Below are 288,358 nucleotides of genomic sequence, written 5' to 3'. Positions count from 1 at the left end.
GCAATACCAAGCTTTCCACTCCTCACAAACTGAAGTGCCATTTTTGGTCATACTGTTATTGTAAAGGTCAAACAAAACCACAACAATAATGCTAAGCGTGAAATTGAATTCTTTCAAATCTGCTCCTCCGGTCTTGGGATTGGCCTGTAATTCTCCAGAGAGCTGCTTTGATTTCAGCTGCATCCAGGCAAATGTCTGTCAGAGCTGACTGTACTCTGTCCTCCTCTTCAAGAATCTTTCATAAGATTATAATCTACTTCAAACCTGTTAATACCCAATATCTGTAGAGTAAAGGTGTTCAGCATAGCAAGGGTTAATGTGGAACTGTGGAACAGTACCATCCACAGTATGATGTGAGAGAGACACACATGACAGTAGACAGGAGACAGAGTTGTATGAAAAGACTATGGTAGATGTCAACATGACAATAGCTCCTCCTTTGGGCTTCACTTTGTACATATGTTGTATATAGATATATGCTAATTGCTGTTCAACATTAGAAGCCTCTGAGCCTCCTTTTGAGACTTTCTGAACAAAGCCTTATAACAATATCAAAACATTTCTACTTTCTGGCAGAAGTACCTTAGATTTAATAGAATAGAATCCCTACAGTACAGGAGGAGGCCATTCGGCTCATCAAGCCTGCACCGACCCTCCGAAAGAAACCCTACCTCATCCAGGCCCAATCACCCAGCCTATCCCTATAATTCCAGCCGACCTTTGGACACTTCAGGGCAATTTACAACGGCTAATCCACCCAACCTGCACATATTTGGGGCGCGATTCTCCGCTCCCCACGCTGGGTGGGAGAATCGCGGGAGGGCCCCCCGACTAATTTCATGACCCCCTGGCGCCCCCCGCGATTCTCCCACACCCCGCTCGGAAGAATCTCCGCTCGCTGTTTTTCATGGCAACCGCCGATTCTCTGACCCGGATGGGCCGAGCGGCCTGCCGTTCGTGACCGTTTCACGATGGCGGCAACCACACCTGGTCGCTGCCGTCGTGAAATCGCCGTGAGATGCCCGTTTTGGGGCTTGTAGGGGACCTGGTGGGGAATGAGCATTACGACTGTGCTCGGGAGGGGACAGGCCCGCGGTCGGTGCGCACCGATCGTCGGGCCGGCGTCTCAATCGGACGCACTATTTCCCCTCCGCCGCCCCGCAAGATCAAGCCACCACGTCTTGCGGGCGGCTGAGGGGAAAGACGGCCACCGCGAATGCGCGGGTTTGAGCTGTCAGCCGTCGTGATGTCAGCCGCGCATGTGTGGATTGGAGCCGGCCAACCTGCGCATGCGTGGCTGACGTCACATAGACATCGCCGTCGCATCACTCTCGGCGCGCCGCCCGGCGGCCGAGAGTTACGGAGCGCCGCTCCTAGCCCCGCCGGGAGGGGAGAATAGGGGGCGAGGAGCGACCTCCGAGGCCGTCGTGAAACTCAGCCGAGTTCATGACGGCCCTCCCAATTTTTCCCGGGAGCGGAGAATTCCGCCCTTCGACTGTGGGAGGAAACCCAGCAGACACGGGGAGAATGTACAAACTCCACACAGTCACACAGGGTCGAAATTGAACCTTAGTGAGAAGTGTATTAAACACCGAAGTGGGTTTTTGAAAAATGGTTTTAACGCAATTTGAAAATTTTCTTGCCCTTAAACCTAAAATGACGTCAGTCTGTGTCAATCTGAATGCATCTCAGATTTGGTGCTTTGAAGCCTTGTGGGTGGCGAAATGATTCCTGTTCACTGGCCATATTTTAAAAAAGGTATTTTTTAAATGTTCCCAAGGTGTCTTTGGAAATTTTCCAAACAATGACATTAGCCAGGAAATCCTTGTTGGCCCAATTCACATTCCTTTGAACAGCCATGGCTGTCTCGCTAACATCCAAGCCATTCGGTTTATAGGAGGTTGGGAATGTGAAAATTGAATAGTGGCATTAACCCATCAGCCTAGTATCTGTAAGGAAATGAAATTTCCAGTCTCCATTGGAAGTTCCCTTTCATAGCACCTCAGAACAAAGCCGACCTAGTTCAGATTTTCATTCCTGCGTTTGGTGCACAGGGATGGAAGAATTCAAGGTTCCAAAAATAGCTGCCCAAACTTTCAATTTTCGGTCCTGAGGACATGATTAGGAGTTAGGGACAATGACCCTAGGAGCAATGAGGGGCCAGAGGCGGCCCTGAGAGGTAGGCCATGAATGGTGAAATCCTTCTAACGCCAAGGAGGCATCGTTGACTTGTCAGATGAGTGTTAAAGCTGCATATGTTGTCCAAGTATTAGCTAACCCTGCACCCGATGGCCCATCATCGGCTTTCCCCATGGGAGAGTTGTCATTATTGCTGCCTAATCAAAGTGCATGCTGCTAGAAAAGAGTGGATTCTCAAACAACCTTTATGGAGATGGCATTGCTTTGCCAGCACTCGGTATGATTGTTATACAATCATGTAGCTGCCGAGACTCAGTCGGTGCATGAATGATTAACACTCCCATGCTCATTATCCTATCCACTTGCTCTCTGGCCATCCATATATCAAGATGTGTCCACACCCTTGAAAAATGGCACTGACGATTATATCAGATCAGCCATGATTTCATTGAATGGCGGAGCAGACTTGATGGGCTGAGTGGCCTACTTCTGTTCCAACATCTTATGGTCTTATGGCCTCTCTAAATCCTGGAGAAATGTTGCCAATGATTTGGCCTTTCTGACTTTTCCATACATTGCAAAGATGTGTGTTGTTTAAGGAAAAGGGAATTTAAGGGAATTATATTTATATTGGTAAACATTAGAAATAAAGTAGAGCTTTAAGTGGGTTTAATTTAATGTTTCTGAGCCTAGAAGGGTAAAACCTATGGTTAGATTCATGCTGGGATTCTATTGTGCTCAAAGAGGGCTACGGCATGAAGACTAAATAAATAAACCAGCAGTGGTTGCTGAGCAACTAGGGCTGTGTAAGTTAGAGAAGCTTTTAAGTTTTAATTTAGCAAATTTGATGTCAGTTGAAGATAGGTAGTGAGAGAGAAGGTAGTTCTCATAGCTCTGATAGAAGCAATTGGTTGGGAAGTCCAGAAAGGGAACATTAGTCTCAGATTTGCTGAAAGAAATGTCATACCATGGAGTAATGGTTAAGAAAACAAATGCAGAGATCTGAAGAGCAACTAGTTAAGGAAACTAGTGAAATTAAGAGAAGTATGCAAGAAGTGCGGAGTTCGGTGACCAGAGACCACAATATGGTTCAGAAGAATTCAAGTACGAGTAAACAAAATGTTCTGAGTTAAAGGGGCAATTGCTGTAACTAGATTTAAAGTGAGACAGCAGACGTCAGAGGTAGATGAAAGGTTTAATACTGCTTTAATACAATCTAAGAATCAAGAGTTAAAGCAATTGTGAGCACTTTGCAAAGTAGCACAAAGAAATGCTAAAGTGGGTTGGTGTAACATTCTGGACTGCGCACGCTGTTAAAAGTGGAGCGGAAGCTTTGTTTAGAAGATTTATTTGGAAAACCTGGCCTGTATTTTGGAATGCAAACCGTTAAGGGAAAGCATTCTTATGAGAGAAGATTTTAACACTGGTTTTTGGGTGTGGAGTTTGGAAACTCTCACGTGACAATCTTCTGGGGGGTTCTGAGGAGAACTCTACAGTCACAAACCTGGGTTCAGATTGGAGTATGTGTATTTGACCACAGTCATCTTGTGTGGTTAAAAGGGACTTTTGTGTTAATGAGACCATGGTAGTTTAAGATGTACTTTGTAATCCATATTAATCTTTATATCTGTGTGTATTTATTCAGTTAAGCAGGGAAATAAAGGAGTATCATATAATCCAATTTTTCCATGTTGAATAAAAAACAAAATCTTGTTGTTGGGACTAATTGTTGTCCTGTGGCACTGTTCCTCCACATTTTATGAACAAAAATTATGGCCTTTTTAGCCAGAGTTCCATTCTGGAATCTTCCCATCCAGTTATCGTCACAACTGGGATCCCAACAGTTGCCCTTTTCTACCTTCATGTTGCTTAAATGCGTGTGGTTCTAATCACTTCTCTTCCCCTTTCCAAATCTGTATTTGGAACTGTGAATAATGAGACAAGTAGCCTGAGCTGAAAATTGGGCTTGTTGATGCGCTACCATTCCACTGGGATTTGAATTTGCTCTCAAACTTTTAACAAAATAACTTGAACAAGCAAATAAAAACTGACTCCAACAACTACAATATAGAAATTATTTTTGTAAAATTCTCCTTCTTCTCCTGAAAGTACTAAGAATTTGTCTGTACGTTGCCCAGGTTCCCACTAGTTCTGTCTAGTAGTTGACTTGTTGTAAGCTATTGAATTATGGGAAGCCTTGGTAAAGCCCAATCCCCATGCCACTTACATTCACATATATTTAGGCCCAGCAGAGGTTATTAACAGTCAGCCGGAAGTGAAAGGCCATAATTGATTTTCCAATCCCTGACCCAAAGTAGCAGAGGCCATTAGCGATATCCCTACTGAGATGAAATAACTCAATACAGCTTGGAGTCAAATCCAATTGCTTCACCTGGCTCGAACCTGTCAAGCTCATGGGCAAGTGTGAAATTTCTTTAGCAAGTTTCAATAAAACAAAATTATATTGTTAAATAATAAAAAGAAAAGTCTGGCATTTAAAATTTGTTAATGAAATATTTATACACGCTAAAATGCTAATCTCTAGATGTGACTTCAAGAATCACCGACTGAGAAAAGTGACAACTGACCTGTAGCATCACTTGAGCTTGTCTCAAAGCTATTGCCAGCTGGCTATCTGATGATGTAAGGAAGCCTGACCAGCCAAGCATCCTGAGCTGCTCAAACTGGAAGTAGGCCAACAAATTGTCAAGAATAGACAGCAGATTGGGAAGACAGTGGGCATGCTTCACAAAATGTGTTCAGTTAGCTTGCATACTGATACACAAGTATGCAGTGCCTTTATGGAAATGGTTGGTAAATATCCTGCAAAAATTCAAAAATACTCCGACTATCACCTTCAGGACATCTACTCCCCATGGTACTCTCACAGTTTCCAAATACAAGAGGATATGTTTCTCTCTCTTATTGGACTAAACATGTAGCACATACTCGCAAGGTGGTACCATCTTCCAGATATTATTTTCTCCTCCTCTTCTCCCCTGCTAAAACGGTTGATTCGTTTGCTGTGAGATGGTTCCATGAGAAGCATTTGCTATCCAATTTGGACTTTCAGGAAGCTTTTGATAAAGTGCCACATAAGAGATTTGTGCACAAAGTTAAAGTCCAAGGATTTAGGGATAGTATATTGGCATGGATTGAGAATTGACAGAGAGGAAACAGAGAGTAGGAATAAGTTTTCGAAGAGGCAAGCAGTCACTAGTGGGGTCCCACAGGAATCAGTGCTTGGCCCCAGTTATTCACAATATCAATGTTTTGGATGAGGGAGTCAAAAGTAATATTTCTAATTTGCTGACGACACAAAACTTGATGGGAATATAAGTGGTATGGAGGATGTTAAGAGGCTTCAAGATGATTCAGATAAGTTGAGTGAGTCAGCAAATATATGGCAGATGCAGTATAATATGGATAAATGTAAAGTTGTCCACTTTGGATCGAGACACAGAATGGCAGCGCATTACTTAAATGGTGATCAATTGGGAAACAAAAAGACTTGGGTGTCCTGTTACACCAGTCACTGAAACAAACATGCAGATACAGCAAGCAGTTAGGAAGGCAAATGGTATATTGGCAAATGGTATGTTGGCCATCTTTGCAAGAGGACTTGAGTACAAGAGCAGGGATGTCTTACTGCAGCTGCACAGGGCCTTGATGAAACTACACCTGGAGTATTGCATGCTGTTTTGGTCTCATCTAAGAAAGAATATACTTGCCAGAGAGAGAGTGCAGCGAATGTTCATCAGACTCATTCCTGACATGGCAGGATTGTTGTACGAGGAGAGATTTTGTCGACTGGGTCTGTATTCACTGGAATTTAGAAGAATGAGAGGAGGTCTCATTGAAACATATAAAGTTCTGACAGGGCTTGACAGACTGAAGGCTAGGATGTTGTTTCCTCTGGCCGGGTTGGGGGGGGGGGGGGGGGGGGGGGCTCTAGAACAAGGGGTCACAGTCTCAGGATACAAAGTATGCCATTTAGGACTGAGATGAGGAGAAACGTCTTCATTCAAAGGTGAACCCGTGGAATTCTTCACCACACAAGACTGGAAGCCACGTCACTGAATACACTTAAGAAGGAAATAGATGATTTCTAGGCTGTAAAGGTGAAAAGGAGTATGGTGTTGAGATAGAGGTCAGCCGTGATGACATTGAATGGTGGTACAGGTTCAATGGGCCAAATGGCCTACTCCTGCACCTCTTTTCTATGTTTCTAATAATCACCCAACTGGCCATTATTCAGGTGTAAGCCGCGGCAATGTGAGTAGCAGGCTTTTTGACAACAGAAGACGTCATAACCCAGCCTGTTTATGTTCTCTACATTTGCCAAATACCAGTAGGAGTCATTGGTCAGTAATTTGGAATGCCAATTGTAACCAATTGTAGCCTCCTAGTGCCACATGGTCAGAATCAACAAACTGATCGCCTGTCTGTCTTTGTCAGCTAAATTCTGTACTTGAGAATTCATTGCCATTTTATATCTATTCCCATCTACTCAATATAATCTATCCAGGAGTTCTACTGCATAAAAATAAGAATAACGTTTATGGACTCCTGATAATACCGTTCTGATGTGACTGGTCACTTTAATCTTGCTTACTTGCTTTCTTCAGGCTAAGAGAATGCAAATTATAATATGACATGGAAAAGATTACTTAATAATCTTTAACCCAGTGCAATAACGTCTTGATTGTGAAGTGGGCAAAAACCATTGATTGCAGGCTGCTGGCCTTGTATTTATCCCATCAAAATGACATGCTTAATAGCACATGGTAATAGATAGTTGTTCCACATCCATAAGAAATTTAGGAAACTCTTGTATTAATTTGATGAACTTTCCTGGTTTTGGTTGCACCTTTTACTCTGGTCTTGCAGCTTTTCATTACATAGAATATAATGGAAATGAAAAGCAGGAGAGATTCACTATCCCTTATTTCGCACCATCACACAAAGTCAAGATCTATCCTCTAACAAAGCCCCAGTGCAAATGACATTGCGTATGCTCATTCCCATCTAATATTATGGAATAAATCAGCAAAGGATCACATTCATGTTATTTTTGTACTGCAGGTGGAGGTAAAATTCTGAAAATTACTGCAATCTGCTGTATTGTCTTTTGCAAATACTTTTCCATTAGTTTTAATTAATCTGTTCTACAGTTTACAGCCTAAATGGAAGATGGGTAGAGCATTTTTATTTTTATTTCCAAAGTTTTGGAGATCATGAGGGTGCTTATGTGGTTTTGTATTGTACAGAGTAAGCTCAATGTAGTTAACGAAGGTTTGTTTCTTGGGCAATGCTACAATATTACGAATTAAGGGCTAATTTTTGATCTCATGATGTCTTACCTTCCAGGAGTGCATTTTGGAAGTTAGGGTGTGCAGAGCACTCCGTGGTCTGATCATTAATTTAGTGAATCAGAAAATCATGGTGTTGCCCTTGATTTTCTGACATCTGTTCCCAACAGAAGGTAATCAGGGGCAGGATTTCCCCCTACCTGGCGGGGCGGGGGGCTCCCGGTGGGATGGAGTGGCGTGAACCACTCCGGCATCGGGCCGCCCCAAAGGTGCAGACATCTCCGCACCTTGAGGGGCCAAGCCCTAACATTGAGGGGCTGGGCCCGCGCCGGAGTGTTTGGCGCCCTGCTAGCCGGCGGGAATGGCCTTTGGCGCCACACCAGCCGGAGCCGAAGGGACTTCGCCGGCCGGTGGAAGTCCGTGCATGCGCCGGAGCGTCAGCGGCTGCTGATGTCATCCCCGCGCATGCGCAGGGGAGGGGGTCACTTCCGTCTCTGCCATCGTGAAGACTATGGCGAACGCGGAAGGAAAAGAGTGCCCACCCGCCGATCGGTGGGCCCCGATCGCGGGCCAGGCCACCGATCGCCCCCCCCCCCCCCCCCCCCCCCCCCAGGACCCCGGAGCCCGCCCGCACCTCCTGGTCCTGCCGGTAAGGTAGGTGGTTTGATTCACACCGCCGGGACCTGCGGGACCGGTGGGACCGGCATGACAGCGGCGGGACTTCGGCCCATCGTGGGCTGGAGAATCGCCGGTGGGGGGGGGGGGGGGGGCGCCGGCAGGCGTGGCACGATTCCCGCCCCCACCGAATCTCTGGTGTCGGAGACTTCGGTAAACGGTGTGGGCGGGATTCACGCCGGCCCCCGGCGATTCTCCTACCCGGCGGGGGGTCGAAGAATCCCGCCCTAGGACTTCAATGGTCTGAAATTGTGTGTTCGATAACCTGTAAGAAATGATAAAGAAAAACTGAACTATGTTGAAACAGAAATATTCAGCAGGTCAAAGCAACGCCTGTGAATACTGAGATAAGGAGGAATTTCTTCAGCCAGGTGAATCTGTGGAACTCTTTGCCGCAGAAGGCTATGAATGCCAAATCACTGAGTCTTTAGGACAGAGATAGATAGGTTCTTGATTAATAAGGGGATCAGGGGTTATGGGGAGAAGACAGGAGAATGGGGATGAGAAGAATATCATTCATGATTGAATGGCGGAGCAGACTCGATGGGCCAAGTGGCCTAAATCTGCTCCTCAGTCTTATGGTCTTATGGTCTAATGGATAGAAGAATGGAGTTAATATTTAATGTTTTAGACATGTAGTAGACATGTAGGGGCCAGAGAAGATGTGTGGGCTACTGGACTTATCAATAAATACCTGCGTGTTTCTAATGAAGTCTGTGACACTGGATTGTTACAGAGATGCAAACATTTCTTTACAAAAAGAAAGACTTGCATTTATATACTATTTTTCGTGACAACTGGGCATCTCAAAGCACTTTCCAGCTGATAAAACACTTGGAAATGGTTCAAGACAAAAGACGTCTGACAAGTAAAGAGACAAAGATGGGTATAAAGGAGGTTTGAATGTGAACAGAAACATCATTACTGGCACCTGCTATCAGAAAATGCTGGTGGTGGTTATAATCTGAAACCATTGAACCCAATGCTGCGTCCAAAGATTGTGAAGTATCTAATCATCAGTGCTGTTCATCAAACTGTGAACAGAGTAGGAGGATGGGGGCCGAGAAGTAGGAGTAGGAGTGGGATGGAAAATTAAACTATTTGTTCTTACTTTACAAAATGGAAAATACAAAATCAGCAAAAATGGATTGTGGATGTTACATTTGACTTTTTTAAAGCTCTATGATGCAATACTACAATATGTTATACATGTACGGTTGCTCTCTTTATATTGTAACGGCAGCAGATAATAGGTTTCTTCTGCAATGCAAAACAATCATTAATTACAGAAGCTAGTGTTCGATGTTGATGGGCTGTTCCCCTAGCTGGAGAGTCTAGGTACGAGGGCCACAGCCTCAGGATATGGGGTCAGCCATTTACAACTGAGATGAGGAGTAATTTCTTTACTTTAGAGAACAGAGAAACTTTAGAATGTTCTATCTCAAAGGGCTGTAGATGCTCAATCAATGAGTAGCTGCAGGATTTTGATGAATAGATTTAGGACACTGAAGGGATCATAGGACCTGGAGATTGATTGGGAAAGTGTAAAAAATCAGCTACGATCTTGTTGAATGACAGAGCAGGCCTGATTAGCTCCTATTTCTCATGATGATATATTGCACTAGCATTACACTATTCTTCACAAATTAAATGATAAAATGTGTCAAAATAAAATCTTGACGCATTTCATTTTGATAGAATCATAGAATTTCTACAGTGCAGAGGGAGGCCATTCGGACTCCAAAAGAGCATCCTACCTGGACCCACTCCCCCACTCTATTCCCGTAACCTGCACATCCTTGGACACTAAGGGGCAATTTAGCATGGCAAATCCACCTAACCTGCACATCTTTGGACTTTGGAAGAAAACCAGAGCAAACCCAAGCAGGCATGGGAAAACGTCCCAAACTCCACACAGTCACCCAAGGCTGGAATTGAACACGGGTCCTGTGAGGATAGGTAGACCATCATCGGTATATAATATGATTAGATCATCATCATCTGTATGTGTCTTATAAGTGATGTTTTACTGTTGTAGTTCGAGGAAAGGAAGTTGCAGGAGACTCTGACATTTTTGGCCTCCAAATTTGAGGAGGCTGATCACAAGGTTCAAGTGTTACAGACAGTCCTGGAATCAACTCAGACTGAGATACGTGATTTAAAAGCAAAGTATGATGCAGAATCAGCTGCCAAAGTGGTTGAAGTTGAAGTTATCAGGACAGATCTGGAAAGAGACAATTAGAGGGCAATGGTGGTTCAAAGAGCGACCTTATGTGAGCAACTTTCCTCAGATAACAAATCCCTGCAGCTGGACACCCAGTCCAGAAAGCTCCTGGTGTGGAACAAGCTATCGAAGTGTTCACACAATCAAGTCAGGACGTTGAACTGGCAGCAAAAGACCATGAGATAATACAATTAGTCGAGGATGCACAGATTGCAGGCAAACCTAACCAAACTTCAGGAAACCTTAGCAAGTCAGGTCTCACAACTAAACCAGTTATTCTTTAAGAAAAATGTAGATCAAGGTGCGTATAGATACCAAGCCTATCTTGAGAGAGAAAACAGAAAAGAACAAGAGTTCTACATGCTTCAACAACAGATCTTTCAAGAAGCAAGAAGTGAATAGTTCTTCAAAAATAGAGCAAAAAAACCAAGAAGAAAACACATATATCAATACAACAAACACAGGAAAAAGACCACTTCAGGCAACAAAGGCGGTTCAGCAGCAGAATCAGTCGGAGGTCTGATCGATTGAACTGATGAACAGTCACGTTTGAATGCATGCAGTCTTTCATGATGAAAATCATGTATATATGTATAGCTTGAACATACATGATTATGATTCAAAATCATTTCGAAAGAAACGAGAATGTGACGATAGGTAGACTGTCTTCGGTATATCATCTGTATGTGTATTATATGTTATAGGCGCGATTCTCCGCAAAAGAGGCGAGTCGTAAAGGCTGCCGTGAAACTGGCCGTGTTTCACGGCAGCCTCCGCGCCCCCTCCCGGGACCCGATTCTCCCCCCCCGGGCGGGGCTAGCAGCGCGGCCCCGTGAAGCACGGCATCGCGGACTTAGCGACCGTCGCTAAGCCCGCACGCCAAGCGTCACGGTGGCTGACGCGCACGATGACGTCACCCGCGCATGCGCGGGTTGGACGGCTCCAACCCGCGCATGGGCGGATGACGTCATCGCGCATATGCGTCAAACCCGCGCATGCGCGGGCTGTCATGCCCCTCAGCCGCCCCGCGGACTGATCCTGCGGGGCGGAGGAGGAACAAATAGTGCGCGGGTATCGGACCCGCTGCCCGCGATTGGTGCCCACCGATTGCAAGCCCATGCCACCCCGCACAACGGCCGTGCCAATCGGTGCCATGGTTGTCCGGGACGGCACTCTGCGGCCGTTTTCACGAACGGTGAGAGCAGGTGTGTTTGTGTTCATGAAAATGGCCGTAAAGGCCTGGGAACTCGGCCCATCGGCCAGGGGAGAATCGCTGTCCGCCGTAAAAAACGGCGAGCAGCGATTCGTGTCGTGGGGCGGCCGTGGGGGGGGGGGGGGGAGAATAGCGGGAGGTCAGGAAAAATGTCGGGAAGGCCCTCCCGCTATTCTCCGACCTGTTGTGGGCAGCGGAGAATCACGCGCTATATGTTTCACTGTTGTAGTTCTAGCATCCAACCAGCAGGTGGTGCGAGTATGCAGGCATGTGTCCCGGATGCAGCATGTGTTCCAGGACAAGGAGTGAGTGAGGAGTTGATGGCAGTCGCATATTAGAGTAATTCTGTAGTATTTTAGTATAAGTTAATGTTAGACAATGATTTCCAACTGTATCAATCTTAGACATTTTAGTAATCCTTTAGAGTAGTGTTAGTAATAAATAGTTTTGTTGTGAAACAAAGTTTAATTTTCTTTGTTAACACCACCACATCAAGATTCAACATTAGCATAATCAAAGAACATTACAGGTCCCTATTGTTGTGAGGCAGCAGTGCTAACCACTGTGCCACCTCCATACTGATTACATGGTGATATAAACAGCAGAAAAGGAAATACAATATCCATGTTTTAATGGCCCTGCCGCAGCATGCCTTCTCACCCGGTGGATGCCGCGAGCTATTTCAATCTCCATTAAGTTCATCGGGACGTTAATATCCTGCCAGGAGGAAAGGGCCATAAAACATCACTCAGAAAAAAAATTGAGTTGAAATATGAAAGAAGTGTGGAACAAAGTGAAAATGTTCTCATGAATGGACACTCAAATATACATTTCCAGTATTTATTCAGATTTCCAAAAGCCATGGGGCTGGATTCTCCGATTCTAGGGCCATGTCCCCACACCGGCGTGGGAACGGTGGTGTTTTACGCCAGATAAACTGGCCACCTATTCCCCGTTTTGCTGGGGGCTAGCAGAACGGCAGCGTAGAGCACCTGGCTCTAGCTGCCGATACGCCCCGGAGAATATCCGGGTCCGTGGCCGCGCATGCACAAGGCAGCGGCAGCGTCCGCGCCGTGCAACATGGTGCCGACGCTCAGGGGCCCGGCCTGCAAAATAGTGCCCCCCCTTTGGCTGGCTCGTGAGCCCTGGACCACCCCCCACAGTGCCCTCAGCCCATGATAAAGTGCCCCACCTGCCCGCGGACCGGCCCTCTTAAGACTGTGGCGTCACTGGACTGAGCCCGCAGCCTCCACGCCGAGTTCCCGCCGGATGAGACCACCCGCGACCCACGCCGTCAAGAACTTGGCCAGTCGGGGGCGGCGCATCGGTGGTGGGCCTCAGGCAATGTCCTAAGGCCTTCGATACATTGCATGGTGTACTCTCTGTGTACATCGCTTTGGAGGGGGCGGAGCATCGCGAAAGCGGCGGTGCCTCTGATTTGGCCAAGAACTTGGATTCACCAGCCATTCGCCAAATGCGATTTCGGTATTGGCGACCCGGAGCATCCAGCCCACGGTTTTTCTTCTCATCTCTGATGTGCTGTACAAAATGTCTTTGTCAATAATTCAGCGCTCAACTTTAAAAAGCTCCTGAAACATGGCCAGTTACATCCACATAGTTACATTGGCTCAGTGCATATTCTTATAGAATCTACAGTGCAGAAGGAGGCCATTCGGTTCATCGAGTCTGCACTGGCCCCTGGAAAGAGCACCCCACCTAAGCCCACACCTCCACCTTATGCCCATAACCCCACCCAACCTTTTTGAACACTCAGGGCAATTTATCATGGCTAATCCACCTACCCTGTACATCTTAACCGGAACACCCGGAGGAAACCCACGCAGACACGGGGAGAACGTGCAGACTTCGCACAGACAGTGACCCAATCCAGGATTCGAACCTGGGACCCTGGACCTGTGAAGCAACAGTGCTAACCACTGTGCTACCGTGCTGCCCATTCTTGTATCTTCCTATTAGAATATACACTGACTGCATTAAATCGCCTATGTATTTTATGCATTTGGACAATTCTAGCACGTTCTATTGCTTGTAAGACAAAATAAAGCAATGTTTGGAAGTATCTAACCTTGTTTATTTGAAGCATTAGGCCAGTATGGAATGAAAAGTGGTTCCTATCCTGTATCCTTATCATAGGTGCAATAGTTAAGTACTGGCCTTTGGGAAGGCTAAAACCCCCATGGCAACATAAAGGAATTGGAGTGGAGACACAGTGTCATGGACCAACACCGTTTATTTCTTCTTTCCACCTTATGTGCTTCTCAAGCATGTGGTTGTAGAAAATTGGTCCCAAAAAGCATCAGGAACAGCTGTATTTAAATCGTATCTGCAAAAATGTGACTGGAAATCAAAGTTTTTACCTGAGGCTGCCTTTCACTTTGGCAAATAGTAATATGTCCTTGAGGGATATTTGTCACGACTCACTATTTTCTATACCCTATGAGATCACCGCATTTTGGTCCACAGTACTTGTGCTACTAGAAGGAAGTGCGGAACAGCAGGAACATGGGATATCTGGCAACGTCAGAGGATGAGGGATCCAACTGCACACCTTTGCTTAACTTGCATGAGATGGGGAAAATTGGGGCAGTGCCCCTTAATTGATACAATGTGCAATGAGTATGTTGAACATTGTTATTTTCTAGTGCCAGATGATTGGCGAATTTGAATCAAACACTTTCCATAATGCAAAGTGCTATTTAAATGCCTTTTGTTGATTTATTAGTGAGAAAGTTAATTACTGAGACTCAAGAGATTCATGGGAAACAATGTATGTCAAAACAGTTGTCTGTTCTGTTTGTGTTCATACTGATCACTTGAAAATGAATGGGAATATTTATTAATAGTTCTTTTCAGAACATACAAAACAGAATTAGAAAACATGTTGACATTTATAAATATATTTATTAATTATTTCTCAATATGTGACAGTGACAGAGATAATAATGTTATATTTCACATTCCTGGGTATAAAGTTACCGGGACATTTTAATATTGCTAAGATCTTCTCAGTTAATGTAATGGTCCACCAGAATATAACTGCCTATAGCAACATGAACCAGTATCGAATTAGAGCTATTTTTATTTTGTGTGATCAGATTTAACATAAACTGCCCCTTGATTGTTGGTACCTGCTTCACTTGCAATCCATACCAGCCATATCAACATTCCCAGCGGTTTAATGATTAAAGGTTGCATGGCACGATGGCACAGTAGTTAGCACTGCTGCCTTACAGCGCCAAGGACCCGGGTTCCATTCCACTCTTGGTTGGCTGTCTGTGTGGAGTTTGCACTTTATCCCCGTGTCTGCGTGGGTTTTCTCCAGGTGCTCTGATTTCCTCCCACAATCCATAGATGTGCAGGTTAGGTGGATTGGCCAGACTAAATTATCCCTTGATGTGCAGGTTAGGTAAGGTCATGGTGATAGGCCGGGGATGTGGGTCTAGGTAAGATGCTCTTTCAGAGGTCTGATGCAGATGTGATGGGCCAAATGGCCTCCTTCTTCACTGTAGGGCCTCCATTTAGGCCTGAGTTAAAGCGACAAGGAACATCGACAAATTTTCATAGATTCATGCAGCGCAGGAGATATGGAGCTCCTTCAGTTCATTGTGCCAGTGCTGGCCCTTTGGTGGAGCTGTCCAGTTTGTCCCAACCCCCTGCTCTTTCTTCATACCCCAGCAAAGTTATATTTACCAAGAATATATCCCAGTCCTCTTTTGAAAGTTATTACTTTGAAAGTCTCAGTCAGCTTTTGAGGTAGCGCCACACCAGATCAATCCAACTCAACATAACGGTCCGATTGCTGGCCCACGTTGAGTTAATTGCATTCAATTGAGAATTGGGTCTTAAAATAGTTTCAGAAGGGAGGAGAACATATTGTTATTTTCCTATTTCTGCACACAATCTATTTAACGATGTTGGAAAACCTACATGTGTGTAAGGACAGGACTGAGTCATGCCTCCATTAGCAAATGGGATTAGTATGGTACAGAAGCAAAATATAGATGCTAGAAATCAGAATTAAAAATAAAAATTGCCGTAAATATTCTGCAGGACAGGCTAACACCCCTGATTTAAGGTCATTGACCTGAAACGTTAATTTTGCTTATATCCACAGACGCTGCATGATCTACTCAGTATTTTTCCAATTTAATTTCTGGATATTCACAGTCCTTATCTGGACATGTACCTGAACAATGGCTAGATGGAGATGGGAAGTGCCAGAAAGCTGTCAGCGTCGGTGTAACTTTACAACAGGATTGGATGCACCTGACGAGCATTGGCAGCATGCAAATCAAGCAAAGTGTGAAGATTTATGATGTCAATCAATCTGAACTGATTTGACACTCGTGCTGCCACTTTAGAATTCCAAAATCTAGCTCTCTCTTAACCTCACACAGCTGCCATTCAATGACATGAAGGACATCCCCCAACCAGTGTTCCTTGAAGAAATCATGTATTACATATAGGTTTATTGCTGGATTGTTTCATATTGCTGATGGTGCAATTGCAAGTATTTTTGCGTGCTTTTCTATAATCGCCTAAGGTTTCAAATATGCACTTGGAGTGGTCTGATTGGTGCTGAATTGCTTTTTTTATTTTAAAAGCTCTGCAATTCTCTTATCTGATCTTTAGCAACAACCCAATGCTTGAGGTCTTGTCACCTCACTGAAGACGCTACCCCTAAAATCTGGCAATTGCTGCAACCTCAAATCAGGATAAGGACAACATTGCCTATGGTTATAAAAGTGACTATGGTCTGAACTTTTGTATATTTATTTTTCTTCTTTTCATTTTTCAAGGGACTTGGCCATTGCTGGCTATATCAGCATTCATTGTCCATCCCTAATTCCCCTTGAGGAGGTGATGGTGAGCTGCTCTCAAGAACCACTGCAGTCCCTGAGGTGTAGGCAAACCCACAGTGCTGTTAGGGAGGGAATTCAGTATTTGGACACAACAACATTGAATGAGCGGTGATATATTTATAAGTCAGTGGCTTGGAGGAGAACCTCCAGGTAGTGGTGTTCCCATGTATCTGTTGCCCTTGTCCTTCTGAATGACAGTGGCATTGGTTTTGGAAGGTGCTGCCTAAAGAACCTAGGTGAGTTCCTGCAGTGCATCTTGTAGATAGCACTCACAACTCCACTGTCCATCGGCGGTGAAGGGTTTAAATGTTTGTGAAAGGGGTAGCAATCAAGCACGTGTTTTGTCCTAGATGGTGTCAAGCTTCTTGAGTGCTATTGAAGGTGCATTCATCCAGGCAAGTGGAGAGTATTCCATTAAAATCCTGATTTGTGCCTTCCAGATGGTTAACATGCTTTGAGGAGTCAGGAGGTGAGTTACTCGCCACAGATTTCCTAGCCTTTGATCTGCTCTGGTAGCCACAGTATTTATATGGATAATCCAGGTCTTTTTCTAGTTATTGATAACCCCAAGGATGTTGATTTGTGGGGGATGCAGTGATTCAGTCACTGGCTGGAGCAGAATTTATTGTCCATCGTTAATTACTCTTAAGAAACTGGTGGTGGGGTGCCTTCTTGAATTGCTGCAGTCCATGTGTGGATTGGGGTGGGAGTAGGAATATTGTTGCCTGGAAAGATGAGAACAGGTTTGAGCTCCATGGGATTGCCATCATTATCCTGTGCTGGTGCCTTAACAATACTACTGATTATTTCGTCTAATTGTTTGGTGTTTAATTATGCGTGTCTGTTAACGACTGACTGTGCCTTGTGCCGTTAGTCAAGTCTGTGGGTGTGGTTACAGAGAAACAGAAGCAGAAGGCTGGAAACAAATTAAAATTGTGTAATAAATTTCCTGTTCTAAACAACTGGGTAGGAGTCATCTCTGCACACCTCTGAGGCACAAAATACATCACTGATCTGTTGGAGAACAAATTTCTGGATTGCTGGCCATGGAAGCTCATTTGAACAGTGGCATCCAAAGCCAGGATGGCAGCAGGTTAATTTTCCACTGTGGCATTCAGAACTTTGATGGGAGCTTTTTGTTCTGCAATGGAAGCTCCGGCATTGGCCATCAGTCATGTTGAGTTCCTCAAATGTGCTGCTGGAGGTAATCACCCATTTCACTTTGCATTCCACATTTTGTGCTAAGACCAGGCCCAGATTGATGCTGGACTCCTCTATGCTCTTGACATTCTACACTTGCGACATGATTTTCACCCTTTGTCGAAAATAAGAGAAAAGCTACAAAAAACAGATAGAACTATACTGTGCCTTTGCGAACCTGAGCAACTAGGGAGAGGCCTTATGGAAGGTCTCAGACAGGTCTCTTGAATGTCCTGATAGATCTGTAAATCTGATACAGCAGTTGCACAATGGAATAATGGTCTGAGACGCTGATCGTGTCAAATACATTGACCCTTTGTTGTCGCAAGTGGTGCAAAGCAGGTGTGCGTGTCCGACCCATGTGCCCTTCAATATATTTTTCTCTGCTGTGTTTTCTGGGGCATTTAATGGAAATGTTGATGGAATAGATATCCAATTTAGAACAGATGGAAATCTCTTTAACCTGAGACGACTGAAATCCTCAACTAATGACACAGGATTTGCTGTTTGCCAGTGACTGTGCTCTTGTGTAACACTGCGAGTGTTGTTTATTGTACTTGCAGCAAATCACAAGTCTCATTAGCTCAGATTCTATCTTTGGACATATGGGGCGTGATCTACGGAAATGTTTCTAAGTGTCATTTGTCGCGGGTATTGCTGGGAGTTTTCCATCGGCCCTGCCGGTGAGTGCCCCACCACTATCTAACCAGATTGGTTTCTCCGTGGTTTAGCCCACATTTTGGTTGCAATTTAATGACCGCGCTGCGCTTAAGCGAGCGCTCAACGAGGCTATTAAATAGCGAGAGAGGCCAAAAACGAGAACCTCGTCGGGCATCGATTCGTTCATTATCTAACCGGCCCGATCCCCTTGGCGAAATCCGGATCTCGCCTTAACCAATAATCACCACTTAAGGCCAATCGCTATACAATTAATGGGAGCTACCTCCTATCTAATGGCTTTCTGTGATCGAACAGTCTCCCAGCAAGTGGTCACACAAACACCTATTTGTACTCCTTTTTAAAAATGTGAAACTGGTGGAGAGGATGCTGCAGATATCTGAGGAGGTGAGTAGCCATCTTTGCTCACAGGCACGGCAGCACGGTGGTTAGCCCTGCTGCCTCACGGCACCGAGGTCCCAGGTTCGATCCCGGCTCTGGGTCACTGTCCGTGTGGAGTTTGCACATTCTCCCCGTGTCTGCGTGGGTTTCGCCCCCACAACCCAAAGATGTGCAGGCTAGGTGGATTGGCCACGCTAAATTGCCCCTTAATTGGAAAAAATGAATTGGGTACTCTAAATTTATAAAAATAAATCTTTGCTCACAGGCAAAGAGCCCAGGGGCACTGGGTTTGCTGTCCCAGTGCTTTGAAGGGCTGGGGCAGCAAACGGGTGGCCAGCCTCAGTCGGGCTAAGCCACCATGGGTGTAGGGGTTCACGAGTGAGGAGGGTGGCTGCCCATGGTCTCGGCGAGGGGGCCAATCGCCGCAGGTCTGCCATGCGAACCCCTGGATCGTGTGTACCCATTCCGGAGGCAACCCAACTCCTGCCTGCCTGCCCCACCCATAACTATCACTGACCATGGAGGCCTCTGGTTGTGCGGTTGAAGGCTATTGCTAATTGGAAATTGGCAATCGCAGTTAAGTGTGCACTTCACACATCCCAAGTAGCTTCCCGTGGGTGGGCAAGTCATATATCAGGGTTTATTGCCTAGCATCCCAATCAGAACGTCATGCCTGGACACTGTGCCCGAAAAGTGAAGGGCCCAACACCATGGACACAGCGTCCAATATCTGAACACTCAGAGGCTGGGCCCCAGTACCGGGGACATGACCACAACGGGAGGGTGGGTGAGTGCGCTGGTGAGGGGACCTGCGCCCGGTCCAGTTAACGTTATGTGTGGGTTTCGGGCACAGCGTATGGGGTCCAGACAGCACGGCCCCCACTATGTCATAGATGCGTGGACAGGACGGGCCCTGGGAGGGAACAGTGGGGGTCTGGAGGGTCCCGGGTTGAAGACATTTCTGGTTGTCAGTCTCACATCCTCTCCGAATTACTTACAGGTATTGCATGGTATGGACAATACTTTCGACCCAGCGGAACTTGCCCAAGTGATGCTGCTGGCAGGGCAGGCGGAGAAGGCAGCAGCGGTAGCTATGCCGACAGAGACCCATCGGAAGGGCCCCGTTCCACACCCTGAGGACCTGGCTGCCTATCAGGCCAGGGAGGGACCCAGAGAGGGAGGCCAGTGTACAGGAGGGTGTCACTGGTCCTTAGAATAGATGATGGACAGTGCAGACAGTTCCGCCTCAACAAGTAGATGGTGCAGCACCTGTGCCATGTCTTTGTGGACATGGTACCACATAGAGGAGGAGGATACCCACTCCGTCAAGGTCACCGCAGCCCTGAACATCTACGCCTCAGGATCATTCCTGGCCTCGAGTTGGAACTTTTATGGCATCTCACAAGCTCCAGCCCACAAGTGCACCCATGAGGTCATGGATGCCCTGTTTGCCTGGTGTTGCTCGTTATGTTCTCTCTTTAATTGGCTCTGTTTATGGCGGTTAATATGGTCGCCTTCCTTAATTCTAATTACGTTTGCTCAAGAGTCGCCAGGTATCTTTTCGATACGGCCACAAGGTTCAAAACCGAATACTGATCAAAGACTCGATACACCAGTTAGTAAGTTTGAAATCAATGCACATTTATTTACACACACAGTCAATTATACTCATGCACAAACTCTACTAACTAAACTATCAATACTACTAAAGCCTATACTTAGCTTCGGGTGCCCACTCAGTCAGAGGAACAATGGCCGTTGTCCGGTTCTGAGTCTGTTGGGGTCGAACTTGTATGGAATAGTAGCTAGGAGCGCCTATCTCGTAGAGTGCGTTGACTTTGGACTTACTTGTTCTGGTGCAGCTGCTAGGCAGGCCTCTCGTCGCTGAGAGCCAAGGCCAAGAAGAACGATTCTCTCTTAGGGGCTTCTTCTTATACCCAAAGGGGGCTTCGCGCGCTTTTGGACGGTCGTTGAACTTGGGCCCAATTAATTGGACCATATCCTGATCATTGGTATTGATTTCCTCCAATAAAGGGGTGGCTGCCCTGATTGCTGGGTGGGCCCTAGGTGACCGTTGGCCTGCTTTGTTCTAATCTCCTCTGGCACCGGGGTGTCTGCTTTGGTATCGTTTGCTTAAATGTTTCTCTTTTGTCCCCGGAGATGGCCCATTAGTAAGCTAATGGTTTTGCAGTATCGGTCTTGTCTGGGAGCTGCAAACTCCAATCAACAGACAAACCTTGCACCTGCTTGCTTTTTCAGCATTGTCCATTTTTCCCTTCATTCTCTTGCAAGTGTTCATTTTGTAATCGGGACGTGGCTACCCCAGGTGGCTACACTGGGCAGCAAACTACATAAACTTTGACATGGACCAAGTCTAACAAGATGTCCGGGCAGCAGGATTTTCTGCTATCAACAGGATGCCCCAGAACCAGAGGCTGGTAGATGGCGTGCACTCACCGGGCTGTCAGGGAGTGTCCTATATCAACAGGAAAGGGTGCCATTCACTGAACATCCAGCTTGTATACGACCACCGTATGAGGATCATGCATGTGTGTGGACGCTTCCTCGGGAGTATGCACGACAGCTACATCCTGGGCAGCTGGACATCCCCACCTCAGGTTGGCTCTTGAGCATAAGGGGCACCCACTTAGCACCTGGATAATGATGCCAGTACAGAGGCCGATGACCAATGCCGAGACCCAATAGAATGAGGCCCATATTTTCATTTTAAAGGTGCATTGGACTCCTCAAAATGGGGTTCTGATGCTTGGCCGCTCTGGCGGTGCATTCTAATACACCTTCAAGAAGGTCCACTGCTTTGTGGTGGTTTACTGTCACCTCACCAACCTGGCTCAGCAGCGAGGCAATGTGCTGGAGCTGGAGGGGGAGGAATCCGAGGAGGAGGGTGAGGATGTCGAAACAAGAGGGGCTGGAAGACGAGCCTGAGAAGGACCCACAGGACCAGCTGGAGATTAAATGACAAGCGACAGATTGAGGAGCATTAGCTCTCTGCCAGTTATCATAACCTCATGCCCTTGACAGTGACCTGCTAGCAGTGCCGACATAGTCCCATCACCCTGGAATGATTTTACACAGACCTTAAATGGTGGCTAATGGCAGAGAGAGGGAGAAGTGTCCGGCAAGCCCGGAGGGCCAGGAAGGCCTTCATCCTCACCAACTTCACATGGGATGTGGCCTCATCCATGATTTCCTCTCTTCCCACCCCCTCCCACCATCACTCTGCATCTCAACCCCCACCCTTCACCATCCTCACCTCTCCCTCTCCCCGCCATTAGCCACCATCTAGGGTCTGTGTAAAATCATTCCAGGGTGATGGGACTATGTCGACACTGCTAGCGGGTCATTGTGAAGGGCATGGGGTTAGGATAACCCGCAGAGAGCTGATGCTCCTCAATCTATGCCATTGTATGACCCCTGGGCTGTCTGCTTAGTACACGCTCACATCCATCTCCTGAACATGGAGTGTCGAGGGGTGTGGGGTGGGGGGGTGGGGGGAAGGAGTGGGAGCAGCAGGGATCCAGGACCCCCATGTCCAGGGAGATGGGGCTTGGGGTTGGTGCTGGGCCCACATAGCAGAAGGGCCAGGGAGCCACTTTGCAGTATGCCTGACCACCCAAGGGCCTTTGATGGTCTGGGAGAAGTCAGGTGCCGTTCATCCTGGTCCACATGTGTGGATCAGGACTGAACATCTCCCTGGGCAGGTCGGCTGATCCTGGGTGGCCAGTAGATCATGTGTGAGCTTGTTTAAGTAGGTGTAAAACCCATTGTGGGTGGGATTCTGATCTCAAAGCTTTGCAAAATCTTGGTAGATCTTGCGAGGCATAATGGCTGCGAAGGAGCCCGCGGGAGGATTCACCTGACATCTACAGGGCGTACTCCCGGTCGAGCATGACGTGGCTCGTCGATCGCAGACATAGTGTAGGGTACTGCTCTAGCCTTGAGACACTTGAACTGGCTACTTGGTTTGATCTTTAATGACACTTGTCCTCCTTTCATGGATCCCAATGTGGATTTGAATATACTGCTGTATTTTTCAAGGATGGTCTGTAAATATGTCTTTGAATAAACTAAGCTATTTACTGCACTCCAGTTTAATTTGATCTTTACCAACCAAAAGCAGCCAAAGAGAACTGGAAAACGTCCTCGGTCCAACTGGAGGGGAAGCTCTGCAGTTTTCCCACTTAACTCTACTTTGACTATGATGGTTACTCTGAGAGGCACTATTTCCTCAAAATAGGTCCTCAAGGTGGCATCTGCCGGCTTCAGTGGTAGGTGATTCAATTTCTGTTCAAAGGTGGACTCAGGAATTAAGGAGACAGCAATCCCCTTATCGACCTCCATTATTACATGTTGTCCATTGTTACCAAACCCTGGGCCAATATGCTGTAAGTTCCAGCCTCATTTGACCCTGAGTCAAAAAATGATTGAAATTAAAATTGTTTTAAAATATGCAAAGTCTTCAGCTGCCGAATGATCACAGTCATCAGGTTTGTAAATTTAAACATAGTAATAATAATAATTATTATTAACAGTAACTATAACTAAATAGGCAACAAATAGAACTGGTTAACTGCTATCTAATCTCTAACCTTCTTCCTTTTAACTTGCCCCACCCTCTACTCACACACACAGACATATAAACACAGAGGGGAAAGAGGGGTGTAAAATAATGATGAAAGTTAAAGGATAAGAGTCTAGTTTCAGATGGGCGTCTTCCAGTTAGTTTCTCCCTCAGTCTAGACTTTCAGATGGATGTTATTTTTTCTTTCAGCTTGTAGTGGTTTTCACTAGAGACTGGCAGAAATAGCCGGCAGCCAGCGTTCGAGAGACAGAGAGAGAGAGAGAAAGACAGAGAGACAGCTTCTTCTTTCATGGTGTAGAAGCTTCTGCCTTCAGACAGTAGGCAGCAGAGCAGAGCGAGAGCTGCTTCCACCTTGAGGGTCCAGAGACTTCTGAGTTCTCTCTGAAAAACCCCACCTGACAGGAACCAATCGTTCCATTAGCCACCAGCCAACCAATCAAAATGAACCCTTCCAATCTCTTAGGTTCTTCTGCCCAAAATACAAAACCGCATGACACAGTGTATGACTCAAGAACAGCTTCTTCCCTGTTGCCATCAGACTTTTGAATGCACCTACCTCGTATTAAGTTGATCTTTTCTCTACACCTTGCTATAACTGTAACATTATATTCTGCAGTCTCTCCTTCCTTCCCTATGTACGGTATGCATTGTTTGTACAGCATGCAAGAAACAGTACTTTTCACTGTATACTAATACATGTGACAATAATAAATCAAATCAAATTATTTTGACACTTTGAGTTCCTTACTCAACTTAAAGGTATGTTTCCATTAACGACCCACGAAGGAAGAGCCCTTACACCATTCAGTTTATGAACTGCCAAAACCCAATAAGATTCACATTGCACTGATAGTCCATTCAATTTCAATTCCTCATCAGAATTATGTGCTGTATTTTCACTATTGTTATTTCTACTTTCTTCTACATTGTGAATTTTCTAAGTTGAATTAATGTGGAGAATTCCTTTAGCAGTGTTCTGTGTTTGTCCTGAGAGACTGCTTTACTTCAACAAGCCCATGCTGCGAGGCCAGTTCTACAACAATTTTTGTCTCAGCTATCCTTGCTCCAGCAATCAGCCTGTGAATGGCCTGTTTTTGCACAACGATGTCACACCTGCTGCGACATTGATCTTTTCTGGGCATCAGCCAGTTTATAGATCCTTGTGCCTGGTCAAAGCTGAGAAGCCTCTTGAGCAGCAAGCTCCATTGAAATGGAACCAACAAATTCTGTTTTCAAACTTAGATTTTGTTCCGCTAATAATTTTCTCTGAATGGCCTAATTTCTCAACTCACAAACCAAGCGGTCGCTAATCAAGTGAATCACCAAATTTGCAAAACTCTGTGAAGTACCTGAGGATCACAACAAATTTCCACTCTAGCTGATTCCTTTGGTGAAAGCAAAACCTTTCAGCGATAATTAATGGCTTTGGTATACAAACAATTCTGGATAAGTTTTGTCAGCAGGTTTCTAAGATTGGACGAAACTTCTGAGTAAGTTAAAAGTTTTGCTTCCAACTGTGCAAAGAAAAGCAGGGACCTGGATATCTTCTGAAACGTTGTTGGATAGGATGTAATAATGGAATCTCTCTGCATATGATTTCCAGTTTTCTGAGTCTTCTTTAAATGTCTGCAATGACAACGCGTTCAGATATAGAATTGCCAGAAGAAGCCCAGCTTTTGCCTATTTATGCAAGAGACTGAATTAAACGAGGTATCAAATTTACAACAAAACCTGTTGTGTACAAAGCTGTAGTAATACCTACCCTCCTTTATGCCTGTGAGATATGGGGCTGAATTCTCCTCCTTCAGGATACTCTGTTTTGCCACAGCCCGGGGGTTTCCCGACAGCATCGGGCTGCCCCACAATGGGAAATCCCATTGGCCAGCCGGCAAAAAGGAGAATCCCGACGGCGTGCTGAACCAGAATTCTGGTGTGGCGGGACGGAGAATCCCGCCCGTTGACTACCTACTCCAGAAATATTAAGCAGATTCCACATCAGGTGCATTCAGAACATCCTGAATATCAAATGGGAGGGCAAAGTGCCCAACACTGAGGTACTTCAAAGAGTAAAAACGTCTGGAATTGAAGCACTCATCATAAGAGTCTAGCTCGGAGGAAATGGACATATAAAATTCCTAAGGTGGTCACGTATTTACAACTTAAACTTGGATGTCACCTATGAGGTAGCCTAAGATGAAGAGTCACGGACTCCTTGAAGGCAAACCTCAGGAAATGTGGAACGTCCACCGCAGACATGAGAAAGGACTACCAGGAGAGCAATCTCAAGTCAGACAGCAGAGAATATCAGCAGGTAAGGACAATTAATCAGACAATTCATCCATGCCCACACGATGGATAGCCATGCAGGGCTGCAGTCAGGCTCCATTGTAATGATAGAACTCGCAGCAAATGACTACGTACACAATAAAAAGCCAGTTTAGATAATGAAGAGAAATGGCTGGGATTCGGGAATAATGAGTTGAGCGGTAGATGAGGATAGTGGTGCAGCTAGTACGATGCAGCATAAACTTACTGAACTTAATAACTTGAGTCAGATGATTATGTCCATTACACCGACCTCTGTCAATACAAGGTGCAATTCAGTTCTGGTCATCCTATTATAGGAAGGATATTGTTAAACTAGAAAGAGTGCAAAATAGATTTACTAGGATGCTCCCTGGACTTGATGGTTTGAGTTATAAGAAGAAGCTGGATAAGCTTGGACTATTTTCCCTGGAACATACGTAGGAGGCTTAGGGGTGATCTTATAGAGGTCTATAAAATAATGAGGAGCATAGATAAGGTAGAAAGTCGACATCTTTTCCCAAAGTTAGAGGAGTCTAGAACTAGAGGGCATAGGTTTAAGGTGAGAGGGGAGAGATACAAAAGAGACCAGAGGAGAAATTTCTTCACACAGAGGGTGGTGAGCATCTGGAACGGGCTGCCAGAGGCAGTCGTCGAGGGGGTATTTTAAAAAGCAGTTAGACAGTTACATGGGCAGGGTGGGTATAGAGGGATTTGGGCCAAACGATGGCAAGTGGGACTAGCTTAGATAGAAACTGGGCAGCATGGCCAAACTGGGCTGAAGGGCCTGTTTCCATGCTGTAAACATCTATCTAATTGCCTCCTGACTGCTAACAGGGCCTCCAGTTCCTCTGCAGATACAGAACATCCTTTTTTCTTTCTACCTCTCTTGCTAGGATTGTCAACGCAGTATCTGAGAAATTTGAAGATCAGTAATCATAAGCTAGACTGTCTTTTGACAAAATTTCCACTAATTCTTGCTTCAAAAATGCATTTCCCCTTTAAAAGTTGAAGGCAACCTTGAAGAAACTGTGGTATCCGGCCTTGTGCTGATGAATACACTCAAAGAATGGCGCAGGAAATGAGGATTGCACACAGAAATAATTTAAAATACCAGGCAGCATCAATTTAACAAGCTGTCTGCAACACAATGAATGGCTGTGGGTTAATCGCATACTGAAATACCCATGCCCATTTTCAGGGAGCAGTCAATTTATCCCCTGCTGTTTCAAGCAGCGATAGTAAATAATATATCATTTAGTATCCATTAAATAGTATTATCTTCCCAAAAGGCTGTTCAAAAATCTTGTGTGTATTTATAAATGAAGCATGCCACCTCATAACAACCGTAAGGCCATCATGGAAGAATGAAGTAAAAAAAAGATTTCTATATATATTGTGCCATATTAGAAACATCTTATAAAAGCTCAGGAGACCCACAAAGGTGAGTCAAAAAGGCGGTTCATTTCCAACCAAAAGAAAAGGCCATACAGCATACGGTATATACGTCCCTACCAGGACCACCGATCATGCTGGTACAAATCTGGGCCAGCATTACAGGGTTGAGTCTACCAGCCTCAGGTAATGGGCCTCCACCCATCAACAGGGGCAGCACGGTAGCATGGTGGTTAGCATAAATGCTTCACAGCTCCAGGGTCCCAGGTTCAGTTCCTGGCTGGGTCACTGTCTTTGCGGAGTCTGCACGTCCTCCCCGTGTGTGCGTGGGTTTCCTCCGGGTGCTCCGGTTTCCTCCCACAGTCCAAAGATGTGCGGGTTAGGTGGATTGGCCATGCTAAATTGCCCGTAGTGTCCTAAAAAGTAAGGTTAAGGGGGGGGGTTGTTTGGGTTACGGGTATAGGGTGGATACGTGGGTTTGAGTAGGGTGATCATTGCTCGGCACAACATCGAGGGCCGAAGGGCCTGTTCTGTGCTGTACTGTTCTATGTTCTATGTTCTGTATTCCACAATCCCCACGGGGAGGTCAATCGGTTCCTCCCCGTGGGTCTCGGAAGGTTACCCACATCTTAAACTGATCCACATGAAATGTTCCTGATTGGGGAGGTAATGATGGAATATGGCGGGATGGGGGATGGGAGGGGCTGTGGCAGCAATAGGGCTGGGGGTTAATGCAATGGGGATAGGGGGCAAAATGGTCAAGGATTGGGAAGGGGTAGCAGAGCAGTGGATGGAGGCCATTAATGAATCTGCCATGGCATGGTATGCAGCCAGCTTACCAAATTTAATGGCAACACTTAATTTTTTTTAGATGCCAAATCCTGCCCAACAGTAGCCAAAAACATCCAGTTTGGAGTGGGGATTGGGAAAGGCCAGTGATAATGACAGTGGGGAAGCTGCTATTGGTCAGGCTAAGTTCAAAGGGGTCATATTTTTGCAGTATTATAAAGGCCCCAATCACTCATTAGAGCTTTGTCAAACACATTTTGGTTCATGTATTGAGACTAAACACATGGGAACCTAAAAATACTTATAGGAATAGACAAGGTAGATGCAGATGTTTCCCTTGGTTGAGGAATCGAGAACCATGGGACACAAATCCAAAACAAAGCGTTGCCACTTATGACCGAGATGAGGAAAAATTTCTTTACACAGAAGGTTGTGAATTGTAAGAGTACATTAATAGGTTGAGTAAAAGGGGAAATAGATCTAACATCCCTGCATTAGCGCAAAATAGTCTTTAGAATTCTCTACCCCAGAGGGCTGTGGAAGTATATTTAAGGTAGGGATTGATAGCCTTCTGATTAACAATAACATAAAGAGTTATGGGGATAATGAGTGTAAAAGCTGATGAAGTGTTCAATCAACAACTATCATATTGAATGGTGAAGCAGGTTTGATTGGCTGAATGGCCTACTCCTGTTCTATGTTCATTCCTATGATAGACATGGGCATAAAGCTTAAAGACATCAGATCTGTTCTGCGCTCTGCTGAAAGTAAAAGAGAAACTAAAATTGGATCACATGACACATTTCCTTTCCAGTAATGTCATGTTGCAATTCCTTATAGACATATAGGGCGCGATTCTCCGAGCCCCGCGCGGGCCGGAGAATTGCCACAACCGTGCCACAATGCCCCGGCGCCGGCACACGATTCTCTGAGGTGCGGAGAATCGGCGCCATTTGCGCTGACGCGTTTGATGCGGGGCTGGCCATGGGCCACTGGAATCGGCGGGGCCGCCGATTCTCTGGCCCAGATGGGCCAAGCGGCCACGCGGAAAAAGCAGAGTCCCGCTGGCGCCGTTCACCCCTGGTTGCTGCCGGCAGGAACTCTGCGCAAAGGGTCGGGGGCGGCCTGTGGGGCGGAGAAAAGTGCTCCTTCACCGGGGGGGCCTCCGTTAGGGTCTGGCCCGCGATCGGGCCCCGGTCTGGCCCCGCCGCCGGGAAGGGAGGCTGGAACGGCGTGAACTGCTCCAGCACCGTACTGGCCCCCTGTGGGGGACAGAATCGGCCGTCCCAGTACCCGTTTTGCGCTGTCGTGAAACACAACGGCGTTCACAACGGCGCGGACACTTAGTCTCCATTTTGGAGAATTGCCCCCATTGTAACATCCCCCTTTATTTTTAAAGATATTTCCCCCCCCATTCCAAAGAAGTATAACTATTTTCATTACATGTTCATGCTTAGGTACAATTACGTGAGTGCATAGAACTGATGAATCTATGAGTCTCAAAAGCGTAAAGCTGGTATGCCCATATCTTTTAATGATAACCGGTCTGGAGGTTACTCAAGCTTAGCAGAATTGATGGAAAGCAAAGGATTTCCTTGACAGAAAGCCACACTTTCTTTATGTCTTGCCAGACTTAGGTATTCTAGTAAGTGTGTCAACAGTTTGGATTGTTTATGGCCTGTAAGCTTTTTTGAGGATCGCTTCGTATTTATGTCCACTCTTGAGTAGCTCTCCAATACCATATATTGTGGGCTTGTCGAGCAGATTTTTGTGTAATATTTCAACCAGACCAGATGTGACCACCAAATCAATAATTCTGTCTGCTATTTCTGCAACCAAAGCAATCACAGCATGTACCTGTAATAACTTCAAGAATTCCCAGAGTACTTTAAACAGGCTTTTCATGCTCAGCTCCAGGGTCCAACCGCTGGGACAAGTCCCAACACATCCCAACAAATTCACAACTCCTATGCCTGATTTGACTAGCAGGTCGCATGACCCTTCCCTCAGAGAACTTCTCTTAATCCCATCCCCAAGTCTTTTTTTACATATGAAAATAAATTAAATAGCAAATTACCAAAACAGTAACGATCATGAACAGTTTTAAACCAGTCCATCAATAACTCAGTCTGTCCGATGATTTCTTTCTTGCAGAGTGACATCGTTCCAGTGACTACCTTCTATTGAGGTAGTTACTGTTGGCCTTATCACACAAGGACTCGCCCCTTGTAATCATGTTCCACCTTCCCCTGTTTCTAGCATGATCCAAGACTATTTGTCATGTTGCACGTGTAATTAATCCTGCTGCTGTGCTTGGAAGAAACCACTACTGCCATATTGTGTTTTAATAATTATGTAAATGAATTAATCACTTTTAAGGGATTGGTTAATTACATTGTGGGTTAATTTATTCATACACACAGATATACATGAGTATGAAGCTTGAAGGCATCAGAACGACAGAGCTGTTTATGCTGTGCTCTGCTGAAAGCAAAAGTGAAACTAAAACTGGATCACAGGACACACTCCTTTCTAGTGATGTGATCGAGGGGCTAGTTTAGCACAGTGGGCTAAACAGCTGGCTTGTAATGCAGAAAAAGGCCAGCAGCGTGGGTTTAATTCCTGTACCGGCCTCTCCGAGCAGGCGCTGGAACGTGGCGACTAGGGGCTTTTCACAGTAACTTCATTAAAGCCTACTTGTGACAATAAGCAATTATTATTATTATGACATGAGGCAATCCCTTAAAGGCATATTACATCAGCAGGCTTCTTTGATGACAAGTAGGAATATGTGACACAAGCGGAACTGAGAAAGCTCCTTATAGAACCAGCAGCCTCTGCCTCCATTTCACTGGTGGGCTTCCTGACTCCTGGGAATCTCAAGCAGCAGCAATTTTTAAACTGGACTTGCAATTGAATAGCCCAATTTTAATATGCGAATGAAGTTTTCCACCTCTCCATGGTGGGACATTCAAACGCACTGATAGCCACTGCTATAAAAGCAAGTGTGCATGGTATGTTGGAAACACATTTCTCATACATCAAAACTCTCCCCTGCCTGTCATGGGTGAGGAAAGAGGATTAATATTGAGGTCAATAAATTATTTTCAAGTGTAGCTACTGTTGTCATGTGAATGAATATGCCTATTCTGATTTTGATTCATCTTCCCCTTCAGTCTTAAGATTTGTCAAATATGTCTTATTGAAGTTATTCTTGCATTAATTCAACTCGACAAACACTTACCTTCAAAGCCAATCTTTGGTGAGTGCCAGAAAGAAGCCCTAATGATGTTCTGTCTGCGATTAATGGTGTCAACTGAGTTGAGTCAATGGCTTCCTGAATTGTGAGGAGACCTGCTGAATCATACAGCTTTCTGCCATTGGTCTCTGGCAAGAGAGAATGATATTTAGTGCATTACTCAGATTATTAAGCCACATAAACCTCGCTTACACTGAGCTGTATGGCGGATTGTGATGTGACTCATATCACCTGTGCCAGCTTGGAAGGCTCCAGCAGTAGTTTCTGGATTTGTCTCCACTTTAAATACTATCTAAGATCAGGTAACGTGGATTCTTCTGGTTTGGGAAGGTTTTCCACTACTTATGTGTGACTGTCCGAACTCCAATACTTTTCTTCAAAAACTCCTTTGTTTACATTGGAGTACATTCTAATCTTCTAAGTAAGTACACCTCTCTCTCTTACAGACTATTCTTCTCCCTGTCTCTTGAGTGCTGGTGTCATGATACACGTCACTCCCTCATTACCATAACTAGTAACATTTTATTCTACAAGTTGCATAAAAAGTACTGCTTTGAACTTGAACGCCTGAGCCTTCAGCTTACAGTCGTCTCTGACTTGGTAATAATGCGGTCTCCTGATGTATTTGAACGTAGGAGCAGTTGTCCCAGTGCAGCTCTATCTAGCCTGAACTCTCCCTAAATTGTCTTGCAGACAAAATGGGACCCCTGGCAAGATGTCCATGACTAAGCAACTCTTTTCTTCTGCTGATTCATGGAATGTGCCCAAGAAAGGAGTGCAGCCCACGACTCACTGATTCTAGATGAATTCCTGAGAGAATAACTGGTAAATATGTTGATTTGTTAGCGAAGTCTTAACCAAGTCTTAACCATAGGGGCTTTTCACAATAGCTTCATTGAAGCCTACTTGTGACAATAAGCGATTATTATTATTATAAATGACCCAGAAAGTCTTGCAGAGTGTCTGAAAGGTCCTCTGGAAAAGTAGTGCCGTCAATCGATCTTAAGCAGCAGATGGACATTTCAAACTCAGCATGACTTTTTTGCAGCGATGACTTGCTTCTCCTGTTCAGCTAGTCGGTGTCAGGGAAGGTTGTTAAATTAAGTGTTATTTGCTGACATCCTGTGTATGCTCTTTAATGAATGCCAGCAAGCAATTTAATTGTCAATGTGCCCCTCAATGATCCACCGAGTGGACATTCTGAGTGAGCATTTAAACTCCTTTGTCGAAATGATGGGGACGATACTCCAAGCACTGCACCGGCCCGGAGAAACGGCGCAACCGTGCCACGACGCCCCAACGTCAAAGCGCAATTCTCTGAGGTGCGGAGAATCGCCGCCATTTGCGCCAGCGTGTTTGACATGGCGCCAGTCGCGGGCCGCTGGAATCGGTGATGCCGCTGATTCTCTGGCCCGGATGGGCCAAGCGGTCGCGCTAATATGACAGAGTCCCGCCAGCGCCATTCACCCCTAGTCGCTGCCGGCGGGAACTCTGCGCGAAGGGTTGGGGGGAGAGGGGCGGCCTGTGGGGCGGGGAAAAGCACTCCTTCACCGGGGGTCCTCCAATGGGGTCTGGCCCATGATCGGGGCCCACCAATCGGCGGGCCGGTCTCTCTTCCCCCATGCCTACATTTGTGCGCGGCCTGCCATGTTGAGTTGGGGCCGGCGCACTGAAGAAGTCCCCCGCGCATGCGCAAGTTGGTGCGGCCCAACTGCACATGCGCGGGTTGGCACGGCGCCCATTTGATGCAGGGAAGGGAGGCTGGAGCGGCGTGAACTGCTCCAGCGCCATGCTGGCCCCCTGTGAGACCAGTGTGGTTGCGTGCATGCGCGGTGGCTCCCTTCTCTGCGCCAGCCCCGACGCAACATGGCATAGGGCTACAGAGGCCGGCGCGGAACAAAAGAGGCCCCCAGCCCGAGAAGCGACCCAAGGGGTAAGCCCTGATCGCGAGCCAGGCCACAGCAGATGCCACCGCCCCGGGTCGGACCCCCGACCAGGCCGCCCCCTGATGGATGCACGCCGAGGTCCCGCCAGGTAAGACCACACGTGGATGGTGCTCGGCCCATCCTGGGCGGAGAATCGCCGGGGGGGGGGGCACATTGAGTGGCCCCTGACCACGTGCACCGACCGCGCTGGCACCAATGGTGCCGATTCTCTGCTCTCCGGAGAATCGGCGGACCGGCGTTGGGGCAGCGCCGTACGATTTGCGCTCGGCCTGGCGATTCTCCGGCCCGGCCTGGGCTGAGAGAATCCCGCCCAGTGTCTCCCATAAAAGAAGTGAAAAGAGAGCTCAAATAAGAACCAAGAGCAAGAATCTGAACATCCATAATCCCATCTCCCAACCCCAGATAAAAGTACAAAACAGATCACCGTACATCCAAAACCAATAACTCCCTCAGAGGAAAACTGGATATCGTGGGGCCAAGAACCAAAAGGAATAGAAACTGGTCCCAATTGTAAAACAGGGGTTTGGATTGAATTTGTATTTGTATTTGTTTATTGTCACGTGTACCAAGGTACAGTGATAAGTATTTTTCTGCCAGCAGCTCAACAGATCATTAAGTACATGAAAAAAAAAGAAAATACATAATAGGGCAACACAAGGGACACAATGTAAATACTTAGACACAGGCACTGGGTGATGCAAACAAAGGTGTATTATTAATCAGGTCAGTCCATAAGAGGGTCATTTAGGAGTTTGGTAACAGAGGGGAAGAAGCTGTTTTTGAATCTGTTTGTGCATGTTCTCAGAGTTTTGTATCTCCTGCCTGATGGAAGAAGTTGGAAGAGTGAAAAACCCGGGTGGGAGGGGTCTTTTGATTATGCTGCCTGCTTTCCCAAGGCAGAGGGAGATGCAGACAGAGTCAATGGATGGGAGCGGGTTCGTGTGATGGACTGAGCGGTATTAACGACTCTCTGAAAGGAAATAAAAGAAAATACGTAATAGGGCAACACAAGGCATACAATGTAACTACATAGACACCGGCCTCGTGTGAAGCATACAGGGGCGTAGTGTTAATGAGGCCAGTCCATAAGAAGGTTGTTTAGGAGTTTGGTAACAGCGGGGATGAAGCTTATTTTGAGTCTGTTTGTGCGTGTTCTCAGACTTTTGTATCTCCTGCACGATGGGAGAAGTTGGAAGAGTGAATAGGCCGGGGGGGGAGGGGTCTTTGATTATGCTGCCCACTTTCCCCAGGCACCGGAGATGTAGATGAAGTCACTGGATGGGAGGCAGGTTTGTCTGATGGACTGGGCGGTGTTCACGACTCTCTGAAGTTTCTTGCGGTCTTGGGCCGAGCAGTTGCCATACCAGGCTGTGATGCAGCCAGATTGGATGCTTTCTATAGTGCATCTGTAAAAGTTGGTAAGAGTTAATGTGGACATGCCAAATTTCCTTAGATTCCTGAGGAAGTATAGGCGCTGTTCTGCTTTCTTGGTGGTAGCGTCGATATGGGTGGACCAGGACAGATTTTTGGACATGTGTATCCCTAGGAATTTGAAACTGTTAACCATCTCCACCTCGGCCCCATTGATGTTGACAGGGATATGTACAATACTTTGCTTCCTGAAGTCAATGACCAGCTCTTTAGTTTTACTGGCATTGAGAGATAGGTTGTTGTCACTACACTACTCCACTAGGTTCTCAATCTCCTTCCTGTATTCTCACTCGTCGTTATTCGAGATCCAGCCCACTATAGTCGTATCGTCAGCAAACTTGTAAATGGAGTTAGAACCAAATTTTGCCACGCAGTCATGTGTGTACAGGGAGTATCATAGGGGGCTAAGTACATAGCCTTGCGGGGCTCCGGTATTGAGGACTGTTGTGGAGGAGGTGTTGTTGTTTATTCTTACTAATTGTGGCCTGTGGGTTAGAAAGTCGAGGATCTAATTACAGAGTGAGGAGCCAAGTCCTAGGTTTTGGAGCTTTATGAGCTTGGCTGGGATTATAGTGTTGAAGGCAGAGCTGTAGTCAGTAAATAGGAGTCTGATGTAGGAGTCCTTCTTGCCGTGATGCTCTAGGGATGAGTGTAGGGCCAGGGAGATGGCGTCTGCTGTGGACTGGTTGCGGCGGTATGCGATTTGCAGTGGATCAAGGCGTTCTGGAGTATGGAGGTGATGCGCTTCGTGACCAACCTCTCGAAGCACTTAATTACGACTGAAGTAAGGATCACCGGACGGTAGTCATTGAGGCAAGTTGCCTGGTTCTTCTGTGGCACCGGTATGATGGTGGTCTTCTTGAAGCAGGTGGGAACCTCAGAGCGGAGTAGGAACAGGTTAAAGATGTCTGCGAACACATCTGCCAGCTGGTCCGCGCAGACTCTTAGTGCACGACCAAGGATCCCGTCCGGACCCGTCACCTTCCAAGGGTTCACTTTCAGGAAGGCCGATCTGACTTTGGAAGCTGTGATGGTGGGTATGGGTGTGTTATGGGCTGCTGGGCCACTTGACAGCGGATCGTTGGTTTCCTTTTCGAACTGAGCATAGCATACGTTGAGTTAATCGGGGAGGGGTGCGCTGCTACTGGACAGTAAGAAGTCTTACAACACCAGGTTAAAGTCCAACAGGTTTGTTTCAAACACGAGCTTTCGGAGCACGGCTCCTTCTTCAGGTGAATGAAGAAGGAGCCGTGCTCCGAAAGCTCGTGTTTGAAACAAACCTGTTGGACTTTAACCTGGTGTTGTAAGACTTCTTACTGTGCTCACCCCAGTCCAACGCCGGCATCTCCACATCACTGCTACTGGAGATATTGCTCGGTTTCGCTTTGTAGCCCGTTATGTTGTTTAGGCCTTGCCACAACCACCGAGAGTCTGCAACGCTCGTCTGTGTCTCTAGCTTGGTCTGATATTCTCTCTTGGCATCTCGGATGGCTTTGCGGAGGTCGTACCTCAATTTCTTGTATAGGTCAGGGTCGCCTGACTTGAACGCCTCAGACCTGTCCTTCAGTAGGGAGTGAATCACGCGATTGAGCCATGGTTTCTGGTTGGGGAACATACGTACTGCTTTCTTTGCCACCCAGTCATCCACACATTTGCTGATGAAGTCTGTAACGGTGGCATACTCAATAAAGCTGGTCGCTGAGTTCTTAATTATGGACCAGTCCACTGTCTCCAAGCAGTCATGTAGGAGCTCTTCTGTCTCCTCGGTCCAGCACTGCATGATCTTCTTAGCTGGATTCTCCTGCTTGAGTTTCTGCTTGTCTTCCGGGAGAATGCCGGGAATGCCCTGGGATAGTGGGCCAACCCACCCCCTGCGGAATCTCTTCCATCTCATCCGCCCCCCCAACCCTGCAACAATCAGGACCATTCAAAAAAAGAAAGGATTAGGCCACCCAAAACCCAAAGTAGGTCTGTATCTGAGTATCCATGACACCAAATCTCTCCATCCAACACCACCACAGCCAACCCTCACAGACACCAATAACAGTCAAAGTGGGAGACCCATGTCCACATCAGGAGAATGACCGACTCCCTCTTAAATGAGCAGTCCAACAAACTCCAGTCGTCAACAAGATAATGCAGTCTGACTGGGCGTGAAGAAGCAAAAGAGGGAGCCAAAAATAAAAGAAAACCTCTGACTATGGGAGACCTTCCTGAAATGGAGAGCACTCTTCAGGATCTTGCAAAGCTTTCAACAACCGGAACTCAAACCTCATTACTTCTAACATGCTGACTCGACCAAACCCATCGGCTCCAGCACGGGGGGGAGACAGCACAGCCGGCTCAGGGGACCCACCACCTCCATAATGACACTTTGCAAATCTTAAAATTGGGTTTTAACAGAGCCAAGACTATCAGATGGATCACGTTCATCGCTAGCAGCCATCGGCACGGTGTGCCCTGTATTGTCAAGGCGGGAAACCTCTCAAAGACAGCTACTCCACCAAGGACCATGTCCCTCCCCAACTCACTACATCCGCCACAAATCAACAAGGATTAAATCATATAGTCTCGACTGTAAATTGCTGACACATTGATAAACAAATATTGGCACATAGTAAAGCCATGTCAACCTAAAAAAGACAAAAAAAAAGAGATGTGTACAAGGATAAAAACAAAAATTGAAAGATGAGCAGAGCTGGGGCTTGCAAAAATGCATCGCTTTTGTGCTCATATTACATGATCCCCTGACCCCACTGACTTTTCACAAATTCAATTGAAATAAATTAAAATATTCTATTAATACTTTAGCATTATCTTAAATCATTATTAAGTTCAAAGATATTTTTAGATTATATTTTTTAAGAACTTAAGAATTTAACAACTGGTGAACAATAAATTGATATTTTCTTCAGTTTTGATTAATTGGTAACACTCTCACTTCCAAGTCAGAAGATTGTGGTGTTGAATCCTAACATACATTTCAGCACGTTATCTCAACACTGTACTGAAGTGCCAGTTCACAGAGTGATGGATTGTTTGATGCACTGTTAAAACGAGGCCCAGTCTAAAATGTATTCTTTAAAGGTTCCAAAGCATTCTTTAAAGACAAATAGGGAATTATTCAGGTATCTTGGCCTGTATTTCTTCCTCAAACATCATTGTGAATAAAAATTGTCACTGGGTAGCACAGAAGCTGAATATTCCTAAAAGGACAGGCATGCTGTCGAAGCATTTTTTCTTGCAATCATCAGGACAAATGCAAGAATACCAAATTTTAAATGATTACAATTATTACAACAGGGGAAAAGGGTGTTGATTGCTTGGCAAGTTGTCTCTAATTGTTTGATGTGTTGTCATGGAGAAAGCAACAGGGAACTACAGGCTTCCCATACTTCTGGCTAATTTAAAAGAGTGCAAGGCTTGAACATATACCTTTTGTTTGAAAGAACACATCCCTGTGTATTAATATATGTCGCTTCTCGCAAGTGAAAGGGTAAATTTCTTGGAGTTCAGTCTCTCTCAAGTTTTTTCCACAGATTAGGCAGGCCTAGAGTTCCAGCTGTTTATTCGAGCATTTGCAAGAGAAACTGAACTTCAACCTGGCTGAGGAACGTATTCCAAGATTAAGCACACACATCATGTTTTATATGGTGTTGTTTTATGGACATTGACATAAACCAATTGCTGATCATCCTTATCAACAATTAGTCAATCACAGGGCTACCTATACTGCTCTTGTGATTACACCCACCATTCCACACGGGCTGTGTTTAATTCTTTTGACCTTGATTCAAATATTTTATTCAAACTGGCTGCTCTGGCCAACCATATCCATACCAAACACAGCTGGGTTCCCATGATCCTGAGCAGGGGTTCAATATACATTTCATCACCGGTTTTTACAGTGTTGACAAAAGACTCAAGATCTTGTGGTTACCAGACATCAATTCCTTCCATTTTAAATAACATTCCTCCATTCTGAGCATTCTGCTTAAATAGCCCGAGGCAGAAATTATGATGGCCTGCTGAATTGGACGCAAGGGCTAAAATGGGATTCACGCTGTTCAGCAAACCCATTGTGAGTCTCCCAGCCCACCTGGTTCTCGCCCAGAGAGGACGGTAACATACAACCTCTAAATTTTACTTCATTTTAATATCATTATCGTGCAGGAAGCAAGATTAATTTGTCTCCTGGGATATTCCAGCACGCCCAGTCAGGAGTCACGCTGGTGTGAATTATTGCATGTCCTGACAAATGGGGACCTGGGGTCTAGGACTCTAAAAGGGGCAAGGGAGTCTGTACCTTCTCTACACTTGCTGCCAGGGTGTGATGGGGCCTTTAGGGGAGGTGGGGGTCAGGGGAGCTTGGGCTGCACTGGAGGGGCTCAGGTCGAAGGGTCTTTCCTGGGATGGGAGTCATTTGGCAGGTATCATCTCTGTATCTTTCAAAATCATTAAACTGTCTTTCAGCATGTCAAGTTTTAGTATAAAGTCTTCCTCTGATATGTTGGAATCCTTCGGTGTCTTTCCCAGCACGTCAAGTTGATCTGTCAGATGAAGGTGAAAGCTTTCTCTTTAATGTGTTGGAAACAATTGAAGTGCATTTTTCACAATCAATTTAATTCCGCTTTAATGTTTTACCTTCTGGACATGCTGAGAAACTTAAAAGCTTTGAACTGTATTGTTTACATTTCATTACCTTTTACAAGTCTCTTGATTGGCAGGTTCAGACAATTTAAAAGGAGAGATTACAGTTCTTTGTCTTTACAGTTCTACAGGGATCCATTAACTCTGAAGTGCATCCTATTTTGAGCAGTTGTTTTTTAACAAGGTTGTCTCTTTGTTCTGAAGAGCTTCCTTGAAAGAACAGGTGCTCTGTCTGAGTGCTGCCACTGCACTTGGTCTTTCTAGGAAGCCCTTCAGAACAAAGATAACAGACAAAAGACTCAAGACCTTGTGGTTACCAGATATCCGTTCCCTCCATTTTAAGCGACCTCCCTCCATTTTGCGTATTCTGCTTGTAGTAATCCACGGGAGGCAGGAGTTCCGTCACCACACCAATATTTATTTACAATAACGATATTACAGGAGCAGCTACAAACAGTGCTGCTAGCAGTCCAGTCAACTTAAGACTGGCTCACAAAGCCTACACAGGTGATTATATGGGCCCCCTCAATGAGCTATCATTGAGAGAGCTCATACTCCAATTGGCCAACCAATAAAGCCAATTGGAGTTCATTACACTGCTTAAATTGAATAAATTCTCCCCCTTCACAAGCATAAATCATCCACGTTATGAGCTTGACTGACTATTTTAATGGGTTGTTAGCGTCATTATGAGTGCAATCAGGATTGTTCATAAACAATGTGCTGGATTTTGAATCACATCATGGAATCACATCAAACAGCAGTCATTTGTTTTGGGTTTTTCAAGTACAGACTGGTTAACTATGGTCTCTACCCTCAATACAGTTATTTATTTATAATAGAGGTGCACTGGATTTTCTTTTGATACAAAGGATTTGAAGGTATTATCTCACCATCTAAAATCTGACACAATATAAGGATATGAATTAAATATATAATGAAAAGACCCTAAAATATTAAGAGAATTATTTTTATGGAGACTTGCTATGTGTAAAATAACAACAGTAATCCACTTTGCAAGTAGGCCATTAGTTGTATCTTTTCCAGCACATAAACGATGTGCTGAATAAGCACAAATTCATTCTTTATATAATTCTGTGATGTTTTAATCAAAGACAACAGTACCAGGGTTTAGAATCAGATAGAATGTACAGCACAGAAACAGGCCATTGGACCCAACTGGTCTATTCTGGTATTTATGCGGAACGCCCCTCCCATCTTATTTTATATGACCATGTCACCATATCCTTCTATCACTTTCTCCTTCTAACACGGATCGAGTGTCCCCTTCATAAATCTAAAGCACCTGTATGAACAATTTGACATTATTTTTATTATTCCCATTGTACATATGAGGAGAAATTACAAATAATCCGTCAACAACTGACCTGCTGCAGGTACAATGAACCTGATAATGTATTTGGCAGGTCTGCCAGTTTGTCGGTTTTATACTGACTGGGAAACCAGTTATGTATAGGTATCAGCTGTGGAATGGAATGGTATGAATGCAATTGTTTCCTGCAACATCACTCCTTTTGAAAAGATTCTGCAACAATTTAGAGCATGGGTCTTCTGCAGTGGGTTGTCTGTGAATCAGGCTTTGCAAACATTAAAAATGACAAAAGCTCCAATGTGACACAGCCTCAGACATCAGTCAACTTAACCTTGGATACATAAAGATGTCAGATTGCAACTAGTCTGCAGTTTTAATGTTTTAATATTTAAGTGCCCTAATTTTGCAATAAACCTTTTGAATATGAAGCAGCAGCTGAAATCACAGCTGAAATTTACTGTTGGCAATACTAACTGATGATCAGCATTCATACGATGTTCAGCTGTCCACCCATTCAACTCAGATGTTAATCCATTTAAGATAAACATGTCCATGCCCTTGTTAAAATAGCAAACAAGAATGTCACACAATTTAGGGTCTAAATTGGACAGCAGCCCCCCCCCCCCCCCCCCCCCAACACCAACAAAAGGGCACAGGAATTGTGATGCATAATTAAACTCAGACTGTTGATTGAATACAAGTAGCATTCATTCTTGCGTTGCAAGATTGCTGCATATGGCCAGTGCTAAATGTGTTTTTCATCACCTCCATTCATCAGCAGGAAGCTTAAATCAGAACTTCATAGCATCTCTCAAAGGGGAGGTTCACTGTGACTGAAGCAGGTGCTATAAATCATGTAGCAAGTGACTCTGACCTAGGAAACAGTGAAGAACTGTAAGGGAAAGTGAATTCCAAAGTATTTGATTATTGCAATTGTAACCTTGGTGGATTCAGATGGAAAAGAGGAAAAATATCTTGTCTTCACAGTGTCCTCAAAGGTGAAAAGATAATTAGGGCAGCTATCCATGGAGGTCAATGCCAGAAGTCTAATCCCAAGGATTTGGATGTAGTGCCATAAGAAGTTTAACATCCTCACATGAGTAAGAGCAGTGAATGAAACGTCAAATGTCAAATCTTACCAACTCCTGCACCAGATTCGTCAATTCATCACACATCCATTGCATTACAACAATCTCCATTAATCAAGGCTCATTTAACATTAATACGCTCCACTGTACCCTCACACACTCAACACTTTTGCAAGTTCCACACCAACATCTCACAGCTCTTCAAGCATGACAGCCACATTACCCAACAGATTGCATATCACTCACCCACAACATTCCCTCGCACTTACAGGAGAAGGTATTGCACAACCAGGGAAGCAATAAGCAAATGGAGCAGGACCGACATTGCTTTCAGATAATCGAGAGGTGCAACATCACCAGACAGTAAAGGTACAGCAAGAATTGGTGGATGATAAAGAAACACCATGTTGAAGCCATGCTCGCCATCATCAGTTCAGATACTGCGTATATCGGAGTCATGAGCCATCATCAGTGGATAGCCCAGGCCACCCAATAGCCATCCATTTGTTCGTGGTGGTTGTAATGTAGCTTCCACAGGAGACGACTGCAGAGTAAAGACATCAAGATGCCGGGACCTCAACTGCATGATATTTGACTATGTCACACACTGTCTCAATGTTGAGGGAGTGGAATTCATTTTGGTTCTGGTAGATGGCAGAATTCATATGTAGCACTCACAAAGTGATGTGCATGCTCAATGATACTCTGCACCATGGGGTTTTCTTCAATATTAGAAAACTCTTGTACTCGCTCAGATTCTTGTTTCTGATGAGAAGAAAATGTAGCTATTTTTCCATTGAACAGAGAACCTTCGTGATTTTCCATATGCAATGGTGAGATGCCACAAATATCTTCAGCTACAACTTGGACAGAGTCAGATGCATGAGAGTTCATTGCCATGGTCACCTTCACAGCCATTGGCAATGTGGACCTTTCCCTGCTCTGAGGATACAGTTGTAGCTGCAGCAATAGACAGCTTTGAATGACAAATTCTATATTGAAGTGCAATCATCTCACACATTCTTCCTCACTGAGGTTCAGATGGGAGAATTGTGACCTGAACACCCTGATATAGAGCCATTGTGCCCCTCTTTCTCCCTTTTCTAGCACCTTGTCCTATTCTGCTTCACTTCTGTTCATTCTCCAAGTCATATTCCAACGAGAAGGTAATGCCCCCAATTCTGGGAGCATCTGATTTGTTCCAAAGCCTTGAAGTGAGGAAAATGTCCTTCAGCACTGCCACACCACTCCCTGTGGACCCTTGAAACAATTATGGAACGCACCAAACATTTGTATAATTGTAGCAGCAGCCAGAAGAAAGTAATGAGCAACTGACCTGAAATTAGTTTAAAAAAAAAAAAAAATTTAGAGTACCCAATTATTTTTTCCAATTAAGGGGCAATTTAGTGTGGCCAATCTACCTACCCTGCACATCTTTGGGTTGTGGGGGTGAAACCCACGCAGACACGGGAAGAATGTGCAAACTCCACACGGACAGTGACCCAGGGCCGGGATTCGAACCCGGGTCCTCAGCGCCGTAGGCAACAATGCTAACCACTGTGCCACCGTGCTGCCCCGACCTGAAATTAGTTGACAACCCCCTTAACTAATGGTGGTGGGGAATCCTCTATGCTATTTAATACATACTCAGTGGTATGAGGTTATAAAACAGAGCATTGACTGGAGCTTCTATACTTCTTTGTAGAAGTCATCACATAATTTGGGCACAATTGGTGAGTGGGTACAAATTGTGCATTTAATTTTTTTTCCCCTCAAGTTTCCACTCAAACCATTTCAGCTGGGTTTTATATTGCTGAACATAAAACCTGCCATGAACCAGAGCAATCAGAGAATCATAGAAAAGTTACAGTACAGAAGACGCCCATTTGGACCATCTTGTCCATGCCAACTCTCAGGCACCCAGGTGCCCTTTCTAATCCCACCTTCCTGCACCCGGTCCACGGCTCTGCAGTTCACAGCACTTAAGGCACAGATCCAGACCCCATCGGCGCCCCCCTCCCCCCAGGGACGGAGCCCCCCTTCCCCTCCCTCACAAGCCCCCCCCCAACCATTCGCGCAGAGGTCCCGCCGACAGCGACCAAGGGTGAACGGCGCCGGCAGGACTTTGTCGTATACGCGAGAATCAGCGACCCCGCCGATTCCAGCAATTGCCAGCGCAACTGCCACCGATTCTCCGCACCTCGGAGAATCATGTGCCGGCGTCGGGGCGTCGTGGAGCGGTTGCGGCGATTCTGCGGCCCGGCACGGGGCTCAGAGAATCGCCCCCAATATTTGGGCCCGTTGAACAATGGAATAGCAAACAGTTTGCATGTATGACGTTTTGAAGTGCTAGATGCCAGGCTTTTAATTACATTGGCAGAAACTCCCTCAGACTTTTAAGTAACAGGATTTTTTTCTGGAAAGGTCAGATTGCATTGGAGCATGGGAGATTATGATTAGAACATGATTAGAAGCAATATAAAAAATCCAGGCAGTCATTTACATTCAAAATGATTGATGGATCCACTGAACAATTCAGCATGTACCCAGTTTAATACACCATTATTTTCTTCTATCGCAAGGTGTAGAAGCATTTAATTCTTACTGAGATTGCACAAATATAAGAGAGCAAATATATTCATGTCGATTTTCTAAAAATCAAGTGCAAGTACAGAGGTGTGTGTTATGTTTGATAGCACAATGTAAGCTGTCCAAAAATTTAACTTCATCATTAACACCAAGGAAAATTGCTCGAAAACCCTGCGCTCACTGAACCGCTGCTTTCTTTAGTTCTTGTGTGCAGCAGTAAGTCATAGTTTTTGTCAGCTTTATTAGGCCTTTAGATAGGCTGAAAGCAATAATGCAGGAAATTATGGGTGTTACCCTGTGAATATCTACCTTTCAGAAACCAAGGTATCTATAAACGGAACTGTTATAAATCTTTCATTTGTAACAGGTCTATATTAAATAATTCAATAAGAGTCTAATCATTGGTGAATGTACTGAATATCTCACGAAAGGACCTCGGCCTCCAGTTAAAGTTGAATACCTGAACTACTATTGTTTGAACACATTATTTTGTGGAACTGCACAGATATCAGCTGGAACCTTTTGTAACTGAGAAGATCAGGATAATGTTAGTCTAAAAGAAGAGTCATACGAGGACAAAGAATGTTAAAAGGACTTACCTTAAGGTTTTGTACCTGAACGCTCGGAACATTCAAAATAAAATGGACAAATTAATTGCGCATCTAGATGGGAAGGGGTATGATAGTTGGGACTACGGAGCCACAACTCCACGGTAACCAATGATGGAAACTAAACATTGAGGGCTATTCAGTTTTTCGGAAGGACAGACAGAAAAGAAAATGTTGTGGAGTTGCATTGTTGACTAAAGAAGATATTGACAGACAATTGAGGAAAGATATTGGCAAACACGATATGGAATCTGTATGGGTTTGAGTTAATAAACGCCAAGAGGCAAAATATATTTGTAGAGCTGGTCTGCAGACTACCAAACTGCAGTGGTAATGTTGGGAATAGCATTAGACAGGAAATTAGGAATGCATGTGATGAAGGAATATCTGTGATTATGGGTGACTTTAATCTGCATATAGATTGGGTGAGTCAAATTAGGCACAGGAGAATAGAGGGGGAATCTCTGGAGTGTTAACGGTAAGGTATTTTGGACCAATATGTTGAGGAACCAACAAGGGAACAGGAGATCTTGTTCTGGGTGTTGTGCAATGAGACAGGATAAGTTGGCAACCTAGTTTGAGAGAATCCTTGGGTATGAGTGACTGTAATATGATAGAATTCTTTATCAAGGTGGATAGTGAGGTAGCTGATTCTGAGGTCAGGGTCGTGAATCTCTATAAAGGTAATTATGATGGTAGAAGGCAAGACCTGGCTATGACGGACTGGGAAACATTACTGAAAGAAAGGACAGTGGACAGGGAATGGCAGGAATTCAAGGGATGAATAGGTAAACTCCAACGGTTGCTGATTCCTATTTGGCACAAGAGGAGAGAGGAAACTGTTGCCAAACCATGGCTTACAAAGGAAATTAGAGACAGTACTAAATTCAAAAAAGAGGCATACAAATTAGCAAGAAAAAGCAATAGACCTGAGGATTGGAACTGCTTAAAATTTAGCAAAGTGGACCAAGGAATTGATTAAGAAGGGGAAAATACAATTTGAAAGTAAGCTAGCAGGGAACATAAAAACTGACGAAATGTTTCTCTCGGTATGTAAAGAGAAAAAGATTGATCAAAACTCATATAGGCCCCTTACAGTCAGAAACAGGGGAATTAATAACAGGGAACAAAGAAATGGCTGAGGAACTAAATCCGTACTTTGTTTCTATCTTCACAAAGGAAGACATAAATAATGTACCAGAAGTTCTGAGAAACAAGTTTTAGCGAGGAGCTGAAAGAAATTGGTATTAGTAGAGAAATGTTTTTGGGGAAATTGTTGGGATTGAAGGTGGATAAATCTCCAGAGCCTGATAATCTTCATTCCAGAATCCTTAAGGAAGTAGCCCTAGAAATAATAGATCCATTGGTAGTCATTTTCCAAAATTCCTCGGACTCTGGAATTAATTCCAACAGATTGGAGGTTATCTAATATAACCCTACTTTTCAAAAAGGGAGGGAGAGAGAAAACAGGAAACTATAGACTAACTTCAGAGTAGGGAAGTTGAGAAAATCCATTATCAATAATTTCATAGCACAGCATCGGGAACGCAGTGGTATAATCAGACAAAGTCAGCATGGATTTATGAAAGGGAACTCATGGGGCTGGTTTAGCTCACCAGGCTAAATGGCTGGCTTTAAAGCAGACCAAGCAGGCCAGCAGGCCAGCAGCACGGTTCAATTCCCGTACCAGCCTCCCCGGATAGGCGCCGGAATGTGGCGACTAGGGGCTTTTCACAGTAACTTCATTGAAGCCTACTCGTGACAATAAGCGATTTTCATTTCATTTCATTTCATGTTGAACAAATCTACGAGAATTCTTTGAAGATATAACAATTAGAGTTGACCAGGGAGATCAGGTGAATGTAGTTTATTTAGACTTTCAGAAGTATTCGACAAGGTCTCACATACCAGATTACTATGTAAAGTTAAAGAGAATGGGATTGTGGGTAGTGTCTTGATATGGATAGAAAGCTGGTTAGTGGACAAATAACAAAAAGTTTGAATAAATGGGTCTTTTTCTGATTGGCAGGCAGTGACTAGTGGGTTACCACAGGGAACTGTGCTAGGACCTGAACTGTTCTCATTTTATATATTAGTGATTTGATCAAGGGAATTACATGTATTATATTCAAATTTGGAGATGACACAAAATTGGGTGTGAGGAGAATGCAGATTTGGACAGGCTGAGTGAGTGGGCATATGCATGGCAGATGCCGCATAATGTGGATAAATGTGAGGTATCCATTTCGGTAGCAAAAATAAGAAGGCAGGTTATTATTTGAATGGGTGTAAATTGAGAGACGTGGATACTCAGTGAGACATTGGTGTCCTCGTGAATGGGTGCAAATTGAGAGACGTGGATACTCAGCGAGACATTGGTGTCCGTGTGCATCATTCACTGAAAGTAAGCGTGCAGGTACAGCAGGCAGTAAAGAAGGCAAATGGTATGTTCGCCTTCATAGCGTGAGGATTTGAATATAGGAATAGGGATGTTTTACTGCAATTGTATAGGGAATTGGTGAGGCTACATCTGGAGTATTTTGTGCAGTTATGGTGTCCTTATCTTGCTATGGAGGGAATACAGCAAAGGTTTACCAGGCTGTTTCCAGGGAAGGCGGAACTGTCATTCGAGGAGAAACCAAGTCGGTTAGGATTATATTCATTGGAGTTTAGAAGAGTGAGAGGGGATCTCATAAAAACTTATAAAATTCTACAAGGATTATACAGGGTAGCTTCAGAAAGAATGTTCCCGATGATGGGGAGTCCAGAGCTAGAGGTCGTAGTTTGAGGATCAGGGGTAAACAAAGAACAATGCAGCACAGGAACAGGCCCAGGCTCTTCGGCCCTCCAAGCCTGTACCGGTCATGATATCAACCTTTTAGGACTGAAGTGAGGAGAAATTTCTTCACCAGAGAGTGGTGAATTGGCTACCACAGAAAATAATTGAGGACAACATTTTGTGTAGTTTCAAGAAGGAATTAGATATAGCTCTTGGAGCTAAAGGGATCATGGGATATGGGAGGAATGTGGGATCAAAGTATTGAATTGATGATCAGTCACGTTCATAATGAATGGCGGAGCAGACTGGAAGGGCTGAATGGCCTTCTCCAGCTTCTATTTTCTATGTATGTTTCTATGTATGTTGCCAACAAATGTAGTAAGCCTAAAGATTGGGAGGGCTTTTAGAACCAATAAAGGATGAAGAAGTAATTGATAAAAAGGGATAAATCAGAATAACACAAGCAAGAATTATGAAAATGGATTGTATGAACATTTACAGAAATATAACACTGAAGAGACTGGCGAAAATGGGTGTGGTATAGGATCTGGCACTTATAGGGTTAATGTGCAGTTGGGTACAGTACTATCCACACAGATATAAGAGGGCATATGACCCGCAGTCAGGGTCACTGTGGTGTTGGATAGCGGAGCATGCAGAGCTAAGTATGGAGACTGATCCCAGCTTGTATTTTTGTAAACAGCTCGAAGAGTTAATGCAGATTTACAGTTAACCTGCCAAAGATGACAAAGGCTTAACAAAACCTACCGAGATGTAACCAACACCCTACAACATTGTGCAGAGATATAATTATGCAGAGCTTCACTAAAATACAGAGTCAAATTGAAATGCTGGAAGACTGAGAAAATTCAACAAAGCATTCTGACCAAAAAAGAAGCTTGAGGGCAGAAGCACAGAGATGTCACCAGGAAAAATGTCCAAAGAAAAGCTTGGAAGCTGAAGACAGAAATTTAAAATTCTTTACTCCATCAGAAGACTCCATTGACTTTCCTCTGGAAGTATAGCTTCAGAGGGACGATTCTGCAGAATTTGTAGGGATGAGCTAAATATTTAAAGATTCTGGGCTGCAGCAAGTCCTGAGAAATCTTTAAAGTTATTTGGTGTAGGAAGTGCAGTTTTGAATAAACCTGTTGCAGCCCGAGGATTTCCCGAAGGCGTGGGACTGCCCCACAATGGGAAACCTCATTGACCAGCCGGTGTAACAGAGAATCCTGCCGGCGTGCTGAACCAGAAATCTGGCTTGGCAAGACGGAAAATCCAGCCCATGGTATCCAAACTCATCTGATTAAATACTTCAGGAACATTGTGACTAATCAGCTCAATAAAAAGCAAGCTGAAGCTCAAATTCAGTTGACGCATGACAAAAGAAAACATACAATGATGTACAAAAGACGTCTGCGGGCAGCCGATCCAGGCAACCGTTGTGACTTTTGTTCAAGATAAGCATCATTGCTATGGTAGCGGAGCCCACCAATGCCAGCAAGCTAGGAAAATCCTTTTGTTCTTGAGTGAATGGCGTCACCATCTTGAAATCCAGAAAGCTCTTAAAGCAGAGCATACACCAAAAAATGTAACCATGGATCAGAATTCCACATTTTCAAATCAATTTGGACCAACCAAGACCCAGATCAATCACAAAACTGGAGGAAAAGATTCCTAAGATATAACATCACTTCAGATGTAATTAAAAAGTCAGAACAAGAGCAGATTAACATGGTGCTTTACTCGAAAGGCTCAATTGTGGGCGACATTATTGCAAGAGAAAGAATTGATGAATCATCGGCAAAATTCAAAGAGCTACAAAATCATTTGTTTTAATCTCAGAAGCAATACAATACTCTGCAAATTCAGTCAGAGTATTCAATACCAGAAGAACCAGTCACTTCATTAATCAATGATCTGTGCAGGATGGCAGAAGATCACAAACACAATGATTTAAAATATGAACTCATCAGAGACAAAATTGTGGTAGGAATAGCGGATAACACACTCTCTGAACTCATGCAAGCAAATGAAGATCTAACCCCAGGAAGGGCAATCCACATGGTCAAACGGAGAGGACTCTGAGCTGCACTGAACCATTTTAAAGTGAGAAGTTAAACTGTGATGCAGAGTTCAGCTACTTAAGTGTTAAGACCGAACGCAAGCACTCCACATGAGGTTGTGTAGGCAGGATACAACTCGGTTTATTTGCAACTAAAAATGCACTAATCACTCCACTCCTCTCCCTGAAAGGTGTCGGGGTTTATATCCTGTGGGGATCCTCCCATCAGAGGGAAGCTCCCCCCCCCCCCCGCCCCCCCCCCCCCCCCCCTCCCACCATCACTGCTCCAGGGTGTAGGAAGGGAACCTGATACATTGGTTCTGGCCTCTTAGGAAGTCATAACACCACTCCACCCCAAGTCTAGAGAAACGTCTATGTCTTCTGGAGATGGATCTCTCGATCGCTTGGACAGCGGTTAGGAGTCCAGAGGTGGCACATTCAGCCCGATCGGCGTATAGTGCACTGGTGACCATCGTTTTCACGAAGAGCGCCAAAGTGGGAGCAGCTCGGCGGGCAAATGTGGTGATGCCAACAGTACTAGCAGGCAGTCGCCTGGTGGTCCGGTGCCCATGTTACATAGAACATAGAACGGTACAGGCCCTTTGGCCCACGATGTTGTGCTGACCATTTATCCTAATCTAAGATCAACCTAACCTACACCCCTTCAATTTACTGCTGTCCATGTGCCTGTCCAAGAGTCGCTTAAATGTCCCTAATGACTCTGACTCCACCAACTGCTGGCAGTGCATTCCACACATCCACCACTCTCTGTGTAAAGAACTGACCTCTGATATCTCCCCTGTACCATCTTCCAATCACCTTAAAATTATGTCCCCTCATGACAGCCATTTCCACCCTGGGGAAAAGTCTCTGGCTATCCATTCTATCCATGCCTCTCATCAACTTCTACACCTCTATCAAGTCACCTCTCTGCCTTCTTCTCTCCAGTGAGAAAAGCCCTAGCTCCCTCAACCTTTCTTCATAAGACATTCCCTCCAGTCCAGGCAGCATCCTGGTAAATCTCCTCTGCACCCTCTCCAAAGCATCCACATCCTTCCTATAATGAGGTGACCAGAACTGGACATAATATTCCAAGTGTGGTATAACCAGGGTTTGATAAAGCTGCAGCAAAACCTCGCGGCTCTTAAACTCAATCCCCCTGTTAATGAAAGCCAACACACCATATGCTTTTTTAACTACCCTATCAACCTGGGTGGCAACTTTGAGGGATCTATGTATGTGGACCCCAAGATCCCTCTGTTCCTCCAAGCTTCTAAGATTCCTGCCTTTAACCCTGTATTCAGCATTCAAATTCAACCTTTGTCATGAGAATGTCACTTTAAGAAATGTTTGGCTGCTTATGTTACTGCAGTGATGTCAGAGTGTGTGTGGAGCTGAGCTCTGGCTCTGCTTTTTAGTTTCACTTTGAGAAAAGCTTGGGTGTGTCTGTGTCTTTTTGGTTTCGTTTTCATCTTGAGGCTGAAGCCAGATAAAACATGTGTAGTGTTGATCTCTCTGCCATGAAAAGACTATCTCTTGATCATTTGGTGAATTCAGAATTATAAATGTTTTCAGTAGTGAATGTAAACCTGATGTGCTTCTGTTAAAAGGTGTTTATTTTGTCTTCTGGATGTTGTTTCGGAAGTTATTAAGGATTACTTAGTGTTGTATTCTTTGGGTGTTGTATTTGAATTAATGGTTGCTAAGATGTTCACTGTATGTTTTAAAAAAAGTTAACTTGAGTTCATAGAATAAAGATTGTTTTGCTTTAAAAATTACTTTTCCATTTCTGCTGTACCACACCTGTAGAGTGGGCCGTGTGCTCCCCATACCACAAACTATTAAAAGTTGTGGGTCAGGTGAACTCCATGATACACTTTGGGGTTCTCTAAACCCTGGCCCATAACACCTTCCAAAATGAATCACTTCACATTTATCTAGGTTGAACTCCATCTGCCACTTCTCAGCCTAGCTCTGCATCCTGTCAATGTCCTGTTATAGCCTGCAACAGCCCTCGACACTATCTACAACTCCACCAACCTTCGTGTCATCGGCAAACTTACTAACCCACCCACCTACGTCCGCATCCAAGTCATTTATACAAACCACAAAGAGCAGAGGTCCCAGAACAGATCCCAGCGAGACACACTGGTCACCGACCTCCAGGCGGAATACTTCCCATCCACTACCACTCACTGTCTTCTTTCGGCCAGCCAATTCTGTATCCAGACAGCCAAATTTCCCTGTATCCCATGCCCCCTAACTTTCTGAATGTGCCTAACATGGGGAACCTTCTCAAATGCCTTACTGAAATCCCTATACACCACATTCACTGCCCAACCTTCATCAATGTGTCTCGTCACATCCTCAAAGAATTCAATGAGGCTTGTGAGGCATGACCTGCCCCTCACAAAGCCATGCTGACTATCTTTAATCAAACTATGTTTTTCTAAATAATCATAATTCCTATCTCTCAGAATCCTTTTCAATATTTTGCTCACCACAGACGGAAGACTGACTGGCCTGTAATTCCCAGGGATTTCCCTATTCCCTTTCTTGAACAGGGGAACAACATTCTCCTCCCTCCAATCATCCAGTACTACTCCAGTGGAGAGTGAGGATGCAAAGATCATCGCCAACGGCACAGCAATCTCCTCCCTCGCTTCCCGTAGTAACCTTGGGTATATCCCGTCAGGCTCAGGGGACTTATTTATCCTGATGTTTTTCAAAATTTCCATCACATCCTCCTTCTTAATATCAACCTGTTCAAGCCTATTAACCTGGTTCACGCTGTTCTCACGAGCAACAAGGTCCCTCTCTCTATTGAATACTGAAGCAAAATATTCATTTAGGGCCTTCCCAATCTCCTCAGACTCTAGGCCCAAGTTACCTCCACTATCCCTATTCGGCCCTACTCTCACTCTGATCATCCTCTTATTTCTCACTTAAGTGCAGAATGCCTTGGGGTTTTCCCTAATTCTTCCCACCAGGGCTTTTTCATGCCCCCTTCTCGCTCTCCTAAGTCCATTTTTGAGTTTCTTCCTGGCTACCTTGTAACCCTGTAATATCGTGCCAGATCCTTGCTTCCTCAACCTTACGTAAGCTTCCTTCTTCCTCTTGACGAGAAACTCCACTTCTCTTGGCATCCAAGACTCCTTCACCTTACCATTCCTGCCTCGTCTCAGTGGGACAAAACTATCCAGCAATTGCAGCAAGTTCTCCTTAAACAACCCCCACATTACTGTTGTGCATTTCCCCAAGAACAACTGTTCTCACTTTATGATCCTCAGCTCCTGTCTAATAACAATATAATTTCCCCTCTCCCAATTAAATACCCACACTGTCTGTTCCTATCCCTGTTACCAAAATTATCTCCCACCGAGACATCTGACACCTGGCCTGGTTCTTTGCCAAGCACCAAATCCAATATGGCCTCCCGCCTAGTCGGCCTATCTACATATTGAGTCAGGAACCCTTCCTGTACACACCTGACAATATCTGTTCCATCCAAATCATTTGCAGTAAGGAGGTTCCAGTCAATATTAGGGAAGTTGAAGTCACCCATGACAACTCTCTTCTTCTGCACCTTTCCAAGATCTGCCGCCCAATCTGTTCCTCCATCTCTCTGCTGCTATTGGAACATCTATAGAAAACTCCCAATAAAGTGACTGCTCCTTTCTTGTCTCTGACTTCCACCCATACTGACTCAGGAGACAAACCCTCCTCAACTACCTCCTTTCCTGCAGCTGTGATGTACTCCCTAATTAACAGTGCTATTCCCCCTCCTCTTTTACCTCCCTCCCTATTCTTCTAAAAACATCTAAACCCCGGAACATCTAATAACCATGCCCTTGGGAAATCCATGTCTCCGTAATGGCCACAACATCGTAGTTCCAAGTACTGATCCATGCTCTAAGTTCATCTCCCTTATTCCTGACACTCCTTGCATTGAAACAGACACACTTTAACCCATTCCACTGAGTGCAACTTTGTCCTAGCAACTGTGTATCCTTCCTCTCAGACTCACTGCATACTATTTCTGCCTGTTCAACAGCTACCCTATCCTCTGATCCATAGCTCTGGTTCCTATCCCCCTGCCAAACTCGTTTAAACCCTTCCGAAGAGCTCTAGCAAACCTCCCACCCAGGATATTGGTGCCCCTCCAGTTGAGGTGCAATCCGTCCTTCATGTACAGGTCCCACCTTCCCCAGAAGGTATCCCACAGATCCACATATCTGAAGCCTTCCCTCTTGCACCAGCCCTGCAGCCACATGTTCAGCTGCACTCACTCTCTGTTCCTTGTCTCACTTGCACGTGGCACCGGTAGCAATACTGAGGTTACTGCTCTGCTTGTCCTGCTCTTTAGCTTCCAACCTAACTCTGCAAAATCACTTTTTAGATCCTCATCCCTTTTCTTAGCTATGTCGTTGGTGCCTATGTGCACCACAACTTCTGGTTGCTCCCCTCCCTCTTACGAATCCTGTAGACTCAATCCGAGACATCCCTGACCCTGGCACCCGGGACGCAACATACCTTTCGGGAGTCTCATTCGCGACCACAGAATCTCCTACCCGTTCCCTCAACCATTGAGTCTCCTATCACTATTGCTTTCTCAAAGTTCAGAGTGAAACTCCCGCATATTGATGCTGGCGTGGGAACATCGCCCCATTATTGGAGAATCCCATCCCAGGTGTTCAGCAAAGATTAGGAAGAGAAGAAGTGACAAAAGGATGAGGGTGATAATATTAAGGAGAAATACTACAGTGTTGGAGGGAGGTGTCCTTGAGGGGTTGAGAACAGAACCTGTTCAGTTGGCATTAAAGAAACAATAGAACTACCATTACAGTGGTATTTGCGGTCTATAGCCTATTGACTAGTGGAGCAAATTTGCAGGGAAACTACAAAAAGGTGCAGACTTGCCTTATCCTAAATAGACTGGGATATTGATAGTGTAAATGGCAGAGAAGAGGAAGAGTTTTTAAAATGTGTTCAGATGAATTTTCTTGATCAGTAAACATCCATCCTAATGTGGAAGGAGGCATTGTTGGATCTAGTTCTGGGAAATTAGGTGGTTCAAGTGTGAGAAGGGGAACATTAAGGAACAGTGATCATTTTATCATAAGGTACTGATTAGCTGTAAAAAAGTTACAGGAAGCAATCTAGGCTAAAAATACTTGGTCGAAGGAGGACTATTTTAAGTGGGGTAATGACAGATCTCTCCCAAATAAACTGGACTCAAAGATTGACGAGCAAAACAGGAACAAAGGGTTTTCCTTAAAGATGCTTCATGTACAGTCGAGGTACATTCTGGGTGGTCGGAGGAATGTAGGGCGACCAAAGCCGCATCTCCCTGGATGATGAAAAAGTTAGAAAGTGAGATGGTACAGAAAAATAGGACTAATGACAGATGTTGGGTTGATAATACAAGTGAGAACCAAGCTAAATGTAACAAGTTTGGTGGGGAAATGAAAAAGGAAACGAGAAAGGAAAAGAGGGAGGAGAAGAAGAGATTAGCAGCTAATACAAAAAGGAAATCAAGTGTCTTCAATAGGTTTATAAACAGTTAAAGTGTAGTAAGAGGAGGGATGGAGTGATTAGGGATTAAAAAGTCAATCTATGCATAATGCCTAGAAGCCATGGCTGTGACATTTGATGTGTTGGGCAGGCTGGGTAGATGTGGACTGCACTTGATGCAGTGTAGCGAGAGACAAATCACCAACACTTGATAAGATGCAACACAATTTTATTTAACGTCTTAACTATTATACAGTGGGTTGGCACTATGCTGACTTGACTGGAGACCTAATACTAGCCTGACCAGACTTACTAGCTACCACATGGTGTGTGCACTGACTAGCTCACAAACTCTGACTGTCTCAGTGGCTGGGTCCAGAGAGAGCGGGAAACCTGGTGCCCTCTGGCTTTATAGTGGTAGTGTCCTCTCTGGTGATTGGCTGCTCTGTTCTATGTGCTTACTGGTCATCCTGTGTGTCACTCACTGCCTGTCCGCACTCCATTATATACATAGGTGTATATTATGACAATATTAAGATGGGTACAGCACATAAGGAGGCTATTTACCCCTCATGTGCATGCAAGAACAATTCAGCTTTACCAAGGAAGATGATGATACCAATGCCATAGTGTAAAAAAAAGAATAGCTAAGAAAGTGGATGGATTAAAAATTGACATGGGTGAGATAGCACTTAAAGTTGAGATGCAATATAAAATAAAATGGATAATTCCAAAGAGTGCAAGAACAAAGAGACATGAGAGTATATATTCAGAAGTCATCGAAGGTGGCAGGGGAGATTGAGAATGTGGCTAAAAAGGCATGTATGTTCCTGGGCTTTATAAAGTGGGGAATAAAGTACATAAGTAAGGAAGCTTTGATTAATTTTGATAAACCACTGGATTGGCCTGAACTGGAGGATTGTGTACAATTCTGGGAGCTTTCGGAAGGATGTAAAGACTTTAAAGAGGACACACAAAGGATTTACAGGAATTGGTCTCGGGATAAAGGTGGATAGATTGGAGAAGCGGATGTTGTTCTCTTTACAGAATGGTAGGTTTAGAGGAGATATTAGAGAAATCTTCAAAATCATGAGGGGTCTAGACAAAGTAGATAGAGAAAAACTGTTCCCTTTGTTGGAATGATCGAGAACCAGAAGATGCCTATGTACGGTGATTGTTAAAACAATCAACGGCAATATGAAGGAGAATTCTTTTCACAGTGAGTAATTGGGATGTGGAAAGCATTGCCTTAAGGTGCATGGGGATAGCTTCAACTGTGGCTTTCAAAACAGAATTGGATAAGAGAAAACAATTACAGGATAAGGAGAAACTGCAGGGGAGTGGTATTAGCTGAGTTGTTTTTATATGGAGATGATGAGATACATGGCCTCCTTCTGTGCCGTAACCATTTGATGATTTTATGATGAACATGCTACTACAAGGTGTAGCTAAGGTGACGAGCTTGGATACAAGTGGGAGGAAGGAATAGAAGAGTAACCAAAAAAAAAGTTCTGTCCGTCGGATTGCTAAATTAACAAGTTTTTTAAATTTATTTTTTTCCTTTTCAGTAGTTAGGAAGTTAGTTCAGTGGGAATGGAGGTTAGGGCAGTTGAATGTTCCTCCTGCAGAATGTGGGAGGAAAGGGTCACCTCGAGTGTTCCTGCTGACTACATCTGCGGGAAGTGCGCCAAACTCCAGCTCCTCGAGAACCGCGTTAGGGACCTGGAGCTGGAGCTGGATGAACTTCGGATCATTCGAGAGGCGGAGGGGGTTATTGAGCGTAGTTATCGGGAGGTAGTCACACCTCCGGTAAAAGAAGAAGGTAGATGGGTTACCGTCAGGGGCACGAGAGGGAACCGGCAGGCAGTGCAGGGATCCCCTGCGGTCATTCCCCTCAATAACAAGTATACCGTTTGGGATACTGTTGGGGGGGGGGGGGACTTACCAGAGGTAAGCAATGGGCCACAGGTCTCTGGCACAGAGTCTGTCCCTGTTGCTCAGAAGGGAAGGGAGAAGAGGAACAGAGCACTTGTCATTGGGGACTCCATAGTTAGAGGAACAGACAGGAGGTTCTGTGGGAATGAAAGAGACTCACGGTTGGTGTGTTGCCTCCCAGGTGCCAGGGTTCGTGATATCTCTGATCGTGTTTTTGGGATCCTTAAGGGGGAGGGGGAGCAGCCCCAAGTCGTGGTCCACATAGGTACCAACGACATAGGTAGGAAGAGAGATGGGGATTTGAGACAGAAATTCAGGGAGCTAGGGTGGAAGCTGAGAGCTAGAACAAACAGAGTTGTTATCTCTGGGTTGTTACCCGTGCCACGTGCTAGCGAAGTAAGAAATAAGGAGAGAGAGGAGTTGAACACGTGGCTACAGGGATGGTGCAGGAGGGAGGGTTTTGGTTTCCTGGATAATTGGGGCTCATTCTGGGGTAGGTGGGACCTCTACTAACAGGATGGTCTTCACCTGAACCAGAGAGGTACCAATATTCTGGGGGGGGGAGATTTGCTAGTGCTCTTCGGGGGGGGTTTAAACTAATTCAGCAGGGGGATGGGAACCTAAATTGTAGTCCCAGTGTACAGGATGTTGAGAGTAGTGAGGTCAGGGATAGGGTTAAAAGTTCGAAAGAGGGCACCGGCAAGCAAGATGCTGGTTTGAAGTGTGTCTACTTCAACGCCAGGAGCATCCGGAATAAGGTGGGTGAGCTTACAGCATGGGTTGGTACCTGGGATCTCGATGTTGTGGCGATTTCGGAGACATGGGTAGAGCAGGGACAGGAATGGTTGTTGCAGGTTCCAGGATTTAGATGTTTCTGTAAGAACAGAGAAGATGGTAAAAGAGGGGGGTGGTGTGGCATTGTTAATCAAGGAAAGTATTACGGTGGCAGAAAGGACGTTTGAGGACTCGTCTACTGAGGCAGTATGGGCCGAGGTTAGGAACAGGAGAGGAGAGGTCACTCTGTTGGGAGTTGTCTATAGACCTCCGAATAGTTCCAGAGATGTAGAGGAAAGGATTGCAAAGATGATTCTCGACAGGAGCGAGAGTAACAGGGTAGTTGCTATGGGGGTCTTTAACTTTCCAAATATTGACTGGAAATACTATAGTTCGAGTGCTATAGATGGGTCAGTTTTTGTGCAGTGTGTGCAGGAGGGTTTTCTGACACAGTATGTAGACAGGCCAACAAGGGGCGATGCCACATTGGATTTGATACTGGGTAATGAACCCGGCCAGGTGTTAGATTTAGATGTAGGTGAGCACTTTGGTGATAGTGATCACAATTCGGTTATGTTTACTTTAGCGATGGGCAGGGATAGGTATATACCACAAGGCAAGAATTATAGCTGGGGGAAAGGCAATTATGATGCTATTCGGCAAGATTTAGGATGTATAGGATGGGGAAGGAAACTGCAGGGGATGGGTACAATTGAAATGTGGAGCTTTTTCAAGGAACAGCTACTGCGTGTCCTTGAAAAGTATGTACCTGTCAGGCAGGGAGGAAGTTGTCGAGCAAGGGAACCGTGGTTTACTAAGGAAGTTGAAGCACTTGTCAAGAGGAAGAAGAAGGCTTATGTTAGGATGAGATATGAAGGCTCAGTTAGGGCACTTAAGATTTACAAGTTAGCCAGGAAGGACCTAAAGGGAGAGTTAAGAAGAGCGAGGAGAGGACACGAAAAGTCATTGGCGGATAGGATCAAGGAAAACCCTAAGGTTTTCTATAGGTATATCAGGAACAAAAGAATGACTAGAGTAAGATTAGGGCCAATCAAGGATAGTAGTGGAAAGTTGTGTGTGGAATCAGAGGAGATAGGGGAAGCGTTAAATGGATATTTTTCATCAGTGTTTACACTGGAGAAAGACAATGTGGTCGAGGAGAATACTCAGTTACAGTCGACCAGGCTGGATGAGATTGAGGTTCACAAGGAGGAGGCGTTAGCAATTTTGGAAAGTGTAAAAATAGATAAGTCCCCTGGGCCAGATGGGATTTATCCAAGGATTCTCTGGGAAGCCAGGGAGGAGATTGCAGAGCCTTTGTCCTTGATCTTTATGTCGTCTTTGTCGACAAGAATAGTGCCGGAAGACTGGAGGATAGCAAATTTTGTCCCCTTGTTCAAGAAGGGGAGCAGAGACAACCCTGGTAATTATAGACCTGTGAGCCTTATTTCGGTTGTGGGTAAAATGTTGGAAAAGGTTATAAGAGATAGGGTTTATAATCATCTTGAAAAGAATAAGTTGATTAGCGATACTCAGCACGGTTTTGTGAAGGGTAGGTCATGCCTCACAAACCTTATTGAGTTTTTTGAGAAGGTGACCAAACAGGTGGATGAGGGTAAAGCGGTTGATGTGGTGTATATGGATTTCAGTAAGGCGTTTGATAAGGTTCCCCACGGTAGGCTATTGCAGAAAATAAGGAAGTATGGGATTGAAGGTGATTTAGCGTTTTGGATCAGTAATTGGCTAGCTGAAAGAAGACAGAGGGTGGTGGTTGATGGCAAAATGTTCATCCTGGAGTTCAGTTACTAGTGGTGTACCGCAAGGATCTGTTTTGGGGCCACTGCTGTTTGTCATTTTTATAAATGACCTGGAAGAGGGTGTAGAAGGATGGGTTAGTAAATTTTCAGATGACACGAAGGTCGGTGGAGTTGTGGATAGTGCTGAAGGATGTTATAGGTTACTGAGGGACATAGATAAGCTGCAGAACTGGGCTGAGAGGTGGCAGATGGAGTTTAATGCGGAAAAGTGTGAGGTGGTTCACTTTGGAAGGAGTAACAGGAATGCAGAGTACTGGGCTAATGGCAAGATTCTTGGTAGTGTAGATGAACAGGGAGATCTCGGCATCCAGGTACATAAATCCCTGAAAGTTGCCAACCAGGTTAATAGGGCTGTTAAGAAGGCATATGGTGTGCTAGCCTTTATCAGTAGGGGGATTGAGTTTCGGAGCCACGAGGTCATGCTGCAGCTGTACAAAACTCTGGTGCGGCCGCACCTGGAGTACTGCGTGCAGTTCTGGTCACCACATTATAGGAAGGATGTGGAAGCTTTGGAAAGGGTTCAGAGGAGATTTACTAGGATGTTGCCTTGTATGGAGGGAAGGTCTTACGAGGAAAGGCTCAGGGACTTGAGGTTGTTTTCGTTAGAGAGTAGAAGGCTGAGAGGTGACTTAATAGAGACATATAAGATAGTCAGAGGGTTAGATAGGGTGGACAGTGAGAGTCTTTTTCCTCGGATGGTGATGACCAACACGAGGGGACATAGCTTTAAATTGAGGGGTGGTAGATATAGGACAGATGTCAGAGGCAGTTTCTTTACTCAGGGAGTAGTAGGGGTGTGGAACGCCCTGCCTGCAACAGTAGTAGACTCGCCAAATTTAAGGCATTTAAGTGGTCACTGGATAGACATATGGATGAAAATGGAATACTGTAGGTCAGATAGGCTTCAGTTGGTTTCACGGGTCGGCGCAACATCGAGGGCCGAAGGGCCCGTACTGCGCTGTAATGTTCTATGAAAAAGTTAATGGGACTGTATGAAGAAGGATGGAGGGGGGGGGGGGGGGGGGGGGGGAGGGAGAGGGGGGGGCGGAGAGAGGAGGGGAGAGAGAGAATTGTGCAAAGCATAAACACCGGCATGGAACAATTGTACTGAATAGCTTGTTTCCGTGACGTAAATGATAGAATGTAAAGTTAACAAACGCAAATTAGATGCTGAAGACCTTTGGGGAGCATGGATTTATACCAACTTTGGGCATGAGACACGAGAAGAATCTAGATTCTTCACAATATCTCATCCATGTCAATTTTAAATCCATCCACTTTCTTAGCGATTCTTTTTTTACACTATTGCATTGGTATCATCATCTTCCCTGGTAAAGCTGAATTGTTCATACATGGACACGATGGGGTAAATGACCTCCTTATGTGTTGTAACCATTTTAATACCCCAGCCATGCCTTCTATGCATTATGCATAGATCAACGTTTTAATCCCTAATCACTCCATCCCTCCTCTTCACAAGTCGTATAAAATAAAAAGGTCAGATCCAGTTTTGTGCTGAGGCAACAAGAACCATGCTCTGTACAGTGTTCTTCAAAGTCTATAATATCTTCAGTATAAAAAAAAGGGGAAAAAAACACCATCAAGTGTTTTCACAATAAGTAATTTGGAACAAGTTCAGCAACAGTATTCCAAGCTGTTAAACTGAAACAATTCAGCATAGGTTGTTTATCACGTACTGGCCTCCTCATCAGAATCATGACAGTCTGTTGCCCTGAGGAAGACCGTTGAAAATTCCATGACAATTTGAAATGTTTTGTGTTATACAATATGCAGTTATTATTAGGGTTATGTTTCAAAGAAACCCCTAGACAAAAGCAGCAAAGGTTCACTTTCAAAAATCTAAGACGTGCGTTCAGTAGTTAAAGATGTTGCTCCATTAGTTTTATTACCGATGTTAGTCACAGCCAGTAAAATTTGGATTAATTCCTGAGTCAGGGTTTTCACAAACTGTTAGTCACATGGAAAATTACATGGGCACTAATAAATGATGTAGAATGATTACTAACTAATCAAAGACCAAACATTTACAACCTATACAAGGGTGTTTTTAATGGTAATGGAACCATGGAAGAACAACAATGCAAGCCACCTTTTGTTCTACTCCATCTTAACTTCCTCTATAATTTTGTTGTAGTATGACAGGCTGCTGTAAATGAATAGAACTGCAATAGCAATGGTGCAATGCCATTTTTATGTTTATGTTAAGAGACTGAATTCAGTCCTTACTGCATCTGTTTTCCATGCAGAAAACCAGGGGCAGAAATTACTAACTTTTCAAGCTATGCCTTGTGCCATAAGGACTCCAGAAATCCATCCAATGCTAAATTAGCTTCAGGCAACTTTCAGGTATCCAGCACAAACTGTCTTAAATGGGCATTAGACTTCTTGAATATGGTAATAATGATTTAAGGCTTCTTTCAGGACCCCTCAGTAATATTCATCACAGTTAGTGGAGAAGAAGCTAGGGCTTGGACCACTCTGTTCTCAGTGGAATTGCTACTGTCTCACATATTAGAAATACTTTCCCTTGGATCCGAGAGCAGCAAAGGACAAGAATGTGTTTGAATGTTATGCAACCTCCATTTATGAAGTCTATTCTTGCTTCTATTTCTTATGATCTTCAAATGGGCTTCTGAAGGCCTGGCCACGTAATGCCCAGAAAGTGACCAGACTTCAGTCCCAGTGAGATCCGGTGAGAAACCAGCCAATCAATTATTGATGAGGCCTGGGAAAGGGAAGAGTCTAGGCCTAAAAGTCTGGGTCAGCATTTTGCACATCACATGACTGAAACATTTTTCTTTGTTAGGTTTGATTTCCCCTCAACCATCTATCACATGGGTTCTGGATTAGCTGCAAAGTCAGGCCTTTGACAGTGAACAGAAATACTGTGGGCTACAGGGAAACGGGCACTTCCTTTACATGAACACTGGGTGAGTACTTTGAACTTCATTGTTTAAATTGAAGAGACTGAGAGTTTCATTGTTTAAATTGAAACATATTGCAGGTGCAGCACCTCAGTTCAGCCTGAACAAAAGCCAGAGCACATAAATCAATCAATAATAAAAGCCATATTTTTTTTGTTGCATGGAGTGAAAGTTCATCAGATTTAGAATTACTGAAAATGCAGGATGGCCATTGATGCTTTTCTTACTGTCATATTACACAGATCAAGTGTCTTCAATAGGCTTATAAACAGTAAAAGTGTAGTAAGAGGAGGGATGGAGTGATTAGGGATTAAAAAGTCGATCTATGCATAATGCCTAGATGCCATGGCTGTGATATTAAAATGGTTACTGCACATAAGGAGACCATTTACCCCTCATGTGCATGCAAGAACAATTCAGCTTTACCAAGGAAAATGATGATGTGGAGATGCTGAGGAAAATGATGATACCAATGCCATAGTGCAAAAAAAGAATAGCTAAGAAAGTGGATGGATTAAAAATTGACATGGATGAGATATTATATATGCTGATAGCACTTAAAGGTGAGAGGCAATATAAAATAAAACGGATCATTCCAAAGAGAGTGCAAGAACAAAGGGACATTGGAGTGTATATTCAGAAGTCAGGGATGGGGAGGCAGAACACCAATTGTCACAAAATAACATTTTCACACGAAAGAAAGCCCAAATTAGTTGATGATCGTTGGACGTCATAAATCTACCCTGACAGAAGTAGTTTCTACTCTCATTGCAGTGTAAATGAAAAATCAACATTCCTTGAAATGTTACAAACGCTAAGGAGCAAAGCAGATAGATTGACTGAGTTTCTACTCCATTTCGATCCTATATTGATTCTTCTCTAACTGTAAGGCAGGAGCAAAAAAGGTTTTAATGACATGGGTAGAACTACAGTGGAGACACTGTCTTCAGCTGCAGTATTACATCTGCAAAGATTTAGCAGTACATTGCTTTACTGCTGTCTTAACTGCCTTAACTCACCCACTGAGGAGCAGCAGCTTTATTGGTATTCTGTTTGCATTCCTTAACAGAGAACATAAAAGCATTACCATTTTCACAATATACCAATAATCATTTGCAGAAATATACCAATAATCGTTTGGGAAAGCGGACTCACAGCTGAGGAAGGTAAAAGGGGCAGTCTACGAGTATGGGGAGAAAGCGAGTAGAATGCTGGCACACCAACTTCGTAGGAGAGAGGCGGCCAGGGAAATTGGGGAGTTAGGGATAAGGAAGGTAACACGGTCTTGGACCCAGAGGAGGTGAACAAAGTCTTTAAGGAATTTTATTGTAAACTGTATGAGTCAGAACCCCCGGCGGGAGGGGAAGGGATGAAGCAATTTGTTTTGTTATGCTCTTCAGGTAGTATGAGCTGTTTCCCTGATGTGCACTCTGACAAAGGAAAGTTCAGACTTGGAGATAGCTTTAACACATTTATTAAACTGTTAACGATTCTCTTACTTGGATTTGAGTCTCCTGTTAATCCTGCTATAGCTACTCAGACTAACTAACCAGTCTGCTACAATCCACGTGGTGTGTGTGATGTGTTTCAATCAACCCTATCTGTACTCACTAAGTGTCTCCACTGGAAAGAGGAAGATCATGTGTGCTGTGTCCTTTTATATGGGTGTGTGTAATGCCCTCCTGTGGTAGTGTCACCTCTGTGTGTATCTTGAATGCCCATTGGTCGTGTCCTATCTTACTGACCTATTGGTTGACTGTCTGTGTGTCACACTGTCTCTGGTGCTCCATCTAGTGTCTAGCTAGGTGTAGTGTATCTACATTAACCCCTTGTGTATTTACAGTGATGCATATCACCACATCCCCCTTTTCTCATGTTACATATTTTCTGTTCAGTGTTAAAGAAAATTGAACAGAAACAGGTAGATAAGTGATGCTATGTACAAGTTACGATGACTGTGATGAATATACAATGGTATACAAGACCAAATAATAGTTGTGATGACTTTGAGGATAAGACAATAGAACATAACAGTTATGAGTCCAAAGTTGATGAATTTATATGGTCTGGTATTGAAGTGTCAATTGTGACATTGTCGTTCCCTTGTGAACACCGTCAGTGTCCTGGAGTAGAAGTCATCAGGAGGTGTCCAAATCACTTCATTGACTGATTTGGAGTCTCTTTTTTTCCCGATGCTTATGGTAGCAATTCTTGATGGCATTTGTCCTGAAAGCTGGGTTGCCTGTTGGGAGTGCAGCAAACGTGAATTGGGAAGATGCATCATCCTGCCATGGTATGTCATTGTACTGAGCTGAGTAGTAATAGTGTCCCTCATGGGCAGAGTTGTACCATGTCGTGCCAGTCGTTGTTCCATTGTTGTTGTTTTTGTCATGCTTGCTGTTAACGTTGTTGCCACTGGTATGCTTCTGGATATTGCCTTTGATATTGTTGTTGTGTTGGTTGGTTTTGTTGTCGTGTTTGCTGCGCTCAAGGACCACACTCTGTGGATAATATGAGTCCTTCACACAGTAACCCGTGTCAGCGTCCTTTGTGGCATCTTCTGTTTCCGTGCCGTCACTGAGTTCACGGCGCACCCTGTCTGGAGTCATGTCCGGCTTACTTGAGTCAGCTTTGGCTTGTGGTTGCTCTCCGTATGGAGTCATTTCTGGTTCACCTGAATCAGCTTTGGTTTCTTGACGCTCCCTATCTGGAGTCATTGCAGGTTCACTTGAGTCAGCTGAGGTTTCTTGATGCTTCCCGTCCGGTGTCATTTCAGATTCACTTGCATCTTCTGAGGTTTCTTGATGCTCCACATCCGGAGTCAAAATGTTCAGGAATGCATTTGCTTGTGGAGAGGCTCGAGCGGCTGAGGATTGAATTAACGTGGTGTCACCGGAGTCACTAGTTGTCTTACTATGATTGTCTAGTGCCTCTGTCCATACTAGCTGAGGTCTGTCATGTTGCACATCTGGCATGGGTAGTGGGATGCTGTCATCACTTGTCTCACATACAACGGGTAGAGCCTCAGTAGCTTCTTCTTGTTCACTTGAGCTGGGTAGACTGTCAGAGTCTTTATCTTGTGGCTAAAACAATGTGGGTGGACTGTCATAGTCGCTTTGTTGTTAACGTGAGTGTGGTAGACTGTCATAGTCTTCTTCTTGTTCACCGGAGCGTGGTAGGCTGTCATCGTCTTCTTGCTGTGCACTTGAGCGTGGCAGACTGTCATAGTCATTCTGTTGTTCACTTGTGCGTGGCAGACCTGCATCGTCTGCTGCTGATTGCTCAGAGGAAGTTGCTAGACCCTCATGGTCTTGTTCATGCAAGGACTACGCTCTGGAGTCTTGCGTTCTTTCCATCGTGGAGTCTGTCCACGTGCTCGCTGTGGAGGCTTGTGTCACTCCCTCTGTGGAGTCTTGCAGCGTTCCCTGTGTGGAATTGTGCATTGATCTCGCCGTGGAGACTATCATCACTTCTTGTTCATGCAAGTACAGCGCTCTGGAGTCTTGCATTGCTTCTATCGTGGAGGCCGTCCACGAGCTCACTCTGGAGGCTTGGACCCTTCGTTGTGCGTGGACCACTCTCTGTATGGAGTCGGGGACTCTTCGTGGTGCGTGGACCATTCTCTGTGTGACAGCAGGCCGCTGTCTGTGGGCTTGTACCGCTCTCTGTCCCGTGGTGTCAGGCCGCAGCATAATCCTGCACTCACGAGTCGGGATGTCATATATGCTGGGCTGAAGATGCTCAAATCCGAAGAACACATCCGCGTCTGTGTCGGATTCTTCACTGTAAAACACATCTCGTTGCAGTTCGGATTTGGTACTGGGGTCGCCATCTCCAATAATGAAATCATTGTCTGAGTCGTAGTCTTCTAGGACCATATCATCACGTTTTGTATCGGAGCTGGCATTGGGCTCGCGATGTCCAAAGAAGAATTTAAGGTCTGAGTCATAGTCTTCAAGGACTGTATCATCTCTTTGGGCGGTGCTAACTGCTTGTTGCAGGGTTCTGCGGAGGTTACTTTCAGCTACTGGTCGAATTTCAGGCATTGTGCTGTCGTTCCAGGTGAAAGAATCTTTTTTTGAGGCTTTTTTTTTGTGTTTTGGGACATTTCCCCTTTAAGTGGGTGTGGTCCGGGGCCTCTGACGTCACAAAGCGTGTGACATAGAGCGTAGGGAGCGATGGCGCATGCGTAGATCGCTGTTCCTTTACTTGGGACCTTTTTCGCAATTGCGCATGCGTAGCTTCTCACGCATCCGCAAATGGACCTTCCCGTTCTGAGCGCTCTTTGCGCAACTGCGCATGTGCGGCTCCTTTTCCAAGATGGCTGCAAATCAAAACTGCCGTTTTCTGCAATGGAAAGCCTACCTTCGCCTCATGGTCAGTACTGGCGCCTATTTTACCTTTTTTTCTTGAATCTTCCTCGCAGAATTCTTGGAATTTGCCCAGGACTGCCTTGAAGTCGCTCTTGTTTTGCCCCTTTGAGTATTTGAAGGTCTCAAAGATTTCTGCTGCTTTTTTACCCGCAATGGTAAGTAGAAGCTTTATTTTCTCTGCATCCGCCACGCCATCTAAGTCAGACGCTGCCAGGTAGATCTCGAATCTCTGCTTGAACGCACGCCAGTTTTCACTGAGATTGCCTTGGTGTCTGAGCTGCTGTGGAACCGGAATGTCGAACATCATCTTGCCTGGGTGCTGTTGCTGGTTGTCACTGTTTACTGAGTTGTAACTATATGGATTTAAACAGTCACTCACTGGTACCATGTTTTGCTATGCTCTTGACATAGGATAAGCTGCTTCCTTGATGTGCACTCTGACAAAGGAAGGTTCAGACTTGGAGATAGCTTTGACACATTTATTAAACTGTTAACGAATCTCCTACTTGGATTCGACTCTCCTGTTAATCCTGCTATAGCTACTCAGACTAATTAACCAGTCTGCTACAATCCACGTGGTGGGTGTGATGTGTTTCAATCAACCCTATCTGTACTCACTAAGTGTCTCCACTGGAAAGAGGAAGATCATGTGTGCTGTGTCCTTTTATATGGGTGTGTGTAATGCCCTCCTGTGGTAGTGTCACCACTGTGTGTGTCTTGAATGCCCATCGGTCGTGTCCTATCTTACTGACCTATTGGTTGAATGTCTGTATGTCATGATGTCTCCGGTGCTCCCTCTAGTGTCTAGCTATGTGCAGTGTGTCTACATTAACCCATTGTGTATTTACAGTGATGCATATCACCACACAATTCATGGACCAATTGAGGTTTCCAAAGGTTGAAGAGGATCTGTTGGAGGGACTGAGGGCTCCGATTGAGTTGGAGGAGATTGTTAAGGCCCCAGAGAGTATGCAGTCAGGCAAGGCCCCAGGGCCGGATGGCTATCCTGTAGAATTCTACAAGAAATTTTCAGAACTGTTGAGTCCACTCTTGATAAGGGCCTTTAATGAGGCTAAATAGAGAGGAACCCTCCCCTCAACAATGTCACAGGCCTCGATCTCACTCATTCTCAAACAGAAGAAAGATCCGCTACAATGTGGGTCCTACAGGCCGATATCGCTTTTGAACGTGGATACCAAATTGCTGGCCAAGATTTTGGCCACTAGAATAGAGGACTGCGTCCCAGGGGTAATAGGGGAGGATCAGACAGGCTTTGTTAAGGGCAGGCAACTGAACACCAGCGTACGGACTCTCCTAAACATTATCATGATGCCCTCAGAAGGAGGAGAGGCAAAAGTAGTGGCTGCGATGGATGGAGAGAAAGCCTTTGACCGGGTGGAATGGGAGTACCTGCGGGGAATGCTAAGAAGGTTTGGATTCAGTGAGGGATTCATAGGGTGGGTCAAACTACTTTATCAGGCCCCCGTAGCAAGTGTATGCATGAACCGGTAATTTAGGCTTTACCGAGGGACAAGGCAGGGGTGTCCCCTCTCCCCATCACTATTTGCCCTTGGAATAGAGCCGTTGGCCATAGCGCTGAGGGCTTCAAAGAACTGGCAGGGGTTGGTTCGGGGAGGAGTATAGGGTCTCGCTCTACGCGGATGATCTGCTCTTGTATATTTCGGACCCACTAGAGGGGATGAGGGAGGTCTTGCAGATTCTGAGGGACTTCGGTAACTTTTCGGGGTACAAATTAAATGAGGGGAAAAGCGAGATGTTTGTGATCCAAGCTAAAGGGAAGGAGAAGAGACTGGGAGAGCTTCCGTTTAAGATGGTAGAGAAGAGCTTTCAGTACCTAGGCATACAGGTAGCTCGAGACTGGGATGCCCTGCACAAGCTTAACTTATCCTGGCTGGTAGAGCAGATGGAGGGGGACTTTAAAAGGTGGGACATGCTCCCGCTTTCTCTAGCGGGGAGGGTGCAGATCATTAAGATGACGGTCCTCCCCAGATTCTTGTTTGTCTTCCAGTGCCTTCATATCTTCATCTCTAAGTCCTTCTTTAAGCGGGTGAACAAGATCATTTTGGGATTTGTATAAGACCCCGCGAGTAAAGAGACTGTTTCTAGACTGCAGTCGGGGGGAGGGTGGGCTGGCGCTGCTGAATTTCTGCAGCTACTACTGGGCGGCTAATATAGCCATGATTAGGAAATGGGTATTGGGGGAGGGGTTGACGTGGGAGCGGTTGGAGGCGGCGTCATGCAAAGGCACCAGCTTAGGGGTACTCGTAACGGCACCTCTGCCATTCTCGCCGGCGCGCTACCTCTCAAGTCTGGTGGTGGTGGTGGCACTAAGGATCTGCAGTCAGTGGAGAAGGCATGGGAAGGTGGAAGGAGCCTCAGTTTGGACCCCGATATGCAACAATCACAGATTTGTTCCGGGCAAGATAGACGAAGGGTTTCAAACCTGGCATAGGGCAGGCATTAAAAGGATGGGGGACCTGTTCATAGACGGGGCCTTTCCCAGCCTGAAAGTGCTGGAGGAGAAATTCAGTTTGCCCCCTAAAAATGGTTTCAGATACCTTCAGGTACGTGCCTTTCTCAAAAAACAGGAGGTGGCATTTATGTTGCTACCCCCACGTAAGATACAGGATAGGGTGGTCTCTGGCACCTGAGTAGGGGAGAGGAAGATGTCGGACATCTACCAAGAACTGACCACAGTCAGTAAGAATGAACACCAACACCTCCTCCACAATAGTCCTCAATACCGGTGCCCCGCAAGGCTGCGTACTTAGCCCCCTACTCTACTCCCTGTACACACACGACTGCTTGGCAAAACTTGGTTCCAAATCCATCTACAGGTTTGCTGACGATACGACCAGAGTGGGCCGGATCTCGAATAACAACGAGTCCGAATACAGGAGGGAGATAGAGAACCTAGTGGAGTGGTGTAACGACAACAATCTCTCCCTCAATGCCAGCAAAACTAAAGAGCTGGTCATCGACTTCAGGAAGCAAAGTACTGTACACACCCCTGTCAGCATCAACGGAGCCGAGGTGGAGATGGTTAGCAGTTTCAAATTCCTAGGGGTGCACATCACCAAAAATCTGTCCTGGTCCACTCACGCCGACGCTATCACCAAGAAAGCACAACAGCGCCTATACTTCCTCAGGAATCTAAGGAAATTCGGCATGTCCACATTAACCCTTACCAACTTTCACAGATGCACTACAGAAAGCATCCTATCGGGCTGCATCACAGCCTGGTATGGCAACTGCTCGGCCCAGGACCGCAAGGAACTTCAGAGAGTCGTGAATACCGCCCAGTCCATCACACAAACCTGCCTCCCATCCATTGATTCCATCTACACCTCCCGCTGCCGGGGGAAAGCGGGCAGCATAATCAAGGATCCTCCCACCCGGCTTACTCACTTTTCCAACTTCTTCCATCGGGCAGGAGATTCAGAAGTCTGAGAACACGCACGAACAGACTCAAAAACAGCTTCTTCCCCACTCTCACCAGACTCCTAAATTACCCTCTTATTTACTGACCTCATTAACACTGCACCCTGTATGCTTCAACCGATGCCAATGCTTATGTAGTTACATTGTATATCTTGTGTTGCCCTATTATGTATTCTCATGGATTTTCTTGAACTTTGTTTAATTTCCTTTTCTTCCATGTACTGAATGATTTGTTGAGCTGCTTGCAGAAAAATACTTTTCACTGTACCTTGGTACACGTGACAATAAACAAATCCAATCCAATCCAAAAACTACAGGAGGCGGAGGAAGCCCCAGTGGTGGAACATAAGGGCAAGTGGGAGGAAGAGCTGGGTGGGGAGCTGGATGCGGGCCTGTGGGCTGATGCCGTGAACAGGGTTAATTCCTCCTCATCGTGTGCCAGGCTTAGCTTAATTCAGTTTAAGGTGGTCCATCGAGCACACATGAGGGCAGCGAGAATGAGCAAGTTCTTTGGGGTTGAGGATAAATGTGCGAGATGTGCGGGAAGCCCAGCGAACCATGTCCATATGTTCTGGGCATGTCCGGCTCTCAAAGGATTTGGGCAGGGATTAGCTAACGCAATGTCCAAGATCCTAGACACGCAGGTGGTGCCGAGTCCAAAGATAGCGATCTTTGGTGTGTCAGACGATCCGGGGGTTCAGGGAGTGAAAGAGGCCGAGATTTTGGCCTTTGCCTCCCTGGGAGCCCGGAGACGGATCCTTTTAATCGAAGCCCCCGAGTGTGGAGACCTGGTTGGGTGACATGGCTGGGTTTCTCAGTCTTGAGTAAATAAAGTTAGCCTTGAGAGGGTCCATGTTGGGGTTCTCTCGGAGGCAGCCGTTCCTTGACTTTCTAGGAGAGCATTAGAAGGTCAGCAGCAGCAGCAATCCGGTGGTGAGGGGGGTGGGGGGGGGGGGGGGGGGGGGGGGATGTTTACTAACTGCATATTCTTTTTTTTCTTTTTTTCTTTTATAATGTTAACGTTCACCTTGTTTTGTTAAATGTTGTTAAGTAAAAATTTTGTTTCGATAAAAAACTGAATAAAAAGAATTGAAAAAAAAATGTCACATTTTCCTCATTACCAAAGAGGTAACTGATCTATATTGTCAAGTTGTGCTGGAATGGGGGTATCCTATGCTATTTATGTCTATCCCTGACATCCCCTGGAGTTCCTGGACTCCCTTCTCTGCACTCTCCCATGAGAGGTAAGATCTCAACGGCTTTTTTTATGTCTAGCAACGGCTCAGCCAGCAATTTACACTGGGTCGCCATATTATATACTCTGCATACAAGGTGGTCCCGTAGCATCTCGGATAAAATAAATAAATAAATACTCTTTATTGTCACAAGTAGGCTTACATTAACACTGCAATGAAGTTACTGTGAAAAGTCCCTAGTTGCCACATTCCGGCGCCTGTTTGGGTACACAGAGGGACAATTCAGAATTTTCAGCCGGTACGGCAATTGAACCTGCGCTGCTGGCCTTGTTCTGCATTACAAGCCAGCTGTCTAGTCCATTGAGCTAAACCAGAGCGATGGCCCATCGATTTGGGCAATTGCTCCAAATCCTCTGTAACAGACTCTCCTGGGTTCCAATCGGCCATATAGAATTGGTACCTGTGTACGAAAACTAATGGCTTGGGGTGGTAGTGGTTTTCCACGAGCGCCACTCACTCTTCAGACCTCTTGGAGTCTGGGGCCGTGGGTTATGTTAGGCTCTTTATGATGCTGAAAGTGGGGGTCCCACAGGCGGTCAGAATTACCATGTGGCGAGCAACCCCCATGGTAGCATACATCTTTTTTTAAAAGCGCATACGTCCGCGTGCTGAGTCCAGCCTCCACAACCGTATCAAATGCATCAAATCTGCCAAAGAGCGGCATTTTCAAAATGGTGCAAACCTTATTTCTCCATGATAAGAGGTGGCTGTGCTCCAAATGGCTAGCAGTGCTGACTGTAGTTCCCATTTATCCTCATCACCAATAATCAGAACGGAGTCTGAAAAAGAGAGTCAAATGAATAGTTTATTACCAAAAGTGAAGTATTTACAAATAACAGTCTCAGTACTACTCTACAATTTAGCGTGGCCAATCCACCTACCCTGCACATCTTTGGGTTGTGGGGGTGAAACCCACGCAGACACGGGGAGATTGTGCAAACTCCACACGGACAGTGACCCAGAGCCGGGATCGAACCTGGGACCTCGGCGCCGTGAGGCTGCAGTGCTAACCCACTGCGCCACCGTGCTGCCCTTGCTAAAGATGTTTTGGCACCCTCAAACTACACTTCCACTGACTAGACTGTTTTGGAGCAGCCCTGCAGCATTTCGCTGAGAGGTTGTGAGGATTTGGGATGATCTGCCCCATGGCACACAACCTAACCATATTATGAGGGAATAGTCTTTCAAGCAAGAAGGTAAATCACAGAAACATAGGGAGGAAGAGAAGTGAAACAGGAAGTAGTGGAACAAGACGCGGAAAGGATGCTATAACTCCGGACAGCCCTTTTCTGCCTGGGGTCTAAGCGATCAAATAATTCATGAATGATACTAGAAATATCAACCACCAATCCGCATGCAGCACTATGTTCCATACCTTCATCCTCTCTCTGACAACAACAAAATGCATGCCACCAGAAAATACACACTCCAATCCAACTTTAGAAATTAAATCAAGGCCCAGTGCACAAAAAAAGTAACCACTGCTACACATTTCCTTGTGCCTCTTCCAAGTGGCACTGTCTCTCCTAATACTCCTATGAAGTGTTTCCCCAGTTGGTGCAGCATTTTTTAAATATTCGTTCCTGGGATGTGGGCATCACAGGCTGTGCCAGCATTTATTATCCATCCCTAATTGCCCTTGAGAGGGCAGTTAAGAGTCAACCACATTGCTGTGGGTCTGTAGTCACATGTGGCCAGACCAGGTCATGATGGCAGATTTCCTTTTCTAAAGGGTATTAATGAACCAAATAGGTTTTTACAACAATCAACACTGGGTTCATTAGACTTTTAGTCCCAGCTTTTTTAAAAATTGAATTCAGATTTCATCATCTGCATTGGCAGGATTTGAACCTGGGTCCCCAAAGCATTACTCTGGGTCTCTGGTTTACTCGTCCAGTGACAATGCCACTACGCCACAACCTCCCCAGCATGGATGGTGGAAGGCTGCTGATATTCAACTGAGGAACTTCAAGTGAGCTTGGTAGGTGACCTCGAACAACTCTAGGTGCAGAGGGCCTGGTTTCAGGCTACACTTGCAGGCATGAGGCAGCAGCAGCCTGGGGTGACTAGCTGGCAGACAACATCAAGGGCACTAGAGGAGTGCCAGAAGTGGCATTAGGAAGGCTGTCACCCGGAAAAAGGAAAACAGGTCATTGAATGAAGCAACTGCTATTCTCCCAGCAATCTGTTAGGGAACAGATTGATGGACTGCTGTGACATTCTGAAAGCTATTTTGAACATTAGTATCCAGAAACATGATGACAGCAGTCTGATGTTCCATTGCAGCACTCAGATGGAAGCTGTATTGCTGCAATGGATATTGAGGCATTGATATCCAGTGCTGCAGCAAATTGGGTTCCACAGGTGTATTTCTAATTCACGAGTGTTGCTGAAAAAAGAAACATGTTGAAGTTTTTTGGCTTATGCTCATCAGGACACTTTGCAACAATACCAACATGAGGGGAAACACCCATTTATATGGTTTGAGAAGAGAATGTTGATTGGTTGGCAAGTGGACTCTGATTGGTCGAGGCATTGCCATAGAGAATGCACCAATTGATGGAGGCTGACAGTGAACTGCCAAGCATTGTTTGAAACTTACACGAGGCAGCTTGACCCAGATTGGTCAAGGCATTGCCCTGAGGAATGAGTCAACAAATGGCTGTCACTTAATTTGTTTAGCTAAAACAGGAGCAATATGTGTAAATATTCTTTCTGTCTGCAAAGAATAGAGTCGTATGTATTGAATATATAGTACACATAAATGTGCCACACTGTGAGTCAAACTGATAACCTTAAATTTGATGTCAGCATAATTTGTAGAATACTTTTTTTTAAATCCAATTTTTATGGGATGTGAGCGTTGCTGGTTCAGCCAGCATTTTTTGCCCATCCCTAATTTCCCTTGAAAAGGTGGTGGTGAGCTGCCTTCTTTACTCGCTGCAGTCCACGTGGTGTAGATACTATGAGGGAGGGAGTTCCAGGATTATGACCCCGAAACAGTGAAGGAACGATGATGTATTTCCAAGTCAGGATGGTGAGTGACTTGGAGGGGAACCTCCAGGTGGTGGGGTTTCCAGGCATCTGCTGTCCTTGTCCTTTTAGATGGTAGTGGTCGCGGGTTTGGAAGGCGCTTCCGAAGGAGCCTTGGTGAGTTCCTGCAGCGCGTCTTGTAGATGGTCCACATGGCTGCTCCTGTGCATCGGTGGTGGAGGGAGTGAATGTTTGTGGAAGGGGTGCCAATCAAGTGGGTTGCTTTGTCCTCGATGGTTTGAGCTTCTTGAGTGTTGTTGGAGCTGCACTCATCCAGGCAAGCGGACAGTATTCCATTACACTCCTGACTTGTGCCTTGTAGGTGGTGGACAGGCTTTGGGCAGTCAAGAGGTGAGTTGCTTGCCGCAAGATTCCTAACCTCTGACTGTCTCTTTAGGCATCTTTTCTCTCTTCCAGTTCTTTCCTGCTACCATTATACATCATCTTCTCCTGTGAGACAGCAGAGAAGTGTGGTGCAATATACTTGGAGATGTTGCTGTCATGATCAAATAGCTACCATGTGTGCAGAAGATGTTAGTGAAGCTTAAAACAGCAGTAGGTGTGTGAGTGTGAAATAAAACTTATGAATGTTAGTCTCTAGCACATGCTGGGAATCTGAAATAAAAATGCTGGAAAAATTCAGCAGGTCCGGCAGCATCTGTGGAAAGAGCACCATTTTGATTTGAATATTATTCTTCCTCAAAATCAGAACTCGGAGTATAAATAGTACGTTTGAGTTCTGATTGATAGAGTCCCAACAGTACAGAATGACGCCATTCGGCCCATCGAGTCTGCACCAACCCTTGAAATGTGTACCCTACCTAGGCCCACTACCCTGCCCCAACTATGTAACTCTGGACACAAAAGGACAATTTTCACATGGCCAATCCACCTAACCTGCACGTTTTGGACTGTGGAAGGAAACCGGAGCACCCGGAGGAAATCCACGACATGGTAGAAAGTACAAACTCCACACAGTCACCGAAGTCTGGAATTGAACCCGGGTCCCTGGAGTTGTGAGGCATCAGTGCTTACCACTATGCCACCGTGCCACCCCTGTGATATATGCAATATTGATAGATGTGGCATCGAGATAAATGATATAAAGGGAAATGTTTGATAAGTAGCTTGCACTTTCTCCGCATGGGTTTCCTCCGGTTTCCTCCCACAGTCCAAAGATGTACAGGTTAGGTGGATTGGCCATGTTAAATTGCCTCGTAGTGTCCAAAAGGTTAGATGGGGCTACTGGGTTACGGGGATAGGGTGGGGAAAGGGCCAAGATAGGGTGCTGTAGGTCAATACAGACTTGATGGGGGCGGGGGGGCAGCATGGTGGTGCAGTGGGTTAGCACTGCAGCCTCACGCGCTGAGGTCCCAGGTTCAATCCCGGCTCTGGGTCACTGTCCGTGTGGAGTTTGCACATTCTCCCCGTGTTTGCGTGGGTTTCACCCTCACAACCCAAAGATGTGCAGGCTCGGTGGATTGGCCGTGCTAAATTGCCCCTTAATTGGAAAAAAATGAATTGGGTACTTTAAGTTTATTTTAAAAATGCAGACTTGATGGGCCAAATGGCCTCCATCTGCACCATCGGGATTCTATGATTCTATAGAGCTACATATGATATATAGAGATCTATGTGATACAATAAGATGTGATATATTGAATCGAACAGTGAATGAACAGTGAATAGAACATATAGCAACCATTTCAGACAGTCTGAATTTAACATACTACTTGTAATGAATAAACGTGAGTTACTTATTCACCACAGTTCTCAGAGCTGATATCCTGGGCAGGATTCCCTCAGCCCGGAGCCGGGCTGGGAGAATCCTGCGACTGGCACGAATCGCGCCACGCCGCCCCGACACCGGCACGGGATTCTTCGCAGAGCGGAGAATCAGCGCCATTGGCGCCAGCGTGGTTGGCGCGGCCTTATGGTGCAGCATTTGAAGATAAACACATTTACTTTCACATTTCTTATGCAATCATTGGTCAAACCTTCACTGCATTCCGGATCTTGTAGGTGTTCTCCTGGCATTGGCTTCAGGAGCCAGGGTGAAAAAGAAGGATAGTGCAGCTGCCAGTTCCCCGGAGGATGGATTTACTCAATAGTTCTGTTGCGGAGGACTCAGAGGAAGGCTCCTAAACCTGTGTCTCCAGCCTTACTGTGGACATGGAGCATCTTTCCTCCATCTTACTTCTTCCATCGAGACCTCCAGTAGAGTGTCTGAAAACCTTGGTGCATGCTTCCTAGCATGTTCAATTGTTCTTCAATTTTTCAAAGCACAGATTCAGCTCATTTTAGATTTCCACCACTTACTGCAATAACAATGTACTTCTCCTTTAAGAGGTGCAGCTTGCCTTTAAGCAACACTGACCACCTGTGATGTCAGGTCCCCTGTTGATCTGTGTAGATATTGAACATCATGGGTAGTGCTGGCTACATATAGCAACCATTTCAGAGTCTGAATTTAACATACTACTTGTAATGAATAGGCATGAGTTACTCATTCACCACAGTTCTCAGGGCTGATATCCTGGGCAGGATTCCCTCAGCCCAGGGCCGGGCTGGAGAATCGTGTGACTGGCGCGAATCGTGCCACGCCGCCCTGACGCCGGCACGGGATTCTCCACAGAGCGGAGAATCAGCGCCATTGGCGCTGGCGTGGTTGGCACGGCGCCGGACGGGGCCAGCCCGCCGATTCTCGGTTCGGGATGGGCCGAGCGGCCGTGGTAAAAAGGCAGATTCCCACCGACGCCGACCACACCTGCTCTCAGCCGGTGGGAACTCGGTGTGGAAGGGTTGGGGGGGCGGCCTGTGGGGGGGGGGGGGGGGGGGGGGGGGGGGGAGGGCACCGATTGGCAGGCCGGCCTCGCTGGCTGGGGGCCTTGTTTCTTACGCGCCGCCCCTGTAGTCCTGCGCCATGTTGCTTCGTGCCGGCGCGTTGAAGGAACCCAATGTGCATGTGCACGTTGGCGCCAGTGCCACTCTGTATGCGCGGATTCTCTGTAGGGGCCAGAATTGCTTATCCTGAAGGCGTGTTGATGCTGTCGAGAAATGCGATGGCTTTGCCGGCAGCGTCAACACTTGGTCACAGGATCACAAAATCCCACCCCAGATCTTATCCAAGTTTTCCCAAAATATTTAATGTTTCCATATCATACTTTTTCACACAGTTTCAAATGGTGTGTCCCATTCACCTAAAAGGTTGAATACACCGAGCGGTCCATTCAGTTCTCTTGTTATCAATAAAATGACAATCGTCAAACGAATGACACTGGTACGTACCTAAATCATCACTCACTATTAGCTGAAGAATGTAAGAAGGATATTAACTTCTTTATATTACTAAGGCCTCAGTCATGCTGCAGGTACCAATATTAGGAGATACCTCGCAATTAAGAGAGGTGACCAACAGTGGCGCTCAGATTTTAAATCCCCATGCCCAGTAAAAGCATACTTTGTTCCCTCTGCTCATTGTCCCCCACACCCCTGCACCCCCCATCATCTCCCCCTCACAAAATAGACAGACCAAGTCCACTCAGGTCATGGTGACCTGGGGCGGGATTCTCCCCTACCCGGCGGGGCGGGGGGTCCCGGCGTAGCGGAGTGACGCCAACCACTCTGGCGTCGGGTCTCCCCAAAGGTGCGGAATTCTCCGCACCTTTAGGGGCTAGGCCTGCACCGGAGTGGTTGGCGCCACGCCAACTGCCACCAAAACCGGCGCCAACGGCCTTTGACTCCCGCCAGCCGGCATCGGGGCAGGCCGAAAGGCCTTCGCCGGTTCGCGCATGCTGACGTCACCACCGGTGCATGCGCGGTAGGGGGGGGTCTCTTCCGCCTCCGCCATGGTGGAGGCCGTGGCGGCAGCAGAAGAAAAAGAGTGCCCCCACGGCACTGGCCCGCCCGCCAATCAGTGGGCCCCGATCGCGGGCCAGGCCACCGTGGGGGCATTTGGGCCCCGCGTCCACCCCCCCCCCCAGGACCCCGGGGGCCCGCTCGCGCCGCCAATCCTACCAGCACCAGAGGTGCTCCAATTCCCGCCGGCGGGAGAGGCCTGTCAGCGGCGGGACTTCGGCCCATCGTGGGCTGGAGAATCGTCGCGGGGGGCACGCCGATCGGCGGGGCGTGATTCCCACTCCCGCCAATTCCCGGGTGGCAGAGAATTCCGGCCACAGCGGGGACAGGATTCACGCTGGCCCCGGGCGATTCCCTGCGGGGGGTCGGAGAATTCCGTCTCTGATCTGTGCTAGTAATCAGAGGCTTGAGTGATGTCAGCTTTATTGTCAGGACCAATGCGCTGGAAGTCAGATCGTGGGCAGAAGAGGCCCAGGCAGAAAAGTAAATTGAATTTCAGGCTTCATTGCGACCAGGAAGTGCAGGGATAACTCCTCGAGGCCTCATATGGAAACCATGGATCTCCAGCCATGGCTCTCACTCTGCCCATGATTATGTTCCGAACAACCCTCCCCACCCACCTGACTGCTGGAGACACTCCCAAAGGTGGAAAAATTCCCTCTCCCGCTGTCAGCCAAGTAGTGGACTTAAGCAGGGTCAGGGGTGTCTTCAAGGATATGTTGACTGGGCCTCTAACTATTTTGATGGAGACAATTAAACTAAATTAAGTAAACTGAAGGACAATGTAAAAGGGACAGCCCCTTAAAGAAATACTGCCTCAAACAAAACAAATTGCAAATTAAACTTGAAACAACAGATCAAAATGTAATTAAGAGTCAATATTAACAATGAAGGACCCGGCCTTAAATAGTCGCAAACCACCAACCTTTCGGTTAACAGCCGAATACACAGATCAATTGCGCCACAGACACTGGTTATGTGCCTCCAATTGCCTTGTCCCATAAGGGCCACTCGATTTAGATCTTCTGTATACCATACCTTCACCCATTCCCTATCCCCAATCCAATCGCCTTGATGTGAGAATGCAGACAGACTGAGGTCAAATTGGTGTTAAACAATAATCAGCACAGGAGGCAAACTAAAACACTGCAGAATACAAACTGATGTAATCCCTTTAGTTGAACTCTGCTAGCAATGTGATGAAATCTATGTTCTGAGAAAAACCTAAAGCAGTTCCAGCTAATTCTAGTAGAATGTCAATTTAGTGATATTGCTTAAAGCAAAAGTGTGCATAATTGGACAGCATAACTGTAAGCACTGCAATGAACTCCCACAATACTCAGTCATCTGATGACACTAAATGCCATTTCATAATATTTTTTCATTTCTCTATGCATGAGTATTAACACTTTTGTTAACCTGCTTCCTTTAAATGAATTGAGAGATATGTTAAGATGATGTTTTTCAGAGGGATTTCATATGGCTATGCTGAAGTATTGTTGAAAAACCATTTGATAAATATTTAATTCCCTTAGATTTATTGCATTCCACCTCGTATAGATCCTCCAGATCCATTTTTGCAATTCTGACTACAGTCATTTCCTTACCGATTTGTTTTCTTAAATAGCTTTGCCAATAATGTTCTCTGTTACCAACTTCTGAAAGATTTTCCTGTTGGGGATGTCATAGATCTATTAACCTCTACTACACAGATGGAAAGATTTACAGAATTACTAAAACAAATTGTAGCCCTGGATCATCATCCTGTCCTGGATTATGTTTGCCAGATGTTGCCTTGTCTTTTCCTTAACTCTCTAATGTAAAATGGGCAAAAATGTAATTAGCTAATCAAGTTTATTGTGATGGCATTTCCTTTCCTTGATCTTTCGCCAAGAAGGAAAAGAGCAGCATATCTTGGGAATGCCATCACCCTTCAAGTTCCCCTCCAAGTCACCACCACCCTGATTTGGACATTTCCTTCATTGTTATCCAATCAGCATTATGGAATTCCATACTAAACTTCACCATGGCAACATTCTGATTGTAGCAGCACACTGTGTAGGTCCTGTACCAGAACTGATCTGTTCATATTTTCAGATAACTGGACTTGTCAGTACAATTGTACAGGACATAACCAATCCATGCTCCTCAGCAGAAGCTGATCTTCTAGGGTTCTCTTACAGGTCCTGATCTATCTAAGTTCTCTGGTAGAGTTGGTCCTCGGGTAGCACGGTGGTGCAGTGGGTTAGCCCTGTTGCCTCACGGCGCCGAGGTCCCAGGTTCGATCCCGGCTCTGGGTCACTGTTCGTGTGGAGTTTGCACATTCTCCCCGTGTTTGCATGGGTTTAGCCCCCACAACCACGTGGCAATTGGCCACGCTAAATTGCCCCTCAATTTAAAAAAAAAGAATTGGGTACTCTAAATTTATATTTCAAAAAAGAGTTGGTCCTCTCTGAGTTTTGACAATTTAGAAACAATTGAGGGGTTTACAGGCAGTGGTGAAGTTGAGCTGGGTGTCATCAATGTAGAGATGAAAATGGATACTGTGTTTTCAGATGATGTTGTCGAGAAAGCAGTATATAGTTGAGAACTGGGAGGGAATCAACAACAGGTCCTTGAGGACACCAGAGGTAAGCATGCAAGAGTAAAAAAATAAATGTAAGTGACTGCATATGATTAGGTATATATGCATGGAAACAGATGAATGCTTCCCCACTGAGCTGGATGACAGTTGAGAAGCATTTGAGGAGAATGGTGTGGTCAACATCAGACATCAAAAAGAATGAGAATGACTATCTTTGTCATAGAAGATAATTTTTAGTGGAGATCCTGAAACAGTGAGCTGTTTTAGCAGACGGGTGTCATAATATACATCCATGTATATGATGGAGTGCAGACAGGCAGTGATTGACACACAGGATGACCAGTGAGCACACAGAACACAGCAGCCAATCACCAGACAGGACACGATCACTATAAAGCCAGAGGGCACTAGTTTTCCCACTCTCTCGGGATCCAGCCTCTGAGACAGTCAGAGCTCGTGAGCAGCAGCTAGTACAAACACCATGTGGTAGTCAGTTAGTCTGGTCAGGCTAGCCTCTGGTCTCCAGTCAAGTCAGCATAGTGTCAACCCACAGTTAAGCATGTAATATAGTTAGATGTTAAATAAAATCGTGTTGCATCTCATCAAGTGTTGGAAGCCTGTCTCTCTCTACACTGCATCAAACGCAGTCCACATAGGCCCAGCTTACCCAACACATCATGGTACCAGCTCTGGATGCTGAGAATTGATGGACTCACCTTGGGGTAATCAGCGTTGACCAGCAATCAGCCATCCAGTAACATGGACAGCGTCCACCCTCCTCTGCAGCTCCGCATCGCCGGCAACCTCGGTGCAAACTGGAAGATTTTCAAACAGAAGTTCCAACTCTATCTTGAAGCCAATGGCCTCGAGGCCGCATCGGATGCCAGGAAGATCGCACTATTCCTTTCCACAGCCGGTGACCATGCTCTCCATATCTATAACTCCCTTACATTCGCTGAAGGCGAAGACAAGACAAAATTTAAAACAGTCCTGCTGAAGTTCGACAGCCACTGTGACATTGAGGTGAATGAGAGCTTTGAAAGGTACGTTTTCCAGCAGAGCCTTCAGGGTAAGGATGAACCTTTTCAGTCCTTCTTGACCCATCTCCGCATCCTCGCTCAGTCATGTAACTATGACTCGACAGCTGATTCCATGATCCGGGATCAGATCGTTTTCGGGGTCCACTCCGATTCCCTTCGCCAGCAGCTCCTGAAAGTCAAGCAGCTCACCCTCACCATTGTCATCGAAACGTGCGTCCTCCACGAGCATGCTAACAACCGGTACTCCCACATCAGGGCGGCAGAAACGGCAAAGCTAAACACCCACGAGGCAAAACGGGTGCAGACCATCACACAAATGCAGGGCCTGAGTCTTGATGAGAGTGGCCATTTTGCACGCTTTTCCCGGGCTCCAGCGCATGCGCGCCACGACCGAGGGGACGGCGAGACCGATGATCAGCCTGCGCAGGTGCGTACATCATTCAACCGCACTGCGCATGCGCGTTGGCGCATGGAACGCGCTGGCGTCGGCGTCATGACGTGTCCGAATTGTGGCTCCGCCCATTTAAAGCGGCAATCCTGATGCCTCAAATCCCCATTCCAGGTGGGCATCATTACTAAGCATGCGCTGCCTTTCTCAAAGATGGTGAAACACCTTCCAATCCTGAGCGTTGATCCGGACGACGAGTGGTGTGCTGTCCTCACAGTTAACAAAGCTCGCATCCGTTTCAAACTGGACACCGGCAATGGCGAACCTCATTTCAAAATCCGACCTCGACACCATCCACGTCAGACCAAGCATTCTTCCACCGGCCTGCCAGCTCCTTGACTACAGTGGCAATGCCATTGCTGCCAGTGGCTCATGCCAACTCGGAGTTTCCAATAGGTCACTTAAAGCAACGCTGCGATTTGAGATCGTGGGACCTGACAGAGCTTCCCTGCTCAGTGCTCGGGCCTGCAAACTCCTGAACCTGGTTCAACGAGTCCACACCATGTCATCCTCACAGGCGACGGCCTCACCTGATGACAACTTCCAGGCTCAAATTGATGACATCATAGCGCATTACCATAGTGTGTACGAAGGTATGGGCATACTCCCATACTGATACAAAATCCTGCTGAAACCAAACGCCAGCCCTGTGGTTCACGCACCTCGTCGGGTGCCGGCACCCCTCAAGGACCGCCTCAAGCAACAGTTGCAAGACCTCCAGGAACAGGGCGTCATATCAAAGCCTCCATGCTTGGTGCGCAGGCATGCAAGCTGCTCAACTTAGTGCAGAGGGTTCACTCTCTCTCTCCCAGCGACGTGTCTGCCTCTCCTGACACCGACTTCAGGGCGCAACTCGACTCCATCATCCAACACTACCACGACGTCTTCGAGGGCATGGGCACGCTCCCGTACACATACAAGATTCTACTCAAGCCCAATGCCACGCCTGTGGTATAAGCACCTCGCAGAGTCCCAGCGCTCCTTAAGGACTGTCTCAAGCAACAGCTCCAGGACCTCCAGGACCAAAGGGTCATATCCAGAGTCACGGAACCGACCGACTGGGTGAGTTCCATGGTCTGTGTGAAGAAACCGTCCGGTGAGCTGTGTGAGCATGGTGTGTCACCTCAAGTTGGCAGGATCCACTGGCAGCGATGGCATTCCCGTTATAGTCAAGCAGTTGGCATGCAGATGGCAGGATGGCAGGCTGGACACGGAGGCTGCGAAGATCAGACGACGCAATGAGATTGGCGGAGGCACCAGTGTCCAGGCGGAACCTCACAGGGGACCGGTTGACCACAAGGGTGGCACACCACTCATCATCCGGATCAATGCTGTGTATCGGAATGGGCTTGGTGCTGCGCTTAGGAGACATCCTGTGCTTGGTTATGATGCCAACTTGGAAGGCGGCTTGCAGATCATCGCTTACGAAGTTGGAGGACAGGTCTGGAACAGGTTCGTTGATTGTGGGCTGAATGGCCCGGACATCTCTGCGGGGCTGGCTGGATCTTCGAAAACTAGCAGGCTGGCTCGACCTGCATAAAGCAGCATAGTGGCCAAGTTTGCCACACTGCAGACAGCGTCGGGTCTTCGCGGGACATTGCCGCTTTAAGTGGGCGGAGCCACAGTTGCCGCACGCCGTTGCATCGGCACGTTCATTGCGCCACCGCGCATGCGCGGGATGATCCAGACTTAGGCTCTGGAGAGACTTTATAACCTGGACCCGTTCTGCCTCATGGGGAGCTTGCCGCGCCGTTTCAGTGGCCTGGATGCAGGAATATCGCGTGGAGGCATGTTCATGGAACACGAAGGTCTCTATGGCAGTGGACAGAGTGAGTTGTCGTCCTTGCCTCCGGGAGCATCGGTCGTAGATGTGTCTCCGTACCCCGGGCCGGTGGTGGAGACGCTGTAATCGGGGGAGAGGGGGCTTGTGCGCTGGGTCGTGGGGGCGCGGGGGGTGCTGGGGGGAATTGGGGTTGGGGGGGGGGGTTTGATGTAGGGGGAGAAGGCCGCACGCCGGCGGGTGCCAGGTCCCGAAGCGAGACCGTATCCTGCCGACCGTCGGGATACTCCACGTACGCATACTGCGGGTTGGCGAGGAGTAACTGGACTCGCTCAACCAACGGGTCGGATTTGTGCACCCGCACATGCATCCGGAGCAGGATGGGCCCGGGTATGGCCAGCCAGGTCTGGAGATGGGATCCTGAGGACGACTTCCTGGGGAAAACAAGAAGACGTTCATGAGGTGTTTGATTAGCGGCAGTACAGAGGAGAGACCGGATTGAGTGAAGGGCGTCGGGGATGACCTCTTGCCAACGGGGGATAGGGAGATCTCTGGACCGTAGGGCCAGCAGGATGGTCTTCCAAATGGTGCCATTCTCCCGCTCGACCTGACCGTTACCCCGGGGGTTATAACTGGTCGTCCTGCTAGAGGCTATGCCCCTGCTGAGCAGGAACTGACGCAGTTCGTCACTCATAAAAGAGGACCCCCGGTCGCTGTGGACGTACGCGGGATAACCGAACAGGGAGAAGATGGATAGGAGGGCCTTTATGCCAGTTGTTGTAGTCATGTCGGGACAGGGAATGGCGAAAGGGAAGCGGGAGTATTCGTCGATAACACTCAAGAAATATGTGTAACGGTTGTTGGAGGGGAGGAGACCCTTGAAGTCTATATTGAGACGTTCAAAGGGCGGGATGCCTTGATCAGATGTGCTCGTTCAGGGTGGTAGAAGTGCGGTTTGCACACGGCGCAGACTTGGCAGTCCCTGGTGACGGTCCTGACTTCCTCAACAGGGCAGGGCAGGTTGCGGGTCTTAATAAAATGGTAAAAACGGGTGACCCCTGGATGGCAGAGGTCCGTGTGGAGGGAGCGGAGGCGGTCAATCTGCGCGCTGGCACAGGTATCGTGGGAGAGGGCATCGGAAGGCTCATTGAGCTTCCCAGGATGATACAAGATATCGTAGTTGTACGTGGACAACTCGATCCGCCACCGTAAGATCTTGTCGTTCTTGATCTTGCCCCTCTGTGCATTGTCGAACATGAAAGCTACTGACCGTTGGTCTGTGAGGAGGGTAAACCTCCTGCTGGCCAGATAGTGCCTCCAATATCACACAGCTTCGACTATGGCCTGTGCCTCCTTTTCCACCGAGAAATGGCGGATTTTGGAAGCGTGGAGGGTTCGTGAAAAGAAGGCCACGGGGCTGCCCGCTTGGTTCAGGGTGGCCGCCAGAGCTACGTCAGACGCGTCACTGTCGACCTGGAATGGGAGGGACTCGTCGATAGCATGCATCGTGGCCTTTGCGATATCCGCCTTGATGTGGCTAAAGGCTTGGCGGGCCTCCAACGACAGGGGCAAGGACGTGGACGATGAGGGGGCGGGCTTTGTCGGCATAGTTAGGGACCCACTGGGCATAATATGAGAAGAAGCCCAGGCAGCGTTTGAGGGATTTGAGGGAGTTGGGGAGGGGGAGTTCCATCAGGGGGCGCATGCGTTCGGGATCGGGGCCTATCACTCCGTTACGCACTACGTAGCCAAGGATGGCTAGACGGTCGGTGCTAAACACGCACTTATCCTTCTTGTAAGTTAAATTAAGGTGTTTTACGGTTCGGAAGAATTTCTGGAGGTTGATGTCATGGTCCTGCTGGTCGTGGCTGCAGATGGTGACGTTATCGAGATACAGGAAGGTGGCCCGTAAACCGTGCTTGTCGACCATTCAGTCCATCTCCCGTTGGAAGACCAAGACTCCATTTGTGACACCGAATGGAACCCTGAGGAAGTGGTAGAGGCGCCCATCTGCCTCAAACGCGGTGTACTTTCAGTCACTCGCGCGGATGGGGAATTGGTGGTAGGCGGACGTAAGGTCCACCGTGGAGAAGACTTTGTATTTCGCGATCCTGTTAACCAGGTTGGAAATACGGGGGAGAGGATACGCGTCCAGCTGCGTAAACCTGTTGATGGTCTGACTGTAATTGATGACCATCCGGTTTTTCTCCCCAGCCCGAACTACCAGCACTTGGGCTCGCCAGGGACTGTTGCTGGCCTCGATGACTCCTTCCTTAAGGAGCCTCTGGACCTCGGACCCGATGAAGGTCCGGTCCTGGGGACTGTAGCGTCTGCTCCGAGTGGTGACAGGTTTACAATCTGGGGTGAGATTAGCAAACAAGGAAGGGGGGTCCACTTTGAGGGACGCGAGGCTGCAAACAGTAAGATTGGGAATAGAGCCGCCGAATTGAAAGGTCAAGCTCTGCAGGTTGCACTGGAAATCCAAGCCTAAGAGTGCCGGAGTGCATAGAGAGGGGAGGATGAGGAGTTTTAAGTTTTTGAAAACCCTCCCCTGGACCGTGAGGTCCGCTATGCAGCACCCGGTGATTTGGACGGAGTGCGAACCTGAGGCCAATTCAATCTTATGCTTAACTGGGTGGATGGGGAGCGCGCAGCGTCTTACCGTGTCGGGGTGGACAAAACTTTCCGTGCTCCCGGAGTCCAGCAGGCATCTCGTTTTTTGTCCGTTGAGCTGGATCGTTGTCGTAGTCTTGGCGAGCGTGCGTGGTCGCGACTGGACGAGTTTGATTGAAGCAAGTCGTGGTGAGAGTTCCAGATCATCCTCGGTGGCAGAGTAATCGCTGGTAGGGTCTTCCGTGTTGGCCCAAGATGGCGGCGCCCAGGACCCGCACGTGGAGTCGGGGTCCCAAGATGGTGGCGCCCAGGACCCGCACGTGGAGCCAGGGCTCCAAGATGGTGGCACCCATGGCCCGCACATGGCGTCCGGGCCCAAGATGGTGGCGCCCGTGGGAACCGCGTGGCGGCTGGGGGCAGTGTGAGCGGCGTCTGCGGGCCGGTCGGGGCAGCTGGGAGCGAGGGTCAGGAGGACCGTGGTGCCGTTGCGGGGGCCGGGAGGCGGGCCGGAGAGGTTGGTGCGCGGCGCTGGGCCCTAGGTGGGCCCGGGGGGGGGATCCGCGGTCGCCGCGCAGAAGAGCAGCGGCCGACTTGGTCTGGCAGATCACCGCGTAGTGGCCCTTCTTCCTGCAGCTCTTGCACAGAGCGGAGCGGGCCGGGCAGCGCGGGCGGGGGTGCTTGGAGAGACCACACAAATAGCAACGAGGCCCCGCTAGTTTGTCAGAGCGACCCGCAGCGCAGGCTTGGTGGGGGGGGGGGGGGGGGGGGTCCACGGAGGACGGGGGTGGCGCGTGCCATGAAGTCCAGGGGCTTGCTGCGCGGCCGGGGGCGTATGCGCGGGCATTCAGGTCAGCAACCTCCAGGGAAGTTGCAAGGGTTCGTGCCTCAGCTAGGCTGAGGGTGTTCTTCTCCAGCAATCGTTGGCGGATAGAAGGAGACTGCATGCCAGCAACGTAAGCGTCTCTAATTAAAAGTTCCATGTGCTACGTCGCCGAAACTTGGAGACATGCGCACGTTCTCCCTAGAGCTGCGAGGGACTCACCAGGGAACTGTTGTCTGGTTGTCAGGAGATTCTGTGCGTAAACTTCGTTGACCGGCCGGAGAAAGTGTCCTTTGAGAATCTCCATGGCCGCATCATAATTGCTTTCTTCCCCAATCATTGAGTTTATCGCTGTACTCACGCATGAGTGGAAGATGTGGAGTTTCTGCTCCTTGGTGGGCTTGCCGGCTGCAGTTGTCAGGTAGCTATTAAAACACGCCTGCCAGTGTTTAAAGATTGCAGACGCATTTGCAGCATGCGGGCTGGTGCGGAGGCAGTCAGGCTTGATGCGAAGCTCCATTCCAAAATTCTAGCTGATTAAATTGATGTACCATCAATTGGACTCGAGACACGATTAAGATCCAAACTGTGGCTTTAATCAGTTAGTTGTTAGCCCGGTGGCCGACTACAGAGAAAGGCCGACCGCCGGGAACTCTGGATACTTATACACCGCCTCGGAGGCGGGGTCTACTTGCCTCTCGACCAATTGGTGAGCAGTCACATGATTAGTCCCAGCCAATCGGACGAGAGGCAAATGGCCAGCCAGAGCCAATGGGAAACCCATGCTCTGCACCAATGGCAGTGCTCACATTCATACCACCACAGGCATTGAGGTACAGATGGAAGCGCTGTTTAAAAATCTTCCAATTGGAGCCCAGGTTCCGGTTAAGTGGAAGGGCGGCGGCAGGCGAACGGTATCCATACTGCAGGATGGCTGACGACTGGTGGAAGGCTGATCACTGGGAGGTAGGTCTCAGAATTACTAACATCCTTCAACTACTGGTACCATGATGTGTTGGGCAGTGCAGACTTGGGAAGCTAACATATGCCACCAACACTGAAGAAGGTTCAAAACTATTTTATTAACTACTTATAAAATAAATAGACATACGATAACTGTGGGTTTAAACGATGCTAGTTTAACTAGAGACCTGTGCCTGTCTGAACCAGTTGAATCTCTCAGCACGTGGTGAGAGTCTGTACTAAACTTGATGAGCTCTTGTGCTTCTGAGAGGCAGCATCCCAAATGAGCAGGAAAAGTGATGCCCTCTGCCTTTATAGTGCGTGTGTTCTAACTGGTGATTGGCTGCGGTGTTTGTGGATGTTGATTGGTCCTAGTGCATGTCCATCAGTATGTGTCTGCACCATGATATACTGGTGTATATTATGACAAGTGTAAGAGAGTACTGATTTTAATAGGGACTAGGGCGGACAGATGGCACAGTGGTTAGCACTTGGTAACTGTGTGAAATTTGCACTTTCTCCCGTGTGCGTGGGTTTCTTCCAGGTGTTCCGATGTTCTCTCACAGTCCAATGATGTGCAGGTTAGGTCGATTGGCCATGCTAAATTGCCCCTTGGTGTTCAAAGATGTGCAGGTTAGGTTGGGTAATGGGGATAGGTGGGGGGAGTGGGCCTAGGTAGGGTGCTCTCAGTGGCAACACAGTGGCGCAGTGATTGGCACTGCTGTTTCACGGTGTCAAGGTCCCATTTACTATCCAGCTCTGGGTCACTGTCCGCGTGGAGTTTGCACATTCTCCCCGTATTTGCTTGAGTTTTGCCCCCATAACCCAAATATGTGCAGAGTAGGTGGTTTGGCCACGCTAAATTGCCCCTTAATTGGAAAAAAAAAATTGGGTGCTCTAAATTCGTTAAAAAAAAGGTAGGGTGCTTTTTCAGAGAGTCGGTGCAGACTTGATGGGCCAAATGGCCTCCTTCTGCACTGTAGGAATTCTATAGTTCTATAGGACAGTAAAGATATAGATGATGTTGCGGTTCTCGGTAAATGTCGAGATGTTGTGGTGAATGGAGGGCCAAAGGTTGGCCAGGGCCTGATCTCAGGATTCTTGGGCAGAGTTTGTCTGTCTGAGCATCTGCATAGTGCTTGACCTGTCCTGGGTTGCAAACAGAATCTTCTACCTGATACATGAGTCAACATTCTGTATTGTCAAGCAGATAATGACGAGACACAAATCCATTATCAGCTTGAAATGCTAGGAAATCTGCTGCCTCATGATCTTTTCACTGCTGGTTACTCTTACTGGAAATAACCTGTCCTGCGGATGCAAAGGGTGCTCTAAGCTGATGGTGTAACTATTCTGTTGTCATTTCGGTCTTGCACTGGCTTTGTGATGAAGTCTGCCTAAGGTTGAAGTCAGGTTGGCTTGGGTTCTGCTGAGAATACAATGGATCTTTTTATGTTCTACCTGTAAACAGTCAGGGGTTTGGTTGGGTTCCTCTTGACAGTGGACTATTCCTGACATTAAAATACTGTGAAAAAAGGAACAGGGAATGGGAAATAATGTCTACTTTAGGCCATCAAACCTGGGTCATACATTTTCGGGGGAATATAGAGTGATTGGGTTAACATATCTGACATATAGATCTATTGTGTATGTTTGGTTTGAAATATAACCAGTCTGATCATCACATATGACTTTCTGTATCTATGTGACTATACCATGAAGCTGCCTCTGGAGGCAGACATCTTGAGGCAGTTCAATACTCTCACTGAGGCAAGACACTAATGAAGCTCTGCTGTCTTTATAGTTGAAACAGTGTACGTTTCATATAAATTATTGAAGTAAATACTGCTGATTTCATTCATGCATGAAATAAGAGGAATTTGAGCTATTTATCCATAATATCTTATAGGTTATTAATACTTATATTGGTTTGTATCTGAACTGAAATTCACCTCAAAATGGTTTCCATTAGCGAGATAGTGTTGCTGTTTTCTTTTACTGCTTTTCTGCAGCAGGCTTAAACTGATTATGTTACACCTGATTTATGAATTCTGCCCCTGGATTACAATTTGCTGAGATCCCAAGTTCCCGTCAAGCCATCACCTGCATGAACAACCTAATGAGGCTCTGTTGCCATGGTGTGTTTCCCAGAGCGTAATTTACAGTAGGCAGCATGTGGAAAACATCTTGCAGAGCTTTTGAGGTGGATACCTCCAGACAATATACAATCAATCTTGGGAGCAACGCTGAATGCTGAACACAGCAACTGTTTTTTTTCCCAGTAAGTGGGCTTGTTATGCTATGAGTTTTAGTGTAGCAATGCTCCAACACGACATTGCATGGATTTTGTGATAATACTGTGAGCTAGAGTTGAATGTCACATCCTTAGAGACTCAAACGTTAGCTCTTTGTAATATTTCTCAAAAACCTTGGGGAAGATAATTGACTCAAGATCATAGTGGATCAATTATAGTCACTGGCAAGTTATGAGCTGGTGAGGAGTGCGGGTCGCCATAGAAGATGCAAAAGCCACTTGCAGGCTCAGATTTCAGTCCTTGTCTTCAGCAGCAGGTCAGTGGACAACCTAATACACAACAAGTGACAGTTGGCTAACATATGTGAACAAAAGGGAATTTCACTGGCAAAAAGGTAAGGGGAGGAGTGTCTCTCCAGAGGGAAAGGGAGCAGCAGGGTGCAGTAGGGGCAACAACCTTTCTTACGGGACCCAGGCGAACATTCCATTCTTCCTAATGCCACAATTTCCACTTGGATTGGAGGGTTTCCTCATCCACCCGGTAGAACATAGAACAGAGAACATACAGTGCAGAAGGAGGCCATTCAGCCCATCGAGTCTGCACCGACCCACTTAAGCCCTCACTTCTACCCTATCCTCGTAACCCAATAACCCCTCCTAACCTTCTTGGTCACTAAGGGCAATTTATCATAGCCAATCCACCTAACCTGCACGTCTTTGGATTGTGGGAGGAAACTTTAGCACCTACACAGACACGGGCAGAATGTGCAGACTCCGCACAGAGAGTGACCCAGCAGGGAATCGAAGCTGGGACCCTGGCGCTGTGAAGCCAGAGTGTTATCCACTTGTGCTACCGTGCTGCCCAGACCTGACCTCCTGTCCTGTCTTTACCTCACAAGGAAAAGCTGCAGAGATTTCCATACTCAGCCTCGAGTTAGTTTCTTTGAATAATGGAAGATTGCAGTAAACAATCAATATCCCACACAACTCTGTTCCAGTAGCAGATCTAGAAACCTTGGGCAGGATTTAATCTCAGCGACAGGGATCTTGGCCATCGGGTGGAGAACTGGCAGGAGTCCTGTTGTTGGAAAAGGTCTCATTGCATTAACTGCCCATCAGGCACATCACTCAGGCACTTAATTGATCAGCAAGTCCAATGGGATATATCATGGGCACTGATGCTTCACCCGTTTCCAGGCCCCTTAACTACCCCCTCCCCCACTTTAACTAATGAAGGTGAGTGAAGGAGAGAGGAAAGAATAATGTGAGACAGGAGAGGATAATGTTGGCTATTTCATGAGAGAAATGTTCATAATGTTGGTTCTTACGCTGGGGAAATGTCCTTCAAAGAGAATCCATGAGACATTTAATTTTCAGCTGAAGTCGGAGGACAGGTTTGTTGGTTTAGCAACACCTCTGACCATGCAGTGCTTAAGAGGGCAACTTTAAATTGGAGGTGGACTGGAAGAACTGGAGAGAGAAGGGCTTTGAAGCCAAAGGCCAAGCACTGGCTACCTTATTAATCCTCTTCCACCTTTAATCCCAGCTGGGACCATTGCATTAGGAACCCCCCTCCACCTGCAGCAGCCAGTCCCCAGGAGCAGCTGAGCCAGGAACATATTCGCACAGCTCAGTAATGTTTGCGGGAGACAGATATCACCCAGTCAGATTGCGATCTGCTCTTAGAAACGTCAGGCACGATCTGCCCGAATAGGAACAAAGTCCCACAGTGCCATTAGCCGCTTGTTTCCAGGCACTGGGAGCACCGAGAAACACCGCACTATCAAATAGCCAGTCTGTAGATTGGGGGCCTCAGCGGGGAACACGCGGCCAAGGCCGTACTTAGTTCCATTTTCTGCAACGAGGAGCTCCGCTCGTCAGAGCCCCTTAACCCCCACCACACCCCCCAAGCCCCAACTCAACGATAGGGGGGCATCTCCCCAGCACCACCATAGGGCACTCCTGGGCCCTATTTCCATCGCCCAAAAAATGTCGGCTTGGCACCTTGGCAGTGCCAGGGTGGCCATCAGCAGTGCCAGGATTCAACCAACCAGAGATCAAGCCCCTTGAAGACTTCCCACAAGTGCCATTTGAACTGTTCCCCGTTTGTGGAGACCAGCACTGAATGGCACTCACCCAAGATCTCCAATGCGACAGGGTTAGATCCCACACTTGGTTAAATCTCAGGAATGCATATTAGAGTGAGACTAGCTGTCTCACTGTAATATGCAAATTTTCCAGAAAGTGATCCTGCCCATAATGGACGGGATTCACATTGCGACGTCTCACGAGATCCGGTTAGATCTCGCGAGGCATGAAGAGCAGGGTAGATCCCGTAAGAGGGATCCCCGATATCTACCCATCGTGCGGCAACCTGCTGCTTTTCGGGCACAACACGACCGGTAGGTCTCGCCCAATGAAAATAGGAGCAGTAGGAGGCCATTCGGCCCTTCCAGCCTGCTCCATCATTCATTATGCTCATCCCACTCAATAACCTGTTTCCGCTTACTCCCCATATCCTTTGATTCCTTTTGCCCCAAAACCTATGTCCAACTCCTTCTTGAAAATATACAGGGCAGGATTCTCCGAGGGCTGGCACCGAAATCGGGAAAGGCAATTGGGTGTCGAATCTGTTTTGATGCTGAAATCACAATTTTCCAGGGACTCGACAGCGGCGTCAATGCCTTCCACTCTGTATGTAAAGAAACTGCCATTTGCATATCATTAGAGGGCCTGACCCTGTATTCTGTCGGGCCTGACCCTGTATTCTATCGGGCCTGACCCTGTATTCTATCGGGCCTGACCCTGTATTCTATCGGGCCTCTGCAATTCTCTGCCTTCACTGGGTAAATTCCCAGCTACGTGGTTCACTTATGCTTTTACAAATTGGGAAACAGGCGCCGTGACTGATGGGGGCGAGAGAGGAGGTAAAACACGGAGAGGTGCGACCATGGGCTGTTGGACCGGATACTGGCCGGGCTGGCAGGGGTGGGAGGTTGGGGTAGGGGGTGTACAATGCCAGGACTGGCGGGGGGGGGGAGGTGTGGGTAGTGACGGGATGATGGGCCGTGGAGCCGGGGTGACCCCCCGCGGGACAGGGGTGGGGTCCAGGCATGGACCGCCGTTGCCGCGGCCTGCAAGCAGCCACCTTGCTGCGCACACCATTGACCACCTACCTTGGCCCAAGGAATGATGGGGAATGAGTGCCCCCATCCTACCATTCCTGTACCCTAGCGCCCATCCCACTACCCATGCACCAAAGCCCCCACCCGACGGAAGGGTATCACGTGGGCTGCCCAAGTGTAACACCCACAGTAGCCCCTACAGGGAGGCACCGGACGGGGGGGCCACAGAGTTTACCTCTGGCAAGGGCAGCACCAGCTAACAGTACCCTTGGCAGCATGTCCAGGTGCCAGTGCCAAAGGCCTCCAGGGGGCCAGGCACCGATGGGGCTAGTCGTCCGGTGTTGGGGTGGGGGGTGGGGGTGGTGGACATGTGGGGGCAGGATCCACAGTGCCAACCAGGACCACCATGTAGCCTGTAGGACCTGGTTGGGCACAAGGGTATGCACTGTGCTGACATGTTTGCCCTTTACCTCCTGCAGACAATCGATATTGGAATACAACATGCAATGGTGTCCTTCTTGCTCGTCACCGCAGCCTTGGGGTGAACTGCAGCTGTACGAGCTAGAGCTGCTCAAGGAGAAGGACACTGCAGCAGCAGAGTCTGCCCCAGAGGAAGAGGAGGCAGCCGCTGAGGATGGCGACCCGGCTGCCCAACAGGCTGTGGAGGAGGAGCTGCAAAGGAGGCATGAAGCCTCACGTGTACTGGCACTACCTGTCATTCGAGGACCTGCCGGGCATGCTGTTGAAGACTCCGGCTGAGCAGGGTGACAGTGCAACCTATCTGCCAGATCATGGCGCACCTGGCATCGCGGGGGAATGAGGGAGGACACCCACTCCTGGTGGCCGTAAAGGTGACGGTTGACCAGAACTTTTATGTCATGGGGTCCTTCCAGGCGCCAAATGGGGACCAGTCCAAGATCTCATACAACTTGGTGCACAAGTACACTAGTGCCATCATGGAGGCCGTATATGCCCAGTTGGCACAATACATCCACGTCAATGTGGACTGCCCACCTGAGGAGGTTGTGCAGTTTGTTTTCGACACAGCAGGCCAGCCCGGACAGTGTTGCCACAGCGCTGACCACCTCTGCCACCTGCGTTCAGGCCCATTGAATGGTGGTGGCTGGCACCTTCCTCCCCACTTTGGGGTATAGGATGGCCCGCCTCCCCTCCATGGCAGCTAGCAGGGTCTTCAGCTCCGTGTCGGTGAACCTCGGGGCTGTGCGTCTTGCTGCCACCTTGGTGTGAGCGCGTTGCCAGCAGACAGAAAGGGGCCAGGTTATAGCATATAAAGAGCTCAGCTCATAGCAGGTTATCATCGCCCTGCTGCCTTGTATATGGCTCTACTGATAGTGCCGACACAGGCCCATCAGCCTGAAATGATGTTGCACCGTTCCTGGGTGGGTTGTGCAGGGCGATTTGGGGAGGGTGGTGATAATGGGTGTGTAGGAGGATGGTTGAGGGAGTGCAGGGGGGAGGGAGAGGCAGATCAGGTGGGGAAGGGAGGCTGAGTGAGGAGGGGGACGTGGGTTTGAAGGGAAGAGAGGGTGAGATGATGAATTAAGTCATGTTCTATGAGAAGCGGGCAAGGGTGAGGGCCTCCCTGGCCCTCTGGGTTTGATGGACTCTCATCGCTGTCGCCTGTCCTCTATCCTCCGGCCAACTTATCGACTGGGATGGTGTGTGTGGGGAGTGCAGTGTGTATATGTGGCGGCAACTTGTCAACCTCCTGAGTGTCAATCACGGACCCCGCGAATCTGGCATGGTTTCCCATTGGAATCAATTGTGTTCCAGGTGGCGCTTTGCTAGCCCCTCAACAGTTGCAGATTCAATCCAGGTGTGGCGCCAGTTTTGCTGTCAGAGAAGTCCACGACGGAATACCCTGTACACCTGAGGGGGCCGGAGGCTCAGCCACAGAGTACCCAGTGCCACCTGGGAGGCAGTGGCAGCGGCTGTCAGTGCAGCGAGTGTCACAAGGAGGACCGCCACCCAGTGCCATAAGAAGCTGAACCACCTCCACCGGGCCACGCAGGTGAATTGGCACTGGCCCCCTAGCAGCAGTCCTCCTGCTACCCACCTGGCCACCCGCAGCCTCCCCCTCCCCTCCTCCACCGAAGACCATGCGGTTGGCGCTGAACACCCTTGCATCACAATACCACACCTGTGCCCCAACATGCCCTGGCACCCACCAGCAGAACCTGCCCATCACCAGAAGCGGTGCCCATGCCTGTCCCTGCCACGTACCCCCCCTCCACCCAGAAATGCATGAAGCATGTGGCTCACAATGCCCTCTTTCTGTCCATACAGGATTTGACTCATAACGGACAGGAAGGGGCCCAAATGGGCGGCATTATGTCTGATGTGAACAAATGGGCGGCAGGGTGCTGGTCATCATAGTCCTCACCCGCTGGAGTGAACAGTCTTCGCAGGGCTGGCCAAGGACAGAACGGTCACTGATGCTGAGCTTGGCCTGCGTTGCAAAGGTGAGTATCTAACGGCCCCCACCCAGATGACCTGTCACATGTGTGTTGTTCACATCAGACATAATGATCCTTCCCTCCCACTAACCACATGTCCATTCTCCCACAGGATCTCCAGCTGATGGTGCCAGCCCCTCCGAGATTGCCCCCCACTTGCCTTCCAAGAAAACACCTTGGAGGAGGGCTCTGAGGATGCCACCTTGATTATTTACATAACCTCAAGCACTTGTTCTTAAACCCACTTGTTTCTACAATTGCATTTTCGTAATCATGCTGTGCTAATGTACATAAATAGCTCGATGGTGTCGAGTTTTAATTTTTATGACATAAATGAGAAAAAAAGCTTAAAGAAAGAAGGTGCCTGATGTTTCATGCTTTTGTCAGAGTTGTCATTCCCATCTTCCACTAGTGCAGAATCACTTAACTCGGTGGGCAAAAATAGTGGACAAGCTTCTTGCCACAATCTGACGAGCACCACATAGTTTCCACATCTGGCGAAGGCGGGAACAGCTAGACGAGACAGCAATCAGATCCTGTTGCATCCCAGGACCCAGCTGGGTCCCAGTCAGCTGTCGAGCCTCTAAGCCAGGTTATCCCCAAGCTGATGCTAGGGTGCAGCCAAGAGACTCAGGGGGCACGTCAGCAACGCTAGTGGGTCAATAGCCGACTGGAGGAGTCCCAAAGGCTAAGGGCACAGGAGATGGTGCCAGCACCGAGGCCATCAATGCTCAGGTGGCGACCGCAGTGGAGAGCCTTCAGCATGACGTCAGTGAAGGGGGGTGTCCTGAGATGAGACCACTTAAAACCGGATAGCTAAGATAACAATAGAATAGCTCGACATAAATTAGTTTATTGAGGATTGAGACTAAACAAAGAAAGTATATTGAGCAATCATTATTAACCATTAAACATGTATTCGTAGAACATAGTAGTAACACTTGCTAATTGTAGTGGTCGCAATATATGATGGGATTTAAGCTAGCTAACTTGACCATATTCCTAAAACAGACAGAATCAGACACAAATCATGTGGTCAGCAGTAACACAGCCAGGTTAATAAACAGTTCTTATCAGTAGCTTCAACATCCTGTGCTCAGACAGACCATGGTCCAAACAGGAACCAACTGGGATAAGAGAAATGGGAGTAATGTTGGGCAAGAGTTAATGAATGCACGGGCCCTGAACAACAACAGATGGCCAGGGAACAGGATGGGATTAAATCATAAACTGATCACTCAGTCACCATGCTGCCGAAAGTAAAATCCATTGGTCGAGGTAAAATCGACAGCTACAAGGATTGGATAGAGTCCAATTGGGGTGGGCTACTAATTTTTGGAAATTGTATAACTGCTGGACCCACAGCAATGTAAAGTAGAGTGGTTTGGGTGTTTATCCAAATCATTCTCCCTCGTTGACCAAGCTTGGAAAATAAAGCCGTCTTAACCAGAGTTCTGTGACCGCGGATCTTTGTATTTAGCTGAGCCAGAACTAAAAGGGAGGATCCCCATGTAAAAGCCAGCTCAATACTCAGTCCCTGAAAATGCTTCTACAGTCAGCAGCATGAGTAGCAGTGTTCAAACCATTGTTCAGTCAGTGACAGTCACAGAGGGGCATCACTGAGGGCGGCAGACAATGTGGAGCTGCCAGGGCTGGCAGAGCCAGATAATGCAGGGGTCTCTGGAGCTCAGTCAAGTTTCCCCTCCTACGAAAGAAACCCACAAGGCCCTACGGGCACTGCCCAGGAGGAAGGAGCAGTGGAGGCCGACCCGGAGCCTCCTGACAGGGAGGTGATGGCGATCACTAGCTCTCCCGAATCCTTCCCTCCTGACAATGGTGTGTCTTGGGGTTAGTGGGAGGAACAGTGTGGCATGACGAGGCAATTACCACCGGCAAGGAAGCCAGGGCCCTCCCAACCCCAAGGCCTCCAGGGGCATCAAAGGCCACAGGGCGCGATAAGCAGCAGGCTGCCTCCACCTCTGATGTGTGGACACACATAAACGTAGCAGATACAGGATCACTGAGAGGGTATTGGGAGGGAAGGGGGATTTGGCACCATCGGTAGCTTGGGACAGTTTGGTCACGATTATTCCCCATTAAAACACATTACACTCCCCACAGTGAGTCGGCCTGAACCCCCCCTCTCGGTTGCACTCCCCACCCCCTTACCCCAGCCCTGGGCACAGTGGTCGTAGATCCACTTCTCCTTAACCCCCAACCCCCTCTCCCTACTCCCCCCATCCCTCCATCCGAGGTATACCACGGGCACGTTGCCAGCAGACGGAAAGAGGTCAGGTTATAGCATATAAGGAGCTCAGCTCATAGCAGGTTATCATCGCCTTGCTGCCTTGTATATGGCTCTACTGACAGTGCCGACACAGGCCCATCAGCCTGGAGTGATGTTACACCATTCATGGGTAGGTTGTGCAGGGCGATTTGGGGAGGGTGGTGATAATGGGTGTGTAGGGGATGGTTGAGGGGGTGCAGGGGGGGAGGGAGAGGCAGATCGGGTGGGGAAGGGAGGCTGAGTGAGGAGGGGGACGTGGGTTTGAAGGGAAGAGAGGGTGAGATGATGGCAAGGGTGAGGGCCTCCCTGGCCCTCTGGGTTTGTTGGACTCTCATCGTTGTCGCCTGTCCTCTATCCTCCAGCTGCTCCCCTGCATCTTCCCTGAGCTCGTCCTCCATCCCCTCCTGTTCCGGCCCCTCCTCATCTTCCTCCTCTGACAAATCTGCATATTTCTCTTCCTCCATCTCCAGCACGTCGCCCCTTTGCTGTGCCTCTGGAGGGGATAGCAGACCACCCTGAAGTGGGTGACCCTCTGGGGGTGCACTGCAGTGCACTACCAGAGCGGTTGAGGCATTGGAATCGCATTTTCAGCAGCCTGATGCACTGCTCAATAACAGCCCGGTTGGCCACATGGGCCTCCTTATATCGGGTCATCACATCGGTTACTGGCCTCTGTATTGGCGTCATCAGCCATGACCTCAGCAGGTACTCCATATCCCCCCAAGAGCCAACTGGTCATCCTGGGGTGTTCCTTGAAGATGGTGGTGCTCTCCGACTGCCCCAGGATATAGCTATCGTGCATTACCCCCCCCCCCCCCCCCCGGACGCATGCACACATATGCATGATATTAAGGTGGCGGTGGCACACAAGTTGAACATTCAGCCTTTAATGAAGGGTGTTCCTGGATCGCCCGGTGTACACAAGGCGATATGCATGTAACCTATTACCCCCTGGACCTGGGTCATCCCGGTGATGGCGGAGAATCCTGCTGTCTGTGCATCTTGATGGGCCAGATCCGGGTCAAAGTTTATAGAGTCAGCTAACTTCAAAGATGAACTTGTGGGCTATTAATTGGGAAATGCTGCACAAGTCCTCGCTCAAGTCCTGGAATGAACCCGAAGCATAGAGGTACAGGGCTGCAGTGACCTTGATGGCCACCAAGAGCGAGTATCCTCCTCCTTCACATGGTGCCAACTCCAAAGGACATGGCACAGGTGCCGAACCATCCCCTTGTTGAGGCGTAGCCTCCTGCGGCAAATGATGTCTGACATCCCTTAAAATGACCAGCAACGCGTGTACACCATGGGCCGTCTCTGAGCTCCCCCACTGGGTCCCACCCTGACCTGATGGGTGGCTGGGTCCTCAGGATGTGGCTCAGGCCCATGCACTTGGGCTGCCACCCTGAGCCTCTGTCGACACTGTTGCTGCCATCTTCTCTTGTGCCAGGACCCCTGGACGACCACCGCCACCATGAGGGCAGCTGCTGCCAGGTCCACAATATCTTCGTATTGTGATATCTGTAAGGAATTGGAGTGAGTGAGAGACTGGCACTCGGCTACGGCGTCCACCCCGGGAGCCTCAAATCCCCCAAGGCTCCCTTACGCTTCCCGCGTTCTCTCATCCAACAAGTCAGTTGTACAGGGGGACCCTGCCCTGCAGACACACCCCCGGCCACAGTGGGGGCCTTTGGGCACCAGACCCCCGACCGGAACATTACTTGGACTGAGCGCAGGTCCCCTCCCAGGTCCACACATACGCACCCTCGAGTCGCGGGGATGTCCCCAGTGCTGAAGCCCAGCTCTTGGGTGTTTGATTGTTGGCTGTTGCCTCTGTGGTGCTGACACATCTAGTGTTCAGGAAAAATGTCCAAACCTGATTTGTCTGATTTGGATGCTAGACAATGGCACTTGTCTGAGACATGGCATGTTTACCCACGGGAATACACTTGGGAGGTATTAGTGCTCACATTACAAACATTGCCAATACCCCTTTAGCAATAGCCTTCAGCTGTGCAGCCAGAGGCTGCCACTGTCAGTGGAAGTTAAAGTGGTCTGCACCATATTACCACAGATGGGGGCTCTGTCCTGGAGGTGTTCGTTGGGAAGTACAGGCAGCAACTGAAGTTGCCCCTGGTATGGATATACAATCCAGTGGCAGCATGTTGCAACCTCGGGTGAACATAGAACATAGAACAGTACAACACAGAACAGGCCCTTCGGCACTCAATGTTGTGCCGAGCCTTGTCCGAAACCAAGATCAAGCTATCCCATTCCCTGTCATTCTGGTGTGCTCCATGTGCCTATCCAATAACCACTTGAAAGTTCCTAAATTGTCCGACTCCACTATCACAGCAGGCAATCCATTCCACACCCTAACCACTCTCGGAGTAAAGAACCTACCTCGGACATCCCTCCTGTATCTCCCACCCTGAATCTTATAGTTATGCCCCCTTGTAACAGCTACATCCACCCGAGGAAATAGTCTCTGAATGTCCACTCTATCTATCCCCTTCATCATCTTATAAACCTCTATTAAGTCGCCTCTCATCCTCCTCCGCTCCAAAGAGAAAAGCCCTAGCTCCCTCAACCTTTCCTCATAAGGCCTATCCTGCAAACCAGGCAGCATCCTGGTAATTCTCCTTTGCACCCTTCCACATCCTTCCTATAATGAGGTGACCAGAACTGCACACAATACTCCAAATGTGGTCTCACCAGGGTCATGTATAGTTGCAGGATAACCCCACAGCTCTTAAACTCAAGCCCCCTGTTAATAAACGCTAACACACTACAGGGCTTTTTCACAGCTCTATCCACTTGTGGCAACCTTCAGAGATCTGTGGACATGAAACCCAAGATCTCTCTGTTCCTCCACATTCCTCAGAACCCTGCCGTTGACCCTGTAATCCACATTCAAGTTTTTTCTATCAAAATGAATCACCTCGCACTTATCAGCTTTAAACTCCATCTACCATTTTTCGGCCCAGCTCTGCATCCGATCAATGTCTCTTTGCAGCCTACAACAGCCCACCACCTCATTCACTACTCCACCAATCTTGGTGTCACCAGCAAATTTACTGACCCACCCTTCAGCCCCCTCCTCCAAGTCATTGATAAAAATCACAAATAGCAGAGGACCCAGCACTGATCCCTGTGGTACACCGCTGGTAACTGGTCTCCAGTCTGAAAATTTTCCATCCACCACCACTTTGCCTTCTATGTGATAGCCAGTTACTTATCCAATTGGCCAAATTTCCCTCTATCCCACACCTCCTTACTTTCTTCATGAGCCGACCATGGGGAACCTTATCAAACGCCTTACTAAAGTCCATGTATACGACATCAACTGCTCTACCTTCATCAACACACTTAGTTACCTCCTCAAAGAATTCAATCAAATTTGTGAGGCAAGACTTACCCTTCACGAATCTGTGTTGACTATCCCGGATTAAGCTGCATCTTTCCAAATGGTCATAAATCCTATCCTTCAGGACCTTTTCCATTAACTTACCGACCACCAAAGTAAGACTAACCGGCCTATAATTACCACACCTATCCATAATCTGTTTTGCAATTTCTTCCTCCACATCTCTATTAATATTTGGGGGCCTATAGAAAACTCCTAACAATGTGACCGCTCCTTTCCTATTTCTAACTTCGGCCCATATTACCTCAGTAGGCAGATCCCTCTCGAAATGCCTTTCTGCAGTCGTTAAAATATCCTTGATTAACAATGCTACTCCTCCACCTCTTTTACCACCTTCCTTACTCTTACTGAAACATTTATATCCCGGAACTTCCAACAACCATTCCTGTCCCTGTTCTAACCATGTCTCCGTAATGGCCACAACATCGTAGTCCCAAGTACCAATCCACGCTCCAAGTTCACCTACCTTATTCCGGATGCTCCTTGCATTGAAGTAGACACAATTCAACCCACCTTTCTGTCTGCCGGTACACTCCTGCGACCTTGATACCCTCCTCAGTACCTCACTACTCTCAACACTGGCTTCTGGACTACAGCTCGTTTTACCAGCTCCCTGACAAATTAGTTTAAACCCTCCCGAAGAGCCGTAGCAAATTTCCCTCCCAGTATATTGGTGCCCCTCTGGTTCAGGTGCAAATCATCCTGTCTGTACAGGTCCCACCTTCCCCAGAATGTGCTCCAATTATCCACGTACCTGAAACCCTCCCTCCTACACCATCCCTGCAGCCATGTGTTTATCTGCACTCTCTCCCTGTTCCTCAACTCGCTAGCACGTGGCACCGGCAACAAACCATGATGACAACATGGTTTGTCCTGGCTCTCAGCTTCCACCCTAGCTCCCTAAATTCCTGTTTTAAATCCCCGTTCCTCCTCTTACCTATATCGTTGGTACCGAGGTGTACCAAGACTGTTCCCCCTCCCACTTAAGGATTCTGAAAACACGGTACGAGACGTCACGGACCCTGGCACCCGGGAGGCAACATACCATCCGTGAGTCTCTTTCGCTGCCACAGAACAGTCTATCTGTCCCTCTAGCTATCAAGTCCCCAATAACTATTGCTCTCCTGCTCTCCCTCCTGCACTTCTGAGCCACAGGGACGGACTCAGTGCTGGAGATCCATTCACCATGGCTTACCCCTGGTGGGTCGTCCCCCTCAACAGTATCCAAAACGGTATACTTGTTGCTGAGGGGAACGACCACAGAGGATCCCTGCACTGACTGCTTCCTCCCAGCCCCTCTCACTGTCACCCATCTATCTTGATTCTTCAGAGTAACTACATCCCTGAAGCTACTATCTATGACCACCTCTGCCTCCCGGATGATCCAAAGTTCATCCAGCTCGAGCTCCAGTTCCCTAATGCAGTTTCTGAGTAGCTGGAGATGGGTGCACTTCCCACAGGTGAAATCAGCAGGGACACTGACGGCGTCCTTGATCTCAAACATTCTGCAGGAGGAACATTGCACTGCCTTTCCTGCCATCCCCTCCAGATAAAAAAGAAAAAGAAAGAAAGAGCTTACCTGTTATTCACTCTACCCCTTAGTTTAAAGGAGGTGGAAGGGTGGGGGACACTACAAGTGTAATGTCCAGGGTTTAGGAACCGCCCAATTGAAATATAGTTAAAACATAAAACACTTAGCCAGCAACCCCTGTGCCCCACACAAGAACAGTAATCAGCTGTTATGGGCCTGCGCAAACAATTTAAATCTTTACTACTTACCCAGCAGTCACTCTGTCCTCACTCCGACCGGATTCAGCTGGAAACTCCCAACAGCAAGTTTTTTTAAAATGTACTCCCCTTCTCAGCAAGCACTCACTCTGCAACCACTGCGCCTCGCACGAGAACACCTCAGGGAAAAGAAAAAAACTACTTACCAGTCACCAGCCAATCACTTACCTGCAGGCTGTGATGTTACGGTTCAACTTCTTTCTACTTCTACCTGCCCTCGAGTGTCCCTCTTTATCTTTACTTGGCTGGGATCCTTACAGTGATTGTTTTTTTTGGTTAGAGGAGGAGGTAGGGAGGGAAACACTGAAGAAGTGCTTGGGGTTTAACTGTCACTTGACAACAGCTCCTCCAGAAACCACCTTCAAGATACGGTGACCACAATGCACTGATGCAAATTTTCCCCGCAACAGCCAATCAGCAGCTCCGTTCTACTGCCCTCTGTTGGGTGCTGAGCCCCTCACGTCCCAGCCCAAGGATGACACCCCACTGTTGGCATCCAACCCCCTGGCTGGCCTTCCTCCCCCCCATGCCGAATGTAATTAAAAGTTATATTGTTAAAACATAGAACTCATAAAATTACATATTCAGAACCTACTTTAATTGTTACTGGTAAGGTAAGGTTGTTGCAACTTAGCATTATGAGCATGATCGTACTTTACTCGTAGAAGAAATAATGTCAAAGTGATTGGATGTTGTATGATATGCGGGTGGGTGATGTCTACTTCTGTCACCAGGTAATGACTCTAATCCCCGCCTGAAGTTCTGTGCTCCCTTTGTCTGCAATGGGGGAAAAGATAGACCTCTGAGTGACTAATAGTATGTGCTCACCCAATGGATGTAGTGCATATGGTGAGAGTGACTATCAGGGAGAGACAGCAATTTGCATATGGATGAAGGTGAATATGTAGATTAGTGCAGGCATTGTCAAACACAGGGGTGTGACCTGCAGGTGGGTCGTGGGCGAATGTCGGGAGGGTCGAGAAGCCATCTGTCGCGGCGTTCCCGATTGTGCAAATCTGCGTGCAACTGCCGTAGCAGCCGGCTTGCAATAGCGCCGGCTGCAAGCAGCCTTCAAAATGGCCACAAACATGTAAAAGAAATGCGGTGCACTGCGCATTTGTGTCAAATCACCAGTGCGCATGCACACAACTATGCGCATGCGCACCGGTAATCGGGCACGCAGGCACAGCGTGGTCGCTTTTTTTATACGTTCGCAGCTATTTTTATACAAGTTCGGGGGGGGGGTTTATTCATTTTGTTTTATTCATTTTATTTTTATTTTTTTCATTTATTTTATTCATTTTATTTTTATTTTTATTTACAATTTCGGGGGGGTTTATTTGATAAAACTTTACAGGAAAAAATGCAGAACTTTGGACAGGTGGAGACTCCATACTTTCTGACAACAGAAGGCTTCACCTTCATCAAACAGGTTCCATTGGAGGAGCGTGTACGAGGGCCAAAGGGACCCAAAACCATTTCCTGCATTTTTGTCAGCAGCAAACAAGATAACAGATAATGGTGGGTCGAGCAGGCCAGTCGCCGTAGGCCGCTAAGGTCGGCCGGCATGGGTCGCAAAGAACAGCCAGCGTGAGCCGCGAAGGTCAGCAGGCATGGGTAGCGAAGGTCGGCCGGTTGGTAAAAATTAGTCCCCTGAAAAAAAGTTTGAAAAACACTGGATTATTGTATATATAAATGAGGTGTGAGGATATATGTAGAAAGAAAAAGATCAGTACGTTTGCAAAGTAAGTGGATGTAAGGAGTGCTGTGATGGGGTAGGTTGAAGAAAGAGTGAGCGGGGGCAGGGTAACACATACAGCCATAATGAACAACTATACTCCCTTTTCTGATCTTGTTCGGTCATTAAAGCAGTTCCTGCACTGAATCCACGAGCTTGGCACAATGTCGCATCCGTGTGTGAACCTCCCATGTCACCTCTAGCCAGACTTTCTTGGTGTCAACACAGTTAACTTAGACAGTCACTGCTTAAAACTAATCAGTTTGCTACTCTTGAGGCATTTTCTACCTGAAGTTATTGCCGCAATCATTGTTAAGATCATTGCTCTTTTCTTTTAACAACAGTTTTCAAGTAAAATGAGTTCCACTACAGTATTCATAAATAACAATTAAACCTTGAGATCCATCAGGATCTATAGATTTTGGTTGGTTGTTATAACAACCAGAATCTTCAAGCACGATTTCCCTTGTTGTTGTTAACAAAAAAGAACAAATTAATATGTGGTTTAGAGTGCTGCAGTGATCATGATTGTTCACATTTATCAAAGTATCAATTGTCCTTTTTGAATTTGCCATTTAACAATTTGAATTGCTTTTCTGTCTTTAGTGAAATGGAGCAGAATCCTCCCATCTGAGACTAAATCCCATGGCGGGGTGGGGAGTTGGGATGTTTCCCTCTGTGGAGACCAGCAGGAAATCACACCATCTTCCAATCTGACCTTATTAATTATTCATTTAGGTGATTAGAGCCATATTCTGTGATGGGACAGGCTTGATGTAGCCACCATCACCAATGACCTCCCACCAGGCACCACAGCAGTAAGAGATCCCATGGTGGGAGAGCTCTTCACACCCTAGTCCTAGTGGTCCCTAAACTGGGAGGCTATGAGGGGGTCTCTTGCCCTGTGCTCCATGTGGCCCTGTCCATCCCCCAAGGCCCTTACTGCACCTCCTCCGAGGGTTTCCCCTTGCTGCCCTCCTTGACATCCTCCTAATCCAAGGAAATGTGATGTTCCTCCAGCTCCTCCTGGTCTAGTTGTTCGCTCTGCAACAGTGCCGAGTTGTGAAGAGTGCAGCAGGCCACTGTGATGCAGGACAATTCTGGAGGCTGCATTGGAGAGCAACCCCCAGCTGGCCCAGGCTTGAACAGGCCAATCGCTTGACTTGACCAGTGCACGCATTTACACTTGAACCTTGTTGGAGTGAGTGTCAGCAGGGATTTGGGGCCTCTGCACTGGCATCATCAGCCACTTCCTGAGTGAGTACCCTTTGTCCCTGAGAAGCGACCCTCCAGCTGTTGCTCTCCCTAAAAAGCATCAGGGATCTGTGAATGTCCCAAGATGTGACTATCATGGATGCTCTCTGGGTAATGGTCATTCACCTGTATAATGCACATCACGTGGTCACAGAGGATCTGTACATTGAGGGAGTGGTATCCCTTACGGTTCACAAATGGTGCCCCATGTGCCATGGGGAACACAAAGCCATGTGCTCACAGTCGACAACAGCCTGTACCTAGGGCATGCCTGTTATGTTGGCAAAGCCCATGGCCCTGTTGTCCTTGCTTGCCTAGTCCAAGTCCAAGTCGATGTACATGTGGGTTGCAAATAGTGCATCTGTGATCTCCTTTGTGTACTTGTGCATGGTTGACTGGGAGATGCCACACATGTTATCCTTGCAGCCCTGAAAAGAGTCGCTGGTATAGAAGTTCAGAACACCAGTAGCTTACAGGGCCACAGGCACTGGGTGACCACCAGCCCACGTGTTGTAAACTCTAGAATCACCTGGCACAGGTGGCCCACCAATCCCGGGACAGATGTAGTCTTCTCCAGTACTGGACCTCTGACGTCTGGAGGTAGAGATTCTATGCTGGAATACCCATGGTTGGTGGTGTCTCCTCCGAGGCTCCGCAATCTACGGCCCTGCTCTCAGAATATCCATGAGCCCTGCCTTCCCTTCCTCTGCAGGGCTCTAGTCCTAGCCGCGTGCAGCGGAACATTGATGTTACTGCTGCTGCTCGCGAGCAATAAAAGCTCACCTGTGTGTGTGTGATTCTCCTGAATCAAAAAATGAAAGGAAGAGAACATCAAAATGAGTGATGAGGAGCCTGACAATACCCTGACCCTCTCAGGACCCAGGACATCCACCATTGTGCATCCTCCTCTGTGATCTCCTTTCCAATGAACCTCACTCCCTCCCCTGTAACAACAGCTTTCCCCACACAGTTGCCCCTTTTAACTCCACTTGAACAAAGCTCTTTGACCATTGAGAGTCTCAGTGGGATTAGTGAGGAGGACGAATGGGGCCAGTTGAGTGTATTTGATGGACCTAGATTCTAACCTCTTAGGGAAACAAGATGCTGCCACACTTCGGCCGGGATTCTCCGATCCCACGGCCAAGTTCTGACGCCGGCGTCAAAAGCCACTCAGGCATCAACAGGCATCCAGGCCCGGGTATTCACCCCTTCCAAGGAGCCTAGCATGGCGCAGGAGTAGTGTCCGCTGCTCCGACGCTCAAAAGTTGGCGCGCCATGGCCGACGCAAGTCCATGCATGCCGCCACGGCTGGCGCGAGTCCGCGCATGTGTGTAAGTTCCCGTTTCCACGCTGGCCCCCGGGCAATATGGCGGAGCCCTACAGGGGCCCGGCGCGGAGGAACATATGCTCCCCCTCAGAACTAGCCCGCCCGCCGATCGGTAGGCCCGATCGCGGGCCAGGCCACCGAGGAGGCCTCCCCTCCCCGGAGTCGGATCCCCCCCCCCCCCCCCCAAACCAGGACGGCCCCCGCAGCCAGAAATCCGAGGTCCCACCGGGTGGGACCATATGAAGCTCACACCGGCGGGAGTCAGCCGAATGCGGCGGGCTTCCGGCCCGTTGAGGCGCGGAAAATAGCCAGGGGGGGCTGCTTTCAACGGCGCAGCGGCGATCCCGAGGGCACCCGAGAATCGGTGCCGGAGAATCGGCGAGCTGGTGTCGGAGCGGCGTGACCCGATTCTTGCGCCCCCCTCGGCGATTCTCCGACCCGCCGCGGGATCGGAGAATCCGGTCTTCATTACTTGAATGGTGTGACTGATGAGCACCTTCACCATAATGCCTTATATTGTGTCCACATAGGGCAGCACGGTGGCCTAGTGGTTAGCACAACCGCCTCACGGCGCTGAGGTCCCAGGTTCGATCCTGGCTCTGGGTCACTGTCCATGTGGAGTTTGCACATTCTCCCCGTGTCTGCGTGGGTTTCACCCCCACAACCCAAAAACGTGCAAGCTAGGTGGATTGGCCACGCTAAATTGCCCCTTAATTGGAAAAAATGATTGGGTAGACTAAATTTATTAAAAAAAAATAAAAATATTGTGTCCACATAGGGGCAGCACAGTGGCGCAGTGGTTAGCACTGCTGCCTCATGGCGCCACAGTCCCAGGTTCAATCCCGGCACTGGGTCACTGTCTGTGTGGAGTTTCCACAACCCAAAGATGTGCAGGCTAGGTGGATTGGCCATGCTAAATTGCCCTTTAATTGGAAAAAATGAATTGAAAAACTCTAAATTTATATTAAAAAATAAATATTGGGTCCACATCAGTGCTACCTCTGTTATGCAAGTGTGAGTATGAGCCTTGGAGATCAAATGGTTGGCGGTTAAGATTTCAAAGGGTTAACAACCGGGTGCCAATCAGTGGCACACTCATGCATTCCAATTCTGACTAAATTGGCACAAATGACACGTCGAGCAAGGGTCAGGGAGATGATTAGGTAACTGGCTTCCCCTTGTGGCAGACGAGGCACACCTGCTGCATGTGAAGAATGCAATTTTCAGTCAATTTCATTCTTAGAGGGCACGCTCATTCCCCCAGCTCTCATGGGCTGCAGATTGAGCAGCCAACCACTCATACACTAATCCCTGGCAGTCTGGCCTCCATAACCAGTGGCCTTGAACTCCCAGACAGCTCATGCCCTCTGGCTTCCCAGTGCTGCCTGAGTGTGGGGGTCCATTCCGACTGTACTCCTCCAACCCCTGTGTGAGGGTCTTTAACTTTCATGAGGCTGGGAACCTCCCCTTGTCAAAGACCCCTCTCTCTGCCTATGCAGCCTGGCATCTCACAAGATCCCCCACCCCAGGGACCCATCATTGCTGACCCTGTGGAGGCACCTACTCCCACTTTCCAGCTGCCACCATAGAATGGTAATCCCTCAGCGGTCATGTTGCCAGAAGCCCAGCAAGGAGGACATGGAAAGCGCTGTCTGCAAGCCAGCCACCAGACCCTTATAAACCTAGAGGCTCACAGCGATGAAAGGCTGCTAAGCCGCTGTTCCCATTAAACTTACAGTGGGGTGACACAATGCAGACTGAAACTTTCAGATTTCTGTGTCGAACTGTGCATCTGCCCTTGCTGGAATACCATTAGCCTCACAGTTATTTTGACATGGAATTATGGCCTATCAACTGAGATGAAGCGAAATCTAAATGTTGGACTATAGTCAAATCCCAAGGTAAGGTAAATAGGCTAACATATGGATTGATATTACTGATGAGGGCATAGTACATCAATCATTCATTCATAATGATCACAAACTGTAATTTATTTGCTTATTGCCTGAATATTGCACATGTTGTGGGTATGCGATTGACGGGCGCAGAAGCAGGTATGATTCCTGCTCCTGTCTGTGATCACAACCCAAAACGCTATTTCACATTGGCTGGCAAGTTAATGGCCGGCCAATGTGAAATGCATGCTGCCAATGGGGCGGGACTATGACAGGTGCTGCATCCAATGGGCACTAGAAGAGGGATTTAAAAACAACACAGGCAGTTCCCTGAAGGCTGCCAGAAGTTGGTGAGGAGCCATGGGGAACTGGCAAGAGAGACTTGAAGCATTTTTAGCTGGTGGGTGTCATGACTTTAGCAGTCGCTGGACATGTCCGGTGGGAGGGCAATGCTAGTGGGCATTCTACCCCCCATTTCTCTGATAATTGTCTGATTGCTCCAGTGGAGGCAGAGGGTGCCAGGGCACTGGTAGTTGGAGGAGATTTTGGCGTCAGGGATCGGAGAATCCAGCCGCATGCCTCGACAAGAACAGTGATTGAGAGGACCATTACTGGAGAGCAGGACCATGCAGAGTTCAAGGCAGATTATGAGCCTCTGGAATTGTCCATCAGGCGGAAGAGGCTGGATGTCTCATGGGAAGCTCTTGCAAAAATCCCAGAGAGTCCACATGCCATGGTCTCTTGGGCTCTGTCTTGGAGGGGTCTATGTAGAGTGTGAACATTGCATTGACCTGGAACTCCAAATGCACAGCCTCCTCCATAGAGATAGGTAACTCTCATGGAGAGGCAGCTCCAGGAATAGGATCAGGGATTTCTGGGGTTGTGCTTGAACCTGCGGGTCCACACACTGGCAGCGGCTTCAGGTCATTGCCAGTGTGAGAGATAGAGGAGACACTTAATTACTATGCTAGTCTATCAATGGTGAGCATAGCAACTTCACAATGGTAGACGAGCTGCATGTCACATCTGTGGGCTCGTTTCAGGGTGCTCCAGATGAAGGTTGCAGTTCCTCCACCCCTTTTCCAATGCCTGGTGCATCTGATGGGGCTGTGACGACTGAGGAGTGCCCAGCCATACGCTGGATGCTTCCTCTCAGGCGGTGCGTGCACAGGCTCTGTCGGTTAGCAGATGGCCACCAAGGCCAAAAGACTGCACAGTCAGCAGGCTACCTCCAACACGTCTGCCTAATGAGGAAGGTGGGGTGGGGGGGGGGGGGGGGTAGGGGGGTGGTGGCACCATGACACTACCCAAGCTAGCAAAGGTTTAATGCACTGTAAACACAAGGGAGGTTGTCATGAGTGATAGAACATTTGACACATGTTCAATGAAAATATTTTGTTAACAGAAACACCGTATAAAGTTTTCATTATGTGCCATGGCCTGAATGCTTCATGTTTTTCACGGGTGATGGGCATGGGAGTGGTTTGTGACAGACATGAGGGGTTCAGAGGTTGTTACTTGACAAAAGGATTAAAGGATGGCCTCTTCAGGAGTGTTCAGTAAGGTGGCATTGTCCTTGCCCTCACTTTCAATCTATGCCTTGGATGCTTCGCTGAAAGAACAGAGAATTAAGGTCTCAATGTTCTCCCTACCTCCTACGAGGTTCATCATTTCTGCCGTCATGTCCTCACCCTGGACCTCATCTGGCTCTTCCTCAGGCGCATCACTTAGTTCTCTGCAGCCTGTGGAACTGCATCACTGTCTTCATCCTCCAATGCGTTCCCCCATGGCGGAGCCAGATTGTGCACAACGCCGCACACCACAACAGTAAGCAAGGCATGCTCTGGAGGATATTTTTCTGTTTCACCTGATTAATCCAGGCTGTGAAACCTCATCTTGAGCAAGCCAATGGTCCTCTCAATCACTGTTCTTGTCGAGGCATGGGGCTGGATTCTCCGATCCTTGACGCCGAAATCTCGTTCGGCAAAGGGGCGGAGAATCCCCAATGAATCTGAAATCGGGGCGGCGCCACTTTTGTGATGCTCCGCCCATGAAAAGTGCCGTATCCACGGCCTCCGTAAGTTGGCTGAGCACTGCCTCGCGATGCTCGGTCCCTGACCAGCCGAGTTGCCGACGGCGTGGGACACCTGTGGTCTCACCCGAGTCCAGCACCGCTTCAGTCGGGGGAGGGCCGATCCGTGGGCAGGGGCGGACATATTCGAGGTTGGGGGCACTGGTGGTGGGGCAGTCTGGGGCACGCGAACCGGCCGAAGGGAGGGAACTATTTCAAGGGGCGGGTCCGCATAAAGCATGGCGCGGCCACAGATCCGGCAATTCTCCAGGCTCCACACTGCCTGGCTGCTAGACATCACCAGAACAGAGAAACGGTGGCTGTTTCACGACGATTTTTCCATCGTGAAATGCCACCGTTTTCATGCCGGCTTGGGGACTTAGTCTCCAGAACGGAGAATCCAGCCCATGATTTCAACTGTACCTCTCTTCCGCTTGCGAGGCATAATGAGTCACCTTTTCAGGGACAGCTTTTGTCATCCACCCAAGAACCAACCATCCAATCGAGCTGGAGTGACAAGGAGCCTTGGCACCTGGAAGTGACTCAGGATGATGCAGCTCTCAGCATGCCTGGCAAAGACCAGCAGAATCTATGTCTTGTGGGGACAAATCATCTGGACGTTCAGGGAGTGGAACCCCTTTCTGTTGAAGGCACCTGGTTCACCGACTGGCACCTTTATAGTTACATGTGTACAATCCTCCCTGGATGCGGGTGATCCCAGCTTTTGCAGCAGGGCCTCTGGCACATTCAGTCTGCCTGGCTTTGTTAGTCCGGAAATGAATGAATCTCATGACACGTCTGAACAGAGTGTCAGTGGTCAGCTTGATGAAACTCTGTGCAGCAGATTGGGAAACACCAGCTAGATCCCCACAGAGCCCTGGAAATAACCTGAGACAAAAAGGTTCAGGGCCACTGTACCTTTAAGAACCACTGGCGTAGGGTGGCCACCTATACAGTGTGAGGTGATTGCTGGGCCAATCATCTGGTATTTGGAGGTCACTGTGTTCCTAAAGAGGCAGAAGCCTCCCTCGGCACTGGACCTCAGAATGTCCAGTTAGCTAGAACGTTGTCTGTAGGGGCCACTCGGCAGAAAGCCTCAAAGGCAGCGATAAACTGAAAGAGTCCTCCAGCAGACACACAAAATGCAACCAGCTGTCCGACAACTACCTCCAACCAACTTGACTTAAAGTCATACCTACTCATATTATCATGGCTCTGTCGACTTTTATCCCATCCAGAATCAAGTTTCAATTAAAAACGTCATGGTCGGCTGGCCGGTGGCCTGTGCACAAACAATTATGACGTGCAGGCCCTGTAACATTGCTAACAGTTAGCCCTTTAATTGTTGGGATTCGGAAGCACGCTCACCAACTCTAATATCATGCGACTACGCGATAACATCGGGACACCCACCCAATGTCTCCTCATGCAATTTCCCCCGTGTTTGGGACCACCGCATGCCCCCTGCAAAAGTTCTGCCCTATGAGCTTCAGCCAGCAGAGTCCCAGCCTATCATGGATAAAATGCTTGGATTTTTCCAAATCTTTCTTGAGCACCATTACACAGCTTCAACTTGGATACCAAAGCAAAAAATTATGGTGTACTTCAACATTAAATGGGTGTCATGTGCACTTGGCTGGAGTTCTCAGTATCAAAAATGATCAGTTTTATTTCGAACCATGCTGAGTTTAAATGCAAAGATATCCAAAATCCAGAAGGGCAACTTGGAACCTCAGTTCAAAGTGGTATATGTGGTTTTTTTTGGCATAATGCGAGGAAAGGTGTATAGCCCAGTGAGGAACAGTCCAGTCCTTGTGTGAACAATTAATGTAGAATATTTATTAACTTAAAAGAAAGACAAAAATCACACAACAGGAAGGACTATACTATGCCATGAAACTTAAGCATACTGATGACTATCCATACATCATTTTGCATGGAACTATCCCTTGGTCCCCAACTATCTACGCTTACCTGACTCTGAGATGCCACTTTTCCCAAACGATATATAATTTTAAGTAACCTTGTGAGCTAAATATAGTAAGTCATTACCACAAGCAGGTTAAGGTGGCCACATCTGGGAAATAGTCACAAAGGAGGAAAATGGCTGCTTCTTTCGCGAGACTATATTGCAGTTCTGATGTTAGCTGCCTCTCTCTTTCTCTCCCTTTCCTTAGGGTTCAATAGTTATGTGGTGAATTCATACTGTACTGTAATTCACACTGTATTGTATTGCATAGTATTATGTCCTTGTGGGCTCTGTCTGTGAGCCGTTGCGCGGCTCTGTCCATAGGGGGAGATGAGGAGCTTGTACAGGGCTCCACCCTTGGCTCCGCCCATGGCTCCGCCCATGGACCCTTTCATGTTATTCACCCTGTGGAGTTGGCTTTTGGCAGGAGCTATCCGTTTTCTGACCTCTACACTTTGAAGTTATCACCTCCATAGCCCCATTGTTTTCTCGAATCACATATGTAAAATACATGTTTTCCATTAAGTGAATTCACAACTCAGCATTTCTCCAGATATCTGCACCTAATTAACTCCCTGCTTTACTTTGTTTTCTAAATCTTAATTCTCCCCAATTCTTGACGGTTTCATATCTGCGACAGCATAGGCAGAGACGAAGAGGAACATGAGCAATTACTTGTACAAGGAAGGAGCCAGGTTCTTTGAAAGAACAACATTCAGCTCCTCACACTTATTCCGGCAAGCCAGTTCATTTTGTTTTTTAATAATATGCATAACGATTTTTATTACCAAAGCAAGATTTAAATTGTTTTCACAAATCTAAAGCGTAATATCGGTGAGAAATTACTACAAATGATAATATCCGATGATAGTCTTGCAATTATGACATTTTGCAGTCTGCTATTTTAATATCTGTCTATTTCATGTTGGTGTTATGCACCAGGGGTTTCTGACTGTGACCATCTTTGTATGGTTCACCTAAATACGGTTACCCTTCAGTTGAATTCAAGTCTCAAAGGATTGAAGTACCACAGTCAGCTGTAGATAGTGGGAGGCACAGCTATTAAATTGGTTGACATGGTGAGTTTTATTTCCAACATGTTTAAAGTAGATACTGCCAAAATTATAATTTGAATCTTCAATTCTTATCTCAGAATTCCTCTCACTTATTTTAAAAGTGGTTATGAAATTTCTTCTATATCTGTTTCATGGAAGAAGGAGGTAATTTGTTCAAAAAAAACATAAATTCCTAGTTCTGTCTGCATATTAAAAAAAATGCTTCTTATCATTTCCTGCCATTTTCACAGCACATCTATTCTCTTCTTCTTATGTAGATGAAAACACAAAACTCGAGAAGAAATCCACTTCTCAAAGTACAAATGCCAAATCACTATCCCCTGCAGGCTCTGTTTTAGATTATTTTGGGACCAATGTAGATTTATGGGCTGAGGCAGCAAAACATAAAGCTTTCAAACTAAATCCTTGTTAGCGCCAACATGATCAAACATTAGTCTGCATGTCGGCAGCAAGAAATCATAGACTTTTGCTTCTCTTGTGTGCAATATCTAAAGCATCAAAGGCTTCTTATTGAAGCACAGATCCACATTTTTTCTAAGATTCTTTATTCATATTATTACATTTTCAAAGAGAGGAAAAATAACATACATTAAACAGATTAAACAGAGTTAAATGCTTACAAAATATAATTTGATAATCTTTCATTATGCCTTTTACAAGCTCATAATAAAAAATATTGCAGATATTTAAGTTTGTTAGCTATGAAAGGAAAGAAATGATACAAAGTTCTGAAGTACAGTTCTGGATATCAAATTGCTCATGAGTTCCAAGAGTTTGATTTGAATTAGATTCCATTTAATCATTTTGTCTATTACTGTTTTATCGCAGCTAAATAATTTAACCGCTCTAGTAAAGATATTCAGCAGAGTTCTCCATTTCTGAGGCTTCAAGTGTTAATACCTGGGCAGGATTTGTGGACATCCATTACAGGAAAACTGCCGCACCTGGACAGATTCTGCTATTGTCGAGGGGCTAGCACGGCGCCACATGCAATACATTCAATTCTAATGAGAAATGGTGCCAGATTCCCGGTTCCACGATTAACACTCAGGAGGCTGACAAGGTGCAGCCGCATATACTTCACTCCCCACAGACACCATCCCAGCCAACAAGATGGCAGCAAGGAAAGCGGCACCAAGGTTCACAGACGCCGAGCTTGAGACGCTGCGAGATGCCATGGAGCAGAGATGGGCGACCCTGTACCCCGGCCTAGGAAGGAGGCTGTCAGCTGCTGCCATTCGCTTTGCTTGGGCGCAGGTAGCAGAAATGGTCAGCACCACAAGAGGCACTGTCCAGACGGGCCAATAGTGCAGGAAAAAACTGACCTCCTCAGGGCGGCCAGGGTGAGTAGGCAGCAATGTGCCCCTGGCACTAACCCCTGTCCCATACACCTTACACCCCCCCCCCCCCACACACCCCTACACCCCTCCCCCCCCATCTGGAGGCGTCCAAACCCCCACCCTGCACCACATGCTGGCACCCATGCCGGTTGCCATGGCCGGTCACCCAGGCCACCGAAGCCATCAGCTACCCACCCTGGGCTGCATGCGTTGGACTCTCTAACACTGTGCATTTTCTGTTCCCCGCCTCCCAGGAGAAGGCTGCCCCTAACCACAGTGGGGGGCAGGAGAAGACTGGAAGGGGACCACTAGACCTGCAGCCCCTCACTGCGACAGAGCAGCGGGCCCTGGACGTGGTCGCGTGCCCGAGGAAAGGGCAGTCGCTTGGTGGAGATCGGCGTCGGGCGAGAAAGTGAGACCCCGCTGGGTTGCTGTTCCCCGTGACATGTGTGTCACCCCCCCTAACGCTCCCCTTAAGGTAGCACAGTAGCACAAGTGGATAGCACTGTGGCTTCACAGTGCCAGGGTCCCAGGTTCGATTCCCGGCTTGCGTCACTGTCTGTGCGGAGTCTGCACGTTCTCCCCGTGCCTGCGTGGGTTTTCTCCGGGTGCTCTGGTTTCCTCCCACAGTCCAAAGATGTGCAGGTTAGGTGGATTGGCCATGATAAATTGCCCTTAGTGACCAAAAACATTAGGAGGGGTTATTGGGTTAGGGGGATAGGGTGGAAGTGAGGGCTTAAGTGGGTTGGTGCAGACTCGATGGGCCGAATGGCCTCCTTCTGCACTGTATGTTCTATGTTCTATGTTCTAACACTACCCTCACACCACCCTCACCTGTATAGCACCCTCACACAACCCTCAACCCCACACCACTGTCATACCACCCTCACCCCCACACCACCCTGGGCGGCATGTACAAGCTGGGCCAAAGAGCCTGTTACCATGCTATAAAAATCTATGACTGTATAACCAGTCACACCCCCACACCACCCTCACACCCACACCACCCCCTCGCCCTCACTCCACACATTCCCACCACCCCTACTCCTTCCTTGCTGTTGTCTAATCGTGCGTCCTGTCGTGCAGGACCTGCTGGTGATAGTGTCCCCCACCCCCAGCCACAGCCAGAGCCCTGAGTACCGAGCAGCAACGAGGATGACACCAACATGGATGAGAAACGGAACCTGAGGCCTACTTGTTTTGGCTTTGTTCTGAATCAGTGTTACTGTTCACTGTTCTGTGATTCTGGCTAGGAAACGTTCATACGATGAATACTTTTTTTTTAGTTTGACATTACAATGGGCATTAATAATTAAGCACAGCATGAATATGTGTCACTAAGAAACTTGAAAAATATTCAAGGAGATAAGGTTGTTAAATGTTTAATATGGCCCCAATACCCACTTCAGGAAAGAAGTGCTTCAAAAGAAAATAATTTTTATCAAGGAATTATGAGCAAAAGATCAGCATCTAAAATTAATTTATTGTGCATCGAGAAACTGAAATCTAATATTATTGTCAGTGACAAGAAACTCATTTTACAATTTGTCATTCTGATTCCTCCAATCTCTAAATCTGGATCAAATTTATCTTCTTCGATGACTTCTGCAAGATAGTGAGGAGTTTTGTTACTGCCAATCACAGATGACACAGGCATCACTCAACAATATTGATATTTTTATAGTCCATGGAACAACTTCAAAGTAAGGGCATTCACTATTGAAGGGCTTCGGTATTTCAAATTTGATGTCAAAGCTTCAGGATGTGTGAACATCAATGTAACAGCTGATACAAAATCATTCTGTTATTACATGTAAGCTGATGACACGCAGCTCTACCTCACCAACACATCTCTTGACTTCTCCACAGTGTCTAAATTATTAGACTGCTCAATGAACATCCAGCAATGAGTAAGCAGAAACTACCTCCAGTTAAACATTGGGATGACTGAACCAATTATTCGGAGTCCCTGCACCAATATATTTTCCTAGCTACTGGCTATATCCTTCAACCTGGCAATGGTCTGAGACTAAACAAGTCTGCTTGCAACTCTGTTTTATTATTTAGCTGCTAAATGAGCTTCCAACCACACATTCATGCTCAAACTATGACTACTTCCACCTTTGTGGCATGACGTCTGCTTCAGTTTATGTTTTGCTGAAAGCCTCATTCATACCTTTATTTCCTGCATTACCACAAGGACTGGGCCACTAAACAAAGTATTTAATTAGCTGTCAAACACTGTGAAACATTTGGTGGTTATTAAAAGAGCAATAGTCTTTCTTGGACCTGGCTGATCTTTAGATTCTACTTGAGATGCCATCTGGCAGCGACACTACCAAAGTGCCAAGCTGGCATTTGTTGTGCAGCGGCCAACGGGCTGTTGGGTGGTTGCGGGAGGGGGGCCCAGGGATCCTCTCATAATGCGTTGGGGTTTGGGGGGGGTGGTGTCGGGGGTAGCTTTGGGGTCTCCAGACATTGGGACGCCATTTAAAAATGGCATCTCTATCTCTCACTGCACTGAGGAGCTCCACTCGCCATGCATTCCGACTGAGGCCCCCTATCTAACCTGGGTACCATTTTATAGCATTGTGTTTCTCGACGCTGCAAATCTCGACGCTGGGAAACACGCGGCTAAGTGCACGCTCGTTATGGGACTTTGTTCCCATTTAGTTAAATCTCGCCTAGAATGTTGGAAATATTTAGCCAGTCAGGGCAGTGTGTGTCGAGAGAGAAACAGGGTTAACATTTCAGGTTGAAGAATTTTCATCAGAAATTGGACAATACAACGACAATTGATGAATAGATGAACAAAGATTCCCCTGTGACCTGTTTTGAGGTGACGGAGGTGGCCCAACCAATGGCCGGTGGTGAGATTGTGTGGTCCCGATGCTGTCAACAAGGATTCCTGTTATTTGCACTAGCCATTGCCAGGGAACCCGTGGAAGAGGGTCATCGTCGGTTTTAAGGTCACGGGAAGATCCTGCTGATGGGATCAACCAGAAAATCCCGTTCTTGTCTTAAACATGTATTTATCTTTTAAGTTCAAAACTTTAACCTTCAATATTGGCTGGGATTTAAAATGGTCGTTAATGAATTGGCCGTCGTGTGCATTCACCCCGTCATCCTTTCTATTGGCTTAATAAAATGGAAAATCAGGGGGAATGTAGAACTGGTTGCCAACCTTATCACATTTGAAAGTTCACCCTGTTGTTCTTTTTCACATCCGCATGTATACATAATAAACGTTCAGCACAATTCAGTGCTCCCCATCCCCTTCATTGAAGTGCATAATGGAATACATATTTAAAGATATTTTTGTAATATTATTCTGAGAAATATTTTCAGAGAGAATAAAGAATTATTTATCCTCAGAAAGCTTAGTTCATGGTTAATACTTTTGCCTGATATTGCAAGCTGTTTAATAATACAGACTAGAATGTGACAGGCCTCGAAGAGCAAACTAGGAGGTAGGGGAGGGGTGCAAAATAATTGTTTGGAATGGCAGGGGTGCATGCTCATCATCTTCTCATTGCTGGCTGCAGGCATTTTAACAGTGGCAGAGAAGATGGCTGATCTCCTCTGGACCAGAGACCAACAGAGGTCCTTAATTGAACAAAGACCAAAGAAAAATACAGTACAGGAAAAGGCCCTTTGGCCCTCCAAGTCTGCACCGACCATGATGTCCGTCTAACCTAAAACCTTCAACACTTCTGGGGTCCATATCTCTCTATTCCAATCCTATTCATGTATTTGTCAAGTCGCCCTTAAACGTCACCATCGTACCTACTTCCACCACCTCCTCCAGCAGCAGGTTCCAAGCACATTTGATCAAAACTTTGCACTTCGCACCTTAAACCTATATCCCCTACTAATTGACTCCTCCATCCAGAGAAAAAACTTCTGACGATCCACGCTGTCCATGCCCCTCATAATTTTGTAGACCTCTATCAGGTTGTCCCCTCCTCCGTCATTTCAGTGAGAGCAAACCGAGTTAATTCAATCTCTCCTCATAGCAAATGCCCTCCATACAAGGTAACATCCTGGTAAATCTGTTCTGTACCCTATCCAAAGCCTTCATAACCCTCTGGTGGTGTGACGACCAGAATTGAACACTATATTCCAAGTGTGGCCTAGCTAAGGTTCTATACAGCTGCAGTATGACTTGCCAATCTATAAACTCAATGCCACGGCCGGTGAAGGCAAGCATGCCATATGCCTCCTTGACTACCTTCTCCACCTGCGTTGCCACTTTCAGTGACCTGTGAACCTGTAACCCACATCCCTCTGCCTGTCAATACTCTTAAGGGTTTTGCCATTTACTTTATATTTCCCACCTGTATTAGACCTTCCAAAATGCATTACCTCATATTTTCCCGGATTAAACTCCATCTCCATCTCTCCGCCCAAGTCTCCAAACAATCTAAATCCTGCTGTATCCTCTGAGTCTCAATCGCGACTCGCAATTCCCCCAATCTTTGTGTCGGCCACAAACTTACGAATCAGATCAGTTACGTTTTCCTCCAAATCATTTATACATACTACAAATAGCAAAGGTCCCAGCACTGATCTCTGTGGAACACCACTAGTCACAGTCCTCCATTCAGAAAAGCACCCTTCCACTGCTACCCTTTATCTTCTATGACTGAGCCAGTTCTGTATCCATCTTGCCAACTCACCCCGATCCCTTGTGACTTCACCTTCTATGCCATTCTGCCGTGAGGGACCTTGTCAAAGCCTTACTGATGTCCATGTAGACAATATCTTCTGCCCTAACTTCATCAATCATCTTCGTCACTTCATCGAAAAACTCGATCAAGTTAGTGAGACATGATCTCCCCTTCACAAAACTATGCTGCCTCTCACTACCACTTGTTTACAAATGAGAGTAAATTATGTCTCGAAGAAACCTTTCCAATAATTTATCTACTACTGATGTAATGCTCACCGGACTGTAATTTCCTGGATTATCCTTGCTAAACTTCTTAAACAAAGGAACAGCATTAGATATTCTCCATTCCTCTGGGACCTCACCTATAGCCAGTGAGGATACAAAGATTTCTGTCAAGGCCCCAGCAATTGGATTGGATTGGATTGGATTGGATTTGTTTATTGTCACGTGTACTGAGGTACAGTGAAAAGTATTTTTCTGCAAGCAGCTCAACAGATCATTCAGTACATGGGAGTAAAGGGAATTAAACAAAATTCAAGAAAATACATGAGAATACATAATAGGGCAACACAAGATATATAATGTAACTACATAAGCATTGGCATCGGATGAAGCATACAGGGTGTAGTGTTAATGAGGTCAGTCAATAAGAGGGTCATTTAGGAATCTGGTGACAGTGGGGAAGAAGCTGTTTTTGAGTCTGTTCGTGCGTGTTCTCAGACCTCTGTATCTCCTGCCCGATGGAAGAAGTTGGAAAAGTGAGTAAGCCGGGTGGGAGGGATCCTTGATTATGCTGCCCGCTTTCCCCCAGCAGCGGACGGTGTAGATGGAGTCCATGGATGGGAGGCAGGTTCGTGTGATGGACTGGGCGGTTTCCTCCCTTTTCCCCCTCAGTTTTCTGGGGTGGATCCCATCAGGCCCTGAGAACTTATGTACGTTAAATGTTTTTCAAGATGCCCAACACCTCCTCCTTTTTGATCTAAACGTGACTCAGACTATCTACGCACCCTTCCACAGATCCATCATCCACCAAGTCCTTCTCTTTGGTAAATACAGATACAAATTACTCATTTAGTACCTCATCCATTTCCTCTGGCTTCACACATAGATTCTCTCTACTGCCCTTGAGTGGGCCAATCCATTCTCTGGCTACCCTCTTGCTCTTAATATACGTATAAAAAGCTTTGGGATTTTCCTTAATCCTGCTAACCAATAATTTTTCGTGACCCCTTTATCCTTCCTGGCTCCTTGCTTAAGTTCCTTCCTGCTTTCCTTATATTCCTCAAGAGATTCACCTGTTCCCAGACTTCTAGTCCTTAAAAATGCTTCCTTTCTCTTTTGGACTAGGCTCACAATATCCCTCGTTATCCAACGTTCCTGAAACTTGCCTTACTTGTGCTCCTTCCTCACAGGAACATGCCGGTTCTGAATTCCGCACAACTGACATTTGAAAGCCACCCACATGTCAGATGTTTTATCCTCAAACGACCGCCTCCAATCTAGATTCTTCAGATCCTGCCTAATATTGTTGTAATCAGGCTTCCCCCAAATTAACAGATAAGGTCTTCACCCTAATGCTGTTGGAATTTTATCTTCCGCCATGTGGAGAGACTGTCAGGTAAACCCAGCATTTTGACAGGCTCCCTACTGTGTCTGATACATTACACACACTTCTTCTCTCACCCTTTCCCCTCCCTCCCTCCCAGATTCATGGTCAGGTTCTCACATTGCCCTCTGCCAGCCTTTGGATCCAATGGATAATCCTCCGCCATCATCAACATGTGCCACCACCAAACACATCTTTCTCTGCTGTCTCTCCTCGGCATTCTCAAAGGGATTATTCCCTCTACAACCTCCTGATTGACTCCTCAGTCATTCTCAACATCCTGCCCTTTCTCACAGCACCTTTCTGTGCAAAAGTAGGAGATGAAAGACCAGCCCTTTTACATTCTGCCATACTCACCATCCCAGGTTCCAAACACTCCTCCCAAGTGAGACACTGGTTTAGTTGTACCTCTTTCAATTTAGTACACTGTATTCCCTGCTCACGATGTGGTCTCCTCTATACTGGGAAGTCCAAACGCAGACCTGGTGATTGCTCTTCAGAACACCTCTGTAAATTTTGCAAGCATGACCCTGAGTTTCTTGTTGATTGCCATTTCAATTCTCTACTTTGCTCCCACTCTGCCTTCTCTGTCTTTGACCTTCTATCATGTCAGAGTAAATCTCCATGCAAGTACAGGGAACAGCAACTCAGTTTTGAAATTGCATTCCACAGTTTACTGGACCCTGATGTGTTATCTGTGTTGGTCTAACATTGACTGCAACTGGATGTAGTAAAACGAGAAACAGGCTTCTGACACAGGAGATGGTCCAACACTGTTTTATTGAACCCGTTGATTGCTGTACATAATCTGCTGTGGGTTGACACTCTATTAACCTAACTGATAACCTCCTACTGGCTTGATCAGACTAGCTCTCTATCACATGGTGATGATGTTCATTGGCCTGTGTACTGCGACTATCTCCCTAGCCGTGTCCTGTGAGAGAGAGAGAGCCTTAATGCCCTGTGGGCTTTATAGTGGTGGTGTCCTGTCTGGTATTGGTTGTTCTATGTCATGTGTGTTCGTTGGTTATCCTGTGTGTCAATCACTGCCTGTCTGCATCTCATGATATACATGAGTGGATATTATGACATCTCCCCCTTTTAAAATAAATTTTGGAACGTGGCTGTATGTGCATGCATAACTATGTACAAGTGGGGAATGAATGAACATATGTTTCTTGGGAAGGTGTCTATCATGCAGATACAGAGCAAACTGAACAAAATTTACAAGATTTAAGTCTATAGATTCAGTCTTTGTGGTGGGCGACGAATTCTGGTGGAGGGGGGGACGCTGGCACCTGGACAGGCGGGATGGCTGCCATCTCGGTGGCCTTGTGGACAGGTGGGAATGCTGCCAGATCGGTAGTCTCGTGGTGCAAGATGTCCGGAGGAGGCATGATGGCATGGGGAGAAGTGCAGTCGGGTGATGGGCAGGGAACTTTACACAGCGCCCTCCTGTTACGCCGCATAATGGAGCCATCAGCCATTTGGACAATGAAAGACCTGGGAGCAGCCTGACTGACAACAACAGCTGGGGCTGACCAACCTCCCTCAGGCAGCTGAACGCGAACAACATCGTCTGGAGCCAGCACAGGCAGATCCGTGGGATGAGCATCATACGTGATCTTTTGCTGGTCCCTGGATCGCTGCACTTTCTGCAGCACCGTGAGGTGGTCAAGGTCTGGAACATGGATGGCTGGAACAGTCGTCCTCAGGTTGCAGTTCATGAGCAACTGCGCCGGAGACAAACCAGTCAACAGAGGAGTTGCCCTGTATGCCAATAGCGCCAGGTTGAAATCCGAGGCTGAGTCTGCAGCCTTGCACAGCAACCGCTTGACAATATGGACCCCTTTCTCAGCCTTCCCATTTGATTGCGGGTAATGGGGACTGGATGTGATATGACTAAAGTGGTAGGATCGTGCAAAGTCGGACCACTCTTGGCTGTAGAAAAATGGACCATTGTCACTCATTACTGTGAGTGGTATCCCATACCTGGCAAACGTCTCTTTGCAGGCTTTAATGACGGACTTGGATGTGAGGTCCGACAGTTTAATCACTTCCGGGTAACTGGAGAAGTAGTCGACCGGCAGCACATAATCACATCCATTGGCGCGAAAGAAGTCTATCCCCACCTTGGACCACGGAGAGGTCACGATCTCATGCTGTTGCAGCGTTTCCTTGGGCTGAGCTGGTTGAAACTTCTGGCATGTTGTCCAGTTGAGGATCGTGTTGGCAATGTCCTGACTGATGCCAGGCCAGTAAACTGCCTGCCGAGCTCTGCGTCGACATTTCTCGACCCCCAGGTGACCCTCATGGATCTGTATGAGCACCATGTTTTGCATGCTTTGGGGAATGACGATTCCATCTAGTTTAAGAAGGATCCCCTCAACAACCGTCAGCCCGTCCTTAACGTTGAAGAACTGGGGGCATTGCCCCTTTTGCCAGCCATGGGCGAGGTGCTTCATCACGTGCTGCAGTCGGGGATCTTTGGCAGTTTCTTCGCGTATTTGTATAACTCGTTTATCAGTGGCCGGGAGGTTGCTGGCACACAGCTGCACCTGTGCTTCAATGTGGCAAATGAAATCACCCTGTTCACATGGTGTGGTGACAGATCGGGATAGGGCATCCGCGACGATCAGCTCCTTACCCAGTGTGTAGACGAGTTTGAAGTCATATCGGCGGAGACGAAGAAGAATTCGCTGCAGCCGAGGTGTCGTGTCATTTAAATCCTTTTGGATTAGAATTAGAATTAGAACAGTACAGCACAGAACAGGCTCTTCGGCCCTCAATGTTGTGCCGAGCAATGATCACCCTACTCAAGCCCACGTATCCACCCTATACCAGTAACCCAACAACCCCCATTAACATTATTTTTTAGGACAATAAGGGCAATTTAGCCTGGCCAATCCACCTAACCCGCACATCTTTGGACTGTGGGAGGAAACCGGAGCACCCGGAGGAAACCCACGCACACACGGGGAGGACGTGCAGACTCCGCACAGACAGTGACCCAGCCGGGAATCGAACCTGGGACCCTGGAGCTGTGAAGCATTGATGCTAACCACCATGCTACCGTGGTGCCCATGTGGATTATGTGGACTGGAGGCCTGTGGTCTATTTCCACCGTAAACTTTGGCAGGCCGTATACGTAGTCATGAAACTTGACTATTCCTGTCAGGAGACCAAGCACTCTTTTTCGATCTGGGCATACCTTTGTTCGGTTGGAGTCATGGCCCTGCAGGCGTATGCCACTGGAGCCCAGGAAGAGGAGTTGTTTCGCTGGAGGAGCACCATCCCAATGCCGTCCTGGCTTGCATCTGTGGATATCTTGGTATCCTTGGTTGGGTCAAAGAATGCCAGGACTGGGGCTGTGGTGAGCTTCGCCTTCAGCTCAAGCCACTCCGCTTGCTGTGCGGGAAGCCACTGGAACACTGTCGACTTTTTCACGAGATGCCGGAGGGCTGTGGTGTGGGATGCCATGTTGGGAATGAATTTCCCGAGAAAATTCACCATCCCAAGGACTGCCTTTTTGTCATCTGGGGTCTTCATGGCATTGATTGCCAGCACCTTGTCAGCGTCAGGTTATACACCCTGCTCTGAAATGTGGTCACCCAGAAACTTGATAGCAGACCTACCAAATGAGCATTTGGCCCTTTGAGCTGAAGGCCGTTTTCATGTATCCTCTGGAAAACTTGAGGCGAGCGATGTGATCCTCGGGCATCGTGGACCAGATGATCACATCATCCACATAGACTCGCACCCCCTCGATACCCTCCATCATTTGCTCCATTATGCGATGAAATACTTCGGAAGCTGATATGATACCAAAAGGCATGCGGTTGTCGCAATACCTGCCGAACGGAGTGTTAAACGTGCACAGCTTCCTACTGGACTCGTCCAGCTGTATCAGGCAGAACCCACAGGAGGCATCCAGCTTGGTAAAGAATTTGGCAGGAGCCATCTCACAGGTTAACTCTTCACGCGTTGGGATCGGGTAGTGCTCGTGCATGATGTTGCGATTCAGGTCTTTGGAATCAATGCAAATGCGGAGTTCACCAGAGGGTTTCTTGATGCAAACCATGGATCTGACCCAGTCTGTTGGTTCCCTGACCTTTGAGATGATACCCTGGTCTTGGAGCTCTCATAGCTGCGTTTTCAGACGATCCTTGAGAGGAGCCGGCACCCGACGTGGTACATAGATGACTGGGATGGCGTTCAGTTTGAGCAATATCTTGTAACGATATGGGAGTGTCCCTATTCCATCAAACACGTTGTGGTATTGCGTGAGAATGTCGTCTATCTCAGCCTGGAGATTTACATTGGGAGAGGCAGTCACCGGTGTCGAGGATATGGCATGGACGCGCTGGACCAGATTTAAGAGTTTACATGCGCGAGCACCGAGCAGGGATGCCTTGTCAGGCCGGACGATCTCGAATCATAACGTCACTTTGATTGCCTTGTGAGATACACCTAGCTGACACGATCCACTGGCAGCTGTGGCATTGCCATTGTAGTCAAGGACGTTTCGATGGCGGCGGAGAGGGTCAACTGTTTGATTTTGAGGAGCTGCTCCCGCAGGAAGTCGGACTGGACGCCGAAAACGATCTGATCCTGGATCATGGGATCAGCCGTCAAGTCATAATTACATGACTGTGCTAGGATGCAGAGATGGGTCAAGAAGGACTGAAAAGGTTCATCCTTACCCTGAAACCTCTGTCGGAAGATGTACCGTTCAAAGCTCTCATTCACCTCAATGTCGCTGTGGTTGTTGAATTTCAGCAGAACTGTCTTAAACTTTCTCTTGTCTTCACCATCGGCAAACGTTAGCGAGTTATTGATGTGGATGGTGTGGTTCTCCGCAGTCGACAGGAACAGTGCAATCTTTCGGGCATCCGATGCTGCGTCGAGGTCAGAGGCCTCAATATATAGGAGGAACTTCTGTTGGAAGACTTTCCAGTTGTCGCCGAGGTTTACGGAGATCCGGACTTGCGGAGGAAGTTGGATCTTTTCCATGCCGATGGATGGCTGCGGCTTGTCGTTGCAGATCCACTCGGGGTAGGTTCGTTAGAGTTAATAGCTCTCTGGTACCATGATGCGTTATCTGTGTTGGTCTAACATCGACTGCAACTGGATGCAGTAAAACGAGAAACAGGCTTCCGACACAGGAGATGGTCCAACACTGTTTTATTGAACCTGTTGATTGCTGTACATAATCTGCTGTGGGTTGACACTCTATTAACCTAACTGATAACCTCCTATTGGCTTGATCAGACTAGCTCTCAATCACATGGTGATGATGTCCATTGGCGTGTGCACTGCGACTATCTCCCTAGCCGTGTCCTGTGAGAGAGGGAGAGCCTTAATGCCCTGTGGGCTTTATAGTGGTGGTGCCCTGTCTGGTGATTGGTTGTTCCGTGTCGTGTGTGTTCATTGGTTATCCTGTGTGTCAATCACTGCCTGTCTGCATCTCATGATATACATGAGTGGATATTATGACAGACCCAACACTGAATTCAATCATTTTCCTCTATTTTGTTTTGTGTTTTTGTTGCTGGTTCAGCTTTTTCTCATTTCTTTATTCTATCACTTTGAATTTGGACAGCTGCTATCCAGTTGTTCACATCTCATCAAGACACATCTTTTGTGTTGTATTCTGAGTTTTATTGTACTCATTGGCACTCCCTTCAGCTTTTGGACCAGTAATCTTTTATCATTTAATCTTTCCTATCCTCCACCATATCACAGATCTTCCCTTTTGTTCTTTCTCCTGCCCACTTCCACTTGTTCAAAACGTATTACCAGAGAGCGCAGCATATAGGTCGACCCAGCATATAACATAACCCAATTATATACCCAGTTATGAGTCAGCCTGCCTTTTCCGCCAGGTGTTTTATTTACCTTATACTGTATGTCAGCACATGAGATCAAACAGGTGACACTAGTTGTGTTGCAAAGAAGATGTACAGGTATTTATGACACGTCCACAAGAGAAGACTTTGCATGGTGTGAGGAGTGACAAACAGAAATAGGACAAAGCTGCTTTCAAGCTGAAAGCCATACCACTGACTACGTCAAAAAGCCATGCTGCAGCGATGGTATTTGGTATTCTTGAAAAACTGACACGAGAATGGAGGAGGAAAGAATCCACCACAAGAAGATGCCCAAGAACAAATGCAACGTCCCAGCCACTGGCCTGATTTTGAGGATCATGTATCAGAACAGGCAGTGATTGACACACAGGATAACCAATGAACACACATGACCCGGAGCAACCAATCACCAGACAGGACACCACCACTATAAAGCCCACAGGGCGTTAAGGCTCTCCCTCTCTCACAGCGGCTGGTTTAGCGCACTGGGCTAAATCTCTGGCTTTGAAAGCAGACCAAGGCAGGCCAGCAGCACGGTTCAATTCCCGTACCAGCCTCCCCGAACAGGCGGCGGAATGTGGCGACTAGGGGCTTTTCACAGTAACTTCATTTGAAGCCTACTTGTGACAAAAAGCGATTTTCATTTAATTTTATTTTCAGAATGGACCCTCAAACATCGACAGAATAGTTACACCATCGACAGTAATGCAATTTGTATGTACATTAAATAGGGTCAAATCAAACCCAGAATCCAGCAAAGATTTCAGGCCAACAGCTAGTTGGTGTCGTCATTTTATGGAGCAAAATAGTCCTGTGTACCGTTTTTAAACTTTTTTTCCCAGGACCCACTTTCCCCAATTGTCTGACCTTTGTGGCCCACGCCACATTCACTTACCTTCAATGCGAAAGGGGAGCCTGCTTGGTCCTCACGATCAAACCCCAATCAGGTTCACAGGAGGAGAGGGAAATGCGCATATCAGGTGCAGACTTCAGGCACTTCCTTTGTGTCATCCTCATCTTTGTGAGAACGGAAAATCCAACCTCGCACATGTAGGTCATCATGAAGGGGGCAATAGCAACAAAATGATTGTTTCATCAGCAGTGGATATTTCTGGGAGATGCTACTCCAGAATGCTGACAGCCTCATGGATCTTTGGCATGTTTGGAGTCAGCTGTAAGCTAATAACGGACTCTGGGGTCTCAATCTCAAAAAGATTTTTTTGCCCACCACTTCTCTTTCAAAATCTGAAACTTCTCCTCTCATTTGCCAGTATTTCCCTGAATATAACAAATATGGGCTTTGCATCATTATTTTCTTTGCATAATTGACAAAACCATACCTCAAGAAATCATCTTTATACTGCTTTGTTTCTGTTAAGTTTCTCCTTTGCAGGCTATCTGCCAGAGGCCCTAGAGCTCGTACAGAGGTAACACTAGCATTGCTCTGTTCTACCATGGATTCTCCTGAGCAAACTCTTTCCAGTAGATTTAGATGTGAGATCCTAGCCAGTAGGTGCATGACCTGTTTTTGTTTCTGGCTGTCTCTTCCTTTTCATAAAATGAACCATCCTCACAGTCCTCTTGCCTTGCTTGCTAGTAGCTAGAAAATGGAAGAAGCTCTCCTCCGTGATTTGGAGGGAAAAGCATGTACATATAGGGTGCTTTACGTTAACTGCGTGTGACCTGTTCACTACTGCTGCTTATGGTTGGAGGACTGCGCACCGCCTCATTTTCATATCATGCAAAAGCCGGTAGCAGCCGCCATTCTCAATTTAAATGCCAGTCGCGGCTATTGGGTCTTCTCTTGCGATAGGGACCTCTGCGGGAACGCTGCAACCGATCGCTCTGTGACCCTCCCAACACCCACCTGAGACCCCACCCACGGGTCTTGCCCTGCACTTTGAAAAACCCTGGTCTAGTGTCATGACGGAAGACCAAAATTGCTCAGAGACCACCAAAGACCTCGATGCCAAAGTCACCAGTTTCCAGCGATTCATCACCACACAGCCTCACATTGGCAACTTGGATGAAATGCCCTGAAATTTGATATGCTCAGCAATTAAACTGGCATGGAAAATTATGGAAGCGGTTCCACGGAGCGTGACAAGACAAGATTCATAGTGATACAAGTTTGCATGGCTGAAGGACCAAAATTAAATGCCCGTGATAATTTTCAAATGTAAAATTATGCCAAAAATCAAGTTCCTTACAGTGGTTCTTGTTTATGGTCATGACACAGTTGGGTGGATGAGGACGGTGTGAAGATGTGGATCAACAATGTGTGGAACAGGCACCTCGGTGGCCTACACAAAGAAGACAGCTTAGTAGTAGAATGGAATGTGCTCAGATCCCATATAACTAATGAGTTCAAGAAGTTCCTGTGACAATATAACACCCATATCATAGTTGTAATACTGACAATGTTCATAGTTCACCCTTTCACGTGTAACGCAAGAAATCAATCAAGGATCACACTCGCATTGAATGGAGTAGTGGAAATATGCATGCTGCCCTGCTTGATGTTTTGTGTGATTTCATTATCAAATTGTGGGATGCTCTGAATGTCATCTGATCATTTAACAAATGTGCACTATCCAATTCAGTGGATGGAGGTGAAAATGCTGTGTTGCAGAGGGAAACCAAAACTAACACATCAGATCCAGAGTAGAATCCTCACAATGATGCCATAGCCAGAGTGAATCAGGATGAATTGATGAACTTTTGCCAGCTCCCAAATACTGTGGGCTGGATTCTCAGCACCCCGACGCTAAAGTTGCGGCCGGCTCCGGGGACCAGTTTGATGCAGAGGGAGTACGCAGCTCCGCCGGGGGCCATTGTCAGAGGCCTGCTCCAACATTCTCCGCCTCCAACCGGCCGAGTTCCCGACGGCATGGAACTAACCTGGTCCAGCTGGTTGGGATACTCACGTGGCAGCTGTGGACTCAGTTCGCGGCTGCCCTGGTCGGGGGCGGGCGGATCGGAAGCCAGAGGGGGCCATATCGGCGGCCGGGGAATTGTTGTGCATGGTTTGAGGGTTGGGTGTGTGACCAATCGGGGTCTCTTTCTTCGGTCTAGCGCCGCGCTCCCAGTCCGCCATGGAGCACCGCGCAGCCGCTGGAGGCCGCCGCCATGCGCATGCGCGGCCCCTGACCCGGAAGTGTGGGGGCCGGTACCTGCAGCAAAAGCGGCGAGATTTACTCCTGCTAGCCCTCTGCAGGGCTATGGATTTGTGTCCATTTAATCCAGGATTTTCAGGAGTAAAACCTTACCATTTTGACACCGGCATGGGGACATAGTCCCAAAAATGGAGAATCCAGTCCAATTAATTTGACAGGTTTTAAAACACTTTGATTGGGTTACGTGTATCTTTATAAAATTAATTCATTCGAAAGATCAGGCCACATTAATTTAATATCAATTACCAGTGTTATGTTTATTTTCCTCACATTTCAAAATGGTGACCACCCACACACCCACAACAGTGGTTCACTTTTTAAACTCCACAAATAAGTCAGTCACGGATTTTGCAAGGATTCTTGGAGGCTCCTAAGGTTGGGTTACACACAGTGTATATATGGTATATTTCTATCTTTCCTTAGCTCTGATGAAGGGTCAGCGATCTGAAACATTATCCCTGTTCTCTCTCCACAGGTGCTGCTAGACCGTCTGAGTATTTTCAGCATTTTCTGTTTTTACTTCAGATTTCAAAAATCTGCAGTATTTTTCTTTTGAATATTACTATATTTATTTCCATCTAAGGGGAGCCCATGATCCATATAATTCTCCATGCGATGGGAAAGCCCAGAATTATCTGATTTTCATTCAATTAAGGAAAGAATGGTTGTTAATGGGAAAACCTAAGGAGGGGATTCTCCGCTTCTGAGACTAAGGGCGGAATTCTCCGCAAGGCCCGACGGCGTTGTGAAACCTGGGGAGGTTCACGACGGCGTCGGAAGCCTCTCCCGGCCCCCTATTCTTCCCTACCCGGGGGGATAGGCGGGCTGAACCGGGAAACTCGGCGGCCAGAACTTGTCCCTGGCTTCAAGGTCCGGCGCGCCAAGAATGACGCCGGGGCTGTGCCTAATGACGTCAGCCGCGCATGGGCGGGTTGGACAGCTCAAACCCGCGCATGCGCGGTTGCCGTCTTTCCCTTCAGCCGCCCCGCAAGACGTGGCGGCTTGATCTTGCGGGGCGGCAGAGGGGAAAGAGTGCGTCCCCTTGAGACGCCGGCCCGACGATCAGTGGGCACCGATCGCGGGCCAGTCCCCTCCCAAGCATAGTCGTGGTGCTCGATCCCCGATCCGCCCCCCCCCCAGGCCCCACACTTACCTGGCGCGCCATGTTCACGACGGCAGTGACCAGGTGTGGTTGCCGCCGTCGTGAACAGGTCGGGAACGGCAGGCCGTTTGGCCCATCCGGGTCGGAGAATCGGCGGCCGCCATGAAAAACGGCGGCCCGCCTTTCTCCGAGCGGTGTGTCGGAAAACCGGACACGCCATTTTGTGGGGGGGGACCTCCCGCTATTCTCCCATCCATTGTGGTTGCGGAGAATCGCGGCCTAAGTGTTGATGACTGCGCGGAATTTGTTGACTTTCACAGCAAAACTGGCTCTGAACCTGGACCAATTCAGCGACTGTTAAGGGGCTTGCACCGGCGCCACGTGGAACACAATCAATTCCAATGAAAAATGGTGCGGGATTCGCCGGGCCCGTGAATTGCACTCGGGAGGCTGACAAGCTTTGGCTGCATATACATATTAAACTCCCCATACACACGCATCCCTGCTGACAAGATGGCACTGATTGTGCTAGAGCGCACCCATACAGCTGATGGGTTGACTGGGGCCAGAGGGGACCTAGGGGATTGGCCTGGGGGACACCCATACGACCCGTGTCTGTAAGTTCACAGTGGGCTGTTAGTGGTGTGAGCAGCTACATGGCTGCCTTTCTGGCTGTGTCAATGGTGTTGCGTTCCCATCAACACCGACCGCACAGCCCACCTCCTGGCCACCCCCCTCCCCAGGACTTGGCAGAAGCCCCCACGGCCAGTGGTAAAATTGTCAGCAAATTATGGCGATGTTGGACACTTTCAGTATCCCCTCTCTCTCCCTCAGCAGCCACGATTCCTGTTTCACGATTTTTAAAAGCACAAATGAATCACACCATCGGGATTTCGCCCCATCGGAGATGGAGAATAGCGGAGGCTCCGGAGAATACTGGGTCAGGCCCGCTAATGATATGCAAAGTGTGTTTACTGTATGTGCGTTCTGGACCTTATCAACGCCGCTGTCTAGGTGACGATGAATTGCGATGTGCCTTCAAATCACCGGCCGCCGCGATTTTGCCGTCGAAACCTTCTCCACCCAATCACATTTCCCGTTTTCGGCGTCAGCCAACGGAGAATCCCGTCCAAGGTTCTGTTTCGAGGTTAAACACTCAGCAGAATGAACCAGGAGGGAAACAACACTGTAGTAATTCATGAGTATTGATTATAAATGAACTCTGCCATTGATGTCACCCTAAGTGAAATATTCAATCAGACATTAAAGTTGGTAATTATTTTAAAACTGTCTCATTTTTGTTGCCGGTTTGTTATTTTACGTTAATTGTTATTAAATCGCTCCATTGTCAATTTAAATGAATAGCAATTTACCACCTTTAACAATAAAAGTTCCCGAGGCGCTTTGCAGGACATTAGCAAACAAAATTTGAGATTGAGTCACATAGGAGATCGGAATAGGAGAACATCATTTAGCCCATTGTGCCTACTTCGCCATTCAATTAGATCAAGGCTGATCATCTACCTCAGTCCAAAATCCAAAGATGGGCAAGTTAAGTGGATTGGTCATAATAGATTGCCCTCAGATGTGTATGTCAGGTTACAGAGTTGCAGGGTTAGGGTTCGGAAGTGGTCTTAGGTAGGATGCTCTTTCAGAGGGTCGTTGCTGACTTGATGGGCCGAATGACCTTCTTCTGCACTGTAAGGATTCTATGGTGTCACCAGCAAATCTGAAAATATTAAAATAAGTCCCCATATTCAAATAATTTATTCTATATAGATAGTGAACAACTGTAGATCTAGCACTGGTCCTGGTGGAGGAATGAAAAATAGATCAGATTTACACTTATTGTCACGAGCACCGAGGTACAATGAAAAGTATTGTTCTGCGTACAGTCCAGGCAGAATGCTCCATACATGAATCCATGGAACATATAATAGAATCATAGAATCATAGAATTTACAGTGCTGAAGGAGACCATTCGGCCCATCGAGTCTGCATCGGCCCTTGGAAAGAGCATCCTCCCCAAGTCCACACCTTCACCCTATCCCCGTAACCCAGTAACCCCACTTAACCTTTTTGGACACTAAGGGCAATTTAGCATGGCCAATACACCTAACCTGCACATCTTTGGACTGTGGGAGGAAAGTGGAGCACCCGGAGGAAACCCACGTACACACGGGGAGAAAGTGCGGACTCCGCACAGTGACCCAAGCCGGGAATTGAACCTGGACCCTGGAGCTGTGAAGCCACTGCGCTAACCACTATGCTACTGTGCTGCCATGATTATACATAATACATCGGAGTAAGTATACGAAGTATAGTGCTACAACTATAGACAGAATGCATAGAAATATCAGTTCAGTCCATGAGTAGGTCATTCAGGAGTCTGATGTGGCCATCTAAAATGGCCGTCTGCAAAGGGTAATGGGAGTTGTGGTCAAGCTGGGACACAGACAGTGCATAGCCCCTGTGTATTATGCAAAGGAAAAACCAGACTGAATTGAAACCTGCGCCTGTTAAAGGCCAATCACCGATTTCTCCAGGACAATAGACTCAAATCAAGGAATAGCAACAGTAGCAGACTCCACGGCACCGCTCCCCCTTATTTGGAAAGGCATACACACTTAGAGCAATAATGACTGGGATCCACCCAGCCATCAAGGTACCCACCCCTAATTGGCCGGTATCGATCAGTGATTGAGATTGCGAAAGAGAAGAAGGATAAGAAGCCCTGCGCACTAGGGATCAGTCTCTTTTGGGATCGGCCTGTGCCACACCAAGTGCAGCATAACGACCAGCGAAGTTCAAGACCCTCGATCGCTACTTGAGAGAGAAAGACAAGCCGCAGCCGAGACAAACCTGACGATTTCCAGCCGACAGACTTGGGGACTCAGATAAAGGCCTTATCTACCCGCACAAAGCCAGTCATCCAGAGGTTATGTAAAGGTCATCTTAATTGATAGGTGCAGTTTCATACATAGCCGCATGTATCATTGCACAGAGAGATAAATCTTGTGTTTAATAATAAACTGTCTTTTGAACTAACATACTGGTTGTGTGTTCGTTTGGTCAATACAAGAAACGTACTCGCAGTTTGTGGTTTGATAATAAAGAGGCAACACTGCTACCAGCAGGTTAGAAGCATTTTCAAATCAATTGGTGTGTGTTCTCAGACTTTTGTATCTCCTGCCCGATGGAAGAGAGAATAACCTAGATGGGAGGGGTCTTTGATGATGCTGCCCGCTTTCTCAAGACAGTGGGCGGTGTAGACAGTCAATGAATGGGAGGCGGCTTTGTGTGATAGACTGGGCTGTGTTCACAACTCTCTGTAGTTTCTTACAGTCTTGGGCCGAGCAGTTGCCATATCAAGCAGCCAGATAGGATGTTTTCTATCGTGCAAGATGCATTGTGGACATGCCAAATTTCCTTAGTTTCCTGAGGAAGTAAAGGCGGTGTTGTGCTTTCTTGGTTGTAGCCTCGACATGGGTGTACCAGGACAGATTGTTGGGGATGTTTACACCTAGGAATTTGAAGCTGTCAAGCATCTCCACCTCGGCACCATTGATGCAGGCAGGGGTGTGTGCGACACTTCGTTTCCTGAAGTCAATGACCAGCTCCTTAGTTTTGCTGATGTTGAGGGAGAGATTGTTGTCGTTACACCATGCCACTAGGTTCTCTATCTCCTTCCTGTACTATGAGATGTCATTGTTTGAAATCCAGCCCACTACGGTCGTGTCATCAGCAAACTTGTAGATCTTTGTTTTTAATAAAGGAACCTAACTAAAGGGACCCTCACCCTCAGAGACCCCCTAACTAGAAAGACTGCTCCCCCTCCCACAGACCATCACCTAAAACAGACCCCTGACTGGAAGCTGGATAGCAGTCCAGACAGGGGCAGTGAAACAGATTACAGTTGTAATGCTCAGCTGGAGGCACCACGTGGGGGACCTTGTGGGGGGTTCCTTTAGTTGGCGGCTCCCTGTGGAGTTCTCCCATTCAGTAGGTCTCTGTAGGGGGTCTCTTTATTTCGGGGGTCTCTTGGTCGGGCCGTGGGGGGGTGGGGGGGTGTCTGGTGGGGCGGGGGGGGGGGGGGGATGTGGTCATGTCTGGCATCACAGAGAGCTAAGTGTTGTTAATTTCCAGCTCAGCACTTCAAAATCACTCAAGCATGAGGGGGTGTGATGGGGGTGCACTTAACTCTCTTCCATGTGTAAATTGTAAATATTGTGGTGGCAGAGTGAAGAGGACGAATGAAGCATGGCTCACAGCTGTTCTGTGGAAGCTGTCAATCACAGCCCACTACCAGACCAAAGAACAAAGTAAAGTACAGCACAGGAACAGGCCCCTCGGCCCTCCAAGCCTGCGCCGACCATGCTGCCCGTCTAAACTAAAATCTTCTACACTTCCTGGGGTCTGTATCCCTCTATTCCCATCCTTTTCATGTATTTGTCAAGATGCCCCTTAAATGTCACTATCGTCCCTGCTTCCACCACCTCCTCTGGCAGCGGGTTCCAGGCACCCACTACCCTCTGTGTAAAAAACTTGCCTCGTACATCTCCTCTAAACCTTGCCCCTCGCACCGTAAACCTATGCCCCCTAGTAATTGACCCCTCTACCCTGGGAAAAGACTCTGACTATCCACTCTGTCTATGCCCCTCATAATTTTGTAGACCTCCATCAGGTCGCCCCTCAACCTTCTTCATTCCAGTGAGAACAAATCAAGTTTATTCAACCTCTCCTCATAGATATTACCCTCCATACCAGGCAACATACTGATAAGTCTCTTCTTCATCCTCTCGAAAGCCTCCACATCCTTCTGGTAGTTGGCGACCAGAATTGAACACTATACTCCAAATGTGGCCTAACTAAGGTTCTATACAGTTGCAACAGGACTTTCCAATTTTTATACTCAATGCCCCGGCCAATGAAGGCAAGCATGCCGTATGCCTTCTTGACTACCTTCGCCACCTGTGTTGCCCCTTTCAGTGACCTGTGGAGCTGGACACCAAGATCTCTCTGACTGTCAATACTCTTGAGGGATCTATCATTCACTGTATATTCCCTACCTGTATTAGACCTTCCAAAATGCTTTACCTCACACTTGTCTGAATTAAACTCCATCTGCCAGCTCGCCGCCCAAGTCTCGAGACGATCGAAATCCTGCTGTATCCTCTGACAGTCCTCATCGCTATCCGCAATTTCACCAACCTGTGCATCGTCCGCAAACTTAGTAATCAGAAATAAGAAATGAATGAATAGCTTGCTGCTAAGGGATCTGAGGAGTTTAAACACAGGTCACAGATGTTCTCTTTCCATGATAGATGGTGGTTCTATCCAGGTGAATGCTACAACTGGAATTTCTTTCACTGCCCATGCCTGGACCTCTCTCTAGCTTCCAGACAGGGGCATCTTTTCTGGGGGTGGTGGGAGGGGGCGGTCTATAGGGAGTACCATTAGTCAGGGAGTCCTACAGGGAGTGCCTTTAGTTCGGTGGTCCCTCTGGTTAGGGGGTCCCTGTGGGGAGTCCCTTTAGTTAGGGGTTCCTGTGGCAGGGTCTCCATATGTAGCGCTCCCTGTGGGGGTCTCCCTATTTAGGGGGATTCCTGTGGGGTGTTTCTCTATTTGGGGGTCCATGTGGGGGGGTCTCCCTACTTAGGGTGTTCCAGGTGATGGGGTGTCTCCCTAGTTAGGGGGTCCCTGTGGTGAGGGTATCCTTGCAAAGTTCTCCCTATTTAAGAGGTTCTTGTGGGTGGTCTCCCTCTTTAGGGGTCACTGGAAGAGGGCAGGGTAAGGTCATCCCATGTCTGGGGAGGGGCACCCACAAATCCGAGGATGGGTGGGCTGCTTTGCGATGGGGGTTGGGGGGAGGGATGTGGTGGGGGGCGGGGAGCTGATGTGCGGTAAGAGGCAGGGGTGGTGGCCAGCCACAGGACTTCAGTACTGGAAACTCACTCAAAATGGCGACCTGATGTGGGATTCCCTCTGGATAGATTTGCATAAGTTTGTATGCAGAAGAATGCTGAATTGCTTCTCGATCTGGGAGTGCAAATCAGTAGCAATTCTCCTGCAGTGACTGTGTGGAGTTTGCACATTCTCCCCGTGTTAGTGTGGGTTTCTTCGGGTGCCGATTTTTCCTCCAACAGTCCAAAGATGTGCAGATTAGGTGGATTGGCCATGCTAAATTGCCCCTTAGTGTCCAAAGGTTAGGTGGGTTTCATGGGATGGGGCAGGTGGTTGTGCCTAGATTAGGGCGCTCTTTTTTAGGGTCAGTGCAGACTCGATAGGCTGAATTGTCTCCTACTGCACTGTAGGGATTCTCTGACTTCTATGACTGTTCACCAATATCACCTTCCAAACTTTGATTGCCTAAAGGGCACAGATGGATGGGAATACCACCATCTCCAAGTTTCCCTCCAAATCACATATGATCGGGAACTGGAAATATATTACCAGCCCTTGTTCACTTCTGGATCAAATCCCTGAACTCCCTCCCTCACAGCCCTGTGAAAGTGACTTTACCATATCCGCTGCAGTGGTTCACGGAGGCAGCTCACCACCACCGTTGTCAATGGCAATTAGGGATAGGCTCCAATTGCCAGTAATGCCCACATCTTGTGAAAAAAAAAATTTTAATCAAGGAATGAGAAAAAATTATTGATTCATAAATCTCATATTGTCCACACATCATGCGCAATTCGCATTATTACTGATTCCACCCACCCATTTCATCCTCAGTAAAGACCCTGAGAGTTATTGTGCATTTTCTTTACCACATTTCTTTATGCCGGTGAGAGAAGTTGGCAGTAAAACCACTTGAGCTTGGTGTTATGCTTCTGTTCACATCAACAGGCCCCTGGCATGCCGACTTGGCACTGGCTGCAGGCAGTTGTTTCCATAGGCTTGGGTTTAGCAGTAATTGCGGAACTCTACCATCTGCCATTCAAACACCAACCTCCAGCACAGTAATTCTGGGCCCCAGGTAGTTGAAATCCCTCAATTGTTTTGGCCTGTTCCTTTCTATCTGCAATAAGAACTAATTTATGCCCAAAACAAAGTGATTCATGCGCTGTACAACAGGGCCCAGATCCTGCCCACTCAATAACAACAGTGTGATTTAATTTTCATTGCAATATTGGATTCTGCAAATTCTAGGGTGTCATTGGTGGCAGACTGCAAATGTGACAGCTTGGAGTCCACGGAAACCCTCTTCAGCCGTGACCAACAATGCCTTTGATCCAACTATCTGCATAATCAAAACACAAACCTGACTCTACTCATGAAGAAAACAGGAAAAGTACAGAGGTGCTACCTTCAAATATCACTTCAGATACCCTGCCTCAAAATTCTCTCAGCATGTTGAAACTGCACAAGAAGTCCTGTTGCAGCCTGCTGGCTGAGGCCTTGATAGGAGTCAGAATTCTTGGGAGACTCTACTTGGGATCCATGTAGATATCCCATGCAGTTTCTCCGGGAGTGCTCATGTGGTTTCTAAAAACAGCAGAGCAGAAAGACCTTCTTGTCCAACTACCCACTTGGAAGTAGTAGAAGCTCCACACCCGTGTGTCTTTTAAGATGTTTTGAATCGACACAAATGATATCCGCAAAATGTTGTCCTCAAACTTCGAACTCCATTTTTAGTACATTTTGTGACATCCAATGTGTAGCCTCCTCACTCTGAAAATGGATATAACCTGGTCTGGTTAACTGGTTCCTACGTTTCCTCGCCATCACTGCTTACAGCCAAAGTAGGAGACCAGGCAGCATTTAGCACCGAATTCCGTGCTGCTGGTGTAACATTGCACCTGTTTAAAACATCTGCTACGAATGATACAGGCTAGGGTAAGGTGCCACTATCTGTCTTCTACTGTAACCCAGCTGCAAAGAAATTCAAATGATGCCTGCATGTGCATCCAAAGAGTACTTTAATAGCAATATGCTGGGTGTTTTCAGACAGGGAGGCAAATTACCGCTTAGGCCTATCCTCCTGATCTTCCATCATAACTTCAGCTGAAGATCCAGGGAAATGACACAGAAACAGCATAAATATCGCTGACTTTCTGCAGATCACTAGATGCAAATAGTCAAGAGGACCCCTGCTGAAATTTATTCCCCTGCTACTTTGAGTCAGTAAGAAGTGAAAACATAGCAGGAGAAGACTGATTTTTACGCTCGGTTTAGGAGGTGCGTCCAGCTTCACCTTCAATTTATTTGCATGATCGGTTAGCTCGGCTGGCTGGTTGGCCGGTTTGTGATGCGGACCAAAGCCAACAGTGTGGGTTCAATTCGTACTGGTGAGGTTATTCATGATTCCCCCACCTTCTCAACTTTGCTGCTCACCTGGTGATCCCCAGGTTCAATCACGACCAGTCAGCTCTCTCCCAAGAGTGGAGAGCAGCCTCTTGTCCTGGGGGAAAACAGTGACTTGCACTTCAATTTATTCATACTCTACCTCCACTGAAGCCTCATCACAGGCTGTCAGTGGCCTAACATCTGTGAGCTTTCACCCCATGCACGTTTTCTGCCTTCTGCTAATCAGAAACTGAGATATCGGGCAGAATCAAGTGACCTCATCGCGCCTGACTCGGGATGAAACGAGGCTGTTAAATCTCGCGACACATGCGACGCTCGGGACTCCTCGCAAAATCTAATGAGATCATGTGAGACATCGTGACCTGGATCTCTCCTTCGTCGGGCAGGACCCAGATTGACATAATTAAGTGAGCAGTTAGCCACTTAAATATGTCTGTGCTCAGAATCTCCCAAGGCGCAGGATCAAATGCCTATGCCTAGAGCTTGACATGGCGCAGTTCAGTACTGGTCCAAACAAACATGGACCAGACATTATGGAACTTGGAGGGGGGGGGGGGGGGGGGGGGGGTCAGGGGGGCAGTCTGGAGGGGGTGGGGGGGGTGTTCCAGGCCATCGATGGGGGGGTCCAGCGATGGCCCCTGGGTGGTCAGGCTATGGGCAGCGTTATATCCTGGTAATTCCGCTGCCACCAGGACACCATGGCGCTGCCAGCCTGGCACCTTTGCACTACTACCTGGGTACCCTGGTAGGGCCAACTGTGCACTGCCAAGGCACCTGGGTGGCACTGCCAGTGTGCCCGGTTGACAGTGCCTACGTGCCTGGATGGCAGGTTGCCCATGACGTGGATTAAGTCCTACTCTTATGAGGTGAGGGGGTTTCAAGGACACCCTAACAAGTACATTGGAACACTGGGTGGAGGGTCCGGAGACTAGGGGGTGGGGGTCGAGAGACTGGGGCGGTATTTAAAATAGGGCCCTGATCTCTTCCTGTACAGACATAGAACATAGAACAGTACAGCACAGAACAGGCCCTTCGGCCCTCGATGTTGTGCCGAGCAATGATCACCCTACTCAAACCCACGTATCCACCCTATACCCGTAACCCAACAAACCCCCCCTTAACCTTACTTTTTAGGACACTACGGGCAATTTATCATGGCCAATCCACCTTTGGACTGTGGGAGGAAACCGGAGCACCCGGAGGAAACCCACGCACACACGGGGAGGACGTGCAGACTCCGCACAGACAGTGACCCAGCCGGGAACTGAACCTGGGACCCTGGAGCTGTGAAGCATTTATGCTAACCACCATGCTACCGTGCTGCCCTAAGTTGGTGCAGGAAATTAAGGTAAGTGCAGCCTCAGTGGGGCGTTCCTCACTGAGGCCAGAAAAAGGGCTCCTGTTTGATATCAGGTCGTTCTCAGCGCTGCAGGCGATGGAAAACACCCCGCAAAATGCGCCCAAAACAGAAGTCTGCTTTTGTCCTATTAAATCACGTTCATGTTTCTAAAGAAGTTATTATTGGTTTGGAACAAGAAGAATCTTAAAACAAGGCATAATTAACATTGTGCACTGCTCAAGATATTAATTTAATATGAAGTCAAGTAAAATCAGATAAAAGTGTGTGAGATTCCCTACCTTATATCAATTGAATCATTTCTCTTTTTTAATAAAAGATCCTGGGAAATGACTGGAACTGATTATTCTCAGACGGTTACATTGCTGAACTATACCTACTACTTGAACCTTTAAAATTACAGTGCATGCTTAGTTCTCAAATTCAGCACTGGGTTAATCAGCACGACATTCTGGCACTGTCACAATTTGCTGCTCAGTAATTTGCAGCAGCCCCTACCTCGACCATCCCGCTGCTCACCGTGCGGGGTCTCCCAATGCTCCCCCAGGAACAACCTGTCAGCTCCCTTCACACCTCCCAATTAGTCTTCACTGGTAATTTGGCAGTTTCTCTGCAGATAGAAGCACAAGAAAGTATCTTTCCTCTGAATATTTGAATTCTGTAGATAATGGTGACGTAGACCAATATCATCAAACCTAATTTGCTGTGTGCTTAAAAGTGAGTTGGATTCAACAATCCGAGGGCAAGACTTTAGGGGCTGAATTTTACAGTTCCATGCTGGTGGTTTGCAGATGAGGGGAGGGGTATAAAATGCAATGGGTCACCCTCCCACTCATCGCCCAACCTGCCTGCAATTTTATGATTGCCAGAAAAAGGCCTCAGACCACCCAAACTCAACTTGAGTCTGGTGGGAAGTTCGGGCTGGGGATGAAGTCCAACAGATCACCAGGATAGAATGCAATGGATCGATTGAATGCAGTCCTATTGAATAAGACAGCTCCAATTGAAATTGTCTTCAAGTTAAATGGTAGGGACCTTAAAATGGAAGTCGAAACCAGGGTTCCGTGGCAGTTATATTAGGTGTGAAGACATTCCACGGTTCGACATAGTGACTGACCACAAGCCGTTGCTGGACGTTATTAAGGGAAGATAAGCCCTCACCGGCCATCGCCTCGGTGAGGGTGCAGCGTTGAGCCCTGCTGTTGGCAGCTTTCAACTATGTTTTTCTGCACAGACCTGGAACGCAATTTGCTAATGTGGATTCATTAAGTTGCCTGCCGCTACCTAAGAGCATTCCGCCACCACTGGTACCCCAGGAGATAATTCTATCCCTAATCTTCCTAGGCATCCTGCCAGTGTCTGCGGGGCACATCTGAAGCTGGATTCAAAGAGACCCTGTTTTTCCAAAGGCCAAATGAATGATACAGTCTAGCTGGCATTACGAGAAGTCTGAACTGCTGGAGCTCTATTCCACTCATCAAGACAAGTTATCATGTGACGATGGCATGATTCTGTGTGGATCACTGATGGTCATTCTGTCTCAGGCTGGAGGGCCCCTCCTTTAAGAATTACACAGCACCCACCCAGGGCAGACAAAGTTAAAGATGCTGATGCACAGCTACGTCTGGTGGCCAGGAATAGGCAAGGCTATTGTGAAGCTCATGCAACAGTGCCATCCTTGGCAAGTGCAGCAATCTTTGCTGCCTTCTGTCACACTTCACCCTTGGGAATGGCCACGTCGCCCATGGACCAGGGTTCACATGGATTATACGGGCCCTTTATTGGGCAAGATGTTTTTGCTGCAGGTAAATTCCCACTCGAAGTGGTTACCAGTCCAGGAGATGGGGTCGACTCCCTTGTCAGCCTCAGTCGAGGCTTTGTGCCGGGTGTTTGCCATTGATGGCCTTCCCGAGGCAATCGGTTCGGACGATGGCATCCCCTTCATCGGCGATGGTTTCCAATGTTTTGTGAGAGCAAATAGATTAGCCCCCTATCATCTGTGTCTGGCTGAGAGGGCCGTTCAAACTTTGAAGAACGTCATGAAAAAGCAGTCAGATAAACCATTTCACCAGAGGTTGGCTAATTTGTTGCTCTTGTACAACTCAACCACTCATTCTACCACAGAGGTCACACCAGCTGAGTTTCTCATGGGCCGTCGGTCAAGAGCCTGATTGGATCTTGTGTTTCTAAATTTGCTGGTGAGGGTGGAGTCATGTCAGTCTCCCAGAAGAGTCAGCTGTCAGAGCAGAAGGAGGACAGGTCATTCCATGTGGGAGACCCGGCATTGGTCTGTAATTTCACAGCAAGTTCACCTTGGTTTGGAGGACAGGTTGTGGCCCAGTCATGGCTGGTGTCTTATGTGATTGATGTTAATGGTAAGTTCGTTAAGAAGCACGTCAACCACCTGAGGAGTCAAGGGGTGATGATACCCAGTGTGGAGATGGTGAGTTCTATGAGTACCGTGAATAGTCCTGTAACTTGTTCCAGCCAAAGGTAGGCAGCGTCTCCCACTTATGTTCAACCAACAGTGCCTGTCGAGGGAGGCGAGGCTATTTCATGCATTGTGGAAGTGATCCTGCCTGAGATGGCATTGACTGTGGAGCACCCTATCGCCCAAAGAAATGCCGAGCCTGTGGCTGCGCTTTAGAGATCCGGGAGGACTCAAAGAGCTCCGGACCAATTGATTTTTTGGTGGACTCTCTTTTCTCGGTTGTCCCTGTAACAATTGTGACTTTTGGACATGGTTATAGGGAAGTGTATTAAGGGACTTAAAGGGGAACTGATATGGTAAGTTGGCCCCTTCAAGGGGCGAGCTCCACTGACCACGTGTCTGGCTCGGGGTCAATCGCGCAGGAGCGTGTGAACCCTGGTCAATGTGGAGTTTGTGCCGGGCCCTGGGATTTGGACCCTGGGCAGTGTACATTTTCGTTCTTTTGCGACCTTGCGGTTTACTTCGCACAGCCGATGGTAGTGATAGTGTCGCTATGGGCCTCTGCAGTACCGCCTGATATATCCATCTTTTTCTTTGCAATCTTTAAACCCATTGCATGTCTCGAGCAACCTCACTCATTATGTGGCTCAATTGGCCTTCCGGCAGGTATCCGAACAGCCGACCATTCAACTTGCTGGAAAAATGGATACGCCAACAGAAAGTCATTGAGCTCCCTCTTGACACCTTTCCCCTGCATTTAGCCAAACCTCACACCTCCCAGCCCATCACAATTCCATTCAATGACTCTGTTGCTTTATTAATGCCACTGTACTGAATGGTTGGTGTTGAATTGAAAAGATATTTGAAATTCTGTGTGATGTTCTTCACAGCCAGAGCCGACTTATGCATTGACCTTTAAAAGATAGGATAGCTCAGCAAGGACTCCCTTTGTGAAACAGGGATGATAAAGATAAATGTCCTTCAAATGCACACATAGGATTGTCTTGATTAGCAAATGCAGTTTGTGAAATAGAATCGACGTACATGCAATGTCAAGATTCAGTCACAACTGCTTTTCTTATTGTTTTCTCATTTGGGGCGTGATTCAGTAACTCATACTTCCTGGCGCGGAGACAGGTGCAAAAGGTGAATCGGGTGAGAGTTCCAAGTCGGGCTTCACGCCGGGCCGATTGCAACTCACCCGCCTCGGTCCTAATGGCACCCGGTACTCAACAGCTACCTCTGGGCGATCTCACTAGGGCACCGTTTAGTGTCACTCCACACAAGCGTGGACCAGGCGTAACAGCACCTCGGAGGATCTCGCAAGCCATTGGTGGTATGGACAGGACATGAGCACTGCAAAGGTACCAGGCTGACAGTGCCAAGGTTCCCAGGCACCAGACTGGTACTGCCAGGTATTGGGTCTGGGGAGGCCTTGCCACTTGGAGTGGGGGTGAGGAGGAATTCCCAGGGGCCTCCCCAAAGCTGGGATTGAGGTTGGGGGGTGGGGGGTGGGGGGGTAAATAAAGCGAGGGGGGCTTGAAAAGGGGTGGGAGGGGGGATATCAGGACTGTCAGTCAAATAGGTGTCCCGATCTGCAAGCAGCCTGTCCTGCTGGCGTGGTGAAGCGAACCAGCAGGGATTCACTCTGTGCAACCTCGGCAGAGAAAACACCTCAAAATCAAATAAAATGGCACATATGTTGAATAGGTGAGTGTTTCTCAGCAATGCAGCCAATGAGAAACACCCCGGTAAATGTGCCTGACACCTTTGAAGTCCGCTGAATTGCCCTCTTGATCATTCTCCTCCAAACCATGGGAAATTATTAAAATCCACAAAGATATCCTGTTCTGTCCGTTTTTCTTGCTCCAAGTGAAATAGTAAGAGAGTTATAGGATAAGGAGTCATAAATAAAATTCTGGCAAAGCAAAAGAACATTCATCATCAGCAACCATGAGTGATGAACCAATTAAAAGGTGAATGCAAACTTGACAGCCTTATTTTTACACTCCTCTTGCCCTTGCCACTTTCTATAATCTCCTCCAGCCCCAGAACTCTTCAAAATATCTGCATTGATCTTGTCCTGGCCACATGAGCACTCATCATTTTAATCGCTCCACCACTGGTATACACGCCTTCAGCTGCACGGTCCCAAACTCTGGAATTCTCTCCCTAAACCTCTCTGCCTCTCTACCTCTCTTTGCTCCTTTATGATGTTCTGTGGTGAATGAGATTCACACGGTATTATAAGTTACCAATGTCACTCTGTTCCCAGTATATATATGTATCAATATTGTAAGTGCAGTTGCACTACCTGACAACCAGGGGGAGTAGCTCTGGGAGTACTCGAGAGTTTGTACTGGGCTCCCCCCTTGGCTCCGCCCAGAGCTTCTCCCCCTGGAGCTGCTGTATAAAGGTCTGTGCCACAGAGTCAGCCAGCCACAACCGCTAACAGGCTGGCTCTGTTGTAAGTATATTAAAACCGCTATTTTAATCCTACAAGCACGTGTCCGTAGAATTGATGATTCCATCATGTTCAATAAAACCTGTCTCTTTGACCAATTTTTGCCTTTTGCCTTAATAATGTTTTATGTACCTCGGTGTGAAATCGTGCTCTGTAATATTCCTCTTCTGTGCTTTTGGACGTTTTATGAGGTTAAAGGTGCGCAATGAAACATATTGGGTGTAATTTAATGGCCACGTTGTGCTTAAGTGAGAGCGCAAAGAGTCCTATAAATTGCGGGAGAGTCTGAAATTGAGAACTACACCGGGCACTGATTTATTCACAATCTAACCGGCTCACTCCAATCGGTGAAATAAGGATCGTGTCTTAATGTGCGAGAAACAAATAATCACACTTAAGGCCAGTGTGTCTTTAACCCGTATATGGTGGACAAATTACTGCAAGTCAACATAGTTTCAAATCAATAGTCTTTATTCACAGACATACAATGTTAACATTAATCAATCACATAATCAGTCTAAGTTATGCTAAAGTGCAATACCTAGACCTTGATTTAACTTTGAGTGACTGAGACAGAGGACTTCTGGCGGGGTAGGAGAACGGTCGCGGGCAATGGAGCTCCGACAGTCGCGTCCCGTTCCTGGGGGACAGACAAAAAAACAAAACGCGCAAACCGGCCAGACTGCCCCCTCCCCCCCCACCCCACGCACGGCAGGAGAAAATGCGGGGACCGAGCCAGCGATGGGGATCGCTGTGTTTATTTAAAACTACTCTCACTTGTCTGTCCGTGCTAAGCGTGGTTGGGTCGAAACAAAAGTCGCCTACTGCGCTAATCCTATTCGCATACTCTCCTACTGTGAGAGTAGCGGGTGCTCTGTCTGATTTTGCCATTCTCCAGACGCACTGGTTTACTGGATCGAACGACAGGCTATGGGCATTCATGAAATCTATACCCAGTATGTGTTCTGCTGTATGGGGTAGATTAACTAATACAACGGGGTGTCTGGTGGAAATGTTCCCTAACTGAATTGCTACGGGGGCTGTAATGTGTCCCTGCTGTGAGTGTCCTGTAAAACCGCTGAGTGTAATGGTGGAAGTGGTCGGCCACGTGTCTGCCTGTGCCGTGGTGGTGGAATTAATTGTGGTGCGGGACCCTCCTGTGTCCCAAAGTAACTCTATGGGCTTCCCTCGAACCTTTGCTGTGACTACCGGTCTCCCGGATTGGTCCCAGAGGGTGTCACAAACCCAAGTGGGGGAGCCCGAACACCGTCAGTCCATTCTGTCCACATTGGTCTGTCCTGACTGTATTCCTATACTGTGAATAGGCTTTGCTCTATTTCTGTTCAGAGTGCCTGTCTGCTGGTCTCTCTGTGATCTTTGGGGTGCATTGCATTCCTTAGCAAAATGTCCTAACTGACCACAGTTGTAGCATTCCTGCGACTTCTGTGGAGGGCTGGTCTTCCCTTCATTTACCCATGCGGGGTTTTGGTGCGCTCTCATTGCCTGAATGTCCGCTGCAGCCTGAGCTTCATCTGGGTCTTTATTTTAATTTTGCCCTGAACCGATTGTTCCCAAGCGCGGGACAATCTTTTCAGAACCCATTTCTCGTTATGGGCCTCTTCTGAGGGGTCATAGCTATTGCAAGCACTCTGTCCTGCATCTGTGGCATGGGAGATTATGGTGCGCGTCCATTTAACCATGTTGTCATGGTTCAAATACGCTCGGTTTAATTCGCCAAAAACTGCGGTGAAATGGATCCACAGCCTTCCTGCAAATGCTGTGGGATGCTTTGTTCTCTTTTGTCTGCATTTATTTAGTCCTTCAACTGGGTCTCCTCGGTTATACCCTATTGCATCTAAAATGGAGGTGTGCATTTCCTCTAGTGTGCCTCCTCCAACGTTCTGTGGGTCGGGGAGGGCTGCTACTACGGATGGGTCTAAGTTCAGAACCGTGAGCTTAACCTGCTCTCTATCATCCAGGCCGTACATGGTAGCCTGCTGTTTAACATTTGCGAAAAATTGGTGGGGGTCTGCGGTGGGGAGAAACGGAGTGATTTTCTCACACGCGTCCCTGAGTTGCGTTACAGTTAAGGGGGTGGTGTAGGTGATATCGGGTGCGCCGTCTGTGGTTGCCTTTCTTTGGGTGGTGACTGGGTTCATAGGTGCGGGTGCTATCTGATCTGTGGGGGGTTGGGGTGCTTTCCTTTTCTGCTGCGCTGCTGACGCACATGTTCCCTGAACATAGCGCTGCGCTGTCTCACTTAATTCCTGCCAGTCTGGGGCATTCTCCAAAGGTGCTTTGGAACCCATTCTGCACTGAAAGCAGCGATTGCAGCTCCGCAATCTGCTTCCTACATTTTGCATGGTCTACTGTGCTCTGTCTTTGCTCAGTAGTGGCAGCATGGAGTGCTCTTAAAGCTGCCTTTAGGTCAGAGCATTGCCTCTGCAATGCCTCTACCTGCTTTTCCGATTCCTCTTTTTTCAGGACTGCACGTTGCACATCTTGATAGGCCTTTTCGTATTGTGGCTGGGAACTGCTCAGGTGGGCTAGACATGACTGATGTGCCCTCTTGGCATCATCCACCTCTCTACCCTTCTCTGCCAGATTCCCTCTTAGTTCTAAGTTTTCCTTCTCGATGTCTCTGACATCCACTTTGCTCATTCTATTGCGTTCTTCTAATTCTGCTCGGAGCGTCCGAACGACCTCCTCAGTGCCTCGCAACTGTGCCAAACAGGACACGATTGCCATCGGCTTGCGTGATTTACTTAAATTCTTTTTATGAATTTGAGAGAGGTTTTCCCACCAAGTATGTCCTATACTCCCGGGACCTGTCTCCTCATTCATACTGAACTCGTTCCAAAGGGGCCACCCCTTTCCTTTCAGATACTTGCAGAGTTCCAGCTCCCACACGGGACACTGACCTACTCTGCTACTGCTGGTCGCTGCGACCAAGAACTGCTCTGGGTTCATGAGGCGTTCCATTGCCTGCATGGCCATTTTCTCTTTCTTACTTAAATTTGGAACGGGGGTGTTAAGGTAATATTTTAAAAGACGGGTAAGGCTTTCGCTATGTTCCGCTTACAAAACTCCCGACAGTTCGTCGCAACAAAAAGCTCTCAGGTTAACCTTACAACCCTGTTAGTACGCATGCACAAAACACACTTCCGAATTATCGTTATTGGTTTGAACACCTTGACCACTTGTGATTTTTCCTTTTTTTCCAATCAGATTTCTAATTCAAATTTCTGGGGTTCTCACGGAGTGGGGGTGCCACTTCTAATCGCGTCCCGGCGGAGTCGCCACTAAATGTTGCTTGTTCTACTGTTAGTGTGATTAACACGCCTCCATTTAAAGGACATGTGCTTAACACTGGTTTGGCTCTGTATCTGTATATATGCTCAGGAGTCGCCAGGTGCCGTCAGAGACACTGTCACAAGTTATCAAGGTCAAGTTCAAAGCAATAAGTCTTAACACCGATCAGTAAGTCTAAACAATTAGTGTTTATTATAACAGATATAATAAATACTCATGCACACGCTAAAAGACATACTTATTTCTACTATTAAACGACTAAATACTTATCTAAGTAGGAACCAACAAGGTCAGGGGACAAGGCTTTTGTTCCTTTCTGGACTGCACCTTCTGTTCACTAATAGTGGGCAAGAGTATAAGCAATGCCTGGGTCACGTAGCGATCGTTGTTTTGGCACTTACTGAAAGATGGCTGATGCTCAACGGCCGGTGATGAAAGACAGGATCTGGAGGCTGGGGCCGGAGTCAGGATGCAACAGCCTAGGCCGGAGTCTGGAAGCAACAGCAGATCTGGGCCGGAGTCTGGAAGCAACAGACCAAATCATGTGCTTGACCTTCTTTTTATAGACTCTTTCACCTGCTAGGTATCGATTGGGTCTTTCCCAATCGATATCATTCGAATTCCCCTATCCTGGAGTCGTTCCTCGATGGCGGGGGCGGTTCCTAGGGGTCATTGACCTGGGTTCTCTGGCGCCATTCTGGCTGGGTAGCTATAGACAGTATCAATCGATACTTAAAATGTTTCTATTGTATCTGGGACTGGGCCGGTATCATCTCATTAGTATGCAGATCGCTTTCCTATTTGCACCTTTGGCTGAGTCTCTGCACCTGCCTTGAAACCGGTTTTTACGAGTGTCTCACTGTTGAAAGCTTCTGCAAGCTGTTTGTCCTTACTATGGCTGTTTTTCCCTGCAGTCTTAGCAGTTCTCCATTTTGTAGACTGGTGTCCATTTTAGAGGGCTACAACGCTGTGCCCAAAGCCCAAGGCAGGGGATCATCCAAGGGCAGTTATAGCTAACCTGCACCGGTACCAAGACAGGGAAACAATCCTGCGCTGGGCCAGGTAAAACAGAACCTGCAAATGGGAAGGACACTTCATTGGAGTCTACGAGGACATTGGGGCAGACCTAGCCAGGAGAAGGGCCAAATTCAAAAGAGTGAAAGCAGCTCTTCACAAGAACGATGTGCGTTTTGGTATGCCATACCCAGCGAAACTCTGGGTCACATACCAAGAAAGAGAGTACTTCTTCACAGTCCCCACCGAAGCAAACAAGTTTGTCGAGGAACACGGGCTGGAAAGCCGACAGTAAGGGTAGAAATAATGGGCCCCTGGCAAGGGGCAACGGCACGGAAATGGGGGGAGGGGGGAGGCAATGCCAGAAATATTAAAACCAGAAATAGTCTTCCTCCAAGAGACACACCTGAGAGAGCAGGACCGACTGTGGGTAAGAAAGGGCTGGGTGGGACAGACCTACCATTCCTGCAATGGGACGAGGGCCAGGAGGGTGGCAATACTGATCATAGAACATAGAACATAGAACGATACAGCGCAGTACAGGCCCTTCGGCCCATGATGTTGCACCGACATGGGAAGTCAAAAACTAAAGGCCATCTAACCTACACTATGCCATTATCATCCATATGCTTATCCAATAAACTTTTAAATGCCCTCAATGTTGGCGAGTTCACTACTGTTGCAGGTAGGGCATTCCACGACCTCACCACTCTTTGCGTAAAAAACCTACCTCTGACCTCTGTCCTATATCTATTACCCCTCAATTTAAGGCTATGTCCCCTCGTGCTAGCCACCTCCATCCGCGGGAGAAGGCTCTCACTGTCCACCCTATCTAACCCTCTGATCATTTTGTTGCCTCTATTAAGTCACCTCTTAACCTTCTTCTCTCTAACGAGAACAACCTCAAGTCCATCAGCTTTTCCTCATAAGATTTTCCCTCCATACCAGGCAACATCCTGGTAAATCTCCTCTGCACCTGTTCCAAAGCTTCCACGTCCTTCCTATAATGAGGCGACCAGAACTGTACGCAATACTCCAAATGCGGCCGTACCAGAGTTTTGTACAGCTGCAACATGACCTCATGGCTCCGGTACTCAATCCCTCTACCAATAAAGGCCAACACACCATAGGCCTTCTTCACAACCCTATCAACCTGGATGGCAACTTTCAGGGATCTATGTACATGGACACCGAGATCCCTCTGCTCATCCACACTGCCAAGAATTTTACCATTAGCCAAATATTCCGCATTCCTGTTTTTCTTTCGAAAGTGAATCACCTCACACTTCTCTACATTAAACTCCATTTGCCACCTCTCAGCCCAGCTCTGCAGCTTATCTATGTCCCTCTGTAACCTGCAACATCCTTCCACACTGTCTACAACTCCACCGACTTTAGTGTCGTCTGCAAATTTACTCACCCAACCTTCTGTGCCCTCCTCTAGGTCATTTATAAAAATGACAAACAGCAACGGCCCCAGAACAGATCCTTGTGGTACGCCACTCGTAACTGAACTCCATTCTGAACATTTGCCATCAACCACCACCCTCTGTCTTCTTTCAACTAGCCAATTTCTGATCCACATCCCTAAATCACCCTCAATCCCCAGCCTCCGTATTTTCTGCAATAGCCGACCGTGGGGAACCTTAACAAACGCTTTACTGAAATCCATATACACCACATCAACTGCTCTACCCTCGTCTACCTGTTCAGTCACCTTCTCAAAGAACTCGATAAGGTTTGTGAGGCATGACCTACCCTTCACAAAACCATGCTGACTATCCCTAATCATATTATTCCTATCTAGATGATTATAAATCGTATCTCTTATAATCCTCTCCAAGACTTTACCCACAACAGACGTGAGGCTCACCGGCCTATAGTTACCGGGGTTATCTCTACTCCCCTTCTTGAACAAAGGGACCACATTTGCTACCCTCCAGTCCTCTGGCACTATTCCTGTAGCCAATGATGACATTAAAATCAAAGCCAAAGGCTCAGCAATCTCTTCCCTGGCTTCCCAGAGAATCCTAGGATAAATCCCATCAGGCCCCAGGGACTTATCTATTTTCACCTTGTCCAAAATTGCCAACACTTCTTCCCTACGCACCTCAATGCCATCTATTCTAATAGCCTGGGTCTCAGCATTCTCCTCCACAACATTATCTTTTTCCTGAGTGAATACTGACGAAAAGTATTCATTTAGTATCTCGCTTATCTCCTCAGCCTCCACACACAACTTCCCACCACTGTCCTTGACTGGCCCTACTCTTACCCTAGTCATTCTTTTATTCCTGACATACCTATAGAAAGCTTTTGGGTTTTCCTTGATCCTATCTGCCAAAGACTTCTCATGTCCCCTACTTGCTCGTCTTAGCTCTCTCTTTAGATCCTTCCTCGCTTCCTTGTAACTATCAAGTGCCCCAACTGAAACTTTACGCCTCATCTTCACATAGGCCTCCTTCTTCCTCTTAACAAGAGATTCCACTTCTTTGGTAAACCACGGTTCCCTCGCTCTACCCCTTCCTTCCTGCCTGACTGGTACGTACTTATCAGGAACACGCAATAGCTGTTCCTTGAACAAGCTCCACATATCCAGTGTGCCCAACCCTTGCAGCCTACACATCCTAAGTCATGTCTAATGGCATCATAATTGCCCTTCCCCCAGCTATAACTCTTGCCCTGCGGGGTATACTTATCCCTTTCCATCACTAACGTAAAGGTCACCGAATTGTGGTCACTGTTTCCAAAGTGCTCACCTACCTCCAGATCTAACACCTGGCCTGGTTCATTACCCAAAACCAAATCCATTGAGGCCTCGCCTCTTGTTGGCCTGTCAACATATTGTGTCAGGAAACCCTCCTGCACACATTGTACAAAGAACGACCCATCTAATGTACTCGAACTATATCTTTTCCAGTCAATATTGGAAAGTTAAAGTCTCCCATAACAACTACCCTGTTACTTTCGCTCTTTTCCAGAATCATCTTCGCCATCCTTTCCTCTACATCCCTAGAACTATTAGGTGGCCTATAGAAAACTCCCAACAGGATGACCTCTCCTTTCCTGTTTCTAACCTGAGCCCATACTACCTCGGAAGAAGAGTCTCCATCTAGCATCCTTTCTGCCACCGTAATACTGTCCTTGACTAGCAGCGCCACACCTCCCCCTCTTTTGCCCCCTTCTCTGAGCTTACTAAAACACCTAAACCCCGGAACCTGCAACAACCATTCCTGTCCCTGCTCTATCCATGTCTCTGAAATGGCCACAACATCGAAGTCCCAGGTACCAACCCATGCTGCCAGTTCCCCTACCTTATTTCGTATACTCCTGGCATTGAAGTAGACACACTTCAAACCACCTACCTGAACACTGCACTCTCCTGCGAAGTCAAATCTGTGCTCCTGACCTCTATACTCTCAATCTCCCGTACCCCAAAACTACAATCCAGGTTCCCATGCCCCTGCTGAATTAGTTTAAACCCCCCCAAAGAGCACTAACAAATCTCCCCCCCAGGATATTGGTGCCCCTCAGGTTCAGATGTAGACCATCCTGTCTATAGAGGTCCCACCTTCCCCAGAAAGAGCCCCAGTTATCCAGAAATCTGAATCCCTCCCACCTGCACCATCCCTGTAGCCACGTGTTTAATTGCTCTCTCTCCCTATTCCTCGTCTCACTATCACGTGGCACGGGCAACAACCCAGAGATAACAACTCTGTTTGTTCTCGCTCTGAGCTTCCATCCTAGCTCCCTAAAGGCCTGCCTGACATCCTTGTCCCCTTTCCTACTTATGTCGTTCGTGCCAATGTGGACTACGACTTGGGGCTGCTCCCCCTCCCCCTTAAGGACCCGGAAAACACGATCCGAGACATCACGTACCCTTGCACCTGGGAGGCAACATACCAAACGTGAGTCTCTCTTGCTCCCACAAAATCTCCTATCTGTGCCCCTGACTATTGAGTCCCCAATTACTAATGATCAGCAAGAAGATGATGTTTAGGGCAATGAAGACGGTTACGGACCCAGGGGGACGGTACGTCATGGTCAGCGGGGCCCTGGATGGGGCACCGGTAATACTAGTTAACGTGTACACGCCCAACTGGGACAACACGAGCTTCATCAAGAAGACCATGGCAGAAATCCCTGACATAGCGACGCACCGACTATTCATGGGGTGGGGGGGGGGCTTCAACTGTGTACAGGATCCAACGACTGACAGATCAAACCCCAAAACGGGGAAAACTTCAAGCATGGCAAGGGAACCTGGTCACTTTATGGAACAGATGGGAGCGGTGGACCCCTGGAGGTTCACCCACCCAGGGGAGAAGGAGTTCTCCTTCTTCTCCCCAATGCATGACGTATACACCAGACTTGACTTCTTTGTGGTGGGGAAAACGGTGCTTCCAGGGATAGACAAAGTGGAATACTCCTCAATTTTGATATCCGACCACGCTCCACACTACATGGACGTGAGGCTGGAGGCGGGTAGGGCCCAACGCCCACATGGCGTCTAGACATTGCCCTACTAGCAGACAAGGCCTTCAACGAAAAGATATCACAGGCCATAGCAGAGTACATGGCAGAGAACAACCAAAACGGGGAGGTCTCACCCTCCACGTTCTGGCAAATGTCGTGTTAGGTACACTAGTATAACACTGGCTGCAACTGGATGCAGCTTAGATCAAAAAGATACTGCAGACCTTGAAGTTAGTTCAATCAGGTTTATTGAACTAATAGCACAGTTAGCACAGTTCTCTGTGAGTTCGACTCTCTGCTAACTTAAGTGTGGTTACTCTGTCTGACTGAACCAGACTAGCTCTTAGCCACGTGGTGAGATTGTAACAACACCCTTGACTGACTCTCTAGATGTTCATCAGTGGAAAGAGGCGGAGTGTCAGTGCCTCGTGTCTTTTATAGTCAGATCCCACCCCTGAGTGTCCTGCCTGCTTATTGGTCATGTCCTGTTCTCTCTGCCCATTAGCTGCTTGTCTGTGCCTGCCTTTATATCATTATGTATGTGTCTGCATATCATGACAGGAAGTGCTGAAGGCCGTAGTAAGAGAGGAAATTATCGCTTTCAAAGCTCGAAGAGATAGCGAGGAAAGGGCAGCTAGGCAGCAACTGGTCGACTCCATCCTGGAGGTAGACCGTAAATACTTTGTGGCCCCGACCACAGAGCTCCAGGCAGAGAGGAAAGAGCTACAAAGGAACTTTGATCTGCTCTCCACCAGGAAAGCAGTGCTTCAACTCTGCCAAGCACGCGGGACCCTATACGAGCACTGAGACAAAGCCAGCCGCCTGTTGGCACACCAGCTGAGAAAGCAGGCAGCCACCAGAGAAATTGCACAAATCAGGGATACCAGAGTCACATTAGAAACAGAACCAGAAAAGATCAAAAAAACCTTCAAGGCCTTCTACCAAGGGCTGTACTCCTCAGAGCCCCCAGTGGGGGAGTCTGGGATGAAACAGTTCCTTGATGGACTGGACATACCAGTCATGAGGGAGGGCAGAAAACGGGACCTGAAAGCACCACAAGCACTGGGAGAGATCATGGACTGCCTTGGCTCCATGCAGGCGGGGAAGGTGTCAGGATTAGACGGGTTCCAGGCAGATTTATACAAAACATTTGCGACAGCACTGGCTCCGCAGCTGCAGGAGATGTTCACAGACTCACTAGCAAGGGGCACACTGCCACCTACACTAGCACGGGCCTCAATCTCACTGATACCTAAGAAAGATAAAGACCCAACGGAATGCGGGTCATACAGACCCATCTCACTGCTGAATGCAGATGCCAAAATTATGGCCAAAATCCTCGCCAAAAGGCGAGAAGACTGCGCACCAGAGGTGGTCACAGAGGACCAGACGGGTTTTGTCAAAGGCAGGCAGCTAACCTCGAACATCAGGCTCCTGCTAAACGTGATAATGACCCCATCTGTGGAGAGAACACTGATGTGTTGGGTAAGCTGGGTCTGCGAGGACTGTGTTTACCATAGCAGTGAGAGAGACAGGCTTCCAACACTTGGAGAAATGCAACTCGATTTTATTGAACTCTTAACTATTAAACATACTTTAACTGTGGGTTGACACTATGCTGAGTTGACTGGAGACCTGATGCTAACCTGACCAGACTATCTTACTACCACAGGGTGGTTGTTCTAGTTGTTGCTCACGGGCTCTGGCTGTCTCAGAGGCTGGATCCCAAGAGAGTGGGAAAACTAGTGCCCTCTGGCTTTATAGTGGCCGTCTGGTGATTGGCTGCAGTGTTCTGTGTGTTAGTTGGTCATCCTGTGTGTCAATCATGCCTGTCTGTGCACCATCATATACTTGTGTGTATATTATGACAAACACCAGAGGTGATCGTCTCCCTAGATGCAGAAAAGGCCTTTGACAGGGTCGAATGGAAATACATCATAGAGATACTGGAGCGGTTCAGGCTTGGAACAGGGTTCACTTCCTGTGTAAAACTCCTATACAAAGCTCCCATGGTGAGCGTATGGACCAACAACACCAACTCCCGATACTTCCAGCTGCATTGGGGCACAGACAAAGATGCCCACTGTCCCCTCTGTTCGCTCTAGCGATCAAACCATTAGCAATTGCTCTCAGAGCAGCAAAAAGCTGGAGGGGGATGCAAAGGGGCGGCAGAGAGCACAGTGTCTCACTCTATGCAGATGACCTGCTCCTCTACATTTTGGACCCACAAAACAGCATGGACGGAATCATTGCACTCCTGAAAGAGTTTAGTGCCTTCTCGGGCTACAAACTCAACATGACCAAAAGCGAGATCTTCCCAGTACACCCACAAGAGGGCAGCACTAACGGGACTGCCGTTTAAACAAGCCCAACACAAATTCCGCTACCTAGGGATCCAAACAGCCCATGACTGGAAAGAGATCCACAAATGGAACCTCACCAGTCTGACAGAGGAAGCAAAAAAGGACCTGCAAAGATGGAACACACTCCCACTCTCCCTCACAGGGAGAGTCCAGACGATCAAAATGAACGTACTGCCCAGGTACCTCTTCCTACTTAGATCCATTCCAATCTATATTAGCACTAGACAAACTAATGATGCCGTTCGTATAGGGGGGAAAGAATGCTAGGATCCCCAAAGCAGTTCCTACAATAAACAAAATCCAGGGGGGGGGCTAGCCCTCCCAAACTTATAATTCTATCACTGGGCGGCAACAGCCGAGCGAATAAGGGGATGGGTCAAGGAGCCAGAAGCCAAATGGGTCCCCAGCGGAGGAGGCCTCCTGCATGGGGACCTCGCCACGGCGGCACTCCCCTCCCCACCCAAAAAACATTCCAGCAGCCCGGTGGTGATAGCCACACTCCAGTCCTGGAACCAACTAGAGCAGCAATTTGGCCTGGCCAAAATGTTGGACAAAGCTCCCATCTGCAAAAACCGTAGGTTCACACCAGCGCTGACTGACGCCACCTTCAAAAGGTGGGGGCAGAACGGAGGGACACTGACAGTCAGGGACCTATACACAGACGGCAGGATCGCAACACTGGACGAACTGACAGAGAAATTCCAGCTAGCCAGGGGGAACGAGCTAAGATACCTGCAACTCAAAAACTTCCTACAAAAGGAGACAAGGATGTATCCACAACAGCCACGACAGACATTACTGGAAGAGTTACTGGACGCAAGCATATTAGATAAAGTAAACTGTAGTGACATGTATGACCAACTGATAGAAAGGGCCGCCACCGTACTGGACACAAGAAAGAAATGGGAGGAAGACCTGCGGATTGAAATAAGGTGGGGACTCTGGAGCGAAGCACTGCATAGGGTCAACTCCACCTCCATGTGCGCAAGGCTTTCTGTAACTAAAAGTGGTACATAGAGCCCACTTAACAAGAACTCGTATGAGTAGGTTCTTCCGGAGGTGGAGGATAGATATGAATGGTGCCAAGGAGGCCCGGCCAATCATGCCCACATGTTCTGGTCTTGCCCCAGACTTGCGGGGTACTGGACAGCCTTCTTCGAGGCAATGTCCAAAGTGGTGGGGATGAGGGTTGAGCCATGCCCGAAAGTGGCGGTCTTCGGGGTATCAGACCAGCCAGATTTATTCCTGGGGAGTAGGGCAGACACCCTTGCCTTTGCCTCCCTGATTGCCCGCCGTAGAATCCTGTTCAGCTGGCGGTCAGCAGCACCACCCAGAGCTGCAGACTGGCTGTCCGACCTCTCAGAATCTCTCCAAATGGAGAAAATCAAACTTGCCATCCAAGGGTGAGATGACGGCTTCCACAGAACGTGGGAGCCATTCACCTAATTGTTCCGGAACCTGTTTGTGGCCAATGAACAACCAAAGAATTGCCAGGTAGCCAAGAATCAGGCGAAAGTAGCCGAGGCGGTGGAGGGAGGGAGGGATAGACCCGGGGGGGGGGGGGGGGGGGGGGGGGGGGGGGGGGTGGGTTGTGTGTGGAATAACAGCTAAACCTAAGAGAAAAGAAAGGCGGACCACAGGAGAAGGGGAGGGGGGAAGTGAGGGGGGGAAGAGAGAGGAGACAGGGAACAATAGAGGGGAACCAGTGAGGTTGGGGGGGGGGGGGGGAGGCAAGGGAATGACAGCTGGAAGGAGGGCACAGGAAATGATAACAAACTTGGCATCTACAGGAGCAGAGAACAAGGAAAATCCGGGCGAAAGGTGGCTGAAGCGGAGGTGATCGCGAGATGACAATGGCAGCGAAAATCATCCGGGAGAAGCAAGCGACAACACCAACACCAGATCCATTTGTGTATTGCCCTCTGTAATTTTTCTGTATTTTTTTCCCTGGCGCCCAAATGTATATGTACCCCCACAGTTCCCCCCACCCCCCCCCCCCCCCCGCCATAAACAGATGCCGACTTATGTGCTAAAAACAATACTGCCAATTGTACAGAGCTGCAGTTGTTGAGCTAGCGCATAATACTCTACCAGTTATTTTATTCTAACTTTTTTTTGTTGTTGTTTGTTTTGTTTTATAGCAGTGACGGCCTCGCCGATCCGGGCGTCGGAAGTTTCGAGGCAGTTCCCACTCTCTACCACACTTCAAAACCATTTGGTTAAATCCATTGTGTGGTTATTTCCACCACCCCTCTTAGTGTGCTTTGAGCGGCAGCAGTGGTCCGTTATTGACTGGGATCTTCTGGTCCCGCTGCTGTCAACTGGGGTTCCTGTCGTTTATGCCCTCCGCTGCTGGAGAACCCATGGTTGGGGGTGGAGGTGGGGAGAGAGGGTGGTACCGTCAGCAGGCTGAAGTACTACTCATCTTTCAGATACCAACTCCCAACCAGTCATCCACCTCTTTGATTAGAATGAGCAGGCAGCACACTGGCAATCTTAAAGACTTGATGAGTATAAATCTGCATCATGACCTGCAGATTACCCTCCAAGCCCCTCACCATGCTGACACTGGGTCAAAATCCTGGCACTCCCTCCCGAACAGCACTGTGGGTGGGGTTCACCTACACCTCAGGGACTACAGCGGTTCAAGATGGCAGCTCACCACCGCCTTCTCAAGGGCTATTAGGGATGGGCAATAATACTGGTCTAGACAGCAACGCCCACAACCCTTGAATGAGGAAAGAAGAAAAAAATGAGAATAGTCAAGATGGCTACCTTTAATACCTTGGGTTTCCAAATTCCCTCTTCAATGTGTTGATTAACTTCAAAAGTTACTTGTTATAAATAAGCAAGTTGTTATTTAAAACGATGAAGTTTGCTGATTATTTTTATCCGCTACATTTAACTTTTCCACAAGTCAAAACTGGATGAGATTGAAAATCACAAATACTTTTTGTAAAAGATGAGGTGGCCAGTTGATCTTTGAACATGAGACAAACAATACTATTCATATCTGTCGGTGCTTGTGTTTCTTCGAAATGTTTCCTTTGTATGTGCACAAATAAAGAGCATTTGATGAAAAGCAAATAAATTACGTATCCTAATGTACCCTCAGTTACAATGGAATTCCATTCCATTGTACTTGAAGCATTGTTCTCTGCCTGGAAGCAGCAATCTCTGAAAAAGCTAAAGAAATACTGTCAACCTTTACATGAAAATGTATTTGAAGGAACAAGTATAGCCACCTGTTCCATTCAACTACCTATTCTGAAAATGCAAGCTGTGCAGTAATTTATCAGAATTACTGTTGTTACAAAGCTCTTTATACTCTTCCTGCAGCTGTCTCCTGACATCTCATGATGTTATTCACTTTTCGGAAGGTAAAGACACTAAAATTGAAAAAAAAAAACACTCACCTGAGATAATTCAGGAGAGAGATGAGAAACATACACTGTGCCCCGGCAGGTCAAAGGAAGAAATTCTCTGGTGTTTATTTTTTAAAACTTCTTTTTAAGTACACTACAAAATTCGGTGAAAGGTTTACAGTAAAATATCAGTGGTTATGTTGGCAGCGTTGCGGTAAAATAATGTCCGATCCATCTTGTGGTTAAAATAAATGTTACATGTGATGGAAATTATAGCAGATATAGGGGGGCTTCTGTACTTCTCTTTGAACTAGTGTTGTTGGTGGTGTTTGCACTTATTAGCAATTAAGCCTGATTTTTTTGTCTGTAATTGTGTTGCCCGTTGGCTGATGCACTGGCAAGTAGAAGAATGTTTGGAGATATTGGGGGGGGCGGGGCATGGATTTTCCACCCCTGTTTACAGTGGGCGGTAATGACAGAGGGGCAGAGAATTGAGCAAGAGTCCCAAAGCAGCATTTACGCAAGTGAGATTCCCCCCGCTCAATTGTCCCCGCCAGTGACGTAACAGGGTACCCGCAATGCAATAATGGGAACGCCATTATCATATATTTACATATTAGGGTCTTTCCACTGTAACATGCTCAAAAGACCCCCCTGGCAGCGTGACCTCATGTCAGCAGGATTTACAATGAGGACAGAGTGAGGACAGAGTTAGTGCTGGGTAAGTAGTACAGATTTAAATTGTTTGCACGGGCCCATAACAGCCGATTGCTGTTATAGTGCGGGACACAATGGTTGCTGAGTGCTTGCTGGGAAGGTGAGTGAATTTTAAAAAACTTACCGTTGGGCGTTTCTAACTGAATCCTGTAGGAGTGAGGACAGAATGACTGCTGGGTAAGTAGTACAGATTTAAATTGTTTGCGCGGGCCCATAACAGCTGATTGCTGTAAGATTGTGGGATGCAGTGGTTGCTGGTTAAGTGTTTTATTTTTACCTGTGTTTAAGTTGAGCGGTTGCTAAACCCGAGACACTATACGTCCCCCACACTTTCACCTCCTCTAATCTAAGGGGGGTGAGTGAATATCAGGTAAGCTCTTTCTTTCTTTTTCTTATTTTATCCGCAAGGTATCTAGGGGGGTTGGCAGGAAAGGCAGTGCAATGTTCCTCCTGCAGAATGTTTGAGGTGAGGGACTCCGTCAGTGTCCCTGCTGATTTTACCTGTGGGAAGTGCACCCATCTCCAGCTCCTCAGAAACCACGTTAGGGAACTGGAGCTGGAGCTGGATGAACTTCGGATCATTTGGGAGGCAGAGGTGGTCATAGATAGTAGCTTCAGGGATGTAGTTACTCCGAAAAATGAAGATAGATGGGTGACGGTGAGAGGGGCGAGGAGGAAGCAGTCAGTACAGGGATCCCCTGTGGTCGTTCCTCTTAGTAACAAGTATACCGCTTTGGATACTGGTGGGGGGGATGACTTACCGGGGTAAGCCATGGTGACCGGATCTCCAGCACTGAGTCCATCCCTGTGGCTCAGAAGGGAAGGGGGGAGAGCAGGAGAGCAATAGTTATTGGGGACTCGATAGTTAGAGGGACAGATAGACGGTTCTGTGGCAGCGAAAGAGACTTACCGATGGTATGTTGCCTCCCGGGCGCCAGAGTCCGTGACGTCTCGGACCAGGTTTTCAGAATCCTTAAGAGGGAGGGGAAACAGTCACAAGTCGTGATACACATCGGTACCAACGATATAAGTAAGAGGAGGGACGGGGATTTAAAACAGGAATTTAGGGAGCTAGGGTGCAAGCTGAGAGCCAGGACAAACTATGTTGTCATCTCTGCTTTGTTGCCGGTGCCACATGCTAGCGAGTTGAGGAACAGGGAGAGAGTTCAGATAAACACATGGCTGCAGGGATGGTGTAGGAGGGAGGGTTTCAGGTACGTGGATAATTGGGGCACATCCTGTACAGACAGGACGGTCTGCACGTGAACCAGAGGGGCACTGATATCCTGGGAGGGAAATTTGCTACGGCTCTTCGGGGGTTCAAACTAATTTGTCAGGGGGCTGGGAAAACGAGCTGTAGTCCACAAGCCAGTGTTGAGAGTAGTGAGGTACTGAGCAGGGTCAAGGTCGCAGGAGTGTACCAGCAGACAGAAAGGTGGGTTGAAGTGTGTCTACTTCAATGCAAGGAGCATCCGGAATAAGGTAGGTGAACTTGGAGCGTGGATTGGTACTTGGGACTACGATATTGTGGCCATTATGGAGACATGGTTAGAACAGAGACAGGAATGGTTGTAGGATGTTCCGGGGTACAGATGTTTCAGTAAGAGTAGGGAAGGTGGTAAAAGAGGCGGAGGAGTGGCATTGTTAATCAAGGATAGTTTAACGGCTGCAGAAAGGCAGTTTGAGGGGGATCTGCCTACTGAGGTAATATGGGCTGAAGTTAGAAATAAGAAAGGAACAGTCACATTGTTAGGAGTTTCCTATAGGCCCCCAAATAGCAATAGAGATGTGGAGGAAGAAATTGCAAAGCAGATTAAGGATAGGTGTGGAGGTCTCAGGGAAGTTGTCATGGGTGACTTTCACTTTCCAAATATTGATTGAAACCTCTATAGGTCGAACAGTTCGGATGGGGCAGCTTTTCTACAGTGTCTGCAGGAGGGTTTCCTGACACAAAATGTGGATAGGCCGACAAGAGGTGGGGCCACATTGGATTTGGTACTGGGTAATGAACCGGGCCAAGTGTTAGATTTGTTTTAGATTTGGGAGAGCACTTTGGAGATTGTGACCACAATTCGGTATCTTTCACTATTGCAATGGAGAGGGATAGGGCCATACGGCAGGGCAAGGTTTATAATTGGGGAGGGGTAATTGTGATGCGATTAGGCAAGCATTAGGGAGCATAAGATGGGAACAGAAACTGTCAGGGAAAGGCACAAATGAAAAGTTCCTTGTTCAAGGAACAAGTACTGCATGTCCTTTGTAGGTATGTCCCTGTCAGGCAGGGAGGAAATGGCCGTGTGAGCGAACTATGGTTTACAAAAGAGATTGAATGTCTTGTCAAGAGGAAAAAGGAAGCGTATGTAAGGATGAGAAAACAAGGTTCAGTTGGGTCACTTGAGGGTTACAAGGTAGCAAGGAATGAGCTAAATAAAACGTCTCAGGAGAGCTAGGAGGGGGCATGAGAAGTCCTTGGCGGGTCGGATCAAGGAAAACCCCAAGGCTTTTTACTCTGATGTGAGAAATAAAAGGGTGCCCAGGGTGAGGTTAAGGCCCGTCAAGGACAGTACTGTAGTGGGAACTTGTGCCTGGAGTCAGAAGAGATGGGAGAGGCATTGAATGAATACTTTTCTTCAGTGTTCACAAGGAGAGGGGCTGTGATTTTGAGAATGAGAGTGTGACACAGGCGGGTAGGCTGGAGGAGGTAGATGTTATGAGGGAAGATGTATCAGCAATTTTGAAAAACCCGAGGGTCGACAAGTCCCCTGGGCCAGATGGGATATATCCTAGGATTCTTTGGGAGGCAAGGGATGAGATTGCAGAGCCTTTAGCTTTGATCTTTGGGTCCTCACTGTCCTCCGGGATAGTGCCAGAGGACTGGGGAGTGGTGAATGTTGCTCCTCTGTTCAAGAAAAGGAATTGGAATGACCCTGGTAATTATAGGCCAGTTAGTCTTACTTCGGTGGTCAGTAAGTTAATGGAAAAGGTCCTGAGCGATAGGATTGATGACCATTTGGAAAGATGCAGCTTAACCCGGGATAGTCAACACGGATTCATGAAGGGTAAGTCTTGCCTCACAAATTTGATTGAATTATTTGAGGAGGTAACTAAGTGTGTAGATGAAAGTATAGCAGTTTATGTTGTATACATGGATTTCAGTAAGGCGTTTGATAAGGTTCCCCATGGTCGGCTCATGAAGAAAGTAAGGAGGTGTGGGATAGAGGGAAAATTGGCCAATTGGATAAGTAACTGGCTATCACATAGAAGGCAAAGTGGTGGTGGATGGAAGTTTCATAGAATTTACAGTGCAGAAGGAGGCCATTCAGCCCATCGGGTCTGCACCGGCTCTTGCAAAGAGCACCCTACCCAAGGTCAACACCTCCACCCTATCCCCATAACCCAGTAACCCCACACTAAGGGCAATTTTGGACACTACGGGCAATTTATCATGGCCAATCCACCTAACCTGCACATCTTTGGACTGTGGGAGGAAACCGGAGCACCCGGTGGAAACCCACGCACACACGGGGAGGATGTGCAGACTCCATACAGACAGTGACCCAAGCCGGAATCGAACATGGGACCCTGGAGCTGTGAAGCCATTGTGCTATCCACAATGCTACCGTGCTGCCATAAGTAACTGGCTATCACATAGAAGACAGAGGGTGATAGTGGATGGGAAATTTTTCAGACTGGAGACTAGTTACCAGCGGTGTACCACAGGGATCAGTGCTGGGTCCTCTGCTATTTGTGATTTCTTTAAATGACTTGGAGGAGGGGGCTGAAGGGTGGGTCAGTAAATTTGCTGATGACACCAAGATTGGTGGAGTAGTGGATGAGGTGGAGGGCTGTTGCAGGCTGCAAAGAGATACTGATAGGATGCAGAGCTGGGCTGAAAAATGGCAGATGGAGTTTAACCCTGATAAATGCGAGGTGATTCATTTTGGTAGGACAAATTTGAATGCGGATTACAGGGTCAACGGTAGGGTTCTGAGGAATGTGGAGGAACAGAGAGATCTTGGGTTTCATGTCCACAGATCTCTGAAGGTTGCCACTCAAGTGGATAGAGCCGCGAAAAAGCCCTTTAGTGTGTTAGCGTTTATTAACGGGGGCTTGAGTTTAAGAGCCGTGGGGTTATGTTGCAACTGTACAGGGCCCTGGTGAGACCACATTTGGAGTATTGCGTGTAGTTCTGGTCACCTCACTATTGGAGGGATGTGGAAGCAGTGGATAGGGTGCAAAGGAGATTTACCAGGATGCTGCCTGGTTTGGAAGGTAGGTTTTATGAGGAAAGGTTGAGGGAGCTAGGGCTTTTCTCTTTGGAACGGAGGAGGATGAGAGGCGACTTAATAGAGGTTTATAAGATGATGAGGGGGATAGATAGAGTGGACGTTCAGAGACTATTTCCTCGGGTGGATGTAGCTGTTACAAGTGGCCATAACTACAAGGTTCAGGGTGGGAGATATAGGAGGGATGTCCGAGGTAGGTTATTTCCTCAGAGAATGGTTATGGTGTGGAATGGACTGCCTGCTGTGATAGTGGAGTCGGACACTTTAGGAACTATCAAGCGGTTATTGGATAGGCACATGGAGCATACCGGAATGACAGGGAGTGGGATAGCTTGATCTTGGTTTCGGACAAAGCTCGGCATAACATCGAGGGCCAAAGGGCCTGTTCTGTCCTGTACTGTTCTATGTTCTATGTTCTAAACGGGGAACTGCAGCGGTTCAAGAAGGAAACTCACCACCACCTTCTGAAGGGCAGCTAGGCCTATATCCCATAAATCAATTTTAAATACTGGTGGACAGAACCAGCCAGACTGCACGGGAAGGCTAGGCAGCATCCCAACACTCTCCTTCTGGGACAGTGACAGGGTGGGGGGAAGTCTCTGGGCAATGCAGGGGCAGTGCCATGGGACAGGGGTCCATGGGAGAGCTGCATGGGGGGGAATTCCGTGGTGTTGCGGTGGGGGGAGGGGGCTTGGATTATGTGGTGGTAGACGGGGAATTCCATGCCTATGGAGGGGTGGAATTACATAGAGATGGTGGTGGTCGTCGTGGTGGGGGGAGGGGGAAGGAGTGGGGGGGGGGTGTTTACATTGTGGTGGGGAGGGGGGATTTTTTGGTGGTCTTTTGGGGAAGTGGGTTGGTTTCTGTGGGGTGAGGCCTCCCAGCCTCGTGTTTCCCAGTGGTGCATCGTTCACTGGCAGCGAGATTCTCCACTCCCGCCGCTGTCTATGGGATTTCCCATTGAAAGCACCAAACACCGCTGGGATCCCATGGGCGGAGTCATTAAATGGACGGAGGGAAGGAAGCACAAAGGGAAGATCTGGGATAGAGTAGAGGCCGGGAGAGATTAAATGACACAGGTGTAATGAAACAAAAGATATAGGGAGTGTTAATGGTTATAGGAAAGAAATAAAGCATCTGTCCAGAGTGAGTGTGAATGGCAGAACAATGAACTGCTCTGACGGAAGTAAACCAGGGGCTGGTTTAGCACAGGGCTAAATCGCTGGCTTTGAAAGCAGACCAAGGCAGGCCAGCAACACGGTTCAATTCCTGTACCAGCCTCCCCGAACAGGCACCGGAATGTGGCAAATGGGGCTTTTCACAGTAACTTCATTTGAAGCCTACTTATAGAGTTTACAGTGCAGAAGGAGGCCATTTGGCCCATCGAGTCTGCACCGGCTCTTTGAAAGAGCACCCTACCCAAGCACACACCTCCACCCTATCCCCATAACCCAGTAACCCAATCCAACACTAAGGGAAATTTTGGACACTAGGGGCAATTTAGCCTGGCCAATCCACCTAACCTGCACATCTTTGGACAGTGGGAGGAAACCGGAGCACCCGGAGGAACCCACGCAGACACGGGGAGGACGTGCAGACTCCGCGCAGACAGTGACCCAAGCCGGGAATCGTACCTGGGACCCTGGAGCTGTAAAGCAATTGTGCTAACCACTATGCTACTGTGCTGCCCAAACAATGGTGCTCTCAATGCCATGTCATTGCCATTCCCACAATGCCGTGACTCGGATTTGTGATAATAAGCAATTTTCATTTTCATTTTTTAGAATTCATGAAAAACAAAATTCAAACTGGCACATGGAAGGAAAGCGCAAAGCAAAATTTAAGACAATGGTCATAGTCTGAAACTGTTGACTCAATATTGAGTCCAAAAGGCTGTAAATTTCTGAATTGGAAGTTCCTCGAGCTGATGTTGAGCTTCACAGCAACGCTGCTTCAAGCTGAGGACAGAAATCTTAGCATGAGAGAAATGTGGCAAATTAAAATGGAAAACTATTGGATGCTCAGGGTCATGCTTACAGACTGAGCAAAGGTGTTCCACAAAGCTGTCACCTAATCTGTGGGTGGTCTAAATTAAAAGTAGAAGTAAGTTGTTGCTTCACCTGGAAGAAGTGTTTGGGGCCTTGGACAGTGAAGACAGAAGATATAAAAGACCATGGGAAGTTGGAGTGGGCATGGGACGAGATGTGAGGGTTGATTAGGGAGCGTATCAGTGTGTCACAGAGGAAACGGCCCCTTTGGAATGCTGACAAGGAAGGGGAAATGCGAGGATAATTATTTAGGCGCCATGGTAGCACAGCAGTTAGCACTGTTGCTTCACAGCTCCAGGGTCCCAGGTTCGATTCCCGGCTTGGGTCACTGTCTGTGCGGAGTCTGCATGTTCTCCCTGTGTCTGTGTAGGTTTCCTTCCGGGTCTTCGGTTTCCTCCCACAGGTTAGGTGGATTGTCCATGCTAAATTGCCCCAAGTGTCCAAAAAAGGTTAAGTGGCGTTACTGGGTTAAGGGGATAGTGTGGAGATGTGGGCTTAAGTAGGGTGCTCTTTCCAAGGGCCGATGCAGACTCGATGGGTCTAAAGGCCTCCTTCTGCACTGTAAATTCTATGAATGTGGAGAATGGTGGGATGGAAATTGAGGACAAGATGAATACTATTGCAGGGAGAGAGGACTGAGGCTAGGGCAAAGTTGCGGAAAATGAGTTGGACATGATTCGGGCCGTGTCAACCATAGTTGGGAAGAACGTTTGATTCCAATTCATTGCGTGAATAATTACCAAGGAAATGTTAGACAGAAAAATCCTAGTCTAACTCTTGGGTAACTACTGTCTGGGCAGCAGGGGAGCATGGTGGTTAGCATAAATGCTTCACAGCTCCAGGGTCCCAGGTTCGATTCCCGGCTGGGTCCCTGTCTGTGTGGAGTTTGCACGTCCTCCCCCTGTGTGCGTGGGTTTCCTCCGGGTGCTCCGGTTTCCTCCCACAGTCCAAAGATGTGCGGGTTAGGTGGATTGGCCATGCTAAAATTGCCCGTAGTGTCCTAATAAAAAGTAAGGGGGGGGGGGGGGGGGGGGGGTTGTTGGGTTACGGGTATAGGGTGGATACGTGGGTTTGAGTAGGGTGATCATGGCTCGGCACAACATTGAGGGCCGAAGGGCCTGTTCTGTGCTGTACTGTTCTATGTTCTATGTACAGAACTGACTCCGAATCACTCTCACTGATCGACCTTGCCTCTTACTTTGACCCTCTGACTATCCCACTGATTCCCCCCCCTCCCCCAAAACCCCGACCGATCCTCCCAACCCGGTCCGACTACCCTCCCAACCAATCTAACCCCCAATAACCCAACTAACCCTCCTGCCTCCTGACTCCCTAACTATCCCCTGACCAACACCCCAAACTGACCCAACTAATTTACGACCAGACTTGATTGACTACCCCTCCAGAGCTGACGCTCCCATCCCTGCCCAACCGACTACTTACCCACTTACCACGTCATCCACCAACTCACCTCACCTACCTGCCATTCATTCATTCACTAACATTCACACTGGACATTTAAACTGACCATAACACAACTAGGACCATAGGGGGAATGTGCCTTGTGTACTGATCCCCTTCACAGATCTCTACGTGCAGTCCTACAGTGAGTTCTTCAGGATGCTGCATCAGAAGTCAGACCCTTTTAAACGTAACCAGGTAAATGCACAGTTTTCTGATGGATCGGAGTCAGACACAATGGGTGGGATTCTCAGACTCCCCGCCGGGTCGGAGAATCGGCGGGAGGCGCCGTGAATCCCGCCTCGCCGCTCCGACGCCGCCCGCGATATTCTCCGGCAGTCAAACATTCAAGCCGCACGCCTTGCAGAATAGCGAGGGAACGGCGCGACGCTATGGGCTCCGGGGCTGCTCCAATTCTCCAGGCCGGATGGGCCGAAGACCTGCCGACGTGACCACGGGTCACGCCGGCGTAAATCAAACAACCTATTTAACGGCATCAACCAGTCGTGCTGGTTGACGCCAGCCAGCGTGGGGTGGACGCCAAAGAAGTGGCGACACGGCCGTAGGTGGGGGGGGGGGGCGTTGCGGGTGCTGGTGGAGGGTACATGCGGGTAATCATGGTCGGTGCCGGGGTGGGGGTGAGTGCTCGGGCGGCTGGGGGGGTGAGTGCTGGGGAAGGGGGGCTGGGGGCAGGGCTGGGGAAGGTGAGTGGCGGGGAGGGGGGGCGGGGAGGGTGAGTGCCGGGGAGGGGGGGGGGCTGGAGTGGGGGGACGAGACGGGGGAGTGCCGAGAGAGTGAGTGCCGGGGTGGGGAGCTTGCCTGGCCAGGGGCCAGGTGGTAACAGTCGCTGCCATGCAGCCCATGGCACCTGGCTGCGGAGGGGGGTGTGTACCATGGTGATATGGCGTCTATCCCCCACCCCCTGTAGACTGTAATATTTGGCATTACCCATCGATGTTGGCCGCCGTGGTGGGAGCCGCCCTTCTGCATGTTGCCCTGGGGGGACCTGGAGCAGGAGCGTGCCAGGGAGGGGGCGGAGGCTGCCGCAGAAGAGAGTGCCGCAGAGAGGCAGGTGGGAGCCACCCAGGCTGGGTGAGGAGGAGGAGGAGCGGGAGGTGGTGGTGGTGGCGGTGGTGACGGAGACGTCCGGTGAGGCCCCGTGTGTACCGGCGTCACACGTTGTACCAGGACCTCACGGACCGGGCATACAGGAGGAGACTAGGATGAGCCGGGAAACCGTCGCCCATATCTGCCATCTCATGGCACACCTGGCATCACGTGGCACTGGGGGAGGACCCCCTTTCCCGGTGGCCGTCAAGGTTACGGTGGCCCTGAACCTCTACACGATGGGGTCATTCCAGTTATTGAGTGGCGAGCTGTGTGGTATCGCGCAGGCATCGGTGCACCGGTGCAGCCATGCAGTGATGGACGCCCTGTATGCCATTGCAGACCGCTACATCCAGTTCCCTGTGCACCGGGCCAGCCAGGATGCCTGGGCAGCGGGCTTCGCTGCCGTGGCCAGGTTGCCCATTGTCCAGAGGGTGATCAATGGGATGCACGTCGCGGTGCGGCCACCGGCTGATAACAGGGCTGTGTTCATGAATAGGAACGGGACCTACTCCATGAACATTCAGGTGGTCTGTGACCACCACATAAGGATCCTGCATATCTGCGCCCGGTGCCCGTGCCGTGTACATGACTCATTCATATTGGTGCAATCGTTCATCCCAGCAATGTTCAAGGGACGCCACCTCCGGCTGAAGGGCTGGTTTCTGGGCGACAAGGGTTACCCGTTGTGGTCGTGGCTGATGACGCCTTTACGGAGGCCACAGAGTAACGTGGAGAACCACTACAATGATGCCCATGCAGCGACCAGAGCTGTGATAGAGAGGTGCTTTGGGCTGCTGAAGATGCGCTTCAGGTGCCTGGACCGCTCTGGAGGGGCCCTCCAGTACCCTTCGGATAGGGTCGGCCGCATTTTTGCGGTCTGCTGCGTCCTGCACAACATAGCCCAGCAAAGCGGCGATGTGCTGGAGGCAGAGGAGGGGGATGGAGGCAATGTATGATGTGTTGGGTAAGCTGGGTCTATGTGGACTGCGTTTGCAGCAGTGTAGAGAGAGACAGGCTTCCAACACTTGATGAGATGCAACACAATTTTATTTAACATCTAACTATATTACATGCTTAACTGTGGGTTGACACGATGCTGACTTGACTGAGACCTGAGTCTAACCTGACCAGAGTAACTGACTGATGCGACCATCAAGTCATTCAGAGACCCGAGTTGAAGTAAACTGTGGCTTTAATTGGCTTACAAATGAGCCTGCCTGCGACTATGCTGAACTGAGGGCGGACTCGCAGGACTGCAGCACTTATACTTCCTGAAGGTGGTGGAGCCGAGGGCGGAGCCCTGTACATGCTCATCATCTCCCCCTGTGGGCAGAGCCGCATAACGGCTCAAAGATGGAGCCCACAGGGACACAGTAATGTACAGTGTGAATTATAGTGGTTATACATTCACCACACTGACTACCACATGGTGTTTGCACTGGCTGCTGCTCACGAGCTCTGACTATCTCAGAGGCTGGATCCCGAGAGAGCGGGAAAACTGGTGACCTCTGGCTTTATAGTGGTCGTGTCCTGTCTGGTGATTGGCTGCTGTGTTCTGTGTGCTCACTGGTCATCATGTGTGTCAATCACTGCCTGTCTGCGCTCCATCATATATGTGTATTGTGTATATTGTGACAATGTACAGGACAGACGGGCTGGACATGGGCAGGAGGCTGCCCGCCGTTACCAGCTGGGCCAGCGGGCACGGGACAGGCTGATAGCCGCCCAGTTCACAGACTAGGGGAATGTGGGAATCGCCGGGTATGGGCACAGACAGCACAGTATGGCACCAGCCTAACACCCTCACCCCACCCACCCACCACCAACCACCCTCACCCACCCACCCACCACCAACCACCCTCACATCACCTGCATGCATGCCACCCCACCATGCACATCCACCTGCGGCACACTGGGAAGGGCTCACATGGTTGCCAGTGGAAGCGTGTCTATTGCAGGCCATGGAGGATGATGACAACCCGCCCTGTGATGAGCACAGGGCTCTACATCGTTGGACAATATCTGACCCATGGCCACAGTACCACCCTCCACCCGGACCGTCCCTGCATGTGGCCGTGACACTGCTGCGCACGGTCCCGTCATCTGCCTGGGGGGATGGCGAGGGCGACCCGGGGGGAGTGGGGGTCGCGGGGGTGCACACTCACCGGAGGCCAACGTCCTATCACCCCTCACACACACACTGGCACTCACCTCACACCACACCCTCTCACGCCTCAGACAGAGCACAGAGGCAGCTTCTGTAGGTGTGAAAGTGATTTTAGTGACAAACAGTTCATACACGTGCCCTCGCCCCTATAACTAATCTGTGCCCTGCACCCGTGCCAACTTACTCAGTGTCTAATTTTTTGGCCTTACGGGCCTATGACTAGGTGGTTTCCCCGACGGTACAGCAGAACTGGAGGTGGACTCCTGTGATTCCTGCCCTGTGACTCGGGTCCCCTTTGGCGGCCATTTCCTGGGGCGGCCCGGCCTGGATGGGCCAGGCTGCGGCTCGGGCTACTGGGATGGCCAGCTGCCAGCCTTGCATACTGCTTCCCATGTCTGACACCGTCGCCCCCATTGCCTCCACCGTGGACGCCATCCGTGCGGTGTCTGCTTGGGTGACACACATGACCGGCACCACTCCCAGCTCCTGGATGCAGGTGGACTCCTCCACCTGCGTCTGCAGCTGCCGCAAGCCGGCCGTCACCCCCTTCGATCGTCCCTGGGTCCCTGACTGCATCGGACCTATGGGTGGGTGTGGTAACTCCAGGAACCCGGGACCCGTCTGGGCGGCAGATGTTTTCTTGCGCCAGGCTGCCCTCTGACTGTCCGGCCCCTCGGCTGCTCCTACCTCCACCTGCTGTACCGGGACGGCTGTGTTGTATGCACCACTTTGTGTACCAGAGGCCTCATCGCTAAAGTGCCCTACCGAGGTGAGTTTCTCTGCGATGGTGGGGGGTGTAGGAGATAGCAATGGCGTAATGTCGAGGTCCTCATGCGACCCAAAGTCCGTGGTCCCCTGGGGTTGGTGGTTCCTGTCCATCCGTCCCCTATGTGTTGGTGTCCTGGGAAGTTGTGTCCTGTGTGTGGGTGTCCTGTGTGACAGTGTCCTGTGCGTCAGTGTCCTGGGTGGGTGTGTCCTGGGTGGATGTGTCCCGTATGTTGGTCTCCTGCGTGCTTGTGCCGTGTGTGTCAGTGTTCCGGGTCAACTGGGACAGGGGCCTGTTTCTGTGGCTGCCCTCCTCGTCGCTGGGTGTGGCCCACCAGCGGTACCGCCCTGGCACTAGATGGGGGCGGCATACGCCTGATGCTCCAGGTCTTTCCCTGGCTCGCGGGCGCCCTGGCACTGGGCGGTGGCATTGTACGCCCGATGGGCCAGGTCTATCCCTGTCTCGTGGGCGCCCTAGCACATCCTGGGGGCTGTCGGCATCCGCAGGGACGGGTGGGTCGACGTTTGATCCTGCAATACTCAATACAGCATGCATGGTTAGACACACAGACGAGGATGGGGGATGTGGGAAGGGGGATGGGGGAAGGGGGAATGAGGGAAGGGGGGATGGGGAAGCGGGACGGGAGGAAGGGGGAAGGGGGATGGGGGAAGATGGATGGGGAAGGGGGATGGGGGAAGGGCGGATGGAGGATGGGGAAAGGGGGAAAGGGGGGCAGGCAATGGGGCGTCTCACTTGGTGGTGCGCCCCCGACCTCTGCATCTGCAACCTCATGGTCCTCTCATCCGCCTGCAAGGTCCAGGGCCCTCTCTTCATGAATGGTGAGGGGGCGCACTTCAGGTGGACCCTCTCCAGTCCTCTCACGCTCCCGGTTGTTCTGAGTGCACTTCTCCTGCGGGGGTGGTGGGGGGGGGGGGGGGGGGGGGTGGCGGCGGCAGGGATAAAGGGCAACAGTGTTAGGCAGACATATATATGTGGACCAGCGGTTGTGTGTATGATAGCATAGGTTAACACTCCATCCTGCCAATGCAGCCTGCAGGGGTGGGTGCAGCCATGTTGGTTCCACCGAGGGCTGTGCCACACATCGGAGGTGGGGGGGGGGGGGGGTATTCACCCTGGCTGCCCTGACTAGGTCATTGACCTTCTTGTGGCACTGGATGCCTGTCCTGGCTGTTACGGCCATGGTGCTGACGGCCTCTGCCACCTCCCTCCACAGGCGCCGGCTGAGGTGTGGTGCGACCCTGTGGCCGTGTCTGGGGTACAGGGTCTCCTTCCTCTGCTCCACTGCATCCAGGAGCGCCTCGATGTCGCGCTCCTGGAATCTCGGCGCTGCGAGGCGGCCATTTTGCCAGGTCTCTGGCGGGGGGCGTTTTTTGTGGTGCGCCATCGCGAATGGCGTTACGCCGCTGCTAGCCCCTTCCGGATCTGAGGTTTTCCGACATTCCGGTTGGTCCGATGTCGGAGTGGTTCGCGCTGTTTTTGACGCCGGCGTTGGGCCATCGCGCCGATCGCGGAGAATCCCGCCCAATGTTTCCAATGCTGGATTAGAAGATTTAACAAGTATTTTGCAATAATGTTTCCAGCAGCATAAAACAGAATTCTGGCTGCTAATACAGTATTACAGAAACTCAATGGAAATACATCTGAAAAGGATTTCTTTCAGCAACTTTTGAGGAAACAAAACTAAACGCTGTAAGCAGCTTGATTACAATGAACAACACTGACAAAATTGTAGCCTTGTGGGAAATTCGCCTTGGATACAAAACCTGCAATTTTCTCTAAATATGTATAATGTTTAATAAAGATATACATGCGCAGTTATGTGATTGTCCCTGGAGCTATTCGAAACGGGTGAGGTATTTAGCATTGCATCCAGGAAAAGACACTGCAATTTTGCTTCATATTTTAGTTTCAAAACATGAGTCATAATCGTATGAAATGTTTTAACTTCAGTGTTATGCTTAAATGAACACAGACACAAGAGGAACGTAACCCCGTGAGCCTCTGCAATCATTCTCTTTGATAATTGATCATCTGTGTCTCAAATCCATTCACCTGCCTTTATTCACATTTTGTATCCAGAATCATTGTTGTTAATTCATTATTTTTGTCCTTCCAAAGTTTATACGTCACTCGACTAAGATCATTATGTTGGCATATGCTGATTTATGATCAGTGGCATCAAGTATTTTCAAAGGTGGAATTGTTTTTGTATATAAGTATCAAACTTAATTTTGAGATTTAAGCACCATTCAAAAGTTGACATTAAAAAGATGCCAGGCAATGACTGTCTCCAAAAAGTGAGAGCATAACCATCTCTCCTTGATCTTCATTGCAATACCATTGCTGAATCCCCCCGATAAATAACCTAGGGTTAGCATTGACCAGAGACTGAACTGCGCCAGTCATATGAATATTGTGCGCACGATTCGCCGGAAAAATTTCTAATTTCATTTGTGGAGCATTTTTCAGGGAGTTTCCTGTTGGCTCTGCCGGCGAGTTCCCCATCGCTATTCAATGACACGTAGTCATTTTTTCGGGCCCTGGAGAGTTACTCACTGGTTGAACCCAAACTTTTGGCAAGATTTTCCAGCCGTTGCTGACAACGGAGAAGACAACGCAGTCGGAGAGTGCCGACAGGCTCGCGCCTCGCGAGATTCTCCGGAGTCCAGCGAGACCTCGGAGTCAGAGCCCCACCCCAAATGGGCGGGATCGAATGACGCTCGCAGAAGTAGGTCATAAACCTACTTACGACCTACCTGCGTAGGATCCACTGACCACCGTTGATTCTCCAGCCGCCCCAGGGAAGCTGCAGCCGGGCGCCGATCAGTGCTGGTCCACACAAACATGGACCAGGTCGAACCGCACTCGGGGAGCTGAACTCAGAGATCAGGCTGCCATTTTGAAAGGGTGCCCCAATCTCTAAGTCAGCTTGTGGGCACACCCTCCACCCAGGGAAAATGTCACACTCCACACACATGGGTATTACCCCAGAAGCCCCCCTCCCCCAAGTGAGGACATCCCACAATGGTGTCCCTGGGGGTCCCCCTTCTTCAGGCTCTCCAAGCACCCATACAGCACCCTCTCCCTTCCAGGATCCCATCCATCACGCCGATCCAACCTCCCAGAGGCCCACTTAACTGCCCTGCATTACACCACCCTTCAAGCACCCCCTCCATCCTTGTTTCATGGGCACGGCCTCCCTCATCCCCCGACCCTTTGCAGTGCTATCCTAGCACGCAGGCACCCTTCCACTGCCACTCTGGCACCCAGGTAGTGCTCCTGCGGGCTTGGCAGTGCCATCTGGGCATCTTGGCAGTGGCAGGTTGGCAGTGCCAAGGTGCCCACATTCCAAGGGGAGGGCTAGGAAGCCACCATCACTTAACCTGACCACCTAGAGGGCTCCAATGGCCCAGGAGACCCTCCAGGATGGACCAGGCAGAAAAGGGTCCACAGGAGCACTTTTTTCACAGAAAGGATGGTGAGTGTTTGGAACGAGCTGCCAGAAGCAGTTGTAGAGGTGGGTACAATTTTGTCTTTTAGAAAACATTTAGACAGTCATATGGGTAAGATGGGTATACATAGAAGGTACAGTGTAGAAGGAGGCCATTCGTCCCATCGAGTCTGCACCGACCCACTTAAGCCCCACTTCCACCCCATCCCCATAACCTAATAACCCCTCCTAACCTTTTTGGACACTAAGGGCAATTTAGCATGGCCAATCCACCAAACCTGCACATCTTTGGACTGTGGGAGGAAACCGGAGCACCCGGAGGAAACCCACGCAGACACGGGAATAACGTGCAGACTCCACACAGACAGTGACCCAGCAGGGAATCGAACCTGGGACCCTGGCGCTGTGAAGCCACAGTGCTAGCCACGTGTGCTACCGTGCTGCCCATGGGGTATAGAGGGACATGGGCCAAATGAGGGCAATTGGTACCAGTTTTGTGTTAAAAACTGGGCGGCATGGATAAGTTGGGCCGAAGGGCCTGTTTCCATGCTGTAAACCTCTATGACTATACACTGATCCGTGTCCAGCAGCAACCTCCCTGGGGAGTCCAGAGAATTGACGGAGGCTGGTGGACCACGGGCATGTCGGCCGTAAGTAGGTTTACGACCTACTTCAACGAGTGGTTTGGTCCCGCCCCTTTTGGGCGGAGTGCCGAATCCGACAACTAGCGGGACTTTGGTGAATTCCGTGAGGCGCAGAGGCTGTCGTGAGGTCTGCTGGAGGCATTCTCCGCCAGCATTCTCCGACTGCGTTCTGTGTCTACAAGAGCAGGTGAAAGACTGGAAATTCTGAGGTGAGTGACCCACCTCCTGACTCCCCAAAACCTTTCCACCATATACAAGGCACAAGCCAGAAGTGTGATGGAATACTCTCCACGTGCCTGTATGAGTGCAGCTCCAACAACACTTAGAAAGCTCGACACCATCGAGGACAATGCAATCCGCTTGGTTGGGAGCCCATCCACCAATTTAAATATTCACTCTCTGATGTACAGGGACAGCATTGTATATTACAGAGGATTCACTGCACCAACTCATCACGCCTCCTTCTCCAGCACCTTGCAAACCTGTGACATTTACAGGAATGCAGACTCATGAAAGCATCTTCACTGTCACCAAGTCAAAATCTGTAAATCCATCGACGGGATTCTCCAGTCGCCGAAATCGCGTTCGGCAATCGGCCAGAGAATCACCATTTGCGCCGAAGTGGGTGGTGGTGCCGCTTTTGCATTGCTCCACCCCCTCGAAAATGGCACATGCTCTTGAGTCGGCCTCAGGATGTCACCTGAGGCCCTCCCCTGATGCTCCGCCCCCAATGGCGAGGAACACTTATCCTTTTTATTTTCATGAACCCGGCATGGCGGCTGTGGATTGAGTCCAACTCTGCCATAGTCGGGGGTAGGGGTGGGGGAGGGGCGGGTGGGGGCCATTCCACGGACGGTGGGGGGGGGGGGGGGGGCTTTGACAGGGGGCTGGGGGCACTGGTGAGGGGTGTTCTGGGGATGGCAAGGCTGATTACAGGGGGGCGATTTTGACAGGCCAGGTCCATGCATGGCCGGCGCCCTGTTGCATGGCGCGGCTGGTGCAGGCAGCCACCATGCGCATGTGCTGCCACAGACACGGCAATTCTATGGCCATACCCGAAGGTAAAGCCCGGGGATTTACGCTGCGTGCCTGCTAGTCCCCCACCAGATGAAGGACTTTGCACCGTTTATTCAGGCGTAAACGCCACTGAACCCACGCCAGCGTCAGCATTTAGTCTTTAAATGAGAGAATCCAGCCCCTCATGTCAGTGCATCTGCACCAAATGGACTGTGGCCATTCAGGAAGGTGGCTCACCATGACCTTCACAAGGGAAAATCAGGGATCGGCAGAAAATGTTAGGCTTGCCAGCAATGCTCACAAGTGAAAGAATAACAAAAAAATTATAAACTGGGTTCACTGTTTCTTACAATTCTAGGAGAGGTACAATAAATAACACCAACCAGAATTTGTTGCATGCATTTAAAGTAGCAATGTGACAAAAACTATTAAAATTATAGTAATCAAATGTTGGAGGACACCTGATATATTCTCTCGCTAGTGTAGATGTAATAGTCTAATTGTTTTGCATATTTTAAAATTGCCAACTAATTACTGCCCATCCATTATTTCAGATGAAAACTAACTTTCATCCAATAAATCTACCTACAAACCAATTCACCATTGTAAGAATCTTTTCTTGACACAAATGTATCAGTCTTCTCACTCTTTATTGATTTTCTAAAACTAAAAACAAACTCTCTCAGAGGAAAACATAATTAACACCTTCAGTCTTATACCAGAACGGGAAGATGTTCGAGGTTCAACGGCAAGAAAAATACATGACAAATGCTGCACTTGTACACAAACAAATATTGAGAATAGGGCCTATTTGTATTTTCACAGGGCCTGATACCTTTTGCAAGAATGAACCTGGGCAGTTACAGAGGTGCCTTCACTATTATGGCCAATGGTTCATTTCCAGCACAGAATGAACATGCTTCACCCAACATAGATGATTCTTTTGCACTTGCAAAGGAGGAGAAGCATTATTTCTTAGCTGTTAGTTTTTAGAATAAACATCAATGGATTTGCACTGGCATTTTCCGATTCCCAGTCATGTGATTCCCGGTGGCGGCCATTTTCTGTGGGCAGGATCCTATCTTCCCGCTGCTTGTCAATGGGAATTCCCATTTTAACCATCCAATGCCACCGAGAAGTCTGCAGGTATGAGTGTGCTGAATCGCAGCGGTCGGAGAATTCCAGCCTTGGTTTTACAAACGGAAAGTAAGAGTTGCTTAAGCATAATTACCATTGATAAGAAATTTGAAGAGAATGCTACTTTTTGTATTTAGCACTGCTTTACCTATGACTGAAATTGTTGCTGCTTTGTTTCCATCCACTCAAGCCTTGCGTAATTGAATTCCTCTCTCAAAAGCCCAGGGTGGGATTCTCTGATCCTGAGGCTAAGTGTTGACGCCGTCGTAAATGACGTCGCGTTTCCCGACAGCGTCAACGTGGCCTCAGGATCAGCAATTCTGGTCCCTAAAGAGGGTCAGCATGGCACTGGAGCGACCCAAGCCGCTCCAGCTGCCGGTCCCGTCGTCAACAGGGTGCCTGCGGGGTCCGTGCATGCGCAGTGGCAGCGGCGCCAATGCGCGCATGCGCAGTGGCTCCCTTCTCCACGCTGACCCGGACGCAACATGGCGTAGGGCTACAAGGGCCGGCGCGGAAGAAAGGAGGCCCCCAGCCCGAGAGCCGGCCCGCCGATCGGTGGGCCCCGATAGCAGGTCAGGCCACAGCCGAGGCCCCCCCCCGGGGGTCAGAAGCCCCCCCCCCCCCCCAGAGGCCGCCCCCGGACCATTCCACGCCGTGGTCCCGGGTAAGACCACACATGGACGGCACCAGCGGGACTCGGGTTGTTTGTTACGGCCGCTCGGCCCATCCCAGGCTGAGAATCGACGGGGTGGGGGGGGGCTGCGTATATCAGACCCTGACCAGCACCGCGCCGACCACGACGGTGCCAAGAGCGGAGAATCACATCCCGTCGTTGGGGCGATGTGGCGCGATTCGCGCCGGTCGCGGCGATTCTCTGGCCCGGCCCCGGGCTAAGACAATCCCGCCCCCCCATATTCCTTTCTGTTGTCATGAAAACATCCCCAGATTTTCAAGGCTCGTTTTGTATTTGCATTTCCCCTTACCAGCCAGTATCCTGGTGGATCAGCATCACACCCTCTCTGCTGCCTCAACATCCTTCTTATGGTACAGAGACCCAAAATGCACACAGGACAACTATTGTTGCTAATATTTTATACGGGTTCACTTACAGCTAAGCTTAACTCTTGCCATACAATTCAGTGTTCCGTTAGCTTTTTTATGAGTTTATTCACTGATGTGCTGCTTTAACACCCTTTGAAACTGAATCCTTAATTCCCTCTACTCTTCCATATCACCCAACTTTTGCCATATAAGATACAATTATTACAGTTACATTTTTTTTACCAACATGGAACACCGCCTCAATAACTGACATTGATTTCCATTTGCCACATTTTTGCTTATTCCAATTGCCATGTGAGAGTACCTTTAAGAAATGGATGTTTAAGCTATGCACCTTTAAGAAATGAAGCAGCTCATATTACTGCAGTGATGTCAGAGGGTGGGGGGGAGCTGAGTTGAGCCTACTTCTGTTTTTGGTTTCAGTTTTGAGGAGAAAGCTGGGAGTGTTTGTGTGTTTTGCAAAAAGCTGCAAGAAGAAAACACAGAGTTCGTCTGTTGATGTCTGAAAATCCAAAGACTATAAGTATATTGAATGTAACCTATGTCTGTTGTTAAAAGTGAAGTCTTTTGGAGGTTTGAAGGAACATTTTGAAGGATTATTTAGTGTTGTATTATTTTCAGGGTTATCTTTGAAGTAAGGGCTGTTAAGGGATCCAATGTTTAGTTGAATTAATGGAATAAACATTGTTTTGTGTTTAAAAACCCACGTGTCCATAATTGTAGCACCACACCTGGAGACCAAGCCGTGTGCTTCAAAAGCAACAATCCATTAAAGGTGGGGTTGGTTAAACTCCATGATATATTTTGGGGTTTTGAAAACACCGCTCCCATAACACATCTTATTGATGAGTTTCCCTTTAGTCCTCAGAATTATTTGATTTCCCTCCTATTTTCCTGGCATCTGCAGATTTCAACACCATTCCCTCGACCCCATACCCAAATAGTTACTGTTAGCATTGAACAGAAACATTCCCGGAACTGCATCCACTATCCACTTCCAACCAATTATTGAGAAATGACCCTGTTTCCTGCCATCTAACCAATTTTTAATCAAATTTGTGAATGTGGGTTAAATTAAAGGTCCTTTAATTTTCTCCAGCAGTGGCCTGTGGATACGGGGTGGCAAGTTTAATTACACCACGTTTACAGAGGTTGCCTCCAGGATGCAGTTAAGCATTAATTATTAATTATCAAGCATCAATAAACAAAGCTGGCCACTTACAGCTAGAATGACATTCAGATTGCACAGATAGCCATTATTAATTAAACCTTATACTTCAGGAAATGCAGCAGTGCAGTGATACTGGCAGGAGTGCATGCTTATCTATGCCCTGTCTCCTTATGTTTATCACTGTGGTCAAAACCTTCATAACCCCCATGTATTCATTGTTATTGCTTGGGTGTGCTTATCTGCATCCTTGCTAAACCTTTTTCAAATTGAACTGTCGGCTTCTAATTTATTTGATTTTCATCTGACTGTTTATTAATTTTGCCTTTAATCAAAGTGTAAGGTCTCAGGAAAGCGACTGACTGAAGAAACATTTGCTTTTATTCTCATTTATACACTCCTCCTACTACCCCCCCCCGGTCAGGTTATAACACAAAGATTCCAAACTTTCCCTTGCCTCAGTGGTTACACAAGCAGACTTTTAATTACCCAGGTTAGCTTTGTCTTCCTCTTTGAAACCAATCTTTATATTGGCCACTATCTAGCCTTCTGGCACATAGGAACATAAAAAATAGGAGCAGGATTAGGCCCTCCGGCCCTTCGAGCCTTCTCTGCCATTCAGCATGATCATGGTTGATCCTCTATCTCAACGCCATACTCCAGCACTCTCCCCATACCCGCTGACACCCTTGGCACATTTCCATTCTTAATAGAAATTTTCTGAGGTTTCTTTGGCTATTGGGCCAAAGTGGCGACAGCCAAATGAGTGAACTTCTACAGAAATGTATCTACACTCGAAGCACATTTGATAGAAGTTCAGGTATTCCTTTTATATAGTACATATGGACCATGCTGACTGACTTTCCTTCCTCCTTTTCCAAAAAATTTTCCAGAAATATCCCCTACCCCAGCATCTGAGAGACAGCAAGAACACTTGGTGAGGACACTGCCTGGTCACTCTAACGTGTCACATATGAACAGAACTATAATTTAATTGTTAATCTCTACCCCTAACTTCACCCTATCACTTCCCCAAACATTCTTCTCATCAGCCATTTGGGTTTATTCATTTCTGTGATTCATTTTGATTTTGGGCTGACAAACGCAAGGAGACAATGGAAAGTAAAGGGCACAAATTTAAAGGGAGTACAGGAGCAGAACCACCTGGCCGTACATGTGTAAAAGACATTGATGGTGGCAGGACAGATGGAGAGAGTGGTTAGTAAAGCATACAGCATCATTGGCTTAATTAATAGGGTCATATAGTACTAACGTAAGGAGGTTTATTGAACATGTATAAACACTGGTTTGACCTCAACTGGAGAATTGTGTCCAGTCCTGGGCTTTAGGGAAGATGTGGGGAAGGATTTTTCAGGTGGTGGGGTTTCCCTGCCGGTCAGAGCAGCCCATAGTTCCAAGGAGCGTTAATTGGCTAGAGGCGGGAGTTCAACCCCTAACTCTGATGGAAATCTTGCCTCCGAGAACTGCCAACTAATCTGTTTTCCCAGCTGTGCCAGTGGCAGCAGTGGCCAGGACTGGACTACAAACAATCCCCTGATTATAAGTCCTGGGGCTGTCGGTTCATCCTTGAGGTGGACAGAGATAGTTAAGCCTCATTATACATTTGTGGCTGAGATCCCAGATATCCATTAGTCTGTTGACACAGCTAGACCAAAGGGAAAACATTGCCTGATTGATACCTTTCTGTCTCAGATCAATTTATCAATTGCTCAATGTTTGTTTGCACAATATAAAGAGGTGTCAAATGCTTTCAGTTTCTGCTAGTCACACTTTTAAGAGCTGGTTGATTCGTTTTTGAAAGCTATTTATTGATGGTTTTGGAGCTTTGATATGAGCTTGGCTGGTGTTGAAGGTGCAGCTGTAGTCAATAAATAGGAGTCTGATGTAAGAGTCCTTGTTGTCGAGATGCTCTAGGAATGAGTGTAGGGCCAGGGAAATGGCGTCTGCTGTGGACCGGTTGCGACTGTATGCGAATTGCAGTGGATCAAGGCATTCTGGGCGTATGGAGGCGATGCGCTTCATGATCAACTTCTTGAAGCACTTCATTACGACTGAAGTCAGGGCCACCGGACGGTAGTCATTGAGGCACGTTGCCTGGTTATTCTGTGGCACCGGTATGATGGTGGTCTCTTGAAGCAGGTGGGGACCTCAGAGCGGAGTAGGGACAGGTTAAAGATGTCCATGAACACCTCTGCCAGCTGGTCCGCGCAGGCTCTGAGTGCACAACCAGGGATCCCGTCCGGGCCCGTCGCCTTCCGAGGGTTCACTTTCAGGAAGGCCGATCTGACTTTGGAAGCAGTGATGGTGGGTATGGGTGAGTTATGGGCTGCTGGGGCACTCAACAGTGGATTGTTGGTTACCTACTCGAACCGAGCATAGAATGCATTAAATTCATCGGGGAGGGGTGCGCTGCTGCCAGAGATACTGCTCGGCTTCGCTTTGTAGCCCGTTATGTTGTTTAGTCCTTGCCACAACCGCCGAACGTCTGTCTGTGACTCTAGCTTAGTTTGATATTCTCTCTTGGCATCTCGGATGGCTTTCCGGAGGTCGTACCTGGATTTCTTGTATAGGTCAGTGTTGTCTGACTTGAACGCCTCAGATCTGTCCTTCAGTAGGGAGTCAATCTCGCGGTTGAGCCATGGTTTCCGGTTGAGGAACGTACGTACTGCTTTCTTTGGCACGCAGTCATTCACACATTTGCTGATGAAGTCTGTGACGGTGGTGGCATACTCATTTAAGTTGGTCGCTGAGTTCTTAAATATGGACCAGTCCACTGTCTCTAAGTAGACACGTAAGAGCTCTTCTGTTTCCTCGGACCAGCACTGCACGACCACCTTAGCTGGATTCTCCCGCTTGAGTTTCTGTTTGTAAGCCGGGAGAAGGAGCTCAGTCTTATGATCTGATTTCTCAAAGTATGGTCGGGGATGGAATGATAGGTGCCCTTGATTATTGAGTAGCAGTGGTCAAGAGTGTTGTCGCCCCTGGTGGGACAGGAGATGTGCTGGTGGAATTTTGGCAGTACACTCTTGATGTTGGCCTTGTTGAAGTCTCCGGCCACGATAAACAAGGCCTCTGGGTGTTCTGTTTCATAGTTGTTTATAACTGTACAGTTCGTCCAGAACCTTCCTCACTTCTGCCTGGGGTGGGATGTAGACCGCTGTGATAATGGCTGAAGTGAACTCACGTGGAAGATAGTATGGGCGGCACTTTACGGTCAGGTATTCCAGGTCTGGGGAGCAGTAGGTCGCCAGGGTCGTCACATCCAAGCACCAGGAGGAGTTGATGAGGAGGCAAACCGCTCCACCCTTTGCTTTGCCTGATGATGCCGTGCGGTCCACCCGGTGAATAGAGAAGCCTTCAGGTTGTATGGCACAGTCCGGTGAGGCGGGGCTGAGCCATTTCTCTGTGAAACAGAGCACACAGCAGTCTCTTACTTCCCTCTGAGAGGTAAGTCTGGCGTTAAGTTCATCCAGCTTGTTTTCAATCGCTTGGACATTTGCCAGGAGTATGCTGGGGATAGGGGCCTTGAAACCGTGTTGCTTCAGTGTAACTTGCAGACCGGCGCTTTTCCCTCGCTTCCTCGGTTGGCGGCTGTGGCTGGATGATCCTGGGATCCGATGGGAGAAGTCTGTCCTTGTGGAAGGTAGGTGGTTGCATCTGGCGGGGTCCAGGGCACTGATGGGGACCAGGGCGCTGGTTACGTTTCCAGGGTCGCGTTTGGCAGCATCCCGGGCACTGGTTGACGTAGGGGGGTTGCTAGGGGGCATGTTTGCTATCCGGATTGGTCCCGGCGTTCTGCGGGCACGGGAATACCTTGCAGCGCATTCGGGTCCTCACGCGGGGTCTCCGCCATTTTGGGGGTCCTGGGTCGTGGACAGGGGCTTCCTGAGGCAAGTTGGGCTGAGGCAGGTTGGGCTGAGTTCTGTGGTCTGTTCCCTCCCTCGGCGCTCCTGGGGTCGGGTCTTGCAGTAGGCCCAGTCGGGCCTCCACGTGCTCAGAAATCAGCTATAATGGACCTTGGCCATCGGATATTGTGCTCATGACCAGAAATTTGAAGGATTGTATTGTTAAGAAAAATACTTTGCAATCCATATTTGGAAAGGTAACGCTAAAACAAGACAATCAGCATTGTTGGAACAACAAAAAGGAGAAAAAAAAGTAGGATAAAGGCTGATAGTTAATATACAATAGTGATATGAGAAAGAGAGGATATTAGAAACAATAGTTTACCTGTGCTTAGAAATCAGCTATAATAGACCTTGGCCATCGGATATTGATATGTATAGAAGATGATCAGATCAAGCCTGGAGATTTTTACACTGCCGATTGTTGTTGAGGGACTAAGTCAAGAGCAGCCATCATACCATTCATTTGCCAGATCAAACGGTTTGGATTACTGCGATTCAAATTAAGCAGAAGAATCAAAGGCTTGGCAGTTTCAGGCTCAAGGGACTTAATGGCCTTCTCCTGCTACTGTGTTATAAATGCAAAGTTAAAGATTGCTCAGTGCTATTGTAGGTGGAAGATATAACATAGCTCAGAGGAGAAACAAAATCCAGAAGGTTAAGTGAGAAATAAACAGCAAGTGGAGAGATAAAGGGAAACTGTTTCCAGATGTGAGGAGAGCAGACACCCTCATGCACAGTTTCATCCATTAGGAATATACATTGGGAATTCAAGTTTGGAGGGTCAATTGGATCAAAGATTTATCATGCATTAAAATTGCTTCACGGAAAATCCTGAGGGGTTGGCTGCAATCTGTGCCAAAATTGCAGAGCCTAAAGCCAGCCAAGTCTGGAAAAAAATATGGTTGAGATGGAAGTGTAACAGACAAATGAGTATAGTGAGCCTTGGAATGGAGTGTAGTAGCTTCTGATTTATGGATGCTCCTAAGGAATAAAGCCAGAAAAAGCCGATATTTAGAAAATATGCATAATTATAAGATTGAAGGGCAAACTCGAACACTGCTTTCCTTGTTGCCAGTGCCATCTCTTGCACATGTAGTCTCTAGGACTCCTCCAAGCTGCTATGGAGTGACACTTACACCTCCCTCTGAATGTCCCGGCTGCTCCCTAACATCTCCGTCAGTTCCAGATAACTTTGTTCAGAGGCTTAAAATCAGGTTGGGACTCATCTGGATATTGGCCTCTGAATGCTGTCTCAACTGGGGGGTTCCTGCCTCCGCCTGATGTGCATCATCAGCAGTGTGGTGCTCAACGGATTGTGCCCCAGAAATCTAACCACTAGCATGTCCTGCTGAGGTTTGTGTATCTGCACTGGTGGAGGGAGGGGATGACAGCTGTGCCACGACAGTTGCATCCACGGAGCTCTCCTCCGGGATGTTCTCCTCGTGGTCAGGGGAGGGTGCTGCCCGGGATGGGCCAGCGCCATTGGCTGGAGGACAGTGGGAGAATAGACACGTGGGGCGGGATTCTCCCAGCCCGGGGCCAGGCTGGAGAATACCCGCAACCGGGCCACGTGCTCTGACGCAGGCACAAGATTCTCCGCGGAGCGTAGAATCGGCGCCATTGGCGCCGCCGCATTTGGCACGGCGCCGGTCGCGGGCCGCTGTACGCGGCCGGGCCGCCGATTCTCCGGCCCTCATGGGCCGAGCAGCCACTCTAAAAAGGCAGAGTTCTGCCGGTGCCGTCCATACCTGGTCGCAGCCGACGGGAACTCTGTGCGCAGGGTCGGGGGGGCGGCCTGTGGGGGGGGGGCTCTGAACCCGGGGGGGGGGGGGGGGGGGGCCTCTGATGGGGACTGGCCTGCAATCAGGGCCCACAGGTCGGTGGGCTGGCCTCTCGCTCTCTGGACCTTTTTTCTTCCACGCCAGGCCCTGAACTCCCACGCCATGTTGCGTCGGGGCCAGCGCGTTGAGGGAGGCCACCGCGCATGTGCAGGTTGGTGCCGGCACCACTGCGCATGCGCAGATCCCATGGTGCTCAGTTCGTACCAGGATGGGAGGCTGGAGCGGCGTGAACCGCTCCTGCAGCGTACTGGCCCCCTATCGGGGCTAGAATCCCAGCGGCCCGTTCACGCTGTCTTGAAACACGACGGCGTTTCCGATGGCGTGGACACACTGCCGCTGAATGGGAGAATCCCGCCCGTAGTCAGTGGGAGGGATGGGCAGTCAGTAAGGTGATCAATACTCATGTTTGATAGGTCCTCCAGGTGGAGCCCAGTGGTTCCTCACCTCTGCGACATCCGCCAGCCTCCATGTGGGTGAATCACCCTGGTCACGTCTAGGGTCCGTTGGAGGTGAGGATTCTCAAATCTGGTACCCCTCTCCTGCCGATTATGGGAAAGCTTTTCCTGAGAAGACACAGTCAGCCACACCCATGGTTTACAGTTGTGGGGGGTGGGTGTGAACGGAGGGTTGGGGTGGAGGGAGGATTGAAGTAGTGGGTGGAGGGAGGGCTGAAGGGGAACGGGGATGGAGGGAAGGTTAGGGGTCGCCTGGGGGGATGCTCCCTTGGGGAGTGGGGGTGGGTGGTGGGACATTGGTGTCTACTCACTTGTGGTGCCCGGTGTAGATCATTGACCTTTTTCTGGCACTGGAAGCCAGTCCTCCTGGTTATACTGCCTGAGCTGAGAGCTGCTGCCACTTCATCCCAGGCAGCATTTACTGCCCTGTGCCTCACCCTCCTGGACCCTCGTGGGAATAGGACATCCCCCCTGGCCTCCACCGCATCCAGGATTCTCCCCAGATCTGCATCCCCGAGTCTTGGCGCCGGTTTCCTCAGCGCCATTGTTGCGAGCTGGCTGGGGTTGGCTGAGCAAGTGCGACTGGTGAATCAGCTGGCGAGCTGTCATTTGGGGCTAGAGGCCCGTGAGGCCTCATTAAGTAGATTAATTACCGCTGAATAGCATGGCCGGACTCGCTGGGCTGAGCATCGGGAAACCCACGGCCATTCCCTCTCGCTAGCTTACTTCGAAATATTTCCGAAGAATCGCGCCCCGAGTATTGAATCTGGAGTCTTATTGTTTTCTACAGAGATGCTTGCTGCCTTAGCCAATGGAGATACTAGAGCAACATCCAGTTTATTTCTATTTGTTTTCTATTCAACACCATTTTTCTTTCATTAGATAAAACATCCATTGCTCAATAAAATTGATATTGTTTTGCTGACTTTCTTTAATAAACCACCTTCATAATTTTATGCAGAGTGTCAATGCTGGCATTGGGGAGGTGGTGACATTATGGGTGGAATTTTCCCCAAAAATGTCAGGTTCTGACTGAAAACTGGTGTGTTTCTCCCCAGAGAAGCAGCTAGGTTTTCTTTGCAGATTATCTGACACTTTGGGTGGGATTCTCCGACCCCCCCCCCGCCCCAAACCGGGTCAGAGAATCACCAGGAGTCGGCGTGAACCCCGCCCCCGCCAGCCTCCAAATTCTCCCAACCCCCAGAAGTCGCCGAGGCGTGAATCGGGTCGCCCGCCTCGGAGAATGGCGGGGACTGGCCCGACTCACATGGGTCCCGGTCCGCCCGAATTCTCCGGCCCGTGATGGACCGAGTTCCCACCTGTTTCTGCCGGGTCTCGCCAGCGTAAATCAAGGTAGGTCCCTACCGGCGGGACCCAGCTCCTTGGCCGGCCTCCGGGGTCCTCGGAGGGGCGCAGGGCGATCTGGCCCCGGGGGGTGCCCCCACGGTGGCCTGGCCCACGGTCGGGGCTCATCGATCGCAGGCAGTCCTGTGCCGTGGGGGCACTATATTCCTACATGCCGGCCGTGTAGCCCTCCGCAATACCCAGCGCGAAGGTGAACCCCCCTGTACATGCGTGGGGATGACATCAGCAGACGCTGCCGCTCTTGCGCATGCGCGGACCCGCGCTGGCCGGCAGAGGACCCGCGCCGGCCGGCAGAGTCCCTTCGGCCCAGGCTGGCATGGCACCAAAGGCCTTCCATGCCGGCCAGTGGGACGCAAACCACTCCGGCGCCATCCTAGCCCATGAAGGTGAGGAGCATTCCGCACCTCTGGGGCGGCCCGACGCCGGAGTTGTTCCCTCCACTCCACAGCGCCATTTCTGCCCGCCTCGCCAATTACCGGAGAATCCCGCCCTTTGTCAAAAAAAAGCAGGGGATATGTTTGCACCATCATTCTTGAGGGTCGGGGCCTAAAAACGCCAGCAAGCCCATCAGTACAGGGATTGGAAAAAGGGTGCCCTGATCTCAAATAGAAAGTGAAGCCCCTCTCCACCAACACCACCATCTCTGGCATTAGGGCTTCATTCTCCACCTCCTACTCCATCTTCGCCGGCACCGTGCTTCAGTGCAGGTGCTACCCCATTGCCTCTAACCGCCCCCACCCCCTCACATAATGAGAACCTGCCCTTGCCCTGCCAGGTCCCTGACTACCTGGGGGCTATGCTCAGTTCTGAGACCCTGATTTGGTCATCATGAATGCTTTGTGTTTTTGGCAACCAGTAGTGATTCTCGCTGGCATTACTTCACATTAGTGGGGGGAGCATCTGATGTCCACAGGAGCAAAGGTGTTAATCTGTTTATACATATTTAAATTGATTAGGTTAGCTGGGAATGCCTGGGAATATAAAGTTCTGAGTTCTCACTGGCACAAATCCCATTTCTGGCCTGTCGCGAGAGTCAGTGGCCATTATGGGATTTGCACCTGTGGTGGCCTGGCCCGAGAAATAGCAGCCAATGTCATAGTAATCCAAATCTGCCTCACCTAAATGGGACTCCAGTCCCACAGCAATGTGGTCGACTCTTACCTCCTCTGAAATGGTCCAGCAAGCCGATCAGTTCAAGGATAAGTAGGGAGGGTAACAAATGCTGGCCCAGCCAGCAACACCCACATCTCATGAAATTATTTTTAAAACAGACTGGTTGGGACAAATAAGGGCAGCACAGTAGCACAGTGGTTAGCACTGTTACCTCACAGTGCCAGGGACCTGGGTTTGATTCCTGGCTTGGGTCACAGTCTGTGCAGAGTCTGCACATTCTCCCCGTGTCTGCATGGGTTTCCTCCAGGTGCTCTAGTTTCCTCCAACAGTCCAAAGACGTGCTTGTTAGGTGAATTGGACATTCAGAATTCTTCCTCAGTGTACCCGAACAGGCGTTGGAATGTGGCGACTAGGGGATTTTTACAGTAACTGTATTGCAATGTTAATGTAAGCCTACTTGTGACAATAATAAAGATTATTAATATGTATTTAGTTTTTGCATGACGCCTGTTTAATGCTATCCAATCCAGAACAGCAAATAAATTGTTACTGATTTATAAATAACAAATAATAATTTTCAAAAAGTGCCCTTCGTTTTAATTGAAAATGAAAATCGCTTATTGTCACGAGTAGGCTTCAATGAAGTTACTGTGAAAAGCCCCTAGTCGCCACATTCCGGCGCCTGTCCGGGGAGGCTGGTACGGGAATCGAACCGTGCTGCTGGCCTGCTTTAAAAGCCAGCGATTTAGCCCAGTGAGCTAAACCAGCCCCTATGCTGGTATTATATTATGTATTAAGGAACCGATTTCTTTGTGAAAAATATTTAATTTAAAATCTAAACGTAGCTCTGTGTTTCAAAAAGTATGCCTTTGACTGACTTCCACAAGGAAAATATTGGATTTTTTTTCAAAGGTAAACAAATTCAGAAGCTGTTGTGAAAAATATTGACACACATTATTTCGGGCTTGAAAAATATTTCAAGGTATTTTCTAACAATTTGACAACCTTTAATATTTTATGAAGAACAATTGATAAATATGCAATTAGTATTACACAATAAAAGAAATTGTACTTGTCAAACTAAGAATCAAGGCCTACATGCTGACTGAAAAACAGTTAATTTGTGCGCATTGAACTCAATGGATGTCCTTGATAAACCATTCCCCTCCCACACAAAATCTGAAATGGACTGAAGTAACTAATTTAAACACTTAAATGAAACACCAGAATACTTGAATATTTGATAAAGCTGTCGTGTCCGTCTTTTACAGAGCAATCGACTGTATTTCAGAGATTATAATTTTCCAAGATTTGGTTTCAATTCTCTGAAAGATGAGGCCCTGAAGTACCCGTTCTCTTAAATTGGAAAGCCTTCACATAAGTGAACATTGCTTCCTCCTGATGCATTTTTAGTAATCTATAATTTAAAATAATCTCTCAAAATATGCTTGAATGATCACAATAAAATTATTTTAAGCTCTTCGTTAATTCTCTCATTTTTTTTCTCTCTCTACTGATGCTGTGATTTTTAAATAAGACAAGAATAATTTTGATTATATATGATTATATCAATTACCAAATATTGCGCTAACCTAATAATCGGATAGATAGAAAACTGCAGAATTCTAATTATTTATGGCGAAGTGTATTTTGCTGACGGTGTATTAGTTGTTAGATTTTGACACTGTTGAGGGAATTGCAACCCTCAAGAACTGGTGGTTTGGGAGTGGGTGGATAGTTAAACTCATTGACTTTTGGATTGTAACTGAAACGTGTCTCCAACAAACCCTTTTCCAGGTTAAGTGAAGGTGTACTTGGTTGTGTGCATCTATCGACTCACCAAAATTGGAAGGTGCAGGTTGGTGGGTACTTAGCACAAAAATCAACATCCTTACCAAACATTAAAGAGATCTTTTTAAAATTAAAATTCACTGACCTTTAAATGTAACAGGGGAGAAATGGGATAATACCTGTCAATGAGCGTGTGGTTGCGACACATGATTAAACTGCACCTATCCGCAGTGATGCAGGCATACACACATGCTTCATGCTGCCTGCTAATTTAAATGACAGCAGTGCTGTGGAGTGGCTGCATGCCTCAGCATAGAATCATAGACTACCTATAGTGCAGTAGAGGCCATTTGGCCCATCAAGTCAGCACCCCCCCTCCAAAATAGCACCCGAACCAGGCTCAATTTCCCACTCTATCTCCGTAACCCCACCTAACCTTTGGACGCTAAGGAGCAATTTAGCATGGCCAATCGACCTAACCAGCACATCTTTGGACTGTGGGAGGCATTGCTCTTTTCTTTATCTTAACCACAGTGTGTGTATAAATGATCACACAAGGTGTTTAATGATGCACGATCAATCGTACAAAAGACTCAGATTGGTACAACTGTGGCTTTATTACAGTCAGATGCGTGGCCTCCTACTGCAGCTGGCGAAATGGCAGATCAGAGGAGGACACGCATATTTATACGGCTCCTTGTGGGTGGAGCTAGCCGGCAGGGGCTACCGGCGAACCTGTAGTGCAGATCCTACCTTACATCCCCTAATACAGGTGCACACAGTGGTTCACCACATTTATAATAATTTATATAACATACATAAGGTTACTTAATCAATCACACGTTCATGCACATTGGACTATAAACTAATACACTTAAACAACCTTAGTTTAACTTCCAGGTGACTGGCAAATACAGAGCAGATATGGCCTTATCTGATTTCAGGTAGTTTGGCAGTGCTGAAGTTCTGGTAGGTGGTCCGTGTCCTCAGTTCTACTCCCTCTGTGGATGCCGTGGGCTCTCTTGGTTGGTGGTGGATTCACCGTTGTTGGTGGCTGTCGAAGCTGCAGTCGAGAGGGTGGTGGCCTGCATAGTGCCTTTTAACTGGCTTGGATTTCTCTGCCCCTTTTGTGGGTGGTCTCTGGGTCGTTGTCAATCAATTGATCAGGGCTCCATCACCCTGATCGATCAAGTCCAATCAGGGGCTGCCACATTGATTTTGGGGTGGGTACTCAGTGCCCATGCCTGGAAGTGTTCAGAGCAGAGCTTGGGTGCTGCTGTATAGGTAGACCTTGTGATTGACAGGAAAGTTCTATTGTTCCTGAGAAGACCTTTTAATGGCCTTTTTCCTGTGTTAGTTTCTGCATCAATCTGAGCTGCAGTTTGTATATTTGCAGGCTACAGCCTGTCTGTGTTCAAGCTTGGCCAAATTTCTGAGCGTTCTTTGTGGGAGGCCATTTTATTTAATTTATTTATTTTGCTAAATTTAGAGTACCCAATTATTTTTTCCAATTAAGGGGCAATTTAGCATGGTCAATCCATCTAGCCTGCACATCTTTGAGTTTTGAGGGCTGATGCGACCATCAATTCACTCAAGACACGAGTATAAGAAAACTGTGGCTTTAATCGACTTACAACTGAGCCTGCCTGCGACCAGAAGAACTGAGGGCAGGCTCACAAGACCGCAGCATTTTATACTTCCGGTAGTGGGAGGAGCCATGGGCGGAGCCAAGGGTGGAGCCCTGTACATGCTCCTCATCTCCCCCTGTGCAACGGCTCACAGATGGAGCCCACAGGGACGCAGTGATGCACAGTGTGAATTATACATATTATGCATTCACCACATTCACCCTCTGTTAAAAAAATCAAGTCCGGCGGGGGTCACGGGTCTACAGGTTGAGTCGGTCCTGTGCTCAAATTGTCCTCTGGGATCGGTGGAGCACTGGGGTTGCAGCCGCTTCGGATGGCTGTGTGCTGATGTCCGGTGTGAATCTGAGGGTGGACTCCGGGGGTGGTTCGTTCAGAGCTTTGTTCCTGACCGGCGCAATGGGCGAAAGGGGGCGCAGGAAACCTGTAGGCGCGGGGGCGTAGGGCGTGGGGGGTTGGGTGGGGTGTGGTGTGAGGGGTACCTCGGTGGCGGTGGTCTTGGTGGATCCTGCAGGCACCAGGTCCCGGAGGGAAACGGTGTCCTGCCGGCCGTCGGGGTGTTCGATAAAGACATAGTAGGGGTTTGAGTGCAGTAGTAGGACCCTCTCTACCAGCGGGTCCATTTTATGTGTCCGGATGTGCTTTCAGAGGAGAACCGGGCCCGCTGTCCTCAACCAAGATGGAAGCAAGGCCCTCGTGGTAGTGCCCCTAGGGAAAACAAATAATCGTTCATGAGGAATCTGATTAATGGCCATACACAGGAGGAACCTTATTGCATGGAGCGCAGCGGGGAGGACCTCCTGCCAGTTGGAGGTCAGGAGATTCCTGGACCGTAGGGTCAGTAGGATGGTCTTCCAGACCGTCGCGTTCTCTCTCTCCACCTGCCCGTTCCCCCTGGGGTTATAGCTGGTAGTCCTGCTCGGGGCGATGCCCTTGTTGAGCAGGTACTAACGCAGCTCGTCCCTCATGAAGGACAAACCCCTGTCGCTGTGGACATAGTTAGGGAAACCGAACAGAGTGAAGACACTGTGCAGGGCTCTGGTGACTGTACGGGAGGTCATATCGGGGCACAGGATAGCAAATGGGAAGCGGGAGAATTCGTCTATGATGTTGAGGAAGTACACATTACGGTTGGTCGAGGGGAGGGGCCCTTTGAAATTGATGCTCAGTCGTTCAAAGGGCTGGGAAGCCTTTACCAGGTGGGTCTTGTCTGGTCTATAGAAGTGCGGTTTCCACTCCGCGCAGATCGGGCAATTCCTGGTGATAGCTTTTACCTCCTCGGTGGAGAAAGGCAGATTGCGGGCCTTGATGTAGTGGGCGAGCCGGGTGACCCCCAGGTGGCAGAGGTCATTGTGGATAGCCTGCAATCGGTCGTCTTGCGCGCTGGTGCATGTGCCACGGGACAGGGCTTCTGGCGGCTCTTTAAGCTTCCCCGGACGGTATATGATATCATAATTATAGGTGGAGAGTTCGATCCTCCACCTCAAGATTTTGTCGTTTTTAATTTTGCCCCGTTGCGAGTTGTCGAACATGAAGGCAATCAATCTCTGGTCGGTGATGAGGGTAAACCTCCTACCTGCGAGGTAGTGCCTCCAATGCCGTACGGCTTCCACAATGGCTTGAGCTTCTTTTTCGACTGAGGAGTGTCGAAGTTCCGAAGCAGAGAGGGTTCAGGAGAAGAAAACTACTGGCCTACCTGCCTGGTTCAGAGTGGCGGCGAGAGCGACCTCTGAGGCGTCGCTCTCCACTGGGGACGGATTCATCCACCGCCCGCATGGCGGCTTTGGCGATGTCCTCCTTAATGCAGTTGTAGGCCTGGCGGGCCTCAGCTGACAGTGGGAAGAGTGTGGTCTTAAATAGTGGGCGGGCTTTGTCTGCATTTTGGGGTACCACCTGGGCGTAATAGGAGAAAGGTCAAAGGCACCTCTTGAGGGCTCTGGAACAGTGAGGGAGAGGGAGTTGTAAGAGTGGGCGCATACAGTCCGGGTCAGGCCCCAGGACCCTGTTGTCCACGACATAGCCGAGGATGGCTAGTCTGGTTGTGCGGAAAACACATTTCTCCTTATTGTATGTGAGGTTGAGTTTTTGAGCGGTTTGGAGAAATCGGTGGAGGTTGGCGTTGTGGTCCATGGCAGCAGATCTTGACGTTATCCAAATACGGAAACGTGGCCCGCAGCCCATACTGGTCCACTATTCGGTCCATTGCTTGTTGTAACACCGAGACCCCATTTGTGACGCCAAAGGGAACCCGGAGGAAGTGGAAGAGGCGGCCATCTGCCTCGAATGCCGTGTAGTTGTGGTCCTCCGGGCGGATTGGTAGCTGGTGGTATGCAGACTTCAGATCCACCGTGGAGAAGATGTGGTACTGGGCGGTCTGGTTGACCATGTCTGCAATTCTGGGAGGGGTACGCATCGAGGTGCGTGAACTGGTTAATGGTCTGGCTGTAATCAACCATCATCCGGAACTTTTCCCCGGTCTTGACGACCACCACCTGAGCTCCCCAGGGGTTGTTACTGGCCTATATGATTCCCTCACGTAAGAGTCGCTGGACTTCAGCTCTAATAAATACCCTGTCCTGCAGGCTATACCGCCTGCTGCGAGTGGCCACGGGTTTGCAGTTGGCGGTGAGGTTAGCGAAGAGTGGAGGGGGGTCGATTTTTAGAGTTGCTAAACTGCATATAGTGAGAGGGGGCAAGGGTCCGCTGAAGCTGAGTATTAGGCTTCTAAAGTTACATTGAAAATTGAGCCCGAGTAGGAGAGGGGCGCAGAGGTCTGGGAGGACATACAATTGGAAGTTGGAGTAGTTGGCGCCCTGTATCGTTAATGTCGCAACGGTGCGCCCTTGTATCGGGACCGAGTGCAATCCCGAGGCGAGGGAGTTTGCCGTGTTGGAAAGGTAGGGAGCGAACAGCGTCTTACCAGGTCTGGATGAACGAAGCTCTCAGTGCTCACGGAGTCGAAGAGGCACGGTGTCTTGTATCCGTTGACTTGGACGGACATCATGGAGCTTCTGAGGTGCTTTGGCCGCGACTGGTCCAAAGTGACTGCGTTGAGTTGCGGGTAGTCGGTGGCTTGATCAGCGGTGCTGGAGCGGCCCCGTGATTACTCCGCGGAGGTCGTAGTCATCGATATGCATATCGGGTGATGGCCAAGATGGCGGCCCCCGAGAATCGCACGTGGCCGGCCGCGTGGGGGAGGTTTGCCAAGATGGCGGTCCCCATGAGTTGCACATGTCGTGCAGAGGCGGAGAAGGCAGACACGCTGCCACATTGCAGGGTCTGCGGGCCTGCAAGTTGGAGGGGCGATTGTTCTGGATAGCGTTAGGGTTTGAGGATTTGGTTTTAGCCAGGCATACCTTTGCAAAGTGTCCTTTTCGTCCGCAGCTGCTGCAGGTCGCGTTGCGGGCCGGCCAGTGCTGCTGGGAGTGTTGGGGCTGACCGCAAAAGTGGCACGATGGAGCTCCGTGGTGGGGCGGGCGGCCGCGCGGCGCAGGCCTGGGGCAGCCTCTGGTCAGGGGTCCACGATGGGGTCGCGTGGTCGGCTGGGAACGAGTTCAAACTTTGGAAAGCGACCTCCAGCGAGGTTGCTAGCGCTACTGTGTCCTCCAGGTTCTGGGCCCCTTTTTCGAGGAGATGCTGGTGCACGTAATTGGACCGGACCCCTGCAACATACATATCACGGACGCCGAGTTCCATATGCTGGGAGGCAGTTACAGCCTGGAAGTTACATTCCCGTGCAAGAGCTTTTAGGTCACGCAGGTAGTCTTCTAGCGACTCTGCGGGGCGCTGGCAGCGGGTAGTAAAAATATGGCGCACGTAAACTTAATTTACAGGCCGCACGTATAGGCGGTTGAGTACAGCGAGTTGGTACTATCGAGTTGAGTAGAAATGCGATGGCTCACCCGTGCATGTAGGAGACTGAGTTTCTGCTCTTCCGTAACCGCGGAGGTAGTCGACGCAGCCAGGTAGGCCTTGAAGCACCGAAGCCAATATGGAAAGATTTCCTTCGCTTCTGAGGCCTGCGGGTCGAGTTCTAGTCGATCAGGTTTGAGGGCTGATTCCATGGTGGGTTTTTTTTTTAAGTCGATTAAATATGATGCGACCATCAATTCACTCAAGACACGAGTAGAAGTAAACTGTGGCTTTAATCGACTTACAACTGAGCCTGCCTGTGACCAGAAGAACTGAGGGCAGGCTCACAAGGCCGCAGAACTTTATACTTCTGGTAGTGGGAGGAGCCATGGGTGGAGCCATGGGCGGAGCCAAGGGTGGAGCCCTGTACATGCTCCTCATCTCCCCCTGTGGGCAGAGCCGCACAACAGCTCACAGATGGAGCCCACAGGGACACAGTGATGCAGTGTGAATTATACATATTATACATTCACCACAGGGGCGAAACCCATGCAAACACAGGGAGAATGTGCAAACTCTGCACGGACAGTGACCCAGAGCCGGGATCGAACCTGGGCGTGTTGGGGCAGCCACCGTACTGCCCCTGGGAGACCATTTTAGATTAAACTGGAGAACCCAGAGGAAACCCATGCAGACATGGGGAGAATGGGCAAAATCCACACCTGAGGTCAAATTGAACCTCGGTCCCTGGAGCAGTGAGGCAGTTGCGCAAATGAATGACAATCCTCACAGACAATTCAATTGTTAGATCTCCATTCACTCACAATCTCTATCAGTCATTGCACATTGCTAACATATATAGCTTGGATTGGATTTGTTTCATTGTCACGTGTACCGAGGTACAGTGAAAAGTATTGTTCTGTGTAAAGCCCAGGCAGATCATTTCATACATGTAAAACAAACATCGGACATACATAAATACACAGTATAAATATATAGACACAGTCATCGGGTGAAGCATACAGGAGTGCAATACTACTCGGTAGAGAAGATGTGTAGAGAGAACAGTTCAGTCCATTCGAGGGCCATTCAGGAGGCTGGTAGCAGTGGGGAAGAAGATGTTTTTGAATCTGTTCGTGTGTGTTCTCAGAATTTTGTATCTCCTGCCCAATAGAAGAAGTTGGAAGAGTGAATAACCTGGGTAGGAGTGGTCTTTGATTATGCTGCCCCCTTTCCACACACCCTCATGCACTTACCACTGCTGCAAGCCTCACACTCTCATCTCAGAGCTTGCACACATTGTCAGCCATTCAATTAGAGTAGCCACATCATCCAACCACATTGTCCCGCATTCATTTTCCTCTCTCGTGCAGGATAAAGTGAGGAATAGCCACAAGCTGGGAAAGGCATGCTACATTCCTTACATGGAGGAAATGGCACGGGCCTTCATTGCACTGGCTATGACTCCGGCCATTGAAGATGGTGTGTTCCTATCTAGTCCAGCTTCTGACACCTGACTTCTACCTCACCCTGTACTCCCTTCTGATGTTTGCATTCACCTCTTGCTTTCCCCCCACTGCTTATCACAACCTTACTCTTGTGCCTTTCTCCTTTCAGACATCTAGGAATTCCCACATAGCCATACACTGGCCGGTGAGCATGAAATCCAAGGGGAATAAGTTACTGATGAAAATGAAACACCCATTGCTTGATCTCACACTCACAGCTAGCAGCTCAGACATTCACAGTGTGTGAACCCTAGAGGGTAAAACAGAAATGGGATCTGCACATGGTGAGACAGGTGGCCGCCCTCCCAGGGGGTAAGGCTGCTCACAAGTTCACAAAATAAACCACTTTAACTCCTGATGGTAACTGGGTTGTCAAGAAGCTGTATGGACTTTGCTTGAAATATAACCCTTGCTTACCCAGGACTGCTGACACAGGAGAACAGTTTAAATAAATCAAGGCACCAAATAAGGAACGTTTATGCGATTATGAAGCAAAAGTATGCCCGTGTTCATCACAAGGATGGAGCTAAGCTGACTTGCACCTATTATAGAACCTTCGGAAAATGCTCACATACAGCAAAGGATAAAAGAGCACGGCCAAAACCAGTCTTTATGACAGAAGAGGAACACCATGGAGGACAGCTTTATGGCCATGAAAAGAAATCACAGCAAAACAAAGATAAGCATTGGGGTCAAACCTGAGTCGCGTGCTCTGCATCCAAGGTTAACACAGGAAAGCCTGTAGCTACCAGTAAATTACTGCCTGGTTTGTTAAGTTATCATTTTATATTAATAAATTCTCCCAAGTTGCCAAGAATTGATCTGTTTCTCTGTCTACTTTCTGTGTCAAGTCCAAAACTCTTACAGATCCAACCACAATGCAACATCTGTTGCCCAATGTTTCAGCTCCCATTGCAACATAAACAGGAGCCTTGAGTACCTGAGCACTGAGGTAGACTGAGTTCTTATTAACTCAGTTGGCTGCCATGTTCCTATCACGGCTGCAGGTCTCAGTGCTCAAAGGGGCTGGCAGGTCCCTACAGCAATCCAAGAATTTGTGCTGCAGCAGATTACGAAGACTGGCCAGGCGCTACCCTGGAGAGCTGACAGTGGCGCGATCAAGCATGAACCTACTGTCGTTTCTCACGATGATAGTTATACATACTCCCACAGCTTCCACTTTGCCCGTGCCCATGCTGAGATTGTGCAGCCTGAAGCCAGGTCTTCAAGTCGCAGACCTTTGGTTGCCCTGCAAGGTCATCTGCGGTCTCTACCAGTGAAAGTCAGCAACATTCCACTGGCCATGCTCCAGCTGGGATAGCACTGTGTAGGAGCAATAGCTCAAGCTAAGTCACACACAACACAGGAACAATAACTAAAACATAAGAAACGGGAGCAGGAATAGACCATTTGGCACAGTATGACCACAGCTGATCTTGGTCTTCAACTCCACTTTCCCGCCAATTCCCTATAGCTCTTAATTCTCAGAAAGATCAAAATTATGTACATCTAAGTTTTAAACATACTCAATGATGTGTACTTCTATAATCCTCTTCTGTCGAGAATTCCGAAAATTCACAACTCTTTTGAGTGAAGAAATTTCTCCTCAGCTCAGTTCTTAGTGATCATCCCCTTGTTCTGAAATTGTGCCCCGATTTATTGGATTCCCCAGCCAGGGGAAATAAGTTTCAGTATCTACCCCATCAAGCCCCTTCAGAATCTTGAATATTTCAATGAGATCACCTCTCATTCTACTAAACTCCAGAGAATATTGACCCAATTTACTCTCATCATAAAACAACCCAGGGACCAATCGTGTGAACACTTCACTATACTCATTCCAATTCAAGTGCATTCTTCCTTAACTATGGAGATTAAAATTACAGATAGTGGGCGAAATTCTCCGACCCCACGCAGGGTCGAAAAATCGGCCGGCAGCGGCATTAATCCCGCTCCCGCAGGGTTTTTAATTCTCTGACCGGCCAAAAACCGGCGCTGTGCAAATCCCGCCGGCAGACTCTGAAAACAGCTGGCGCCGGCGGGATGTCATTATATTTTTGTTTCCACAAATCTCCGGCCCGGATGGGCCGAAGTCCCGCCGACGTGGCCACGGGTCACGTCGGCGGAAATCACAGTAGCTTTAAAACGGCGTCAACCATTGATGATGGTTGATGCCGTTCAGTGTGGGGGGGGGGTGGGTTGCGGCATCGGAGGGGGTTGCGGCATCGGGGGGGTTGCGGCATCGGGGGGGGTTGCGGCATCGGGGGGGGTTGGGGCATCGGGGGGGGTTGCGGCATGGGAGGGGGTTGCGGCATGGGGGGGGTTGCGGCATCGGGGGCGGGTTGCGGCATCGGGGGGGTTGCGGCATCGGGGGGGGTTGCGGCATGGGGGGGTTGCGGCATCGGGGGGGTTGCGGCATCGGGGGGGGTTCTGCTGCGTGCAGAGGGGGGGCGACGGTGCGTTGGCCCCGGGCATCCGTCGCCCCCCTCCTCTGCACGCCGCTGCCCCTACCCCAACCCCCCCCCTCACCACCCCTATCCCCTTCACCACCCCTACCCCCCTCCAACGCTGCACCCCCCCCACCCCCCACTAACGCCGCACCCCCCCCCCCCACTAACGGAGGAAGGAAGGGGAGGAGGAGGAAGGAAGGGGGGAGGAGGAAGGGGGGGGAGGAGGAAGGAAGGGGGGGAGGAGGAAGGAAGGGGGGAGGAGGAAGGAAGGGGGGAGGAGGAAGGAGGGGGGGAGGAAGGAAGGGGGGAGGAGGAAGGAAGGGGGGAGGAAGAAGGAAGGGGGGGAGGAGGAAGGAAGGGGGAGGAGGAGAGAGGGGGGGGAGGAGGAGAGAGGGGGGGTGTGGTTACCGGCCTTCAGAGGGAGGGGGGGGGGTGTGGGTACCGGCCTTCAGAGGGAGGGGGTGTGGGTACCGGCGTTGAGGGGGGGGACCCGGCGTTGAGAGGGGGGACCCGGCGTTGAGAGGGGTGGGTTACGGCGTTGCGAGAGATGGGGGGCGGCGTTGAGAGGGGGGTAGGGGTGGTGGGGAGGGGGTAGGGGTGGTGGGGAGGGGGGTAGGGGTGGTGGGGAGGGGGGTAGGGGTGGTGGGGAGGGGGGTAGGGGTGGTGGGGAGGGGGGTAGGGGCGTTGGAGGGAGGTAGGGGTGGTGAGGGGGGGTGGTTGGGGTAGGGGGCAGCGGCGTACAGAGGGGGGGCGACGGTGCATTGGCCCGGCATCCGTCGCCCCCCCTCTGCACCCGCTGCCCCGCCCTGCCCCCAAACCCCCCCCGATGCCGCAACCCCCACCCGATGCCCGCAACCCCCCCCCGATGCCGCAACCCCCCCCCCGATGCCGCACACCCCCCCCGATGCCGCAAACCCCCCCGATGCCGCAACCCCCCCCCATGCCGCAACCCCCCCCCCCCCCCCACCGTAACCCACCCCCCCCCCCCCAACTGCCGGAACCCCCCCCCCAAATGCCGGGTCTGTCTCTCTCCTCCCCCCCAAATGCCGGTCTGTCTCTTCCTCCCCCCCCCCCCAAACGCCGGGTCAGTCTCTCCTCCTCCCCCCCCAAATGCGGTCTGTCTCTCTCTCCCCCCCCCCAAATGCCGGGTGTCGTCTCTCCTCCCCCCCCAAATGCGGGTCTGTCTCTCTCCTCCCCCCCCCAAATGCCGGTCTGTCTCTCTCCTCCTCCCCCCCCCCCAAATGCCGGTTCTGTCTCTCTCCTCCTCCCCCCCCCCAAAATGCCGGTCTGTCTCTCTCCTCCTCCTCCCCCCCTCAATGCCGGTCTGTCTCTCTCTCTCCTACCCCCCCCCCCCCCAAAATGCCGGTCTGTCTCTCTCCTCCTCCTCCCCCCCCCCCAATGCCGGTCTGTCTCTCTCTCTCCCCCCCCCAAACGCCGGGTCAGTCTCTCTCCTCCTCCTCCCCCCCCCCCCCCCCCCCCCCCCACCAAAAACGCCGGGTCTCACCGCTTCCGCAGCTGGTGAAACTGATGCGTATCGCGTCAGTCACTGCTGGCCCCTCCGGGAACGGAGAAAAGCCGCCTAAAAGAAGGCCCCCACGCCGGAGTCATCTACACCAATTTTGCTCGCCGGAAATCGGCGTTACGACGGTCTGCAGAGAATTTCGCCCAGTATTCCAGTTGTGGTAAAGAGCATGAGAACTTAAGAACTAAGATGAGGAGTCAGCCATCTGGCACCTTGAGCCTGCTCCGCCATTCAATAAGATCATGGCTGATCTTTTTGTGGACTCAGTTCCACTTAACCGCCCGCTTACCATAACCCTTAATTCCTTTACTGTTCAAAATCTATCTATCTTGGCCTTAAAAACATTCAACAAGGTGGCTTCAACTGCTTCACTGGGCAGAGAATTCCACAGATTCACAACTCTTTGGATGAAGATGTTCCTCCTCAACTCAGTCCTAAATCTGCTCCCCCTTATATTAAAGATATGCCCCCTAGTCCTAGTTTTACCCGCCAGTGGAAACAACCCTCCTGCTTCTATCCTATCTATTCCTTTCAAAATTTTAGTTGTTTCTATAGGACCCCTCATTCTTCTAAACTCCAATGAGTACAGTCCCAGTCTACTCAGTCGTTCCTCATAATTCAATCCCCTCAACTCCGGAATCAACCTAGTGAATCTTCTCTGCACCCCTTGCAGTGCCAAGTAAGGAGACCAAAACTTTACACAGTACTCCACGTGTGGCCTCACCAGCACCCTATACAGCTACAACATAGCCTCCCTGCTTTTAAACTCCATCCCTCTAGCAATGAAGGACAAAATTCCATTTGCCTTCTTAATTATTTGCTACACCTGCAAACCGATGTTGTGCGATTCATGGTCCCTCTGCACAGCAGCAGGCTGCAATTTTTTGCCATTTAAATAATAGTCCATTTTGCTGTTATTCCGACCAAAATGGATGACCAAAGCCTCACCAAAGTCCCATAAATTTGTAGCTAGATTTGTTTTATTCTTGTACTCTAATCCCTTTGCAATAAAGGCTAATGTGACATTTGTTTTCCTAAATGTTTACTGTGTCTGTATGCCAACCTTTTGGATTCCTAGTCCACGTGCAACCAAGTCTCTCTGAGCAGCAACATTTACAAGTTTCATACCTTTTCAAAAATACTCTGCTTTTCTATTCTTATGACTAAAGTGAACAACTTTTTTTTTCTTTTTTTATAAATTGAGAGCACCCAATTCTTTTTTTTTTCAAATTAAGGGTCAATTTTAGCATGGCCAATTCACCTACCCTGCACATCTTTTTAGATTGTGGGGATGAGACTCAAAACAACTTTGCACTTTCCCACATTATACTCTGTCTGTTATCTTATTGCCCACTCACTTAACCTCTCCTTAACCACTGTTCCTTGCAGCAGCACTCCACCCCGTCACCCTGGAGCTCCCCACTGGAGTGGAGCTAACCTACCAGATAAGTGGGAAACCTTTCAACCTCCGATGCCTCAGGCCAGAAACAAGACGACCATAAACTCTGTCATCGAGCTGCTGCATGCAGACGATGCCTACATTGTGCGCACATTCGGAGGCCGAACTACAAATCATCATGAACGAATTCACCGAGGCATATGAGAGAATGGGCCTCAGACTAAACATCTGGAAAACAAAAATTTTCTAGCAGCCCGCTCCTGCCATGCAAAACTGCCTCCCCTCCCAACCATCAAGATCCATGATGAGCTCTTAAACATTGTGGATTACTTTCTATACCTCAAGGGTCTCCTCTCGGTACGAGCAGACATTGATGACAAAATCCAACATTGACTCCAATGCCCCTGTGCAGTCTTCGGATGCCTGATGAGAAGAATATTCAAAGACTGAGACCTCAAAACCCAGCACCAAGCTCATGGTCTACAGAGCAGCCGTGATCCCCACCCTCCTGTATGCATCAGAAACAAGGACAATGTACAGCAGGCACCTCAAATCCTTGGAGAGATATCATCAACTCTGTATCCGCAAGATCCTGCAAATTCACTGGCAGGATAGGCATACCAATGTGAGCGCCCTCTCCCAGGCCACTATCCCCAGTATTGAGGCACTGGTCATGCTCGAGCAGACATGTTGGGTGTGCCTCGTTGTCTCCATGCCCGATACAATACTCCTCAATGGCAAGCAATCACTGGGAAGGCAGAGGAAATGCTACAAGGACACTCAAAAATCTCCTTAAACAAATGCAACTTCCCCACTGACACACGGGAATTGCTTGCCTTAGAACGCACAAACTGGAGAAAAAGCATCCGCAAAAGCGCCAATCACCTTGGGCGTTGTAGGGCACATGGAATCCTGAGTGTCCCACCCACCATATTAATATACTGCCTCAGCTTTTATCTTTAGATTTCTGAATCTCCCTTCACCTGTATGGCATTTTCCCAACTCTGACTTATTTCCAGGTGCACTCATGTTTGTGTGCATTGCTCCTTCCTAAGGGAATGTGCAGGGTGGATAGTTCATTTCTAATTGTATAATGGACGTGCTTTTAAATAATAATGTGATGAAAAGATTACTGTTGCTGGTTTTTACGTCAAAATCTTGATGTGATGAAGGGAAGCTGTGCTATGGTAAACCAACATCTGAGCAGTTGCTCTTTGACAACCAGCCCTGTTTCCTCCTCTTTCGCTTTCTTTTCTTCTTCCACCTGAGATGGCAGCCGGTGAAAATGGTTGTAAACTCATGATGATGATGATATGAATGACAGCAGAATACCACAGAATGGGGCACCAGCTTTGGTGTGTACTGGAGGGCTCACCCCAAACAGTCCAGGCAATGAAAGTATTGCTTTGGTATGCTGCGCTCTTAGCTAAGCTATTCCAGTAAAGCTGCAACAATTGTATCTGTCCAGCAATGTGGAAAACTGTCCAGGTACATCCTGTCCACAAAAAGCCGGTCAAATTCATCCCAGCCGATTACAGCCCCATCAGTCGAATCTCGATCATCAGTAAGAGGAGCTCGACAGTGCTATCAAGCGACACTTACTCAGCAACAACCTGTTCACTGGCACTCAGTTTGGGTTTCACTAGGGTCACACTACTTTTGATCTCAATATGGCCTTTGTCCAAACATGGACAAAAGAACTGAACATAAGAGTTAAGGTGAGTGTGACTTCCCTCAACATCAAGGCAGCATTTGATCAAGTGTGACATCAAGGAGCCCTAGCTAAACTGGAGTCAGTGGGAATCAGGGGAAAACTCTCCATTGTTTGGAGTCGTAACTGGCAAAGAAAGATGGTTGTGGTGATTGAAGGTCAATCATCTCAATCCTAGACATCACTGCAGCAGTTCCTCAGGGTAGTATCCTATGCCCAAACATCTTCAGCTACTTCTTCAATGACCCTCCCTCCATCATCAGATCAGAAGTGGGAATGTTCACAGATGACTGCACAATGTTCAGCACCATTCGTGACTCCTCAGATATTGAAGCAGTCTGTGTCTACTAGTAGCAAGACTAGGCCAACATTCAGGCTTGGACTGATAAATGGTGAGTAACATTGGTGCCACACAGGTGCCCAGCAATGATCATTTCGAAAAAGAGAAACTCCAACCATCTCCCCTTGATATTCAATGGTATCGCTGAATTCCCCCACAATTAACATCCTGGGTTAACATTGACCACAAACTGAACTGGATCAGCCATGTAAATGATGTGGCTACAAGAGCAGGTCAGAGGCTGGGGATCCTGTGGAGAGTAACTCACCTCCTGACTCCACAATGCCTGCCCACCATCGACGAGGCACAAGTCAGTATTGTGATGGAATACTGTCCACTTGTCTAGATGAGTGCAGCTCCAACATCCAAGAAGCTCAGCACCAGTCAGGACAAAGCAGGCCGCTTGATCAGCACCCCATCCACCACCTTCAACGTTCACTCCCTCCACCACTAGCACACAGTGGCTGCCGTGCGTACCACCTGCAAGGTGAACTGCAGCAACTCACCAAGGCTTCTTTGACAGCACCTTCCAAACCCTTGATCTCTACCACCTAGAAAGACAATAAGGGCAGTAGATGCATGGGAACACCACCACTTGGTAATTCCCCTCCAAGCCACACACCATCCTGACTTGGAACTATATCACCATTCCTCCACTATCGCTGAATCAAAATCCTGAAATGTCTTCCCTACCAGCACTGTGGGTGTACCTACACCACAAGGGCTGCAGCAGTTCAAAAAGATGGCTCAGTGACAATTTCTCAAGAGCAATTAAGGGGGAGCAATACAATTGCTTGCCTAGCCAGCTACACACACAATCCCTTTAAAAAATTCAAAATGCTGGTAGTCTACTTCTGTTCTACAGCTCTCATTCTGCATCATTTCCCCTCACATAGTCAGGTAGCAGCTGAGGGGGAGTCAGCAACCAAGTATTGAGGGCATATTCCTTATAGCCGAGAAGTCACTCTCTGGTTCTTTTCTGCTGTCTGAAGGTGAAAAAGGACACAGCAAACTGCCTCAGAGTACTATAACACTAGCAGAGGTGGGGGATAAATAGATGGACATTTCTGCAACTGTGAGGGTTTGGTGAAGGCTTTCACTGGATCTACACGGTCGTATATTATGTAATGGAGTCAAATCAGCTGGAAGCTAACTTCACAAACCAACCACTCCTGATGCGTTTGATGCATTCACAGCACACCTTAGCATGAGGCGCGTTGTAGTTTTGCAGCTATTATTCCATCAGTTCCCGTCATGCTATTCTCAATCTCCAAAGATGCAGATGTGGCACATACCTCCATGGCACCCTCCAATTTGTGGCAAGCAACCTCCAGTCCTCTCCATCTTGCATCTGTTTTAATTTTTCTTTTGCTCCAAGGGACAATTTCAGACCTGCAAGTGCCTGAACGTAATGTATTCACTTGATTAATGCAGTGCATTCAGTAGCTATCAGGCAGATGAGTCACATTGCATAAGGTTTGGGTTAAGAGGCAGCAATGAATAGATACTATGCGAGGTGAGGAAGTGCCTAGAAAATGAAGGCAGACTGGGGCAGAAATGCCAGTCGGTGTGAGGTGTGATGTGATGAATTACATTTGGAAAAATAGGATTTGCCGGGGTATCCTTTGTACAAGATGCAAATGGATCCACACCATACTTACTTTTCCTGACCATGGTTAGGGGATTAAACAGCTTCCTGCATGGCATCCTTCTGCTCAGCTCACCTTGGTGAACGAATCGCAGATCTTCCTCTTTTTGACTGAGGGTATAATTTTCCTCCTGTTCCTCACTACCCAGCAGTTCGTCAGGGGAGCAACAAATTAATCTGGATGCTGGTCCTGCTCTCTGGCTTCACCTCCTTTCTTCTCCCAGTTCAGTTTTTACAATGGGCAATTTATATAGTGCACTTCATAACACCCAAGGAGGGGTTTTTGGAGCCGCGAGTCCCAGAAAAAAAAATGCATTTCTTCTATTCTGAATGATTGCTGAATCTAGTCTTCTGACTTTATCTCTGGGTATTCCCCATGTAATTACATCCCCTCCTGCACTCCCCCCCCCCCTCCCCCCGCCCCCCACCACCCCTACTCCCACAACTCCAGACTCAGAAACCACATCCATTTTAATATCAGGGCTGCTTTAGAGTTGTGGAAATAAAGTGACTACAGGTCAGAGTCCCCAAATTTATCAATTGCTTTCCTGTGGTGCTGGTTGATGAATACCAAGAACAATACCAGTAATAGTAAGAAGTCTTACAATACTAGGTTAAAGTCCAACAGGTTTGTTTCAAACACTAGCTTTCGGAGTTCCAGTAATGTAATGGTCCATTGTAATGCAACTTGTGGTATTCCACTGTGCGAAGAACCATTTCACAGCATTATTGTTAGTAAAGTACTGACTTTAAAAAAAAGTTTGCATAATATTCCTTGATATTCAAAGCCACCGTGCACAGAGAACAAACAATGCCACTCTGTAAAATTGCATTAGTTAATTATGTTGAATCTACATGTGCTGGTATATTTTAATTATCCAAGCCAATGCAGATTCATTTCCATCTCAAATAATCAGCTGCTGTATTTTACTTAATAATGCAATCAAAATGATTCCTCTACCACTCCATAATATATAAAATTCAGTTCAGTGATTGCTCAAAATGGAATTTTGGAAAATAGAAGCTGAATAATATCTTTCTCACAAAATAAAAAAAGCTTTGCCTATCCCCCTTTCCAAAGCATTGTAAGTGGCCTCCAGGAATATGACTTAGCAAACCATATGTATTTTGCCAAAATGTTATGCAGCAACTTTACTGCCTTCAATGTTATTCCATTATTCCTTTTTCTGTGATACCAAAGCCTGCTATCGGCCTTACAAAACTATTGCTCACACAAAATTTAACAGACCATTGTTTTTGTACAGACATCATGCATAAGATAATGATTTTACATTTAGTGTTTATTTTCACATTACTGTGAAATTCTGAACATACTTTCAACTAAAGAAATAAGGGCTGAATTTTCCCTATATGCAGCGGCCGGTTGTCCCTCCTGATCCATTGTAAAATTGGGCATGGTGATGTTGAGACAGGTCCTTGATGGCACTATGTATAATAAGAATATTATGGAAGGCGAGCTTTAGGAGAGCGGACAACTCATAAAGTTTACCTCTGATAATAACAATAAGTCCAATAAAGTAAGGGGCTTTCAGGATTTCATCACAGAGTTCTCTAAAGTGAAAGGGGTCATTGACTGCATTCCTGTGGCCATTATGGCACCCACAGACCAGCCAGGGGTGTTTGTAAACTGGAAAGAATTTAATTCCTTGATGTGTAGCCAGTATGTAATCACCAACTGCGGATACTACACATTGTACCCTCCGAGTAGTCATGATGCCTGTATCTTCGGGTATTCCCCGGTGCTACAGTTCACCGTCGCAGTGTAACTAGCTGGCTGATAATTTGGAGACAAAGTGGCTCATGGTGCCCATCAGGCATCCACGCTCCAAGGCAGAGCGAGGAGAGAAATAATTTGAACTGTCATTCCACCAGGTCAACTATCGAGAGGATCAATGTTCAACGGGAGATTCCACTGCCTTCACCGATCAGTTTACTCCGTGCTATTTGCATGAGCTCATTTCTCCATGATCGTTGTTATTTACTCTGATTGCTACACAACTAAGCATTGAAGAGGGTGAAAGAACTGGCAGATGAAGATATTGTGGACCATCAGGCACCTTCAAATGATGGCTTTGACTAGAGGGCCCCGAGCAGTGTGCCAAACCAAAGGAGGACCATCAGAGAATGGTTGCCAGGGAAACAAAAGAGCAATTTCAAACAATGGTTTGGAAATCTCTCCCACCCAGCATCTGTCATCTGTCCACCTCTACTAACAAACACTTCCTACATCCTAAAGGCTTACGTCAACTACTTCTCTTTGATGTGTCTCTGAATTCTATCAGGAACGACCACAGCATTTCCACCCTTAGGACCTCAAGTGCCTTTCATAAAAATGACACAGTCATAAAAGGTGACAATCATATATTATTGTGCATGAGAACAATAACGTTTAGCCTTAAACATCCATTGGTCGCCCATGACAGCCCTGTTGTGACTTCTTCATTCGTTTCTGAGTGCAGTGCCATGATGCTCCCACCCGCCCCTGCATTGCTGCCAGCTACACCCATTAGCCAGGGTGACCTTGGTGAGTGTCCTCTGGTCAGTGTAAAGAACTCCAGCCTGGTGGATTGTCACAAAGGGTTACATTGACCTATGTAAGGTCGATTTAAAACATTGTTAAGTGATATTTTGATTTTCTTATCCTTGGTTTGAAATTTAAGGGGCTGGAGGGGTCCTTGCAGGGGGCTAGGAGGCAGCTATCATGAGGCTCGCAGCTCCAGCTGCTGATACTGCCTACTGCACTTCCGGGTCAGAGGCCACGCATGAGCACAGCGGCGGCCTCCAGCGTCCGCGCCGTGCTCCATGGCGGATGCAGAACGCGCACCTGGACCGCAGAAATAGTGCCCCCAATCAACCGCGCGCCCAACCTAGACTGCCTGCACAATTAAAGCCCAGTCCTGAACGAGGCCCTCCCCTGCCCTCCGATCGGTCCACCCCCAACGGTGGCGGCCGTGGACTTAGTCCGCAGTTACCTTGTGAGTATCCCCAACGGTGGGACCATGAGTGGTCCATGCCGTCGGGAATTCGGTCAGTCGGGGGTGGAGAATAGTGGGGCGGGCTTCAGGCAATGAAATCCGGTGGTGGATAATCGGCGCAGTGTACTCCCTGACTACGCTGCTTTTCGAGGGGCGGCGAATCGCTGAACCGGCGCCGGTCCTGATTTCATGCGGGAAACTGCATTCTCTGCCCCGTCGCTGAACGCAATTTCGGCGTCGGGGTGCGGAGAACCCAGTCCAAGATATTTAATACAATGTAAATATTTATGATACAATAATCATAATCAAAAATAAAGCACATTTTACTTTTTCATATTTTAAGAACATTGTTTTGTAATCAGTAATTTTATGCTCTTTAGGAGGGTTGGGGCTGACAGGATCACAGTAACCCCATTACCTGCAGTTGTCGTAAACTCATTTACACTGTCATCCCTTTAACTGGGCCACCTGCAGTTACTTTCACCTGTGAGCCCATTTCTCCCATCTCCATCCAGCCCAGGCTTTTCATTCGCTGGGAAACCTGCCAGCCGGCCGCTAATTGGCCAATTGTGATTTGATTCCCATGGAATCAAGGGACTATGGCTTAATTCATTATAATTAATTAAATCATACTTTATTCTCTGGCTACTTTTACCTGCACATCATTGATAGTAATTAATACGCAATGGCCAAGGATGTGTCATATGGCGGAATAGGAATTGGTATGTGTTGCACCCATTCTTTGGGCCTGAAATGCCAGGTTGAGCATGCAGCAATCCTACACAGACACAGTCACACAATCTGTCGAGCCTTGTTGTAGGCTGGATTTGTGAAAAGATCCCATGTAAAATTTGTTTACCTGCATCGTCGATGTCCCCTGGACTCCCTTCTCCACATTTTCCCAAGAAAGGGAGATCTCCACGGCTTTTTTAAAGTCCAACAATGGTTCGGCCAGTAACTTCCGCTGGATCGCCATGCTGTTCACTCCACATATCATTCGGTGCTGCAGCATCTGGGGAAGCGATGGGCAGTCGTTGCAGGATTCAGCTAATTTTTGTCAGCGTGTCAGGAACTTGGTAATAGACTCCCCTGGGGTCCTCCCACATTGAAATGGTACCGCTGATCTATGACCGATGGCTTGGTTTTGTAATGGTTCACCACCAGCTCTTCGAATGTCTTGGAATCCGGGCTGCGGGATAGGTCAGGCTTTTTATAACGCTGACAGACGGTCAGACGTATCACTGTCTGTCACTCATCTCCGACTATAGTGCTGGCCTTAAATAAATGGCCTATACGCTCTCATATTGCGTCCAGTTCTCCATACTCATGTCGAACATATCGAGCATTCCAAAGAGAGGCATTTATGAAATGGTGCAAACCTCATTCCGGTACAAAGAGGTGGCCGTGCTTCAAACGGTTAGTAACGCCGACTGTAGCTCCATTTTACCTGCGTCACCAGTTTTCTGGTCACAGAGGAGTCAGGTATGAGAGTATATCCAAAATGGTTTATCGATGAAGCAAACTTTTTACAGGTTACAATTCAGGTCCAAGTCAGGACTTCTCGGCCTAGTCTCCTATGTGGGCTGTTTTTTATGTACATAATCAATTACCCCGCTGAGATTCGGTGGGGCGGGAATTGCGCCGTGCCGGTCGGCGGGCCCCCCCGGCAATTCTCCGGCCCGCAATGGGCCGAAGTCCCACTGCTGTAATGCCTGTCCTGCCGGCATGAATCAAACCACCTCCCTTACTGGCAGGACTGGCGGCGCAGGCGGGCTCTGGAATCCTCGGGGGGGGGGATCTGGCCCCAGGAGGTGCCCCCACGGTGGCCTGGCCCGCGATCGGGGCCCACCGATCCGCGGGAGGGCCTGTGCCGTGGGGGCACTCTTTTCCTTCCGTGTCGGCCATAGCCCCCGTGATGGCTGACGCGGAAGTGACCCCCTCCCCTGCGCATGCGCGGAGATGACGTCAGCAGCCGCTGACGCTCCCGCGCATTCGCAGACTTCCGCCGGCCGGCGAAGTCCCTTCGGCCCCGGCTGGCGTGGCGCCAAAGGCCTTCCTCCGGCGTGGGCCTAGCCCCTCAAGGTGAGGGCTTGGCCCCTAAAGGTGCGGAGAAATCCGTACCTTTGGGGCGGCCCGACACCAGAGTGGTTCACGCCACTCCATCCCGCCGGGACCCCCCTGCCCAGCCGGGAAGGGGAGAATCCAGCCCCTGGAGTCAGGAAAAAAACATAGGAAAGAGATTGATAGCAGAGGAAGAAGGTTACAGTGGACAAGCTGCTTTGTCCAGTCTGTCACAAATATGAAATTTACCTTAAGTAAAAGAGTATCTGGTAGTCCACTGTGCATTTTACCGACATGCTGTGTTATCAGATAACCAGAAATGTAGGTGGACTTGTGGTTGGTGCTGCAAAGATCAGATTCTATCACTGAAACTTCATTTTCTCTAAGTTTTACTTCCTGCAGCAGCCTCCTACCCAAGAGCAGAGGCAAGGTAAATCTTTCAGAGTATGAAAAAATACAGAGAAATTCTTGTTCAAATCCACTTGTTAGGTCAAAGCCTCTGGGAAATGCACAATTACAATCCGAGTTCCAAAGGAAACATCTGACATTAGAAGCTCGACCGTTGGGAAACATTTGGAACAAAAACATTGCTGGAAATACTCAGCAAGTTAGGCTATGTGAATGCTGACTGCCACCGACTCATAAATAACAGTGACTGCAATTCAGAAATCATTCATTGATTATAATGAGCTTTGAGGTGTTCTGAAGACATGATAAGTTGTTGTAGAAATGCAAGTTGGATAGAATGATATAGAAATTATAATACAAATACTGTTAGTTCTGTGTTAATTTTTGTCATCCACCTGAATAATATTCTAATGCCAAGTGCCCGCTCGGATCCTACATCACTCTATCTTCCATTTCTTCAACCTTTGGTTAACTTGTACTTTAAACCTGACAAAAATCTAATAATCTTTTCTGCAGCCTCCAAAATACAGATTATCTTGCATTTTGCCCCATATTTTTTAACTCATTTATGGGATGTTGACATCGCTCTGCTGGGCCAAGATTAATTGCCCATCCCTTTTAATCTTTTAATACCCATTTAATCTATCTTATCTCTATGTGCCATTTTGTCAGATCAGTCAACTATTGGAAACTGTCTACTGCTCTCCCAGTTAAGAGTGACTGCCCTTTACATCAAGGCCACATTCGACCACATAGCAACACTATTGTCAAAGGGAATCAGTGGGGAAACCCTCCTTTAGTCAGTTGCTATAGGGCATCTTGTAGATGGTACCCACTGCTATCACTGTGCTCCAGTGATCAATGGAGGGGATGTTTAAGGTGGTGGATGGGGTGCTAAACAATCAGGCTGCTTTATCCTGGAATGTATTGAGCTTCTTGAATTGCATTCATCCAGACACAAAGGGAGTGTTCCATCACTAATCCTAAATAAGAGGGTGGTTGCTGATTGCACCATTCTCAATGCAAATGGGACTGAGTAATAAATGAAACTGTCAGTAATACTGATTTTCTGAGTGCAAATGATAAACAAAAATTAATCTCAAAGTCTCACTCCTTAATTAAAGTGTAAGTGACATAATTGGTTATAAAGGAATGAATCAAAGCAAATGTGACAGCATTTTCATTTTTGGGCGATATGTGATGATGATGATAATCTTTATTGTCACAAGTAGGCTTACATTAACACTGCAATGCAATTACTGTGAACAGCCCCTAGTCGCCACACTCCAACGCCTGTTCGGATACACAGAGGGAGAATTCAGAGTGTCCAATTCACCTAACAGCGCTTCTTTTGGGATTTGTGGGAGGAAACCGGAGCACCCGGAGTAAACCCACGCAGACACAGGGAGAACATGCAGACTCCGCACAGACAGTGACCCAAGCCGGGAATCGAACCTGGGATCCTGGGGCTGTGAAGCAACAGTGTTATCCACTGTGCTACCCGTGCTGATGAAGTGTCAATCTGGCAAGGAACAGGTTCACAATAAAAGTATCCTTGTGTTTTGTGAGCAAGTTACTTACAGTCAAGGTGGAGCATTGATTTAAAATTAAACTGTCTCAGGAGTCAAGTTTCAGATGCTTTCAGATTTTCTGGCCATTAGTGCTAAACTGCTTGTACATCAACTGAGTGGCAAAAGGACTTAATAATCCTGTGGGCACGTCTTCTAAATTGTGTAAAATTCCAATTATCCAGATGAATTGATGAACTTGCTAAAGTTAACTTGAAATTACTGTTAACACTGCTTGAAGTATATAAAGTGTTACAAGCAAATAGGATTCCAATCACTCACTGGCCCGATAACTGAGGTAAATTATTGTTTCATATTTAGAATCCATCTGGCCCAAAGGAATCTTTCTCAGCGAGATTGGTGCACTCAAATCCTGAACAGTTACAGAAACCTTTTTACCACCGATTAATTTGAATGCACTATTGAAATAAATGAATTTTATTGCCAGGAAATAGACTGGGAATGATTTTGTGATTTTTCTCAGCAGTAAGGAGCTTTCACCCACCAAGCGATAAGGCACTTTGCTATCGCAAATATGGAAAAAACAGAAGGGCACGGGATACTCACTAGTTACAGTACATTAAAAGAAGGTGGTTATAATTATTGCCTCCGATCAGAAAATAACTAACGGATGTAAACTTGATACTTTAATATAGGTAGGTTTTCAATAACTTATATAATCAGAGAATGGTTACAGCACAGAAGAAGGTCATTCAGCCCGTTGTATCTGAGCTGATGTGGTAATTCCCTAGTGCACTCTCTTGGCTATTCCTCATGGTCCTTTTCAAATAATGACCCTCTTGCAAGCCTGAGGTGACCCTGCCTCCATCACACTCTCAGACTGTGCATTCCAGATGTGAACCCCTCCTGTCGCCATTGCTTCTTTTGTCATGTGAGAGTACCTTTAAGAAATGGGTGTTTATAAATGGGTGTGTATATAAATATCTGTAGTGAGAGTACCTTTAAGAAATGGGTTTTTACTACTGCAGTGATGTCAGAGAGTGGGTAGAGCTGGGCTGTCTGTTAGCTTTTTACTTTCGTTTTTGAGCAGGCTGCAGGCTGTGTTTTAGTTTCGTTTTCAGAGCTGGATAGCTGCAGTCACGGCCAGAAGGTATATGAATCGTTCTCCGTAATCTAAAGACTGTAAATCGATCTTGGTGATTTAAAACTAATAACAGTAGTGACTTTAACCTCTTGTGCTTCTGATAAAGGTTTTGTTTTTAAGTCGTATGGATGTTAAAAAGGAAAGCTTAAAGGTTTACTTAGTGTTGTAGTCTTTAGGGGTTGTATTTGAATTAATGGTTGCTAAGATGTTCACTGTATGTTTTAAAAATGTTAACTTGAGTTCATAGAATAAACATGGTTTTGCTTTAAAAAATACTTTTCCATTTCTGCTCTACCACACCTGTGGAGTGGGCCATGTGCTCCCCGTACCACAATCTATGAAAAGTTGTGGGTCAGGTGAACTCCATGATACACTTTGGGGTTCTCCAAACCCTGGCCCATAACAAATTGGTGGCTCGTCCGGTAAAAAAGTCTATCTATTGGATTGGCTTAGTGAACTTAAAGACAGTGAGGGGTGATCATATTGTGGTTGCTTTTCAGGTATGGTATTTTAGTTCAAGTGGGGAGTGTGTTGTGGACAATGGCTCTTTCAGAGGCTCTGAAGTTTTTGGGGGTGGAGGCGGTCACATGCAGTACCTTACAGACAGAGACTAAAAGCAGACTGTTAGATTTGGCAAAAACATTGCAGTTAACATTACCTGACAAAATGTGAAAAGATGTGATAATTATGGCGGAGGCTAAGCATTTAAAGTTGCCTGAGATACAGTTTGACTCATTGGAAATGGCAAAAATGCAGTTACAACTTAAACAAATGGAATATGAGAAATAATTAAAGCAGCTTGAATACAAAAGAGATAGAGAGGAAAAAGAAAAGGAGAGAGCAGAAAGGAGAAAAGAAAGAATAGCCCCAGCAGAACAAAAAGAAAGAGAAAGGGAGATACAGATGAGGGAAAAAGATAAAGAGAGAGAGTTTGAACTTCAGAAAATGGCCATGAAACATGACAGTCAGTTAAAATTGGCAGGTGTAAAGGGAACCATACAATTGGATGATAGTGATGAGGATAGTGATAAAGAGCGTCAAAGTCAAAGGCTTGGGGGATCTATTTAAATATGTCCAAACATTGCCAAGGTTTTATGAGAAGGAGCTGGAAGCCTTTTTCATTTCATTTGTGAAGGTGGCTAAACAAATGAAATGGCCACAGGACATGTGGGTATTACTGATTCAAACAAAGCTGGTCAGTACGGCTAGTGAAGTGTTTGCATCACTACCGGAGGAGGTATCTGGGGCTTATGAGGAGGTGAAAAAATCCATTTTAGGTCCATATAACTAGTGCCTGAAGCCTACAGACAAAGGTTTAGGAATTTAAGGAAAGAATTTGGCCGAACATACATGGAGTTTGAAAGGATCAAACAGAGTAATTTTGATAGGTGGATACGGGCTTTGAAAATAGACCAAACGTATGAAGCTCTCAGTGAAACTATACTTTAGGAGGAGCTTAAAAGTTCAAGTCCTAATGTAGTGTGAACTCACGTGGAAGAGAAGAGGGTTAAAACTGCAAGGTTAGCAGCAGAAATGGCAGATGATTATGAATTAATTCATAAATCAAAGCTTGGTTTCCAACATCACTTTCATCCTGTGAGGGATAGAAACTGGGGACCTGATAAATACTCAAGTGGTAAAGGTAAAGGTGGTCTGATGGGAGATAATAAGGGGAGTGTACCTCAGACTAAAAAAGAAACCCAGGAGGGTGGAAAGTTTCAAATTTTTTCACTGTAATAAACTAGGCCATGTGAAGCCACAGTGTTGGTGGTTGAAGAAAAGAACTGGGAAGGCTGATGTAGTAAAACACAAGACAGTAGGGTTTGTTAAAGTGGTAAAGGAAAGCCCAAGTGAAGCGAAGGAGGTGCAAAAGATTGTACAGCCTGATCAAGAGGTGATTGATAAGAAGGTGCCAGATCTCTTTAAAGAATTTACTTGTGTGGGTAAAATTTACTCATGTGTATCAGGAGGAGCAGGTAAAGAAGTCACAATTTTAAGAGATACAGGAGCTAGTCAATCTTTAATGGTAAGAGATGAGGAGTTATGGAGTTTGCAAAGAATGATGCCAGAAAAGGTGGTAAGATGTGGAATTCAGGGTGAGAGGAGTAGTGTTCCATTATATTATGTAAGGTTGGAAAGTCTAGTGAAGAGTGGTGAAGTGGTAGTAGGAGTAATAGACAAACTATCTTGTCCAGGAATACAGTTTATCTTGGGTAATGATATAGCTGGATCACAGGTGGGAGTGATGCCTATGGTGATTGATAAGCCAGTGGAGAATCAGACTACTGAAGTGTTGAAGGACGAATATCCTGAGAATTTTACGGATTTTGTAGTAACAAGGTCGCAAAGTCACAGGTTCAGACAAGAGGATAAATCAAAAAGAGAAAGATGAAGTTGAAGTGCAATTATCAGAAACGATTTTTGATCAGATGGTTGAAAAAGAACAAGAACAGGTGGAGGATGAGGCGGATATTTTTAGTTCAGGAAAATTGGCGGAGTTACAACAGAAAGATGTAGAAATAAAATGGATGAATCAGAAAGCCTATACGTAAGAGGAATCTGAGTGTATACCATAGTGTTATGACCGTAAAAGTAATATCTTGATGAGAAAATGGAGACCTGTACATATGCAGACGGATGAAAAGTGGGCAGAAGTTCATCAAGTTGTATTGCTGGTAGGGTATAGAAAGGAGGTGTTGCGAGTTGCACATGAGATACCAGTGGGAGGTCATTTGGGAATAAGGAAAACTCAAGCTAAAATCCAAAAACATTTTTATTGGCCTGGACTACATAAAGATGTAGTTAAATTTTGTCAATCATGTCACACATGTCAAGTGATAGGGAAACCTTAAGCAGTGATAAAACCAGTGCCATTAATACCCATTCCAGCATTTGAGGAAACTTTTACAAAGGTCGTAATTGATTGCGTAGGACCGCTTCCTAAAACAAAAAGTGGGAATCAATATCTTTTGACTATAATGGATGTGTCTACTAGGTTTCCAGAGACCATTCCAGTACGTAATATTACAGCTAAAAAGATTGTGGAGGAGTTACTTAAATTCTTTACGAGGTATGGACTACCTACATAAATACAATCAGATCAAGGATCAAATTTTACCTCAAGGTTATTCAAAGACGTTATGGATAGCCTCGGAATAAAACAATTTAAATCAACTGCATACCATCCAGAATCGCAGGGAGCATTAGAGAGTGGCATCAGACATTAAAGACAATGTTGAGGGCTTATTGTCAAGATTATCCAGAGAATTGGAATAAAGGAATTTCATTCGTACTGTTTGCAATTAGGGATGCACCTAATGAGTCAACCAAATTTAGTCCTTTTGTACTAATTTTTGGTCACGAGGTCAGAGGACCACTTAAATTGATGAACGAAAAATTGGTGAGTGAGAAATCAGAAATCATATTATTGGATTATGTGTCAAATTTTAGGGAACGACTAAATGGGGCAGGTGAATTGGCTAGACAACATTTAAAAGTTGCACAAAATGTGATGAAACGGGTAGCGGACAAGAAATCCAGAGTTCGTAGTTTTGGCATTGGAGATAAAGTTTTAGTGTTGTTCCCAGTAGGTGAACCTTTAAAAGCTAGGTTTTGTGGATCTTATCAGATTGAAAGGAAATTAAGTGAGGTGAATTATGTGGTCAGAACACCAGATAGAAGGAAAACTCACAGTGTGTCATGTGAATATGCTTAAAAGGTACTTTGAAAGGGAAGGCGTGAAAAAGGAGGTTTTAATGATTCTAACTCAAAGTGACAAACCAAATCCAGATGACTGTGAATTAACATACCTCAAATTAAATTGGAAAATGAGGATGTTCTTAAAAATTGGGATAAATTGTTGAGATGCCTTCCAGAGGAAAAATGAACTGACCTGAAAGAGTTATTGATATCACATGGGTAGGTTTGTGAAGATAAATTGGGAAGTAGTAAAATGGCTATACATGATGTAGATGTGGGAAATGCTGTTCCAATCAAACAAATCCATATAGACTTAAACCTTTAAAATTGGCACAGGTTAACAAAGATATTGATATTATGCTTAAAAATGGCATAATTGAAGTGGGCTGCAGCCAATGGAGCTCACTCATAGTGATGGTACCTAAACCAGACGGTACCCAACGGTTGTGTGTGGACTATAGAAAGGTTAGTGCTGTTACAAGAACAGACTCTTATCCTATCCCATGTTTGGAGGATTACATTGAGAAAATGGGGCAATCAGTTTTTATCTCCAAACTGGATTTACTTAAAGGTTACTGGCAGGTACCTTTATCCGAAAGGGCATAGGAGATTTCAGCTTTTGTGACTCCAGATGGTATGTACCAATTCAAAGTTATGCCATTTGGCATGAAAAACGCACCAGCCACATTTCAACGGTTAACTAACAAAGTTGTTTCAGGATTACCCAATTGTGCGGTATACATCGTCAACCTGGTAATTTTCAGCCAGTCATGAACAGAACATTTAAAACATCTGATGGAGTTATTCAATCGACTTCAGGAGGCAGGTCTAGTGATAAGCCTAGCCAAAAGTGAATTTGGAAAAGCCCAATTTGGGGCAGCACGGTAGCATGGTGGTTAGCATAAATACTTCACAGCTCCAAGGTCCCAGGTTCGATTCCTGGCTGGGTCACTGTCTGTGCGGAGTCTGCACGTCCTCCCCGCGTGTGCGTGGGTTTCCTCCGGGTGCTTCGGTTTCCTCCCACAGTCCAAAGATGTGCGGGTTAGGTGGATTGGCCATGCTAAATTGCCCGTAGTGTCCTAAAAAGTAAGGTTCGGGGGGGGGGGAGGGGGAGGGGGTGATTGTTGGGTTATGGGTATAGGGTGGATACGTGGGTTTGAGTAGGGTGATCATTGCTCGGCACAACATCGAGGGCCGAAGGGCCTGTTCTGTGCTGTACTGTTCTATGTTCTATGTTCTAAGTCACTTTCCTTGGCCATACAATCGGACAGGGTCGAATGGTCACACAGGATGTGAAACCAACAGTTATTGAGGAGTTTTCAATACCCTCAAGATGAAGGGAAGTAATGTGATTTCTTTGCATGAGTGGATTTGATCGAACATGTGTGCAAACGTTTTGTAGCGTGATTGCTCCAATGATGGACTTGCTGAAGAAACGCCAAAAATTTCAGTGCACAGCGGACTTTCAACAGGCATTTGACGGCCTGAAAGCTGTGATCACCAATGCTCCTGTGTTGGAGAATTACAAGGGACTGTGTGATCAGATTGAACTAAAGTATCTGACTTTATAGAGAAATGCCGAGGCGTAGAGAAATGGACGGATCGTGCAAGGACAAGGTTCAAAGAGACTGTCAATCGAGAAGGATTTCAGTTGGAGGAAGAAGAACGAAAAAAAATGGACTATATTATTATATCTGTTTGCGTGTGTTGTTTTTGAAACAAAAAGGTGTATTTACTGTGTGTATTTCTTAAAGGATAGTAAAAAGGTGAAAAATGAAACCATCTTGAAGTTGATGGTTTATTTTTTTTTTCTTGGGGGAGGTGTCATGTGAGAGTACCTTTAAGAAATGAGTGTGTATATAAATAACTGTAGTGAGAGAACCTTTAAGAAATGGGTGTTTACTACTGTAGTGATGTCAGAGAGTGGGTGGAGCTGGGCTGTCTGTCAGCTTTTTACTTTCGCTTTTGAGCAGGATGCAGGCTGTGTTTTAGTTTCGTTTTCAGAGTTGGATAGCTGCAGTCGCAGCCAGAAAGTGTATGAATCTCTCTCTGTAATCTAAAGACTGTAAATCGACCCTGGTGATTTAGAAGTAATAAGAGTAGTGACTTTAACCCAATGTGCTTCTGATAAAGGTTTTGTTTTTAAGTCGTATGGATGGTAAAAAGGAAAGCTTAAAGGTTCACTTAGTGTAGTCTTTGGGGGTTGTATTTGAATTGATGGTTGCTAAGATGTTCACTGTATGTTTTAAAAAGGTTAACTTGAGTTCATAGAATAAACATGGTTTTGCTTTAAAAAATACTTTTCCATTTCTGCTTTACCACACCTGTGGAGTGGGCCATGTGCTCCCCATACCACAATCTATTAAAAGTTATGGGTCAGGTAAACTCCATGATACACTTTGGGGTTCTCTAAACCCTGGCCCATAACACTTTTGCCAGATTGAGCAATAAATTAGGATAGCTTCATGTGGTAAACTTAGAAGCTTGAAAATCACCATATCAAAAATAGGTTGATACTTTCACTGAAGTGATCGAGAAGAAATATTTGATGTGCATGTTACATGTTTTAGATGCATACTTCTGGGATTCAAATCCTTGAATTGTTTTTCAGAATACATTTCCTATAGTCCCTACAAAGACTTATAACTCAAAATGACACGACCTTGAATTTAACCTCAAGCCCAAGGGTGTGATTTAGCGGACTCAAGTTCAAGTTGGCTGAACAGTGTATGCAAGGCCAAGAAACGGGTTCTACTTTGTGTTCTGAGGAAAGGCGGTGTGTTTTTTAGTCTGACGTCTGAAAGCTTCTCTCCCAAGGACCTTGCACATAAATCTGTAAGCCACTAATTGTTAACTGTATTAATAAATGTTTTTTGACCTGTGTGTGTGGATTTTGCGTAATTGGAATTTTAGAAGTAGATGTGAAAGTAAGCTCAAAGACCTCTTTATTTTTTATAAGAGCTGTTTAACAGTTAATTGAAAATCATTTATTCTTGGATGTTAATGGGGTAAATTCTATGTTAATAATAATGTTTATTTTAATATAAAGGATCCCCAGGTGCCAGTGGCATCACTCCTGGAGTGAAGTATCCTTTCGTCACAGTTTACAAATTGTAAAGTTGTTGGGGCCTCGTTCGATTTCCTGATAAAAAAAATCATGGTCTGGTCCAAGTACCATAACAGGATAGAATTACTAGTCATATGAAAAAATATGGGTTGACTAGGAATAACTGCATAGATTTCTTAAGTTGTGTTTAAATAACTTGTTGGAGTTTTGTGAGGAAGTAACAGAAAGGGTCAATTCAGGTAATGCTGTTGGTGTGGTGTAAATGGACTTTCAGAAAGCATTTGATACGATGCTGTACAACAGACTGTGAGAAAAGTTATAGCTCATGGAATAAATGCAGAGAGGAATGATCAATGGATATTTTTCAGGCTGGAGGAAGATTTGTAGTGGTTGGGGCGGTCTTGGGACCTTTGCTTTCCCTGACATATTAATGATCTAGATGTTGGTATGCAGAGGATAATTTCAAAGTTCGCAGATGACACAAAACTTGGAAATATTATAAACTGTGAATAGGTGAGTGTGGAACTTCAAAAGGACATAGAGAAGTTGGTGGAGTGGGCAGATAGGTGGAATATGAAGTTCAACGAGGAGGTGAGGTGGTGAGGTGTGAGGTGATGCATTTTGGTGAGAACATGGAGAGCCAGTATAAAATAAGGAGTGAAATTATTAAAGGGTTGCAGGAGAAGAGGAAATTGAGTGTATATGGGCATAGATCATTGAAGGTGGCAGGAAAGGTGGAGAGAGCAGTTAATAAAGCATTCTGGGCTTTGTTAATAGGGGCATAGTGTACAAGAGCAGGGAGGCTATGCTGAACTTATACAAGATGCCAGTTAGCCTCAGCTGGAATATTGTGTACAGTTCTGGACATCACATTATAGGAAGGAGGTGAACGCATTGGACAGAGTGCAGAAGAGGTTTACAAGAATGGTTCCAGGGATGAGAAACTTTAGTTGTAAAGATAAGATTTGAGAGGTTGGGACTGTTCTCCTTGATGAGAAGACGGCTAAGAGAGAGATGTTCAAAATCATGAGAGGCTGTACAGAGTAGATTGGGAGAAACTGTTCTCATTCGTAAAAGAATCAAGAGCGAGAGAGCACAGATTTATAGTGTTTTGCAAAAGAAGCAAATGTGATGTGAGGAAAACTTTTTCACACCACAAGTATTTCGGGTCTGGAATGCACTGCCTGATGTGGTGGAGGCAGGTCAATGGAGGCATTCAAGAGGGCATTAGATGATTATTTAAATAGAAATAATGAGCAGCGATAAGGGGAAAAGGCAGAGAAATGGCAAAAAGTCATGATGCTAATTTGGAGAGCCGGTACAGACACAATGGGCCAAATGGCCTCCTTCTGCACCGTAACAATTCTGTGATTCGGTACTTCTGGAGGGAAGAGCTGCCGGAGATCTGATTGGTTGGTAGCTCTAGGGGACAAGACGTTCTACCTCAGAAGGTGGAAGTCTTGACTGGCGGCAACTAATTGCCTGAAATAACATAACTCAATTTTATGACTTCCGGGACCTGCATAGGTGTGTTTACCCACTTTGGCTGGTGGATGGGGTCGCCACCTCACAGTAAAATCTTGACCAAATATTCCACAACTAACAAAAATAATCTTTGTATACCTTTTTACAACAACCTGCTTTTTACATTTTAATTTGTCTTCTCAAATATGTTTTGCTATTCCCAGCTCATATGATTCCCAATCCTGTGTTTCTTTGCATATTTTGAAAAATATTTCTGTTTTCTCTCAGAATAGGTTTTGCTTCCTTTTTTAGCCATTTTGGTCACTGTATTGCATTGTTTCTTTCAGAGATCTGAAAAGTGTTTCTACTCTTATCGGCTGCAAATTCGGGCAGAGAATTGGCAGATGGAGTTTAACCCGGACAAATGTGAGGTGATGCAGTTTGGTCGGTCCAATTCAGGTGGGAGCTATAAAATAAATGGTAGAACCATCAGGAACAAAGAGACACAGAGAGATCTGGGTGTGCAGGTCCACAGATCCTTAAAAGTGGCAGCACAGGTTGAAATGGTGGTGAAGAAAGCATACGGCATGCTTGTCTTCATAATGAAAATGAAAATCGCTTATTGTCACGAGTAGGCTTCAATGAAGTTACTGTGAAAGCCCCTAGTCGCCACATTCCGGCGCCTGTCCGGGGAGGCTGGTACGGGAATCGAACCGTGCTGCTGGCCTGCTTGGTCTGTTTTATAAGCCAGCGATTTAGCCTTGTGAGCTAAACCAGCCCCTCATAACATAGAACATAGAACATAGAACAGTACAGCACAGAACAGGCCCTTTGGCCCTCAATGTTGTGCCGAGCCATGATCACCCCACTTAAACCCACGTAACCCGCAACCCAACAATCCCCCCATTAACCTTACACTACGGGCAATTTAGCATGGCCAATCCACCTAACCCGCACACCTTTGGACTGTGGGAGGAAACCGGAGCACCCGGAGGAAACCCACGCACACACGGGGAGGACGTGCAGACTCCACACAGACAGTGACCCAGCCGGGAATCGAACCTGGGACCCTGGAGCTGTGAAGCATTGATGCTAACCACCATGCTACCGTGAGGCCCCTTGTCGTCCAATAGCCAACCCCTCACCTGAAGGAGCACCTTGAAGGTGTTGAGAACTTCTGAGTGTGCCGGGATTAAGCATTGTGCATACTGCCTGAGTAATGGGTGCAGATGTGCATGAGGTGCAGCTGGTGGTCATACACCAACTGCACATTCAGGGAGTGGAAGCCCTTCCTATTAATGAAAGGCACCCATCGATGAACTGATGATTGTAGGGGGACATGTGACCCATTAATCACCCCCTGGACCTGGGGTATTCCAGAGATGGCAGAGAATCCTGCTGTCCAGACTGAAGGTTATATAGTCTAATGCCTGGGTGCATAGAGCATCCGTCACATTCCGGATGCATGTTTTGGATTGAATTTGTTTATTGTCACGTGTACCGAGATGTAGTGAAAAGTATTTTTCTGCGAGCAGCTCAAATAAATCATTTAGCACATGAAAATAAAATAAAAATAAAATACATAATAGGGCAATGCAAGGTACACAATCTTAATACATAAGCACCGGCATCGGGTGAAGAATACAGGTGCATAGTTTAATCAGGTCAGTCCATAAGAGGGTCATTTAGGAGTCTGGTAACAGTGGTGAAGAAGCTGTTTTTGAATCTGTTCATGCGTGTTTTCAGACTTCTGTATCTCCTGCCCAATGGAAGAAGTTGGAAGAGTGAATAAGCCAAGTGTGAGGGGTCTTTGATTATGCTGCCCACTTTCCCCAGGCAGCGGGAGGTGTAGACAGAGTCAATGGATGGGTGGTGGGTTCACCTGATGGACTAGGCTGTGTTCGCTACTCTCTGAAGTTTCTTGGGATCTTGGACCGAGGAGTTGCCATCCAGGCTGTGATGCAGCCAGACAAGGATGCTTTCTATGGTGTACCTGTAAAAGTTGGTAAGAGTCAGTGTGGACATGCCGAATTTCCTTAGTTTCCTGAGGAAGTGTTGTGCTGTTGTGCTTACTTTGTGGTAGGGTCGACGTGAGCGGACCAGGGCAGATTTTTGGTGATGTGCACCCCTAGGAATTTGAAGCTGTTAACAATCCACCATGCCCCTGTTGATGCTGACAAGGGTGTGTACAGTACTTTGCTTCCTGAAGTCAATGCCCAGCTCTTTAGTTTTGATGGTATTGAGGAATAGATTGTTGTTGTTCAACAACTCCACGAGGTTCTCTATCTTCCTCCTGTATTCTGACTCATTGTTGTTTGAGATCTGGCCCACTATGGTTGTGTCGTCAGCAAACTTGTAGATGCAGTTGGAACCAAATTTTGCCGCGCAGTCGTGTGTGTACAGGGAGTATAGTAGGGGGCTAAGTGCGCAGCCTTGCGGGGCTCCGGTATTGAGGACTATCATGGAGGAGTTGTTGTTGTTTGTGTAATTCTACACATGTCCCCACTCGAGTCATGGAAAGATCCAGAGGCATAAAGTTTCAGGGAGATGGTCACCTTGATGACCACCGGGAATGATTGTCCTCCTCAAAACCCCCACGGTGCCAGATGTGCCACTACCCAGCACAGATGACGCACGGCCTCACTGGTTAATTGAAGTCTTCGGCGGCACAGGTAGCCTGACAACTCATCGAAGGACAAAAACAACAGTATGTCCTTGCTCCAATGCAGCAGCTCCTTCACACCTCCTCCTCGGCCTGTTGAACGTTTGGCACTTGAAACTGACTAGCTGGCTCCTGCTCTTCAGAGCAGGCTTTTTTGTGTAGGCCCTGTGCCTTCAGCCTCCGTGTGTCCGTAACAGCAGCTGTGGCCAGGTAGATTGCAAACATAGCTGGTATGCTCCAAAATTCACTCTCTGCAGGGGGGAGGAGAAGAAATGTTAGCAAGGTGAGTATTCTCTTGACCATCCAAATCCAACAGGTTACTTGCTGACCCTGAGTTATACTTCAACGCCACCATCAATATATCTCCCCAAACCTCATCCTACCCCAGATCCGGCCCCCTCATGTTGCCGTCTGCACTGCAGCCCTGTCCCCATCAGTGAGTGGCACTGGGCCTGTGATATAAGAAGAAAGACAAATTACAACACAGGACCAGGCCCTTCGGCCCTCCAAGCCTGCGCTGATCCAGATCCTCTAACTAAAACTGTTGCCTATTTTCTAAGGATCTGTATCCCCCTGCTCCCTGCCCATTCATGTATCTGTCTAGATACATCTTAAATTACGCTATCGTGCCCGCCTCTACCACCTCCGGCGGCAATGCGTTCCAGGCACCCACCACCCTCTGCGTAAAGAACTTTCCACGCATATCTCCCTTAAACTTTTCCCCTCTCACCTTGAACTCGTGACCCCTAGTAATTGAGTCCCCCACTCTGGGAAAAAGCTTCTTGCTATCCACCCTGTCTATACCTCTCATGATTTTGTAGCCCTCAATGAGGTCCCCTCTCAACCTTCGTCTTTCTAATGAAAATAATCCTAATCTACTCTACCTCTCTTCATAGCTAGCGCTCTCCATACCAGGCAACATCCTGATGAAGCATCCACATCCTTTTGGTTATGTGGCAACCAGAACTGTATGCAGTATTCCAAATGTAGCTGAACCAAAGTCTTATACAACTGTAACATGTCCTGCCAACTCTTGTACTCAATACTCCTTCCGATGAAGGAAAGCATGCTGCATGCTGCATGCCTTCTTGACCACTCTATCGACTTGCGCAGCCACCTTCAGGGTACAATGGACTTGAACACCCAGATCTCCCTGTACATCAATTTTCCCCAGGGCTTTTTCATTTACCGTATAGTTCTCTCTTGAATTGTATCTTCCAAAATGCATCACCTCGCATCTGCCCGGACTGAACTCCATCTGCCATTTCAAGGATGCTGCAAGGATATCTGTTAAGGCCCCAGCTATTTCATCTCTCACTTCCCTCAGTAACCTGGGATAGATCCCATCCGGACCTGGGGACTTGTCTACCTTAATGCCTTTTGTCCACCTTAATGCCTTTATGGGCAGTCTCTATCCTTACCACCAGTCCCTGTCAACAGGGGTACCTGTGGTGGTTGCAACCAGTGTCAGTGATAGGCTCTGTGGCCCCTGTCCTGTGTCTCCAGTGGGATCTACTGTGGGTTTCCTCACCGGGTGGGCTGTGTGTTATCCCACCAGCATTGTGGTACCTGGTTGTGTGGTGGGAAAGGTCACCCTGTGCCTCCAATCCCCTCATTGCATAGAGGCTTTTGCATGTGCAGGTCCTACAGGTGGGAGTGAGCGAGGGAAGTGGTTGTCTGCTGGGAGCTTAGCTGCAGTGTGATGTGGGTCCTGGATGTGGCACACAAGTTGTGACAATGTGATCGATGTCAGGATGGATGGGAGCAGGGCTTGGAACCAGCTGGTGGTCCTGAGGGTTGGTCTAGCTGTCAGTGTCATTGGTGAGGACTCTGCCCTGAGAGGGACAGTGTGCACCAGAGGGCACCAAAGGCCATAGTGCATGTGGTCTTTGTTTGAGGTGAGCTCTGCTACTCCCCTGCTCCCCCTGCAGTAGGGCTGTGCTCTGAGGAGTACATTGAGGAGTACCAGCACCTGGTGGGCCACTGATTGAACTTGGCCCAATCCATTGATGATACTGCTGGGGTCTGAGAGTTTCCAGAGGGGTGGCCAAGAAGGCCTCTGAACATTTACAGGACATGGTGAGCAATCAACAGTGTGAACTGTCAGGTGCCTGTAAATTCAAACCACATACTGCAGCAATGGTGATCTGAGCCAGGCCAGACCACCCTGATCCCAAGGGGGACATCCCGAGTCCATGGAGTTGGCACCAAGTCATTTCCCACTACCCACTGACCCGGACAGCCAAACCCTAGCAAGCCCTTCTCACTCCTCTTACCTTCCCGCTCCTCTCAATAGCCATGATGCCCAGTCCCAGCTTACCTGCACCAATTGGTGTCCGTTTGTCTTCCGCCTAAGAGGGGCAGAGCATCGTGGAGCAGACGAAGCCCAACCCACGAATGATAGTAAAATCCATGCAAATGACGGTTTTGCATGGACGCGCTGGCGCAGCGCGCAACCTTCTATTTTGCCGCCAGTGAGGGACCAGAGCATGGCGTTGGAATCGGTGCCAGGCACAAACCTGGCCCGGGGTCCTCTGCTGTCTGGCGTGGCAGGCCGTACCGGCGCCGAGGAGTGGACTGAACCACTCCACCATCGGGCCGCCCAGAATGTGCGGAATCCTCCGCACCTTCAAGGGGTAGGCCGGCGCCGGCTGGGTTGGCTCCCCGCCAACCGGCACTGAAGGGCCTCCGCCGGCTGGCGCGAGTTGGCGCATGCGCAGGAGCGCCAGCATGTTCTGGTGTAATCCTAGCGCATGCGCAGGGGGGTTCTTCTCCACGTCAGCCATGGCGGACCGTTACAGCAGCCGGCGCAGAGGGAAAGAGTGCCCCCACGGCACTGGCCCACCCGCAGATCGGCGGACCCGGATCAAGGGCCAGGCCACCGTGGGGACCCCCCCAGGGCCAGATCCCTCTGAGCCCCCCCGAGAACACCGCAGGCTGTCCGCCGGTCCCGCCGGTAAGGACCTTTTTTGACTTACGCCGGTGGGACTGGTCGAAAACGGGCGGCCAATTGGCACAACACAGACCAGAGAATCGCCGGGGGGAGGGGGCCACTGCCAACGGCCCCCGACCGGCGCGACGTGATTTCCGGCCCTGCTGAAAACCGGTGCTGGAGAATCCAGCAGCCAGCGGCATGGCGGCAGGGCAGGATTCACGCCGACCCCCGGCAATTCTCCGGTCCGGCGGGGGGTCGGTGAATCCCACCCAAGAATTTTTTTTCAATTCTGCACAATTCTCCTGGTGAATCTGGTGTCACGAAGTGGAAAATCCAGATCTGGATTTATAACTTCTGGCTATATTACTGACATCAAAAAGAAACCATTTGCCAAAGTATATAAAATATTTCTCAACATCATTTTCTTCACCCATTTGTAATGAATACCCATCTATAATGGACCAAAATAATTTGTTCTATAAAAAGAGAGTATGTAGTATAATAAAACAAAAAAACTTCATGCAGAATGGTACCATTACCAATCAGTTCTGTTGATGTATTTTCTTCACCCAATTTCCATCAAAATGGTGAAATGGTCAAAATAGATGAATCATTAACGAAAAAACACATTTTCTTTCTCCTCGGGTGAAAGATAATGAATGTTCTCGTCTGAATAGGAATCCTCTCTTGATCAAGCACGGAGGGCACAATTTATATTGCAATCCACTAGCCTATGCTCTTCTTTCCTGTGTTCTGCTCGTGTGTCACATTTTCTAAATATAATGTGTGCTGTATCTCTTCCAAAATAAGGTATTCATTTGGAATAGGGCCTCTGAAACTCAAAAGGCTGTCACAAAGATTTATTTGTAGTCTCCATCTCCAATCTCTCCTGCAATTTATTTTGATGTATTCATGACACCACATAAAAAGGATGAATTTGCAACATTGACAATTCATGCCTATGAGTTAATGGGCAGATTTACCTTGTTCTAAGTTTTGACATTTGTTCTCCTGCACCCAGAAAGACGTGAGAGGGTAGAAATTGGATAACCCCCTCCCAAGACTGGTGTAGGGGTTGTGATATGTAATTAACCTGTGCCTGTTTATTGTGATACAGGCAGGATGTGAAAATTGTCCGGCTTTCTTGGTTAAACGATTGTTGTCGGCAGCCTACGCAGCCCACGCTTTTCACTGGAACCTGTTCCTTGGGAATGTGGAAAAGGTTCTATGAAGTTATGAACCTGCTTTCCTATCTCAGCATGCTAGTCTTTGGACTCCACCCCCTGCCATTCTGCCCGTTTCCTTGCTGTTGCATGCCGGCCACCAAGCCAGCCCAGACTGCTGAAGCCTGGGCTGTGGTGGTGCAATCTGAAGTCCGCCATTCGCGACTCAGAGCTGCTCAAGATTATCCTCCTAGGCCACCTGCAGACAAGCAGCCTCCCGCCTATCATGTTTCAGCTGCAGGGGAAACACTCCGAGAGGCAAAGATGCATGGAAGATCTGTCTGCAGTGCGTGGTTCAGTCAGAAGTGCGAATGAGCATATTCCTTACAAATATGGCATCTGGCACACTTCCTGATGGAAGCCTGCATGCATTTTAAAAGCCATTTTTAAACTTTATGAGGCCTTGTCCTGTTGTATTTTATATTTTCCCCGCGTCTTGACTGTGATAGAGAAATTCAAACAGCATTCATTAGATAAGCAAAACTGAACTTTATTCACTAATTAGAACTGCTAGCAGAAAATGGCTGATACTTGGAGTCGGAAGGCAGTCAATTACAAACTGCGGAGTCCGTCCCAAGTCTGCGATAGTACAGAAAAGAAGGCGATTCTTATACATTATAGGATCAAGATAACATGAATACAGCTTGGTCAGGAATTTGATTGAAAGTAAAACATAAGTAATAATCGTTACAATGGCGTCACCTTCTGACCTTTAGGGGACTTGAGTTTCATATCATTATCTTGTCTTTGTTTTAAGAAAGGGAAGAAGTTGTTTAGGAACAGGAAGAAATAGTTGTTCAGCTTGTTATGTATTAAGACTACTTCTAGCTCCAAGCCTTATCTAGACTCTCAGAGTCACCCAGTTCCCAAGACATGCTGACCTCGGCTGTCTCTGTATTCTGGGCCTTAGGTTATATGAAAATCAGTTTAAATTCACTTGTACCAAGAAGACTTGACTAGTTTTCCCATCATGCCATTATTTGCTTCACACAATACCACACTCCCCCCTTTTGTCATATCATGACAACTAGCTAAATAGGTATATCCATGATTCGTTTGAAAATGCATTTACACAAGCAGGCAAGCAATCCTATCCCTAGTAGTATTAGTAGCAGTAGAAGAAAGGCCTTAAAGATCCAGTCAAATAATCCATGACCCAACCACCCTAGCCAACCCGGCGGGTTATAGTCGTGAAATTCACTGCCAATTTCTTGAATTTGAGCAGCCTGTCTCTTAATATGGTCGGCCAGGTTAGTGATATTTTCAGAGCCATCTGGAATGTAAGTACAGCACTCTTGGCCTATGATAGCGCACGTTCCTCCCTGCGAGGCTAACAGATAATCCAAAGGCAGTCGATTTTGTAATGCCACGGTCCGGACAGCCACTAGCTCAGCTGAGACCTCGGCCAGTGCCTGTCCAGTGTCCCTGGCTTCTGTTGCAGTTATGTTTGCCAGATGTTCCAATGCTGAGGCCATGTAGATCAGTTCGTTCATGCCTTGCCCGTTCCGTTTTAGAAATTGTTCTTTTTGCTCGCGAGGGGGAGTGCTTAAGGGTGCTTAAGGGTGGGTCGATGATGCATTTGGGGTATGACATATCCCAAAAAGCAGGACCCTGTCCAATCAATGGGGAGCCACGGATATGCTTTAGTGCCGCATATGAAATAGGTTCCATTGTAGGCTGTAAAATCATCAGCTGATGTCATCCAGGGGATTGTATTGGTAGGTTGCACCTACTTTGCCCCATTAACTTTCCTTTCCCTGATTTATTAAAACATATGGAACCTTGAACATTATATGAGTGGACAGTGAGGGAGGGTGGAGTTAAGGCATGATTATAGGTAGGTTGATACGAAGCTGAAAATTTAGTCATGTCATAGCCAGCAGATTTCCATATTTTCATATTCCCCCTATCTCCCCTGATTCCTGTTTGATTTTGTCGTAAAATCCATTCAGCTGTCTCTGTGGTATGAAAGGGGAGAGATTGGAGAGGTATTCCTTCCCTCGAATGGACAGGGCTGTGGGTACAAACCCAACACTTGCTAATATTCAATTTTTCGGCGTAAAGATATGACATATGTAAATAGGTATTGGAAGGCAGGTCTCGTTTAGTTCGTTTTTTTACTACCGAGTGGCCATCAAGGCTAAGTAGTCCAGAAAGTCCAAAAATTATACTGAAGATCTTCATCCTGTGTTCTCGTCTGGGTTGGAGACTATCTTCTTGCAATCGGATAGATGTATCCAACTTGAATGTCCTTCAAGTTTGACCGAAGTTGGCGTCGTCAGTAATACGAGGAAGGGTCCGCTCCAGCGTTGTCCTAGTTTCTTTCTGTCCCAGTTTTTCTACCAACACGAGGTCTCCGGGTTTGACCACTGGATATCGAGGGACGGCTGTCCCTGTCATTACTGGTAGATGTACCTGTTTTACCTGTGAGTGAAGAAACTTCAAAGAAAGTGTTAATTGATTCAAATAGTTCTTCATTTGTTCCCCCATCACATGGAGGTCTCCCTCTAGGGGTTTTTCATGGGCATCCCAGGGAGTCCTCATTGGCCGACCATAGACTATCTCTGCAGCTGACAGTCCGGTCCGCGAATGGGGAGTCACTCACATGTGAAACAGTGCCAAGGGTTATACTTTTAGCCAATTTAATCCAGTTTCTTCAGTTAATTTAGATAATTTTTCTTTTAAAGTCCCGTTGGCTCTTTCCAAAATTCCTGCTACCTGCGGGTGATACGCGCAGTGCAGTTGCTGTTTAATTACAAGGGCTTTGCACAATTCAGTATTGATCCGAGCTACAAAATGTGGTCCATTGTCTGAGCTCACCATTTTGGGTACCCCAAAACAAGGAATGACTTCCGTTAACAACAACTTCACTACTGTATGTGCCGTACAATTAGTGGTGGGGAAGGCTTCAATCCATTTACTAAACACATCGATTATTACTAAACAATATTTATAGCACTGTGCTTTTGGCAATTCAATAAAATCAAGCTGTATACAAGCAAAAGGATCATCTGGCAAGGGGGTGGTTCCCGGAGGGCATTTAATACCTTTCCCCTTATTATGTTTCATGCAAATGACGCATCGATCCAGCCGCGTTTGCGCTGCTGTATTCAAATCTGGGTACCACCAAGTTTTTCGGAGTAGATGTACCACTCCCTCCTTGCCAAGATGGGTACAAGAATGCAAATAATCAACAAGTAACGGCAATAAAGAATTCGGAATACAAACTTGACCAACTGGAGTCAGCCAGAGGTCTCGTGTCAAGGAGTGCGAACACCTCATTGACTTCCATAGTGTTCAGAATCAGAGGCGTCCCTCTGTAAATTTTGAACTTCAGCTATCTCTGGCATGCCCTTCGTCCGTAATGCAGGTACCTGGTTTAGAGCCTGATTAGCCCCACTGGGAACAATTAAAGAGGTTGATGAAGCTGCAGTTTTAGCAGCTGAATCAGCACGGGCATTTCCTAATTGAACAGGAGTGTCACCCTTCGTGTGCGCAACGCATTTAATAACTGCCAATTGACGGGGAAGCTGAATAGCATCGAGGAGATTTTTAACCCAAAGTGCATTTTGAATGGGAGTTCCCACAGAGGTGAGAAAACCTCGCTGTTGCCAGAGGCGGCCGAAATCATGGGTCACGCCAAAGGCATATCCAGAATCAATGTAAACATTAGTACTTTTGTCTGTGGCCAAAATACATGCTTGAGTAAGGGCGAATAGCTGGGCATTTTGTGCAGAGACAGGGGTCTGGAAGGCTGCTGCTTCCTGCACGTCAGTGTCGGTTACCACGGCATATTTCGACTGTGGGACGGGAAATGGAAGAACTGCCATCAACATAAAAAATTAGATCTGGATTATCAATAGGCCTGTCTGTTAAATCCGGGCGAGGTGTGGAAAGGAAGTGATTCCGAAGTAAACAGTCGTGTAGTGGGTCCTCAAGGTTATCGGGGAGCTGTTCAAGAAACACAGCAGGATTTAAGGTTGAACAATAATGAAAAGAGAGGTAGGGGTTTTGCAATAGTGAACCCTCATAGCGGCTCAAGCGCGCTTGAGTCAGATGCTGGGTTTGCTGAGACGTTAGGAGAGCCACGATAGAATGTGAAGTATGCACTTGTACTGGTTGGTGAAGGGTTAGATTAGAGGCTGCCTGTGCTAACAAATGGACAGCCGTAAGAATTTGGGTGAAAAGTCTGTCATACATAGGTCGTCCTAGCGCTGGGGCGATAGCCAGGGTGTTTTTCAGGGTAATTAAAGATTGCTTTGCTGAATCAGGTAGTTCAAACTTAAGAGGAGCATTTTGAGAGGAGTACGGAGTTAATTCTTTAGTATGTACAGTAACATTCGGAATCCATTGTCTGCAAAAGTTCACTAATCATAAAAAAGCTCGCACCTGCTTGGGCGATGTAGGAAATGGGGTCTGCAATATAGGAGTAATGCGTTCCTGAGTAAGGGAGCGATCAGTAGCACTTATTAGGACATCCAAAAATTTGACCTGTCATTGGCCTTTATGAACTTTAGCGGGCGGGATCACATATCCCCATGAATGAAGACGGATGAGCAGGTAAAAGGTGTCACGCTGGTTAGTGATGAAATCAGGGCTGGCAAGGAGTAAGTCATCAACATATTGAATGATGGTGGAGCCACCAGGAGGTGCTAATGTCGCTAACTGGGAGTGCAATGCCTGTGAGAAAAGGGTTGGAGAATGAATGAAGCCCTGTGGGAGCCTATTCCAAGTGTATTGCTTGCCCTTAAATATAAAGGCAAACAAATACTGTGATTCAGGGGTGAGGGGTATCGCAAAAAAGGCATGTTGTAAATCAACAAGGGTAAAAATAGTCGCTTCCGGTGGGACATTGCTAAGGATTATCGCTGGATTTGGGACAATAGGATGTAAGGGTTCAACTATCTGATTAATAAGCCGGAGGTCTTGGACTAAACGCCATTCGGATGGTCTTCTTATCTTAGGAACTGGAAGAATTGGGGTATTACAGGGCGATTGGCACGGTATCAGAATTCCCTGTTGAAGGAACGATTGAATCATGACCGAGACTCTTTTTTCAGCCTCGGGACGCAAAGGGTACTGTGAAATAGAGGGTAAGGGCATATCAGGTTTGATTCTAATAACAACGGGAGGGACATTAGTGAGACCAACTTCGTGCTTGGAGGCTGCCCATAAATCTGCGGGTAGTTCAGGAGTCGCCGATTGGGTTGAATGATGATGGTGCAGTGTGCCAATGATGACAAATGGGTGTTTAAAATATTCTAAAGTGCCTGCGGGTAGGGTTTGACTATCATTAAGGAAAGGTTCAGCTTGACCTCGTAGTGCAGCTGCCAGAAATCCCAAGGACTTGGCACTGTAGCCTTCGTTGACAGAAAGGGTCATGTGGGGTGACACAAGTCTCGACTGACGCCATAGGCTGTGGGGTAAATCGACAAGAAAGGCAGACCCTTCTTTTGTCTTGGTAAGTGCTCTCCAAATTGGGCGAGGTTACTGTATGATCGTAGCAAAGAGTGACATGTGGATTGGGAATATCTAAGGGAGGTGAAAAGTGTGAGGGATCAAAATCAATCGACCACCACTGTGGAGTAGTGAATAGGGGAAAGTTTCGAAGCTGGGCCTGCGGGATAGGTGATATGGTAATGCGGTTATCAAGCCTTGGGTCACTATATTCTCTCATCTGGACTCTATCGGGTGTTTTAAACAGTGGTACTCAGGGTTAACGTTAGCTGCCAGCATAGAACACAGAGCAATCAGGCGCAGGCACAGAAGTTATTAAATTCTGCAGCTGGTGACCTCGTATTTGAGACAGTTCTACAAACATACCATTATCAATGCATGTATTACCGCTCCGAATTTGCAGTGTCTAATCAGCAACTTTCTAATCAAGGTGGATAGCCTAACTTGGTTCTTTTCCATATGCGCATTCCGTTTTCAAGACCTGTCAATTCTATACTCAATTTTAATTCTTTATCCTGCCAGCTGGCTAACAAGGAAGCATCTTTCAATTTTGGACAATATTCCCTCCATAGAGCAACTAACTTTTTAGCAGTTGACCCCCTATTATTTTCCTAAATCACTTGTTGAGCTTCTATTACTGTTGATAGGCCTTTAGTTGTTCACACATCGTTTGCAGTACGCTGCCATTTTAAAAAGTTGTATCTAAAGTTTTACCCATTGCACACTTTGTCTGATGCCAGATGGTCCTTCCGATTACAATTTTAACAATTGATTAAGGAAATTACGTGTGTGATGTTTTATGTCAGGGTCCGCACGCTTTTTGCCCTGTTTGTGTTATTAAGCAGAGTTATCCGCATCTGCAGGAGATTATAATTTAAATCACGGAGTAATCGTGCTCCATGCAAACCAATTAACAGCTCGAAGGTGACACTGTAAAGATTCTATGCCACCCGCCTTACAAAGTTAACGGGAACCTTTTATCGCGAAGGTTTCAGGTAATAACAAAGACCATGTTGGCATCGATATCTCTTTACCTCTTTCAAATAATCACAGCTTGAAACATAATTTTTAAAGTCAAAGTCTGAAAAATGAAATATGAATTCTTTCCCTCTCTCTCTTATCTATCTCTCTCCCTCTCTACATAACTCTGTCTGTCTTTGGAACTCTTGTTGCTCTTTCTCTTTATCTGTCTACCTCTCCATCTCTGCCTCTCCCTGACTCGCTCTCTTTCGCTATCTCTAACAGTTCCTGTTTCTTGTCGCTGGCTCTCTCTCTCTCCTTCAATCTCTTCCTCTGTCTCTCTTTCTCTCTCTTGGATTCAGCCCTTGTCTTTGCGGACAAATTTTGAACAAAAATTTTTCATTCTCTTTCGAAAACTTTATCTGTGTTATTCCATTTAAGTCAATTTGCACTGATTAATCTTAGAGGCATTAGCTATTCTTTGAGAAGTATTTTTTTTGTCAATTCAGAAAAGACCAACTGTCTGCTGAAATGGTTAATGTTTCCTGCAGAATCTAAGGGGCAGAGAACTTGGCGTGATGCCATTTACGTCTTTTCACGCAATCTAAAAACTTATTCATATTTCAGTTACTCTTATTCGTAAAGTTACTTTCTTTTAAACTGATATAGTGTGAACTGAACAACTTTGGAACATTTTGGGAAGCTTGGGAACAGTTGCAAGAGGAAATATGAATGTTTTGCCATTAGTTTAAAAACAATTTGAGTACGCATTTTGTTGTCCTTCAGAAGAACCACTTGTTATCATAATAAGGCCAGTACAACATTCCAAGCAGTAGTCAGTTAACATCATCTGATGTACTAAATTTCGTTCAAAAACAATGTTAAAATCCAGTCATTATTGCCAGCATGCTTCTAAATTGATAACTTATTAACTTCACTTCTAAAATTTCCTTATTGTGGATCTTTTAATCAACATCTTTTAGTCAATTATCATGTCTTCCGTAGAGAACGGTTGTTCGATATTTACGGCTTGCGTCTGTGACCGAGTGCGTGTCGCTAAGGGGGATACGTTAGCAGGAGTTTCATTGGTAATGGGATCAGAAGTGAGAGTCAGGACTTAGGACAGTGGAATTGCAAGATCGGGGAGCGCAAAATGAGGGTGGGGTCCAGGGTTCAAATTCTCCTCGTCTTCCGTATCGCTTGAATAGGGGAACATCGGCATGCCAGAGCAACTGGGAGGATCCTCCTTTCCTATAATCTTATGAGCTAGCCCTATTTGTCTGGTGAGAGGAGGTTTCTTATTGCCGAATTGCTTTTTATCATTTTGACTGTTTTCCATACCAAAGCTCACATTACAATTTTAAAGTCTCCCAATTTTTCGCTTTACCGTTCACACACTCATTAATATCTCTTTTGCGGGCGTTATCTCTCCAACTCATTGTGATTGTTCGTTGCGTTAAGTGGACTGTTTTTTTTTCCACTGTAAAATTAAACAATTTGAAACCGGCATTTTTTTTTCCAGATTGCTTTTTTTTCTGCATCAATGTTATTGTCAAAGTTCCAAGATCCCTGTGTAACCTACTGGCCAGATATCGTTACCTAATTTATTGTTTAAAGCAGCGCTGCAGCCAATCTTCGAATATTACGTTCTTGAGAAAGGATTTCTAAACACATGAAAAATAGAGGGGAGTTGCCGCTAGTTTTGTTTAAAGTTTGTCGCATAATGTCAGTAAAATGTGCCCCAGGCAAAAAAACGCTCAAACAAAATTTCTGGTACCAAATCAAATTGGAGGGTCCTTGACCCCAAAAAATTACTGACAGGGTCCCTGACCCGAAAAAATTATTGACAGGGTCCCTGACCCCAAAACTTAATCAAAGGGTCCCTGACCCAAATTTATTGACAGCCTGTATAAATCTGATGCGGATGAAAAACGAGATCAACAAGGTCCCTGACCTGCTGCTAATTACACAAAAGAAATGTACTCACAGTCAAATTTAGATTCGAGAACCGTCACCTGTTTAGTTACTTCCGTCAGGGATGAGGGGTCGCAGCACAGATCCGAGAGAGAGAGAGAGACCAAGGTCAATCTTACCTTGTGCCGGCGTCCGTCTCTTTACTCCGGTCATGGCTTTGATCACTTTTTCTCAGTCCCTCATGGAAGCTCACTTCAGGATATTGGATTTTTTCTCGCAGCGCCAAATGTTGTATTTTATATTTTCCCCGCGTCTTGACTGTGATAGAGAAATTCAAACAGCATTCATTAGATAAGCAAAACTGAACTTTATTCACTAATTAGAACTGCTAGCAGAAAATGGCTGATACTTGGAGTCGGAAGGCAGTCAATTACAAACTGCGGAGTCCGTCCCAAGTCTGCGATAGTACAGAAAAGAAGGCGATTCTTATACATTATAGGATCAAGATAACATGAATACAGCTTGGTCAGGAATTTGATTGAAAGTAAAACATAAGTAATAATCGTTACAATGACGTCACCTTCTGACCTTTAGGGGACTTGAGTTTCATATCATTATCTTGTCTTTGTTTTAAGAAAGGGAAGAAGTTGTTTAGGAACAGGAAGAAATAGTTGTTCAGCTTGTTATGTATTAAGACTACTTCTAGCTCCAAGCCTTATCTAGACTCTCAGAGTCACCCAGTTCCCAAGACATGCTGACCTCGGCTGTCTCTGTATTCTGGGCCTTAGGTTATATGAAAATCAGTTTAAATTCACTTGTACCAAGAAGACTTGACTAGTTTTCCCATCATGCCATTATTTGCTTCACACAATACCACAGTCCCAACCAAAGGATGATGCCACAGAACCAATAACACCTCATTTTTACAATCAGGTGTATTGTAAAACATTGTGAAAACAGACAGCTTTGTTGCCATTTATCAGCAATGAGTCCTTGCAAATTACAATAGCAGGATCTTTAAAATAACATTTGCTTGGTGAATTTATTGTTATATTAATTGATCTGAAATAGTATTAGATGGTCATGAAGCAGATGTGTCATGTGCATCACATTCAAGGTGCAAATGAACAGGTTTATGGTTTTGGCTTCAGAGCCATGTCATTCAGAAATATATCAAGCAAAGGTAAAGATCAAAATCCCAATTGCAATCAAAATGCATAGAACCATCTCCCCAGGTCAACATGGATATCTGTACACATTTACACTAACAGGCATTTGTCAAATTCAGTTCCAAAACCTACCAACTTGTACAAAATACAGATTTCCACTCCCCCTCATCCTTCAGAGGTCAAGCTCTCTTCCTTGCTACCCAAAATCAACACAAACTTTACACACCAGTGAGACTAATTACTGAAGGGACAGCTTCTAAAATTCTGGCTGCATATTTCACCCATGCTCCTATTCCTCGATATCAGTAAATTGGGATCAAGCGAAAGTTGACATCTGTGGGTCCAGGGTATGCAAGGTCAATGGGAGAGGATGGTCTGACTGCCAGCCCTTCTTCCAAGGACTCCTGTGTGACTAGGTGACCATGGAGGGGAATCTCAGTGTGTATACCAGCTCCCTTCAAGACTTTAGTGACTGGTTAAGATTACCGGACATACATGGTGGAATTTTCCATTCCAGAGACTAAAGGCAGCATGGTTCCTACCAGCCAACATGGTGGATTTCCATGCCAGCTCATCCTCTTTTCAACTTATTATGTATGCATGTATGTTTTGCACATCATACCTTGTGGTGGGGTGGGCCCCACTATTACCTCATGGGCTGCAATTTCTGAATGCCGTATTTAAACAGCACCCGCGCATTCATTCATTCTCTGCAGCCCTGACTTGCTATGGGCATCAGAATGACACAGAAACAAAATGCCCACAGCCCCCGTAATTTCCCCGAGTTAGTGGCAAAGGAAACAGGTATAGAGGTGACAATATGCTGGATTCTTTCAAACATGATGAGAGGTTTCATTAAGAGGTGCTGCTCATACAAACTAAGATGGAGAACTGAAAGCCCCACTAAACACTCTGGGCGCGATTCTCCCAAAACGGGAGAAATCGTAAAGCTGCCGTCAAACCCGGGCGGGTTTGACGCCAGCGCATCCCTTCCCGACCGGGAACTGATTCTGGTCCCCGGTCGGGGCTAGCAGCCTGACGCCGTAGGCTCCGGCATGACGGGCTTAACGAATATCGTTAAGCCCGCTTGCCGGAGTTAGCGCCGGCTGACGCGTCATATGACGTCAGCCGCGCATGCGCGGATGGGAAGACTCCAACCCGCGCATGCGCGGATGACGTCATCGCGTATTTGCGCGAAACCCGCGCATGCGCGGGCTGGGTTGCCCCTCAGCCGCCCCGCGAATGGATACTGCGGGGCGGCGGAAGGAGAAAGAGTGCGCGGGCATCGGGCCCGCTGCCCGCGATCGGTGCCCACCGATCGCGGGCCCATGGCACCCTTGGCACGGCCGTGGTACTGCCGTGCCAATCGGTGCCATGGTTATGAAAAGCGCGTTTGTGACGCCGTTTTTACGAACGGCCAGACCAGGTGTGTTTGCCGTTCGTAAAAATGGCGTAAAGGGCTGGGTCTTCGGCCCATCGAACAGCTGTGAATCGCTGCCGTCCATAAAAAAACGGCGGCAGCGATTCGGGTCGGGAGTTGGGCGGGGGGTGGGGGAGAATAGCGGGAGGGCGGGAAAAATGTCGGGAAGGCCCTCCCGCTATTCTCCGACCCGTCGTGGGGGTCGGAGAATTTCGCCCTCTGCTTTTGTCACGAGAGATCACGTGACCCTTCACCAGCAGGGACCTATTCTCTGATACATAACGTGGAGATGCTGGCGTTGGACTGGGGTGAGCACAGTAAGAAGTCTTACAACACCTGGTTAAAGTCCAACATGTTTGTTTCATACACTAGCTTTCGGAGCACTGCTCCTTTCTCAGGTGAATGAAGAGGTATGTTCCAGAAACATATATATAGACAAATTCAAAGATGCCAGACATTGATTCTCAGCATTGTCTGGCATCTTTGAATTTGTCTATATATATGTTTCTGGAACCCACCTCTTCATTCACCTGAGGAAGGAGCTGCGCTCCGAAAGCTAGTGTTTGAAACAAACATGTTGGACTTTAACCTGGTGTTGTAAGACTTCTTACTGATACATAACAACCTCGAAGTGCAACTACAAGTCACTGGCTGCATTTCTCCAGGCAGCTGAGGACTGGCATGAGACACCTTTCCCCCATGATGGGAGCAAGAGATCCACCAACCTCACCACAAAGGCTTGGGAGAAGGTTGTCAGGACAGTCAACATCAACATGGTGCAGAGGAGGACTGCAATCCAGTCCAGAAAGAGGATGAATGATCTCATCCACTCCACGAGGATACGTCAAACTTCTCCTCAATCTCAACTCACACAAGGCCATCAGGCATTTACCGTTATAGTCCACAAGGATCTCACACACTACCAGCACAAGGATCATCATCACTGATTCACTCACACACATTTTTACATCTTCATCTCTTGTCACACCCTGCGCAAGTCAAGTCCTCAGCTCTTAAATAGGTACCTTTGACACATACAGAGGGCAGGCACGAATAACATCTGCTTTGGCATCCATCTTACTGTGGGAGGAGATGAGAAGACCCGGAAGAAACCCATGCAAACACCGGAAGAAAGTGTATACAGACAGTCACCCGAGGCGGGAATTGAACCCGGGACCCTGGAGCTGTGAGGCAGCAGTGCTAACCACTGTGCCACCATGTCGCCCAAGTAAGACAGTACAAAGTAGTGCAAATTGTGCAAAGTCAGACAGAGTTAGCATCCAAGTTTCATCACCAAACCAATCAGCCAGAGAGGATGATTTCTCAAGGAAGAAAGCATGGAATTCATATCTCAATTCATAAACTCGGCCATGAAATTGACCCCTTGAAAGCCCCTTGACCTCTGTGTGGAACAATAAATGTGTGTGCTCGGCCCCCATATCAGAACACAGCGCCTCAAAAAGCACTGAGTTTAATGAAATTAACGACTTTTACAATTCCTTTCAGCACCACATCAAGATAGAATCAAATTCCTTTCGATGCCTCACGATGTCTCACGGTGAATAAAGCAATAGTTTCATAAAATGTCTTGACCAGCTGCCTTCTTCATACTTATTGGCCCAAATTCTACGGTTCATTGGGATTCACTTTTCCTGCTGGCAGCAGGCACCCGCCAATGCGTGGGGTGGTTTCAGTGGGAAATCCCATTGACAAGCAGTGGGAAGATAGAATCCCGCCACCAGCAAACAGTGCGCGGCCGGCAAACACCAGGCTGGTGGACTGAAGTATCCCACCCCATGTCTAATGCTGCAGAAAGAATGAATCCCTCTGCGATAGTGTGGGATATTTTCTCTTAAGCTACACGGTAAGCTACCATGTAAGAGGATAATCGTGCCTTGTCATTCAATGTTAAACTTCTACTCAGCACCTCAGCTGATGATTTCAGTTGTCGCTACATCCTTTGAAAAAGAATCAAGTGGTTTATTCCCCAACTCGTCATGCTTAATCTTCAGATGCCTTTGCAATTTTGAAGGTTTTAAATTCTTATTCACCAGTGCTTCCCTCCATATAAAATACGATTGGTCTTTGCATCCTAATTAGTATTGGCACAGTTAACAGAACCATACTTCAACAAATAATCTTTATACTGCTGTGTTCCAGATTTAAGTTTCTTCTTTGTAGGATGTTCACTCGAGGCCTTGGAGCTCTGCACAGAGCTAACACTAGCACTATATAGAACAATAGAACATTGCAGCGCAGTACAGGCCCTTCGGCCCTCGATGTTGGGCCAACCTGTGAAACCAATCTAAAGCCCATCTATGCTATTCCATTATCATTCATTTGTTTATCCAATGACCATTTAAATGCCCGTAATGTTGGCGAGTCCACTACTGTTGCAGGCAGGGCATTCCATGCCCCTACTACTCTCTGAGTAAAGAACCTACCTCTGACATCTGTCCTATATCTATCTCCCCTCAATTTAAAGCTATGTCCCCTCATGCTGGACATCACCATCCAAGGAAAAAGGCTCTCACTGTCCACCCTATCTAATCCTCTGACCATCTTGTATGCCTCTATTAAGTCACCTCTTAACCGTCTTCTCTCTAACGAAAATAGCCTCAAGTCCTCATAAGCCTTTCCTCATAAGATCTTCCCTCCATACCAGGCATCATCCTGGTAAATCTCCTCTGCACCCTTTCCAATCCTTCCTATAATGCGGTGACCAGAACTGCACACAATACTCCAAACGTGGCCGCACCAGAGTTTTGTACAGCTGCAACATGACCTCATGGCTCTGAAACTCAATCCCTCAACCAATAAAAGCTCACACACCGTACGCCTTCTTAACAAGATATGGTTGTTAGATTTATGTACATGGACACCGAGATCTCTCTGCTCATCCACACTACCAAGAATCTTACCATTAGCCCAGTACTCTGTATTCCTGTTATTCTTTCCAAAATTAATCACGTCACACTTTTCTGCATTAAACTCCATTTGCCACTTCTCAGCCCAGGTCTGCAGCTTATCTATGTCCCTCTGTAACCTGCAACATCCTTCCGTACTGTCCACAGCTCCACCAACTTTAGTGTCATCCGCAAATTTACTCACCCATCCTTCTACGCCCTCCTCCAGGTCATTTATAAAAATAACAAACAGCAGTGGCCCCAAAACAGATCCTTGTGGTACACCACTAGTAACTGAACTCCAGGCTGAATATTTCCCATCAACCACCACCCTCTGTCTTCTTACAGCTAGCCAGTTTCTGATCCAAGCCGCTAAATCACCCTCAATCCCATACCTCCGTATTTTCTGCAATAGCCTACCGTGGGGAACCTTATAAAACGCTTTACTGAAATCCATATACACCACATCAACTGCTTTACCCTCATCCACCTGTTTGGTCACCTTCTCAAAGAACTCAATAAGGTTTGTGAGGCACGACCTACCCTTCACAAACCATGTTGACTATCTCTAATCAAATTATTCCTTTCCAGATGATTATAAATCCTATCTCTTATAATCCTTTTCAAGCCTTTGCCCACAACAGAAGTGAGGCTCACTGGTCTATAGTTACCGGGGTTGTCTCTACTCCCCTTCTTGAACAAAGGGATAACATTTGCTATCCTCCAGTCTTCTGGCACTATTCCTGTAGACAATGACGACATAACGATCAAAGCCAAAGGCTCTGCAATCTCCTCCCTAGCTTCCCAGAGAATCCGAGGATAAATCCCATCAGCCCAGGGGATTTATCTATTTTCACACTTTCCAGAATTGCTAACACCTCTCCTTATGAACCTCAATCCTGTCTAGTCTAGTAGCCTGTATCTCAGTATTCTCCTCCACAACATTGTCTTTTTCCTGTGGGAATACTGACGAAAAATATTAATTTACCACCTCTCCTATCTCCTCGGACTCCACGCACAACTTCCCACTACTGTCCTTGACTGGCCCTACTCTTACCCTAGTCATTATTTTATTCCTGACATACCTATAGAAAGCTTTAGGCTTTTCCTTGATCCTACCTGCCAAAGACTTCTCATGTCCCCTACTGGCTCTTCTTAGCTCTCTCTTTAGGTCCTTCCTGGCTAACTTGTAACTCTCAAGCGCTCTAACATGAACCTTCACGTCTCATCTTCACATAAACCTCCGTCTTCCTCTTGACAAGTGATTCAATTACTTTAGTAAACCACGGTTCCCTCGCTCGACCACTTCCTCCCTGCCTGACAGGTACATACTTATCAAGGACACGCAGTAGCTGTTCCTTGAACAAGCTCCACATTTCAATTGTGCCCATCCCCTGCAGCTTCCTTCCCCATCCTATGCATCCTAAGTCTTGCCTAATCGCATCATAACTGCCTTTCCCCCAGCTATAACTCTTACCCTGCGGTATATACCTACCCCTTTCCATCGCTAAAGTAAACGTAACCGAATTGTGGTCACTATCACCAAAGTGCTCACCTACCTCCAAATCTAACACCTGGCCTGGTTCATTACCCAGTACTAAATCCAATACGGCCTCGCCTCTCGTTGGCCTATCTACATACTGCATCAGGAAACCCTCCTGCACACATTGGACAAAAACTGACCCATCTAAAGTTCCAGAGATTTGGAGGTAGGTGAGCACTTTGGTGATAGTGACCACAATACGGTTACGTTTACTTAACGATGGAAAGGGGTAGGTATACACCGCAGGGTAACAGTTATAGCTGGGGGAAAGACAATTATGATGCGATTAGGCAAGACCCATCTAAAGTAATCGAACTATAGCGTTTCCAGTCAATATTTGTTCCCCCATAACAACTACCCTGTTACTTTCGCTCCCATCCAGAATCATCTTTGCAATCCTTTTCTCTACATCTCTGGAACTTTTCAGAGGCCTATGAAAACCCCTAACAGGGTGACCTCTCCTTTCCTGTTTCTAACCTCAGCCCATACTACCTCAGTCACCGAGTCCTCATCAAACTTCCTTTCTGCCACCGTAATATTGTCCTTGACTAACAATGCAACACCTCCCCTTCTTTTACCACCTTCCCTGAGCTTACCGAAACATCTAAACCCCGGAACCTGCAACAACCATTCCTGGCCCTGCCCGATCCATGTTTCCGAAATGGCCACAGCATTGAAGTCCCAGGTACCAACCCATGCTGAAAGTTCACCCACCTTATTTCGGATGCTCCTGGTGTTGAAGTAGACACTCTTCAATCCACCTTCCTGCCTGCCGGTACACTCCTGCGACCTTGCGGGATGGGACAATTGGGCGCGGCCGTTTTGGCGCGGCCGTTTTGGCGCGGCCGTTTGGACGCAGCCGTTTGGGCGCCATGGGACAATTGGGCGCAGCCAATTTGGCGCGGCCGTTTGGGCGCAGACGACAGAAAATCTTAAATTAGTTCATTTAGTTTAGTTCATTTGGTGATTATGAGCAAGGCTCCTCAAGTACTCAAATTTAGTTAAAAACTAAAGTTAAAAAACCTTTAGTTTAGTTCATTTGGTAATTGTTCATTTAGTTAAAAACTAAAGTTAAAACACCTTTAGTTTAGTTCATTTGGTAATTATGAGCAAGGCTCCTCAAGTACTCGATAGCATCCATGTTTTCAAATTTAAGAACAGTTTCATGTATTCTTTTCGTGTATTGCACCGGTTTTTTTGCTCACAACGCCAAAATTTCACTTCGCTGTCACCTTTGCTTGTTTTGTCAAAGACGTAAAGGAATCCGTTATGAAGAAATTTTTCTTTACCACGTTTCGTTGATACTGCCTCAGCCATCATATGGGTATGCGAATTGGTTTAGTTACAAAATATATAAAAAGATGGTGATATCACCAGCACCCAACTCAACGCACCCGCACCAGCCAACTCAACGCACCCGCACCCGCACCAGCCACCTGAGGCTAATAATAAAGAAATGTTATTTTGGCGCCAAAACGTCCGGCGCCAAAACAGCCTGCGCCAAAACGAGTTGGCGCCAAAACGGCCGCGCCAAAACGGGTTGGCGCCAAAACGGCCGCGCCAAAACGGCCGCGCCCAAATGGCTGCGCCAAAAAGTACCTAACCCGCGACCTTGAAACCTTACTCATGACCTCACTACTCTCAACCTCCTGTACACTGGAGCTACAATTCAGGTTCCCATCCTGAATTAGTTTAAACCCTCCAGAAAAGCATTAGCAAATTTCCCCCCCCCCCAGGATATTGGTACCCCTCTGGTTGAGGTGTAGGCCATCCCGTTTGTCCCACCTACCCCGGAATGAGCCCCAGCTTTCCAAGAATCTGAATCTCTCCCTCCTGCACCATCCCTGTAGCCACGTTTTCAACTGTTCTCTCTCCCTATTCCTCGTCTGGAACCAAGGTGGGTGGTAAGTGCGGGCACAAGAAAATGGCTGACTGCCATCTGTCACTGGCCGAGCTGGCTATGGTGGGGGAGGGGGTGGACCTGCCAGGACAAGGTGGAGGGGGGATGGTGACAGGGTAATGTTCTTAACATGCTGTGTGGATGGGTGACCCCCAACAGGACTGGGGAGATGTCCAGGCACTGACCACCATTGCTGCGGCTTGCAAGGCATCCATCTTCTTGTGCCCGCACTGACCACCCACCTTGGGTCCTGGTTCTGCAGAGTGACACCGGCCTTAAGGGTTGCCCCGCGCCACCACCTCCACACCCACACCACCCCACCATCTCTGCACTCAGCCCCCACACTACCACCACTCACACCCCAGCCTCCACCCTCCAGCCCCCCCCACACCCCAACCTCCACCCTCCACCCCACCATCCTCCACCCCACCCTCCATGCTACCCCCACCCCAACCAGCCGCCACATACCAGCGGGGCATAAGGCGGCCCATCCAGGCCAACACCCACTGCATCGCAAATGGGCAAACACCCACTGCATCGCAAACGTGCCAGATGGGCATCGCAGAGCATACCGCTGGTAAGGGCAGCACCAGCCGATGGTACCACTGCCACTGGAAAGGGCACCAGGATCAGAGGCCCCATGTTCCAGCCAGAGATGGGGCCTGGGGTGCAGAGAGGGGGCAGGGGGACTATGTGTGAGCAGAGCCCGCCGCCAACCGGGGGCATCATGTCGACTGTTGGGCCTGGTTGGGCTCGGGGGTACGCACCATGCTCACAGTCAGAGTTTCATCCCTGCAGAAAATGGATATTGGAATACAACCAGAAATGGTGGATTTCCACCTCGCCGCTGCAGCCCTGGGGGATATCCCATGGCTGTACGAGCTGAAGCTGCTTTGGGAGGAGTGAAGCTGCAGCAGTGGAGCATGCAGCAGCGGAGAATGTCCCAGAGGACCGGGAGACAGCCATTAAGGATAGAGAGCTGGCCGCCCAACAGGTCGAGGAGAAGGAGGTGTTGCACAGGAGCCTCGTGTGCCGGCACCGCCTGTCATTCGAGAACCGGCTGTACCGGGCATGCCGTCGAAGACTCCGGCTGAGCAGGGAGACAGTGCGACATATCTGCCAGATGATGGCACACCTGGCACTGCGGTGGAGTCTGGGACGTCTCTCCTCGCTGCCACCTTGTTAGCTGGGATGGCGTTTATGGGGACTGCAGTGTGTATGCGGTTGCAGCTTGTCAGCCTCCCAAGTGTCAATCACGAATCTGGCTCACTTCTCATTGGAATCGATTGTGTTCCACATGCTGCCGGTGCTAGCCCCTCAGTAGTCACTGAATCAGTCCAGGATTTGCTGACGTGGAAGTCCACAAATCCTGCCCTGGTGTCAACTCTTAGTCTCAGGAATGGAGCTCCCACTGCTAGTCTTTTGTATTAATCCATCATCGAGGATGGGTATATTTATGGAGCCGCTTCCTCCACTTAATTACTTAACTGCCCACCTCTATTCATGACTGGAATTGGCAGGATCACAGGACTTAGACCTGACCCATTATTTGTGGGATTGCACAGCTCTCTCTATCAAATGCTGCTTCGACTGTTTGGCATGCGAGTAATCCCCTGTTGTAACTTGAACATGTTGACACCTCGGGTTGGGTTCTCCATTGGCAGGATCCTCCGCTTCGCCGGCAGTGCAATCATGCCCATGGATTTCCCAACGGCATGGGGGTGGCCGCAATGGGAAACCCCAATGGCCAGCTGCTGGGACGGAGGAACCCATTGCCAGCGGGGTCGTGCTGCACCAGAAAACAGGTCTGGCAGGGCGTAGAATCCCGCCCCTCATTGTTAGGTATGCCTGGTACTGCTCCTGGCATGCTCTCCTGCATTCTTTATTGAACCTAGAATGATCTCCCAACTTCATGGCAATAATGGGAACACGTGATCCTTATTTCATTTGCTGTTTTTATGGGCGGCACGGTAACACAGTGTTTAGCACTGCTGCTTCACAGCGCCAGGATTCGATCCCCGCTTGGGTCATTGTCAGTGCGGAGTCTGCAAGTTCTCTCCGTGTCTGCATGGGTTTCCTCCGGGTGCTCCGGTTTCCTCCAACAAGTCCCGAAAAACATGCTTATTAGGTGAATTGAACATTCAGAATTCTCCCTGTGTACCTGAACAACCGCCAGAATGTGGCAACTAGGGGATTTCCACAGTAACTCCATTGCAGTATTAATGTAAGCCTACTTGTGACAATAATAAAGATTATTATATGAGTTATATTTCTGAAAACCTAAATACTTAATACACAACCAGGCCTTTATAATTAAATTTCTCACAATCAGCTTATTAATCACTTTTTTAAATGGGAAAAAAATGCCTTTAAATAAATTTATCTGGATAAAAGGATTTGATTTATTATGTTGTAGCTTTCACTCTGTACCATAGTAGCGCAGTGCAAAGTAATAATCAAGATGTCTCATGATGCTCTGTCTAATGCCTTTGGGAAACAAGTTCAGCAGTTATTTTCTTTCTGACTGAACATGTTCAAGATATCAGCTTGAAGCTTTGCTGATAAATACTGTAGTGCACAATGGAGGTAGCAGTTTAAAGAGAGAGAAATGTTGTAGTCTACTTGTTTATTAGAAAACTCTGAATTCAAGAATAATTTAGAAATGCATATATAAATAAATAAATCAATTATTTTAGAATCCGCATCAAATTATTTTTGGTCCAGTAAATAAATCTTCCTGGACCTCCAGCTAATATAATTACAATGCTGAGCTTTATTGGATTATAGCGGTACTAAAGTAGCTTGCTTTCATTCCCTTATTGTATCTCTGCATCCATCTGTGGATCGAGATTTCACTTAGGCTCAGATGAGCTTTTAGCTTGTTTCCACCCTGCCAAGTGTCTCACTTCATTAAACAAGTGACTGAATTAATTTTGAAGATGTCAGTTATTCCGAAGTTGGTAACTCCGCCATAATTCGATTCTCCGAAAACAGAATTATCCGTCTGTAACACTTAACATTATTCAGGTAAGTATACAAACAGGTCAGCCAAAAGAATATGCAATCTCTCTTCATCCAGGATACTGAAGGAAGTTACCAGACCAAATTTCAGCCAGTCTCATATAATCCCTACAGTGCCGAAGGAGGTCACTTGGCCCATCGAATCTGCACTGACCCTTGAAAAGAGCACCCCAACCAGGTCCATTCCCCCGCAACTGCACCTAACTTGCACATCTTTGGGCTGTTGGAGGAAAGAAGAGCGCCCGGAGGAAACCTATGCAGGCATAGGGAGAAAGTGCAAACTCCACCCTAGGTTGGAATCGAACCCAGGTCCCTGATGCTATGAGGCAGAAGTGCTAACCACTGTACCGCTGTGTTGCCAGTCTGAGCTGGGTGCTATTCTTTCAACTGTATTTTATGTTTAACTATTTTAATGTACATTTGCTTTTGCCAGAAAGTGACAAAGGCCAAAGGAGAGTAGCAGCTTGGAGCAGGTCCAGCTCATGTCCATGTTTCGAGAGATCTATTAATACCTCAATGCCAGAAGCATCTTCGAGCTCTACCCTACCTCACAGGTTCCCATAATAGAGGTTACATCAAGAATAACAGTAAATCAGGAACTGTCGGACAAGAACATGCCTTCCATCCGTTGACCCTCTCTGCACCTCCCACTGCCTCGGGAAAGTAGTCAGTATAATCAAAGATCCCGCCCTCCCCCTGCTTATTCTCACTTCCAACCTCTTCCATCGGGCAGGAGTTACAAAAATCTGAGAACACGAACTAACAGGTTTAAAAACAGCTTCTTCCCCGCTGTTACCCAGACTCCTGAATGACCCTCTTATGGACTAAACTGATCTCTCCACACATCTTCTCTACTGAGTAGCCCCACACTCAGTATGCTTCACCTGATATCTATGTCTATGTACTTACATTGGGTATCTATTATATGTCCTACATTTTTTATGTATGGTATAACCTGACTTGACAAGACTACGCAGAACAATACTTTTCACTGTACCTCGGTAAACATGACAATAAACCTAAATCTAAATCTAAGAGTCAGGTATCTTGTGACTGGTGAATGGAAGATATTGGGAGGAGAAAATGGCGATCAGGAAGGTCAGGAGTGCTCCTACCTACCTCGGACGTGCCACACAAGTGCCAGTCAATGACCATCTCTAATAAGAGAGAATTTAACCATCGCCCGTGACATTCAATGGTATTACCATAGCTGAATCCCCCACTTTTAACATCCTGGGGGTTACCATTATCCAGAAATAAAATTGGACCAGCCACATAAATACTGTGGCTACAAGAGCAGATCAGATGCAGGGAATTGGAGCAGGGTCTTCACCCAGCTGGTAGGTTCCGTATTCCCATATGAAAAGGGTCCAATGCCTAGTTCAGGTGTGGGTAAAGAATATCTCTTTTGTACCCTATGCCAGGCAAATGACTACCATCTGGAAATGTGTGCATGCTTCCTGCCCCTGATTTTAGGGTCTCAGTAGATTTGATGTATCCCAATTTCAAGGCCAAGATCCCAGCCATGAATGAGTCCCACTTTTTATACAGAAGCGGTGTTGTATGATGCAAGAAACTCAAGTTGTTCGCCAAGCTGCATCAGCCACTGGGTACAGTAGTGAAGCAGGAATTTTAATTTTCTGTCAGAAAATTGGAGGAAATTGGAGTGCCTGCAGGCCTGCAAGGAGAGGAGAGATTAATATCACCATATCTGAAGCATGTAGGTGGACATGACCTGCGTCATCAGGAGCCTCTGTGGACAGCCTCAGTGACATGAGCACATGAAGAATTGTCAGATGTAATGTAATCTTATCAGACGCTGAATTGATTGACCAAATATTTTGTGAGAATTATCAGACGCTTTTACAGAAGAATTCCTTCCTGACACATGTTCTGCTGTTTCAATCTGAGGATAGGGGAAGTCCCTCAGACTTACATGTAGTGAAGGACTGAGTCACAACCAATGAGGTTGTTGTTTTCCTTGTTGATTTCACATTTTTATTGCTGTAGTATTTCACAAATTACTGACACAATTATCAAATTGTAGCAATAGCTACCTTGTAGCTGGTGGAGAATACATTTTGTTTTAAAAATTCAGTGAAATATTTATTTTATTATTTTCTGCCTTTCCATTTAAGACCCTTGTTAATATCCACATCTATGACCAAGCTTTTAGTTGCAATGCCTAAATCCTCGATCTTTCGGTCAATGTCCTACTTTATTTGATTCTGGAGATGAACATAGAACATAGAACAGTATAGCACAGAACATGCCCTTCGGCCCTCGATGTTGTGCCGAGCCTTGCCCGAAACCAAGATCAAGCTATCCCACTCCCTGTCATTCTGGTGTGCTCCATGTGCCTATCCAATAACCGCTTGAAAGTTCCTAAAGTGTCCAACTCCACTATCAGAGCAGGCAGTCCATTCCACACCCTAACCACTCTCTGAGTAAAGAACCTACCTCGGACATCCCTCCTATATCTCCCACCCTGAACCTTACAGTTATGCCCCCTTGTAACAGCTACATCCACCCGAGGAAATAGTCTCTGAACGTCCACTCTATCTATCCACTGTGAGTTGATTTTCCTTTTTAAAGGCAACAGCAAGGGAGCAAGCATGGCATTGCGGAGAGCAGTGATGCAGTCACCTTGAAGGGCGACAGCAGGTTCATATTCCATGGTGGCACTGCCATTGACGGTGGCTCACCAGTCCGAATAATCTGCTGCATCACAGATTACGGGACTGCTATGAGACACTGCCAGCTCGTCTGAGCACGTCTCCTGTCTTACTGCACTTTCTGACACTAGACCACTCTCGCTTCGCTACCTTTACATGAAGTACAAGCCACAGATGGTGTAATCATGCAACTCTTACTTTCCACACCGTCCCTCACCACAACCCTCCCCTTTGACATTGATGCTTTCAGATACCCAAGAACTGGCCAGCCTGCACAGTCTGCGGATGAGGGGATAACAGGTTTCTGATTCAGAAGCACTGCCACTTGATCTGGCCCTCAGAGCCACCAGCTCAGACATTCGAAGAGTATATATTTTAGAGGTTAACATATTGTAAAAGAGCAGGGGAGTTTTTCCCAATGTTCTGGCCAATATTTATCCCTCAGTTGACTTCAACTGCCTTTTTTATGTTGCTATTTGTAGGAGCAATCTATGTGAAAATTGTCTGCCTCACTTCCTACATTACAATGGTGACTAACCCACAAAAGTACTTCATTGCCTGTAAAGTGCTTTGGGACATGCTGTGGTTGTGAAAGACACATCTCAATGCACATTATTTGCTTTATCTACACTTTGGAGTTTTAGAGGTCTGATTTGCATGTTGAAACTGGGGTCTATTAGGACAGGATAGATACCACTTATGCTGCTTGAGACTAGACTTAGATGAAAACCAAAATGGCCTGTAACAGCATCATAGCAGCCAGTTGCTCACACAGGAGGTATGTGATCTATAATGAGGTGCAGATCACCAGAAGCCTCACACTCACAGTCCACAGGCAGAGGATAAACTTAGAGGTCATTGAGGTCATAGAGGTTTACAGCATGGAAACGGACCCTGCAGCCCAAACTGTCTATGCCGCCCAATTTTTTACCACTAAGCTAGTCCCAATTGTCCGCATTTGGCCCATCCCTCTATACCCATCTTACCCTTATAACTGTCTCAATGCTTTTTAAAGGACAAAATTGTATCCACCTCTACCACTGCCTCTGGCAGCTCATTCCAGACACTCACCAACCTCTGTGAAAAATGTGCCCCTCTCGACCCTTTTGTCTCTCTCCCCTCTCACTTTAAATCTATGCTCTCTAATTTTAGACTCCCCTGCCTTTGGGAAAAGATGTTGACTATCTACCTGATCTATGCCACTCATTATTTTATAAATCTCTATATGATCACCCTAAGCATCTTATGCTCCAGGGAAAAAAGTCCCAGTTTATCCAGCCTCTCCTTATAACTCAGCAGGGGCAGCAGGGTAGCATGGTGGTTAGCATAAATGCTTCACAGCTCCAGGGTCCCAGGTTCGATTCCCGGCTGGGTCACTGTCTGTGTGGAGTCTGCACGTCCTCCCCCTGTGTGCGTGGGTTTCCTCCGGGTGCTCCGGTTTCCTCCCACAGTCCAAAAGATGTGCGGGTTAGGTGGATTGGCCATGCTAAATTGCCCGTAGTGTCCTAATAAAAGTAAGGTTAAGGGGGGGTTGTTGGGTTATGGGTATAGGGTGGATACGTGGGTTCGAGTAGGGTGATCATGGCTCGGCACAACATTGAGGGCCGAAGGGCCTGTTCTGTGCTGTAATGTTCTATGAACTCAAGTCCCAGCAGCATCCTAGTAAATCCTTTATGCACTTTTTCTAGTTTAACAATATCCTTTCTATAATAGGGTGACCAGAACTTTAAAAAATTTTCCAAGTGTGGTCTTACTAATGTATTATACAACTTCAACAAGATGTCCCAACTCCTCTATTCAATGTTCTGACCAATAAAACCAAGCATGCTGAATGCCTTCTTTACCACCCTGTCCACCTGTGACTCCACTTTCAAGGAGCTATGAACCTTTACTCCTAGATCTCTTCATTCTATACTCACCCCAACTACCTACCATTAACTGCAGAGTAGGTCCTGCTCCGATTCGATCTACCAAAATGCATCATCTCACATTTATCTAAAATATCTCCAGCCCACTGGCCCAATTGATCAAGATCCCGTTGCAATCTTGGATAACCTTCTTCACTATCCACTATGTCACCAATCTTGGTGCCATCACTTCTCTATTTGTCTGAACACCAGTATCTCAGGAGACTCAAAGAGTCACAACAGGTAGTGGCAGACGTTTACTGCCTGATGAAACAACATCTGCTGCCAATCGATTTGGTAGCCACTCTTTATCAGTCACTACTGCCCCCAAACCTTTAGTTTTCCAGGTCTCTGTCAGAGGCGCTCTCAGGATCTCAGTCAGCAGTTTCATCATTCTATAAGACAGGTGACTCCAAATTCAGGTAACTCCAGATCATCCAGGAGTGTTCATGAACCATATAGGCTTCCACTCTATCATTGTGCAGATTATGTATCACAACAAATAGATCTATATGCATATCTACACAAGATTTAGGGGCAGTTGCCATGATGTTCTTGCCCTATAGCAAGTTCATACTGTGTCTTTGTTTATTCATGTATGGAATGTGGGTGTCGCTGGCGAGGCCAGCATTTATTGCCCATCCATATGGTTGTGGTGAGCAGCCGTCTTGAACTGCTGCAGTCCTTGAGGTGTAGGTACAGCCACTGTGCTATAGGGAGAGATTTCCAGGATTTTTCCTCAGCGGCAGTGAAGGAACAGCGATATATTTCCAATCAGTGTGGTGAGTAACCTGGAGGGGAACCTCCAGGTAGCTGCTGCCCTTGTCCTTCTAGATGGTAGTGGTCGTGGGTTTGAAAGATGCTGTCTAAGGCACCTTGGTGAGTTACTGCAGTGCATCTTGTAGATGGCACAAACACTGCCATTGTTCGTCAGTGGTGGAGGGTTTGAATATTTGTGGAAGGAGGATAAATCAAGCGGGCTGCTTTGTCCTGGTGGTGAGCTTATTGTAAGTACTGACAAGGCTGGCAACTATACTGACAAGGCTGGCAATTAGTTTGAAATTTGTCTGGGACGATGCCAGTCAGTTTGACCGGGTGTTTAGGTTTGCAGCTCTGGCTAGTTTCTCACAGTCGCAGGGTATCATTCACTTTAACAGGTGGAAATTCAGGTAACTCCAGATCATCCAGGAGTGTTCATGGACCATATAGGCTTCCACTCTATCATTGTGCAGGTTGTGTATCATAACAAATAGATCTATATGCATATCTACACAAGATTTAGGGGCAGTTGCCATGATGTTCTTGTCCTGCAGCAAGTTCATACTCCCAGACAACTTTGCACCTAGCTGATGACACCGCTTATGAATTTGAGGAATGAGTGAACGACCATATCACCACCAGAGATGTCATTGTATAAGCCATTGGCATGTTGAAGATGGGCTTCAAATGTCTGGGCCGATCTGGAAGTGCCCTCCAGTATGCACTAGCCTGTGTCTCCAGAATGGTCACAGTGTGCCACTCTCTGTACATCAGTGATAATTGAACTTACAGGAGGGACAAAACACAGAGTGTCTGCGGTGATCCACTGTGTGCACCTGTATTAGGGGATGTAAGGTAGGACCTGCACTACAGGTTCGCCGGTAGCCCCTGCCGGCTAGCTCCGCCCACAAGGAGCCGTATAAATATGCATGACCTCCTCCTGATCAGCCATTTCACCAGCTGTAGCAGGAGGCCACGCATCTGACTGTAATAAAGCCACAGTTGTACCAATCTGAGTCTTTCATGCAATTGATCATGCATCAGTGTCATTACCCGGGATGCCTTTGTTATCGCGTGATTCACATGGGTTCTATGAGTTCACCCATCTTCCAACCCCATGGGATTGCCACATCTACTCCCTGCTCCCACCTCCCAACCCCCACCAATGATACTGACACAAAGCAGTCTTGTGAACAACCAAGACTCCTTTTGACAGAGCCCCCATTCATCAGCACATAACTGGATAGTCCACTTTTCAATGAGTCACCATAAAAGGGCAACGGAGGAAAATGGTAGGAAACAATAATGAAAGAAAGATACTAAACAGGACAGGATTCATGTGTATACCCTTGTGCAACAACAAATCTTTACTCTTCCATTTCCTAACACTTCTCTTGCTGCAATCCTTGTGCTAGAACGTGGTTTGAAACAGGCTGCTCAGATCCTTGCTCTGACAGCTGAGTTTCATTTGGCTGATTTCTCTGGGCTTTGGAGCTAAGACTGTTCCACCTGTACCTGTACATGGACAGATTTGGCCTTCAAGACACAGGTAACATGTAACTGACTGAAAAGGGTCTGGGGTGAGAAGTGGAAGCGTTTTGAGTGGAGTCCCTATGTCCTTTCACCATCATCGCTCTCTCCTGGGCCAGTGCCACGTAGCTCTAGCGCAGATTCTCACTACTCTGCCTGACTCCATTATAGGCTCTTGCTCACCTGTGATGTGCGGGTAAAGCCAAACTATCTGTTACTGATCCCACTGAAATGTGAGCATCTGGGTTGTACAATGTATGTACCAGTCCTGTCATGGCGCACCCTCAGAGTCTGTGAGCTCCTCTGAGGAGTCATTGTCAGTGACCTCAACGACTCTGGCTGCATGTGTGAAGGCCCAGTGGGAAATGAAAGACATGAATCAGTAATGTCAGGTAAGAATGTTTGAAGTTATCAGTATGATCATGTTTCACTTGCTGCTGACATCAAATCAACATGACTGCGTGTTGCATGTCATGTGGCTGCCTGATATTTAATTCTGTCACCAGGTAGCTGGGATGTCTCTCTCCCTCTGCAGCTGTTAATTGTAAAATGGCTGGAGGGCTGCCTCCAGTTCTCTCCTCCTCTCTGGTGTCCGGTGCTCTCTTAAACTGCAAACAAGGAGGGGAAGAAGTGACCTATGAGTGAGGGTAAAGGCCGTCTGATAAATGGAGATGATTTGTTGAGGGCGACAAGGAAGATGCATGACATTGCAGAAGGGTGAGGTGAATATCAACGTTGGATTACAGATTGGGATGTGAGAAGGTACATAGACAAAGAGGGCTAGGTTTACGTGCAAGGTAAGTTGGTGTGAGGAGTGACATGCTGGAGTCAGCATGAGAAGTGAGAGTGAAGGGATTGAGATGATATACACATCAGGATGTAGTAAATGTACAATGGCTCTCACCTTTCCTGTCCTGCTTAGTTCATTCAGCCACTTCCTCAGTTGTATCCAGGGTGATGGCACCCACACTCATGCTGCTGATCTCCAAACATGCCATCTTGCTGTCTCCAGCTGGCGTCTTTGTCCTGTTGCTGGGAGGTTGTCCATTCCTTCAGGTCATCACAGCTGCCAATGGCACACATTTGAGGCATTAGTAAGACAGGCTGCAGAACCTGACTGTCTTCCATTTCAACTCTTCCTTCTCCAATATTGCCAACTTCAACTGCTTCAACCTTGTTGGGTTATTCCTACAGGTAATGGAGCTGAGATCATGCATCCCCACTGGCACTAGTCGGTTGGGGAAATCCAGGAATTATATGCCAATGAAGTAGCTGCATTAAAAAGTCACTGACAGATACAGTTAACATATTTCTAGGTAGATCCCTACCATAATTCTCAGCACGTCTGCACATTTAACTTCAAGTTAGTATTCCACTTGCAACAGGGGAGGTGAGTGAGACCTCAGCATCCTGCTTTCTGGCTTCTGACTGCGGAATGTGGCAGGAGATAGGGACTCACCTAACCCGGCGCATTCCCTACAGGATACTAAGTACTAAGGGCAGGACGGTAGCAAGGTGGTTCGCACAGTTGTTTCACAGTTCCAGGGTCCCAGGTTCGATTCCCAGCTTGGGTCACTGTCTGTGCGGAGTCTGCACGTTCTTCCCGTGTCTGCGTGGGTTTCCTCCGGGTGCTCCGGTTTCCTCCCACAGTCCAAAGACGTGCAGGTTAGGTGGATTGGCCATGCTAAATTGCCCTGAGTGTCCAAAAGGTTGGGGGGGGGGGGGGGTGGAATTACTGGGTTACAGGGATAGGATGAAGGTGTGGGCTTGGGTAGGGTGCTCTTTCCAAGGGCCAATGCATACTTGATAGGCCGAATGGCCTCCTTCTGCACTGTAAATTCTATGATTCTATAAGTCCCTGTCGGTGAAGGTGATCAGCCTGGGATGATGCCAGCAGGGGATTTAATCAGCCCTGGGTACACCCTCAGGGCAAGAGTCAACATCCTTGACAAGCTGGGGGTGGAGCCAGAGCCCATGTGATGAACTGAAGAAGGAGGAGGTTCCAGAAGTCTCATGGAGGGAGAGAGAGGGATTCCACATGAGTCATGGTTTTGAGGAGCCAAGGCTATATATGGGGCAGACCAGGCCGTCTGACAGTGGCTGGCAGCCCTAAAGTGGCAGTAGTAGGCTGACAGTAGAGCTGTTGGGGTCCTATAAGCAGATTGCCTGGACAGCATACCTGAGATCGAGAGGCCAAGAGGAGAGAAAGACTCCCTTGTGTCCGGAAGACAAGCTAATCAATCGGGTTCATGTCATCACAAGCGATTGGCAAGAGGAGTTCCACCAATTGAGCTCTGGAAACCAGTTGATTAGAGATCAGGAGTTAAGCTCTCGATAGTATCCGGATGGATCTCGACATTGACTAAGAACATCTAATTGTAGTCAGTTCATTCCTTTAGTTTAAGTTTTCCCATTAATGGTTATGAAGATTTGACGCCAGCGGAATAAAGGTTCCCTATTTTATAATCTTTGTGTAGTCTCATCTTACACTCTTCTAATTCAGCACTTAACAAGGCTGACCGTCACGGTCAGTGACAAACTGAGCAGAAAAAAGTCTTTGAATAAAGATATCATCCTGCAGTTAATGAACAAGGTAAAGCAAATGTGGCCGTGCGTGCCAGTTAGACATGTTCTGCAAATGAAAAAGCTCCGCATTGCAGCACATTCATAAAAAGCTGGAGCATGCCCAGAATTCATATCTGAGTCGTTTGTCAGTCCTATCCTATGAGATTGCAGAAAGGCCAATGAAGACCAATGACCAGTGAACAGATCTGGGAGTGGATTTTGACTGAACTGATGATGGTGAATCAGCAGCCATTGACTACAATTGAAATAAAAGCTGGGGGAGATGTTAAATGGATTGTTGATTTGTTTTCACCCGTTTTACACTGGCACAATGTCATAATCTGCTCCCTGGTGAGAAGACAAAGAGGTGATACTATAACATATGAGGGAGCCACATTCAGCACTGAACACCACCTTCCGTTCAGCCCTCCCAACTGACAAATATCTCCCGCAGCCTTCCTACTGGAGGAACATGTTCTCAGATATTATAATGAGTTTATGTTGAAATATGCATACCAAATTTAATGCAAAATAGATGAAGGAGATGCTGCTGTGCGTGAGAATTCTTCCCACATTTTTTGATCAGAAATCCCAAATAAGCAAGCTGTAAGACCAGGAGTGGAGTTTGGAGTGGAGGAGAGGCAAAGGAAATTTTGATCAGAAACTAATAATGAAATAGAGTGCAAAATGCCACCTGAGGATCAGGTAGGGAGAGAGAAGAACAAGGAGGAGGTATGGAAGCACAATGTGCAGGCATGAACTGAAACCATGTGACCTGAGTTGAAGGAGCTGAGACCATGTGACCTAAGTTGGAGGAGCTGAGACCATGTGACCTAAGTGGGCGGAGCTAAGACCATGTGAACCAGTGGAAGGAGCTGAGACCATGTGACCTGAGTGGGAGGAGCTGAGACCATGTGACCTGAATGGAAGGAGCTAAGAGCATGTGAACCAGTGGAAGGAATAAAACAAGAAGCATCCCTCCAGCCCTCACCTATCAAAGCACACACACTTCCCATGCCCCATCTATGCCGACCCATGTCACCTTCATGCCCACCCACCCCTTGGCCCTTCATGCACCCTGCCAAGCAATGCCCCTCCATCCACCCTGTGACTCTTTAATGCCCCTATGGCAACATAGTGCCAACCAATGACTGAGAAGTAAACACAGCCAGAAAGTTAAACACGGACTGAGAATTAACATAGGTTTGATTCTCCGGCCTCCGCGCAATGGGCTGGATTCTCTGTCGGCGGGATCCTCCGCTTCGCTGGCAGCGCACTCACAGCTAGGTATTTCCCGATGGAAAGGGAGTGTCCACAATAGGAAACCCCATTGGCCGGCTGCAGGGACGGAGAATCCCGCTGCCAGTCGGGGCACACCATACCAGACAACGGGTCCGGCGGGATGCAGAATCCTGTCCCATGTGTTTCCTGGTGATGGGTGGAGGTGTACCATTCACTGGCGGTGCAATTCCCAACTCCTGCCAATATCAATGTGAATTCCCTTTGAATCCACCCACACCGCCATTAAATCTGCAGGCAGGGTCACTGCCGACATGAGCAGAGAATCCCGCTGCCAGCGAATGGCTGGAGAATTCCACAGTTAGACACAGACTGAGAATTAAACACAGTCAAGAGTTAAACACGGACTGAGAATTAAACACAGCCAAGAGTTAAACACAGATTGAGAATTAAACGCAGCTGAGAGTCAAACACAGACTGAGAATTAAACATGGACTGAGAATTAAACACAGCCAAGAGTTAAACACAGATTGAGAATTAAACACAGCCGAGAGTTAAACACAGACTGAGAATTAAACACAGCTGAAAATTAAACATGGACTGAGAATTAAACACAGCCAAGTTAAACACGGATTGAAAATTAAATACAGCCGAGAGTTAAACACGGATTGAGAATTAAACACAGCCAAGAGTTAAGCACAGATTGAGAATTAAACACAGCTGAGAGTCAAACACAGACTGAGAATTAAACACGGACTGAGAATTAAACACAGCCAAAAGTTAAACACAGATTGAGAATTAAACACAGCCGCGAATTAAACACAGACTGAGAATTAAACACAGCCGAGAATTAAACATGGACTGAGAATTAAACACAGCCAAGTTAAACACGGATTGAAAATTAAACACAGCCTAGAGTTTGTTGCTACTTCTGGGTGAGTGTGCTGAACACTGAATTTGGCTCTGTTTCTTGTCTAAGCTCTGGAGTCGCCAGGTGTCGTTAAGACACCGTCACAAGCTTCAAGGTGAAGTTCAAAGCAATAAAACTGTACACCAATTAGTAAGTCCAAACAACTAGAGTTTATTATAATACAATTATAATAACTACCCATGCACACGCTAAAAGGATTAAACTTATTCCTACCGCTAAACAACTAATACTTATCTCGAAGGAACTGCTGGGTCAGGGAACAAGGCCTCTTGCTCTGCTCTGGTCTGCAGACTTCAGATTGGTATCAATTGAAAAGGGGGTCAGGAGTGTCTATCTCTGGTAGCGGTCGTTGGGAGGCACTTACTTGTTGATGGCTGCTGTCCGAAGGCTGGATCAGGAGACAGGAGACAGGAGCTGAACCATGTGTGGAATCTGCCTTTTATAGGTCCCAGGGGATCCGCGCCCCTTTGGGCAGACTCCCTTACCTGCTTGGAATCGATTGGGTCTCTTCCCAATCGATATGTTTGAACCCCCCAATCATGGGGCAGTTCCTTGGTCACTGGGGCGGTTCTTGGGACTTATTGTTTTGGGCTTCTCTGGCGCTGAAGGGTCTGGCCTTCCATTGAATGTATTGATCTGTGTTTAACTTGTTTCCATTGTATCTGGGGATTGCCTGGTATCGCCTCATTAGTATGTTAACTGGTTTCTTTTCACAGTGCTGTCTGGTTTCTGCAACAGTCAAAACTGGTTTCTGCAGTCGTCCCAATATACAATCGCCTTGCAAGCTGCTTGCTTTCCAACATGTCCATTTTCCCTGCATTCCTTGCAATCTTCCATTTTGTGTTGGGCAGTGGCCACCCCAGGTGGCTACAAGTTAAACACGGATTGACAATTAAACACAGCCAAGAGTTAAACACGGATTGAGAATTAAACACAGTCTGAGATTTAAACACAGACTAGGAATTAAACACAGTCTGAAAATTAAACATTGAATGAGAATTAAACATAGGGCAGGGTTCTTCGTTTGGCCGGAAAATCCCTTTTCACTTCAAAATCAGGGGCGGCGTCATTTTTCAGATGCTCCGCCCCCTCTAAAACGGTGTACTCGAGGAGACCCTCTCCCGATGCTCCGCCCCCGATGGGCCGACCTCCCAAGGGCGTGGGACACATGTGTCCTCTCAACTTTCGTAAATCTGGCATGGGGGCTAAGGATGTGTCCAGTGCCACCACAGTTGGGGGGGAGCCATTCCGCTAGGAAGGGGGGCTTCGACAGGGGCTGGGGGTTCTGGTGGGGGATGGTCCTGGAGTGGCAAGGGGGGTTACGGGGGGGGCAGTTTCTGGCAGGCTGGGTCCGCGCGACACCGGCGCCATGTTGTATGGCGCGGCCACAGACCCGGCCATTCTTTGTCCGTATCAGCAGGGAAAGCCGTGGCACAGCTGCTAGCCCCCCACTGAGCAGAGCATTAGTGCGAAGGCAGCACCAAACGTCTAGTCGTAAGACCAGACGCATCCTCCGGATATAGCCATAGAATCGAAGACTCCAGCCCCAAGTTGTCCAGCCGGTCCTGGCCATCGGTCCTACCTCCAGCACAGTCCAGGAGAGATTATACTCATTGTGGTTAGCTTTACAACAGGGTGCGTTAAGTGTGAAGGGAAGTGACAGTAAACAATCTAGACACCGAGCTGTCTGGAAGCTATTACCCTGCCAATTATTTCACTTTGAAAGTGAATAGAAACCTCGCAGGTCAAAGGAGTTGAGCAGGTTTAAAGCCTTGAGATGTGTTTTGGCGTTCTATGAAGTAACAGCTGCTGTTTTCTACACCTATGTCTGAGGCAGCCGGTGTAAGGGGCTATTAAGTGAAAAAGCAGTGTTTCTGCCTGGACTTAAGATTCCAGGCAGGGGTGACTAATGGAGGGTCTCTGATATAGGGGTTCTCTGAAATTGGGGTCTCTGAAATGGGGCCTCTGAGATGGTGGTCTCTAATGGGAAGTCTCGGATGGGGGCAATTTTAAGGGCGGGCTAATTCCCATGGTGGTCAGGGGAAGGATGCCTCTACTTGTCAGCGGGGGAGGTAGGGAGGGCAGGATTTGCATTGTGGGGGTGAGGGGGGACAGCTACAGGTCCTTGGTTTCGGTTCAAAATGGCGGCCTGATAGCGGGTAATGAGAGAACGCCTCAAGCTCCAAACCATGCATAAATTAGTATGACAAGGGAAAGTGAATTGCTCCTGGCACAGCTCCTAGAGCCAACGCAGACCAAGGGCGATTCTACTCCCAAACAGAGAGTCAGACTATGGACTGAGAATTAAACACAAGTTCAGTGCTGGATTATCTGCGCAATAACTGTGTGTTCCACAGCAGCAGATGCAGCGCGCTATTGGTCGGAGTTGAGATCTTTTTATCCCACCGTTGTCAACAGAATTTCTCAATGAATGCACCCCTCGCTGATGTGAAACCTGCTGCGGAGGAACGCCGTCAACAGCACCGGAATAGCTTGCCGGTGTGGACAGCCCGGAAGTTTCAGCCTTAGATTTAAACACACACTAACATTTAAATACAGGCTGAGAGTTAAACACAGGGTGAGAATTAAACACAGACTGAGAATTAAACACAAACTGATAATTAAACACAGGCTGAGAGGTTTTTTTAAAAATTTAGAGTATTCAATAAATTTTTTCCAATTAAGCGGCAATTTAGCGTGGCCAATCCACCTACACTGCACATCTTTTGGTTGTGGGGACGAAACCCACGCAAGCACGGGGAGAATGTGCAAACTCCACATGGACAGTGACCCAGGGCCGGAATCGAACCTGGGACCTCGGCGCCATGAGGCAGCAGTGCTAGCCATTGCACCACCATGTTGCCCTTCATGCTGAGAGTTAAACATAAACACAAACTGAGCCAAATGGCTCTTTTAAATACGCTGATCTGGATCTTGCCTAGCGAGGGCAAGATCCAGATCGAACTGGGCGGAGCGAGTCGGGTGACTCGCTATTGGCCCAGCCCCCATCGCCAAGCCCGATTTGGGGTTCTCGAGGGATTTACCCATTGCCTGGAAGTGGCTGATTCATGCCCTGAGAGTTAAACATAGACAGAGATTTAAATACAGGCTGAAAGTTAAACACAAACTAAGAATTAAAAACAGTCTAAGTGTTAAACACGGACTGAGAATGAAACACAAACTGATAATTAAACACAGACTGAATGTTAAATAGAGATTGTGGGCCAGATTTCCCTCCCTGGGTTGGGAGTCGTGTGATATCCCGGCTTGGCAAACTTGACCTTTAAAAATACCCGCCTGCAACTCAAGAGAGTCAGGGCAGGAAACCCCAGAACTAATCCACAGGCTGCCAGGCATGGATACGGACTTAGCTCAAGGCTTGTCTCTGTGCCCCAGCATTGTATTTAGATAAATAAAGATAATAATAAAACAAAAAACCATTGTAGCAGTCATCACCCCTCCAAACGCTCCCTATGCCAATCCATGCCAACCAATGCTAACAGATGCCCCATCCAATTCCTCCATGGCCCCCCCACACTCCTATGCCAACTTAGTTACCCTCTACTTAATCCCCATTGCCCCCATGTCCCTATGCCAAACTAATTACCCTCTACTTACCTCCCATTGTCCCCATGTCCCTGGAATAATTTAGCGCCAGCTCATGCTAAACTATGCCCCCACCATCATTTGCTCTTACCCTCTCCATGCCAACTGGCCTAGTATCCTTGGACAGCTCCTTTATAACTTTCACACTTCCTGGATTGCCTTGACAGATTTGACAGTGGTCATCTCCTTAACATTTCCCAGACAACTGGACAATTCCTGAACAGCTGGACAGTGCATGGACAAGGAAGCACCTCTTTTACAGTTCCAATGCTTTTGTGCATAAACAGTGCATGATCGTGTTCACATTTAAAAATCCCAAAGGATGCTTTACCTCTCCCAAAGGTGCCTGGGACCCTATCAAAAACCCTGGTTATCCATAAGCATCTACTAAATTCAGTCCTCCTCTTACCTGGTCTAACCTTTGACTTTTTGACTGCATCTTTGACCGTGTCTATATATATGTTTCTGGAGCCCACCTCTTCATTCACCTGAGGAAGGAGCAGAGCTCCGAAAGCTAGTGATTCGAAACAAACCTGTTGGACTTTAATGTGGTGTTGTAAGACTTCTTACTGCGGTCTAATCGAAACACTCTGGATTCCACATTCCATTTTTCCCAAAATCCCACTTTAGTGGAGGCAGATGGTGATGTAAATGGCCAGCTGCCTTCATGAATTGCACATGCAGGAATCCCGGCTTGGTTCCAGTCCCGCTAGACCCCCAACCCAAAGATGGGCAGCCATTTCTGGGACTTTCACCATGTCAGAGAGGTGGCATGGCGAAAATCCAGGCCTGAGACTTCAAAATGAACTGTAATGAAGCACAGAGCTAGAATTAAGCCAAGAGTGATTTGTGTCTACTGCAGTCACAGAGGGAGACTCATTTAAAATAGTGGGAGCTTGTTGAATTTATGAGTGTCAGTATTTGGATAGGTTCCTAACCCAATGAGGCTTTCACATGTGGATGGACAGTTGGTTATAATTGTGACAACTTATTGTAACATGAGTACACACAACAGCCTTTGATCCATTTGTTACAAGGAACTTGATGTGGCAGAAAGGTGAGCTGGGGAAGCTCTGTTTATGAATGAAATGTGGGAAGAAGAAAGTGATGATTATTAATGAAGTTAGAGGGAAAAAAGTTACAAAAACAGTGGTGAGAAAATAACCAAATCTATGCCAGTGACTGTAAAACCAAAATGGGAATATCTGCTGCAACAGTTCACAAAAAATGTTCAAACTTGTCTCCACTAATATGTTAGTAAGCTAACATATCTGATTCCAACAGATCTGATTCCAAGGAAATTGGCAAAAGATTTGAGGAATTATAATGGAACAGACCAGATGCCAGAAAGTAATTTGACCAAGAGTCAAGAAACAAATATAGAGTAGAGTGCGACAACGTCCGTGATTCACTATCGTATCAACTCCAAAATGCTGGGAAATGAACAAAATAAAATGACAAACTTAATGTTTTCTGGAGGAAGCGTATTACGTCTCCAGACCTTCACATGAAATTAATCTTGTGAAGTTTAAAAGGTTATGAGAATTGCTTAGCGTGGCTCTGCTTGAAAAGCACTGCTGGATCAAATTTCATAATACTGCCGCCTCTTGCTTGACTCTCGCAGTTTGCTGCGGCCTATTGCCAGATCCTCTATTTGAAATATTCTGTGATTGTTGTGGTGAATGTATTACGGCAACCATTCACCACTGTATTGCATTGTACTATGTCGATGGCCTTGTGGGCTCCACCTATGGACCATTGTATTACATGACATTGCATTGTATCATGTTGGTGCCCTTGTGGGCTCCGCCCCTGGCTCCGTCCCCTCAAGAGAGGTATATAGATCTGCTGCCCTGCAGGTGGCTCTCAGTGCAGAGCAGTCGCAGGCAGGCACAGTTCTTGCTGATTAAAACCACTGTTCTCTTCAACTCTCTGTCTCGTGTGAATTGATGGTCGCATCAATTTAATCAGCTACAACATCGCGATGGAAGCAGCTCTCAAACCTGATCGACTGGAACTCGACCCACAGGCCGCTGAAGCCAAAGGGATTTTTTCTCACTGGCTACACTGTTTTGAGGCCTACCTCGCCACCTCCTCCTCCCCTCCGTCACCGCTATTTCTGCGGCCAGCACCAGCACCCCAGGCAGCGTTGCCCGGCTCGGAACGCGACCTGTAGCGACTGCGGCAAGAAAGACACTTTGCCAAAGTTTGCCTGGCCAGATCCGAAACCTCTAAATCACAGGCCCGACTTTCAGACTCACAGGTCCGCAGACCCCGCAGCGTGGCTGCGTGCCTGCCAGCACCGCCACCTCCGGACATGTTATCTGCCTTGTGCTGTCCGTAGGGGCAGCCATCTTTGACTCTACCCAATACATGCGACTCACGGGGGCCGCCATCTCCCACATGGCCCGCCATGTGCGACTCATGGGGGCCTCCATCTTGGCCGCCAGCTTCATCGCCGCCCGACACGTGCGACTGTCGGGGAAGCCATCTTGCGACCACCCCACCCCAACTCCGACCACACCGGCTACCCGCAACTCGGCGCGGTCACCCTCGACCAGTCACGCCCCAAACACCTCAGGAACTCGATGATGACCGTCAATGGGCACGAAACGCCCTGCCTGTTTGACTCCGGGAGAACGGAGAGCTTCGTACACCCAGACACGGTAAAGCGTTGTTCTCTCCAAATCTCCCCACATTTCAAATAATCTCCCTCGCTTCCGGATCACATTCAGTGCAGATCCGGGGGTACTGTGTTGCGAACCTCGCGATACAGGGTGCCGAGTATGCCAATTTTAAGCTATATGCCCTCCCCCATCTCTGCGCTCCTCTCCTGTTCGGACTGGACATCCAGTGCAACCTCAAGAGCCTGACCCTGAAGTTCGGTGGACCCCTACCCCCTCTCACCATGTGTAACCTCGCGACCCGAAAGGCCGACACTCCCCCCCGCTCTTCGCGAACCTCACTGCCGACTGTAAACCCGTCGCCAGGAGGAGCAGGCGGTACAGTATCCAGGACAGGACTTTTATCATGTCCAAGGTCCAGCGGCTCTTGAGGGAGGGGATCGTCGAGGCCAGTCCTGTACCTGCCTCCCCGAACAGGTGCCAGAATGTGGCGACTTGCGGCTTTTCACAGTAACTTAATTGAAGCCTACTTGTGACAATAAGCGATTATTATTATTATTATTAGATATAACCCCGGGAGAGCCCAGGTGGTGGTTGTCAGGACTGGGGAGAAGAACTGGATGGTTGTAGACTACAGCCAAACCATAAACAGGTACACACTTCTCGATGCGTACCCCCTTCCCCGGATAATGGACAAGGTGAATCAGATTGCCTACTACCGGGTGTTCTCCACGGTAGATCTGAAGTCCGCATACCACCAGCTCCCAATCCGCCCAGAGGATCGCCACTACACGGCCTTTGAGGCAGACGGCCGCCTCTTCCACTTCCTCCAGGTCCTCTTCGGCGTCACCAACGGGGTCTCGGTCTTCCAAAGAACGATGGACCGAATGGTGGACCAGTACAGGCTGCGGGCCACATTTCCGTACTTGGACAACGACCAGCAGGACCACGACGCTAACCTTCAGAAGTTTCTCCAAATAGCCCAAGCCCTCAACCTCACACATAACAAGGAGAAATGCATTTTCCGCACAACCCGAATGGCCTTCCTCAGATATGTTGTGGAAAACGGAGTCCTAGGGCCCGACCCTGACCATATGCGTCCCCTCCTGCAACTCCCCCTTCCCCACTGTCCCAAGGCCCTGAAAAAATGCCTCGGGTACTTTTCCTTTTATGCCCAGTGGGTTCCCAACTATACGGACAAAGCCCGCCCACTGATCAAAGACACCATCTTCCCACTGGTGGCTGAGGCCCGCCAGACCTTCAGCTGCATCAAGGCAGATATTGCCACAGCCGCGATGCACACGGTGGACGAGTCCGTCCCCTTCCAGGTGGAGAGCGACGCGTCAGAGGTTGCTCTCGCCGCTACCCTCAATCAGGCCGGCAGGCCAGTAGCATTTTTCTCCCGTACCCTCAACGCCTCCGAGATTTGACACTCCTCAGTCGATAAAGAAGCTCAAGCCATTGTGGAAGCTGCGCGGCATTGGAGGCGCTGCCTCGCTGGTAGGAGGTTCACCCTCGTCACCGACCAACGGTCAGTAGCCTTCATGTTCGACAATACACAGCGGGGCAAGATGAAGAACGATAAAATCTTGAGGTGGAGGATCGAACTCTCCACCTATAATTACGATATCGTGTATCGTCCTGGGAAGCTCAATGAGCCCCCAGACGCCCTGTCCCGTAGCACATGCTCCAGCGCGCAAGATGACTGACTACTGGCCATCCACGATGACCCCTGTCACCCGGGGGTCACCCGGCTTCTCCACTACATCAAGGCCCGTAACCCACCCTACTCCACCAAGGAGGTCAGGGCCATGACCAGGGACTTCCAAATCTGCGCGGAGTGTAAGCCACACTTCTATCGACCAGATAAGGCCCGCCTGGTGAAGGTGTCCCGCCATTTGAGCACCTCAGCATCGACTTCAAAGGGCCCCTCTGTCATAATATACACACACATCACCCTCCCCTCTACCATCCGCAACGCGTATTTTCTCAACGTCGTTGACGGGTACTCCCGTTTCCCCTTTGCAATCCCTAGCCCCGACTTCATAGAATTTAAAGTACAGAGGAGGCCATTTGGCCCATCAAGTCTGCACCAGCTCTTGGAAAGAGCACCCTACCCAGGCCCACATCTCCACCCTATCCCCATAACCCAGTAACCCCACCCAACACTAAGGGCAATTTTGGACACTAAGGGCAATTTATCATGGCCAATCCATCTAACCTGCACATCTTTGGACTGTGGGAGGAAACCGGAGCACCCGGAGGAAACCCACGCACACAGGGGGAGGACGTGCAGACTCCGCACAGACAGTGACCCAAGCCTGGAATCGAACCTGGGACCCTGGAGTAGTGAAGCAATTGTGCTAACTATTGTACTACCGTGCTGACATGACCGCGGCCACTGTCATTAAGTCCCTGCATAGTATCTTTACCTTGTTCGGTTTCCCCATTTAGTTACACAGTGACCGGGGCTCCTCGTTTATGAGCGACAAACTGCGTCAGTACCTGCTCAGTAAGGGCATCGCCTCAAGCAAGACTACCAGTTACAACCCCCGGGGAAACGGACAGGTGAAGAGGTAGAATGCGACGGTATGGAAGGCCGTCCTCCTGGCCTTACGGTCTAGGTGTCTCCCAGTTTCCCGCTGGCAGGAGGTCCTCCCCAATGCCCTCCACTCCTTCTTTCCACAGCCACGAGTGAGACCCCTCATGACCGCCTATTTGTTTTCCCAAGGAAATCCACCTCCGGGGTCTCGCTTCCGTCCTTCCTGACGACACCGGGGCCTGTACTCCTCCGAAAACATGTGAGGAGCATTAAGTCTGACCCCCTGGTCGAGAGGGCCCAGCTCCTTCACACCAACTCCCAGTATGCCTACGTGGCGCACCACGACGGCTGACAAGATACAGTCTCCCTCCGGGACCTGGCACCCACAAGATCCCCTACGACCAACACCTACCCCCCCAAAACATACACCGAACAGCACCCCCGCCCCTGTATGGCCTACAACCCCCCTCCTACACATCCTTCCCCCATCGCCGACCTACAGGGGTGAAGCTCCAGAAGACACGCTCCCAGAGTCCACACGTGTGCCCGCAGCGACAAGTTCAACACCCGTGCCCGCAGCGACAAGTTCAACACCCGTGCCCGCAGCGAAACCAGAGCTCAGGCGATCGCAGTGCACGATCAAGGTGCCGGACAGACTCAACCTGTGAGCCACTTCACCCCCGCTGGGCTTCACTTTTTTAACAGGGGGTGAATGTGGTGAATGTATTACGGCAACCATTCACCACTGTATTGCATTGTATCATGTTGGTGCCCTTGTGGCTGCATGCATCCTCAGTCAGTTGTGATGTCACTCCATTAGAATGATGGTGACCTGAGTTTTGCAGTTTAACCTTAGACTCACAGGTTTCCGTGCTCTCCTGAAACTAGCCAGTGACAGCTAAGGGGTTTGGGTCAATCTCTAAAATGTCAATAAGTTCTCAGTACTCACAGTCGCTTCCTTACCCGTTTGCAAGAGACTTTGTTCGCAATGATTGTGCTGAGAGTTTATTCACTGTGAAGGTGACATCTGCACCTTGGAGTTTGAATATCTACCAGATCAGCATGAGTACCACGTATGCTGCATTAATTTGGATCTCAAATGAAGACTGAGATAACCACAGTAGCAGAGTAGAAGCACCAAGGCCTACACTCGCCACAGGCTTGCTGCTGACAAAGTGTTACCTCCATAGGAGAGAGGAAAGCAGTAGAGAGGTGGAGTTTGTAGGAGGTCATACCTGACGCACAGTGTCTGCAGGCTGAGGATAAACTCGCTCAAGATGTTAGAACACCATTGTCTCAAGAGGATCAAAGGGTCGGGTCTGATTGTTACATTTGCTGCCTGGTGGAACAAGACCTGCTGGCAACTAGATCTGATGGCCACACTTTACCAGTGACTGACTGTCACCACTATTCTCAACCTTTTTACTGCTGAATCTTTCTAGGGCTCTTCTTGATACACTGGCAGGATCTCATGTTATTGATGTATGTTTTGCCAAGGACAGTAGTTATATGAATTTTGACTTCAGTTTCACAGCTCTGGTTGGCTTTCCACATGGTGCAGGGAACCCTTGACTCACATGACTTTCAGGAACCCAAAGAACACCCCAGAGAGCGCGTGAAACCCCAAATTCTATCCCACCTGTACTTATGCTGAAGCAAAGTGCTCTCCAGCTCTCTCTCAGGGAGGAACGACGAGACCATTTGGAGGATAAGGGTAAAAGGGAATATTAAGGTAGGGACTCAGCTCCAAGAGTTCCAGTTCTTACCCTTTGCCCCCTTCCCCATCACTCAGTACCCAATATGCTGTCTCATGCTTTAATGACTAGGCTGGCCTCTGCTTGGGTGCAGATGGGATAGAATTTTGTGTGGCAGTAAGGCTTCAAGGTCCAGAGGCTGTCAGACGAGCTCAGACGAGCACCTTAGCAATCTGAGCTGAGACCTGAGTAGCCTGCATCTACATCTACTCAAGCCACAGGATATCGCATAGAAAGACTAGAGAAAGGAAAAGTTAAGATTTCTAGTTGCATGGAGGGAAATATTAGGCATTGTTAGAATAGCAAGTCTCTGTTTTGCATTTGAGCAATATAAATATTGAGTGGGATTCTCTGTTGGCCGCAATCGGGAAAGGTGATTAGGTGGAGAATCGGTTTTGACGCCAGAATCGTGGCGGGCACCAGGTTCATGCCAAATCGCAATTCTCCAGTGCCTCGATAGTGAGGTCAATACCTTCCACTCCACACGTATAGTAAATGCCGTTTGCATATCGTTAGCGGGCCTCATCTGGTATTCTTCAGGATCTCCGCGATTCACTGCCTCCATTGGAGGGAGTTCCCGGCGGTGAAGTTATCTTGGGAGGGGCCTGCCCAGGGGTAGGGATGGGGGGTGGGGGGGGTGGGTGACAAGGAGACAGGCCTTGGGGTTGGGGTGACCCCCCATGCGACTGAGATGATGTCCTGGCATGGGCCACCATTGCCGCAGCCTGAAAGGCAGCCATCTTGCTGCGCACCCCACTGACCACCCACCTTGGCCCGGGGTTCTGCAGAGCGACCCTGGTCATATAGGTGCCCCCACCCCACCACACCTGCACCCCACCCTCTGCCATACCACCACCCCAAACCAGCTGTCACCTGCCAGCGGGGCATTAGGCGGCCTGCCCAAGGGCAACGCCCACAGTAGCCCCTTCAAGGGGGGCCGGACGGGGGTCATGGAGCGTACCACTAGCAAGGCCAGCGCCACCCAACAGTATCCTTGGCAGCATGAATGGGCGCCAGAGGCCCCCAGAGGTTGGGCACCAACGGGGCCAAGGGTGCAGGGTTGGGAGTGGGGGCGGGGGGACATGAGGGGGGCAGGTTCCGCAGTGCCATCCATGGCCACTGTGTAGCCAGGTGGACCTGGTTGTGCATGGGTGTACGCACCTTGCCTTCCATCCCTTACAGACAATGGATATTGGAATACAATCAGCAATGGTGGCCTTCCTCCTAGTCGCTGCAGCCCGGATGGATGCACTGCAGCTGTATGAACTGAGCTGCTCAAGGAGGAGGAAGCTGTAGCAGTGCACACTGCCCCAGAGGAACAGGAAGCAGCCTTTGAGGATGGAGTGGCAGCTGCCCAACAGGTCTAGGAGGATGACGGAAACCTGACTGTGGCACAGGAGGGGTACACTCACACACATCTCCACATTTCAATGTGGCAAAGTTAAAATCCAGTCCTTTGTCCCAAATATTCTTCAACAGAAGCATCTAAACCCGCAACCTAAAACACCTGGAAGGACAAGGACAGCAAATGCATTGGAATACCACCACCTGCAAGTTCCCCTCCAAGCCACAAGTCATCCTGACTTGGAAATATATTGACATTCCTTCACTGTCACTGGGTCAAAACCCTGGAACTTCCTTCTTTAACAGCACTGTGGGTGTACCTACACCTCATGGATGGCAGTGGTTCAATAAACCGGCTTATCACCACCTTCTGAAGGGCACTTAAGGGCAATAAAATGCTGGCCAATAAAAAGATAGCAAGGCGCATATGCCATGAAAGAATTAAAAAATGCAGATGACTGAAAAGTTTGTTGCTGATTTGCATTTTTGAGCACTTTGACTCACCTTGATCAATTATGTTATATACTCAACTCAGAAAAAATTCTTTTGAAACATCAACATGTTTATGTAAACAGAGCCCTAGTCCCCACCAGCGCCCTGGACCCCTCCAAATGCAACCACCAACCTTCCACAAGGGCTGACGTCTCCCATCGGATCCCAGGATCATCCAGCAGCAGCCGCCGACCGAGGAAGCGAGGGAAACGCGGCGGTCTGCAGGTTAGACTGAAGCAACGCGGTTTCAAGACCCCTCTCCCCAGCATACTCCTGGCAAATGTTCAAGCGATCGAAAACAAGCTGGATGAACGCCAGACTTACCTCTCAGAGGGAAGTAAGAGACTGCTGTGAGCTCTGTTTCACAGAGACATGGCTCACCCCCACCTCACCGGACTGTGCCACACAAACTGAAGGCTTCCCAATTCACCAGGCGGACCGCACGGCATCATCAGGAAAGCGAAGGGTGGAGGGGCTTGCCTCCTCATCAACTCCTCCTGGTGCTTGGATGTGGTGACCCTGGCGACCTACTGCTCCCCAGACCTGGAATACCTGACCGTAAAGTGCCGCCCATACTATCTTCCACGTGAGTTCACTTCAGCCATTATCACAGCGGTCTACATCCCACCCCAGGCAGAAGTGAGGAAGATGCTGGACGAACTGTACACAGTCATAAACAACTATGAAACAGACACCCGGAGGCCTTGTTCATTGTGGCCGGAGACTTCAACAAGGCCAACATCAAGAGTGTACTGTCAAAATTCCACCAGCACATCTCCTGTCCCACCCGGGGCGACAACACTCTTGACCACTGCTACTCAAAAATCAAGGGCGCCTACCGTTCCTTCCCCCGACCGCACTTTGGGAAATCAGACAATAAGACGCCGCTCCTTCTCCCGGCATACAAGCAGAAACTCAAGCGGGAGAATCCAGCTAAGATGGTCGTGCAGTACATTAACATTTCAATAAAGTTACTGTGAAAAGAGGGATTGAGTTCCGGAGCCATGAAGTCATGTTGCAGTTGTACAAAACTCTAGTACGGCCGCATTTGGAGTATTGCGTACAGTTCTGGTCGCCTCATTATAGGAAGGACGTGGAAGCTTTGGAACGGGTGCAGAGGAGATTTACCAGGATGTTGCCTGGTATGGAGGGAAAATCTTATGAGGAAAGGCTGATGGACTTGAGGTTGTTTTCGTTAGAGAGAAGAAGGTTAAGAGGTGACTTAATAGAGGCATACAAAATGATCAGAGGGTTAGATAGGGTGGACAGCGAGAGCCTTCTCCCGCAGATGGGGGTGGCTAGCACGAGGGGACATAGCCTTAAATTGAGGGGTAATAGATATAGGACAGAGGTCAGAGGTGGGTTTTTTACGCAAAGAGTGGTGAGGCCGTGGAATGCCCTACCTGCAACAGTAGTGAACTCGCCAACATTGAGGGCATTTAAAAGTTTATTGGATAAGCATATGGATGATAAGGGCATAGTGTAGGTTAGATGGCCTTTAGATTTTTTCCATGTCGGTGCAACATCGTGGGCCGAAGGGCCTGTACTGCGCTGTATCGTTCTATGTTCTATGTTCTAAAATCCGCGAGTCACCACACTCCAGTGTCCATTCTGGTACACTGAGGGAGAATTCAGAATGTCCAATTTACCTAACAAGCACGTCTTTCGGGACTTGTGGGAGGAAACCAGAGCACCCGGAGGAAATCCACGCAGACACGGGGAGAACGTGCAGACTCCACACACACAGTGACCCAAGCCGGGAATCGAATCGGGGACCCTGGCGCTATGAAGCAACAGTGCTAACCACTGTGCTACCTGTAGCCCTTAATAAAGATTATTATTATTATTACCACTGCACCACTATCTCCCCACACACTGCATTGCATTACATATCATTTTCATTTCATTGGTAGCATATGCCTTTGGATATGGAGCATTCACCCAACACCAGAAATATGACGGAGCACGGATGAAAGCAAACTGTCAAGAGCTGCGAGAACAAAGTTATTCAATTGTGTCAATCTTGAATTAAAAAGAATTCCGAAGCAAGTTCAATTTCGTTTCTATTAAATACTTCATTTGTTTTGTTCATTTCTCATCCCATTCATCTTGTTATCACCATTCGTAAGAAGGGATACCTCGGTTAGTGTGCTTGCTGACTCTCTCTGTTTCCTGCCTTTATTGATGTGCCGTCAAAATTGATGCTGTTTCCTTCACTGATAACACCAACCTCTAAAGTAGCTCATCTCACATCTGAAAATGGCAACAACTGAGAAAGATTGATCACTCTGTTGCACGTCATCTCTCCTCCTCAGTGACAAAAATATCAACTTCCTTGGTTGGCTTATTTCACATCTAATCAGCAATGGGGCAAGTACGTGTCAAGAGTGCATCAAAATCACAGCGGAAGATAAGGAACCCAAAGCTTAGCCCTCCTTATTATCACCAGTACCTCCTGTCTGCTTAAAAAACACACAAAAGAAAACTCAAGCATATTTTTAGCTCCTTGACTTAGCAAAATCGAAAGCAGTGGATTTCAGTACATCCAATGAAGGTAGAGTGACGCATGCCAGAATTCAGAAACAGCAATATGAAAGAAATTTTACTGGCAGTCAGTCCCACCACAAGAATTATGACAGGAACAACAGTGTATGATTTATTACCACCTTCTCTTTGTGTTTCTCCTCAGATCTGGTTGGTGCAGCTTCACATTCTGGTTGAGGTTAATGATGGCTCACACCTTTTTAATGCTGAAAATGCTCCTTGTTATTTTACACATTTATGCCTTCAGATGACTTAAAAACAACAGCATTCCACAAAAGCCTCAGTAGCAGTCTACCTGTACTTTCAGTGCCATATTTCAGGAGCGACCTGCAAAGGCCAAATGTTTGCAAACGGCTATCTCAAATATTTAAATGGCTACCTGGACTAGAGAAAATAAAAGCAAGTAAAAGATTATTACGAATAAAATAAATCTGTGTATTTGTCCCAGAAGTACATCCTTGTTTTTATTAGCCTCTCCTACCTGTGCAACTCCTAGCAATAGCTTATTTTCTCCAAATTTCAATTAAGTTCTTCAGGATAAAATGAATTAATCTGTCAATGTCATGTGCTATTAAATCAAACATGACTTCCTTCCAGTTGATTCCAAATTAGATAAGGAAATATCAGTTCAAAATCTGAACCTGGGAATGGAGGAGAGGGCTGTTATTGCGACCGATAATCAACAGCTGGAAAGAGCTGTCACATTGAAACTGCACTTAAATAAATCCAGACTAAATAGCTGATGTCATGCAAGTTGACAGCTAGAGTTAATTTATAATTATAAACCATTTCCATGAAGGTCACTGGATGAGACGCACACCTAGGATCATTGGCCAAGAACCCTGACCGGAAGTGTCTTTCAGGCACAAAATGACACATGAGCAGCTAACATGGCAAGTGGATTAGCTTACACTTTTTATGTGAAATCTGCTGCCCACCACATTGAAGTGGGTTGAATTGGATGTTGAATTGAATCCAGAACTATTTAATTCACTGATTAAGACATTGATATCTACATTAATTGTCGGGCCCTTTTGAGATATTTATAATAATAATAATAATCTTTATTGTCACAAGTAGGCTTACATTAACATTGCAATGAAGTTACTGTGAAAAGCCCCTAGTCGCCCCACATTCCGGCGCCTGTTCGGGTACACAAAGGGAGAATTCAGAATGGCCAATCCACCTAACAGCCTTTCGGGACTTGTGGGAGGAAACCGGAACACCCGGAGGAAACCCACGCAGACACGGGGAGAACGTGCAGACTCCGCACAGGCAGTGACCCAGCCGGGAATCGAACCTAGGACCCTGGCGCTGTGAAGCCACAGTGCTAACCACTGTGCTACCGAGCCGCCCTGGGCTACCCATTGACTGACCTGTCACATGATAAACCCATGATGCTAACACGCAAGAAAGACCAACATTAAAGGGCTCATCCATACATGCAGGCTACAGTATTTGCATGTGTATCGTTTGAGGTTGGTGGTTAACACCTTGGTGTTTATTAGTCTGCTTCGAAGACAAAGAACTGATTTCCTACTGCCGACAATGGGTTTTACAGCTGGTGGACTGTTTCTGGTTGATCATCGCTGGAGTAGCCTTGCTGCCTTTGGCGCAGGAAAACAAGGGAGAGCAGCAATGAGGACAGGAGAAAACAATAGATATTGCTGGGCTTATCTTTGCAATCTTTTTTGAACAAGGGTGTCATGTTTACAATTCTCCAGTCCTCTGTCATTTCCCCTGAGTCAAGGGAAGACTTGACGATTATGGCCTGCACCCCTGCAATTTTCATCTCACTTCCTTTCATATCATTGGGTACATCGTATATGGTCCTGGTGCCTTGTCAAATTTAAGTAGCGACAGTTTATCCAGTACCTCCTCCTTATCAATTTTGAACCCTCTAAGTGACAGTCACCTCCTCTGTCTTCATAGCCCGGGTAGCATCTGCTTCCTTAGTAATGTCAGTATTCAAAGTATTCATTTAACAGCTCAGCTATGCCCTCTGCTTCCATATGTAAATCCCATTGTTGGTCCCTAATTAGCCCTACCCTTTTTACCACCCTTTCACTATGGCTGTAGAAGACATTTCGCTTCTCATTTATGTTGGCTGCCAGTTTTTATTATAACTGCTCTTTGTTTCTTTTATTTGCCTTTTCACCTTACTTCTGAACCTTCTGTATTCAGCCTGGTTCTGTAATTGATAATATGGAAAAATGTGTCATTTGAAACATGGAAGTCTGGAACACCTGATTTAAGAAACATGAGAGGATACAGGGAAATATCCCATGAAGGGTTAACAGCAGCTGCAAAGAGCAGGATTATAAAACGCAGATTCCTTCTCCCAAACAGGTTTAGCAAACAAACAGGATTTTTGTATGAAGCTAAAAACAATGGCTCACACCTTCATTGAAATTAACCATCTTACTAAGCATCTGGGAAAGCATGGATGAGGGTTTCAGTTGAGTTAGGTGATAATTGTAAACCTTTCAAGTTATAACCAAGTGGATTTTTAGCATTATGCTAAAAGCAATGATTCACACCTTCATTGAAGTAAAATCAGCAGATAGAAAAGAATGGCTGGGGGAGGGCAAATATATAGGTGTGAAACCAGGTAAATTAAAGAAAACTGGAGACAACCTAGCTACAAGAACACAAATTAGACCCAAATCAAAGTCAAAATTATGAGCTAGGGACACAATTCGATAATAAAACTATAGAAATGACAGGAATCAAAATTCACACCCCTATTGAAATCAAAGCAGGGCAGCACGGTAGCATTGTGGATAGCACAATCGCTTCACAGCTCCAGGGTCCCAGGTTCGATTCTGGCTTGGGTCACTGTCTGTGCGGAGTCTGCACATCCTCCCCGTGTCTGCGTGGGTTTCCTCCGGGTGCTCCGGTTTCCACCCACAGTCCAAAGATGTGCAGGTTAGGTGGATTGGCCATGATAAATTGCCCTTAGAGTCCAAAATTGCCCTTAGTGTTGGGTGGGGTTACTGGGGGATAGGATGGAGTTGTTGACCTTGGGTAGGGTGCTCTTTCCAAGAGCTGGTGCAGACTCGATGGGCTGAATGGCCTCCTTCTGCACTGTAAATTCTATAAAATTCTAAAAGCATTTTGAACATCACAAAGGAAACAATGTAATCTGAGATTTATGAGCTGAGGTCATGTTAAAATGAATACTTAGTCGTGCTAGAGAAATTTAGATTACTCCCTCAATTAATTATTCTTTTACAATCCAAGTTAAATAAAAGTTACTTTACAATAAAGTCATTAAATAACTGTTAGAAAAATATATAAAGCCTGAGAAAGGGGCAGAAAAGCAGCGAGGCAGAGAAGGAACAAGAGAAGCAAGCAGAGTAAGCTTACAGTCAGCTCGGTTATGGGACAGAGCAAAGTAGCTGAGCTAAAACATCTAATACATCTAAGGAAGAATAGGATTTAAAGAGGAGGCAGAGTCAGCTCAGAGTCAGCTCAGAGGCAGCCAGCAGAGCCAGCTCTCCCAGCTCGGTACATGGGAAAGATAGGACATAGCAATCAAGCTCATCAGCCAATACATCTAAAGAAGACCAGATTTTTAAAAGAAGATTGATTGTCAAGTTGGGCCTGAAGGTCCCTAAGCAGAAGGATCCATAAGCAAGATCTTTTTACTTTTCTGTAAAGACAGTGATTGCATCTTTTAAAAGAAAAAACCTATATAACAATAAAATAACTTAAAAGTTTTAACCTGAAACAATGGTTATTCCTAAGCCTACTTTACTTACTTAGCAACGCAGGACCCAGGACATCGATGCTACTAAGTGGTAAGTAGATACAATTCTTCTGTGAAGGCATGGGTTATACAGGGGGATAACTTGAAAACATAGTTCGACCTGAATAGCACCCACTGAAGCCTGCACAGGAGTCAGGGAGTGAGAATCCCTGTTCATCATTTAGAATATCGGCCGTTTTTGGTATGGGGGAATTCTAAGAATAGTGGTGAGTTTTCAACAACAGTTCTCAATTTTCCACCTGACACCGGTCATAAACACACTTTTTCTTCATTATCTTAATTTCTATCTTCTTTTTCATCTTTAGAGCCCTACCTTTCTTTTTCAGGGAATATACCTTGATTGTGCCTGAACCATTTCGTTTTTGAAGATAGCCTATTGTTCCGCTGCAGATTTTTCCATGAACCTCTGAATCCAGCCTATCTGGTCAAGCTCCATTCTTGCCTCATTGAAGTTGGCACTCCCCCAATCATGCTGGATTTCCCATTGTTCTTTTATACCATTATGCCAAACCTTGCGATATAATGATCACTGTTTCCTAAATGTTTCCCCACTGAGACTTAATCGACTTTGCCCACCTAATTTCCAAGAACCAGGTCCAGCAGTGCCTCTTTTATTGTTGGACTGGTCACATACTTCTGCAGAAGGTTCTCCTGAATACAATCTGGGAATGTTTGCCCCTCTCTGCCCTTAACGCCACCTCTATCCCAGTATATATTTGGGTTACTTAAGTCCCCCATCATAACTGCTCAACATTGTCAGCACTTCTCTGTAATTTCCTTGCAGATTAGTTCCTCTACATCGTTCCCACTAGTTAGTGCTCGATAGACTACATTGAGCAAAGTAATTGCAACCTGCTTGTTCCTTAGCTGTAGCTAAACTGACTCTGCCCTGTACACAGGGACATCCTCTTTACTCCAGCTCTGCAATGCATTGCTTAACCAATACCACCACCCATCCTCCCTTTCTCCCTTTCCTTTTTTTCTTTTTTCTTAAATTTAGCGTACACAATTCATTTTTTCCAATTAAGGCGCAACTTAGCATGACCAATCCACCTAGCCTGCACATCTTTGGGTTGTGGGGGTGAAACCCATGCAAACATCAGGAGAATGTGCAAAATCCACACAGACAGTGACCCAGAGCGCGGATTGAACCTGGGACCTCGGTGCCATGAGGCAGTATTGCTAACCACTACGCCACTGTGCTGCCCTCCTTGTTTCCCTTTCCTATCTTTTCTGAACCCCTTGTATCCAGGAATATTTAACACCCGGTCCGACTTCCTTGAGTCAGGACTCAGTTATTGCCACAACATATTTCCACCTGCCAATCTGTGCCTGTAACGTATCAAACATTTTCCTATAATCTAGCGTTCACATACATGCAATATACTGCTGATTTAAACTTATGTTATATTCACGCACACTCTATCTCTGCCTATTAATTTACCATTCGCTGGGTTGCACGTTAGGTTCACACCCCCCTGATAAGCTAGTTTAAACACGGGATAAAAGCAAATTACTGCACATGCTAGAATCTAAAACCAAAGAGAAAATCCTAGAAAATCTCAGCAGGTGTGGCAGCATCTGTAGGGCGAGAAAAGAGCTAACGTTTTGAGTCCAGATGATGCTTTGTCAAAGCTAAAAGACAGGGAAAGTGTGAAATATTTATACTGTGGAGTGAGAGAATGAAAGATGAGTTATAGCCACCGAAACAAAGGAAATAGGGTGCTGATAGCCACAGAAAACAAGGGAAAGAGTGCTAGTAGTAGCCCCCAGAGAGAACAAAAGGTGTGAAAGGCCAAACAGCAGAGAAGCTAACATCAGAGGGTAACTATGACAGATGTAGATGTGAGGGGGAGGGATATGTCAGAGCTTTTCTTTGGAGACAGTCTCTAGCTCCAGTGAAACTGCTGGCCCAGCGTCCTCCATCTGTGGAGTGACCCAGTATCTATTTCTAGGACCAGCAATGGCTAGCACATTCAATACTTCATTTTCCAACATGTGCGCTCAATGTGACCCTTTCTTTCAGCTTCTGCACACAGTAGCTTCACAACAACAATCTGCTGCTAAGTGTTCAATCTTCACTTATCCATGGCAAGTACAAGTTTGTGTTTACGTTTGAGTTTCAGCAGACATCTTGTGAAGTCAAATTCCGCGCTTCTTTGGCTGTTAGCTCCATTGACACAGCAACTTCCATAATTTTCTTTAAAGTCAAGGCTTTGGGTTAACAGCTACTTTTGAATTGCTTTGCTCCTCAACCCACAGACTAGTCTATCTTGGATTACATACATTGTTTAATACATTCCCGAAACATAGTGCTCTACTGTCTTTTCAGTGTAGCCACAAATTGTGCAATTAATTCCTCCTTTTCTTGAATGTGCTTAATGAAATCTAAACCTTTCTGCAAAGACTAAAGGTTTTGGTGAATAGTGGCTGCAAAAAATTCCACTATTTCTTTGCATGTCTTTGTGCTTGGCTTTACTGACTACACAAGATTCCTGAGGAGGTAAAATGTTTTCCCCCCTTCCCCCTTTCTGCTCAGGAATGTGGGAATTTCTATATCCTCAGCTATCTTGTTAGCTTGCACAAAATAGTCAAAACATCCTGTATACAAGCTTCATCACTCTGTATTCTCATCAAACTGTCTCATGGTGCGAAAAACACCCACTATTTTCTCTCTAGGGAAGGACTGTGTGTGCTCAGTATGTCACAAATTTTAAGGATGACATTTCTTTTCCTCTCTTAAAACATGGCACAGCTGAAGCTTCAGCCTGTTTTCCTTGTTTCAAAACACCCCCAGCTCTAGATTTGTTGCTGCAGAGATCCGAGCTTGTTTTGGGTTGGAGCATGTGAAGAACTTCTCTTCAAAGATATTTTCTTCGAATTTCTCGACAATTTCTTTTCCTTCTAGGTGGCTGCAAACGTTGTTCGACTTCCTCGTTGCCAGTTTTTTTGTGTATCGGTGCTTGCAGGTTTGAAGCTAGGAGACCATGGAGATTCAACGAACTAAGGAGCTTTATTCAGGAATGTGTTCAATGCAGGCTGAAGACCTGCTTTGCGCAGTTACCTGTGCAACCGGCGATGATGTCACCTCCAATGGCATCATGCATGCATTATCTTAAAGCGCCCTGTTCAGCTTCAATGCTGCTGGTAAGAAATCACTCTAAATACACAACGGTGAGCAATCATGAACGATGCAGTCCATGGGGTGTAGGTACTACATGCTGTTAGGATGGGAGTTCCAGGATTTTGACCCAGGAACAGTGAAACAACTTGATGTATTTCCAAGTGAGGATTCTGAGTGGTTGAGAGGGAAACCTTCAGGTGGTTATGTTCCCATGTTCCCATATGCTGCCCTTTTTCTTCTTAATGGCAGTGGTTGTGGGCTTGGAAGGTGCTGTCTGAGGAGCCTTGGTGAGTTGCTGCAGCGCATATGATGATGCACACTGCTGCTCCTGTGCATCAGTGGTGGAGGGAGTAAATATTTGTGGATGGACGCCAATGAAGCATCTTCTTTAATGTAATAAAATGTCCCAAGTTGCTTCACATCAGCATCATTTAATCTGCAACAGGTCCACCCATTTCACCAAACTGTTTATATCCTCTTGAAGTCTATCACAATTCCCCTCACAATTCGCAACACTTCCAATTTTTGTGCCATCACAAATTTTGAAATTGCCTGCTGCCCATCCATGTATAGGCAATTACAATAGATCAAGAAAAGCAATTATCCCAGTACCAATCCCTGGGGAACCGCATTGTTTACCTTCTTCAAGTCTGAAAAACTCTAGTTCACCAGTACTCTCTCTTTCCTGTCACTCAAACAAAATTGTCTCTATTGCATATCATTGTCGGTGCTTTCCAGGGCCTCCGCAACTCTCTGCCTCCGATGGGCCTGGTTCCCAATGGCATGGTTCACTTGTGCTTTTAAAAAATGTGAAACTGCCACCGTGGTTGCTGGGGGGAGAGAAGGGATACAGAATGTGTCCAACATCGCCATAGTTTGCTGACAGTTGTGCCACTGGTCAGGGGGGCTTCTTTCAGGGCCGGGGTAGTGGGGGGTGGCCTGGCGATGGGCTGCGGGGTCAGGGTGAACGGGCATGGAGCACCATTGCTGCAGCCATACAGCTGTGTACACCACTAACAGCCCACTTTGAACCTGGTGCCACGGGTCATATAGGTGTGCCCCCAGGACACCCCTTCAGTGCCCTGTGGCCTCAGACAATCCATCAGTTGTATGGGCGCGCTCCAGCACAATCAGTGCCATCTTTTTGGCTGGGATAAGTGTGTGGGGAATGTAATGTATATGTGCATCTGCAGCGTGTCAGCCTCCTGATTGTCAATCATGGACCCGGCGAATCCCGCATCGTTTGTCATTAGAATCGTTTGCATTCCACGCGGCACCGATGCTAGTCCCTCAATAGTAGTGGAAACAGTCCTGATGCGGCGCCAGTTATTCTGTCGTCAAAGTTCACGGATACTCCATTGGCGTCAACACATAGGGCTGGATTCACCATGTAAAACATGGCGCTGGCCGTGCGTGGACCAGACATGCCAAATACAGTCCCCCTGGCCACCCCTTGGCCACCCTACACCAGTCTCACCAGCCCTTGCAGAAGCTCCCCCCGCCAGTAGCACGGCTTACGGCTGAGTCTGGCGGTGCTGGACA

Source organism: Scyliorhinus canicula, chromosome 6 (assembly GCF_902713615.1).
Source record: "Scyliorhinus canicula chromosome 6, sScyCan1.1, whole genome shotgun sequence".
NCBI classification, from domain to species: domain Eukaryota; kingdom Metazoa; phylum Chordata; class Chondrichthyes; order Carcharhiniformes; family Scyliorhinidae; genus Scyliorhinus; species Scyliorhinus canicula.
This window is presented reverse-complemented; position numbering follows the sequence as displayed.